This window comes from Dromaius novaehollandiae, chromosome 4 (genome assembly GCF_036370855.1).
Source record: "Dromaius novaehollandiae isolate bDroNov1 chromosome 4, bDroNov1.hap1, whole genome shotgun sequence".
Lineage (NCBI taxonomy): Eukaryota > Metazoa > Chordata > Aves > Casuariiformes > Dromaiidae > Dromaius > Dromaius novaehollandiae.
In genome coordinates this window covers 18,962,616-19,236,136 of record NC_088101.1, presented here as the reverse complement: position 1 = coordinate 19,236,136, position 273,521 = coordinate 18,962,616, and the positions used below count along the sequence as shown (strand labels likewise).

Genomic DNA, 273,521 nt, shown 5'->3' with positions numbered 1-273,521 from the left:
ACCTAACCAGGTGGCTGTTAATGTTTTCTTGTTTGTTGACCCCTAAAAAGTTTCTAAGGGAAGAGGGAATACATGTAAAGTGAACTTAAGCCTACTAACATGATGCCTTTTTGTTACTTTCCTTTCATGGACCCTTTGTAAATGGAGGTTTACTCATTGCCCACCACCAAACATCTGAAAACAGTGCTGAGCAGGGACTGCAGGCTACGCACCGTCATTTTGCTATGGATTTTTTTAGCTCCTGGCAGAGCAGACTTCCAGGTTAGTTGAACTTCTGTTAACTAGCACCAGCCACCAACCATATACTGATTTTTTTTAGTACCAAAATCCAGTGTCTTAGTACTGTAAGCAAGTCTATCAGACAGATCTACTAAGGGTGTACCGCCATTCAGCTGAGCTATTATAACTGACCGGTACCATGTTTGGCTGAAATATCGGGTGAAATATTTGAGTTTATTGAATTTCTTCTGAGGCTTAAACCTCCAGTTTGCTAAGAGTGAGGAGCATCTCAGGTCAGCAGCCAGCATAGCTCACCTGATGTGCATTAGGCCAGGGATTCAGCCATGTGCCAGGGAAGCACCTGTGGATGACTTTTGTTGTGCCGAGACTCTGTAAAGTAGTGTATTCTCATCAAAGGATTATTTCTCTCAGAGATAAATGAGACTAGCAAAAATCATAACTGAAGAGAAGGGTAAAATAAATAACAATTAAATGATGAGACTCATTTCTCTTATACTGAAGCAAGGGACGCACATCCAAGGCAATCCAACCCCCCCCCCCCCCGACGTGGCAAAGGGAGACTATGCTGCTGAACACATCCAGTCTATCAACATGGTAGCTGATTTCATCCCTGGAGAGGGAATAGATTCAGATATTATACTTTGTGCCAAGCTCTGAGTTGGAACAGAGATGTATTCATTTAAAATTAGTGCTGAGACTGTGAAAGGCAGCTTGGAAACACGGAGGATTTTCACTGTCTCTTAATAAGAGAACTGAAATCTTATACAGGGTATATATTCATTTGTATGATGAGGCAGTCATTTCCTTTATTTGGATTGTCACATCACTCTGTGGTGCAGTTCTAGAAATGGATTCCCCCATTCTTTCCCCAACCCAATTTTTCATGACTCAGCATTTCTGAGTGAAATGTTTTTCCTTATTAAACAAGGTACTTCTTGCATTCTCAGGACCCAATATTAAGCTCTTCTGTGAAGAACTTCTTACTGGTGAAGAGCACTTCACTTAACACTGAAGTAAGTGAAGGGAGAACTGGGTCCCAAAGCCCTGCGGGAAGGAAGTTTAGATAGACTTTAAATGTGTGAAGTGTTTCAAAATGAGATTCATTTGAAAGAAAAGGTGCTATGTCACAGCTAGTCACAGGTATGCTCACAGGTAAGACCTGTATGAACAGGTACCGGAAAATCAGACAAGGTGGAAAAGTTCCAAAAATGAAAGAGACTTAACTGGTGGATTTATTTTAAAAGGACACATTGTCGACTACTTCAGGGCTCAGCTTTCCCAGCAAAAGCCTAAGTGGCTTCCACAACAATCTAGCTTTTTTTTTTCTTTTGATTCCCTTCTCAGTTAAATTTAAAATATAACTCTTTCTTTTTGATAACTCAGCACTGTAACAGAAGTGTTACTTCCACTGAAACCCCCAACAGCATCAAGCTGTAAGTCCACAGCGGTAGAATTATCTTCACAGGACACCCTGGATACATGAATTGCTTTAAAACACAGGAACACTTATCTGAAAGGTCAAAAGAGAAATTTTTTCTCTAGCCCTGTTTCCAGCTACTTGGTAAACTAGGCAGATAACATGGACTCAGGTGCCAGCAGTTTGCAGTGATTCCTGGAGAACAGAGGGCTGCGCTATTAATATCGAGATACTTTAGTACCTGAACAAGATCAGCTCACAGATGAAGAGCAGGTAGTTAAAGCTCAATCTGAGCAAGCAGACACTTGTGTTGCTGAGCTGAGGGAGACATTATGAATTTTTCTAGCCACATTGTGGTTTCTCTCACTGGGGAGGTGTATCAGAGATAAGGCTTCCTAGCTGTATACTCAGCCAAGCTGTTAGATAGGAGCCTCGCCATAGTGAGGTTACATATATTTAAGCTTCCTGAAACGTCATAGAGTCTAGGAGCCGTGTCTGGTTTTGCATTGCTAGGTTTGTCCTGGGGATTATAGATCGCTTTCTAAGGTCAGAGATGGTAGGGCCCCCAATTTTTTTTTAGCATGTAATTAATATTGCTTGTCCTCGGCAAAACGTTTTTTTTCTGAGAATTAAACTTTATTCCTCCAGCAATATATGAAAACAGACAGACATGTAAGATTTGCAGAGATTTCTAAAATAATCTCTTTTCACTTCAAGTAGCATGCACAAATGTAGAAAAATAATACTGAAACACTTGTTAAAGTTTCCTGCTTTATTTTCTCACAGTTTCTGAGATAAATACTGGAATTAGGTCAGGATCTTTTTATTCCCTTCGGCATCATAGATTTGATACTGAAACAGAAAGAAAGAAGGGAAAATCTAAAATAGCACCTGAGAGATGCTTCCTTTTAAGCCTTTCAGCTGCCTGTCAGATGACTACTTTATTGTCCTATTAGGCCATGCCATCCAAATCTCTTCCTGGTTAATCCATTATTTCTTTATAACCTAAAAGTTCTAATTTAAAAGCTGATTTGCTTTCAACAGTAGCCAGTGATTGTCCTACACACGCTCCAATTGTTGTAGCGAGTCATCAAGGTTTAGCCAGCTTCCGCTGTTGGCTTTATCCAACATATGGCTATGTTTGTCATTATCTCCTGTAATTTTAATCCACCAGAAACATGAAAAGATGATATACTTAAAAAGACAGAAAATAAATATCGTGTGTTTAACATGGAGTCATCATTCTGAAACAATATATATTGAGCTATAATGAAGCAGAGAATATAAATTGTTTAAGAACTCCTAAGTAGCCAAAATACATATGCAAAGCTAATCAGTTTGAGCTAATGCAGCCTCTAGAGTTCAATGATGATGCTGAATTCCCACATTGCAGCTTCCATGAGTAGTACTTTCTGTCACCTCTGCTAAACTGTTTTGTTCTGGTGGATAATGACCTGGTCTCAACACATCATGTATTTCTTCAGCTCTCAGTTAGACACAGCAATGCCCTGCAAAATTCAAAACAGTATGGTGTCTCCTGTAGTCACATAGGCCACATCCCAAACGTACTTTTCACTTGCTTCCTACAGAATTGCAAATCAAATATGACGTCTCATATTTGATTTGCTCCGAAGTGCTTCAGACCTGGGACTACGCTAAAAGACTAAAGTTCCAGTGTGGATTGGGCAAAGGTGCCAGAACTGTAGCAGGAGAAGATTTCAGTAGTGGAGAACTAATAATTACTATGAATAATAGGTTTAGGAGATTTTCATAAGAAAACTATGAAGCTGCAGACATGGCTGATGAGGAGCATAATTAATGGGAGAGAGGGAGCTTTAGAAAGAGGTAGAGGCAAGTAAGAGAAGGAAGAAAAAAGACATAACAAGAAGTGGTCATGAAGTCTTAAACAGGGTATTACTGAAGATCAGCACCAGTCTGAACAATCTGAATAGCAGTGTGAATGACCTTGTATTTCTATGTGACAGATGACTTTTGTGCGTGAGATACAGATAGTGGAAATAACTTGACAGGTTAGGTCAGTCACTCCAAAGCGGGAAAAAGATCAGGATATGCTATCCTGAATGGATGGAAGGGAGTTTCCCAGTTCCAGATTGTCTTTTCTATAATTTCTCTTCTAGGATCCTATAGTTTTTCTTGCGTTAATAGATGATAAATACTGTTATGAGTGTACTTTAGCTCTTTTTCCATGACGTAGGCTTGCCAGTTAATTTAGAAAATAAATCTAAACACTCACATTAGGCATTCCAATGACAGCCTTACCTCCAACATCTTTCGCTTTGTTTTCATACATGACTCCTCAATTTTTAATCTAATCTCTATGACATAGTATAGGATATCACTCGTACAAAGATACTGAAAGAAATAAGCAGAAAAGGTAATTTTGTGTATATCATCTTTGGAACCATTAGCCTAGCCTCCCCTCTGTTTGGCTATGCAATGCCAGGTCTCTCCCCATCCTTTTCTTTTAGGTTGACAGATAGCAAGAAGCATTTCACAGCAAGCCTTTCAGTTACACTGAAAATGGTGGGGGGTAAATTCTGTATAAACTTGCTACAAGGTAGCTGTTCTCAAGGGAGAGGTACCCAGAGCACCGTGAGAAGTTGCCAGCCTACTAAATTGCATGGGTCGTGGCAGCTGCTTCATGCAGAAAAATACAGACTGCTCAAAGTGTTGCCCAGGCTGGTCCTATCTATGTATCTAGAGGCTGAGCTGCGTAACGGTGGTGTACAGCAGGACTGATGTATGTGCATTCTCACAATATATATGGTTATATTTATGGAAATTATTTAAAGGACCACGAGTGGTATGTAGTAGTGTAACAATGCAAAGCAAATGGCTACAGCAAGTGGAGTCACAATTACAAAATGTGGTTCCTGGTAATAAACTAATACCAATGTGCCAGTCTGTTCTTCAGAATCTGGACTTAGTACAGGTTGTGGTTCATCCCATCTTTTATCACTCAGCTGCCTAATACCTTGGCCAGCCACCGAAGACAAAGGGATTCTTTTTTGCCATTTGACTTCAGTGACAGCTGTCCAGTGACTTAGCAGTCCACTGCATTCACTCCCTTGTTCCTCCCAACTACCCTGCCTGTGTTATGATTAATAACACACTATATTCAGTACTTCCTATGTAAGTGGGTCAGCTTTCTCTTCATAGTCTTTTGCATATCTGAATGATATGTACTTCTAACCTTTATCTGATTACGCCCATCAGAACGCTGTTCAGGGGCGTTACTGTTTTCCCAAGAGACATATGCTCTTCCCATTACATGACTGCAGCTTTAGTGCCTCAGCAATGTCTCAAGCAGTAAATTAATACAGAACAGCTATTTGTTTCTTGTTAATTGTTTTTGTCACTTTTTCTTGTTAATAGTCACTTTCATTAAATGTGTGTTCAGTTCAATTTAGAGAGTCATTCTGGGTCAGATGTACTGAGTATATCCAAGGTTAATTCTCTAGAGAAGAGCAGAATTTAGCTAACTTGACTTCTTATTACTATTTTATACTGTAGCAGCTCTTAAAGGCATGAAGAAGGAAAGATGTACCAAACAGCTACAGCTACATATATATATATAGGGAAGAGATTTCCTCTGCCACAGAAATCTCACTCTCTACATACATAATGGAAAACAAAAAAAGGATTGTGGGAAACACTGTCATTGCTATTTGAGCTCATGAAGCCATTCACATAAGTCTTCTGCTTGACTGTAGGTAGAAAGATTTCCTGAACTGATGCTATTTTAAATTTTGAGCTTTTACCATGATTTATGATATTTTTCTTAAAATTCCCTGTAATATCTGGATATGTGGCGAGTTTAGAGCTTCTACTTAAAAAGAAAGTTTCTTCTCTCTGCAGTTTTGATGAAAAATTAAAATCTATGTTAACTTAAAAAAAACAGTATTAACATTCAAAAGGTATCTTTTGAATTCATGTTTTTTTAGGCAAGTCCTGTGGTTTTAGGAGAGTTTATATTTAATTTTGTAATGTTAGGGGTTAACAACAGTGAGTGATGAGCTAAGACAAATTGCTAGTATAATAAATCAGGCCTTCTAAAAAAGGTTATAAAAGAGTATTTGGGGGGCCATGGGAAAGGGAAGTTGTTTGTGTCATGGATTTGGTTTCATAAAGGCTCGTGTTCTCAACCTTTCCTCCAGAGCTATAATGACTAGAAACTTTTTTTAGGAAGATACTTTGCAATTTGTAACTACGTCATCAGAAACAGTACCAGTGCTATCTAAGATGGTGATAAGATGTAATAGACTGATGAAAAGCAGGAGAATATGCTGTAACAAGAAAAGGAACACTATGACAGAGCAGGGTCTTCAGGAAAAGAGGGAGACAGTCTATTTTTTACTCTACACAAGAAAAGCAATGAGTGATGGTTGTAGAGGAAGCAGAGTGTTCTCTTTATTCTAGTTTCTTTCTCAGTTCCTCTCTCGATTTACTGATTGGAAGCTGAAGGAGCCTTGGTGATCATGGGGCACAGTCTTTTATACTTCGTTTCTCTTTTAAGTTTTACACTGTGTAAAAGAACATGGTGCAGAGACTTCTAAGCTATAAATCATCACCCCAGCAACAAACCCAGAATCGGCATGATTGTGTCATTCTGTTGCTGGTCCCAAACACACTGCCTTGAACACTGTCATGCTTACATGGTGTGCCGTGCTTTCAAGGCTGAGCCAGGAACTCCGTACAGTGCTGCAACATAATAGATGCTTGTACTTGTACAAGTTCAAGGTCTCTGCAGTGCTGACACCTGACCTGTAAGTGCACGTGACTTTTCTGACCCGAGGGTAGGGAAATGGAGCTGCAAACTCTTCAAGTGTTTCTATTTACCTATGTGTCCAAATGAGAACATGAGACTACCTTTTAAGCCCTTGGGTGTATTTACAACAACTCTTCACAGCTTTTAGCATTGTGCTGCTGACAATTAGCTGCACCCAAAGACACTCCCTTAGACAGCAGAGCAAGAGCTCAGTGCTGCTTTTATTCACATGAACAGCAAACTTGTTGACCTACATGAGTGTAGGGCTGGCGGCTGAGGGAGGATCTCTGCCTTCTCTGCAGACTTGGAACATGTCCTCACAGTGGGCTTATGTGGTCCTAGTATAGTAAGGCTTAGCAGCATTTGCTAAACTGTTGGAATTTTTTCTTGAAGCAAGACTCAGTTTGACAAGCTGTGTATCAGTCTGCAAGAAGGTAAAATGGGGGTCATGGTAAGGCCCCCGATGGTTTCTTTATGGATGCTTCTGGGTGACTCTGTCTGAGCCTGCAGGAGTTCTAATTGCGATCTAACCAGGTCAGAATGATGTTCTTGTAACAAAGATACTAGTCTTATTCTAAGGACACAGAACCAAAGCCCAGAGAAATTAAGATCAAGAATGACTGTTGGAATGAATCTGAGACACAGATGATCTCTTTTTTTTCCCACAGATATTAGCACTAGATAGTTGGATGTGCCCATACTATGATTTATGATCTGTATGTGCCACACTTGGACAATTTGTCTGGCCAGCTTGTGGCCATCTTTCTTCCATGACCTCAGAAATGAGCTGCAGGCCAAACAAGCTGTTTTGGAAGCCACAGAGAGCTCTCAGTCACAATCTTTTCTGCAGACCACTGTGTCTTGCACCATCCCATGACGAGAACTGGAGGAGGTGGTTGTACATGTTCCTCATGTACCATTAGAAGAGACTACAGGACCTGCCTGACTAGAAAAGTTGGACACAGTGGTATAGTACTTGCTATTTTCAGAACATAGCCCCCGTTGACCTCAGTTGCAGATGTGAATGCTTTCAGCACTTCTGCAATCAGACCTCAGTGTCTAAGTCAAGCACCAAGAAAATGAGGAACACTGACTAACTGTGAAATGCTTGGTTTATGTGACGTGACTAGCGTCACACAGTTCTGTGTCACTTCCGGCACAAAAGAGGAGACAAGACAATTCACCTGGTCAGGATTAAGAAAGTAATCCTGTCTCTTCCAGCAATTAGCTGCTTTGTTTGCTATAATCCTCTCAGGTTTTGCTACAAGAGTCACAGAGGCTCTATGGAAAGAAGTCTCTTTAACATGCCACTCTTCCCTAGAGAAGCCCCTTCCCAGCAATTCAGCGTGCTACAGATGTCCTGGAGGGGCAACTTCCAGACAAAACAAAGGAAATTTGGGTTTCAGTAATGAGCTGAAAATAATTACCTTTTAATAAGAAGTGCTCATCAATAGATTGTTACTACTACTAATACAACCAGCCCCATTCATAATAGAAAGGCAGTCTCAGAGTCTGTGTTCTCTGTGTAGATTTCCTGTGTAACTTTGGAGAAGTCACTTTTACAAGTACTTCAATGCCTTGTCTCATGAGTGGAGGCAGTACATTGCCATCACCAATACCCATGCCATGACACTTAATTAACACTGCTATGCAATTCTGGAATAGTATTTTCATCTGCCATTCACAACAATAAGTCAAGTTTAGTTCTCAGACTAAGGATCTGACTATTTTCAAAATATTTCACTCTACAGAGTAGAGCAATCCTCAGTATGCAGCACTAATGCTAAGAGATGCTTACCAGCTCTTGTGTTGGTCACAGCTCTATGTTTCCTGCCTTCTACCAATCTTATTTTGATCTTGATTCTTATAACTACTTACAGGCTAAAAAGAAGCATAATAAGGTTTAAAATTACTGCTCCATGATAAGAAGCAACCTCAGAATGAGTAAATGACATTCTAAAATATAGAACAAAAGCTATAATGCAGAATAAGGCAAGAACAGGAAGAAAAGGCAAGAAAGATGATCATTTATGTCAATGACTGGAGAAAGAAGAAGGGGGAAAAGCTCAAATAAAGGCAATAGCCAAGGACCGATTCTTGTTTAATATTACATGTAACTCTTAGGTTATCTTTCATCTTGCAAACAAACAAGCAGTATGTCAAATTAGCAAGTTTTCAAGTCCTAGTTTTGCTGATTTAGATAGCAGAGCATTTATTCTTATTTTGGTCCTCTACTGACATGCAGTAGTTTTGGTTGCATGAAACACCTGTGCAATGAAGCATTAAACCTGGATAGCTACCACATGTCATGCAGTCTCCCAGTCTACCAGCAGTTACGTTAAGCTGTGCCTGTTAGAAGAGGGGCTTTAAAACCTTGAAAGAGTCTGGAATGAACTTGAAACTGGAAGGGACAGAGCCAGATTTAATCACAATATGTATGATTCTTTTCCCACTTTTTAATCAAAATTTTGCGTGACGAAGTAGCAGTGTCCCTGTCTGAAAAATACGGGCTCCTTGCAAATGAAGCCAGTGATTCCCTCTCTATAAAGATGCTTATGAACAGCACAGATTGAAACAGAAATGCTGAGTAGGAAGGTAAACCCAGAAACTGGACTGCTGAGCTATAAAACTGATGCCTTTTATCACCATGACCTACATAAAAAAAAAAAAAAATTCACCCCCACTAACTTTCATCCAATATTACCTGAAACTGTCAAGGCACCATTGCATCTCAGGCATTTATTAGTTCTTTTGATGTTACTGAAATTGAAGAATTTTTGTCATCCAGTCTCTAAATTTAGGAGAAAAATATTTCTAAAGTCATTGATGATCTTTGCCCCCCATGTAAGTATATACATAACTCCTTACTTGTGAGAAAGTCCTGTAAAGTCATGAACTGATCAAACAGTACCACAGATAAGGACATAATCATCTCAAACTGTCAGGAGCCTCATGGCTTTCTGAGGATTGCACCAGTGCTTCTCAGACTATGATTCATGTCTTTAACAGAACAGGTCAGAGATTTCGATAGAGAAGCCCAATCACATGAAGCACGTGCTCAAACCTGTTGCAGTTCTTTACCGAGGGGCCAAAAACAACTGTAGGTCTTTCTTGTCTGTCACCTTATCCCTTGACAGAAAAAGCAGATAGTTAGATTTATGATGTTTGTTATTAGTTGTCTAAATTGCTATGCAAAGTGTCTCTTTTTCCATGGTTATATCAAAGCCATATCATTGTGGAAAAAAAAAAAAAAAGAGAGTTCTGACTCCTTTTAATTTTTAACTCTTGCGCATGCTTCCGTATCAAGACTGCTATAAGGACCTGAGCTGGACTCTGTTTAGAACACATGCAATCAACAGAATACTTTGCCAAATTCCCACTGGCTATTTCTAGAATGGAAAGCTCCCACTGGTTTTAAGGGCTCAATCTTTTCCATTTTGGCATGCATGGCAACACTTGAAAGAGGCATTACAGAACAGACACAATAGAAATAATATGCAAGATGAGGATGTATCCAAAAGAGTCGCATCTAATTGATAGAGACTACCCAAAATTTAATCCTGCTCCAGAATCCATAGGAGAAATAGATGTGTTCTGTTTTCTAACACCTAGCTTAAAAGGCATTTGACAATTTGAAGAAGCATCCAAAATTTCCAGATTTGGTAATACTCACATGTCAGACATTTGTTAGTCAAGTACTTCTCTTGAGCTGTGAACAGCAGCTCTGGAATCTCCAGACTTGCTAAAGTATAGCTAAAAAAACTGGGCAGCATGTCAGACTTCCTACATCAATCTAAACTTGTTTAACAAAGACTGGAGGAAAAAAATACAAAGGAAATTCTGAGTAAAAGGAGTCAAGATTTATCAGTGTCTTTCTTGGCCGCACAAGAAAGGAGACGAATTCAACACAGAACAAACACAAAAAGCCCCAGTGGATTTCCATCTAATCCATCACATTAAACAATAACCCATATAGACAACTGGATACAGTACTCTGCTTACCACAGCATGAAGGGTTTCCACAACAGAACCAAATGCCGAAGCACTGTAGCACAGACCCAAAACCAGAGAGTCATAGAGCTCAGGAAAACACTATTTTAAAATAACAGCTTTCTAAACATTAAGTAGATTACCACAGAGAAGCAGCAGTGTTTTTAGGGATACCAGTAAAGGCACACTAGTACTGCAGTCACCTGAAGAGAATCTCATCACCTGATGGAAAGCTAATTAAGGAGTCATCTGACAGAGAGACTGAAGAGTCCTAGCAATAGCTGAAAGATCAGTTCTCTTTAGCTGCTATAGCATATGGTTTGTCAGGAAGGCAGCAGAAACAAAATACATCCTGCTTTTTTTCATTATGTGTGGAACCTCTGAGGCATTTAAAAACAAAGTGAGTTAGAGTAAAGGTGTTTGTATTTAAGGATTTTGCTCTTCATTTTCCCCCCCTCAACACCTGTAAATGCTTTTGTTCAGAGTAAGTGTGCTATGATGAGCTATCTTTTGTAAGTTTTTCTGTTTCTGAAGGACTCGTGTTTTTAGCTACTGTGGGAAAGAATGTATTTAAGCTCCTGAGGGAGTTGTGGCTAGGGTGTTAAGCTGTGTGTCTGGGTTCTTAGGGAGGTGGATCTGTATTTCGTGAGTGTTTTTAGGCTATGTCTTAACAGGAATCATCAGAGATGAGCAACTACAAGCTTGTGTCCAAGGAGAGCCACAGCCTGGAAACTGAGTAGAATCATTGAACCAAGTGAGCCTACAGCATATTTGGTGATAGTAGGAGTTCAGCTGCAGTTAAGAGGAAATTAGCAGACTCTGCTTCCTTGTAAAGTGCTCTTCCATAAGTAAGAGGCAAGCTAGTCCATAGAACAGAGAAGCAGATTAAAGCAGCTATCTCTCTCCGTAAGTAATATGGAATTGCTGGTTAAAGATGCACCAGGAAAGTGGAGGCAGCTTATTGTGTGATTACTTGTCCTATGGCTGCATACATGCATATAGCAGAGGCAGATTATGAACCTCAAAGGCAATTGTTACATGAGACTGTGGTGTCTGAAATGGGAGAATTTGGGAGGCAGGAATTCATCAGTGATACTCTGTGACCCTGCTGAGTGGCTCTGCCTCCAGCATAGTTCCCCCTGCCTCCCCATGCAAATAGAGGAGAAAAGTATCAAGAAAGCTGGAGAAAGGGGTTCTGTATAGGTGTTTGTTTGTTTGCTTTTCTTCTGGGCAACGATGCTGTGCCTGCTAAAGAGCTGTCTTTACAGGAGGAGACCCTGGTTGTTAGGGAGAAACAGACTGATATGATAGATGGTCTGTTTACCAGGGCAAATAGATGGCTGGCTTTGAGATTCTGGAGAAGACCATGTAATGAGCTGTCTGTGGGGTACAAAGGCAAAGGGTCTTATTACCAGTTATATGGACAGGCTTTCGAGAAGTGCTAGAGAGGAACTGACTCCTGTGGTGATATGGGTACACTGACATAGGGAGGTTCTGCAGTCAAATTTAGGCTGTGATGTAGGAAACCGAAAAAGCAGAACCTCTGTGCATCATTTTCTGAGATCCTTTTAATACTACATGCAATGCCAGTTAGCTGGAGAGTTAGCTTCAATGTCTGACTGAGAAAATAACATCAAGAAGGGCTGAAAGTTGTCAGGAAGTGGGCACGTAACATATGATAGGCTATAGCAGGTGCACATCACACCACAACATGCCTATGAATGCTAATCTCCAATTGCTTGCGCTGGGGACCTGCTCAAAATGCATGTTCTTCCTAACCATAGAAACCAATATGACAAAGGCTTATAGATTTTGATTTTTCCTTTGCTGTGGGGTCAGGATATTGTAGGGTGTAACCCACCACCTACAAATTGGTCTGTAGCCAGAACTGTTACAATTGTGCTTCCTTCACAAGGTGAAGGAAAGAACCCAGACACGCTCAAACTCTCATCTTAAGAAGATGAAGGGCACAGAGTTCTTCCTGTATAACTCTCAAAGGTAGGTTCATCTCTCTTCATTGATCTGAAATGGATATTTATTATCAAACTAACAAAATATTGGTGATAGACCCAAGACTACTCTGTAATGTGTTATCCATTTACAGCTTATAGAATGTGATAGGTTGTATGAGGTCTGCAACCCACTGGTTACCGATAAATCCATTGTATAATTTGTAAGTAGGTAATAATCCATGTAGATAAAACTGGTACTCAGAGTAAATATGGCTAGAGGTTCCTCTCTCTACTGCCTAGTTTGTAGTCTGGTTTATAGACACTAGAGTTAGTTTGGGGGCTGCTGGGTGCAGCAGTGGGCTCGTTACAGATTGATGCAAAACATTTTGCTTTTGCTAGCACAGATACAGATCAAATCCAGGATTGGAATGGCTTATTTGTGGTAAAGTCAGATTATTGTAATTACTGTGTTACTTTTCCTTGAGTATTAATTCAAAATTAATTTTAACAGCAAAACTGTTGCTAAACTCTGGCTCTTAAGATTAGTTCCAATTCTGAACAGAACAAATCAATGAAGTCTTCATAGAGAACATCAGTAGTGAGTCTATGTGATACTTAAAAAGCAACAACAAATGTTTAGACAAGACTATAGTGTGTGTGGGCAGAGGGAGTGTTGCATGGACAAGAGGGAGGGAAGCAGTTGTTGCTTGAGCATTAGCACTGCGTATAGCTAGGAGAGTGCAACTTTCAACCTCACTGTTCTTTAACAGTATCCTACATTTAGCAGGGGAGGATTATGTCAAAAGGCGATTGTGAGGTTACATCTATTAATGTTAGAAGTGTTTTCATATTGTAGGAATGAAACATTAAAAAAAAAAAGCCATGGCAAATCAACAACACTGCCTTTAGCCTGAATTCTAATAGGTTTCATGCAACAGTATACAGGAACACATTCAGAACAATGAAAATAGAACAAGATATTGCTGCTCACATGGTGAACAGTGACTTGGAGGGGGAATAAAAATAGTCGCATGTAGATAAAGGCAATCATAATGCATTTGGATAAGATATAGGTGTTTGTACATGAAGTAAGGATATACAGGCTGCTAACCCTTTTGTTGGTGTTTCTGATATTGCAACCATAATGTTCCTAGCATAACTACATGCACAAAAATACATAAGTTCTTACTCATCTGTGATATTTGGGTTGCACCTTAACTATGTTAAATCCATCAAGTAACTCAGAAAGAATTCCCTTTGAGTTCAGTTTGATCTCACTAGCTCCAACCCTGTGGCAGCCAGGCCAAAGCTGGGTGTCTCAGTAGTGAATCAGCCTGGCTATTTCTAGTGCTCACCAGTACACACTGTCTAGGTCTTACCTCTGATCTGGGTATCTCTCCATCCTCACTCCGAATATCGAAGCACTGTCCATAAAACTGAATTTTATGGTTGTGAGTGATTCTTTTTTTTAATGCCTATTTGAGCTCTAGCCACTTATCCAATATTAAAGAAAATACAAGAGTGGTGTACTTCTAAAACAAAGGAAAACTGTACAGCATTGCATCTAGACATCAAAACAAGACCACTTAACTATTAAAAATACAACCATAGATGATGTTTTGTAACAACTTGCAACTAATGCCCCCTAAGCAGCATGCCTGAAAAAGCATTAACTTTACTCTTAGAGCCAGAACACAATCTCATTTCTGAAATAAAAAATATGTATATTTGAAAATGAGAACATCTTGCTTCTTAATATTTTGACAACCACAGGGCCAATGCTTCTTTTTTCTCTTGGTTATGACTGTCCTCCCAACACCTATCTCAAAAGAGAGGGGGGGAAAAGTAGTTTTCTTGCCTTTTCTGTTTTGATTTTGTTTTGTTTGTTTGTTTTAATAGCTAAATGTATTTGTAAAAGGGAAATGGAAAAAATAGATAACTGTAAAGCTGCTGCCACCTGCAGTCTTGTAAAATGTCAGCTTCAGAATAAAATACGGAGGTTTTGGTAGTGTTGGGTCTTAATCGTCCACCCAGTCAGCGTGACAATAAAAATCAAATGATTTAAAGTATATTTAGGAGTCACCTAAGGATCCTGAAATACCTTTTCCAAGTAGATCTTAATCACTGCCTATTTGCTAGCCTGCATTATGTGGTAATTGATTTCTCTTGCAAATGCAAGACACCTGAAAAATTTCTCACTTTCTTTTCCCCACATTATGCAGTGGACCATGTTAATAGCCAACCGACACTGGACATAAAGAGGAATGAGTTACTGCTGATGCCCAGCGATGAGCACTGTTGCACTGGCTGAGCAGAGGTGAGGTGTGTCAGGGGAAGCTGGAGGGTTCCAAAAGACATAGTTGTGAAGGGATTGCATGCTGCGGTACAGTAAGTACCTTTGGTCTTCCTGACACTAGGGAAGCAAAAAACTGAAGGCAGAGTAAGAGATGAACAAGAAGTGGAGTCCCAGTAGATCAGGTAAATAAAAACTACAGACAGTGGGAAGTTAAAGCTGTACTCTTTGAGTGCCATGTTGCTGGCAGTAAGGAACTGGGGTTTGTTGTTGTTGTTTTTTCCTTTTCCCTCTGTCTCAGTCAGTTCTAATGGATGTCAGCCAGTGTTCAAAGGACACTCAGAAAGTGAGTAAACAGCATGTTTTTTGGGAAACCATCATCCAACTTTAGGGAAAACATGAAAACCATTTGAAACGGTTGCATGATATATTTTGTCACTTCTTTTTAACCAGCCCATGCAGTAAAGATATATTCAGTGGTGGTATTTGTATCATTATGCACAGACATAGTCTGTTCCAAAAGTAACACGGGCACCTGGACCTATGTTTCAATTGGAATCTGATACCAAGAATAACTTTTTGTAATGTCTCTTTCTTAAACTGTTCTCAGGTTTTAGGCTACAGTAATATATGTTTAACTCCACTTGATGGCGATATAGCTATAGAAAGTATGGACTAGTTCTGAAAGTTTGTCAGACTATAGCCCTCTTTTTAGGAATTTAAAAAATAGTAATCAAATCCAACTCATGTGGTCCTAAACTAATCATATAGGCCTGAAATTTTCACTGGGCTTGGACAACAATTGCTTGCATACTTGTGTCCTCTGCAAAATATAGAAGGCCTTTGCATTATCTGAGACTATGTATGAATTGGAAATCAAAGGTAAATTGATATGAGAATGCATGCACTCTCCTGGCAGCAGCTGATGTTGCCACCAACTGGGAACAGATGCTGCAGGTTTGTGACTGACTGTAGATGGAAGAAATCCAAGCTGTGAGCAATTCTGACGTTGATGAGTGAGGTACCCATGGCACTGAAGTGTCTTACTGTGGCTCTGGATTAGATAGTAAGTTACATGCTCATAGAAGATAATATAAATTGGGAATTTAGAATGCTTAAGAAATGGATACTCAACCCACATCCTATCTCCTTCTCCTCTGGCAATCAAATAACTGTTGAGATTATATATACAAACACAAAGATGATTCTGTGTGGTTACTGCACTACAGAAAGACTTGGACAGCGTGGGTTCACTTCCTAACTTTGTGATGGTCTGTGTGACATGGAGTATGCAGGCCAAGGCCAATAAAAGGGCTTAGGCAGGGAACTCATGTTGGAGTTTAACGAATGCTATACGCTTAAATTTTGTTGTGGATTTACTTCTTGATCTGTTTGTGCCAATTTAATTTGTATGAAACAAGGATGGTTTTTCTCTCTCGTGCTCCAGTTTTGCCTAATTTATTTGTGTAAGCTCTAGAGAAAGGACTGTTCCTCACTGATACGTGGAGTGAGCAGTGGTATCCTGGTCTCGGTGGACAGTAAGATAATTCACAACAATCTGTAGGAGCAGTGATGATAACCACTCCCAGCCACAGGAAGAGAGTTGGGATAAGAGATTTCATTCTATGCTTGAAACTTATTTATTTCACTGACAGGGAGCGGAGGGGAAGCAAGGCTGACTTGTTTTGCCCGGAAAGCAAAAGTTTCCTATTACAAACCTGTATAGCTTCTGATAGTCTCTAAAGAGACTAAGTTCTCTCATGACTCTGTCAAACAGTAAATGATTTGTGGAAAATGAGGAAACTTGGAATTTTTTTTGAATTCTTATGACTCAAAATTAAAGGAAAATAATTTCAGGAGTTTTGATTTCGGTATTTCATACTGTAAATAAGTCGCTCAGGACATTTTAGTGCATCACTTCTATTAAAAAAGAAAAAAAAAAAGATATCTTGCCCTCATTGTAACACTTCAGGTTTTTTTGCTGAGTAAAATGTTGAAGGAAATAGATCCTGCAGAAAGCTTAGATCGCAGCTAAATATCACTGTGATGGTTAAACAGATGTTTCCACTGCTTATTTTTAATGGTATCTTCAGTGATGGAACTTTTCTGAGATCAGTGGAAAGGCAGAGAGAGTGACCAGCTCCCATGGCAATCTTATAGATGCTGCCCCACTCAGACCCCATAGCTGGCAATGCCACATTGCTTACATTCCTCCTCAGACCCTTAGGGTGTTCTTCAAGTGGCGGTAGTTCCCTCCAGAATCCACAAATAAAATCTATTTTAATTTTAACAGACTTTTCATATATAATATCCAATTAACTAGTCAGTAAGTGAAGAAAATTACCGTACTTAACTTACCTCCACTTGCTGAGACTTCCCAAATATTTTGGTAACCACATAATGCATGCTTAGTGAAATGCGTGATTAAGTTAACGTGGAAGTGCTTACATCAACTGTATTATTCTTAAACATCTCATTTTTGGTACTTAGTTACCTAAACCACAGTTTGACCACTATTAAATTATTATTAAGGTTTCTCCCTGCCCCACCCCTTTCTTTTTCTTCTGGTTGGAGAAATCTACCATAAGAGGTATCTTCATCTGGCAACTCATGCAATATAATATTCTGTAGAAACTTAGTGGTTTCTTCACTTCTCTTTGGACCGTATTTTATTTTTAAAATCAAAGGCTTTGGAGACTTAACTGGGAATGGAATCTTTATTCCGTGACCACCAGTTTGCGTGCGTGAGACAGTGGCAGGCTGCAGTACTGGCTTTTGGAGGTTATATCTCCTCAGATGTGTAAGAGAAAAGCATGTCCTGAGTCTTCCAGTTTGCAGCTACTGAGCAGGAACCTTTGAATGATTCCACTGTTTTTCTGGTCTGTCTAGATTGCCTCTTAAGAAGGCAGGAATGGGTATGCATTTCATGTAGTACTACAAAACATCTGGAAACAGTACCTACCACAGCTACGCACAGATTCCCTGTTACTGTCACTGCAAACATCTCATGCTCAGAGCCTGTGCTGTCTAACTTTAATGTTGTGTAATAGACTAGACTACAAACTTTTTATGGAACAGAACACTAATCATTCATGCTTTCCCCAGATCTACATCATAAAGAAGACTCAGTTTTACTCCCTCAGCCCAGGTGAATTAGTTGGTGAAGAAAGTATGAAAGCTCTTTCTCTTCAAGTATGCCTCACAAATGAAATTTAATCTCCAGTAGTGTAACTTGCTGTAGCTCCGTCAGGATTAGTCTCATTGACTTAGGCCATCTGGGAAGATGGTCAAGAAATCTTCCCTCTATGGCAAAGAAGACTTTATGTTGACAAGTGGGCTAGTAGCAACTCCTGGATGAACAATTAATGCCAAAATAGCTAAAATACTTAGAAGGGTGTGGGGCTGCAAGCTCAGGTTAAGAGGTTCCTGAATTTGCTTCATGTTCAGTTTTTAGGAGGTAAATGGTAGAATACTGCTATTGTAAGTTTGGTAGAAGAGGAGCTTTTCACAGTTGGATAAGATATTTGCTTATTAAGAAACTCCTGAAGTGTGGGACCAAATGCCATGGGATGTAGGGATCTTCCGTAGTAGTCTGTAGGCTTTTTTGTTTGTGAGAAACTTACTTGTATATTTAGAAAACACTTGATAGAGAAACTTAGTCTCTTCATCTGGGGACAGTGATTTTAAAGAAAAGTCAAACATACTCCCAAAGTAGAAAATCCCACAAGAATATCAGCTTGTATCTTAGTTATTGCATTTCCTGGGTAAGGACAGAGTCAAACACTTGAGGTGTTCACTCACTGCCTGCAAGTTTCCACAGTAGTAAGTATGTGTTGTCTGAAAACACTTCATTAACATTACAGTTACAAAGCTGAACACTGGAGAGTTAAGAAGTAGTGGTATTAAGGTGCTGCTGGTGTTATCCCTTGGCAAAAGACTGTTAGCACCGTGCGTGGGGACGGGCTCTCTCTGAACGTAGTCCTCTGGATGTATCCTAACTGAATGGCTGTGTGTACTTATAATTCTTAGGTTGTATCTCTGACATACAAAGATTGTAGAATTTCCTGCGGCATGTGAACTGCTGCAGGACTTCCTGGAAATTAGAGTTTGACGCAGTATGGAAAACTGAAATTGATATTGGCTTATTTTCACAGGCTAACTGTAAACTGCAGTGGCTCAGTTCCTACTTCATGAGCAGCTCAGCTCTCTACATAGTGGTAGGCTGTATGAGGGCAAGAACAACAACTGGGGCAGGGTACTGCTACAGTTACCTCACCATGCCTTCGTATCAGTCGGAGCCCTCCATGCCTTTTCAATGCTGCTGACAGCCTTCTAAGTACTTTGAAGATACTAGAATCCGGAATCTGTATGGGATGACTTAGGCATGTGCTGATGCGAGTGGTTCTCTGTGTGCTTGTCCCATATTTATATTTCAAGTGCAGCTACCATCCATGACTAAAATGAGATTTTGGGGATAGGGACTGTCCTTGCTCTGTCCAGCCTTTAGTGCAATGGGATCCTATGGTGGGGTTTTTACAATTCTATCAGAGGACTTTCTGATACAGCAATACCCTGAGGTGAGACAAATCTAGTGACAAAGTAAAAAAATATATATAATTTTGTTATATGACAAAATAAGAATATTACAAAATGTACCAATAGTGATGGGGCATTTCAGGGGTTGAATTGACTAGGTGGACAGTCGTGGTGCTCTCACGTGCTGTTCGGTGCTCCTTATCTTCATATATACTGCCCATTTAGTATCACTGCCTCTACAGTTAGACTATGACTTTGGTTATCCTTCCATTTCAAGCCTGGTATAGCCAGGATTGTGTTAAAGATGTAACTCTGAGAATAAAGGTGTTAAGAGCAACAGACTCATAAAAAACACTGCCTAACTCTCTTTAGCTAAACTGATTATTTTCAGCAAACCTCTTCCATGCTGACATTGAAGTATGACATTTATAGGAAGCTTGGGTCAGGTAAATGCATGCTATTGTTTCAATGCAAATCTGATTCCTCTGTGGGACTTCTCACATGCTTAGCAAGTCCTGGCCTGAGGCTGCTTGCCTCAGCTCTTTAGTGATTCTAACTTTTGAGGCCAATGCTGAGAAATTGTCACTGCTGCTTAGAGGCCTTCATGATGCAAAACTGCAAATCCAGCACTCTTCTTGAGCTCTGATTTGAATGAAAAGCAATGACAACAAGTAATGGAAATGTAGGCACCGTAGAGAATGCAAAGGTGGTTTAAATCTCTGGAACAGTCAAATGAAGTTAGAGATGATGCCAGCTGCAGAGGTGAATTAGGGAAGGCAAAGGAAGCACTTCTACATCCCCCTAGCTTTACAGAAAATATATACTGAAGCAGCATGCATGCCTAAATCCTGTTTCATGTGCTGCAAACTATTTGTGCCAATGTGTTACATGGTTACTTGGCTACATGCAGCACTGCAGGATGTATATGAATCATTGTATTGGTTGTTGCATATGCAAAGTTGATTAGAAAGAGCAAGCACTATTGACAGTGCAACTACAGAAGACTTTATGTTGACAACTACAGTTGCACAATACCTTTCAGAATTATTTAGTTTCTCACAGTTAACAAGAGAAAAAAATGGGAAGCGTTTACCACTGCTTTGAGGTGGTAGGAAGGTGAAGGGCTTTAGGTCAGTGAAGCAGTGTTAAAACAAAGATAACCTGAGAGCTCTCTAAGCTGTCAAAACTCCTGGAAAGGATAATTATCTAAAGTATTTCCTATTTCCAAAGTATTTTCCCTACTTCCAGTGGAAAAAGCATGATGAATAAGCAATAACAAAAATACCACTGCCGATTCCATATATTTGGAAAGTAGATTGCATAGACTTGGGTTTGCTCCAAATTCTATTTGTAAACATCTATGAAACTTCACAAATTGCTAAATAGAAGTTTGCCTGTACCTTTTACACAGAAGAGAACTCTTCTGTATTATAAAATGTTTCTTGGTATGCTGAAGTGACAAGGACATCAAAATTATCTCATGAAATAACTGATTACATTTTTGTATTACTCATGTTGTGCATCCACTTACGATCTTAACTTTATTTTAAGTTCAAGATAGTCATACAACTCGGGAAACATCAGAGACTTCTTGCCAAGAGGTTTCTCCTCAGTTCACAGATCAAAAAACCTTTGATCGTATTGTCCTGTTGAAGGCCACTATTGTACAAAGCAACTACTTTAAGCAGCAAGCAGACTGATGTTTGAACAGGTCTAAGAGTTCCAGTGGAGGAAGTTCTTTTACTAACATCTTCCTTGCCAAATCGTAAATCTCACTAGCATGCATAAATTACTGCTACTTGTCCTTTTGGGGGGCTTGGGGAAGAGAAGGAAGTGGGGACACATTCAAATGTAAATGAAATATAAATTAAACGTTTAAATTATATTTAATTGTATATTAATTTATAAATATTTAAATCTCTCCAGTTGAGAATACTATGAGACAGTAACACAAAGCACTCCCCCCCCCCCCCCCCATGACTTGATGTGTTCTTGTGCCTCCTAGTGGTTTGGCTTGTGCTTTTGAAGGTCATGTCAGAAACAAGTTTGTTTGGATGTTTGTTTGCCAAACAACAAACAATACATACTTATGGATTCTCAATCTTGACTCACTTGTTTGATTACTAGATGACTGTATCTCCTGCCTGGGGACATACAAAGGGTTAGCTGGTTACCTTTCTCAAGGTAGAAGTGATAGCATGTTTGTTTGTTTGTTAAATCCATTGTCAACAGAAGAGAAAACATTTTGCTGTCCATTATTCAAGCTATTAGAGGAGCCAGCTGTATGCCCCACAGGAAATTAGGTGACTTCAGCAGTGAATGTTTTGTTCATTTCCAGAACTGGTAGATGTGTCTCTTCTGAGATGTGACGAAGGAGGTTTGAGGGAGGGTAGTGGTGGTAGCAGAGCAAGAGAGAAATGGGTCAAGATCTCTGTCCCTTCTACTGCTTCAGTGACTGCTGCTTTCTAGGTTTGTAAGCACATGCATCTCCTTCCTTCCCTGGGGTAAGGGCTGTATACACCTGGAAAGCCATCTGGTCATTTATAGCATCCAATATTATAAATCTAAGGCAGTGGCTTTAACAGGATGATCTAATGCTTGATCCTTGGACTTAGTGAGGTATGGCAGGAACAGAAAGCTGGACTTGAAGCTGTCTGGCAATGAAGACCATCTTAACCATGGCACTCAGATTGTTTCGAAAGCCTCTGACCGGTAATTGCAACTGTTCTATTGATTGCGCAAATGAACTGGTCTGCTCTATGTATCCTCTTAAGTCTTTACTGGTATCTAGCAGTTGATCTGATTGTTTTTAAGTAGCCATCCTATGCTTCAGGACAGGACAATACTGTCTGCAATGTCTCTGTAGGGAAGGAGGTAAACAATAAACTTGTATTGTGTTTGCAAAAAAGTCTATTGTGACCTTGCAGTATAAAAATAAAATCTCTCCTTTTTTGAAGAGAGGGAGCACAAACTGATTCTTCAGTGTATGGAAGACAGTGCTGAGATATGAAGTGTCTGGCTATCCTCTTTCTCTCAGTGGGGAGAAAAAGAAAGATCTGAAGCCCAACTTGCTTGTTCAGTCCATGCTACTCACTTTCCTAAGTGCTTTGTAGTTAGTTGCCTACTTTGCCAGCAACACAGTATGTAGAAGAGTACTATTTCCTGGAGGTAGTGTGTATAATGTGCAAATCTAGCACTATCATCATCGCTTACAAAAAATCAGAAATGGCACCACCACAAAATGGTACCTCTCTCAAGCTAAACTTTCACCAACGTTTAGCGTGGGTGCAATTGTAGTCACAGTATCACTATTGAGAGTTTAAGAAAGAACTGCTGAATTCTTTATTAAGCTAGCAAAGCTGTACACCACAGTAAGTATCTCTACTTGAAAGCCCAGAAGCAAAGCTGTCAAGTTCATTTACCTTAAACTTGCAGGAATGCTCTCTGACCTTAGGCATCCATAAAATGCATCTGGAAGTTGTTAATGTTTATACAAACTGTAAAGTGTTTCCCAATGAACGAGGCATAACCACGTTACAGGTGAGGCAGTCATGGCTTGGAGCCCATATACAAAAGTCCTGTCATACCTTTACTGGCTCCAGAACTAGGAGTGCAGCTTAAGGACACCTGAGAAGCTATAGACTGAGTCAGCTTGGGTTGTCAGTTTGGTCACAGTGCCCATGCTGCTGGAGCTGGAGGACTGAAACAGGAGCAGGGAAGAGGATTTGGTGATGGTGTGAAGCAGAGGAGGTAGTAGAAGCACTAGAGAGGTTGGAAAAAGATGAAGATGAATTGGAGAGAAAGGGAAAGGAGCTGGGCTGAGGGAAGGGTGCTGGGAAATGAACCTGTGGAAGCAAAGAATGCTGCCAAATTTCTCAAGTAAATCTTCACGAGACAGCCACGCCTGCTTTATAGGGTGTGTTAAATTCACATTCTGCTCCTTCAGAGTTGCTCTGTTTGTGCAGGGAGAAGGCCATAACAGGGACAGCCAAGTTCTCAGTTGTCTAAACAAATCAAGGAGTTTCAAATTGTCCTCTTAACAGCATGTTTCTTATAAAATACCCAGCATAGTCAGATTACATCACTAAAAACAAATATACAGTCAAGAATAAGGCCAGAGACTTTGTTACGGTTTTAATTTATCAAGAACAACAAAACTTTTATCGGACCAGAGAGAACTGAAGTGCTCTAGCATTTCAATACATGGTAATTAATGGTTCCTTAGTAAGTACATGGTGAAAGGCTGACGTACTGGGTGTTCCCAGTAAGTAACTGCAAGACATGTTACTGGTGTGACAGCAACTCAGATCTGGATTCATAGCTGATTTCTTTCATTAGAGTCCTTGGTTCCTTAGCAAAAGTAATTGCGCCTGTACCTGTCAGTTCATGCACATTGTTGATTGTGTCTAATGTGGGGATAGAATAGTAATGCAAAGGCCTTCTCTGGCCCTGTCTACTGCTCCCCAAGGGGGTTTAGAAGTACAGGCTTTTTCACTAAAACACCGGTGTGTGCTGCACGTGTGCTTATAGAGTCTAATTTGAGATTAACTTCTTAAAATCGGCCCTGAACTCTTTAACGGACTATACTTGATGAATAAAAATTAAAAAAATTGATGCTCTGCTCAGATTTGGAGGCATTCAAGTTCTGGATTCTAATCTACACCTTACAGCTTGGCTGCTCTCTAATTAAGGGTAGCTTTCCATGGATTAGAAACTGTGCTGTGTCTAGCTGCAGTGTAAATGACCTACATTAACTCTTGCCTGGCAAGTGTCAAATAACCTGTTTTTCAGCGTAAAAGATGGGTGAACTAGCATCCAGTATCTATACTACAAAAAATAACAACCTTGCCAGGAGGTGCTTTCTCTTTTTATTATAATGACTTTTTTTTTTTAACTTCTGTAAGAAATAGTTAATTTTATGAATGAGGCCATCACTGTTTGACCAATCACTGACTTGGAGCTACATCAGATGTTACCTCCATAGATAAAGGGCCCACATGATTGTTATGAATTGCAACTTGATTTTGCATAGCTGAGGACAAATATTACAAATGTTAATAATCTGTATATACTTGCCCGATTTCTTTTACAGTTCTGCGTCATATATGGTTTTAGGCCTCTGAAGTAACTTGAGACTACCGTATGGAGTCTCGTGTTGTCTCACTAATCAGCAAGTCCTGTATTTATACTGCCCTAAATCTTGTTTAGTGTTTACATTTGTGCAAATTGCGTGCACAATTCTTGAATAAAAGTATTCATGTTTGTTTTTCATAGAAGGACAAAATCTTTAAGCTTTGATGAAGCTGCTTGGTATTAAGTAGCTGCAATAATCCAGTGTGGCCCTGACCTAAGAAGCATGCAGTGCTTTTTCTGACAGCAATGTGCTGGCTTCTTACAATGCCTATCTTTTTGGCAAAACCCTGCCCAAACAGACAAAATTGCAACTCAAGGTAGGATGGCAGCATCAGGATTTTTCTATAGATTTTTATGATCACTTTTGAGAATTGATCTGTGGTTTGACAGGCCACATGCATAGGTCTCGTGGTAATATAATTCTTGTTTAGTATAAGGTAAATAAGTAGGAATAGCATCAGTCCGGGGGGTAATGTCTTAAAAGTAGATGAAGTTTGCTCAAAAGGCATGAAGTAACTGTCTCCCTGGTTATGGTAAACATGTTTTGAGCATTGCTGCCTGTACGTAATCAAGAACATTAGCTTAGTAAGCTGAAGTACAAAGGGATTTTGAATGGATAAATACCCTTTCTTGCTTAAGTTTGGGCCAAACCCACTAATTGAGGCCTGCACTTATGTTGCTGTTTTGAAAATGTGTAAACAGGGAGAGGGAGGGGAAAGAATAATGACTTGCCATGCTGCCCTGTGTGCTGCTTATACATGGCATCCTCAGCATTTAAACCTGATGAACTGAAAAAGAAGTTCAGTTTTGCAAGTGCAATGTCTTGTCTTGCAAGCAGCTTCAAGGGAGTCCTACTTATCAGTGGAGTACTGACAGTTGGAGGGTCACAGCTCTTGCAATTCCAGAAGAAAGTGAAGGGTTGGTATCTAATACTGAAGAATGGGGAGTTCAGACTTCATTTAGGGGAAAGACTGCAGTTTTAGTTGCAGGTGTATTGCTTCAAGCCAGGCTTGGAGATCCAGCCAGCAGAAATGGGGAGCTCAAATAATTTAGTCTGATACAAGCTGGAACATGATGCTAAGAGGCATCCTTTAGGATTTCTGGTACATATTTGGAATTTAAAATGAATTTTCTGTTGTGGCTATTCTAGCTTCTGTGGAAGTGCTTGCAACTACTGGCAGCCAGCATAATTTAAAGCATCCTTTGATTTATGCAGGACTGTGAAAACACAAAACACTTCTACATCCTCTAGATCCCTGCACACTTTCTGTGAGCTGGTTTTCTGACTTGAGCTGAGTCTTCATATCTCTGCAACTGTCTGCTTGCTTGGAATGCTGCCACGTGGCAGCACCTGTCAGAGCAGGACAAGTTGCATGGGTATAATCTGCGTTATTGATCATCAGGAAAGTAGGATTCAAGGTGAGGAGGATGGAGGGAGGCCAAGAGGACAGCTGTAAATCCCTTGGCAGGAGCTCAGCCATGTAGTCTCTGGTGACACCTTGGTTTGCTGTAACAGGACAAAAATGCAATGCCCTAACAAAGCGAATGTGTGACCTGTAGAATTAAAGAAAAATGCAAGATAACTGTGAGCTGTTGCTGCATGATAGGTGTTTAGTTTCATATGACTTGCTAGGTAGCAAGAGACAACAGTGTTTAAGGTAACACCATAGTGACTTTCTCACGGTGATTCCAGTTCCCTGCTCAGCAGCTCCCTTGTTTATCAGACCCTTTCTTGATGCATGTCTCTGACTTCCCTCTCTGTCTCTTCTTCTTCTAAGTCAGCCATGACTGCTCTCCTGTCTATGCATCTCTGAAAAATGATGAAATAAACTTCTGGACTTACACTGCGAATCTGCTACATTCTTTCCTAAACAATTTTATTTCTCCTTACTAGTAAGAGAGGAGAGAGAGCTTCCCCTCCTTGTCTCGTCCTTTCCCTACGAGACAAACTATGAAATCCTTGCTCCTCTGAAGATTGGAGAAGTTTTTCTTGGTTTTAGTAAGGCAAAGTCTGTTCAGTGCCAATACTGATTAATGCAAGCAGAACACAGGCATACAGCTTATCAAAGGCATGTTGATAGGGCTGAGGGCAGCCAGTTATAACTGTAGTTACTCTCAAGCCTACAGTCATGTACTAGCATAGATTGTGATGAGGCTGTTATCTTTTATCTCCAACCACCTTGTTGCTGTGCATATGTTCTAGTGATTTCAAAATATAAAAATCCTTCCCCATTCTGTTTTCCAGAACAATTGGTATCTCTGAGAGCTGTGCCTTTTTATATTACTGATTTGTTTTCTTTTCTTATCAGTATAAAACCAGTAATTTAGGTCTTACTAGAGTGTTAAATTTCTCTGCATCTTTAAAACTTGGCACTTCATAGCCCTAGGATTTCTCTTCAGCCAAGGCAGCTACATGAGCCATTGATTATAATGCAGTCAATATATGTTTAAAAACAACTAAAACCAATGAATGGTAGCTTTTTACTTCCGTTCAGAAGGAAGTATCATCCAGGTTAGATCCTGCTTAAACTGCTTTAAAAAGCTTTTAGAATCCAAAAGAACGCTAACGGACTTCACTGCTTTACAGTGCAGATCATGAGTGATGAACTCTTTTTTGCCAAGCTGTTCCCCTCCCTTCCTTTCACCACAAATTGTCTTTCAAAAAATCTTTCTTGATAACCTGCTTCCATATGTTGGGTTTCCATAAAGAGAGAATAATACAGTCGTCTTTGGCATGAGTTTGGAAAGAATTAAAGCAAATGTAGATAGTGATTTCAAGTTAAAATTATGTCAGATTTGAAGTTTCAGTTCAGGAACATGAAGTGGCTTTAAAACAATAAGCAATTACTCATTTTTAAGAGCTCAGATATGTAAATGTTAATGGCAATTTTCTGATGGAAACTTACATTGGATAAATTATTTGGAGGAATTTCAGATGTTTAACACAGTCTTTCTTGAGTGTTGGCAGTTGTTTTCACATATTGGAATAAGGAAGTAACTTCACAGTTAATAGTAAGTTATCCTGTTCCTTGAATCTTGTAGTAAGAAGTGAAGGTTTTCTCATTCTTCAATTTAGCATTATGATTAACACCTGCCTGCTTCCAGTTTGCATACGGGACCCAGATATTTCATAATCAAGGAACTGAATTCTATCACTTCATTAAAAAGGCCAAAAGGGAAATTGTGCATGTGAGCAGTTGCATTTAGCAAAGAACCTTTGTCAACTGGGCAACATTAAAGTGACCACTCCATGCGCATTAGGATATGTATTAGTCACTGCATTTTTCCATCATTAGGCTAACACCTCTTTCCTATATTTGGAATAGCCATCAAAATATCTCAGAGAAGACTTGATCTTATTTTTTTTTAAATACAAGCAATGAAATAACTTTCAGCTTTCAGTCCAGCCATGAGAAAACTACATAACAAAGTATAGAGAGGGAGCAGGAGACAAGTGACACTGGGATGACTGCTCTTGGATGGCCTCCTCAGTGTCCTATCCTTTGGCTTTTGTCAAAGGGGATGGCTTAAGGCCCTAGGAACAACTTATCGCTCTGGTTGCATCTTCCTCCACCCCTTGTACTCTCAGGACAAGGAGGTTTTGTTCTATTTTCAAACATTCTCATGTTACTTACTACAGAGTCAAGTGAAGGACAGGGAGGGGAAAGTTTTGCATTATAAACAGTTAGGAAAATAGCCTGTCCGAGATGAAAGAAGTATGGAGATACAAATGCTTAAGTATATAGCCACAATGCTTATGTAGCTGGCATGGTGACTAAATCTCTTCTCTATAAACAAAGGTATGTATACTCATCACTAAATTATATATATTTTATTTGTTATCTTCAATTACCTAGCTAGGTGTAAGCAAATCCATTTTGAATTTGTGTTGTATATCTAATAACTGAAATTTAATTATAGCATTATTTTTCATCACAAGAAGACTGTTAAACGCCTTCTTTCAAAAGGAAAAAAAAAACCCAGAACCTTAGGGATGCTACAATGTCAACAAGACCCTCTTAGGGGGTAAAACATGCTTGACATGCTGCAGGACAATTTAAGGATTTAGGCCTTGGAAACTCTGAAAACATCACAGAATTGGTAATTTCACAATGCAAAATGTGTGAGTTTTGTTGGGTCTTTAACGATATAATGTGTAATACTTTATCAATATTGATCAACTCTAGAATTTTAGAGCATAACAGTGCTAGAAGATATACCAATAAAAAAATTAATGTGTTTATTAATGATCTTCTATAAACATTTTAGCAAAATAAGGTAATATATGAGGCTGAGCTTACTAAGCCCAGAGACGATTTCTATAATGGGCTCTCTTAGAATAACTCTGCTTTGTTGCTGCTGTCTTCAACACTTATATCTCTGAGAGCTTCTGATATTACCAGTCTGTGTGAGATGATTTTGGACTTCTCAAACACCATCTCAGTGGTTAAGTCAGGACTTGGTATCATTATGATTCTTATTGCAATAAGGATGTTGAAGATGATAAAAGCATGAAAAATAAAATTTAGGGCCACGTTTGAGGTCCTTTATTTAATTTTAGATTCCTCCTGCAATGGAGTTACAGATTCCTACCCCCCAAGCAACAGAAATAGTTATTTGATGCTTTCCAAGTCCTTACCTTCCTACTCCTTCCATGAGATCCAAAGATTGTGTTCTAATGCTATTTTATCTGGTCTTCAGAAGAAAACTGGTCTGACCTCTTGGCAGTTGCCACTTGACCTGATAACAGATATCTCGGTGATATAGCAGCTCTACCAGACATCAAATCCTTTGCCACTTATCTCATAGGTGTTACTGATGAATGCTTTCCCTACATAAGAGATCAATTAAAAGTCTGGAACTGCTAAGGAGGGTCACCCCTTGCCAAGGTTAAGTGATGCACTGCGGGAAATAGGAGTTACTAGTGTTTCTCCCATATATGCTATCTGTCAGTGCTTAATCTTGCTTCCTCACCCCCAGACAAACAAAACTATAGCATGTCCTTAAACAGCAATGTTTTCTGTGTCCTGAGGTGGGGGGGAATCCTGGTCAAGTTCTTAATGTAACTCTTAAACTTTGGGTTCATCCCTTCTGGTTTTCTTACTAGGAACGTAATCTTATACACAGCCTTGCCATCATTGAACGGTGTTTGTACAAAAGCTGCTCTAGAGAGCGGGAGGGGATAGTGTGTGGTAAGTGTTAAAGAAGTGTGTTCCATGTACTTGTTTGCATTGAAACTTCACTATTTCTAAGTTCCCTTTTCCCAGTCTCTGGAAACTAATATAGTATTTCCTTCAAAACCACAGAGGTCTTGGAAAGATGAGCTCATTACACTCAATTTTTTTGAAATTCTGAGATGAAGGGCACACTTGAGGTAGATATTGCTATTAACCTGTTGCTTTGGTTATCCTTTAGTGAGGCTTGAAGCTGTGTTGACTTGGATTAGACAGTGAATCTTTGCTTCCTAAAGAATCATAAGTAACTGCTAGCAATTATGTTAGGAATCTCAACAACTATGCGGTGTTGACCAGTAGACTGGTAATTATTTACTTATCATGAAGATTTCTCACTTCTTGTGCTCTGCTTTTCTATCATGAGGTAGTCTTTCCCCCACCCCCAATTTTCTAAAGCAGTTGTCTAAGGCCATTTCTTTGTTTTATTAGTTCTCTTTCACTTACTGGCATTTTCTTGCAGTGTTTTTCCCTTCCCATATTTGCATGCTAATTTTTTTTGCTTCCCTTTGAATCTTATAACCCATTCAGGCTGGTGTAGTTTGACAGCTATACAAGTGGATATGGAAAGGCCACTTCTTCCTCTGTACCAATTTATTGTCTGCTTCAACAGGCTAGAGCTTGGAAATATGCTGTGTCCACAGGTTTGCCTCACAAGCATGGGGAACGAGCTGATCTGGACTCTTATGTTTCCCCCCTCCCTGCTGGACTTGCTTGAGAGGGTACATTTTGTAGGCCAAGCAGACAGAGGTTGTGAGACGCTTAACTTTCCGCTTCTAAATTGTGATCCTAATTCTTCCTCTGTTCTGTTTTGCTCTGACTCTACTCTGGTTTATACCAGAAAAGCATAAATTGACCCAAAGGACATAACACAATGTATTTAGTCTTCAAAAAACTTTAGAAGTGCTAATTGACTATAAACCCTCTACAGGATTTTAGAATGAAGATAAGGAACAGATGTGTGAGTAGAATTGAAAATTATCAAGTACTTCTGCAGTCAGCTTCCCTGAGTTAATGGTACTGAATTGGTTCTCTGGTTTCCTTTCTGGATTTCTTTCATCCAACCTGCAGTGGTAAATCCTTGAGCCTTTTTTATCTTATTTATTTATTTGTATCTGTAGCTTCTTCAGGAAATATTCTCTGCCAAATGTTTGTATTTTGTTATCTTTTAGCCATTTTAACACTTTCTCTTCCAGAGCTGATAGTAAATTTACTTCTGTTTGTTGGTTTTTTTGAGTCAGTTATTTCCATGTCTGAGTTGTGGTAAACGAAACCAATGGTTCTTTGGAGGTTTTGCTGGTCTTTTGAAAACTGTATGTTAGCTTTTTTAGTTTTAGGTTTTTTAGTTAGTTTTTTTTTCCCTGCATAATTTTTAGTCAGAGATAGAAGCTTTCTGATTAAACTGAAAATCTCAAGTTAGTTCATTCCTACTTTAACACTGATAATGCCTGCATAAATCCATGACTTCCACCTTGACCTTCTATACACATCATGTATAAAGATTACTCAGCAGAGCTGGCTGTACTGCCTCAGCGGGGCTTAATGGTCTTAGGCCTAAAAGAGTACAAACTTCAAAAGGAAGAATAGCTGAATATGGACAAAATCTGTGGTCATTCACACATGGTTTTCATCAGAACAAAGTATGGACACACTCTGTAACTTCCAACTACAGCACTAAATAAAATTCTTAAAATAAGTGTGCCATGATGAACTTATAAATGGCAATAGAAGTCTTACACAAACAGTAAGCATTCAAAACTGAAAATAGCAACCACCATTTAGATGGAGTATGTATTATGCTTGCCTGTAACTGTCATAAATAATTGTTCCATGAATATAGGCAATTTTGGCACTTTTATGAATACCAATGAAAGTTGGTTGAAGCTTGCACTTTATACTGCCAAGAGCTGTTGCAGACAAGTTAGTCAAATAACACTGAAATTGCACTCTGTACATGCACAATTTTCCTCTACTGATCAGTGACAATGCTAAGGGAATACATGAATTTTATATTTCTGCTCATACTTTGCTCAACTGAGTGAAATGTACTGCAAAGTGGAGTACTGTGAGGAGGGTGGGTGCTGAAATATTTCCCTCGATGGGAGAACTTATGCTGGTAAGCGAAAGAAGAAAACAGTGAATGAATGCTGAGGAGCAGCTACTTGTTACTGGAAGCATTGCATTCGGCACCTGAGGAGCCCTGATAGAGATCCTCCTGCCCCTCCATACATTCTGGTGAGCTCTAGAACAAGCTCTTATGTAAGTTGAATGCATTTGTCGGTTTATATCTGTGACTTAAACAGATGCTTCTTCTATGATCCTGCTCTAATCACTGCAGAAAGACCTAATATCAGAGTTATGCTTTTGCAGGGCTTATTTCTCTTCACTGATTTTTAGCAAACAAACATCAGCCCAGTTCAGTGCCTGAAGTCAGATGCATCCATACCCTTAGTGAAAGTGCGCAAAACATGGAAAACAGTAAGAACTGTGTGTATTTTCCTTTAAGGGACAAGCATTCTAAAATACTTGAAGAACATAAGTTACTAACAGCTTGCAGATTCCCAAGAGAACTTTAAACAAAAAAAAATTCACAAACTTTATTTCCAATACTACTGAATATAATACTCTTTTCATCTTTCTTTATTAGATTCTTTAGACACTAGATTTCAAGTTCTGTGCATAGCTGTACCTCTGGTTGCATCTGTTAAAAACTTTTCCTATAAATTACTTACATGTAGAATATCCTAAATATCTCTTGTTTACATGCAAACACTGATATTTAGTGAAATAAGCATAGAGATGGATTCCACTATTATGTGAACTAAGTCCATAGTAAATCATACCCATAATGCTTTAGATGTAAATAACCTAAAGGAGAAGTAGGATTTGCATATGGTTGCTCTAGTGTGCTCCTTCTAGTGTGCTTGGTATTATATACTTCACCTTGACACATAAGAAAAACAAACGAGTAATTAGGAAGTAATCTGCCTGGAGGCAACCCTATACCTATTTTATCTCTATGTAATGGTTCATATCCCTTTCATTTTATAAAATCTTGTCTGATGTACCTGAGTGTTTTGACTATCAATGTGAATATTCAATCCTGTTTGAGTCCTATTTAGTTCTTACCTAGCCTCAAAGGCATCCTGGAGCTGTGAATTCTACAGCATAATTATGAGTTGAGAGAGCTTTTTTTTGTTTTGTTTTATTTTTTAGGGTGGAAAAAAAAAGCTATTTGCTAATACTTTCCTCAGAAACAAAACTTATTTTCACGTCAGAGTTCAGGCTTTGAATCTTAATCAAGAGTACAAATATTCATAACAAGTTTATGAAAGTACAAAGAATTCAAAAGCTAATGAAGGCACTGGCTGCAGCTGCAGTTTTCTTCTGAAATAAGATGTCTTCTACCTGCTTTCCCTTCTCTCCCCTCTTGCTTATTATCAGGTGTTTAAAAATTAAGCTGGGCTCAGTGCATGTTTGGCAATCCCAAAGGCTTGCAAAGCACCTCTTTTGGAGTTTTGACATCATTTGCAAACTCAGAGCTGAGCGTTCAGGTTTTCACTTACTCAAGCATCTTTATCAGCTGTATTTAAAAGAAATGAAGGAAGAAACAAGTGTATTGAAGGCCACTGAGCTAGAGAAGTGTCCAGAAAAATTGTTTCCCTCTCGGGTCCTGTAGTGGGAGCTGGTAACGCTGTTCTGATCCCTCCAGAAACTCTACTCCTTCATCCTACTGGATAAAGGGCGGGGGGAAACTAATTGACTCTTACAGCTGGTTTAGCATTGCTCTCTTGCAGGGTTCATCTTGATTCCTGCAAGAATCAGCCTGTAAAATACAGCACCAGCATGTTGTGTCTCAGACATCCTGCTGACACTACTATGCTTATCTAATCATACTAATATTGACATATGACTGCTTCTCTTTTATTCTGTAGTAACCCTTGTTCTTTAGCTACGTACAATTCAGTGCAGATATGTTAATATAATTTGAGGTTGTAGCTTTCAGTCATGTACTGCCCCTCCCCTGGGACCCTCTTGTACATTTAAAGTTTATCATCAGATAAAAGAAGTCACTACTATACATGTTCCTATAAAATGTATTCTGTTTCATTGGTGATTTTTGAGACTTCAGAGTTGGTTTTGCTCAAATTTTAGAGCAATACATAATTTAAATTCTAAAATCTTTTTTAAAGACTTACAGAGAATAGCTGAAATACTTCTTCAGTTTGGATTTTGTAAATGTAAAAGTACTTTTTGATAATGCTATAGTTCAAAATAAGGCTACCTTGAAAGTGGACTCCAAACATTATTTTATTCATTTATTTTATTTATTCATTTATTTTATTTATTCATTTATTTTATTTATTCATTTATTTTATTTATTCATTTATTTTATTTATTCATTTATTTTATTTATTCATTTATTTTATTTATTCATTTATTTTATTTATTCATTTATTTTATTTATTCATTTATTTTATTTATTCATTTATTTTATTTATTTTTTTTATTTATTTATTTTTTTTATTTTTTTATTTTTTTATTTTTTATTTTTTTATTTTTTTATTTATTTTATTTATTTTATTTATTTTATTTATTTTATTTATTTTATTTATTTTATTTATTTATTTTTTATTATTTTTATTTTTTAATTATTTTTATTTTTTATTTATTTTTTATTTATTTTTTATTTATTTTATTTTATTTACAAAATGATGTTTCACTGGTATGAATGTGTGGTGGTTTTCTGGTTTAAAAAATATTCTTTTAAATATTGCAAAAGACCTGTATTTTTTCCAGAAGGTGACTGTTCTGGCAAAGATCATTTGAGCAGTGTGAGGCATCTTTCCTAACAGTGAATACTGTTCTCTTTTAAGAAAGATTATTATTTCTTATCTCTGTATTCTGCACACTTATCTTGCATACTCTGAGTCACAGCTGCTATAGGCTGGCTCAGCTCTCCGGGGACTATCTTGCTTCGTACCATCCAAAGCTGTAGCCTAACAGCTACTAGATTTGTAAGTAAGAAGCCTGTATTTACCAACTGAAAACTAGAGATGGGCCTAGGCTAAAACTTCAGATTAAAAACAGCTTTAAGCTTTGACTCTAGAAATATTATCTAAATAGCCTTGGCCCTACACAAACAAGGTGAGAGCAGATAGTATTTCTAGACTGTCAGTGGATTTTTTGTGAAATTTTGTTTTCTAATGAGCAGCTATGAACGGAAGATCCATTCTTCTGCATATCTGCATTAAAAATAACTCGTTATGATGAAAGACCCTTCAATATCTCTATATACTGGTTCTTGGGGAAAAAAATAGTGAGGATTTTCATGTGCATACTTTATTATAGAGAGTTTGTTAAAGATATGTGCTTAAACACTATCTAGTTCTAAGCAGGAAATGGATAGTGTATCTCTTGTCATAAACAGGGTATTTTACAGTTTCACGAAGGGATCTAACGAACTGGCTAGTGGAGAGTTGTGGAACAGGTAATGCCTCGTTGGGTGAAACCTATTGCACAATATTAATCTTTTACATGAGCTAAGCTTCTCAGGATAGTAAACAATATGCAAACATTACCGACAATGCAACCTCAGAAAAGAGGCAAGTTATGACTGTTTTACCATAGCGATACCATTTCACAAACTGTGGTTATAAATAGTGAAGAAATAGGGTTTTTTTCTCCTGAAAAGATATTGTTCTTCTAAAATATCCCAAACTGTGTTGAATTTGTAAAATAGGAAATATAAAAAGAAGGCAAAACCATAAAGGTGCCACAGATGGAAGCAAAGTCTAGTAGCACATCCTATACTGAGTTTTTTGTGATGTATATGTTTTCTAAAAAAACTACTTAAAAGAGAAATATTTTAAGAATTGAAAGGTGAAAAGTTTTTGCAGAATACACATAACGTACAGAGCTTAGTATATTTTGTATTATTAGTAATATGCCATCATGCTAAAACTATTTTTGCTGTTCAGGGAGAGTTTCTCATAACTCTTTTTAGATCCTTTTATACTTATAAACAGGGAAGAGGAGACCATGATTTTTCTCTATCATATGTTTTATTCCTGAACTGCAAGCCAATAGACTCAAATCAGAGGACATTAACCTAGACTAAATTGGAAGTTACTCCCTTTGAACTGACTATAAATTATACCTCTTACGCACTTTAAGGTCCATACTGGGCCCCAACTACTTTTAATTCACTCTTGAACTGTTAAAACTACAGGATCAAAACTTCCTGCCAATCCTGAGATCCCACTTTTCCCTTTGAATGTTTTAGTGTACCAGTATAAAGTATCTTGGCCAATGTGCCTTAAAGGAAAAATCCCTTTTAATTCTGTAACTTGCTTCAGAAACTTTTCTAATCTGATGCACATGGATATATTTCTAGTGCCATACTACAAGCCCAAGCTCTCAAAAATGAGTCAAGAGCTGCAAATTCATGAGATTCAGACTGATTTAGCTTAAGAGTTTTAAATGAACCAATATGTGTTGTGTTTTGGCCTCTGTGGCTTTGAGTTTTCACAGTATGCTTTGATTGTGTTCCCAGAGCTCTAATCCTGAAATTTCAGGGTTTGCAAGAGCTCAAAATTCAGGGGAGCCACAAGATTCCTGAGGTGGCAATATTGAAAATGATCTGAGTATCTGCCTCAGCATATTATTGATCTATTATTTATTCGACTGTGAGGCATTGGAGGTTAGTGTATAGAAGCTGTGAATGCTGGAAAAGGAAAATACATTAAGGAGGAATGTGTTAGAGGTGTCACTCCAAGATTTTTACATATCTATCTAGATTCTTCCACTAGAAAAATCGATTGCTAGGGATCATTACAATCACAGGTGCTTAATTAAAGGATATTGTCTTTTATTATCCCACTTAAATATGCTAATCTAACCAAGAGTTGAAAGAAATAAGGGCAAGAATGTTAATACAAGGAACGGATGTCTGTATCTCACCTGCAAAACTAAACTGTTTTTCAAGTAGGTCATTTCAGTTGGCTTGAATGAAAACAAACACAGGGGGTTCCTCTGGCTTTAACACATCTAAATAACAAATAAGATTAGAAACCATGCTGGCTTTGATGTAAGTGGCTACAGCTTGACTGAATTTCCTAAGACAAACCCACCTCGGATAGCATTTGGCCCTTTAGAAGATTGGAAGAACTGATTACATCTCTTGTTCACAACCGGTCACCATCTGGCATGCTGGCACTTGCTGGTGATTTATAGGTGACAGTCATGTTACACAGGTGTAAATAACAAAGCAGGGAACAAAACAATAGTGAATCAGGACCATGAAGTACTGTTGGGAAATATTTGGCTTACAGTGTGCGAACAGGTTATTCTTTCAGTTTAAGAAAGAGAAATTGGCTAGGCTTGATCAGAGCTGACATGAACAAAAAATCTGTCTTTCTGTTTGGGTCCTTTCATCGCAAGAGTATGAAGTAGTCCTTCAAGTGCTATATGCCGTTGGAAAGGTACATGACCTCTTGGGTCTTACGGTAGTATGCCCTTCTAACTCTTGTGGTCCTGCTCAGTAATGTCCAGTTTAGAAATGTCTTTTTTTTTTTTTTTTTTAACTAAAGGAGTATGAATGCATCACTGCTTGAAGAAGAATTTTGGCCGTCTCTTAAAAACAGAGCATGATTTTCGTTCTGTATAGGACTGGCAAAAGAAAACAATTCCTAATGGAGTTACCCAGGAATTCCTTGAACTTTTCAGCATTATGCAAATGCTGAAAACTCAAGAACTACTGCAAATATAAGTTTGTTTAATTATACTAATTTAAATAATCCTCTGTATTTCCATCGCTGATAAAAGGAAGCCTATGAAATAATCAATTTTTCAATTAACCCTTTGGCCCTGCATTACAGAGCACTGACAAATCTTTCTGATGCATCAGCAGCCTGTTTTGGTTTGCCTGTTTTAGACAGTTTGCAGTTGTTCCCAGTTTATCTACTAGTCAAAACACTTTTTAAATATATAGACTTTTCAAATTTCAAAATGCTTTCAATAATCAGCTGTTACTAGAGCTGTTTCTAAAAACAGACACGGAAGAAGAAAGTATAGGAGGCCCCGGTTCAGCTACTGAAGTGGCCTAAAAAGGTGTACCTTGTGATTCCCTTGGCGGCAAAGGAAACCTTGTGTTGATTCTCTAGAGGAGACCAAAAATGTACATGTGGAGAGGTGGGTAGAGTGGAGCGTCTTCAGCCGCTGCTGGTGGTACAACCAGGGCAGATGGGGACTTATTTGGGCTTGGAACAGATTTGCAGATTTGGAACAACCTGCAACTGAATTACGCCAGAGGTTGTTTTAGCCTCCACCTACCAGGCATCAGGGAAGCATGAAAGTACCTTTGTTTCCCACATTCAGTTTCTAATTGGGAAGAGCAATGTCTGTGTTTTCCAGTAGTAAGATTTCTGACTGTCGGACTCTCTGGATTTTTCTGAGAGTTGGTTACATTGCTGGCATTTTTTTTTCTTCTTGATGCTTCATGCATCATGGTGTGGAGATTGTTTATGAAGAATTTATCCAAAGAAGTTTCATTTCTTGCGAAGTATCTTTAACCACACCTCCATCATGTTGCTGTTACCCAGACTACTTGGCACAAGTGGTGTAAAATTCTGGTTTCAGGCTTTAGGAAAATTTGGAGTTGGGGCTGGTGTCTCATCTTGTCTCCACTGAGACTTAAATAAGAATCTGTTTCAAAAGTATGTCTCTGTAAAAACATCCCTGTAGTGTGCTGTCTCTGAATTGTTTGATATTGCCCGAGAAATTTCTTAAGAAGCAGTTACAGAATAACTTGGTAGTGGTAGACATTTCTCTTGAGCTGGAGCCGTAGGTGTTTGGCTGTTGTCCTGAAGCATGAAGGTTTTTAATCTAAACCCCTTCGGTCACAGGCACATTCCTAGGGCCTGTCACCCATCGCAAATTTCCTGTTTTTGTCTGTTTGCTAAAAAGACTACATGCAATCACACTTTTTTTTTTTTTTTTTTAACGTGGATTAAACCTTCCTAAAAGGGCAGAGTGGCGGCGAAGCTGTGTCTCAGCCTTTGGGACGGGGCCCGAGGAAGGCGAGTTGCCGTGCCCCGCGCCCCCCGCGCGGCTGGCTCCAGGGTCCGGGCGCCTCGGCTGCGGGCGGCGCGGGCCGCTGTCCGGCAGCTCGCGCCGGGGCGGAGGGGCCGCGCGCGGCAGGTGCGCGCCGGGGCAGCTCGCGAGCACCGGCCGCTTTCGGAGCGGTTCGGGAGCGGCCGTGCGCCCCGCTGCCCGCGGGCCTGGCGGTTGGGCCTCCTTCGCCCCTGCGGGGGGCAGGCGGGGCGCCGCCCTCCCCGGCTCTCGGCTGCGCTCGGGGCCGAGGCCCGACAGGTAGGTGGGCGGCGGCCGCCCGGGCTGTCGCTGTGGGCCAGGCGGGGGGACGGGACTGACCGTCGGCAGCGGCGCCGACTCCCCCGCGCTCGGGGGCGAAGGGCTGCCCGCGCCGCGGGGCGGGAAGGCGCCCTCCGGGCCCGGCGCGGGGTGGGGGTTGCTGCCGCCGCGGGGCTTTATTTAGGGCCCGCCCGCGCCGTTTCCCCACTAGGCCCCCCGGGGAGGCGAGGGGAGGGGCCGGCCCAGGCGCCTCTCCCGCCCCGCGCAGCCCCGGGCGCGTGGGCAGAGGCGGCAGCGGCGCGAGGGCTGTGCGGAGGGGCTGCGCGGTGCGGTGCGGTGCGGCGCGCCCAGCGACCCTCGCCGCCTCCCGCCGGGCCGGAGATGCTCCCGCCCGCGGCGGCCGCTTTCGCCGACGATGTGCTGCGCGTCTTCGGGGCCAACCGCAGCCTGTCGGCCGGGCAGCTCTCGGCGCTGCTGCGCCAGCTGGGCGCCGCGCCGCCGCTGCCCCACCCGCACCACAACCAGGTACGGCGGCGGCGGCGGCCCGGGCGGGGGGCGGCGGGCGCCGGGTTTGCCCGCTCGGCTCCGCGGCGGCCGTGAGGGCCGGGCTGGAAGCGCGCGCCCGAGCCGGGCGGGCAGCTCCCGTGTTGTTTAAATCCCGCTGCCGTCGTCGAAGCGGGGAGGGAAGGAGGGAGCAAAGGTCCGCGCCGGGGCTGGGTCCGGGCTTCGGGCAAAGGTGCGAGCCCGGTGGGACCAGGCTGCGGCAGGGAAGGCAAGAATCGCCATCCGTCGGTGAGCGGCTGTGCTTGGAGCACGGCGCTGCCTGTGGGCTCAGCTCCTGGTGAATAGCATCTGGCCGACGCCAAAAAGTGTATGGGAATCTGCTAGCTTTTCTCCACGAGAGTTACAAGCAAAAATTCGGGACTTCTAACAAACTAAAATTGTCGTGTGATAGCCAGCACTTGATTATAGAAAGCTCTACTTGCGTGAAGAAACTTTTCTAGAAACTTTCACATCTTTTCTCCAAGTTGAGCATGAACCGTATGCTCATAAATGCTTATGCTACAAGCTGTATGAAATGTTGTTTAATTTACTGGCTAAATGTTTTTGGAATAGCTATCACTTTTCAGGAAAATACTCTGTTTAGTGACTCAAAAAATACAGGCCTCATTACTACTTCTAAAGCCTACAATAATTTAATATTTTCTGGTATCTTAGAATAGCGTGAAGTCATAAAGGGGAATCTTGAGGCTGGTGGAGTCAGTCGTGAAGATGAAAGGAAAACAAGGATGACTTTGCTCTAATTTGATTTAACTCCTTAACGTACAGCAGAGGTATGCCTCTAGAGACCTTGAGAGAATTTTCTTACATTTGGAACAGTGGTGTTTTGTTTTGTTTTTTTTTTTCTTCTTCTGAAACTTGTATGCAAACTTGCAATGTAGAAAAACCCTGGAAAGTCTGCAGCCTCCGTTTGTCTTAGAGTGCAATTCTGATGTCTTTATCCTGAGCAGAGGTTTAACTTGGAGTTAATGCCACTAAGGTTAACATAGTATTCAGTGTAAGCATGTCAATATTTGCCAAAGTAACTGCTTCTATTTCACATTTCACAAATTGAACACTGTTATACTGTTAAAACACACATAGTGTGGTGGTGTTTTTTTTTTTTTTTTTTTTAAGATTATAAACATTCCTAGCCACACGCACTAAATACAGGTTTACAGTGTTGAATATGGTTATGAAAAGAGGCTTTCTTTAAATGGGTGTGGAAATGACTAGAATCCTCAGTCCTTTGGGTTTTAGCTCTGCAAAAACACGTAGCCCTCGTACACAGGCTTTGGCATGGGCTACAGGGAAAAAAATTCGTGATGCCTCTTCTTATTGCTGTAGATGCATATTCCTGGTAAGTCATTTGATGTTTAACTGAAATGATTAAATGTTTTTACAGGCCTGTTTTAGTTGTGTCCTTTTTGAAAAATATCTAAGGTACCATAGTGAAATGTGTATTCTTTTATGCTGAGAAGTTGAATTCCTTCTTAAAATTGCACTTATGGCTGCTCAGCTAGTACTGTTTAGGCACTCGGTAGCTGCTCCTGGATCTTGATCCCTCATGTATGGTATACCAATGATTTTGGGCAAATGTTGCCCACAAATGCGTACTCGTATCAAATACCTCAGGCGTTTGCCTACAGTATGTGTCATTACTTGAAGACACTGTGACTCTTTGTCCGTGTAAGCTGATAGTTTAGAGCATCTACTGATTATGATAGAAGACATGGAACCTGAAGAAGCTAAAGTGGCCTAATCTAAGCGAGTGTTGTAAGGCACTGGAGGCCTAAGCTCTACGAGTACTCTAGGAAGGAAAATAAATATCTCTGGAGAGTGACTGAGGCCCTGCTCAGGTAGGCTGAATCATCTACTAAGGCTGCATAAATATCTGACTGTAGGAGGAGACAAGGGTTATCTTAGACTTTCAGTTCCTAACTCCACTGTCCAGAGCAAATGGGATGACTCCAGACCTTTTTCCAACCAAGATAATACACTCCTGCTCTATCAAAAGAGTCTGTCGTATAAGCTCAGAGTCATTTTTAGCAGAGAGCTGATCTGTCAGGGACAGGTGCTATAGCACTTAAAAATGGACAGAAAGGAACAATCTCTCTTAGTATTATCCTGCTATTGGTGTTTAGTTTTAGTGTTTTGCTCACATAATGATTTCAGTAACACTGTTAATCTCACAAGAGAGGACCCACTGGAAGCTGATCCATTTTCTTAAAAAAATTGGAAGAGTTTGGATGTGTAAGCCAGAAGAAGAGGGGTGCTTGATTTCTGTTTTGCTTTGATACCAGATTGACTTGAAAAGATAAGACAGAAGAAAAAGTGCTTTAATTTGTGGATGATGGTGTTTGAACATATACTTGTGTGAAATTTTGTAAGCAATTATGATAACTTAAGTCACGTGATGTCCATGAAGACCCTCGTTTGTTTCCTGAGATGTGCAAAATGAATTATGAAATATTTTGTGCAGTTTGGGAAATTTTGATTTAACTGTCTCTGTTTTCTGCTGCTTTTGCTCTCTTTTCCTTTTATCATGTATCTTTATCATGTATTTTATCATATTTTCTTTTATTTTGCATTTGAATTTCTATTGCTCTTTTTTAATTATCATCTTAATATATAAGCTGAGACTTATCACAGTAATAAGTAATAACTGAGTGGACTCAAATACTGTTCAGTGCTGGTTTTTCACATTTTGCCGTGAAATTTCTACGTATTTTATTCCTGCTAAGAGGAATAAAAATAACAATTTCCATCAAATAGATGGTGGCATGTTTACTCACTGTATGTTTTACATTATTAACAACATGTAAAACCACAAAACTGCGCGTGATTTTATTTCATCTCATTGGGTTCATTGTAGTATGATAGCTATACACATGTATGCTGGAGGATAAAATTATATGCTCAAAAGTTTTTGTCAAAGAATACTTGGAAGGTAAGTGGGCATTAGAAATAAAGCTTGTTAATGCCACCTTTATGCTTTGGAGTAATCAATAGATGCTAATATCATACTGTGATTTCTTTCTCTGACTTTTCTAAGAAAACTATCTGCACAGTCCTTTTGTGTTATGATGGAATACTGTCTCTTAATTAAAATCTATCTCTAAAATTAAAATCTTTAACAATATTGCTGGTCAGATATCATTAGAGACTACTTTTTGCCTAGAGATGAGTCAAAACTGTAACTCTGTTCTTTTGGACAGAATAGAACTAGAATAGTATCTGCTTTGATTCTGTTTTTTGTAGCCTTTCACCAGTTCCAACTTCTGCTTCTTAAAAGAAGGGTGAAGGTCTTGACAGAGTGCCAGAGTTACCATCTTGATCCAAAACCGTGCTCAGACATTGCCTGGCCAGTGAGAAGATAAATAAGCTCTTGTGTTCTTTTGTATTCTCATTTCTAGAATATCGCAGTGAATGTCAGTGTTTGTGGGCCGCTTTCAGCTCCCAGCATGAACAGCTGCTTGGACTACATCAGCATGTGTGCGAAATCACTAATGTACACAAATGCACTCAGGCAGCTTCATCTGGTTTGGCTCTTTCTCCTGGAATGCTGCTTATTGAAGGTTTCTATGTGGTCATCTCCCAGTTGTCACCTGTGCTAAGTCACCTCATCAGCATTAGATGCTTTAATTTGTTACTGATAAGTTTTGGAAGATGTACTACTCATTTGTGTCTATTCTGCTGAGTCCAGTCTCAGTCTAAGTTAAAAATACGAGTCAGACAGGTGTGCACTGCTTTGCTACTGTGTGACCTACAGCTCTGTTCAGCTCTTGTGTGGACTAGGCTAGTATTTAATCTGGTAACATCTAGAAACAGCAGTGCCACTAGTGGCAGATTGCTGTAGGATAATATCTTGCTTGGCACTTCACATCTGGAGCACTACAGAGAAGTCAAAGGTGGAACAAAGATAAGAATATGAAAGAAGATCAGAAAGAGAAATGAAACATTAACAAGCCATGAAATGTAGTTGTTTGGTATTTTAGCATATTTTGTTATTTTTCCTGTCAGAAGTATCTTTGCATTACTGTTGTCTGAACAATTATTTCATCATTTCCTTAAAAGAATGTGGTGAGATGAAATGTGCTTTTAATTTATAAAGATATAATATACGAGTGTAAAGAGATCCTAGATAGTTGAGTATCACTTTATTTCATTTACCGTCTTAAAAATTCCATACTAATCAATCATTTTTGGCAGTAGCTCACCAGAAGGAAAGTGAACCATGTTACTCATAATCAGATGTTTGTTTGTTGTGTGTGTGTGTGTGTGTGTGCTTATTTATTTTTTAATTTGAACACTGTGTCATTGTGTAAATTATAATGATTGAAGTCCCCCCCCAGTCATTTTTTTTATGACTTTTTCACAGTTCAGGGACATGATCAGTTATGTCATATCTTCTTTGCACATGTGCGTTAGCTGCTGGGGGGACAGTCACGTTACAGCCAGTCCCCTCACCTGAGCACTGTGACAAGGCTAACCGAATAGCAGGAGACAGACATGATGACAGACTTGTTGACCCAGGAGGTCCTTCTCGGTCCCCTGTTCCATGAGGCTAAATTGCCTTTCTGCTGAGATCAGTTGTCCATCTTGCAAAATAAACAGCTTATGTTTTTACAGCAGTGTGGTTGTCATAACGTATTTATCCTTCAAAGATAAATGTGGAGTTTTGCAGGGTGCAACATGGGTTGCTGCGATCCAAGGTTTCCTGTAGATTTAATCTTTTAATTAATCATTTAATTGTGCAAATGAACTCATGCAAGCTTGTTTTAGCTCATGGACGCATGTAGGAGTTGCTGAGAGGATGAAATGACTGTCCCTGATCAAAATAATAATAGTAATTAAATAAAATGCTGTTTCTTATCCTCATGTAAAAAAGCTCTTGTTCAATGGTATTTCTTGCTTATTTGTATGTAGCCAAAGTTACAACCCTCAAGTTTACTTAATACATACTGTGGCTGATTAATGTTTTCTATGCGTAATCTGGTCTCCTATTTACTACGTGGTTGCCTTGCATTTTGAAAAATTTGGCAAAATTTACTAAAATCTGTTTTCCCATTACAAACCCACTAGATTATATAGGGTGTCATAATCGCATCTTTCTGAAATAATATTAATCCTATTTTATTAGTATTTAAAATACTAGTCATCCATTCTATATTTTTCAGAACTAGTGGGTTACAGAACTAGCTTGTTTTTCTCAAGGTTGTTCAATGCAGGCTTCCAGGTTTGTGAGCCAGTGATACAAGAAGCACACTATAGCAGCTATTGCTTTAGACTACAACCGTCATCTCTTTGTTTCATGCTGGAAATATTTGTCACATAATTTGCATTATTTCATACTGCAAAGTTTACAGTAGACTGATTAGATGCAGAACCAATTTAGAAAACTCTGCAGAGTTCATGTATTGGGCTGTCAAAGACTATTTCTCTCTACAGTACTTCCATTGAGATTAAATGGAGCAACATGCTTTAAAATGAAAAACACTTTCTGTTAACAAGCTATGTTTATTTTAAATGTGAGACTGGGACATTAACACTGATATTGAAAGATGAAAGTATACGTACATGGCTTGTAGACTTCAGTTCAGGAATTAAGTGTATATTTGAATCTTCAAGCTCTGTTGGCTTCAACAGAATTTAGGCTTACGTTTAAATTCAAGCATGTTAGAGAAAGGACAAAAAAAATCCTGGGTGTAATTTGGTTGAAGTCACTTGAATTGATCTGAAGGTTCTCTTCCCTCAAATTAAATGAGAATTAGTCACATTCAAATGATGTAAGGTGTTTCGCCTTTTGGACAACATGAGAAAAAGTTAATGGAAATGGAAGCAGTATTGAAGTAAATGGCTTGCGGTTGCTTTGGCTTATCTCTAGAAGGAATTTGATTTATAAATAATCTTCTTGATTTATTAGAGAAGAACTGTGGAATCTGAAGCTAGCAAAACTGAAAAGAGCAGAGAGTGACTGTTTATATTTTGTTAAGGCTTCCAGTGCTCTACTTCTCGAATCATGCTGAGGTTTGCTATCGGGAGTGTTATGTGCTAGCTTAACATCTCATATAGAGAGAAGACACCTGACTTAAATTTTGTATGTGTATATACTTGAGAATTGGTATGTGGTTGTTTTACAGTCAGCAAGACAAAACATTTTTGTTTTTCCCCCAAAAAAGAGAACAGTTTTCTTATTGATCATTATAGGAAATCATGGATGTGAATAAGCAGGAAGCGTTAGACAAAAGACTTAAGATAGTAGTAGTGTGGAATATTTCATATAAAAATGAGATATATATGTACACGTACACAAGCGTATGCACAGTTTGTCTTTTATCTTTTGGGGTGAAAATAACTAAGAACAGCCACCCCTGCCCCAGCCTGATTTAGACTGCTGAGTACCTTTATTCTTGATCCTAGGTACTATTGTGTCCTGTGCTAAGGGCAAAATGAAGATCCAGAGTAAGAGTTTGTCTCGTTGGAGTATGGCATGGTTTTGCAAAGTAATGTTTGCTGTTCACAATTATTGCTATGAAGTTAATGAAAAGCACTGGATATAGCTAACATTTGGACCATTTTGAAACAGCTAATTTGAGGAGATAAATATGAAGCAGAGGTGTGAAGTAAAGTGATCACTTACATGAATAAACAGTTGCTGAATTACTGATCATTTTCTCACATACTCTGTCACCGAGATTTTAAGCGTCTCTACCCTGTTCTTAAAACTAATTATTTTGTAACAACATGTGATTTTTATTTATTGTGAAGCTATTTTTCCAAATATATAATGAGATTCAACTGGCCTAGTTTGTATATAAGACTTTCAGATGTCAGCTTAAAACACATTTGATTGGTTTGTGGACTTATCTTAATTGAGATGCTTTGAATTCCTTTCACTTCACATTAAGCGAACACGGTACTGTCAGGCCCAGTATACAAACTGTGTGTATGCATCCTTGAAGTTACTGAGTTATTTAAAATATGAGTTAACTTACTTTAAAATATGATTTTTTTTTTCTTTTTTTGCATTAGTGCATTAAGCTGACAAAATACATTTTTTTTCCAGTGCTTGACTGGTGAGGAAATCTTTTCTCTGCATGGGCTACCGAACAACAGTCAAGTATCAATTTCAAGTTTCTCCACAATATGTCCTGCTATTTTGCAGCAGCTCATTTTTCACCCATGTGATCATCAGGAAGACTTTGTGGACACATCTAAACCACAGTCTTTACAAGGTTAGTTAATATCATTTCATTAATAATGGGACTAGAATGGGGTTTCCTCGGGTGAATTGTGAGCATTTATCTATAGATAATAGGAATGTCTTTTGTTGAGGAGAGTATAATTGTAAAGTGGGAGCATAAAATTATTGTGACTTTTCAGATGAATGGACTATCTAATCATATATCCTGTCTCTTGACAATGATCTATTCAAAATACTTTAGAGAAATGCAAAAGAACCCTCCAGTGGTGTGTTATGGAATAACTTGTCCATAGAAGGGAGAGTCTTTCTGACCTGTTTTACTGGATAATGGTTTGTGCCCTGAGGCATAAAGTCTCACTAATAGCTGGTTAATAGAACAAAGGATGGAAGTAGGTAAGGGAAGTCTGTGCAAGTGGTTTGCAGAGGAAAATCAGCCTTAGCAGGATGTGCTTGCATCTGAGCATCTCAAGCTAAAATTACCAGAAGACTACATTAGAGTGGAATTATTTGCAGATGGGATTCAGGGAAACAAGGGAGCCAGTGGACTGTTTTACTGAGGAAAATACTCAAATTTCTTCCAAACTCCCACTCTTGCCTTCATGTCATCTTCATGCTCTCCCATCTGCATGGAACACTTTCCTAGGGCTAAGCAGCCTCTTTAATTTCATTTAAACTTCTTTCCTGCTATTTTTCTCATTATTATTTCTGTGTTTGCTGTGCACAGAAATGTACATTTCACTAAAAATATAGGGTGGGGAAGAAACAGCTGGTTAATGAAATCACTTACTGCAAATGTGCAGTAGCCTACTTAACTCGACTTTCTATTTCAAATTAATTCATGGTTCCCAGGGACTCAACTGAAATAAATATAAAAGTTGGGGTGTCAGATGAGCTGAGGTCTGCAATTTTACATTTCTCAATAGAAATTACATTACCTAAATAGATCTGAAACAATGGCCTATAGTATTGGAAGGATCAAGGGCCTAGATGTTTAACTGCTTTAGCAAGTAATTACTGGATCTTATTCTTACCTTTCATCTTCTCTTTCTTGTCCTTTTGTGACTGCAGATGATTTTCACTGATGAATCAGACCATTTAAGCATACAAGTTAGAGAAAAATTCCACGTTCTTATTGATGGCTATGAGAAGCTAATGGGTAGTAAAAGTTACCATAATAGTAATGAAGCAGAATGTGTAGTGTTAAGCAGGAAGTAGTAGTAATTCATGCCGTTCATGTACACTTTTGAACCAAGTTCCTGTACACCGCTGATGGAAGTCTTCAGTGCCTGTATTGCCATTGACTGTGTAGGTTTTAGAAAGAGAAAATGGTTTTCCCAGTCACTGTCATTCATCTGCTCAGACCAAAGGCAGCTGTGTAATGAAATGAGTTTCAGTTTTGCATTAGATCAGATAATTAGTGCGCTGGACCTAATAGGCAGACATGGAAGTGTTAATATATTGGAATTCAGTTAGTTTTATATCACTCTAGTATTATATAACCTATGTAATCTAGCATATAATAACACACCTAATATTACTAATTACACACGATTCTCATTGCGCATGACATCTCTTAATCTCACGCTTTTTTTAAGGTGCTTAATTAGAGTTAAAGTACTCGCATCAGAAAATTTTGACTGTCGTCTGTAGATATTGTCTGTGTTTTGTTCAGAAAAGATCTGCCCAGATCTTTATCTGCTCTATTTCTTTTAACTCCAAGCTGGACTTAATACAGGAAACTGAGCAGCAGCCCAACATGCATCTTGGTCTTGGATGCAGATGGAATATTCCGTGCTGTTGTCCTGCAGGTTGAGTCTAAGCCAAAGCCAACTATGAGCTGTATTAAACAATAAAGAAGACTTTATTTGGCTTGTTGTCCAGGTGCAGACTAACATAGCCATATTAGCTTCTGTGTCACTGACTGTGGGTCCTATTCTTGTCACTTTGTTAGCTTGAATAAAAGAATTGGAAGGACCATAGATTGCTTCTTCCTTTTGTATATCTTATTATATAACTGTTACTGTCTGAAAAAGCTATTGCCATTAGATGTAACAACCATAATGCTCTAGAGAAATGTGATATTAATTTTATGAGGCATTTGCCCACCTAATTGGCCTTGTTTGGATCCTGCCTTCCCTTTGTGTGTAAACACATGTGGATTGAGCATATAAATTCAGTTCTGGCCCTTCAGACACTATGGCTTACCCTCATTTAAAAAAGTAATAATTATGAACACAGAATACTGGGCATTTGAAAATTTTATTGGCAGAAGGATTAGAAAGTTGTCTCCGGACCTTTTAGTAAGATTCAGGTAGATCTTAGTTGTCTCTTTCTGCTGTAGGGATTTATTTCTTTTTAATCATAACAGTTGTGGCCCGGATCTCTAAAATCACTATGTACCACTGTTGCTTTCTGTAACTTCAGTGACTTTTACTGTACCAAACTATAAACAATAGCGCATACTCTGTATACCTTACTCTTATCTGCCTTAGTACCCACAAATTCCCAAACCTCTTTTAGAAAAAAGCTCACTTCGCTGAGTTGCTCTAGGACATTATTTGATTTAAAAGTTGGAATGGAAGAAGCACACGATATGCAGAATTAGTTTAGAAATCTGTTTTTAAACCCTTCCTCTGATCCTTTGCACTCTTAATGCCCAAAATTTCTACTGATATCAAAAGAAGTTCTGTATGAATGGGATCCTGTATCAGGCTGGTGGTAGTATTTATTAGCAGAGGTACAACAGGTCTTTTTGTAACTTGTGAAATATTAGTCTTAATAACATTATGATTAATCATAATGTGGTAGTATTTATTAAGATCTATAGATGCTTCATAAAACCTTAGATATGCCTGTAAATAATTACAATTACATTTAGACCATACCTCTGCACAGAAGTGTAGTAGGATCTCTCTCTCTCTCTCTCTCTCTCTCTCTCTCTCTCTCTCTCTCTCTTTTTTTTTTTCTTTTTTTTTTTTTTTTTTTTTTTGTGGTGACTAAGTAGGTTTTTCATGGAAAGTTTGACCCATTGTTGACCTCTTAAGCTATTTAGAACATCCCTCCTATTTTTCTTTTATCCTGCCAGCTCAGAAGCAATGTCCAGTAGCCAGATAAGCAAGGCAGCCTTCTCTCTGCCCCTCCCTTGGTGCACTGCAGGAAATCTGTGAGGCCCTGGTTAGGGTATTTTAAACCATAAGCTTGTGAGACTGTGATATGTCGTAGTACCTAGTTTGAAGGGAGACCCACAGAAAGGTCCACTGATGCAGAGACATCCCTCTACTGATCCTTCCTCACCCCTTCACAAAACAAATCTGTACTTTGGCAGCATTGAGACCAGCTGATTTCAGTTACTGGCCCTGTGATGCAAAATCCTCTCTGCATGTTTCCAGCTGTGCTTATGTGAATTTTGTGCCCAGGGTTTCCTACACACTGAAGGATATCTTCACCTCCAAAATATGAATAGACAAGACATACAGAACAAATCAGTACGATAAGCAGCTACTTGCAATAGAAAAAAATGTGTTGCAGAAACAGAATAAAAGTTAAAAGGCAGCACACAACATGTCTGTTTTCCTTGGTGTTTGTATATGTAATATCTAACCTAGCTGACCTTAGGGACATGCTCACGCCCTTCCTTTTCTTGGTCCTCTGAAAGGTATGGGGTATAGAGCTGCATCAAATAGCCAATAAGGCTTAGTGGTTTCCTTCTGTCCAAGGCAAACAGAAATGTTTTCACACCCTAAATCCCTCTTCGTCTCAGGATTAAGGCCATGAGGAGCCTGCCTCAGGAAGGCCCAGAGCAGTGGTTCCCCTTTTTATGGAACAATGCTGAACAATGATGTTCAGAAGAGAACATTATAATTGCTTTTCTGCTGTCTTATGTTTTGGATTTCTCATGGCTGTGGGCATCTTGGAAGTCTCTTTGGGACCCCTTTTCTAGGGATAGAAAGAATAATGGTCATTGGCCAAAGCTGTCTGTGCCACCAGTCATTGGGGAAGAGACTTGTGTGTCCTAAGCAGAATGCTCTGCTCTGGTACGTGAAGTTAGACTAGCCAACTGGCTGGGCTGAGTGGACTCAGGAAGAGTTTGGTCTGGATGAAGTCTGAGTAAATAAAACCACTTTTAAGAGAGTGGTGCATACATGACATTGTGAAATACAGTGCCTGCTACAGTAACTTTGGTACCATTGATTATCTCATAGTTTTCTAACTTATTTTGCAGCTTACGGTGTTTTTCTTGAAGTACCAGTTCCTGTAACTGTATAATTACGGAATAATGTTTTTTTTCTTTCCAATTATACTTCAGGTCCCTATGAACTCAAAGAAAAGCCCAAGGCCCAAGAGTAGCTTCCTGGAGAATATATAAGAAAAATCTGAGATCTTTTTTTTCTTTAAAAATTTCATTAGCTTTAAATTGGGCTTATTGCAGGATTTGTGGAATGCCTCAGATAGATAATATTTAATTTATTCTTTCTTTCATTGTCTGCTGTTATTTGATCACTTATTTTAATTGTTCATCATTCTTTACCCATTTTGGGTGAGTAAATGGAAATAAAATATCAATACATGAAAATCCCAAGGGGTTTGGGCCATCCAGGTCTGAGCTAGAATTTTAAAAATAAAACCCCATCTGTCTTTCCCCGCAATGTCTGGTAAAACAGGAAGGAGAAAGGCTTTTGCTTTTAAATTTTTTGTGATGAAAGAGGGTGCTACATACAGTGGCTTAGGTTATGTCCCAAGTTGCAAACACACGTCCTTTAGTACATTAAGATATCTACCATAGCATTAAGCATATACAGTGATAATAGTTGTATGCTTTATAATACGTATTTCAAGTTAAGTGTCCCAGTAAGTTTTTTTTTATTGTGAACAAAGAGTACCAGCCTGAATGTCGGATGATTCATTAGTAAAGCATCTCCTGGGGTAATAACTACTCTCAGAATTTGGCAATAACCTCTTCTTTTTATATTTGCTTTTAAGTTCTATTCTCCTTACCATTTTAATCTAAAATAGTACACATACACTTGTGAATTTATCCTATTTGTCTTTTGTTGTAAAAAGTAGTTAGTACTAGCTTTTTTTATCACAATTTTTGAAATTTGTTCTTATTTCCTGTGTCTGCTGAAATATTTAGTGTACTTTCCCAAATTACTTCACATGTGGTAAGTGGGTTTTATATTTTGTTAACTTGGTTTAAAATGTGCATTGTGCACAAAATAATGGGTAGGAGTTGACTGCATGCTAAGTAGAAAGAGATTCTTGCTTTTGTAGTAATCCCTAATTGTGCAAACCACCATTTGTGGCTCATGGTGGCACTGGAATTCCGTTTGATTGTCATAGACCTGATTTCACAAAAATATTTACAACCTTAATTGACATTTATTTTAATAAGTGGGAAATAAATGTACAGGAAATGAAGCTCCTGTATAGTTTAGTGAATCTAGCCATATGTAGTCATATGTGATATATTCTCTCTCTCTCTCTCTCTCTCTCTCTCTCTCTCTCTCTCTCAAAAGGCAAGTGAACATTTTAATTGGCATTGACTAATCTTTGGCAAATGTTTTAAATGCTTTCTGTTTTTGGCATCCTGTAAAATCCTTTACCTATGCAATCTGTGACACTGTGCAAACAAAGTGTATTCATCCTGGCTGAAGGTCAGGAATTTGGTCTGGTGTGTTTGCTGCATTATGATGCAGGAAAATTGGGCTATAGACCATGATATGATCTGTTTGTATCTATTTCTGTTATGCAGAGAGGAATTTCTAGTATCTTCTCTATATGCATATTGTAAAGCTTATAATGAGGCCATTTTATTGATGCAGCTTTCTGGATTACACCAAACTCTTCTCATGTCCCCAACATCATGTTGGCTTTGATTACTTGTGGATGATTTTATAGACAGACCCACTGTTTATGTAGGTAATTCTGTGGTCCTGTGGCATCGCTTTAGGTACTGTTGTAGATCTCTTCAGTGCAACCTTTCAGGCTTTTCTGTGTACTCACAAGGGCTTGAGATGTTACTGGGGGGAAAAGAGTTGGCATGCACAGAGGCAAAACTTTCTGATGGTTATGAATAAAAAAAAAAAAACCCTCATATACTATAATTCTTACTCCAGAATACTCATGGCATGGTTTTGTACAAGTCGTGGTGTGTGAACTCTGAATATCTGAGGCTATCCTTATAATGCAAGGAGCTAAGGTGTGGGCAACCCTGATGCATTTGCCAATTCTTAGAAAAGATTTTCCTTGTTTTGTTCCTAAATTATGCATCTTTTTGAACCTAGCACCTCTTTCTTATGTGCTTTCATCTCTCTATCATATGCGCCTGTAATATCAGCTCTCTGCCATCTCACCACCTGTTAGATAAGCAGTGATAGGCAGTGTTTGCAGCAAGCAGAAGTACTTCAACAATTGGAGGAGGAAGGGAGTTAGGAACGGAAATCACCTCATGATGATTTGTAGGAGTCGTCGTTATCAGGAAGAATTGTTGGGTGTAGTACAGCCAAGACAGCAGGCTTTCTGTATTGGAGTTCCATAGTGGTAAATGATAGATCTAAACCTGGAACTAGTAAGAATTTGCATCTTGAATCTATGCTATAGGTACATTGACTGTTGGTCTAAGCCTTGGTTTAAACTCTTCACTGACTTTAGAAAGAGCTGATTTATACTAGCAGCTTTTAGGGTTTCCCAGTTATATACTAGCACAGTTTCAGTTTTCAGCATGGTAGTCCCAGACAACATTTCTAGCATTTCATTTTCCTTCTGTCAGTGGATATTTATCTTAAATATCTGTGTATTTTAAGATTTTTCTGTTTGTAAAGTCTAATTTCAGGTGGGGAATCATTCTTTTTTTCCCACAGTTCCATGAACTGTTAGAAAAATCACAAGCAGCCCGAAGTGGAGATTTTACTAAAATGTTTGTTTCTGCTTGTTCATCCACAGTTTGGGGATTTGGGTTCCTGGCCGTGACTCTGATTAACTTGGCATCGCTTCTGGGATTGATTTTAACTCCCCTCTTAAAGAAGTCATATTTCCCCAAGATTTTAACCTACTTTGTGGGCTTGGCCATTGGTACTCTCTTTTCTAATGCCATTTTCCAGCTTATTCCAGAGGTAAGCAAGGGGAATCATTTATTTTCCATACTAGTTTCTAAAGTGTGTTAATTTTAGAGGCATGCTGCGGTGGGGTTCTCAGTGTGGTTGTAATCACCAAAGAGTTGTGGTTAGCCTTCAGTGCAGCTAGCCACCCTCGCTTTCCTTCTAATTGATGAGCAGAGCTGTCAAGAACCATATGTAGTTGTAACATAGGAAAGAATGAGGGTTATTCTGCCTCTAGACAAGGAGAGAAATGCATTCATATGGTAAGATTGTAGTGGACTTTAGTGGGCTATAGGTTAGACCTCCTTGTTTTGCAATTAATTGGTAGGTTCTGCATGTAAAATTCTACTGTATTAAAACATGGTTGACATTGAATCCAAATTAAAAAAATCTAAGAGGGTCAGAATCTTTGATAATTTCAGGCTCATTGAAATTCATGGGTGGTAGAGAGACAGTCTGTATTTTGGAGGAGTGGGGGGTTGTTTGCTTGTTTTTTGGAAAGGTACTAAGATTACTGACTAACCTCCATTGCTTTTATCTTCACTGGTAGGCGTTTGGGTTTGACCCCAAAGTAGATAACTACATTGAGAAAGCGGTTGCAGTGTTTGGTGGATTCTATATTCTCTTCTTTGTGGAAAGAATTCTTAAAGTGATATTGAAGATCTATAATCAGGTAACAAAGGGTGTTACGAACTATATGAGTCTCACCTTAAAGTAGCTATTATATTTTCTGAAATATTGCTAGCTTAATAAAATGTAGAGATTTTTCTTTTTCATTTTGTCTGAGGATTTCAGCCTTTCAGAAGTGTTCCAAAGTATCAGAATGATGAGGTGAAGCAATTTCACATTTTTCAGGCAGTCAAAAGCAGAGCTGGGAATAGAATCCGGATGATGTGAGTGCAGTCTCCTGTTGCTGGCCTATGATCTAGCTGCTCTCAAGGGCCAAGTCTTCATCCTACTAGCTAAACACGTCAGGAAAAAGCGGAAATGCGTAAGAGCTGGAGAGAATGGAGTTCTGCCTGTGGAGCTCCCCCTTAGGCAGGAGAAATCAGTATGACATCTATATCTTCTTATTCAATCTGTAAAGTGTAATTGGGCTGTGCTGGCAATGCTTAAATCTCACATTTACCTCTGTTTCCCCCACGCTCTGGTACTCAGACCTGCTTTAGTGACACTGCAGTTGTCCATATTGCATCAGGCTTGGCTTTCTAACTGTGTGTCACAGTACTTGTTTTAAGTGCGCTCCCATGAGTGAGACTGATTTGTCTCAGAGAAAGACTTCAGACTTTGTTTCTGGTCCTCTCTACTCATGTCTTGCCAAGAAAACTGTCCTCTGTTCCTCCCCTTCCTCACTTAGGATCCCCTATCCCAAGCATTTGCTGATATTGAAGATTATGAAGATCAGTTTTCCCTTGTTTGTAATAACTATACCAAAAAGAAAAGAAAAAAAAGAATTTGTTTCCATTTATTTTTTTGGGACAGATGAGAGAGAGGCAAATAAGCTCCATTTGACAATCATATTACATTATGAATAACTAGCAAATGCTGTTTGGATCACTCATGGTCGGACATTCAGGTGTAAGAATGAAGAATCCGCCCATATATTCTGATTAACTAAGAGATAAGTTATGAAAAGTTAGGGGTAAGTTAGGGAGTTAGATAAGTTTGGATTTCAGTCTCTGTAGACTGCTTATTTAAACATTTACAAAGTGTGGAAAGCATGGCAGTATGACTACTATGCTAACTGCTTTTTTGGTCTGTATTTTCTTATGCTTGTTATTGCTTTTGTTTAGTTAGCTGCCTATTTATCTATTTTTCACTTAGACTGGCCACAGTGACTTTGAAAATGGTGAACAGAATCATCCGCAGGATAAGACTAGTCCACCCAAACCACCGGCATCCAGCAATGGGGTGATGTGTTACGCAAATTCAGCTGTCATAGAGAGCAATGGAAATCTTGGTTTTGACAGCATTAGTGTGGTCTCAGCGCAGGTATGAAAATTGTGTCTGTTTCTTCTTATTTATTTCATTCTGGCTAATTACATAAGTATGTCCAAGGGGAGACTTAATGTCAACTTCTATTACTTTGGTCAGGTTTTTGTAAACTTTTAGCTTGTAATTTACTTGAGCCTTAGGAAAAAAAGGGGGTTTGTGGCAAGAGCTGAACGATGCATTCAGTTGGTAGCCACCAAAAAGAGCTACTGTATATCAATGTCAGGATGGGTAGGACATAGGTAGATATCTAATCAGTTAATTAGTTAATTGTGATTTGATATTTTTGTTTTGCTTGAAGAGTGATAGCACATTCTAGATGTTGCATGATTAATACTGTGTTCCTGTCAACATGAAACCGTAAGTCTGAGAACCTGGTTCTTCTGAAACAAGAATTAATGATGGAAACCGATACAGTATCTGTTGTACATTGTGAGTACTGCTTGTGCTAGTCCGGTATAATTGGATACTTTGGGAATCATGGAGGTGATACGCTGAGACAGCAACTGTTCCTCTTGGTTTTAAGTGTTCTTCTCTTCTGAATTTATTCTCTGTATTTGTTTGTTTTCATACTACATATATAACATCCTTCTGTCTGAAAAGAAAATGGAAGCAGGAGGAGACAGCTGACATGCTTCTCAACTCTCTTCTCCCTGTACAGAGAAGAACAGTACTGTCTCTTATTTAAAAAAAGAGAATCACATAGAAGACTATCTGATGGCAAAGGCAGACTTTTCAAAGTAGAGCTTTCTGTTCTACCACCCATGCTTTTTACTCGGTAGATTGTTTGGGGGGGTTCAGTGAGAAGCAGGGGAGGAAGCAGGAGGAAGGCCCCAAGAACAACTGGGAGAGAATCTGTCAGTTCTGCATTGACCATTGTGGGCTCACAAAGCATTTGATACACACAGTTTAAAGTACCAGAATTTTATTTTCTGAAGTGTCGTGGAGCATGGCAGATACTGTGGGATACTGGGCGTTTTAAAGACATGTTTAGTAATTAAAATTGTATGAGCAGTAAAAGGGAAATAATATTTTGAGAGTTCCTAAAATGTTGAGGTCAGTTCTGATCAACAGTAGTAATGCTGGTATCACAGTGGCAGCTTGTGACTAGGATGAGCTATGGTGTGAGCTTAATAAAAACTTAGGAAACTTTCTGGTTCCCAGCTGTATGAAACAGAGTTTCATGGCAGAACTTTTGTTGGTACTCCTACCTTGCTGTTCTCTATAAGCGTGCTGGTGGAGTTGCATGTGACCCTATTGATTCTTAATGTTTTCTTAACTATAGGGAGCTGTGAGCATCCTGTTACATGCATACTTTTTCTTAGGATGGGCTTCTTAGGATTAGCTTCTTTAGCTTTAACAACACAATTGATGTTAGAAATGGCAGCTATTTTTTTTGTTTGAATTTGCTAGCAAATAGTGCGGCTTAAAAGTGGCTATCTTAAAAATACAAAATAGCTTTTCTACCTGCTCCCTGAACTAGAATGTTCCCTTTTACGATCCCAGCTTTGCAATATAAGGAAATCTCTGCACAGAATGCTGACCTTAGTTAGGTTCTTCAAAACAAATGGAAAGCAAGTCTCCTCGCCTGAAGGAAGTTACTTCTGTATCTGAGGTATAGGTTGGTCTAATTTTGGGCAAAATTGCCTTGTCACATTGAAAACATCTTAAGTGTTAAAAATGCATATTTTATGAACCTTAAAAAAGTATGATGTACTGAAAATATAGGAAAATATTTTTTTAAAGACTAATTTTGTGGTGGGTAAAATATATTAGTATTGTCCTTATAGAGTTACAGCAGAGCTCAGCATAAAGCCTCAAATGCACCATCAAGTGGCCATGGTTTAATGAAAGTCAGCCAAGGCATGGTAACTGCTGATGGGAGTGTTTTCTGAAATCAGTTTAATATATTTGGTATAGGCTACAAGCAAGTCTTTTAAAATAAATGTAACTTTTTGCTTTTGCAGTGGGCCATTACCATGGCTGAGCTAGCATGTAACAGTAAGACTGTCTTTAAGCCTTGGGTTCCTCAAAACTAGCCTACTGTAATGAAAGATCACAAGAAAACTGTGTTCCATATTGTTCTTCTGCCTATAGTACCACCAAAATTCAAAAATGTCCTGGAGAGTAAGTGTATTTTGTAGATTTAAAACAAAACAAAAAACCCACACTCCACTGTGTGCGGAGACAGTCATCTCCAGTGACTTAGGTATTGTTTTTCTGAAAAGAAGTAGTTTTACTTGGACCTGTTGCATTACCTTTCTGTAGCCATCTGCTATGAAGCTAAGCCTTACAAGTAACATGCATAACAAAATCATACCATAAGCATTATAATCATTAAATGTAGCTATATAGTATTTATTTCTAGCGACTGCTTGCAGTGTTCGTGATCAGAAATTATTGCAGATCACCGCAAGTTCATTTGCAGAGTACTTTTCCATTTCCTTTCACACACAGTCTTGTCTTTTTGTCAATGTCTTGGCTTTAAGAGCTTAAAATTTCATGGAAGGTTCTCCTCTGCTGCTTATTGTTCTTTTGAAGATTCTTGCCTTCCGTTCTGTATTTCTTTCCATTTCTCCAAAGCCAGGAAGAGAATGCGTTCATCTTCAAATCTCCTGAAAGTAACAGGGTCAAGTTCACTCCAGAGCCAAGGCTGACTGCAGGGAAGATGGCTGAAGAATAAACCACAGTGGCAGATGGTCTGCTGTTGGTATGGGAGGTAGCAGTGAAAAGTCCTCGTTACTTTTCCTCTTCCCGGCGGGTTGAAAAGGGGCCAGTGTAGCTTTCAGAGTCATCAGGGAGCTGGGAAGGGCCAGGATGGCTAGGGGGTGTTGGGGCAGTTAGGAGCTGCTGCAGCACCAGTATGTAGGCAAGTCTGCACAGTTCTCCCTGAGGCTGCCTTGTGGGAAGTGGAAACCTGTGGTGTGCTGGCTGCCGTTGGCTTGGCAGGGGAGAATGTAGAGGACAGGGAAAAGGGGAAAACCAAGGCCCCTTAGCTCCCTGCCTCACAGAAAATCTCTAGATCCAGCTGATGGGTTTAGCGTACCCTGTCAAAGAGCTCCTACAGGACCCCATTTACCAATTACAGCTACTGCATCTCTCCCAGTGCAGAAGCCCTAGAGAACATGTGGGCAGCCTTTCTAGAAGAGGCCAGTAATCGCCCTGCCCATATCCCATTGGAGTGAGCACGATGGTGGATATCTTGTACAAAGCTGGGATGTCTGTTTGAGGTAACCATGGAATTGTGCCCAGAGGGCAGACTGTTGTGCTTCTCATCTCAGTGCCTGGACTTGTATGAACTGTTATGTTCCTGGCCTCAACAGTCTCTTGAAACAGTGACCACTATATCCATTGGGTTGTGCAGAACTGCATTTTCTCCTGTCAGTTTTGAAATTTTATCTTCTTGGTGCCATTCATTCTCTCTTGTATTTTTGCCGCCTCTCTAAATGAACTGGATTTCAGTGTTGTTTTTTTAATTTTTTTTAGTTTTTATTAAAATGTCATGCCTGCAGTCATTTTCAGCATTGTCACCTGGACCTCTCTTACTCTGTCGTTTTAGGGGGGGGAAAAAAAAGCTTTACCAGAATTTAACACAGCATCTCAGACAAGGGAAGACACAACTTTATTTAATAGCCTTATAGTGATAGTATTTATTTATTTATTTTATTCCCAAATGGAGACACCAGGACTAGGCTTCCTCTGAAACAGCTCCCCTATGGAACGAAGGTAACTGGATTGCTGTAGGGAGATGTAGTTTAAGTTTCTCTGCGTTGGCCATGGTGAATCTGTTTGCTGGAGTTTCACCTTCATGTATGCATACAGACCACAGCTGCTAAGTTCAGTGTTTCAAAGGTAGCTTATGCATTAAGCTTTACAGGCATTTGATATTTATGAGGCATCCATTTGGCATAGGCTGACATTACAAATAATAGATTTTTAATGTATCTTTACCATCTAAAGCTTATTAGAGAGGGTTAACGGAGTGCAGCCAGGAGGACTATTCATGTAGACTTTAAAGAGGAAGCTAGGAGTCTGATTGTGCCAAAGTATGGTATTTGTTTTCACCTGTGGGGATCCATCTTTTCTCTTTTAATGCCTGAACGGACTGGTTGTCAGAGTAAATGTAGATGTTTAATTAGTTGCATACTTTTGAATTTCACTTGAAGCAGGAATTGCAACCTTAGCAACCTCTTTTGTGTTGACCTAAAATTCATATCTACCATACATTAAGATTATATGGTTTGAAAACAGTAACCTCAGAGAAAAGTTGTTTCAGAGACAAATGGTTGAAAGCGTCTGTATCCCTAAGCACACCAGGTTAGAGTTGCTTAGTAAAATTTTACAGTGCTCTTTGGCACTGCCTACAGGGCATAAATACAGTTCCTGCTAGGTCCTGTGGGCATATCCAAAGGACACTATTTTTTAAACAAAACTTATATTTCAATGCTTGATCTTTTACCTGTATGAAGGAAGGTGTTATGGGCAGGAAGGAGGTGATCTGTTCTAACTGCTACTGCGTCTTTCACTGAGCTGCAGAATATGGTCCATGGTCGAGAGACTCGCAGATGTATTGGATGTAGCAATAGTAACCTGATGAGATATCGTGGGATAAAATAGGATAGTCGCTGTATCTTTCCTTCATAAGTTTGGGGGAAAAGGAGGTGCCATTGCTTTTAAAGGAAAAAAATTGTGTTCACAAGAGCAAAAATACCAAGGATATCTTTGGTTTACAATAAAATGTAGAGATACAAGTAATACAGAACTGCACTTATTAATCAATAAAAGTTGGACCTAATAGACAAGCTGTGTGTTCCAGAGCTTCATAGCTGGCATCTCTGCTATGACCTCTGCTAAAGTACCGTGACAAAGTGGGAACAGTTCAGCAGAGATAAACATTGTTCATTTTTTGCTTTGGAATCTTATATATTTGTAAGGTAAATTTATCAGTATTCTGCCTTATCTCAACATTAAGAATATGTATGAGTCATTCATTTACTTCTGTGGAATCCATAATCTAGTAAAGTTCATAATGTAAACCTGGATGAGCAATGTCCTTGGACTTTATATAATTTACAAAAAGTTGAAACATTATCTAAAATAGATTACAAGCAAGAATTATTATACTTCAAAGCTACACAGTAAATTGCAGATAGCAAGTAGCTTATAGAAGCCTCTCAGAATCGTATTCCTAATTTTAAAGCTACAATTGTCTCTGCATTTTGAGAAATTGGATTAAAGAGGTAATTTTTAGAAGGAAATCAATACTGTTTTCCTAGATTAATTGCAATGGTCATTACTTATAAAAGAATTCCCCAGACAAAACAACCAAAAAACCCCTGGACCTAAGATAATTTCTGGAGGCGGTCCGATTCATGATCCATTCAACAGCTAATTCTTAATAGCATCTTCTTACTCAACATTTGTTTCCTTCATACAGGCATAGAAGGTTGAGCATGCTTATTATTTATAAATCATTTATTTCACCAAAAATAACACTTGAGGTCAAATTCTTCTTTGCCATACATATCCAATGCTTTGGACTTTCATTGGACTTCCCCCTTGTGTAACTGGTACAAGAAAAACGGGTTCTTCGTTTACTTCTGTGGATAAGTTGACTTATGCCCCTACAGACCTCACAGAACTGTAAATAAGCACAGGGTTCTCAAACAAAAAATGTGTGTTGATGGGCACAAACATAAATGTATATGTGCAAGTGATATTTCTGCACATTTGTATTACTTGTTCACTGTTTTCATTGCTGTTTTAGGAATTTTCAGCCTAGTAAAGTCTTCTCATAAAACTATTTCTTTCACAGAGATGCTTGGCATTTGGTGGGAGTTTGTTTGTTTGTTTGTTTGTTTGTTTGTTTTGGCAACAAAGTTTTTACAGCACAAGAACACCACCACCCATCATCTTTTATCTTGCTAGTATGCCTTTTCAAAATACAGTCCCTTGAGTTTAATCCTGTTGCTTTATCAAAAAATAGTTGCCAAGGTGGGTTTTTTTTTCTATTGTATCTAAAAAGAACAAGGTTCTTCCTTAGTAGAAAATCATATGAATTATTCAAAATGAAAATCTTTATTGCCTCAAACTCACTTTCCTTAGTAAAGCTTGAAACATGCCCATGGGAGAAGATGCGCTTTTGGCTGAAATCAGGACTACCTAGGAAATGGTACTTTCAGTTTTTAGGCAGCTTGAAGGAAGGTTACCAGGGAACAGAACTTCAGCTCCAGGAGCCAGAGAAATAGATGGAAGAGCTTGGCTAATTGTATTTGAGTTTTATCATAATCATGTTTCTTTTTTCATCTGGTTACCTAATAAATACATTTTCCATGCCTTGCTTTATGATATTTCTTTCTTGAAGTAAAACTCAAGTTGCCTCTGTAGAGTAAGGGAGAGATTGATTATTCAGAAGTTATCCCATCTCAAACAGAATTAGTACAGGTACAAATTACTCGTCTCCCCGCAAAAGCCTAGTGTTGCCTGTATGTTAGATTGGTTGTGAGAGCGAACCCTCCAAAAACTGAAGGTGAACATGTAGTACAAATATAAAACCTGTGTATTTGAATCAGCAGGGAAGCTCCCAATTTTTGCATGCCATTTTGCTTTATAAAAGTATGATTTTTGCGTTTCCTATTTTCAGTAGGAGCTACAACTGTGCTCTGTGGTGGTGGAACTGATCCACCAAGGCTTCATTAGTTACTAGTTCCAGGTATTATGATAGATGTTTGAGACTCAGAAATCCCTGACCTGAACTTTTGTCCTGTCCCAAGGCAGCTCCAACATACATGAATATAGTATGTCAGATAAAAGCCTGGTGAGCAAAGCATGAGACAGACCTTATTGCTGTATTATTGAAGATTTTGTAGTCATTTATTATATATTTCCATTTGCAAGTTCATAAACTTTAATTACCTGGTAGGGTTTACGTTTGATGTGGCAAAACTAAAACAATGGGAAATGTTCATTTTTTAATAATCAAGGAGAATTTATTGGAATAATATCTTTCTGTGATCCTTTCATAGTCAAAGAAATTTGTGTATCCATTGGCATGTAGGGCTTCACTACAGGAGATGGAGAGGTGCTTAAATGTGCATATGTGCAATCACACAGATATATTTTACTGCTTGTGTTTTCCGGTTTTAAGCACTAGTTAATGACATATACGCAAAGCCATTTTTTGCAAATGCTGTAATGCTTACAAATGTGTGTAACTGCAATATATGTGTGTATACAGAAATTAAAGAAGTGATCAGAATGGATCATGAGGAATTTTTTAAAGGAGTTTAGTTTGTGCTCCCAACTAAAATGACAGTTCCTTTTATCTGCTTGAAGTTTTTCATTCCTTCATGGCACCAGATGTATAAATTATTTCCAGCTCTGGGAGGAATTATTGAGAGGCCTGGTGTGCATGTGCATTAAAGTTTTATAATAGCCTGTTGCTTTTATGTTCTTGAGCCTTCAACTAACACAGTCAGGATTACCTACTGCGGTTTCTCTTAAACATACATTTTGTAGAGTAAGATTTGAATAGCTGGACTTGACCAGCATTGTGCAGAATTAAAAATAAAATTTATGGTGTACCTAGGTGTGTGTCTAGAATCGTATGTGGGTGACTGTCACTGTGGTGTCTAAGTGTGCATCTGAGAGCATGAAGTACTGGCAGTAGTTAATTGGTTGAGATCTGCTTTAGGTAGGAAATATAGGTGCTGTCAGTCACTGTGATCCAGACCCTTCCACTGTACAGGCTTAATAGAAGTGGCTGAGGAGGCTGTAGGGAGTCATATCAATCCTTGGCAAGCTCTGTAATCTGAGAGACATGTCCAGAGAGACATTCAGACCACCTGTGATCAGAATTGCTTTTTGTGTCAGCTGAAGGGGAATTGGGCACTGCCTGTTAACTTGATGAAACAAAATACATTTGCTGCTGTTTCCTGTACCTTTTGCTTCTTGGATCAAGGACTTTGTTCTCTGTAATAGTGCTTTATTTTACATGTTGCATTCATTTAAAGCCAGGGGTGTGATTCACTGGCTTCTTTCTGGTAGTTTAATGTTTTAGGTAATTGTCTGTTTTGTTACTTCTTCAGGAAGAAGAAACCCAAGGCAGCTTGTGTAAATGTCTCAGTGAGCGTCCCCTGTCAAAGATTGGAACCATTGCTTGGATGATAACACTGAGTGATGCCGTACATAATTTCATAGATGGTTTGGCTATTGGTGCTTCTTTCACTTTGTCTCTGTTTCAAGGACTTAGTACCTCCATAGCCATCTTATGTGAAGAGTTTCCTCATGAACTGGGTAAGGAACTTCATTCAGCATGCTAACTGTGGAAATAGCTGTTGCAGGAGTTTGTGGTTGCCAAAAGTTGGCATAGATTTGAAAGAATGTTTATACAAACTAATGGAAAAAATACTCATCAAAAACTTACTAAATACCAAAATACACATCTAGCACAGGAAGTTTCTAAGTAGAGGTGAATGGAAGCTGAAAGTAGTTGTTAGAGAGGTATTAATTACCCTGTTCGTACGTGCCTTCCTAGGCATGCACTGTTGTCTTCATTTGATTTTTTGGCTTTACCCATTATGGATAGTTTTGTGTTCCTACGCTCTTAGCATCGTTGTGTATCCTCTGCCCATTTAGAATATTTCAGTTACCTTAGCATTGAAGGGAAATGCTCTTCACTTATTTGAATGAAGAAAAGTAGTCATGGGTTATAACTTGTATACAAATCATGTTTTCCTTCAGACATTCTTTGAAATCAAAAAATAATCACAGTATCACTTGCTTTTTTTTCTTTTTTTAGGGGATTTTGTCATCTTGCTTAATGCAGGAATGAGTACTCGGCAGGCTCTGTTTTTCAACTTTCTGTCTGCCTGCTCCTGTTACATTGGGATGGCTTTTGGTATATTAGTAGGCAACAACTTTGCTCCTAACATCATCTTTGCCGTAGCTGGTGGAATGTTCCTGTACATCTCTCTGGCAGATATGGTGAGAAATTATTTCATTTTCAGTTATTTATTTTTCTGCAAGAAAACAAAGGCTGCATTAGCACTCTCACCAGTGGAATTTAGTATTTTGTTCCTTTCCTGCCAGAGTCCTCTACTTATTATTATTGGAAGCTAAATTGTCAGTTATAACCTTAATGAAAACCTTTGATTTCATGACTTGGGCTAGTCTTATTAGCGCGTTTTGAAGGGAGACAAGCTCTTCATGAATTTGGTCTGGCTATATCAAAAAGCCCTTCTGTGAATGTGTTCAAATACTTTGTTTCAGCATTTTGAAGTGAAATGCCAAAGCGTTTCATGTTATTATTTTTAAATGAAACATCTGATTCTTTATTTAAACCACCTTTTAAAAGAAAAGCAACAAGAATGTAGTAAACAAAATAAAACTAAGTTTTTATTTCTGTGTTGAATGAAATGTACTGGGTAGCTGATGTTGATAACTTGGGGGTTGTTTAGATGAAAAATCTGATTTAAATTCTGTTTTGGATTAAACTGAACAGTGCCAGCCCCAGCTTCTTGGTTCAGACTGAAAAAGTTGTGCTGACCTTTGTTCAAAACAGTCCATCTAAAATTCATTTTTTAAGTGTTACAAGAAGAGGTAAGTCAAGGAGAGTCTAAGATCCAGATCAGATTTAGATGTTAAGATATAAAAATCTGGATTCCCAGGAAGGCACCAGTGTTATATAAGTCCCTCTTATGATGATGCTTTATTTCCAAATGGAAGAGACATTTATTATCTTGAATTTAAGTATTGCAAGAACAGATGTTTCTTTAAAAGTATTCATATTCGCCACATGAGAATCTACTTGAATGTAACACCAAAAGAGTGAGACCTGAATTTGAAAAGATTTGAGGTCCCAGTTTGATTCTACATACAGTTAAGAACTGCATCTTGTTATATAATAACAACTATTACATTAATTCCTATTATAGTTTAGGTGATAATATAGAAGTAATCATCAGTAATTCATAAGTAATCTTGTTAGAATTAAATGAACGCACACGTGGTTTCCCTTACAAGTTTGCAGTACCTCATTGCTAATGCTTTTCATTTAGTTGCATTCTAGTTCACTCAGCAATGATGTGTAAAACTCATGGCATAAATTTAGACTGGCTCAACTTAAAATTGTTATTATTAAATCCATTAAAATAGATAACATTCTTTTCTTCATATCTGTTGTTCTGTACTCTCTTTCTGTATCTCTGTCTCTGCCTCTCTTTTTTTAGGTTTTGGATTGTATCACTTACCTATCTGAAAATTTCTCCCCCCTGAAAATCTGAAATAGGGTATGCGAGTGCTCTGTACAGAGATCTGATTTTCCACTTTCTCTTATGATTTTCACACACTTCTGGACTGCCTGTCCAGAAGCAGGTAGGATTAACAAGAATGTCATTTCTGCTTTTCTTCTCTCCTCCAATTTGAGCACAGGCACAGTCCAGCCTCTGTCAGAAAGAATGCTGCATGGTAAGGCTGTGGGCGTGTGAGAATGTGTATATTGAGGTGTGTGAGCATAAATGAGCCTTGTCGAAAGGCATGAAGTTGATCTGGTTTGTCGTGCAAGAGAATTAAGGAGTTCTGGAATGACTTCTGAGAAGGTTTGGCCACTTCCCCACTAAACTTAGTCTGTTCTTTGAGAATCGCATTGCCTTCGATAGTTGTTTTTTGCCTTGTGAGATCGAAATAAGATACAGCTTCTGAGTCATGCAGCCTAAAGGTCTCTAAACTAACACTGAAATTTACAGTCTCTGTTGTGTTCTGGTGATATTACTCTCAGCACACCGGCAAGATAGTTTAAAGGCTATTTGAGTATGTTTGTCAGTGTCAACTGCAGTTTTATACCTTTATCTGCAGCAAACATACCCTGGATCGCCCCATGTTAATGGGGACTTTATCACCAAGTGTTCATCTGTCACCATCTCCATTGTCTCTCTGAAGAAATATCTTTGCTTCAGCAGCTAGAAGTAGATCAGTCATTCATTGCTACTGTGTTGCCCTTTAAAATGTGGATTGCTGAATGACAGTGGGATATGTGTTACCACTAGTTTAACGGCAGCCTAGTTCTTTTCTTCTCTGCTTTACTGCTAACTAATCAGTCCACCAGACCTTCCATTTGTAAAAGGTTTCCTGTTTCTGAGGAGTTGTCCTTGTTTTCAGCTTCACTTCATTTGTTTATTGATAAAGCAGAAGAATCCTAATCTTCCATTTCCTGAAAGAGGATTTCTCTGTCCACATCAGTGAAGGAAACAATGCAATATTTAGCAATACAAGGGCAACTGCTATTAGCAACATATGGTCCAAGAGTTGGACCCTAGGAGATACCTGAAGTAAAAAAGGGGAAATTTGCATGAGAGCCAACCAGGCAAGATCACAACAGAGGAGAACAGAACACCGTTTCAGTTTTCTATTCTTGGTGAAGTGGTTTTTCAGGGAAGCTAGAGTGACCTAGTCCTGTGACTGCCTTTACCCTCCATTAATTCTACGCTTCAGTCCAAAGCAGCAATATGCTTCAGTTCCTAATGCCTTAAGTTATACATGCTACCACGAGATGGCAATACTTACCTAAAAATATTGCTTTTTTCTAGTTCCCGGAGATGAATGATATGCTGAGAGAGAAAGTGACAGGAAGAAAGATGGATCTCACATTCTTCCTTATTCAGAATGCTGGTTTACTAACGGGGTTTGCTGCTATACTGATGATTACATTGTATGCAGGAAATATTCAGCTGTAATAATGCAAGTGAAAATGGAATCAATACTGAAGACATCAAGCAAATTACAAATGGAAGACACTTGAAATCCGTAAAGGGACATTCATTTAATCTACTCAGTTCTGAAACAATGACAAGTTTTTCCCCCACCCCTACAAATCACAGGAAGTTAATTTTTCTTTGGAACTTGCAGTCAATGCCAATAGCATGAGCTGTCAGCTTCTGTACTTTACCAAAGAACTGATTCACATATTTATATTTCTACTTAAAATCATCAGACATACCTGAACCGTGACAGAGAAAAGATGCCACTTGGCCAGTAGGATAATGCAATACATGCAACCCCTGCATATGCATGTCATGCAACTCTGACCAAATGAAAGCTGAGGTCTTCCAGGAAGATACTTGCTCAAAAGGAAGTAATGAAGTTCCATATCTTTTTTTTTTCTTTCTTTCTTTTTTTTCTTTCTTTCTTTCTTTTTTTTTTTTCTCTTAGCTGTCATGAAAGCAAGCAGTTTTAAAGCTGATTAATTTTCATGAATTCTGTTGCAGGGTTTGTCTGTGTAACATCCACTTCCCCCATGAAAAAATATCAAACTATTTCAGAATGGGTACTAATGAAGCTAAGATTTTTAATTACTAATTAACACTGGAAGGAAAGATACCAGTTACTGCTTTTCATCTTTTTTTCTTTATATGTGCACTAGGGGATTGTTGATTTATTTTCAGAACCACTTTTTTTTAATTAGGAGGAACTTGCGTTAAATTTATGACAACTTATCAACTGCATAATATTTTAGAAACATTGAGTATTTTAAATTTTTTTGAACATTTTGTATTTTTATGAAAATAGTCTTATTTTTAACTTCCACAGATACTCCTTTTAAAAATCAGTATTCTGGGTTAAAATTTTGAGAGGGTTTATTGTTAATTTTACAAAGTGGATCTTAGAAAAAACTTGTTAAAATCAACATTCTAGTAAGCTGTTTTGTAATTTGAATAATTTTCTTCTATGCAGTTGGGTGAAAGTAAGTGTTACAAAAATATAGAAACTTTTATCAGAATCTATTGCATTTGAACTTTCTAAAATCATGTTTATATGTATGAGTTCTTGTGAAATAAATAATTCAGCTACTCTGGTGTTTTGAGATGTATGCAAGGAAATTCATACAAATATATTGCATTTCAGTCGCCACTAAGCTTTGAAAGAGGTGTTACTATTTTCTTAGCAAGTTACTATGTTTTCATTGATTCCAGACAGGTTTTACTATTTCAAAGGGAATACTGTCTCTTGACTTATTTCTGACCAGTAGGAGTGGACATATAAAGATATTTTTCATTCACTATTAAAATATTTTCTATGAGATAAATGACTTAAAATGACTTAATATTTTATTTGAATCTAATCTATAATGGCATTAGAAAAATAACTTTTTTAGGTGCCTGGTTATAAAAACAAATTTTCAAGGCAAACTGCACAGAAATTACAAATGATACTTATTTTAAAATGTGTTATGTGTGTTAAAATCTATTTATGATAGTCTGTGATATTTGCTGTATGGAAAAAAGCATTTATTAATCACCTAATGCCCTCTGAGTTTGTGGAGAAGACACACCCAGTATTTCCTTTAACCCTTTCTTTTGTTGATTGCTCGGATATAAGCAGTTTGTACATCGGACTATTATGCATGACAAGAATGTATGTATTATGTATGACATGAATGTTTATTGACATTTTTAATCATGTGACCATACCTAGTTCATCAGATTACTGTAATATATGCTTATGTGGTACTTTTCACCCTTAAATCCAAATATGTTGCAAGGGAGGCTTGATTATTGTTATCTACCTAAGGAAGAAAAACTGAGACAAGGAGGTCATTGAAATAACCTACTTTAGATCACAGAGCAGACCAGAGATGGAATAAAGCCTGATTTTCAGACTACTGCTTTAGTTACAGAACCAAGTTGCCTCCTCTGGTAGTGGAATATTTAGTAGGTGAGAAAGCTGTTTGCTTTCTGTATAATCTTTGACTCTATCTCAATTTCAGAACGGCCAGCCATTTCCTAGATTTTGCCAGAGCATCCAGGGAGGAAGACGCATGAGCAAAAACTCAAAAAATTGCTGGTTTGTGAGAAATAAGAATGCAGTAAGTTGCTCCCTGAAAGTTCAAAAATCAGTTGAGGAAAAATTTTTTTTGTTAATTTCATCTCTAACTGTTAATCTTATACGCTGGCATCTCTTAAGCCTTCTTTCTAACAGATGTGGAAAAATCAATGTATAACCTAATTTCAGTGGGCTCTTGTATGCTTTTATATTTGTTATTTCCATAGGTCAATTTATCTGATTTGGGAAGGTATTCTGTTTTAGCACTACTTAGATCACTGTCATAAACTTTTCTCTCTTTCATGATGTGGTTCATGACCCAAGACACACTTCAGTAAATTTCAATGGAGTCAGTGGCTGAAAAAAAAGAATTACCTGTAAAAGGCTCTAAAAATGGAAGAGCAATTGATTTTGGAGCAAACCACATATACAGAGAAGCAATATGGACAAAGGATAAATCCTAGAGTGCGTCTGATTGCTTGAAGAAGGTATATACAGAAAAATGATCTAGTCTGTGGGAAAACCTGTCAAAAATGTGGTATGTGATACTGTCTATGGTTGAGGAGAAATGAATTGAAAAATTAAACTGGTGCTTAGTGTAGGCTTATTGCTTTTGACAATGAGATTTCAATGAGATTTTTACTGAATAAGGATTTGAAGTGTTCCTTAAGCTGAAAATTTGGTTTCAACTCTGACCAGCTAAATTAAGCATCGGCTCCATTCTAGCAGCAGTCTGGAATTCGTTGTGCTCCAAATGTCTGAGCATTTACTCTGCTTCTCCATCGAGTTTTGCAGCCTGTCTTAAGCTTTGTGTTGCCTCAGTTAAACTGCAACCAAAACCAGATCCATGTAGTGTAAAGGTGACTTGAACATGCATAAATTACATTCAGTTATGCTAATGATAGCAGTGTTAACATCCCTTGTTTGCTACATGCAGAGAATCAACTGTGTGTGCTCATCTCTGTATCACATTCCATATATATATTTTATCTGAAGGTTTTGGGGCTTTTTTTGTTTTTTGAAGAAACTACTTGTTTTACCAATAGATATGTGAAAAGATTTACATATTTGTATGTTGTTTTGTCTTGTCCTCTAGCATGTAACCTATGTAAATTTGAAGAAGGCTAAGATCCAGGGAGAGAACAGTCTTAGATGATTGTTTTTCTTCTCCATGCAATTCTGATGAACCTGCTTAGAGAGTCAAGTTGTGTTGAGCCAATTTTAACTTTTCTGAATATGTAACTTGCAGCTAAGTTTGGGATATGGATTGAGCATATGTTTTTCCTGTAACTCTAGACAATAATGTCAAACAATAGAACTCAAGAAACCTTACAGAGCCCTCGAAATTGCAACTTAAACTGGTTATGTGGGGGGTTTTGTTTGTTTGTTTTTAGTTAAGTACAAATTATTTGGATAGAAATCTAATTGTAGAACAGCAGTTCATAACAAGAGATAGTCCCACTCTGCCCCCTACAGCTGTGGGAATTAGTCAGCTGTAGTTGATCTCTTAAGTGTGCCACACCAGTTTCAGGTGTTTGAGCTTTCAGCATAGTAATAGGAGCAATCAGGCACAGATGCTGTGAGGCCATTCCCAAAAGGATCAAATTTGCTCAGTATTCCTCAATGGGATTTGACTAAGTGAAAAGAAGATAGAGAAAAATTGGCTCTAGTTATGCATGTTTTACTTCCAAAATCAGAAATACGTGTGAAATTCTGATTATCCTTATGCAAACAATTGGCCTGTAGGGAATGGTAGGTCCCAGCAAACAGTTTCATATATGCACATGCACCCAGTGAGTATTTTAGCTCTTGACTTTTATTTTGCTCTGTAGTATCCCAAAGTTTCCAGGAATGCTGCAGCTGCCTTATCAACTCTTACAACACTTGACAAAAAAGTTATCTCTGTAAGATTTTAGAAGAAACTCCCCTTGCCATATCTTCAAGTTCAACTTAAAATGTACTGGTGTAACAAGCTGACAAGCACTGCTAAAATGAAAACTAGAGAGAAAGCCACGTGTCTGTTAGTAGTAGATACATCTGCCAAAGATAAGGTCCCATTGTATATTTAGGTTTTAATCCCAAATACTTTTTCATTCTATATATTGTTTTTCCTTTTTTCTTTAATTACTACAATACTTTGGAAGGAGATCATAATGTTTTCTTCTAATTTTAAAATCTTTGCCCAATTCCTACACCTTTTTCCATTTTAAAATTAAGTGCTAAAGCATTTAAGGTTTATGGAAAAGAATGAGAGATACTGAGTGGCATAGGAAAGGAACTGCAAGGGAGATGTAGTTTGAATTTATGGATAACGTGAATGTGGAAGATAATGTAATTCTCCATAGTGTGGCTCCATAATGTAACTGCTGCTCTAGGTGAAAGCATTTTAAGATTCATAGAACCCAATTTTGATTTCTTCTAGAGAGATTTCAGTTGCTGATTCTAAGAACAAACAGCTTCTTTAATAAGGATTATTATATTCTTCAAGATAGAAGATGGAATCAAAAAGAACAAGCACAGAGCATAGGCAACTACAGCACTCACAGAGATACCTAGATGTCTGTACCACACTCAGAAAGCTGTTCTGCCTTGTGACCCTGTCATGAACAGTCTTTTTTTTGTGTGTAACAAAAGAATTTGAGAGAATCATTGATGCAGATGAATAATAACACCTGTAATAGTGGCACACCAGGCTCTGTGGTGCTAAATATTTCACCTGCTCTCTCTCCTTCCTCTAGAAATTGTGGAGGCTGGTAGCTCAATACATTTCTGAAGGGGGCTTTTTCAGCTCTCTGCTCTGCGCAAGAATATAAGGAGAATGTGCCTAAAAACACAGCAGGAGTATGGTGCTGGTAAAGACGCCCCCAGGAAATACTTTCTTATATAGAACTTCTGCAAAGAAAGAATATAAAGTAGAATTATTTTGTAATAAAAATTCTTGGTTTCATACCAAAGCTACCTAATAATACTCCTCTTCAAGAGCTGTTCCTTTAGACCACACTCCAGAATTTGGAAAATATATTCTCTAAACTTTCCATTCTTGCTTTGTTTTTTGGAACCACAGACAAGGCTTTTGTAGTTGAAAGTCAAACACTCCATTTATTTCACCCTGTTTAATCCCAGTCTAATCTTGTTTTTCCTTATCTTGTACACTTCCATAAATAGTGGTTAATATGCAACTGATTACTGGCAATCTTGCATAGTCTTTTAACCTTCAATATTAGAGGAAAAAATTGTCAGTATTTTACTTAATATTGAATAAACAACCCACCCTCACTGTGATGTACTGCCCTAATTTCTGTGGTTTCATCTACAAGTAATGTTTAATTGGATTCTTCTATGAGCTTTGAATGTAAAGTATTTCTATTGTGGTTGTGACTATGAGATCCAATGCCAGTTAAGTTAGGCATTGACTTCACATTGAAATATTGAGCTCTCACGTACTCATTTCTGATCTAGATCACAAACTGTTTCATAAAAGGTGATCTCTGTAAATAGCATAATTTACAGATAGGGAAGTAAGTCAATAACATATCCTGAAGTAGGCAAGAAGTGGAGTTAGGAGTAGAATATGCGTCTTTTGTCTTTACATTTGTTAGCTACTTTTTAAACCATTTGAAAAGATTAATGGCATCCCAAAAGCTAATGTTATCTGAAACGCTCCTTGCTTCCTTATCTTGTCAAAATTCTCGGTTACAGTCCATCCATTGTCTTCTGTAACCTTTGTGCATACGCGGCTGTTATTGATGGCATTGGGACCTACACATGCATAAATGAAGTTTAGCTTAAAGGAGGAAAAAATGCTTTTCTCCAGCGATAAAATCCAGACCTTACATAAGTGGAAAAATGTAATGTTTGTGAATGGCTCTTTCCTGAGATCAAAAACATACTGCCTCTCAAACTCTGAAATCTGATTGCCTCAATTCTGCTGTCCGTGTATTATCATGGCTCTTTACCTCATCATTCATAGCCAGTATTCATTGATGGCAGCTACGTGCATCCCATTCTTATTTACTGCTTTTGTCATCTTAGCCAGTGCTGAGGAGGAGCCCATCATGATTTTGTTTGCTAAGAAAATATAGTTGGACCTACGAAATTACAGAAATCAGCCATATTATGTTTTGTAGAGTCAGTGTCAGCAATGCCTGAATTATTAAAAAAAAAACAAAACAAAAAAAACCCTACTAATCCCTTTCAATAAAAGCTTCTATTGATTATACCAGATATTTTACTATACAGAACAGTAGTGGTATAGACACTCCAAGATGAGAGGAAAATTTAATTGTATACAGCTAGCTTTATTCAGTTGGAAAGAAAGCAGCCATCGTCTCTGGATAGATTGGTTCTTTAGAAGAAAACATGCACAGTGGCATTCTCCTGCTACTAGAGAGTGAGAAAAACAATCTAATTAGAAGAAACATGAAACCAATTGATGTGAGTCAAGTATATTTAGCTAGTTAGAAAATACAAAATAGCTTTGTTGTCACTGGCCTAAAAGATAAAGAAACTGCAATGAAATCCACTTTTCTAATTCACTGGTGTAAGCTAATGGAAAGCTATGTCTCACAGTAAATACAACAAAAGTACCGCCTAGAGAAAGTTAAATTATTTCCAGGTTCTTTCTGTAAGTAAGACATTAAAAAATTAATGCTACCTCACTGATACGTATTTTTAGTCTTGCAGTGAATTGCACTGGGCTGACATTGCTATATTGTGCTGAAAACTTCTTTTAGACTGCCTCTTATATTTGAGATGAGCATGCTTGTGTGTGATGCTGAGATTATGAAATTATGAGGTTTTCATATACAGAAATTAATTGCTTGTAGTAAAGATTGTCACAGAGCTTTTGGTGTCTCTTCCTCTCTCATTTTCTATATACTTCTTGCACTCTACAGGAAGCTCTTGACCATTTTAGTAAGATATTAGTAAGATAACACAGATTCCCTTTTGGTTGTAAAAAATGTTGGTAGTAATTTGCAATAGGTAATTGTTCATTGCAAGTAACTTATGGTGCAATTTGTTTGAAACTTCCTATTACAAGTAGTAGATCCAGGTGCAAAAAATGATTCTATTATGATTAATGTTCTCATATTAAAGTAAATGGTACTCTGTGCCAACAGCAAAATTGTCCTCTGTTCACTAGAGTTTTAGTAATTTTTCACCTCATTGGTATATTAGTGAAATCAAAGCTACAGATTCTGTTGGGTTGGTAAGTAATTATATGAGGTATATAATGTTCTCTGACTGTTTTTTGTTTTTAAAAAGTCAGTCCATAAAAATTACTTCTCCCTTTTTGCATTTTTATTGCTCTTCCAGTCATAGCTAAATCTGTGGTTGCTTGTCTTACCATAATGGAAAGTCACTTAGCAGCTCAAAGGAATGATTTACATTGATAACGAAAGGGCCTTGTTCACTGAAGTATTTTTAACAAAGTTCTTTTTCGATTCAGTGGGAGCTTTGGGTATGCAAGGGGCATAGAACCAATTTCTAAATACCGTACCATACTAATTGATTTGTGATTTCTGAATACTGTACCAATACACTGTATTTCAGATTGAAAAATACGTGTCTTGGAAGATGTCTTCTGTAAAATTGTTTTGTGAACTTAGAAGCCAATCTGGCACCATCTGCCTTGCGCTGTGTGTAACTTCTTGCTTTACTTACTGGAAGGGTGTGTCTGTGCTGCACAATGAAGAGTAGTGCTGAGATTTGCACTAGCTCAGGTAAATGGAGAAGTATGTACACATAAATAGTTCACCTTTCTTATTAGAGTTGGCTGCCTTACTAGTATGCCTGTCCTTTTACCTGCATACACTGTTGTGAAGTGATAGCATCTCTTACGTATTTGCATAGTAGGCATCAGGCATAGCATTGGCCATCTTGAATGTATATATCCCTGAAGCTTTACTACACTAAAAATTTGTTCTGTCGTAATTGTATTCTGACATATTTGGAATAGTAGCAGCCTATAGATCAACGTCCTCACTCTTCAGTTCAATTTAGTATACTCACTTTTCTGTTCTCTTTCAGATTAGAATGTGTATGCAGCTACATGCTAATATGAAACTGTTCTACCAAACAGTGAAAATAAGGATGACATGAGGAACTTCTGCTTGTGCAGAGAGTAAAATTCCTATCTTTTGAAAGGCTAAAGATGGTCATAGCAAAGCAGAATGTGCATTTTGTATCTTATCTGAAAAATCATAACCTTTGATACTTTCAGCATCATAATGTAATACTGATTCAGCACATGCTCTGCAACAACTTACGAGTCATCAGCTCTTGAAGACTTTTTAATCACTTACTGGATTGCTCACTACTTAGTTTGTCATACATCAGATGTGAGACAGCAGAGAAGCATAAAAGCTAATGCCTTATTTCCTACCCTACTTAGCCGCACTGAGGAAAAAGCTCATAGGGAGCATAGCAAAAAGGTGTCAATCTGTTAATAAGACAATTCTCACCAGTGGGACTTAAGAGCACTTCTTAGCTGATAACCAGATGTGCATCCAGATGCATCTTGACTGCTTATTGGGATGAGGCCCAGGTAAGTAACATCCTTTCTCCACTCCTCTTATCTTTTGTGTCCACTCTAGTTTCCACTGGATGGAAAGTGGCTTGCCGGCAGGGATGGAGCTGTAATTTTTTGATTTAGGCAACTGGGGAACCCAGGACTATGGTTTGTTCTTCAGAGCATACATGTACTGCAGTTTAGATGAAAACATAGGTACCAAAGATAGCTATAGATCAACAATGGGAGCTGTAACAACATTTGAGTAGGAATTACTTGTACATCTGAAATACCTTTCTTAATAGGTTTTCTGGGCTGTGGCTTTGGGGAGGACCTGCCAAGTTCCCAGCCTGCAAGGTTCATGGAGCATACTCTGTTTCAGAAACAATATCCTTTTGGATCTTCAAAGTGAAACTGTAACCTAATTTGCAGTTCAAGAGAAGTTTGAAAATGCTACTATTGGTAGCAAATTTAACCCATAACTAAATAATAAACTCCATGAACCACAAATCCTGCTTTTCCTCCTAGCCGCATCTACTCTATGCATCTCCTGAACAATGAACTTAAGTTTTACGTCTATATTAGCAGATCAGAACAGGACAGTTTTTTCCTGTTGCTGGTAGGTAATGAAATGCTAGGTGTGAGGAGTGTTATTTCAGACTACACTGATTGAAATTTTTCATTCCCTGTGATGGGGAAAAAAGAGAAAGTATACAAAGACAGAGCCAATGTCAGAAATGCAAGTTGGGACGATTCATGATCTGAAAGGGCACAATTAATAATATAACTGCACTGCAGTAACAATAATTATTGTAATTACTTTTATATACATAGATTTAAATCTGCACTAAATGCTGTAATTAACATTATGGACACATTGCGATTTGTGGCTTGTGAAGTGAAAGATGATTCAAGCAGAACTTTTCCTTTGCACTCTGCCCAGTGACTTCCTTTTTGATACTAGGAAATGCTGTATTTTTATACTTTAAATAACAATAATCAGTTTCTTCAAGAAACTCAGCCACAGGAGCATATGGAAGGCACTCACTCCTCGGGGCATTGTTCGGTATTTACTGAGAGTGAAAGAGTTAGAGAGCTGCTCAGATAATCATCTGAGGGTCTAACTAATCATTGCATATACAGAAGCCTCCACATAATGTAGCATCCAGGAACAGCAGGCTTAAGCTGGAGCCTCTGAAAGGTCCTCAACGTTGAGTACAAAAAGAGGGAGAAGATGAGATGTGAATATGGAAAGGGGCTGGCGCCGCATCTACTGCTGCTGTTGTGGGGGGAATTGAGATGCAATTTGTTGATCAAAAGCTGGGGATTCCCAGAGGATAGATCCTAAAGAAACTGGTGGGAAGCTAAATAATGAGGAGAAACCAGGGCTTGGGGCTAGCAGTGTTGCTGGGAGGATGGAAGTACTTCTTAAGTAAGAGTCAGCTGGATGGTTTGGGGTCAGGTATCCCAAGAAAGCTGTGGGGGTCATGTGGGGGATGGATAATATCTTTGGAGAAGAAAACTGGAAAAACTGCTAATGTTTTATCCAGACTGGAAAAGGACGCATAGAAAAGGTGGGTGACTATGGATCAGCATGCTGACGCTCATTTCTGGTAACGCCACACAAGTTTGGAGTTTGCACTGTAAAGAATTGAAAGAAAGTAGCATAAAATGTCCTCCTTATTGTGGGAAAGATGGGCTGGGGCACACCACAGGCTTACGAAGTCTATTCAGTGAGGTGAGGTAATTAAATACATATATTCTGTGGCATGTGTTGTAGATGTGTAAGCTGTAGAAAATATGAACTAAACCTTGACAAAAGAGGCTCTTATTGGGGTGGGCTGCAAGCATATGCCTAGGCAGTGCCCCCAGCCCAGGTGGTGTGCATAAAGTCGTTAACTTCACAGCTTCTCCCAGCTGCATTCAGGTCGACAGGGCGGAGTGAGGCTTTTGCAGGGCCAGGCTACCACCTGCTTTAAAGGCTTTCAGTATCTAAAATTGATGAAGGTATGCACTAAACTAATTAAAGAAACACTCTTAAGGGTGTGTGTAGCAGAACAGTTGGTTTCTCCTGGGCTTTACTGGTGTTTTTAGTTACACCTGCCTCCCCTACTTCCTGCTGGGGTTGGACATAAGTAGAAGAGAGACTTCACTAGCCGGAGACTTGTAGGGGAGTAAAATGCCTGTAACTGAAAAGGGAGCACCTGCAGCCTGTATCCTACTAGGAGACTCTGGAGAGGAGGCTGAGCTGCTTTGGACTTCTGTGCAGACTTGAGCTGAAGAGGAGGTAAGAGGGGTAATGTTGCTGGGAAGGGTGACCTATGGAAGCTGAGGAGTCTCTTACACTGTGGATGGTATGAAGTTGGGTTTTGTTTTTTCTGCTTTTTTGAACCTCCATGGATGATACTGTTGTTTCTGAAATGAAGAGCTGAGGCTGCTAGCTAGAGAGCTGTGCTCCATTCCAGCATGGTAGAAACCTGAGGGAAGCATGAGGAAAAGGGACTGCAGTACCAGGTTTCTTCAGGAGGAAGTACACTGTAGTCATAGCCCCAGTACAGGAATTTCGTGAAGGAATCCGTTAACAAACTCTTCATGTTGTTCTGGAGTATCGCAAGAGATTGAAAGTTATATAGTTGCTGTGGGCTATGATCCGTGGACACCATAAAAATGGTGGAGAGGGAATTAATTGTAGGTTACTTGTATTTGTCTAGGTCATGTGTTCAGCTGTATATCAATGTACAGCTAAATAAAACAGGATATTGGGAACATAAGACCAGGTACATGAGGGATAACCAGGGACCATAGCAAGTAGAGTGCGAGGGGCAGAATAATTGAAACAGGTACCTATATGTTGACTCTGTAAATGGACTTGGAGCAGATCCAAAAGAACATTGGAACAAAGCATTATCTGGAAGTAGGCACTATTATTCTTGCTATCGTATATAGTATTAGTGAGACATAGATATCTATCTAACTAAATATAATAGCCTGAACAGTATATGGCAGTTGATTAAAGCAGGGAGGGGAACCAAATCATAAGCCCCAGAATCTATATGTAAATTGAACAAGGACATTAAATAAAAACCAGCCTGTTCTTAAAACTGAAACTTTAAATTGCAAGTGCAAATTGATGTTCGATAGGGCATATGTATCTTAAACTCAGTAACAGTTGCATTCTCAGGTTAACTAGCCCTGCCCTGTTAGTCCTGCTTGCTACATCTGTGCCAGTGAAAGTTACTCAGCAGAATGCAGCCTGTGTTCATGCAGCACAATGTGCTTGCCACTTGAGCTGTCTCAGGAACTCGAAGTGGGATAGTGGGGTTGATGTGCTGTACTGACTGGGCTAATTAAAAGTAATTTGTGTATAGCTTATACATTCCTATCTTTGGCTGTTGGGGCTTGTTATTTTTAAGGGGGTAAGAAATGTGATTTCTGAGAAGTGTTAATGAATTCGCTTGGTTGTTTTCATCTGAGCATACGAAGTGTTTCCTAATATATCATTCTTTCTCTTTTAAATGGGTCTGTTTCATTAGGTGCCTAGACTATTGGGTATTTATTTAAAAGAAAAAATGCTATCGTAATGGGGAGCGAGATCCAAGAGCTGCTGGGTGTCTTCTGTGGGGAATGAAGCCATAGGAGGCTGGGCCATTCAAGGGTGCCTAGTACCTTAAACAATTGGGTCCTTTTTAATATTTCCTTAATTTTAAAGGATGTGAATGAGTCTTACTGGAGGGAGAGGTGTGGGAACCAACTTTTATCATTTTCTCTCTGCTCACTGTTAAGGGGGGTGGGGGAAGAGAAGCAGCATATCTCTGGAAGTTATTTACCGAAGGGAAAGAATAGCAAGGAAGATGCTATGTTTAAGATGAGAGAAGCAAGGAATGTGGAGAGCTCTCTGCTTTGTGTTTCCAATCTGTATGATGGAAATTTCTTAACTGTCAGAAGTGGTATAAGAAAAATTCATAAATATGCAGGTATTATGGTGACTGCTGTGGAGAAGTTCATAAGTAACATTTAAATAGTTTCAAATGCTTTCTATGTTCTCCTCTGGAAAATAAGAGGTCAAGGAGAAGTAAGACTCTGTGACATGCTGACACTGCAGAAGAAGAAATATTCAGGCTGACAGCTCAGCTTGTAGTAATTCCTAAACGGAGGCATGAAGAACACAGTCCAGGGAGATGCTCATGTTTCCTGGGTGCGTGACAGCATGTGACCAGAATAGGGATGACTATTCTTGTGGTAACACAGCTAATGAGAGAGGCCAGTGTCTGGTTAAATGGGATGTGAGTTTATATGACTGTGGCTTTGCCACTCCTCCGATCACGCCAATTGGTCCATGTCTTGTGGATTTGTTGTCTAGCAGACAAAGGCAGATGATGTTTCCAGCTCAGGTCTGACTTCAGCTGCTGCTTTAATTTTGTGTGGATTGCTTAAATTTACCTTTTCCCTTCACTTTTCTCTTCATTTTCCCTGCCCCTCTCAAATGAGAATAATGGTCTGTCTTGTCTATCAGTTCAGGGCATTGCTAATTACACGCTGTTAATGTTTGTAAAACAATTTGAAAATGAATAGTCATCTTGGGTGAGGGCAAATTGCCACTCTGCTCTCACCACTGAGAAAGAAGTGCATCAGTGTCAGCTTGCTTCAGATCCACTTATAACCCCAGGCCTGATAATACTGAGGCCTGTATTCAGGGAGGCAATTTGTGAGTCAGATAGTGGCAGCTGAGCTATTTGCTGTCTCTTCTTCAAAAGACGCACAAATCCAGGAAAAGTGTTTTAAACCTTGGAGGTAAAACACTGCTTCTCTATTACTTCTTGGCAGACAACTTGCAGGGAAGTTTGTCAGGATAAAATCCATGATGTTGAGCTCTTCTTGAATAGACTTGGGAATGAGATAGCAATATGCAATAAGCTGCAAGCCAACTGGGAAAAGTGTGTGGGTGGCAGTAAGAAAATAAAATCTTATAAAGGATACTGAGTACTCCCATAATTCTGCCCTTCTGTATGTTCTATTAGTATCAAAAACTGGCTGTGTTTGTTGAAATTCATAAATCTGACTCCATTTCTACAACTCTCCTCAGCTATCTCAGGTCAGCAGAACTTCCCCTTTCACAGATATGGCACAATTTTGCAGGAAGAACCCAGTGTTCATTACTTCAGTGAATGGTCCCAGCTAAATCTTGGATCTTCTCACAGGAGTAGGATTTAGCATGGCTGGCAGCTTCTGTTAACATTAATTTGTCTGACAAACTGACTGGAAGTGTCTTTTCTCATTCAAAATGCTAAAATCCAAGATGATAAGGTGGCAACTATCTAGTCATATCTAGTCAAGTGCTTAGCTAAGGCTGAGTTTTTAAGCTCTCGATTCTTTCAGAGAAGGAAGAAAACACAGGAGCTACCTGACTTTGGACAGACAAATGCAGGAGACTTTACAGGCTTAGTAAAGTTGGAAGGATGATCAGTCTGTGTAGTCCATGTCCAGACTGGTGCTATGGCCCATATCATGCTCAAAGTAAATGAGCTGATGTTGCTTTTAGGTATCAAATACGTGGCCCTGCTGAATACAGTGACGTTAAAAATCTCTCTTTACCACAAATACACAGGCTTAAGTTGAAGGCTGGGATAAAGGTAACTGCTGTAGTATTTGTGCTTCTATATGTGGGTACATAGATGGTATATCTTCTATAGCAATTTCTGTTGGCTTGCTTGAGCACTTCCTGTTCAGACAGTAGAAGAGATGTTGATGATGTCCTTTCTAGATAAAAGTAAGTAGTTGGAGGCTCTGTCTTCATGAGTGGCTGTTGACCTTTGTAGTCTGGCTGGTGTAATGGCACTGGCCAAGACCTTGGCAACAGAATCTAGCTGAGTTCACGTGCATGGGCTGCGGGTCAGAGCAGCTTCTAAGTACTCAGCAAAGATGCTGGATGGTAGAGGAAATGCAGGTGTAGGGGAAATGCTTCCCGAGTCACACAGCAGTGGGTGTAGGGGAAAGGAAGAAATGAACATGACTCTTAGGCTGTGTCATAGATGAGAAAGTAGTATTAGTTTACTCAGACTCTGGCAAAGATCTGCAGATCAGAGCACGTTAGACTATAGTGCTCCAATCTGAGAGCTTAAACTTGCTTAAAAAACTTCTTCCAAGTGATTTTGGAGACAGCAAGTTGGAGAAAGTATATGGAGTCAGGCAGACACTGGAGGCTCAAAGCAGAGATGGATTTAGCAGCTGGATTGCTGATAGTCTGCTGCTGGTTGCTTAAGCTGGTTTTTGTGTAAGAAATACCAAATCGTCCTGTCTTGCCATAGCAACGGGATGCAACTGTCCTTTGCCACAGAATGAATTGAAGGTATGATCAAGATCAGCTATATATGACATCAACTTTGTATTTAAGCCTAAAAAAAAATATGACAGCCCTCCTCCCCGCCTTGTTTTTTTTCTTTTTTCTCTATTAGAAAAGCTACCAAGGCCATACTGAACCTTTGAAAACAAATGGGAGGAGAGAAAAGTGGGATAGGGCAATGTCTCTTTGAAGACTTAGCTGGTGTAACTTTGCATTCTGAACTGCTAATGTCACTTGCCCTATTGGTAAATTTAACCGATTTTTCTTTGCTATTTATTGGTTCATTCACTTCGTGGGACCTGCTTGATCTCAATGTTGGTGCAAAGAGCTCTGATGAAATCAGCAGAGCTATACCTGCTCTGTTTACTGTTAAATTTGAAAAGTGCTGGTTGCTCAAAATGAAGATAATCAGCCTTGTCCACAATGGGTCCCCATGTGAGGTAACGGTGCCATGTGCTGTAACCTCTGTTCCAGCTGAAGCTCTTGAAAATTCTTGTCTGTGGTATGGGCATTCAAAAAATGGAGGCTACAGAAGCCCATGGCCTGAGCTTAGTTGAGAGGAAAAACTGAAGTGTCCTAGGAATTTCTTCCATTCAAGATGTCAGTTCTAAAAACCTTCCTAGATAAGAGCATCCAAACTTGCTTCTTGGAAAGGTGATTTTTCAAGTGGCAGGTGTGGTAGTGTTCCCTTTAACCCAGTAACTAGATGTAAAAAAAAGGTAAAATACATTTTGCTTATGATGACAGACTAAGAAATATGACTCTTGGTATTCTTCTCTTGGTAAACTGTAATTGTTCATTCTATTAATGTGAAAATCTCTCTAGCTCAATAATATACGAAATATAGTGCAATATTGTGGATTTTTTTCCTCTGGCAGTTAGTCATTTAGTTATGATTTCTAAGAAAGGTCAAGAGGAAAGTAACTAATATCAACTGTGTTTGAAACCTTTTTGATCTTGCTGACTGATATAACAGCTGGAGAAATAATTTCCTACCCTTGGACTTCTCTCTTTGCAATTTTCTCTTCTTTGCTATGAACAAAGAGTAACGCTTGTCTGTGCTACAGATAAGCTGCTGCTTTTGTGATTTCTGTAGCATTTTCATTGCCTTTAGAGTTGCTGGCAACTCAGCTGATGATTTCATGAGAGGATTGCCACTGAAATCCTGGTTAATGTCTGCTTGTTTTAGTTTTCCATATAAGATATTTTACAGAAAAGTAGCACTGATTATGCAACTGTGCATAATATATGAGCTGGGGAGAGGCAAGCTCCTCAGCTGGCTTAAATTGTCCTCACTCTTTATGCTGCTGTGAGGTTTTGTGCAGCGCTCCTATAAATATTGCCTGTATCGAAGAAGGCTAACACCACCTTCTCGACTACATCACCCTGACTCTTAGTCACAAGTGTGTGTTTCATTAGCTGAGGGATTTTGCAAGCTTAGATCAGTGTTCTTTCTCAGTCTTGTTGGATTGCCACTTCTGCGGGGCTATAACATAAAGGCCAGTTTCATTCTTCCCTTGTCATATTCAATCTATTGTGACTCTCTCCCTCCTTTCCAAGGGAAATTATATGCAGAAAAGGAAATTCATTATCTTCACCTTCTTATCTTGAGTTCCCACTAAAATCTTGTTGAAAATATCCTTTGGAAATACCTGAAAATGGATTTGCTATCATAATTTGCGCCACCTTACAAAACTTTGAGCAGGGAATTTGCCACCAATTAAAACAGATATGACAAGGAAAATAGGTTTTGATTTGATAGATTGCAGATATTTGGTACATACATACATATATTGAATGTTCATATATGGAAACAACCTTCCTCTCCATTGTGGGAGAATTAACAGTGAGTGGCAGGTGCTAACCACAGAACTGAAAGGTGCTTTAGGTTATTCTAAGGCAAAAACAACTCAGAGTTGTCATATGCTTATCACTGTCAATCGTGTCCCTTCCTGTCTCAGCATAGCTTCACTGCTGCAGTAGGGTTCTTGCTCCACAAAATCTGTGTGTGTTTATGACGTGTAATCACATGTTTAAATATCTCTGAACTGCCAAGTAGCAAACCAATCCCTAACTACCGGACATTTTCTTAAGTGGAAAAATTACCCCACTGTCCAGGGAAGACCTTTGAGACACTGAAATAAGCTAACTGCACTGTGGAGAAATTCTGGGACAGTTTTAGGGTGCAAACAGTCCACCTTGCCTCCACCTCTGGCTTATGGAGGCACTTGATACCTCTACTAATTCTTCCCCAAAATAATGAGTGCTGTCTGTGCCCTGTTTGGATATAAAATTTTTTTTTAATTCCTTAGTGTTTAAATTATACTCAGCAAAGTTGTACATCCTCTTCCCAGATGCATGGGCATGTAACTATTCAAGCTGCCCATCAAACTTAACTGCACAGTACCTGATGGGGAGATGGGTAGGCTGGTCTTTGCGGACAGCTTCAGCTACGGCTGTGTTGCAGGGTGGCCACCATCCAACAGAGCTTGCAAGCCGGACTCTGCACAGCCTTGCTGCTTATGCCACTTACCCTTATAACGTACAGCGCTAGCCTGTCAGAATTCCCTTCTGGCACATACCTGCTTTTTATACAGGGTTCGTAACAGAGAGCGAGTTTCTATGTTGTGTGTACGTGTGTTCACTAGAAATGACTCAGTGTGGTTCCCTTGGAGCATGATTTTAGAGTTGGATTGGGTGAAGGGAAATACATAGGAAAAATGTCAATGTTACAAGGGCTTTGCTGAAGAGCTCCTTTCAAATGATGATGTGAGTTGCTGTCTATCTAGCTTGGTCATTTCTGTACTTTTCACTTGACATAGGTATTTCAAAAAGATCTTTATAGTAGGGAGAAGAAGCTTGAATTCTATTGTAAAGCTGAAGCAGTTTTATTCCAATTATATGAGAGGAGATCAGAGTTTGAGGCTGGAATGAAGTGTAATCCCTTTGAAGTGCTGAACAAATAGCACCAGCCTTCAGAAGGACTAAAACTGACAATGCCTGAATCTTACTGACATGTAAAAGACACATTGTTAGCTATTGGAGGAAAGGGAGCATGGTGTTTTTGTATCTCTGCACTCATCCTTTTCTTCAAATTCTGTCCTGCCATGGCCTGGGAGTTTTTCATATGGTAACAAGTGTTTTGACATTTTTCTTTAATTGGACACTGTGAAGCCAAATCATTCTGTGCACCCCTTAAAAACTTAGCAAATGTACTTGGATGGACTTTGATTTCAAGTCTACCAGTAAGTGACAGAAGACAGCTCAAACAAGTAGAGGTACCACTACCAATGACTATTACTATTGTGATAATTTGAAACTTTTATCAGCTGTTTTCCCTGCTTTCCTTTTCTAATCCCAAAAGTCTATGGTAAAGTAGAAATAGAGATTTTTTAAATATCAGGACTATATAATAAAGTATGGTGAAATACAGCAACTAGAAAAGCTTCTGTGTGTGTGTGTGCATGTGTGCACATGAAATTTATTTTTGTCTGTCAAATGTGACTTGCTACTTTTTAATTTGTGGTGCAGATATAGTAAATCTGCAATTAAGCCTTCCAGCGGGTCTGCAGGATTGGTAATTGTTTTGTAATCCTTCCTTGGAACACAGTAAATGCAAACAGTAATCACAGGTTTAATGAGTATAATCTATCATAAAATACCTAACAAAACACTATGTGCAATACTATCTTCTGGTTCATGCTTCAAGTATTCTAACTATATTAAAGGAGTGCAGCAGTTGCTGAGTACCTACCTAGACAGGAAGGAGAAAGCAGACTTCTGAATAAGCGAACAATATGTATCTGAATGATAAACAAGAAAGCCTATTCAAAATTCATTTTGCTCTCATGGAGGGTAATGGAAACTTTTTATTGATTGCAGGCACATGCACTTCAGCTACACTAAGGCCTAGTTTATCCAAAATCATTTTGGACAGATCACACTTAAGATGTAACATGACATGTAGGAAAGGTGGTTGAGTCATGAACTGTAAGACTCGGTATTCCTCCTAACTGCACCTCTGCTGAAATTCTTAGCCATGTCTTCCTCACCTCTTGTCTTAATCACTTCAGATTCCTCACCTATGCATTTACCTTTCAAAAATTATGTAGAATACTCAGTTTCTGATTTCATGTAAAACAACAGAAAAGTTACCATACAGCTAACTATACAGGCTCAACTTCTAAACTAGTCTTACAACCCTTTCTAAAATAGGTCTTGGAGCACTGAGAAACTCTGCCTTCCCAACTCCCGGTAGCCTTTCCATGAGCATGTGTTACTTGACGTCACATGAATGTTCCCAGTGAACTTTTGCTTTTGACTTCAGTGAAAGCAGCAATGAATGCTAATTCACAGGCTCTGACTCCGCCAGAGTCTGAAATTAAAAACTCTAGTTGTATGCATCTTCTGTAGGAAAATGGAAAAGCTATTGATAACAGATAATGCTGTAATTGCTTCCAACTGAAGTTTCTGGCCAGAGTCACTGAAGGGCTTGAAACTTGTACACTTAGAATGGGGAAATCTTTTTGTGAGATTAAACGAAATTTACCTGTCTCTACCTGTGATGTCAGGCAGATCTTGCTGCCCTTTAGGTTAACATAACTCTGTTGCTCACCTTCTTAGCACCCTGAAATATTATAAGAATTTGTTGCTTGAAAGCAGATAGTTGAAATGCTAGCACAAAACTGAATCTGAAGGGATTAACAGTTTCTGCTGAGACAAATGCATAAATTAATATGTCTTTCCAGCTTCCTCCTGAGCATACTGAAGAATATGCTATGGGGGAAGTACCTTGCCTTGGCAGAAAGTTGACTTTTGGGTATATACATGTTCTGAAAATCCAGTTGCTGTGGTGAGTGGTAAGTGTTCTGTAGCTGTCTTGTACTGCCACCAGAGAAAAATACCACTTACTCCAAACTCATGTGTGAGAACCATTGCAGATAATCTCCTAGTCCTTCCTTTAGTTTACATCAGTTAAATCCACTATAGAGTCAACTAAAGGGAGTTGTTATTCTAGTAGCTTAAGTGGATTTCCCTTCAGCTGGCTCACAATGCAGTGTTGTTTTCCGAGAGATCTGTCTGACGTCAATATTAAATAGAATATCGTATGTCTTGGGCCAACCATTCAATTCCTTGTGACAATTATTTCTCTCTAATGTCTAAAGTTGTAATTAGGGAAGAAATGTGGGGGGGAGACGATAAAAATCAAGAGATTGAAGTAATAAATGAGATTGCAAAGGCAAAGAAAGAATCTTGTAATCTATTACTCTGAGAAATATGGGAGCAATACTAATTGTACTTATATGTCCTGGTTTAAAAAAAAAGATAACTGCTTTGATTTGCTTTACTTAAATCTGGGGTCTTCGTGCAATGGTCTCACATAGAAATGAAGATCCTGGGGAAGAGGACTTGTTTGGGAACTGCCTTCTACAACTTTTCTCATGGCATTCCCTTCCCATTATTATGCCCTTGTTCCAGCCTTTTCCTACCTTTTTCAGTGGCTTCTATTAGCACTAGTGCAAGCAGTCTTGGAAAGTGGTCAGGGGAGCAGGGAGAATTTGTTTGCTCCAGAACTCAGCGTTGTTCTTGGGCACCTGGGAGGCAAGGCCACCAGCAACAGTGGAGGATTTAATGTGACTTTGTCATTCCTTCCAACTTGTCCTTTCACCTAGATGTGTCTAGCATGTAGGGAGAAAAGTAAGGAGTGGGCCCGTCCTTCGAGGCCTGCACTTGTACCATGATGTGGCCTGCTCCTCCAGATCCAGGCTAGTCCAGATCTCTGAAGCACAGCCAGCAAATCTCCTGCCTTTGAGAAGGTGGCTGTGTAACAATTTTAGATTTACAGCAGACTGGCTGTTGCTGGGTAATTATTCTGTGTGCCTTTTACTGCCTGGCAAATGAAAGAGCTCTTGCTTCTCAGCTACTGCTGCTAAGAGCTGGCACACAGCAGCATCTACCATGGCTGTGGCTGAAGGGCTGGGAGTCTAGATTGAGGCGGCTGTACCCTGGGCTCCGTAGCACCAAGGAGCGCTCTGCCTACGTCTGTGCCAAGGTTTGCAGTGGGTTGATGCCTTAGGGTCACTAGAACTCATTACAAGGAGAGTTATCTCAGAGACAGAGATGTGTTTGTGCGTAGTGTGTGTATACGTAAATATATATGCACACACATACACATATATGTGTATGTATTTTTCATTCTAAATACCCTTCCTTCCCCTCCAAACAAGCTGCTTTCATTTCACTCTAGAATCTCAGACAAGTGAGGCGTGCTCATATAATATAGGCATTCTCCTGATTGTCAGGCATTGATTTTATATTGAATGAAACTTTCCTTCAATTATGCTTCTTATGCAGAGAGGTTGATGGTTCTCCTAAAGGGATATTAGGTCTGCTTGCTTTTTAAACTTACTATAATCATATTTTCTTTCACAATGTATTGTTTCTCACAGAAAGAAAGAAGACAACTAGTTGCAATATTAAATATGTATTGAAAATGGAGCTAAGCCTCTAACCAATGAATCATATAACAGATTAATTGTGGGAGCTCATATTTACATTTGCAGTAGCCTGTGTTTTGATTGCAGTTATGCTGTGTATAATATATATATGCATATTATGTAAATAAATGGTGTGTCCTCTGTCTCATGTTGCTCACATTTCTCATGAAGGTAGCTTATATGAATATAGAGATAGCACTTCCTTTCTCCCATGTAAACTCTTTTAAGTAGGGACACTCATGCTCTGGAACTACAGTTCTTTGTCCAGGGGGGTCTGATCACAACAGGAACACTTCTGTAGTAGAAATTACTCTCTTCGGTATCAAATACTTATATCATTTACAGAATGATGCTGTGACTTCAGTCTCTTGCTTAGGTCATAAAACATCCCCTGATAGGGGTGTGAAAGAAAATTGTCTCTTTGACAAGTTGCTCCAGGAGAACCCATTGAGTCTTTTACTAAAGCAGCTAGTGCTGACAAGTATTAGAATGATTTCTGAATTAAAAACCTATATTTCAGGTCTGGACCATTCCAGCAATGCTGGTTTTGCCCTTGTTGGAAGTTCCTTTTTTTTTTTTTTTTTTTTAAGAGAAGCTTTAGATACATCTGTGATCTCAGATTTTTTTTTTTGTCTTCTGAAGCTAATCACAGGATCTCTTGGCAAAAGTCTGTTCCATGATTTGCACAAAACCATTGGAACATGACAAAAAATAAAATTTTTCATTATTAAATCTTCGGAGTGAATGCAGGCATAAGATGGCTTTTTGGTGTATGCAAACCTGTAGAAGCTCATCTTCATGGAGAAACATCCAAGCTGGTTGTAAAATACAGACTGTAGCTCTCCTTGTGACTGGCATAGCTGCCTTTTCATAAATTTTGGAAATTACATCTCTTGAAAAGAAAAGGCAAGTTGCTGAACTGACTTTTGGGGTATGGGAGAAGGGAGAGAAGAGGCAAGTGAGGAAACATAAGATAGAAATGGCAGGAATGCCAATGGACAACCAACCAACCCACTCTGCCACCAGTGTAATGTGTATAACCAAACTCAATTCCTTTTTCCTACCTTCACATGGCTATAAATTATGTAAATATTTTCTTTATTCCATCCTCTTCCAAATGTTATTCCCTCTTCTCAGAGTAAGTTGAACCACTGTTCTCTGTAAGTAATACTTTATGCTAGCAACAGAACAATTGCATTCAGTGACTAGTTATCTTTTTCCAAAGTAACCTTGAGGCAAAGTAACAGAATCTGCCTGTGTTTTCTGAGTGGAGAGCTCTTATCCAAATAATCTCTAGTGCTAATAGCATTAAATAGTGGTTTGTTTCCCCACTTCTCCATCAAAAGGCCTATGACATTCACGGTGTCTTGAATTGGAAAGGTGAATGCATGGGAAAGAGTGATTCCAGTACTTCAGTGCTGGAGAGGAGAGCTGGGAATTGGGGAGAGAGGAAATAGGGAGAGGATGAAGTGTCTCTCTGTACTTGGTGACACCTGATTCCAAACTGGTTCAGAAGCAGCAGTTAGAAATCATGAATCTGCTCAGGAGAAGCACACCTGGTGTGAGTTGTATTTTCAGCGTACTGCTATGGGTATGATTAAAACTTCTGGGAAGTCCTTGAAGCTGTTTTAACTATGTTGTCAAAGCCAAATGCTGCAAGTCTGTGTCCCTGCAAAGTTTGTCCCTAGGCCAAAATCCATAATTAAGCAAACTCCCCCAACTGCTGCCCTTTGTAAAATGAAGGGCCTAGATTACCCACTGACTCATTGTTCATAATACAGCTAACAATGCACAAAAACAGACCAGTATCTTGTGCCAGACTGCACAAGTATGAACGAATATCCAAAGTGCAAGATGAGGGAGGATTAGCTGTAGGGCTCCACTTAGACACTTTCATGTTTGTGCTAGCTAATGATTGACAGACCCCTTTACAATGAACATGTGGTTGGAATGTGTCTTCTAGGAGTGACATTATTTTGTCATAAGATGCAAACAATAAAAGTTACCTTGATGTAAATCAAAGAGCAGGGACTGCAGATGTGCTAGGACTAATTTGTTCACAAAAGCTCGATAGAAAGAACAAGAAGAAAATAAAAAGCTTGAGGATAGGTTAGTTAAATATTTTGCATTCCCTTAAATCATATAAACAGAACTGCATTATATAAAAAACAGATGGATGATGCATTTTTTATGTATATGGCACCATTATAAAATTCCTTTTGTCAAAGAACACCAAAATGGGCATGAGTTATGTTGCCTTTTACTGAAAGCACTTTTACACAAGGAGTGTAGCATTTTTGTATGCAAAGAACCCGATTCTGTATTTTGAAGGCAGTAAGATTTACTAAGTTGTCCTAACACCCTACTGAGGATTGTGTTGGCCTCTTGACATGTCAGGCACGATTTGGGGATGTAATGTGAAATAGTGAATTTCTTCAATGCTTCCCTACTACATTAAATTGCCCTAATCCAGTGGCTATCCTATGTATAATGGATTATTTAAAGGAACAGTCAAATGTCTGTGTTTGTGTAATATCTTCATAAATGATTGTTTAAAAAGCCAAAAACTTAATAAAACCCTCATAGCAGTTGAGAGGGAAGGAAATGGCAGTTTTGTCATAAAGAACAGCTATTTGGAGCTGTCTACCATTCTTGAAGTGCAAACACTAAAACGTTTCCTTTTCTTTTAGAAGAGGAAGAGAGATCTAGAAGCATGTCAAAGCAAACAGAGTATCTGTCAACCACAATTACATTTTTACTCACAGTAAATATTCCTTTTCCAAATTGGTTGAACTCTGAGGGAGATATGGTGTGAGTACAGCTTGCTGAGGTCATACACAACTGGAGAACAGATGGGGGGGAGGGATGAGCTGAGTGACAGCATCTCACTTAGAGAATGTAAAAAGTCAACTCAGGAGAAAAAAAAGAACCCTTAACAGTTAAAAGGCACGCCTGTAACTCTTAATAAAATTTCCTAACTGCAATAATTTGTTGTTCATTTGCTCCTGGGATGTAACTCAAAAAATGAGATAGCAAAAACATCCTAATTTTGGTATCTTTAACCAATAATGCAGCCAATGCAATGAGCATGTAGCCTTACAAGTCTGCGTTTGCTTGGGATGGGATCTACTTGTGTTGCCCTGCTAAGCCTTTTCTTGGCTTCCTGTAAGTTGCTTTGATCTTGTTGAGAGGTTTTATTCCAGTGTTTTATTCCAAAGTGCAGAGGTGAATTAAAGAGGGTGTCCTCGAACCCTCCTGGGTGCAATGCCACCAAAGGGCTTGCTTTCTCTTGCCGGCTGAGCAGAGGCAGCTTGTGTGCTGCCTGTCTGTGGTGGGGCTGCACAGCGAGCGAGAAGGTGACCTACGGCCTTTAACTCCTGCTGGTTTCAAAACATTACTCCTATCGCTGAGACCTGATAACAAAGCTGTGTTGTACTTCTTACTTTCAGGCGGATTTTTAAAGGACACATGCTTGTGTTCATTATCATGGCTTGTAGTGTTGTTTCTCATGTTTTTTTACTTAAAGCTACAAACCGGATCAAATGCTGTTTCCTTACCTTTAAGAAATTGGTGGGAAATACTATGCGCATCATAATCCTGTGGTTGAACTTAAACAAGAGTTGGGGTTCTTTACATCTAAGTGTTTTCTTGGATACATAAGTTTTCACAATAAAAAGAGAGCAGGGTGCAGCAGTGGTAGAGATAAGCAGCTTTTTTCTACTGTTAGCTGGGGGTTTAGCATGCTACAAGGTGGGAAGATAAACATAGGCTGATCTTTTGTTTGCTGTAAAGAATAGGCAGGAACATAGAGAACTTTGATGCCAATAAGTATAAAGTATCCATTATAAATGATTTTTTCCCCAAATCCAGTGGCTGGCTCCTGTCCTCAGGTACCATTTTAGGAATATGTAAGCCTTATTACTTATGTATGTCAATATTCTTTTAAATTGATGAATTTTTTTGGCCTTACCTATAGCTTTAGCAACGCCTTCAGTGACTATTTTATACATTTTTTTTTTTTTTTAAGTTGCCTTTTGTGATCACTGGAGACCTTTTGGTTTTGTATTCTGAAGGCACAGTTAATAGACATGTCAAATTTACTCCTTCTATAGCTTTACATATTCTGCTGTTATCCTTTTAAAATTGACTTCTTTTAACAGTGGTGAGCTTTCTAGTCTTGCACAGTTTTCCTGTAGTGCTAATCACTTGCATATTAAAGATACGTAAAAGAACAATAGATTTGAGGGCTGGGTACGTAAAGGTGGTTAAAACATGTTATCTAAAGAGGAAACAACTGATTTTTATAAATGACAATGTGTTTTCATCTTTATTCTCCATCAGTTTCTTACTACAATCTAAAATTTTCATTGGTGCTTTGGCAACAGTTGCAGTTTCAGCAGAATCTGTTACTGAATTAATCAAAGTGATAGCCAAGCGTTTCTTCCAAGTTAGTTATATAATATATACCTATATCTCTCTATATAATAATTACTTTATTCAAGTTCCCAGAGGATGTATGGATTATTCAAACTAGAATGAACAGTGTGCCTGATTTCAGAACATAACCTGGCTTCTCATTGCCTTGCAACTTCAGTCCATCTGAAGCTGGTCATGATTCTTTTTCTAGGCTTACTAAGTAAGAGACTTGGTTTATCAATACATCACACCTCAGTGATGCTCAGAAGTTATCTGATGCTGGTTGGGGCTCTGGAATCAGCATTTGTATGCTGCTCCAAGCAGTCTAATTAGCCTGAGACATGTTTATTATATGTGGAATACCACATTTAATGCATGTGGCTAGTGAGACTTAGCTGCAGTTGCACTTACCTGGACATGGGAGTCTGTGTAGCACTACATTTTACATTCTAGGCATGTGTCGCGAAGATTTTGAAAAATAGAGGTGTAACAGAAGGAGTTGCCTATCTCAACACAGCTATGAAAAGAAGCTGAAGGTATGTTACGCTGCCAATTCAAAAGTTTGCTATTAGCAATTGCTTTTGATCAAAAAGAGTTTGCCAAAATTTAAAAACAATTTTGAGCAAACGTATTAAAGCAGAAGTCAGATTCTGGATGAATGCTAAGATTAATGAAGAATGTATCAGCTAAAACGTCAGTTACAATTTATTCTTTCCTGTCCAGTGCTGGGACTGGCATAGTGCAGTCTTACCTGCTGAGTTGAGCCTTCTCCAATTTTTTTATAATTAAGTATTTTCTAGGCTTCAGTTTAGAGACTTTAAGACTGAGAGAACTCCTTAGGTCATCGATCCTGCCCTTTGCTCCCACAGAGGGAGCACCGAACTCTTTAGAACTTAAAAACAAACAAACAAACCCCCCCTGAATCTTGCATAAGCCTGAATTCTCCTGATACAGTGATCAAAATGGCCTTCAGCTGCACAGTGCTCTCTGATGAGGCAAGTCTCCGCCAGTTTTACTACAATGCAGGTGCCTGAATGTGGGGGAGAGAAAGCAAAGGGTGTTTCTGACAGTGTGATTAATTATAAAATAATTTGCTAGCGCAGCTACTTATTTTGCTCTGTTAATTCACATTTTGCAATGAGCACAATGAGAAGCCGTTTCATTTGATGCAAGGTACTAATTTAAAGCCTGCCCTTCTTAGGCTGTGGGTGTCTCTGAGAATGGTTCCATTTACACTGGAGCTCCAGAGACTACCGTGTCCTAGAGTAGCTTATGAAATCTCAGTTTAAAAATTACGAACAAACAGTGCAGGTTGATGTAATGTTTCTTTGTCTGCTCAAAGAGATTAACGTGAGGATGTGTTGTTAGAACATGTTAATCATCGGCAGCAGTGATTTCAAAAGAAATGGCTTTTAAGCCTCATTTATTTAACTATCTTTAAGCATCTGAAGAGTGCTCCCCCCATTATTTACTTCCCCTGCTGCTGCTAAGAAATATCTTACGTTTGCTAGATGCCTTTCACAGTGAAGAGCTAGACTCCAGGAGGCTTGCAGTGGTTATGGATAATGTGAATTCTCCCATCTCTGCAATGCAGCCAGCTGTAGAGTTGAAAGTGTCCTGCATCTCAGCAACAAGTAAACAGTTTAGGACAGAATAGCTGCAAAGGGAGCGCTTATCCCCTTGCTCAAGCTCTCTTGTATTCTTTGTCCTGGACAAGATATTTGGCACATGCTGTAACATTGCCCTAAGTCTTAGCCTTGCAAATATACTTTTTATTTTAGCAGCACCCAAAGCCCACTGTGAGGGCTTTTATGCTTCTTAGAAGTAAGATGAAAACTGCTAATAGCCTGAGTAGGCCTGACCAGGCTTGTTCAGCGTCTCAGTGCTGAACTTCTACGTGTTGCATCCCTAATTCCTTACAAGTAGGTATTTGGTCCTTTGTACAGTGCAGCAAGAGTTGGATGTCTCGGAATGGGAGTGTATTGCCACTGTGTGGCCAAAGTGCTCAGGTCAGGCAGTGGACAGTAATGTCCTTTGGGCTCCAGATCCGTTGCTTAGATTTTAGGGTCAATCTTTGAGCTTGACCTCCTTGTACTCTGTGAGGGCACTGGTCACTAGGCCAAACCTTCCAGAGTGTTACATGCATACACCCATGGTGTGGTTCAAGCTGCTTCAAAGGGATCCACAAAAATCCCAGGCAGCCAGCCGATGTCCAGGCAGCAGCGGGCGTGAGAGGGAGGCAGAGCAGGGAGCCGCTGGCAGCTGCACTGGCTGCAGCCCACCTGGAGAAGTGCAGTTGGCTTCTCACAGCAGCGATCCCTGCTGCCTAAGTCTCAGCTGACACTTCAACAGCAAGAGCATGTCTCTCTTTCCTCCCCATTTCTTTTGAGATGAGAGTAAATTTTGCAATATAGCCCTAGCAGGTAGTCACTGCACTTTACACAGGCCACTAAATAAGTACGCCAGTTTCATTTAGGAGCTTGGTTTCATGCATTCTGGGTTGAAAGCCTTCCATTGCTAATTATTTTTTCATGCTTTGCATATCATGTCGCTGTACAGTGTTTTGTGTTCACTGCTGGTTATCTAGCTGAATCATAATTCAGCCCCTCTGCTACACTGAGACATGGTGATTCATAAGAAGCCTATACCTACTCAGTAAACCAAATAGATTAAAATGACAGTTTCAATCTGTAACAGCAATGGGGGTTGTTACAGTCTGGTTGCTGGAGAATTTACTGTAGTCTGTGTCACTGCAATCAGCTGAGCGCATCGGCTGATAAGAGATTGTGGGTTTTGTCCTGAAGAGATGGTGAACTGTCAAATAATGAAGATGAAGTAAGGAAATTATGTCATTCCTGCTATTATGTTCCATGTCTGTGTCACATTATGTCTTCCCTTTGCCTATCGTATATATTAAGTCATGCTGGTAACACCCAGGTTCATGAAGTGGTTTTTTGAGTGCCTGAAATATTGCTTGCAGGGCTGATGTTGCATCGCTTGCTGCTGGATCAGACGGGATTCTTTCCTTTTTTTAGGCAAAAGTGTATAGTTTTGCAGCTCGTCTTGTACTCAGAGAGAGAAGAAGTGCTACTAGAAAAATGTAAGAAAAAAGAGAGTGCAAGGATATGCCCCACTGTCATAGTTCTAATGGCGTCTGTAGAAGAAAACTCTGACGTCTTCTAAAACCTAGCATTGGATTTCTTCAGTAATGATCCCTGGTTTGGGATATGGGTTATTAGGGGTGAAGTGGAATACCTAAGGGAATGGCCAGACCTTCCTCCAAATAAGATGGAGTATTTTTCTGAGCAGAGGAAGAGCCAGATAAGTCTGTTCTGAGTGAAAGAAGGGCTGGATGATGCGGCACGAGAGGTAGTTGATTTACCTTCAGCTCTCATCCGCACCTGATCCAAGTGCCGTAGGTGTCAGTTCTCTTGCCCTGTGGATGCAGAAGCAACTAAGAGCATCTCCAAGTTTGGTCTGTCACACTGGTAAAAGTCCTTTTCAGTCAGGTAGTGGGATTGGGTGTGTTGTGGAGAAAACGCGGTCAAAAGGGAAAGGGGTGACTGTTTCCCTGTCCAGTTAATGTGTTTGGGCTCTCACCAGCCTGCTGAATAAGGAAACCCGTGGAGCTGGGGTGGAAGCACTGTCAGTACTAGTTTGCCCTGGGGAGGGCCTACTGCTCAGCGGCGGGAGGCTCGTGCTCGGTGCAATGCTGGCGAGGCTGCAGGCAGTGTTGGCGTGCGGCGGAGCTCGTGGGGCCTGACAGCTGCCTTTGCCCTTGGAAAGGATGGTGTGATCTGCCTGGGTATTGCTGTGCGATGGATCTGCCGGGGGGTGGAAGAATCTCCAAGCAAGAGACTGTAGTGGGGAGCTGCCTTTTTCATGGTTACTAAGGCTGAGCTCTTCAAATGGGCCTAAAAGAAGCAGGCATCTAATTCTCTCTGAATTCAGCTGTCTTCAGCTTCTTTGAAACCCCCATTTTCCGTGTTTGATGGCTACTGATGCTGCCTCCAGATCTAAAATTAGCAAGTACTTGCTCTTGCAAATAGCCCTTGGGGGCTGTTTCAGCGGCTTTGCATCAATAAGCTTGAACACTGGCACATTACATGCGAGTGTGATGTAAACCTGCAACGGTCCGTCTTGTACAGCCTTTCAGAGCTGCTCTCTCTGCTGCTGCTTATTCTCTCAATTCCAAAATCACAAAAGCAGTTACTGTGATTCTGAATGCATATGTGCAGCTGGGCTGTCAGCAAGGAACATATGTGGGCGAGTGGCTGAGGGAGCATGAATGAATGATTGAACAGAGGTAAATGCAACAAAGGCTGTGGGTGGAAAGAGAAGGCTTGAAATTGGCTCACCCACCAGTTTAATACATTCTTTACAATGATGTATACAAGTGAGAAGAGGATGGAAGGGTCTTAACTCCCCCAGTCCTTTGAATTCAATTTGTTTTTGTCTTGGGGATATTTTCATTTCTGTGCTCTCTTTAGGAATGGGAAAAATACCCTGGATGTAAATGTTCTTAAAAGCATACTTCAATTTCCTGAATATATAAGCTGCAGCTCCTGTGAGTGTAGGGAATCTTGCTTAAGTTACTGCTCCACGGAAAACTGCCAGACAGTGAGAGCTTGGCTGTGGGAGACTGATCAAACAATTGACTGCAGAATTTTCTATTATCCTAAAAATTGCACTGTTTAGCAAACAGATCAGGTCAGTGGAGCAAAACAGGATTCATTTCATTAGTCTCATCAATCTGATGATATTTTTCATCCTGTCTGTGGAAAAAAAAGGGAATGCTTTCCACCATCAGTCTGGTTTCTCTCTGAGCTATGTTGTGGTTTGGCTGTAGGTGGTTACACAGAAAAGTAGCCCCCTCAATCCCTGTGTGCCTGCGAAAGGCATGCCTTGGGGAAAAGCATGTCCTTTATGGGCTGCTGGATGAGCAACCGAGCAGAAGGGAGAAGCCTGTGGGTGGGATATCAGCTTTTCTTCCTCAAGGCACATACTGGACTGAGATGGGTGGGAATCAAGGGATGAGGGGGGTGATAGACTGCGCTGTGCATACAGATGCAGTAAGCGTTGGGCTAAGGAACAGACGAGAAACAGTCATTGCTGTGGGGTTTCTTTTGGGCTGGGGGACTTGTATGCTTTCCCATATGCGAGACAGCATGTAGCTCACTCTAGACCTATCTAGTCTCATTTACCCTTGATTTTCATTTATATTTACTTGGTATCCTGTGGCAAAACAGTGCAGTATCTTAAATGCCTTCTGTCAACTGCTTTAAAAAAAAATATTTTGTACTCTTGATTGTGGTTTGCTTTGTAGCCTTTGAGATATCACCCTGGATAGTGACCTAAGATGGTTTCCTCCTAGTTTCTCTTCACCGTGGTGTTGGCACCACAGGGATATGCACGTGTTCTTCTCTGCATAATTCAATTCCCATGCCTTGTTGGGAATGCCGTTCGGTTTTATACCTTGGCTGAAAGATAAGGGGGCTGCTTAAATTAGCTTGGAGAGGTGGAGCCTGCCATAACCATATAAAATTTGGTTAGGCTTTGCTTTGATTTCAGTTGGAGAGTGACCACATACAGGTCAAATTCCTGCTTTTCCTCAGTAGTACCATAGGTACTTTAGATTATGGCTTTTTTACAATTTTAACCCTTACAATGGGTTGTTGGATGTGAGGTAGACTCTTGGCATTCAGAAGTGATTTATAGATTAGTCACCCTGTGAAATTTGTTATCACAGGGTGATGATTATTATCAGGCCCGTTATTATGAGGCCTGGATAACTTACAGTCAGTGACTGCGGTGCTGGACATAACATCTGGGATAGTCAGATGTCATGTGTGAAGTATTAGCTGACCTGTGCAGGAGGTGGGGAGCTACATCTTCCTCCCACTTAAACAGCAGAAATGTGTCGCTGTATTTTAGCCTTCATCCTATTAACCCTGTTCTTGAATGGGGAGTAAGGACAGCTCAGTCAGTGCTCTGGGGGGGCTGGGAAGGGAAGGCTCGGAGGAAGTATCCCTGCGTAAGTGTAAGCATGGAGTCCCCTGCAGAGATGTTAAGCCGTCTGGCTCCTTTGGGGTGAGAGGCAGGGAGAAGGAAGGCTACTTTGGATCAACAGAGTTGGTTATTTACCTTGTTTTATAAAAGAGTACTATACCTGAAATCCTTCCAAGAGCAAAATTAGTCAGTGTTTAACAGCGCTGGGTTGTGGAAAGTGTTGCTTATTGTTTCCAAATAGCTGTTGCTAAGTGTGGGGGTATAAGGGGTACTAAGTATAGCTTTTTCTAAGACTATACTGGGACTCCAACCTGTGATCTAGAGAGCTCATTTCGTTACACTCCTGATCTCTGCTTAATTTTGCAAACAAGAGGTGCTTTTATTCTGAAATGTCTCTGGTGTGCAGTTCTGTCTATCTTATGTATTTTTGCAAGGTGTATGATTAAAAGAAATAGGAACCATATTCAGATCAACAGCCAGAAAAAGAATATAAGATGTTGTTACCTCAGATTTGTTTATATATTTTTTCACCAATGTCGTTAACATGTACTGCATGGTGGTACATGAATTCTGCATTCACCCTCACTTAGCAGCACATCCTGTTAAAAATCGTCCAAAGAAGAAGTAGTCCTGCCTGAGAAGTTTTGTAATGTATCTTTCCTCTAAGCTTCTTTTACAAAGTATTCACATCTTGTTAACTTCTACTTTAGACAGGCAGCAGCCAATAATAAATGATCTGACAATGCTCAAATGGCAATGAATTTATCAAAACAAAGGAATGCCGCCTCTTCTCACTTTCCTTTCATTCTACCCTTCCCCTGGCTGTTTAATGCTGAAAAAGAAAAATATTTATCCCAAGTCATTCTTCCTGTAGCAGTTGGATTATGTTAGTGAGGTTTAGCCTCCGTTTCATTTAATAAATTAAGGCAAGGAGGTGTGGAGTGAAGGTAACTTAAAATTTTTAGATGGATCAAGGAGAGAAGGATCCTCTGTAGAGCTGACATGGAAGTTTCTCGTCTGTTTTGGCTCATCATTTTTCTGCTAGTCTTGCTTAACAGAGCACTCGAACCACCATTGAGTCCCATGCATTAAGTGAGATTGAAACCATTTAAGAAGGCTGTGAAGCTGTGCAAAATAAAACCCATACAGCTATTAGTGAATTTCCCTGTAGTACCTATATGCCATCTGTGTATTAATATCACTCCAAAAGTATTTAGTGGGTTGGGACTTGAAAGAGTTTGTTTTTAATAGTGTTGATATTAATAAAGAAGCTTGCCTGGCTCCAAAGGGGTTTAAGTGATCAGTAGAACATCAGCAACTTCATTTATTGCATCCTGCGGTTGTAGGCTGACTGAACCACTGCAAGATATAAGACTAATGTAAGTTGTCTGTGTTGGCTGGTGGTAGGGCTTCTGAGGGCATACTTACCCAAAGGCTCCACTCTTGCACTACTGGTGCCACTTGCCCCTTGCCTAACCCTTTCCCATTTTTCCATCTCTTTGTGCTGCCCTCCTTCCGCCAGAGCAGTATGTGTCTCCCCATACTGCCTTCGCACACGATGAGCCCAAAGCTACGATCTGGGAGACCGATAGCCGGTGGGGAGCCCTGTGTCGCAGCCAGGCAGCTCCTGGTATTTGCTGGTCTGGTTAATGGTAGGTTGGGAATTGTAACGCTGCAGCTCCTGCTCGAGGCATCACCGCTGGTACTTATGTGGCTCTTAACTTTTATTACGCTTGAGTGCCCTGCCATCTGTATTGCCACAGAACTGTTGTGAATAAAATTGCGTTCGGGAGCACGAGGGAAGCGCTGAAGCATCCCCGTAAGTGTAAAAGGGCTTTGACACAGCAATACTGCGTGCCGCATGCTGAACTTTCAGGTACCTGGTTCCACCAGTGGCATTCCCACACTTATTTTGAGTGCTGGTATTCTTTGGGTGTCTAGAATTGGAGTCAAACAGCCAGAGCATTTGGGTGAAAAAGGGTATTGAAACGTACCAACAGGAGACAGAGGTCTGCTTACTTGCAATAACGCTGTTTGTTAGGCTACTTATTGCTACCTCGTGGTGCCTGATTTCTGCCTTTTGCTGTACAGCTGAAGTCTAAGCTATGGACAGAGCCCCCCTCTGTGCTATGTACATGGATCCCTAACTCCTGGGTTTTTCTGCACTGTAAGTAAACAGCACTGATGTGTGCCAACCCATGCCCGTGTATCTTGTAAGTAGAACTGTATGTTGTAACTTCACTTCATGCACCTTGTATCTTTTGTGTTTTGTTATCTCAATTTAATAAAGGTAAAGTAAAATGCAGTATTTTTTTTTTTTTTATCTAGAAATATCTTCCTATGCAGAGAAGACTTCTGAGGACAGCACTTCCTCTTAACCTAGCGAGCAAGGTATTACAAGAATCAGAGAAGGGAGGTTGAATTAGACAAAATTCTTCTAGGAACAGGTCATTTGGACAGTTATTACACCTGCGCGACTTGCCTTGCGTGCACAGGATTCAAGGTTGCTTTTCAGAGAGATGCAGTAGCCCAACCAGGCTTCATGAAATGTTCTTGCTTGTCTTCTGCCAGAGATCAGACTAGAGGCTCATAACCAGCCATCTTAGAATTATAGTTTATGAACTTGAATATTGGCTGATAAAAAGTACTTACTGCTTTTTATAATTATGTGATTTTTTTCCCCCCCCCTTCACCAGTTAGGTGTTCTTTTTGTATAGATGGCAACAGTATATTGCTGTAGGTAAAAATTCTCCACGTGTGGTTTTATGTTTTTGGACGACAAATGTGGCATAGCTATCCCATGTGAGCAAATGCCTTAAGTCAGTAATGTCTGCAAACAATTGCAGCTACTATATATATGTTTTTCTCTTTATAATTCTGCTTTGCACTGCCTACCGTAGCAACAAGATATACCTAACTGCATTGGGTACTCTCTTTCAACAGTTACTTTGCCTATATTGAACCCTTACTGTCTTCATATGCCAGCAGTTTGCAGAGATTTGATAAGCTGAGACCTGCAACTTTTATTCCTGGGCTTTCCTATCTGCGAGAAGTGGCTCATCCAAGTTTTTTCTTTTTTTCTTTTTTTTTTTTTTTAAATAATAATAACGTTGAGAGCTGGCAGTGATACTGGAATAGATCTGATTTCTTGTACGAAGAGTCCAGCACAGGCTGACTGTCCCCTCCCTGGGCCCATTTTCTGTCTCCATTAAACTCTTCCTGCTCTGCTGATGCAGTTCTTCATTTCAGTATTGGCAGTGTGGAGGTTAGAGGCAACTTGCTGCCTGAGGCATCTGAAGGGGAAAGGGATGGAGTGCAGAGTACTGTTCTTTCCAGCCTCGTTTGTTGATGACACATCTCGGGGCCTGTTTCTCAAGTGATTCGCTTCAGAGCTGCATTTCAGTAAAGCTGAAGTTTGTCAGGATGAATGTTGGTCACAGCAAATGAAGGGGCCTTGCAGTCCGTCTGCATGGTGCTGCCTCTCCCCTTCTGTATTAACACCCCCTCAAGGACTGTCAGGATAACTCCTGTCACTTTGCTCCTGCTCTTGTCACACTAGGGGTTTCCTACCAAGGCTGAAACATATCTTCAGCATCATTTATGTTCCTACAAGGATTATAGCTTCTTTAATAAAATCAAGGCAGGACCTTTAGATTTATTCCCACTCTGCTACATATTACACTGTTGCTGAGACACTACAAGTACTTTTTCATAGGGTGAACTTGCGACAGGGGCGTGCTGCCCCCTCACACGTGGTGAGCTGTGCCTGAACCGTGAGTTACCTCAGCACAGAGCGGACAGTATTTGAGCACCCACAATTCAGCAAAACCGCTGCTGCAGGGAGGCTCGTCCTGGCAGCTCAGCCAGGCTGCCTAAGCCCCCTTTGAGGTCAGCACCCTGGCGTGGCGAGCTGCACCTTGCTGACAACTAGTCATACCGATTCTTGTGGTATTGTCTTCTTTCTTTTGGATGTTTAAAATACTTCCGTATTTTTGCGTGGATTATCGGTTGACATTTAATGGAATATGCTCTGATAGCTGGAAGGGTAGAGTGGCTTTACTTTGCTCATCAGTCAGTTGGTAAATCTCTTAGCTTATTGTGAAGACAGAATTGTAGAGCACCTACAACAGAGATCTCCACTGGGCTTTTAGGCTCTTGTGATTTACTTAATTGTACATGCACTGCTAACCAGCGACTTGCTGATGTTTCTTGTTAGTAATGCACTTTTGGTTAGCAAAACTTCAGGACTTCCTTTGTGTCAACATGTCTGCTTATAAACATGTCTGAAGTTCAGTGATGCACCTTGGGGAAGTATATGGAAAACTGGTAGCAGAAAATAGAGTATGGATGCTGAACATGAGAGAGGTGGGGAATAGAAGCTCTTATATTTGCAGGATGTATAATGATTTTACTTGTAACTTGCATGTAATTAACTACACTGAGATTCAGAGGTTCCCTTTTTGCAGGGGGAGGAAGCCTCGTTCCCTTCCCTTCCTTTCCCCACGAAGGCTGCGCTGTCTGCTGTAGATTATGGGGGGGGGGGGGGATTCTCTCTCGCGCATGCTCTCGTGCTCTCTTGCTCTGTGTGTGTGTGCGTGTGCCTGCATGTGCGCACACATGCGTGTGTGTATAAGGAAACAGAAGTCTTGCTCTCGACTTGTTGCCAGCCATCGCAGAATTTTATACCATAGAAATGACTTTATCGTGGATTATATACATTTTGTCAGATTTTGCACACTGACAAGAATTGATCTGAGATATAGGACATGTAAGACACTAAAAAGACTTTTTCTTCTATGTTAAAACACCAGGAGTCAGAGGAGACATTAGACTATTTCTGTCAGATCCTCCCTCAGTTGAAGATCATAGTAAGAAAGGCAAAGCTGTGGTAATGCAAAACTCTTTCTTTACTGAAGTGACACTACATGTCTTCCTCACTGATTTCTTGGATCTTTTTGAGACTTGTCTGTGCTCTGTAGGAGAGCTGTACTTTTGTGACAGTGGCAAAAATAGCTGTCCCAGCTGCAAGAATTGAAAATATTGTTGCTTTTTTTTCTTGTATCTACACCAGGGCTCAAGAGTAAAGCTGTTTTAGTGACAGCTTTAGCTGCTTTAAATATTTACTGTTATTATGCTTCTATTGTATAACAGTGAAACAGTCTGTCAAACACCACGTGCACTTATTGCCTGAAAGAATGACAAAGCCTTAGGAATTTGTGGAGAGATGAAGAAAGAAATTATGCTGGCCGGGAGGGCTAGGCTGAAATTTGCCTGCATCTTTAGTGGCTAAAGCTGGCTTGTGAAAATTGCCTACTAAGCAAATGCTCACTGATGAAAAATGAGAGGTATCCTCTTCTACCTTTCCCATTCACAGATTACAGAAGACTTTTGCCTTCAAATTTCACTAACGTTGCTAAGGCTTATGCATGTTACTTGAGGGCTGAACTTGGCCTTTAAAATTCTCAAAAGCTCTTTTTGCTGTTTTTTTTTTTTTCTTGTTATGCTGTAACAAGGCAATAGTTTCTTCTGTACTTACATTTGTAGCAAATGGGAATTCCCTGGTTGTGTTCACAACTGAAACCCAAGCTAGATTTGGAAACTGCAGAAACCTGAAATACTGACCCCACTGTACACAGGTACCCTTAGACTTGGGTGTTAATGAAGTGATAAAAGCACCGAACATAAGTTACTTTGTTTTGGGTAATCCTAAACGACTCTGGGTTGCAAGTTGTGAAGTATAACACCATACATGGTATAGATGTGTAATACATGAACATACAGAGCACTCCTTTCTTTCCTGAGAATTACAACTCCGGGTTTTCGATAGCTTCCACAATGAGGGTTTGACACTGTTATTATATTGGTATACAAGTTTCTTCCAGGAAAAGGCTAACATTTCCTTGAGGTGACTTTCTGCACTTCCTTCCTTAGTTTCATACCACTGACCTCAGCTCTCCACCTTTTCCAGGTCCCTTCTTGCTGGGGCAAAAGAGCCACCAGAGCACCTGCTTTTCAGTTGGCAGCACAGAGAGTGCCCGGATCCTGCTCGGAGGTCTGTGAGGACTGGCCCCAGAAAGGTTCCTTCACATGCACCGCTATGAAAACAAAGAGGAACATCAGAAAAGACACCAGGTACCAACACAAAGAAACTTTTTACCTGCTTTGTATTCTCTCTTCAATTTATATTTTGGTTCTTTGGGAATGATTGCCAGGGGATACATTGACTAGCAGGCTTTATAGGAATATGTATTTTTGGAGGAGGGAACCTCTTAAGAGAAAGCATCTGTTAAAATGACAGCTTATATACATGCTTAAATGTCCAGGTAATTCCCTCCATCCTGTTTCCATATGGCCAGGTAAATCTAAAATATCACAGCTCCTGTCTTATTAAGTCTAATAGTCTCGTGTCCCTCAGTCTGCAGATACTGCATTTCCAGATCTGGGAGATGTTATACATTTCAAGGCTTTTGCTGTGGTTCAAATAGCCTAAGAAAAGCATTTGTCTGGAATACAAAGTTACGTTACCACCCTACAACAGTAGTCACTAAATATTTATAACTTTATAGCAATACATCTGGCATTGCAGTATTTCTGTGAGATTTTCTAACAGAAAGGGGAGGTTTCCCCAAAGAACAGATAATTTCCTGAAGATTTTTCATCAGTCCATTTAAAATAGAACTTTAATTAGCCTAAAGCTATGTGTAGATACCAAGTCACACGACTGTCATTATAATAAAAATCCTGATACTGTCCTTTTGGCTTATTTTTATTTGCAACAGTTCTTGGCACAATAATTTGCTAAAATTGAGGAAATAACATGATCCTCAAGGCTCATAAGAATGAGCATCGAATTCTCTCTTCTCCTTCCTCCTCCAAATTTGTGTCACATTAAAATGCAGTTTAGGGAGCAACATTTATTCATATGTAAGGGTTTCTGATTAAAAGCAGCTTTCACTGTTTCCTAACTAAAGTTGAAGTGCAAGCATCTCCTAAGTACCTGCAAAGCACAGATTCAGACTACTGAAAGCATGAGGGGAGGCTTGCTCCGAACAATCCATGAGCCTGAAGATAGCAGCGAATAACATGTAACTAAAGAAAATCATGATCTCTGTGTGTGATCGCCATTTCTGGGCCAACAGTAATTTACTAGCTTTTTAAGACTGCTTCCACAAAGTTCAGACAACGAGGGTGGGATAAATCTATTTAAGCTACTACTTAATCTGAATGTTAAAATGTTCTCTTATACCCTCTGCTGGTTGCATATGCAATCTTTTTTTCCTCTATGTGTATGAGATGGGGCAAACTTTTTAACATCCTCCTGCAGGGTCATGTGCTCATTTAAATTTTGGAGTATGCCACTGTGTGAATGCAGACTTTTATATCCACTAACCATATTTTTTTCCTTTACTGAGGCTGCATAAATGCAATAGAGACTTTTGTGTTTGTGGGTATCATTTACCTTTGGCAACTTATTAAACAAAGCACAATTTCCTTGTGAACATAATTCTTGTAATCACTTTAATGCAGTAGCAGATAATTAGTGCTGATTTACATTTTTTTGATATATACAGTTTGACTTATAGAAATTAACTTTACTTTGAATATAATCATTTAGTAATGGAGTAACATTATTCCTAGGAAAGACAAATTTACATACATAAATTTATACAAAAATGTCTTAAAATGAAAACTAAAACCTAAGTTCTATGTATCATAACTTCATAATTCCCTTGTGATTTTTCCATAATCTCCTTCTTACATGCATTAATATCTACTTTTAACCAACTATCTCATTTCAATATCTCAGCCAGTGGTGCTTTTCTAAAGCATTATGGAGAAACTGAAATGAGTTTAAAAACAATTCACTAAAGCACACGGTGTATATATGTCCTCAGCTGTCATCTGGACAAAATAATTGGCAAGGAAAGAATGTAAAAATTCAGTGCTGACTTTACAAGAAATTTTATTAATTTGCTTTAGTGATACTGGACTTCTTCCAGAGTTGGCCCAGGTAAGCGATCCCAAGATAGGGGAAGTGCAGCGATGATAGCATGGCCACATCATAGCAGTACGCCGTGGAGCCTGAGCCTAAGTCAAGGTGCAGTCTGGAGATGTATGGGAGGCCTAAAAGGAAACCAATGCGCAGCAGGCCGAAGAAATGCACTGGAAAAAAAAAAAAAAGAAAGAAAAATGCCAATTACTGAAAAGGCTGTTGGTGTTTGTTTAGGATAAGATCAAACACAGTATTTCTTAAAAACGAGTAATAGAGAATCAAGAGCACCGCCTATTCCTTCAGCTCCATCTGTTGGATACTAACTCCAGTCCTCCTCTTCCCTTGTGTGAAGACAGTATGATGTACATATAGGCAAGAGCAACATAGCTAGGAAGAACTTAGTACTGGAGTTGGAGGCTCAGGCACCTGGAGACTCTGGATGTTAGCAACAGATGCTTATTTTTTGAATGTTTTATTTGCAATTTTTACAAGTAATCAAATGCTCAAAAATGTCCCTGCAACTAGCGAGCAAAAATGCACCAGTATGAAATGATACTGGGAAGTCTTCAGACATTTTTTTCCTCAAAAAACCAAAACAAAACACACAGGAAAGGTTCAGGTCTCCTCTGTGTACACCACTTTATAGTTGTGTATGCTGCTGAGTGTACTTTATTACTTTGAGAAAGACCATTAGAGCCTTTTTTTTAGAAAGACTTCTGTTGGGTTTGTACTGAAAGCATAAACTTCAGAGATGAAGTATATAGATTTTAGAATTTCACCTTAAATTAATGTTTTCCAGTGGACGCATGTAAATCAATAGTCCTCTTCCAACTCTGTTATTTTTCTGTTAATATGATCTCTCTGTAAATGGGGTAAAGGGGAGGAGAAGAAAAAACAAAAAACAAACCCCAAACAAAGGCTCTTCCACTACTTTATAGCTGTGGCATATGGCCCTCTCCATGAACTCTGCTTTTCAAATACTAGTATCTCTAGTACAACAGCAGTCAGGCCTCCAAATCAACTTTGAGACAGAGAATGGCACAAAAAAGCTATGCAGAGATCATATTTTGGGGAAGAGGCGATTGTCCGAGTTTGACATAGATAATTCTCAAGCAGAATTGGTTGAATTTGCTGGATAAATTGTATTTTGCAAGTTCTCCCACATCTGCTTCACTCTCTCTCACCCACACAATGATTTTCTAAAAGTGACAGAGATCATCTATTCTAATCCCAGGGGTAATCCCCCCCACCTCCCCAGTTAAATGACTCATCCTGCTTTAGCAATCTGCAGTTTATAACCATCACTGCTATTACTAACTTTTTCATTATAATAGCTTTCTCCAGCTACAGAGCTTTTGACATTCAAAGCTTTTTTATCCATTTGGTGTAGGTGATTTGAGCTCTGCTGAAGGAAAGAGTTCTGCTAGCAACCCTGTGGAGGAGCTGAGGTATGTCCTGAAGGAGGAGGCAAAATTTTTCATTTTCAAGTCATGCCATAAGAATTTTTTTTCCCCCCCTCTCGCCTCTGAGGAGTTTGAAGGAGGGGGACCTGAACAAGTGCTTTAGAGGGTAAGGACCAGGAAAAGAGGTACCTGTTTTATGGAAACCTAATGCCATTGAGGGATGCTGTGACGAACACTGAGCCTCCACCTCATCACCTTTTGGTCCTCACTGGCTTGCTGTGCATCTCCAAGGTGTAAATTTGGTCTATTTCAAAGCAGGAAGCAGATCTCAAGAAACAAGATCTACTTTCAGTAAGGCCTCTACTATAATTTCTGTTTTAAGACTGCAGATTTAGTCTAGATGTAAATCTATATATAATTAAACTAACTTAGTATTTTCATTTCTTTTTTCCAGAGATGCCTTCACTTTCCTGTCAATCATCTGTGGGGTCATTTTTGCAGCTACAGAATGAATTAATCTTGATGCTGAAGGCAAAAGGCCCTTTCCTTGCTGTGTTTTAATGACTTCCATCAATTTCACGCGAGCTGGAAGGGAGGTGGAGGAGAAAAGGAAAGCACAACATAAGAGCTAACACTTAGGTCTTCAGCCTCACCCAGCAGGCAGCTGAAGGTCTGTGGAAGTCTTCCTCTGCACTGTAGGTAAGCACTGACGCCTCAAATTTAGTTGAGTATTTGCTTGTATGTAACAGACTGAGTAACGCACAGCTGATGAGACTGCAACACTGAGGCCTCATTTAATCCCAGAAGACAGGCAGACACACACACTGATTAGACAAGCAACTACAACAATGTAACTGAAAAACAGCTAAAAGCTGTAATCACATGGGGAGGGAGTCATACTTTAAACTACATCTTTAGTAAGGTGTAGAGCTGGACCTTAAAAATGTAGGCTGACAAAAAGAAAAGAAGTGTTCGTTGTTTTTTTTATAGGTTTCTGCATATGTTCCTTTTCTGGGCAAGATGGTAGGGAGGAGGAAAAAACACCATTCTCCCTTCGGTGTTCATTTCTTATCCAAAACCTGGGAAAAAGTAGACCAGAAGGAAAAACCTTTTAGGTGGTACACCACTGACTGTGACCGGGGAAAGAGGGCCTGCAGAGCAAACAGCAGGAGTTGAAACATTTTTGTAGCAGATACTAACTTTCTACAGCCTTGTTCTGGTAAGACACTTGCAAGCAAGTTCTCCAAACTCACCCTAGGCCTCTGGCAGTGGAAATGAGATCCTGACAGGATAATGGTTATAGAGCTGTCCTAGTATCTCACAAAACCTAAACACAATTTATGATCTGTATAAACCGTCCCCCACTGTACCTGTGGAACCCTAATAGAAACACTGGTGTTTGTGTGGGAAGAGAGTCATACTCAGGTATTCTCCCTGTCCTGGTTGTGTTGCCGTTCCCTAAAACATAATCTCAGCTGAAAGAGATTTCTTGTGACTTTCTTTCTTGTTTCTCTGCCACTTATTTCCTGTGGGCAGGCACTTTCTTTATCCTTCCCTTTTCCTTTTGCCATACCACAATTCTCTGCTATACTTGTCCTGGTAGAAATGGTGGCAAAATATTAAGGAAACTGAGCAACAGCTCAGTCCTGCGGCACACTTGGGCACTGTGCTCCAGCGAGCAGCAGGGAAATGGCTCCAGTGGATGCAATTCTCACAGGGAGCAACTACCTTCCTCTTCGTATAGAAGGGTGGCATAGAGGACCTCATTGAAGATCATCTGTTTTCAGTTTCTTGACAGTATAACGCATCATTCCCAGACTTGGAGAAGCTGGAGAAGCAAACTGAGTCACCTTGCAAAATAACCGTTGACTAACAGGTCCTTTCTTACATTTGTCTTTAGAGATATGTTGTATCATTTTGTCATTGTAAACTAATGTTATTTAAGTCCCTTTCATAACTCTAATAATGCAAATGCTATTCATATTTTAAAATATAAACTTTAATTTTGAAAGTTTCAGTATCCCTATCAGGTCCTAAACTCATCTGAAGGAAAGAAAACTGAAGAAGAAACTCTAAGTCCGGCTTTTGGAGCTGCTCAGCGCGGACTGTTCTTGCAGACACCGGTAAACGGAGAAATTCAGCACCTGTGAAACCCAAGGTATGTGAAATTTATTAATGATTTCAAGAAAATGATGTGCACATGTACTAACAGGATGCAGACTTCTGTGTTGTGGGCCTTAAACTTTTAGTGGCAATCATTCTGCTGTGATTAGGGAAGGTTGCATGACTGATCATTTTCAGAGGTATTCAAAATAAGAAATTTTCTAGGTGATTATTTACTGCACCCTATGTTCACAATGTCTGTAAGTTAACTGATGAAGTCTACAACCTCCGCTCATGATCTAAGTGCTGTTCCTGGTAACCTTGTTCTCAGCACAGAGATTGAAAATGATAAAAAAGACAATGGATGCTGTAAAACAGATTTATTTACTTCTATCTCCTAGCAGCAAGTTTAATGATTACATTTCATTGAAAGGTAGACTTAAATAGTTTTAAAAATGCTATGAGAAATAAAAGAGAGCACACAGGTAGTAAACAGTAATAAAACAAACTACTAAAGATCTTGTTAAATGTCCAAAAGTAAAAAGGTCACAATCGCTAACAGAATCATCATAAAATTCTGCTTTTCTTGGAGACAGTACTGTCACCTGTAATATTTCTAGCACTTAAAGGACCATTGGTCTCAGTTAATGCTTGCACCTATACCATTCAATTTGATTTCAATATACAGTATATTTGATGTGTGTGTTCCGTATGTAGGACTACACTCTAAAAGTGCCTTCAGGTGCATAAGCTTAATTAGTTGTAATGACTAATGGGAGCCTTCTTCGACTGCACCCACAAGTCAGTTGAGTTTCAAACAGCATGCAAATCTGCCCCTACAGGAACAAGAATAGACTGAAACCTGACAAAAAATAATTTTTAATATAAACTGCAATGTATGACAGTTATGTTTATCTTGTGAAATCGGACCTCTGATACACCTAAGATACACTTCTCTTCTACTGTTAAGAGAATGCACTCTGATAGAAAGCACTTTCGCAAGCATTAGTTTCCATGACAAATAACGTTTCTGTGCGCATTTGTATACATGCTCTTACCTCTGTTAATTAGGCATCTGTTCCTTGTCTGTTGGGTTTCTAATTGGAGACTAGAAAGAAATAGGTACAATTAATACATAGTTATGTATATATCAATGATAAATTAGGCCAGTAAGGAATGCCTTTCAAAGTTGAGTAATTCACAAAATACATACCCAGTGTGAGCTGCTTTTTAATGTGTTTTCCTTCAAATGTGAATACAGCACATGTCCCTGAGAGCTGGGTGCAACAACAGAGTATCCGCGACAGCGTTGAGTTAGAGAATGGCGCGAGGTGGATTTTGTATAAATGGAGTTTACTTTTAACAGCATGTCAGTCCTCTCTTGCTGGTGTGAGGGTGTGCATTTGTGAGGATGAAACAAATTAGAAGGGGCTAGGAAATACATGGAATATTTAGTTGTCTTTGAGTTCCTCAGTCAACAGTTTGGCTGTGGGCTGGCCTCATGAAGGCCTGATATTGTAACAAATAGGAAAGAAACTATTTTTTTGGAGGTTTTTTCTTTTCCCTTGATTTTAAATGTCGGCCTGATGTGAAGCTACAGAATACTTAAGAAACTGGAAATAAGGTTAAACAGGCTAAAAGATGTAGCATTAAAAGTCCAATGGCCTCTGTCTTCAACAAAAATACATTTTCAAGACTGACAGTCCTGATCGAAATGCCTACTGTTCAGGTCATGAAGAAAAAGCCCCTGTTCTATGACTTCAGTGGTATTTAACTTCATCACTTTCCAGTGGCGTATACAAAAGTCTATATATGCTTGACACTCCTGCATTTCTTCACCCTGGCTAACAGGGTTGAGTAAAGAAGTTTGAGTTCCTATGGATACAAATACGAAAATTGGGGTCTGTGTTTGTTCATCTTCCTACTGGCTTAACAGAGACAATGGAAATTGGTAGACAAATAGTCTCAAAATTAAGAGCTATTTTTCAGTGTTCAGGGAAATCTCTACTTAGATGCTACCTGCAAGCTGCAGTGGCATCAACTGATGAATAAGCAATCTGCCAGCAACTTGGAATAAAAACAACGTGCTGATGACGGTTGAGGACTGAAGCCAGCTATTTGGGACAGCGATCCTAATAAATAAACTGGCAGTTTGTGCAAGTTACTTAATGCTCTTCTGAGAATTTTTTGGATGGAGCTGAGGAAGAGATTTGGTCTTTGGCAGCTGGTTGAGCAAACTTAATTAAACTAAATCTGCTTTGTTGTCATAGGCTTCTCCAGATTTGGAGATTAAAATTTGGAAGAAGAAATTCTGTTGAGGCTGCCTTTATTGCAGTGGATGACCTGGCTGTATACAGTGCCTTACAGGAGTGAGTCAGTATTAAACAGTTCACCACAATAGATGGTAAAGTTACAATCTTTCTTGCGTATTAAGGCTGCTTTTAGAGGCAGAAAGAAACCAGTAATGACTAAACTTGTAAGTACGGATTGGTTATCAGCTGACAGCTATGAAATAAATGGTTTCAGTTCAGTTCCCTGTGAAAACTCACTGGAAAAAGCTCTTTTCCTTGCCAGTCTCACCAAAGTTCCCAAGAATGGAACAGATGCAAAGACTGATTTGCCAATTTGCTCCAAAGGTGTATTTGTCACTGGAGGACGACTAAGATGCTAGAAAGTATGGATGCATGTGAAAGCCCCACTGTCCCTAAGACTTTATAGGAAATTTGCCTAGTAATGCTTAAATAAATTTTGTCTAAGCTGCAGCCAGTAGTTCCGCTGGTGGCCATGCACAAACCTATGCAAATCTTGAGCCTTACCTTGTGCTTAAGAGTACTGGCAAGAAATCAGCTACCGCAGATAAGCTGAAGTGTAACCATTTGTGTGTGCATCCTGCCCTGGTGAGACACCACAACAGCAGTGGCACGCATCTGCCTTGCTGCGAGAGCACAGGCTGCCTTCGGGCTGTCCCAGTTTGGAAATTTGTGTCCCAGAGGAGACCTCCAGCGGAGGACTTCAGACGCTAGAGATGCAGCCAGTCAGTCAAACAGTTTCAATCCTTTTCTTCTCTCCAGTATTCCTCTAGTTCAGCACTACAGCAGTTTCAGAAAAGATGCCAACAAAACCTTAAATACCACCTTAAAAAGTCTGGGCCAGTCATATTTGAAAATGAAGCTTTGGTCCCTAAATCATTTATGTATTTCTGTGAAATTTTACTAAAGTTATTTTCTTCTGTTCTGTTGGCTGACTTCCCTTAATATCTTACCTTTTTTCTGAGAAGAAAAGTATTGGTGTCTATGGATAAGACCATACGTATATTCTGTAGTAATGATAGTCAAAGTATTGTCTGTACTTTCTGCAACATTCTACATGCTTAGTCCTTTTTCATTTGTTCTTAAAGTAGGTTTTTGTAGATACTTTACTCCAGGAGTGACAGAACTTTCTTTTTGCCTTGCAAGTGCAGCTTTTTCTTTCTTTTTTCTTTTTTGGTTATTCAGTCCTATATTAAACTGTCGCAAAATGAGATGTGAACTTCAAGATATTATCAAAAGTTATTAATGAGAGTAGCACTCAGTTCAGTCTTCTATTATAACTTTCATTACAGTGGAAGCAAGATCTAACTTATCAGGAAACTAAAAATCATGTTCCTTACTCATTATAGCATATATTTTCTTTCCTCATTAAAATAAAAATGAAATTACTTTTCTAACACGCTTCTGATGTGATCTCTTCGAATCCTAAATGAAGACTTCAAAGAGGATCTCTGAAAAAGGATATCCAAAACCTAACTTCAACTGTGAAACCTGGAGAGAGAGGCCCATCTTTTTAAAAGTATGGCTGGTGAGTCTGTTTACAGATGTAAAAGAACTCAAATCCATTACAAAACCCATTAAACAAATCTGAGAATTGCCAACATTCATACGTACCACTTTATTAAATGGCGTGTAGTATAACAGGTCTCTAAAATGAATGCTCTCTGGTCTGCTTTCCTTATGAACTAAAGAAGAAAAAAGGCAGTTTGTCATTTTTGCTTCAGGAAGTTTGTTTATGTCTGGATTTAGGTATTGCTCTTCTGAGGTCCTGTTTACTCTTGCCATTAGTGTGCCTCCATCCCCAGGGGAAGTTTTATCTTTTAGAAGTTCTTATTTTCAGTAATTTAAATCTTTGGTAATGAGTGCGCTGTTAGGTAGGACAGGGGCCTCTGTAATGATTCTTCTCATTGCATTTCTACAGTGCAAAGATTTAAATGCATGATGAGATATAAGGTAATATAACAAAGGGCAGAGAGGTTAGGATCAGAAGGGAACATAGTGATCACTATCTGAGTTACTGGAGAATATAAAAGCCTGACTGTTTCACAAAATTTAAAATTCTCTTGTTGATACTACATTTCTGTTGACCTGGCTGGTATGAGTCATTAACTGAACTCTGGAGATAGAGGAGAGCTACAGAACTAGGACTGATGTGGTCTTAGGAAAAAAACCCTACAGACAAACCCTACAGCCAGATTCTTGCTTTCCAAGAATCACCCTCGCGAGCTCTGCCTGGCTTATAGCAAACTGCCTCTTAGGAACACATGCCGGGCAGGGCAGGGCAGGATCTCAGCCTGTTCGCATGCTCAGGATGCTGCACCTCTACCAGCTATGGAGGACTGTAAGGCTCAAATATAAATAATCTAGAATTCCTCTTAAAGAAAGGAGTCGGGGATGACAAATGCCATTTCTGCACAGGACTTTGTCATACAGGTTATGTAGGGAGGGGGTGGGGGAGGCAAGGCTAAAGCACTTAAACTCACCAACCAACCACCGGCTATTAACACTTACCTTTCGGATAATGTTCAGTGGTGATTTTGCCCATTGAAAGGGGCTGAGGAATCCACTGTTGCAATTATTATTTCCGTCACTTTCTTACCTTACACAGAGGCACATACTTGCTTTTTAAATGTGTTTCAAAAAGAACATGAATTTCATATTCATATTCCCTTCATATTCAGTTTTGTTCCAAAACTACTGCAGTCTAAATTGCGTGCATTTGTATGTTAAGTAGAATCTTAAAGCAAAACCTTAGAACAACTGTCCTTACGTCTATCAAAAGTAGTTCAGAGGGTATTGCTATTTAATTGTAATGGATAGTATTAGTGTTTAGGTATGGCTTTTATCTGGTAATCCAGTCACTGATACAGCTAAAAGATATTTTAAAAAAATTTCTGTAAAGAGCTACTGATTGAATGCTGCATAAATGCAGGTCTACATAAATGCAACACTGTGTAATGGAATAACAGAAGCAGTACTATGGATTTTTTTCTCTCTTATGGTACGGTAATAACTTATACTTAGGTGATAACTACAAATAGAAATTTATATTGATGGTACAAAGTCCAATGTGAAAAAGAAATACTCTATTTCACTTCCAAGAACTTGTATGTACTGATGTTTACAGAAATCTTGGGTCTGAAGTCAAGACTGTCTAACACAATGTTTTCATAATAACAAGAGAAAATAATTTATAGGAAATACAGGTGATTTATACAGATGAAGGCATTCAATCCCAAAGGGGAAGAAGCATCTTAAATGACGAATCGTACAGCTTTTATTAATGAATCACAACACTAAAGTGCTATAGCAGTGGAAAGTTTATCAAGAATTTACAAGTGCAAATTGACAGCTTTTATTTTACAAATAAAATACTGAATTAATCAATTAAATTGTTCTAAATAAATGATTTATTCTAATTATAACAAAGCAGTAGGAAACAGCAGCTACAGAAAAGCTGAGCCATGGAGAATTGGTAAATTTTCTGCCCCATTAACTCTCCCTGATCTCATCTTTTGGGATGAAATCTTGACCCTACTGAAGGCCTGATTGATTTACACCCTCCCCCCCCCCCCACACACACTTAGATGTGGTAAGATACAGAAAATGCTCATTACATATCCAGTTCCTGATCCAAAAGTCTGCTTATACTCTGCAACAGGCTGTTGCAGTATCTGTATTTACAGTTCAAGTCTCTTCAATGTTTTGAAAGGCAAACAAAGTGTAACTTACCATTCAGATTTTCCTTTTCTAGTCTGTTTCCAACGTTGTTTTCTCTAAGGTGGCGTACTTTTTCCTTTAAGTTAAAAAGCAAGCATAAAAGCAGCAGAGGTCAGTAATGAAGGTTTACTGTAGAAATAATAAATGAATAAATACAAAATGCTGGATTCTTTAACATTCTGAATACCAAGCTTCTCTATCCAGGAATAATTGTAAAAGACTAATTTTTTATTTAAAAGATTTTTTAGATATCTTAAAAATACCTTTTATGATATTATACTGCTTTACAAATAAATTCTATTTTCAGCATTTATACCCAAGAAGCTTGGTGGAGTTTCTCCAGCAGTAAGTTATGTTGATTCTGGAATTAGACTACAGAGACACTTACACTGAGACTGATTTTAGGGCTTTTCTCTTTGTGGATAGGAAACCGCTGAGCTTTGGGGGGGTCTTCATTTTTCACTTTGGACAAGTGATCTTTACTCAAAATCCCAGTGAAGACTAAACTTCTGCCATGATAGTGTGAAGTAAATTAATTAAGTTCATAGTGGGGATAACAGCAAAAGAGTTTTCTACGGTACAAAACCAAAGAAAAGTCACAAATACAGTTTGGGATATAAATAACCACTAGAAAGTGGCTTTTTTCCTTAAGCAGTGAAAACAGGCCCTGTAAATCCTCCTTCAAACATAGAGCTCTTCTAGTTAACCAAGAAAAATGACCTATCACTTAGTGCTGCTATCTTTGCACACAGTAGGCATCACTGTGCTCCACAAGTAAGTCCACTGCTCAACAGAGCAGTGCCAGCACAACTCAGCTGTGCGCCTGGGCACAGACAGATTCAGGAAGGGGCAAGCCACCGCACTGGCGTACTGCTGCCAAACAACTACCGCCGTGCTGCTCGTGCACGGCCTGGAAACTGTACGCCTCAGTCGCTCTGAGCTCTTGCGCTTCTGCTCTTAGTGCTTCACTGTGATGACAAAGCTAATGCATTTACTAAAGATAAATTGTAAATAAAGAGGGCATTTAACCTTTCCTTGTTATCAGCATCTGATAGCTCTCCTATTCTGTAGAGCAGAGCCAGAGCCTAACCATGGTTTTCCTCTTTCTATTAGATGTACTTACAAGACAATAAAAATATTTTTTATTTATTGCATGATCTAATATAAAATAAGGGCATGACCTCTGCCTTCCAGTGGTCGTGTTGGAAGTAATTAACAAGCCACCTCACCTTGTCTTTCTCCTTAGCCTCAGCTAGCTTTGATGCAAGTTTTTCAGTGACTCAGTGTGTGGGCTTTTGTAAATCCTGTTTTTGTGGACCTTAATTTACTCCATGCTTTGAATAAAAGAGCTGAAATGCATTTCTGAGAATTGTGAATTTTGCTAGGTAGATTGAACACTTTCAGATAGGCCTAAATCATGATGTAGTCAATATATATTAACAATGTAAGTTTGAAGTAGTTAGTTATGTTTCCATTAGCTGGTAACGTTCAGTTTGCTCAGCTACAGAAGGTTTGTGGCTTCATAGAAGATGCACAGACCTAAGCAGTTGAGAACAAAAGTCCTAGCAGACCAACATGTTTACCCCAGGTTTTAATCAAATGCACCAGCACCTGACGTTGGGCAAAATAAATTCAGGAAGACTCTCAGATATTCAAATAACAACACAAACCTAACTCCAGTGGAAAGAGGTACCTAAAAGGTTCAGTACCTTAAGCAGCAAGTTTGACAGGAGCTGATGGGCACATAAATCATGATGCTATAAATCACGGCACTTATTTGAGACCTCACATATAGGAGTCAAAATGCAAGAGTGCGTTTTTGGAACTTCTGATAAAGATTTGCCTCAAGAAACATTAAACATTCAGTCTCATACCTGCTGAGCGGATTGCGGTCTGCTTTTTTCCTTCTGCCATTGTTTAAATTTTTCAAGTGCTTCATCCACAGAAATTGCCCCCTTTTTCACCTGTTCCTGCAAATGGATCAGAGCTTCTTGTTCAGCTGGGATGGTGTGTTTCAAAGTGCTGTAAGTCGCCGTATCAGTGTGGCCTCTGTGTGCTGCTATGAAACGTAAACAGATACAGGCAGAAAACATTAACTCTTTTCATTTCTTTTTCTTTACGATGCAAGTACTTTTTTCAAAAGAGGTGAGCAGTGATTCTTATGAACCATTTTCAATTAAAGTAGACCATCTTTAAGATGCACTTTTTTTTTTTTCCAATGGGAGAAATGCAATGAACCCATGAGCTATCCACCATCACTCCTTGGCAGCAGAGTAGCCTCTTTTTTTAACATTTCATTAATTGCCATTCCCTGATCCAAACATTTTCCGATTAGTGTCGGTTCATATAAAAATTTCCTTCTAGTGCTAAAGCTACAGTACTGACATTTTAAAGAAAATCCTTGACATGTTAACACACAAATTTCCACAGTGCCTTTTTTCCCCTCCAGCTTTACACATCACATTTCTCAACAGCTAGAGTTGAAATTTGGTTGGAAGCCATTATGTAGTTTCCTGTGATTTTTTTCAACTATAACCATTGGATACATCACAGTGACAAGAACACATTAGAACCCAGTTCTCTAACAGATTACAATGCAAGTGTATTGTAACTGAAGGGAAATGACAGGGAGATCTGTGTTGTCAGATTTGGCATAGCTTGGTCCCAAGAGGTGTAGCGCCATATAGCTCCTGATACTGAAATGGCTGATGTGGAAGACGCGAGCAGCCATGAAACAGGACTTTCCCGGCCCTTGCATGATGGGCGTGCAACGGTACATAAAGCACCGGGTCCAGGCTGTATGGAGAATTGTATGGAGGTTGAACCTAAGACTTTGAGCCATAGTTATTGATTGGGTTAGTTTCCCTGCCAGGTTATGCACAGGGAAGCTGTATTTATTTTAAGTGAGGAAAGATTGTGCAAAGGGAAATACATTAAGAAAGTGAAAAAACCAGCCACTTCTTCTTCCTCTTTTGGAGCATATGAAATGCTAGCCTACACTAGGCATGAATCTCTCCTCTTTTGCATCTCAGCTAATCATATATCTTGACAGCAATGAACTAATGCTTTACATCTGACAATTATTTGGAGATCAGATCAGTTCATGGAAAATTGCTTTTTTTCATATCAGCAAAAGGATGGTGGGTTTTCCTCAGACCCATATAAACTATTGTGTTTTAACTAGATATATATATATATATGTATATATATATGTGTGTGTGTGTGTGTGTGTGTGTGTGTGTGTGTATTTAAACTTTGTAGAGGTATACTAGCAACACTCCATTATTAAAAGCTATAAAAACACAGTAAGATCTAAAAGGTCCTAAATTCTTTTCCTAAATGATGAAGCATTAATGAAAAGTGATGTCAGTAAAACTGGAGTTTGCAGTTCCCCGGTATAGAGCTAAACAGAAAATTGCATGCTGCTTTGTACACTTTAATCCTGATCAGCTACTTGTTAACGGAATACTGTTAGTATCGTAATTTATTTCAGGGAACCATTAATGGCATTTACAGTAGCAACTTTCTGACATTTTACATCTCAAATGACAACTGGACTGCCACTGGTAGTTCATTTTAAACAGATTTCAGGGCATCCAGGACAGAACTTTTGCTCTGCTCACTACTGTTCTTCCATTGCTGGAATTAGCTCAGCCACCCAGTAGTTCCTTTTCTTGGTTTTAATCATAGTGGAGAAAGCAAACCAAAAAAGCATATAGTAACTCTGAGTCTACAAATCTTCTGCAAAAGACTTTTTTTTTTCTTATATCTGATCTCTTAATGCTGCAATAGCATTATAGATATAAATCATATACAGAAAAACAGCTATTAAATCAGTCAAAATCAATTTGCAACAAAGCTCTACTAGTTCTACTGAAGAGCATCAAGGTAGTTAAAAGAGCCAAATTAAATTCTGTACCTTGCTTCCTGACATCACAGCACATCTTGTCATGGACACTGGGCATTCTAGTGGCCTTTTGCTGAAACACTACAATAAAATTAAGAATATAAGGAAATTGGTGAAAATGGTAAAAAAAAAAAAAAAAAAAAGTCACACATTCTGAAAGAAGGAAGGAGTCTCTTGAAAGCAGGTTAGAAGAAATTTCTTATTCTAGCTTAGGAGCACTTTTCAACCCACTTGTCGGTCTAATGTTAATTACTTGAAAAATTGTTCTGTTGCGCAGAATGGCAGGATTACTGATGTTACAGATACCATGACAAGAAGCTTTGAAGAAAATAGAATAGACTTACCATATTAACACATTGCTTGTTTAGGAAAAACAGCTAAACCTCTGAATTCTTCACATGGTACAGACACCTACTGTACCCTGTATCTTATTTTATGGGGGAAGCTAAAGCAGAAAAAGGAATTAACTGTGCAATAACACCAGGGGAGAATAATGACAATTACATGAATTACACGAACAATGCCTGAGTAAGAGTTTGTGCATGTTTTTTACCTAGCTAATTTGGGTACCAAGAACAGCAAACCCCGAATACTTACTCCGTCAGCCAGCTGATGCCCTTGCCACCACTCCCTCTGTTGCTGGGAGCTGCCGAGAGCGCAGCTAGCATGGCTGCACCCTGAAGTGCTGCAATCAAACTTTTGCAGGCAGCATACGTAAAAGCCAGAACACAGAAATTGCTTGGTTTCTAATTTAACTACTGACATACGATTTTCCCTCCCAAGATTCATTTCTGACTTTAGCTAAAAACTGATAATCTAGAATAATTCCTCGCAGTGAAGTAATCTTACTGACATCACTGCAGTGCAGCAAATGTGCCAGTTTAATGGAGCAAATACTTGTTTTGAGACCAAGGCCCGGTACAGCATAGCTGTGTTTAAGCTGCAGGGCAGGTACGTGCTGCACTGTCCGCTGGAGCGCTGGGTTCTTGCTCACGCAGAGCAGAGAGACCTGGCGGACTTTGGTTTCTTCCTGGTCTACCTGCTAAGGCTGCCTTAGATGATGCATCGATTTCTATCAGGGAAACTTGTGAAACAGAGGATCAAGACGGCTCTGACATTTAAACTTGCTGCACCTGTGGGCAAGGAAGGAACAACTCCTAAGGCTGTATTTTCTACGCTGCAGAATAAAGTCTTCATGCTTAGTCCTGAGCAGGCTAGTATGAAAGGTGATGATGAATGAAAATGGCCAGGGACTTCATGTTCCTGAAAATGTTCTCAGATAGGTTAAATGGACAGAGTAAAAGAACTATACAGACAGCACAATCTGTTGAAGTTTTGTCCCTATCTTCAGTCTAACACTGATAGATTTTAACTTTTGTAATACTCCCCTCTGTAATTCCCACAGAATCCTGCTAAATACACTTGCAGTGTTTTCACCTGTAGTGGAAATAGTATCCTCTTTTTTAAAGTAACCAGAACACAGAGGTAATGCAGGCAGCCTGAATTTTACTGCATGAGGAGGAGGAGGAGGAGGGATACAACTCAACAATGTCCCTGTTTGGAAAGTACTTTAATTGATTGGCTTTGAAATTTCTGCTGAGTGAGTTTTGCAATGTTGAAGTAATCAGAAATGGAATTACTCTTCCAGTTGTTCAAAGTAAAATTGTTGAAACCACTTTAAACGCTGCATCTTGCTGAAATGATTTCAGTTGGCAGCAAGTATTCACTGTGGGTGAAGCAAATGAAAACAAATTATTCCTGTTTCTGGAATGCCTGGAACGATGTATGCACACAGGTTTAGAGAAGACCTGAGTAATTTACTCTTTCATTTCCACATTCTAATTATGTATATACTGCTGGAATGACAGACTCGGGTCATTTTGTACAGAGATATATTCTGTTCCTTCCTAGGTATGGAAGATAAAGTGAAAATTGCTTCAGTAAAGCAATGTTCATATAGCTTTTCTTTTTTTAAATTTTAAAGTACCATGGTCCTTCCACTGAGGAAGGTTGTGTATTTCCACAGCCTCTCTGCTGTAGATAATCTGATTAAAAAGTTGCAGTACTTCTGTTACACTTTTTTATTTAACAGGTATCTTCGATAATATCTATATGACCAGAATGAGAGTCCTTTAAAATTTGCGGTCACATTGTGACTGATTAAAATACCTGTACATGCTTATAGGTCAAAATCTACAATTTAAAAGCATATGATTTTTATCCATGATGTATCTACATCTTTCTCAATTTCTCAGAATTAAGTGAGGTTGAGAGAACTCGTAAGTAATTCTACTTCATCCCCCCCTGCTACAGGGCAGAGATGAAGTTCTCTGCATGCCCTAGATACATTTTTATGTCTTAGATAGTTAGATTGCTTTTTAGGCATGTAATGTAACCTCAGTATTTCTCCAGTAAAGCAAACTGAGAGAGTAAAGAACTACTGCACTATATTCCAGTAGGTATGAAAACAGAAAACAACATTTTAAAAGTCTGGCAAAACACAAATTTTGTGGCAAATAGGCAGAACTCTGCGAAAATCCCTAATGGGAGGGCTGAAAAGTAAAAGGGGGATCCAAGAAACTCTGAAATGCCTTTTTTATCTCAGTCAGACTTGTTACAGATATGGTTTCAGGCTGCCTGCACATGCAGGTAAATAAGCTATGAGGCTTGAAATGTGGTTAATATTTTCATGGTTATCACTACATACATAAGGACTAGAAACACGATATCTCAGTTGCTGGTACATAATTCAGTACTAAGAGGATCATTCTATACACTTCATGCAACTACAAGAAACAGCAAAGAGTACACAGGGTCTAGAAAGGGAATTTGTAGATTTTAACAATAGCTGCAGGCTGACAAAAACCAGGAGTTTGATTTTCAGAATTAACTGAGGTTCTAACAGAAAGCCGTAATGGTAAGGAATTATAGATGCACTATGATGTATCAAAAATTGCTTAGCGATAGGTCAGTAAGAAGCGATATAATTAAAAATACAGGCAATCAAAAGGTGGAAAAATTTACATTATGAGGGATGACAACTCGTATCAGTTAAGAGGTATTTGTCAATTAAGATATGGTTTCTAATTTAGTTTTTACTTTAACTGTCTAAACTATGAAAGATGTTTCCTAATTTGTTGTATTAGCAATATTACTTCTAAAAATCAAATAAATGTTTGGCACTATACACTACAGATTCAAATAAATCTAGATTGATGGACCTATCCTCTGGAAGGAATATGTGAGCTAATCACATCATCAGCATAATGCTACCTATCCAACACTTCCAGCAAAAAAAAAACCAAAGGGGAAGAGACACAATAAAATCGTTAGTAAATATCACTACTTTGAATTCACTTTGCTTGGGGAAATTCCAGATGCATTTGTCAGCTTCATTGAGTTGATGTCCCAGACAAAATTATCAACTACCGTAACAGTTTTATTTAGGAAACACTGAAAATTAAAATCTGGTGATCAAAATCTTTTTGAGAAACATAGGGCTAACTGATAACTCTAATTAATTAATGAACTAGGGTTTCGCTTACTAACACATCTCCACTCAGCTGCAAATTACAGCAAGTTTGTAAGCTTCCGCCTTGTTCTTAGTAGATTTTTGCTCCATTCATTTTACAGTTGTCACACAATTAACTGTCATTATTAAGGGAAGAATGAAAAAGGAAGGCTGAACTGCAAGTTGGGACAGGTTGCAGTGAGAGACGCCTATCTTTGCCCACTCCATTTTTTTTTCAATATTTAAACACTTCAACACTTAAACTGTGTGCGTGTAGTACCTAGGCAAACAAAACTCGCGGGTCCTTTTTCTGGTAGAGATCAGATTGCAAATTAGATGTAGCACAGCAAGGGATGACAAATACCCAGAGAATACTAAGGAAGAAATATGGAAGAGTGATGCTTATTATTCAGGAGACAAGAACTCTGCAGATATTTGTGTTCACATCTTTGTAGATCTCGTTTTTCTTTTGTCTGTTTTGTTTACTAACACATGGGGCACCGCCAGCAAGGTGACTAGGCAGAGGCCATCAATGCAATACTAACGAACAAGTTTTGCATCAGATAATCACAGACCATTCTTAAAACTGATGCAGAATATTTCACGTATTTAAGATTAAAATAAAAACAAATCTAGTGTTTCATAACACGGAATCAACTAAGGAAATGGGACCCTGTAAACAGTATGGGAATGATTTTTCTGAGGCAACCCAGCTGGGCACAGAACAAAAGTGTATTGGCATGTCATGGCTCTGTGGGGAAGGGAGGCCTGTGCTGCACTGCGCAAGGCAACGCAGGTAGCTCAGCAGCCAGAAGCTGTCCCGTCACGGTAACGTGGATGTCCAAAGGCACTCTCACTCTCAGAGAGGAAGGGGGAAGGACTCACCAGTTTCAACTGTGCTGGTGTAAGAAACCAGTTAGAACATCTAAATTGGTACAAAGGTCTGATTTCTTTTAAACATGACCGATGACACTGTTAAGACACTTATGAGACCATGCAGTGGTCATTTCATCAGAATAAATTAAATCAATAGTAAGTATTGGACTACACGATATCAACCACGTTTGTGGAAATATCAAACTGCCATGCGGCTCCATTATTTGCAGCAGCCCAACACATGCTGTCTGAATTTTTCAGTTATAGCATCATATCCAGTCATCACAACTTATACAGCTTGTTGTCAGCCTCTACCTTCTATAGGCACATAATTAGTTGAGATTGAGAAACCCAGTTTTCTCAGATCAAAAGTAAAATGACTTTAAAAAGACTCACAAAGCAATGACAAGGTGAAAACATTAATCCAAAAATAAATATAGACTCACCAGCAATTCTCTTCCCAACTGGCAGTCAGATTCAAACATGAGCTCAAACCTGTTAGAATCACAGCAGCCTTAGTGTGAGAGGGCCCCCAGGAGACCTCACGGCGACGGCTAGCCCCTACCCTGAGACAAGACCGCCGCAGCAATCCTGCAACGCCGTACCGCTGAAGGAATCGAGAGAGGCTGCTGAGTTAGACGCACGCGTACCGGTCAGGGCAACGTGCCCTTCAGACCGTGGTGGCAAGGTACTCGCTATACAATATATGGTGAAGACAATTCTCCCACTGTTGCTCTTGTCAGAGATTTAACGTAGCGGATCTGGAAGCTGAAAGGATTCTAGCAATATACTGAAGAGTATTTGTTCCAGTACGTAATCTGAACATACTTCTGCAGTCCCATTTTTTTTTCAGTAGAGAAAAACAAAAAGGGAAAGACTGTATCCGGTTTTACCAGAAATATACTATTCAGAACAGTCTGATTTTCAACCAGGCTGCATCCTAAAAATATTTTCTTTTTCTGCACCTTATTCAGCATGTATTTTAATCTACTCAAAGTAGCAAAAAATCTGATTGAATCAGTATGGCAAATGAGGCCTGTATACCACTTCCCAAGCAGGTCTGTACTGTTCTGAGACAGCTGAACAGTGGTTCCTTCCATTTCGTTCATGAAAAAACACCCTTAGGTTGGGGATACATCATGGAATTCATCTGCAGTGCAGTACTTCACACTCACTGTAGGAAGGTACTGAAAAATCCCTTTGGGGGACATAAATACTTTGCAGTCTGCAAGGGCTCCAGGGCTTCACTTTGGGAACTCCTGTTTTAGAGCATTTAAACAATCTGCATAATAGGAATTTCTAACTCAGGACGCAATCGCTATTGTTCCCAGTAATCAGCCTGTTAAGTTTCCAAGACACTAGCAATTCTGTGTTCGATTATGTTTTGTTTTTTTTTAAATTGCATTTGGGTTTATGTTGTCTCTGCTGCACATAAAATATTCTGCCTCCCTAAAAACACCCTGGCTGCTACTTTTGCTGCATACCCTGTGATTTTTATGAGCAATGGGTATGCAATTTATTCTCTTCTGGAATAGTAACTGTTTTTTTTCCACTTCTAACTTTTAACCCTGGTGTGAGTCTCACAGACAGCTATCTTTATATAATATAATATTTCCAGTGCACAGAGGAGAAATGCATTGTGTTAGGGATTTATGAGAGGTCAGTAAAGGGACAAAGGCTACAGCATACAAAGCAAAGTAGTAAATGGTTCTTCCAGACTTTCCCTAGTGACATAAAAAGCAAATGGAGTTTTATTTATGCTATTGTAGGACAGGTGTCCATGCTGCAGAGAACCCCGTGGTACTGGTGGTCTCTGATAAGAGGTAAATGATGGAGCAAGAGTAATAATGTAATCCTTTAGCCCCAAGGTAATCCGGGTAAGGTCAGACTTCAGAAATGCTTAAAAGGTTTTATAGGAGCTCTTGCACCTGTTGGGAGAATATACTAGGGACTTTGGTTTCTAGCTCAATCAATCTGGTATCAATAGGGAGCATTAAAATTTCACAGTAAAATGAAAACAAAACACCTCATACATTTATTTAACAGTTGTTTTGGCAGAACACAATCAAAAAAACCCACTGAAATAACCTACAAAAGAATACTAAGCACTTAAGGAACGGAAAGGGAGCACACTAAGAGTGCACACCATCTGGACAATAAGCTATTAGGCACCAGTTTGCAACTCAGCTGCTTGATGAGCCTTTCACATATAAGGCAGAATTCTTGCAATGGTCTAAATAAAACAGCAAATGTGCTCACTGTTTGTTAAAGATGCAGTACATTTAGCAGGGTGTCCAATACAGTAGTTTGCACTTTCACTATACCTTGAAAACAAAATAAAACCAACTAAAACTGATTAGAACACTTCCATTTTGTTGTTCATTCGCTTTTAAAAAATTTCACGTATTTCTTAGATTTTATTTGTCAGAAAAGTCAAGTCAGCTGCTCAAACTTTGTAAATTGTGGTAGTTCAGTTCAGCTGCCACAACTCACATCACCGAATGTCTACGGCCTAGGTTTCAAAGTGCAGGTCCTGCTCTGACACAGACTCTGAAAATGGGTCTGTGAAGTCCTGTGCTCATTTTCTACAACGCAGCAGTTCCAGCGTTCTGTTCTGCAGAGCACCAAGTGCTAATCTGCACAAAGCAGGCTTTTTGCATGGTGTGAACTTGTGTCTCCATGTATTTGAAAGCTATTTCTTATTACAAAGAGGGCTATTTTCTAGCTTGCTTTGCTGTTATCCTCCTGGAACTTCCACCACTTCTGCCTAAACCAGAAGATATTCTTTTGCAACCCTCATTGACTTCAGTGTGTGGTGAAAGCGGTCATAGGCGTCTGACCACTTCCTTTGAACGGATTGATAGGAAAACTAACTTCAAAAGGAGGCCCCAATAGGCAGTCCAGGGGGTACACAGGCATTTCTGCTACACAACGCTTCTACCGTATTTTTAGCCGATAAATGAGCCCAGATTTTTCCCTCACTTCTGTGGGTGCAAAGAGGGCAAAAAGAAATCCTCTTCCTGCATCTCTGCACAGCAGCCTGCATCTCCATCAGAACAGCCCCTACAGTCGGAGGACAAAGCGCGTTCTTTCCCTGAACTCCCAAAGCACACGGGGATCTAATTATGGGCGACTGTGTTGCCTTAATACAGCCTTCCTATGTATGTGCCCTCTGATTCATTCTCTAATCACATTTTTTTCCATAGGACCTATGTCTTACTCAACACCAGCAGAAAACGGTTCTGAAGATCAACCAGAGCTGTGCAGTGAAGATTATTTGTTTCTCATAGGAATATTATTTAATTTGTTTTAGAAATTAAAATGTATTTAGCGAGTAGAGAGAGAATACAGAACAGTGAAGGATGTCTCAGGTTAAGTAACTAAAAGCTGCTCTGGGGAACCAGACTTTTCCCTCCAGCAAAGCTGCTGAGTAGCTCCAGCCAAGGCACTTTAACAAGCAATCACACTTGTGCGTCCCTTATCTGAGGGTGCTGACTAGACACATGAACGTTTTAATTTGAAGTTCTGAGCATTCACGTTGGCAGCTGAAATCAGTGGTGGGATCTCTGCTTTGAATGAATGAAATATTATATAATGCTGTTAATCTCAAACATGGGATCATAATTATTTCAGATCGAGTATCCAAAACCTCAGTGAATACAGTGAAAATTGACAGTTTTATCTGCACAGGAGGGTCTGAAACAACACAGTGTAACTAGGGCGGGAATTATATTTTAACCAACAATAAGAATGAAAAATACACTGACCAGTTTTGCATCTCACGCTCACTCATTTTAAATACTAAATGGAACAAAATATCTGTGCAATAAACAGCAGCATATGGTTATAAATTTAAAGACTATCACAATGTGTGTGGCAGGGAGAAAGAAGTAAAATGCAAAACTATCTCAATTCTAACTTTCCAATTATTTGATGTTCCAACTTCAATAATGCTCTTTTTAACATAATACATAAAACAAAACCTGAAACTGTCATAAGTTTGTATGAGGGATTAAAAATGTGTCTATACGCTAGTCAGAGTAATTTTATATTACACCAATTAGAATACATTATAAAGCCATCGCTGCAAACATATCCAGATTTTAATGATGGACTGAAATGTAATTTTCCAGTTCTTATAGTTTAAACAACTTTTTTTTGATTGTAAGTAGTTTTAACATAATAAACTGGAAATTGGTATATTAGTAGACTGGATGAAGAGTTTTTTAAACCATCACGGAGAAGGGCAAAGATTGCCAATACAAGCTGCAATTGAAATCTTCTGGCTGGATATATCACTTCAGTCTAAAATGTCACTGGCTATCTCGGGAATTGAAAACAAGAGGACGAGAAGCCACAAATCTGGGATTAACATGACAGCCAGGAGAAGTAAGGGCCCAAGTGGGTCAGTATCTCATTTTTCTTTTCTTTCTCAAGCACTTCCATTTTGCTTGTTTATTGTATAAGTGAATGAACTTGGGACAGAGGCTGATTTCACAGCACAGTAGGAAAGGAATTCGCTTACCACTGCTTGCTTATAAAAGCAAAGTTTAAAACCTTGGGCTCATATACATGGAGTAAAAAAAACCAGTCCCATCAAAACAGTTATTCTGGTAGTCTCTTTCTCAGTGAATAGTTAGGATGGAGAAAGTAGAAATTTTTCTGTGCAGTAAAAGACAGTAAAAGCAGTCTTCCAAACAACGCACCTTCACAGTAAGGCTCACCTCTGATAATGGAGGACCAAGATGTGAGGTGCCGCTCTACCCATCTCAGTAAAAGCAGCTATTTCAAGACCTTTGTACTTGTAACAGGTCCCCCATATGAACTGGTCCTTTTGGTTTACTCTTAAACTGCTGTACTGATTCATACTTACACTTCCTGAATGGGCTGAATAAAGAGCAACTAAACGCTGAACATGTCAGCCTAGGCCTTCTCGCCTTCACTGGGAGTGCTATGCAGGCTGGAGGAGGGCAGCTGGGTAGGAAGAATAAAAGAAATTGCTGGCTGAAATAGGGGTGAAAAAGGAGGTACTCCTCCGTATTTGTTAAAATGATTTTGGTAGTGTCGTCCCTGTTTTAGCGCAAAAGGATGGAGAAAGTAACCTAGTGGTGTCCTTTTCAGCCTGGAGGCTGGAAATGCAGAGAGTAAGTATTTTGGGGGCTTACACGAAGATACTCCTGCTGTATGTTCACAGGAATTTTCTGTTATTTTGAAATTTGGCTTCAATCTCAATTGGACTAATTGATACCTGGCATCTCCTCCAGCCTTGCATTTCCATGAATAAGCTCAAGAAAGTCCACCAGTTTTCACAGGAATGGTAAAAGGACACAACCCTTCCGCCAGATGGCAATTTCTAGCATCTCCTTGCATTAAATAAAGGATATTTGAAAGAGGAATTCTCACACAGGCATTTTTCCCTACTCTTCTTACGAGAAAAACAGAATCTGTCTGAAATACAACTTTTAGAATTAAAAAAAAGTTTGATAAAAAGACACAGAAAGGCGCAGGCTATTCAAACAGCATATTCTGTATCACAATGTTAACGCACACACAGCTAGCTCAGTGATTCTTAGCCTTCCACCATACTGTCATAATTCTTACAAAATTAAGCCAAAAAGGTGATGCTATCTTAGATGCAAAATGAAAATTAACATTAGTCAGAGATGTTTTCCATGCATTTAAAGGTGAGAATAGGTTGACTGAATCAACCGATTTGTTGGTTTGAAAGTTACTGAACAAGGATCTCTATCTTTTAGAAAAATATTATTTGCAAAGAAGCAATACTAACCTTGTACTATATAGGGAGTGTTCTCCTCTCTGACTGGCGAACATATGGGACGAGGGGCAGGAGCTGGAGGCCTGTTCACAATAAAAGACCTGCGTTCTTTCCTTTTCTCCTCCTCCTTATCAGCCAGTATCAGATCGTACAGAGATTCATCCAACTTAGCAAAAGTGTATGGGTCCTCCTCCTCCTCATCTCCCTCACATGCATCTTGGTCTTCTCTGTAGCATGCTGTTAAGTCTCCATCACCATGTTCTCTTTCACTTCTGTCTTCCATCAAATTCCCCTCTGAAAGAGAGAGGAATGGTGTTCAGTATACAGGTTAAAGAAAGGAGACTAAGACTAAATTACTGTTTTAGATTTTTCTCATATAAGTTGGAGTCCTAACTTCACATATAAACTAAAGTGCTCTGATTTTCAGAAGTTCTGATCATCTAAGTCAACAGAGAGGATTTTCCAAAGGAATACTTCCAACTTCAGGGCCTCCTCATGATTTCACCTCAGATTATCAAAAATGCATGGTTATGCATTGGCCCCCAAATAAATGACCTTATTTAAAAGAATTACTGGGTGTCCCAGTTGCTGCCACTGGAGTCGCACAAACATGTTCTTTAACATTCAAGCAAATTAAGTGCCACTTGTGCCCTTGGCATTTTGGAAAGGCTATTTGTTAGCTGTTTCGACAATGGCTTAGGCATCGAAATGTTGGGGTTTATCTTTCCGACATCTTCAATGTCCCATTTGTTTTTGAGGGTTTGACTAAGATGTACTGTAGGACAAAATGGAGAAAAAAAAAATCAAAAAATCTCCTTACAACATATTTGAAATTTATGACCTCTTGTAACCTATGCTAAGAACATCCAAACCCACACACCCAAATAACTTCCCCGAGTCACTGTTTCTTCTGTACTCCCTCTTTTTCATATATTGCATAATCTGACTAATGAGAACTTGCTTTCCATTAGCTTTTACAGCTTTTAAAAGGAATTAATAAGGTTCCTGTACCTGCACTTGTTAAAATTTATTTCTATTTAAAAAATCCACAAACTCCTAAGAATTAGAAGCTGGTATTGAGGCTCCTGATCCCATAAACGTTTATAACTTCCTTGTGCTGATCACCCAAGGTACCTTCCCTGCTCAAACGGAAGACCCACTTGGAATTTTTGTGCCAGGCCGTATTTTCCCTTGTGTTGTAGTTTTCTGCCTGTACGTGTGTTATCTGATGAACTAGGCTGCAGTCACAACTGGTGTTTTAAATCCTTTGGTTGCTATTTAGAGTAAAGAACTGTTTTCATCTGTGTAGGGGTTCAGAAGAGCTAAATGATCTTTGTAAGGGTGGTACAAATGTAATTTATAAATGACACACGTTATTAGTATGTATTCTGGCTAAGATATAAAAATGTTTTAAAAAAACAAATGTGATGAACACATCTGCCTTATTTAATATGAAAAATATTTTGTTTCCATGACATTGTAGAAGTCCAGCTTCTTTCTTTGCAGGACTTTTTTTTTTTTTTTTTTTTTTAAACTCCCACAGGGGGCACTCTCATGCCATTGCCAAAAGAAAGATACTTCAAGAAGAGGGCTGAACTCCGACTTGCCTTTTAGGTATTCCACAGCAACATCTTCAGTAAGTGGTGACTAAAAATATGTAGCAGTGACTCATTACAGCTTGTCTTTGAAAAGCAGCTATCATCCCAATTTAGAGAATTCCTGATATTCTCTCCCCACCATTAAAGCTGAAATGATGAAACTAAGGCTAACACATCAGGAAAAGCACAGCATGTCTTAAATGAATGATTCAAACAGGAGCCTTTTTAGATGAACTCTGCATTACCCTTGGACTCAGCACAAAATCCAGCAGAGCAGAGAAACTTTGTCTGCTGGTATCCGTATACAGGCATTTATATCAAACCTATACTAATAAACCCTGCATGCAAAACCTGCACCCCTCATTTATGCACTTATACATCTACCTTTGAGTATCTGCTGGGAAGGAAAGGATATTTTCAACAGTAATTTCATTCTGCCTGTCTTTCTTTAAGAAACTACCTGTGACTTCCTGTATGTAACCAGCTTTTTCTTTTTCAGTAGGAAACAGGAGGCAGAAAACCTGAAGCAGGCTATAAGGCTAGAAAGCTATTTCTGTGTACTTAGGTGAATGCCAGAAGTGCTTGGAGATAGTAATTTATGTCTCTGATAGGTTATGCCACATTTAAAAATAGAGTTAACAGTAATAAGCTTTGGAGCAAACTCACAAGCGATTTGTGTGCACACTTATCAGTAGTGTCCATGACCACCAATCTTTTTTTTTTTTTTTTCTGACTATTTAAGACTGGTATTTAGCTTGAGGTCTTTCCTATATATCTTTTTTCCTAATGAGAAAAAATCATAATCATCCCTTCAGAAATAGATGCCACCAGTATTTTAGGCTTCTCATGCTTAAATCAAACTACAATGCTTAATTTTAGATTTTTACTGTGGGGTCAAATTATATAAAATAAGAAAAAAAAAAGAAAAAAGCATAGCATTTCATTAAAGATCATGATTTCTCCCTCTCTTCAATGTACAACACAATATAGTGTTATAACCACAATATTGACTAAAACATAATAAAATGCTATGTTATTTCTCCCACACAGTCACCTTCTATTAATTCTACCTGTGCAATTCCAAAGTGTATTCAAAATAATATTTCATATTTTTAAATGGTAGCTATTTAAGTCAACTTGACAAATATAAGCTCAATGTTTTAAAACTCCTGTTGTAAATCCAATCCACCATGTGCTATTTGGCAGTTCTCTGGGATGGGCAGAAGGAAGAAGATCTGAAACTGGAGCCCGGCAGTCCACACCATGGTATTAGCTGTCATTCTGGGTCATGATAATCTTGATGCAGCAAAGTTGATAGGCATAGACTTGTTTTACAGAATTAGGGCCAGACTGTCTAGCTGCTACTATTAGAAGTGATTGTACACAATCTCTATAGCAGCACCTGATCTGAGTTTGTGCATATGCTTGTATTTGGGGTTTTTTTTCCTCCCAAGATCATACCTTGTGATAAATTGTGCAGATCATGCTGTCTTAGGGTGCCAGGCAGATTTCGAGGGGGAGGAAGGGGTGGCCTCTTACAGAAAAAACAGTCTCTTCTGTTCTCTTCAGGATCGACATCACATATGTTGGCATACAAACTGTCAGGATTGTCCTCGAAGCTATATGAATCTTCCCCTACTTTATCTTCTTCATGTTCTGCCTCTGTTTCTTCCCCACTATCTTCTACATCATCTTTGTTTTCTTCATCCACCTCATCTTTGTTTTCTTCATCCACCTCAGCTTCTCTTTGGCATCTTGATCCAATTTCATGCTGATCCCCTGGGTTCTGCTTGGCTTTTAATGCTAAAGAATGCATTATTTCATTTAAAATTTGCCATCTGGAAAAATTTCCTGTTTCAAGGTTTTCCACAGAAGTAACACAATGGCTAATAAAATTTTTATGAACTAATACAGTAGGAAAGCTGTCAAATACATACTGTCAGTGAACAGCTTTTAAAATATTTACCAAATCAACCGTGGAAGTTTTTATTATATATTGCTACTCTGGCACGCAACATCTTTGTGCATGCAGTATGTTAAACTTTTCTAGAGTTATTGTCAAATGGAATCACACACACACTTACCTTGCTCCATAATTTGTATTATCTGATTTTCAGTGCAGCACAGCATACCACTTAGTAAAATAAAGCCATAGCTCACACAGCGGTGCAACTAGTTTTTAATACCCTGTGGAGGTTGGTTGGTTGCTTAAATCTCTAAAATGAAATAAACATTGCCCTTGGGAGATGAACTCCACTTTCCCGTGGAAACTGAGCCTTTATGTCTTTAGTGGCCCATGCACCACAGAACAAGAATACAACAGAGGGATGTACAAGTGTAAATTTTCCCCACTATGTACAGCATCAAGCTTTGGGTAGTCGACCTAAGCAACAAAACAGAGCAAATGATACCGCTCCTTCAGCAGCCTTATAGCCAATGTGTAACAGGTAATACAGAGCCCCTGAGGGAGGTTTTCCATTCAGAGTTAACCTTTGGAAAGGCCTTCCTCTCACCACTGATTAAAATGGGAGGTTAGGGCATTTAGCTGGTTAACACAGTCAGCAATTATGCTCTGTGTTCTCCCTCCATGCGTCCATCCCAAGATGTTCCTATATAGTGTGGAAGTGTGACAAAGACAGTGGAAATGTGAGAGGGCTAACCAGACTTCTAACTCACAATTTCACAGTGTCTACTGCCTACCCAGATGTGCTAAAGCAATAGGCTTAAACTTAGCAAAGCAGCATCAGTTTCATACTGAATACGAGACAGTCAGAAAGATAAACTTGTCAATAAACAGATAAGATATAAACAGGATAAAGTTTAGCCTTGCTTTATAGATATGTGATACTGTAAGATATGCGTAACTGTAAGAAACTGCCATCAGTAAGTGCAAAGAAGACAAGTTTGCCGCTTTCAAGGGGAATGTGTACAACTACATGCATTAGCAACAAGCTTGTGATCAATCTATGCTTAGGTGTATGAAGAGCAGGCTGCAAAAAGCCTACTCTCCATGCCTCCACGCGGGAGTCGGCCACACCTGTAGGCAGTGCCTCTCCCCATACAAAGGCTGCTCTCTGAGAAATTGCAGAATTCAGCCATCTGCCAGATCAAGAGCAGATGCCTACTTCCAGAACTTACCAGGAGGTGCGCTTACACTGAGGTCTGTTTTATGGAGTCATGACTGTATTAGCACAACTGGGCAGTAAATAAATCCCTCACCTCCCTTCCCCTTCTCTCAGGACATCTGCTCGCCCCAGAAGTTGTGGTAAAATGTGGAGAGTGAAAGCGTTCAAATAATTTGGCCCCACCGTTTGTATTTAATCCCACAGAGTCTCCAGATTGCATTATTTCTTACTTAACACAGCACATGATGCGTTACCTATAAAGCTGTCTCACAACATGACTTACTAATGGCTGGTTGAGTTTCCGAGCCTAACATAAGGACGTAAGTGTCATCCTCTTCCACTTCCTCCTCATAACTGGTGAAGTTATCTGCCGCATTAATCTGGAAAGAAAAATAAAGCAGAATATATGTTTTAGTGATGTAATTCCCATGCAAAGTCATACAAGGTCAATGAGGAAACCATTATCCTGAGGAGAAACAGCCACAATTCCTTCACTTGATTCTGTCCAAAACCTCTGCATTTTTTGCAGAGACTTCTATCTGCACTCTCAGCTACTGCTAAAATCTTTAACATCCTTTTAGGGAGAAAATGGAGACAGAAGCGTAGTACACTGGTAACTATATACATAGCTACTACAGACAGAAAGAGTGAGCGTGTCTGGGTACATATAAAGGACACGCGGTACTGCTATGAAGTGACAGCCAAGTTTGCATAGCAATACAGCTGCGCTGCTCTCAGGATTCAGGCTAATTGGTCTTTGCTCAGCGCCGTGCTGGGCTGTCCAGACACCCTCTGTTCCCAGCCTTGAAGCACACGTAGGTAATGGGTGAGATCAGTAACAGAAAAACAGAAGGTCTGTAGGGCATCGCTGAATAGCTCAGGGGTACGCAGTATGCAAGCAATCTCTGGAGAGCTCATTACAAACAGCTCTGTATCCCGGCGCTTGCTACCAAAAGCCACACGTGCACTGAAGAACCACGAACGGGGCTGTGAAACGTGTTAGCAGGTCTACCTCAGTGCCCCAGTGGCAAAGCTATTTCTCATTCCTCTCGAAAGCTGTTATGTTCCCACAGCACCATTCAAAATTAACCTCAGGAGGGTCTGAACGTTCTTCTCTAAAACTTTGTCACTGAATAGGCACAACCAAGTCCTCAATAATTATTCAGGAATTTGGAGTCACAAATCGTTAACTCTGTGGGTTAACATTTGAGTACAGGTGGGGTAGCAGCCTGTTCCATGTATCATGCAAGGTTAATAATAAGCAGATGAGTGGACAGTAAAGTCAAGAGGGACAACTGATGAGCCGTTAAACCCTTCTGCGTAGCACAGAAACTGATTCCTAGGAGCTTGTGCCAGACTCTCTAAAAGATATTGTTCCCAGTATCCTTCTGCCTCCTGGCATTCGCAGTCACTCTGCCTCAGGGACTGAGAATTCTCAGGCCTTAAATTAATCACCACAGTGTGAAAAGGGAAAAAATTGGGGGAAATGGTGTATTTTTCTGGGGAACTGAGAATGTTTTCTTCCTTGCTGCTCTTTGTATGTGGTCATCTCACAGGTGCCAGTCTTATGGCAGTGCTACCATCAGATTCTGCATCAGGGCCTCCCTTGCATGCTTTGCTTTGCTGTTTGAAGAATATACCTAGATCTCAACAAAGCTATACCTTCCCCCAACAATAAAGCGTTAACCTCTATCTTCTATGCCCATTTAACCTATATATAGTTTATAGACTCTTCTGTTCTGCCTGAACTTCCCCATTGTTTATCTGGTTCCCCATTACTTCACAGAAACCTCTTTATCTTTATCTTTAGATACCTCTAACCTCCCCCCCCCCTTATATTTGCAGAATATAAGATTTAGGCCCATATGGGCAGCTCGTATGTAACCGTGCAGCTGGGAAAAAAAATCTCCGACAAGTTCTGTATTTCTCCTGTGGTGCACAAGATCCGTGCAGAACAGAACAAGCACACGGTGAGTGCTCTAGATGTATTGCCCTCTCTTGCTATGACAGAGGAAGGCCACAACAGAGAAACACTTTCAAGGTGTTTACTTTTCTCTTTGCAAACAGAAAGCATCCATGGATATATAGTTTGTAGAATGAGGTCAAAAGGGAGGCAGGGAATGGAGCCATTTATACAATGCATTAGCTCTGGTAACCATCTCTGGTAAGTGGAGGGAACAAACCTCACTGTCTGATTTTCTTATTCACTGTAGATATTTTTCAGCTGAAGGAAACCTGGAGACTCACAGAAAACCTATAGAACAGATATGATTAACAGGGATCTTTAAAACCTGAATGTTTCAGAAGATTGAAGCTGCCCTGCCCTGCCAGCTTAAAGGCTGCTTTGATAATGCTGAATTTTAGAAAATTCAGAAGGCGATTGAGAAGTTTAGCCCCTGACTACACTACTTTAAAGTTTCCTGGAGCTGACACAAACAGAAAGGCTAGCTAGATGGAAACTGTCTTCAACTAAATCTGTTTATACTACGAAAAATTCTGTATAATTCATAAATTAATGACAAACCTCTTGTGACACTGGGCATGACAAGAGTGGTGCAGCTGAAAACAGTGCAGAGTCTCCAAAGGCAGGAGTTTGTCCTCAGCTGAGGACGGGAAGCAACACGGCTGAATCAGAACGACGCCATGGCAGAGCTTGCGAGCCTTGCTACGGCGCCCTGAATGACTACGTTACTTTGGGGACTGTAGTGTCTTTTTTATGGGCTGTGTCACCTAACGAGAAGGTCAGAGCGTGGCTAGCCTGGCCTCTCCACAGTGGGATTTAGGATGTGGCCTAAAATAGTCACACAGAGCTGAACGTTAAAGTCTTTTGAGTCTGTTCAACTGAAAATGGCTTTTGGATTTACATAGAGATTTCTTAACAGTGTAAAGTCACATGTCAAGGGAAGAACTAGTTTTGCTAGAAACCAATGTTACAAAAAAAGATGGGAAAAAAGCTGTTGTTGTCAGAAGAATACTAAAAAGAACTCTGAAGGTTTGAAACTCTAGTTTGCAGGTTAGCAAGTAAAATCTGGTTACTTCAGGATGTTAGGGGAATGCTGGAATTGAAAGGCCTGAGAGACTGATGTTGTTTTAAGTCTAAGATTAAATGCCACCTCTTAATGTTGAAAGGTAGATATTTCTCTTTCTTTCAGTTATATATTTTAACTGTCTTGATTAAGCCTCATGCTGAGCTAGAGACTTTCAAAATAGCAAAGTTTTTGAACAGCTTCAAAGCTGTCCCTCTTTTGCAAAGGTTGCATTGATTTACCTCAGTTGTTATTTCTTTAGGAATGTCATTAGTGAAATGATTATAACCATCCTGTCAGGATTTTCAGCAATGCTCTTGCTGAAACATCATCCTTTTTAAGGCATGTTTTCTAAAGATTTCCTTTTTCTTCTCATACAAAGGATTTTCTTATCCCTCAAAAATATTTTTCTCCAGTGAATACGCACTGACAGAGAATCCTCCTCTTGGCAAGACCCCACAACTGAAATTTGTTGCATCGTATCTTCTTGCAGAGTGAGGAGCTAAATTAAAGTACATAGAGGAGTCTAATCCAACAGTGATACTGGATACACGGATGGTAGGAGTGAGAAGCACCTGGACATCAGCACTTCACTTATAAACAGCGACTCGCAGTAAGTCTATCAATCACAGTTCACATCGGCCTTTACATATATGGTATAAATACACTCATACTTTGTATTCCTAGAAACAAAGTAACAAAGAAAACCTCATGGTACCCTGCTCAACAGCTTGCAGAATCAAGAACTTCATACTTAAATTGGGCCTGAGACAATGCTTAGGGTCATAATTCATCAATTCGATTGATTCTTAAGCACTGGCCTCCACTGTCTCCCAATTGCCTCCTCCTTAATTGTCCTTTTCCTCCAGATAATTGGCTCCTAATAAGTAAGGTTGTATTTCAAGTGTGTGTGTGCGCGCGTGTGTGTGTATTACATATTTTACACAGAATAATTACATCACCTATGAGTCTAAATTCAGAATCACATGTCTCTATGTCATCTGCTTTACTGGCACTGCTTAAAAAATTTTTTTTTGTAATAAGAGGTTTCCATGTCTCTGCTATAATTTGGGAATTCTTCATCTGTAACCCCATCTGTTGATTATCCTCCCATTTTTTCCAGACTTTTTCTCCTCAAGTCACTGCTCTCTCTTCCAGTACTCAGTGTCACTAAACTTGATAGCCCACATGCTGCCTTGATAATCTCTTTAAATCTGAACAAGGCATGTTATTGAGGAGTAGGAAATCCTTTACCGGAACCACTTACAATGCTAAATGAAAGATGTACTTTCTGTGTGGCTCAGCAGTGAATCGTTCCATTAAACACCACAACTTAGACTATTTTATTCCCTCCATGTAATTCAGTCAGTGTCAAACCTACCAGCATATACTTAGCTGCAGTCTCCCCAGATACCCTCTGCTTCAGGGTGAAATAACATTTCTGCATCCTGTGTAAAGATGTCTGAAGGACATGATGCATTCCTTCTCCTTGAGGCAAACTTCTCTTTCCTGAAAGTCAGTGCAGTACTGGCTGAGCTACAAGACCCTCCTCACCCACCCAGTAAAAATTATTTTTCCTATAACCAGCGTATGCAGTAGGAAACCACGAGAAATGCAGCTCCCTACGGCCAGTCTCCCAAAGCCTGCAATTTATAGGATTACCCCAGGCCACATCAAAATTCTAATATTAATCTTAGTACTAAACTAATTCAATTTGCACACCTCGGTCAGTCCATCTGCCTACTAGTTTTCTTCATTAAGCCTTATTCTTGGAGAAGCAAGACTTCAAACGCTAGATTAAATTGAAGGTGCTGCCTTTAATTTGCTTAGGACAAAGGCTATCTAATCCTCTTCTAGACTCTAGATCATTTCTAGCTGCTTCTTGGGTAGCTTTCAGGCTTGCTATCAGACATCTCTGAAACATCATCCAGTCACACTAAGGTCATTCATTTAGAGCCGAGATAGCTTCAGCTGTTGATTTGTTTATAACATGTAGCCACAACATTCTTCTAATACCACTCCCAGTATTCAAAGTCTGCAGCTCTGCCAGATGGAGCTTTGCTCATTGACCTATCTCCTACCACTCCTGCCCCCTCCCTCTGCTAATTTGGAGCCCTAATTCTCCTGGGACCTTGAGAAACAAGTTGCCAAATGCTGGTTAAAGCTATCACAGTCTTTATGGTCGTGCTATAGAGGCTGTGCAGGCGTGTGGAGCACAGGCGCAAGCACAGTTGTGCTTTTAGAAAAGCTCTGACACTGTGCATTGGTGCCTAGGCCTTTGGGGTCAGTGTAGCCCAAAGAAGCAGTCACTGTCTTCTCGAAAGATCATGGCAAACAAAAACCAAGGGGACATGGATCCACTTGCACTTGCACTTTCAGGGTCCATTGAAACTGAACGCAGGCCTGAGTACTGCACACCGTTCTCTCATAGATGCACATAAAACGAACAGGCTTGAAAGCCTGGAAGTAGATGTGAACTTGGGACATTTCTGTAACTGAGTAAGACTATGCCCAACTATAAATCACCTTGCTGAATGACGGAGCTGAAAGGAATTTGAAAAATCTTTCTATTATCTAAATTGCTAATGGAATACGGACTAGTACAGGGACCAGGACATTATGCAACCCTAATCAATAAGCCTTTCCATTTTGACAATGAATTGTTGAAAATTAGCCTTATAAAAACATTTCTTGCTACCTATTTCCCTTGTTAGCTGCATTTCATTTTGTGCCTTCGTAAATGTCCTTAAGTGCCTGTGCTACACTTCTCAGTTTGTCCTTAGTAACCTGAAACAGTTCCCACTTCCTGTGGACTTCCTTCTGGAATCTGGGGTTAGGAGAGAGCATGCTGGTCTCCTATTACGCTTTCAATCTTTCCTCCACAATAAGGTAAGTTTGCACTTCTGTTTTAATAGTATTTCTTTTAAAATGTCACTTCTCTTTACCTCCTGTGAGACAGCGCACAAGTAAGCTTCATACCAAATCTCTAAGCTCACTGAAATATGTTTTTTTCTGAAATCTACTGCTATTATTTTGTTATTTCTCCATCCCATCATATGAACTGTGCATTACAATGTATGTTAGATGCCTCTCACTAATGTTACCTTCTGCCTGCACATTCTCAGTAAGTTTCTCCTGACTGGTTACAATCAAAGAAGAGCGTCCTGTAGCTATTTCCTTCACCTTCAGCATCAGAACCTTACTGATGCTTTTAAAACTTGCTGGATAATCTGTGTCCTGCTGTGTTCCTTCCCAAGCAGACACTGGTGCTGTCGGAATCCTTATTACAGGTAGATCCTATGCTCTGTATGATCCTGCCAGATAGTTACTCACAAAGCTCTCCTCCCACGTGGTTTGACAGCACCCACAGCACGCAGCCTCCGACACCATCCATCTGCTTTTCAGCTTTGCTTGCCCCCAGGATGCCCAGCACGTCTGTCGCAACCTCTGTCTGCTCTTGACCTTGGCGCAAGCCCATGCATCGCTGGTATACAAACGTGACACTTTTTCCTGTTTCCCCAGGTCTGTGCTTCCTGAACAAGCTATACTATTTCATGTAAGTCATGTAAATTATCCCACCAGCTACCTGTTATGCAGATTAATTGTAAACTTGGTCATCTAAAAGAATCCTGCATCCTTATCCTAATTTCTACACTTTTTGTAGTTTTATACAACTACCTAAGTTTTTCTGAGGACTGGCCTATTATTCTCCTCCTTGTCCTTCCTTTAAGCTAAATAAACCTCTACATGAAATTGTAAATAACCTTGTGCCTTTCCAGTTTGTAGATCATTGTACAGATCACTACCAACCAGTATTTCAGATTCTATAAAAGGTACTTAGCATAAGCAGCCAAACTCTGAGTATATTTTTGACAACAACAAGCTCAAATATGATCGTGATAAGTTCTCTAATCCAACAGAGGAAGGGATGGTTTTCCATCCATTGAATTCGAGGCAATGGCATGAACACCAAAATCAGATATGCTAACTTCCTTCTGAAAAGGGAGTATGCTGGATCTTCTAAAAAACATCAACTTCTTAAAAAATGAAAACAGTAAAACAGCTTCTGCACTCTCTCAAGTGCAAACTAGAAGGTCCTTTCCAGACAACTTAAAAAAGAGAACAAGAAACCTGATTTTCTGAAGTGACATAACTTTTTGATAATTTCATTTCATGCGACTTTCTGAGCTAACAGAAACCTTATCGATCTCTTCACAAACTGCATAGCTGAAAACCAAGATTGCCTCTGATAATTTAGCAAAGGTAATCCATAGAAAAAACTCAGCTGGTCTTACCACAAAATCTACTTTCACGGATGGTAACTAAGACTGTAAAGATGGAGAAACAGATTAAACATCATTCAGAACAGTGGTACACCTCACATTCTAGGCCCTACATCAGTGTTTCTGATCTCAGGAGTAGAAAAATATTTTCTTGAGTGTTTCCATCAGTTAGTGCTTCACTACTGAATCATTTGCTGTTTGTGACCTTAACAGGCTCATTTGGAAATTCAACTCTCCTCCGTATCTAAACTTAAAGCATCATCATAATATATTTCTTACTCCTGCACCGCTTCCAAATGCCTTCCACAGAGCCAGCTCTGTCTGCATTTTAATGTTAGTTGGTTCTGGATGGATGACGCATCCACATTTCATTTAGAAAGGACTTAAATTCTGCAACAGTAGGACTAGGTCCTTATCAGAAGAATGATTTCCAGGCTAAATCTATGCAGTACGTAGGGGTAGTTTCCGACGGACAATCATTCCCTCATTGTGACAACACAGTCGGCCTTCCAGCGCTGGGAGCCCTTCCCAAAATAGTGGTTGTCTCTCTGGCCTGCCCTTAAGAATTAATACTCTGCCAGTTGCTCCTAGAAGACGGCGGCAACAACAAAACACTGCTTTCCTCTGTTACTAGAGGCATACTTGGCAAGTTTTTTATTTCCATGGGAGGTGAACTGTTTCAGCAAAATCTACAGTCCTCTAGCCTGAGCAGGTGCTGGGTGGAGGAGGAGCTCTCCCCAGTGCTTTGAAGGCTTTCTTAACCAAGGGGCTTCAGTGCATTCGTGCTGGATGTGGATACAGGCCTCACTGGGCAGGGATTATGGAGGTGGGAAACCTGCATCTTTCACAGAACACAACCCTACTCGGCATTCAGGGAGGGCTTTAGGAAGACTCACCCTAGTTCCTGCCCCCTCCCTACAGCAGCACAATCTGCATCTCTGAGAACATGCCCTTGAGCTCCCTGACACCAGCAGCACCCCACGGGGTAGCCCCTCTCCTTCGGTGTTGCTGGAAGCACTCAGCATTGAAAGATGCAGAAGCCTTCACCCGCGTGCTGTCACACTCCCTTTCACTGCTACTGCATCCTCTCGCTGGGAGTGAATGTAAGCAGAGAGCAAAAAAAGGATGGAAATAGGGTGAGTCATCCCAGAACCTCGAGACAGAAGAAATTACTTTCCTTAGATAGAGGTTTCCTCCATTCCTCTATCATGCATGTAGCAGACTCACTTTCTAAAGCAGTTGTTCTTGCTCTTAGTATGGAGAAATTGGAATGAAACATAGTAGTTGGGCTTTTTTTTTTTCCAGGTGATTTGCTCAGACTGCTCCTCAGAGCTGCCAGCACTGTCTGTTTAGCCCCCAGATGCAACAACAGAAGCAGAGGGGCCCAGGAACATGCTGCCATTTGATACCCGTCTCCCCAGTTGTCGCTCCTTTTGTTCCACCCTTCCTACAGCCTGGCCTGCACTATACCCTTTGGCACTGGGCCTGCCACAGCCTTCCTGAATGCAAAGGTGAGAAGTAGATACATTCTGTCGGATGTTCTCCTTTTGCACTCCCCCTACTTCATGAAATGCAAGCAGGCAGTTCGGCTTCATTCAGTTCCACTTCATTCAGTTCCACCTGTATCCCTGAGCTGTAGCCTAGTGACTGGCCATTTCAGTTATAAAAATTTTTCTAACTCTCAAGTTTGCATTAATGTTACTAATATTCACATATTCTACAATGTAAAATATTCATCAAAGTAGTGGGAGTGTTTAAGTATTTATTACTCATTTTTCCCAGGGCCCTGTATAAGCACCTGGAGAAATGACTGAAGAAGCCAGCTTCATAAAATTGATTGCATGCATAAGGACAGAACCAACACTGCTGTTCGTTAGCTTTATTAATGTTAAGCACTTTGACTACCCTATTACCTTGCTTGATAACTCATGCTTGCAAAAACAGATGATGAGACAATACAGATTTCTCCAAAGCATGAGCTCAGCGAAACTTGTTCAATCCAGTGTAATAATCAAACGTAAAAATACACTCGGGAATCTAATCTGGTTTTAAAGCCCCAGTTCTGCTGGGCAGGTGGGAAGAGAGGAGGTGGAGCGTTTTGCTGCACATGTTCTGCCACGAAATGCTGAGACAGAAAGCAGTTTTACAGCAGTGTGGGCTGAGCAGCCCGGGGGCTGGATCCAGCCTTTGAAATAGTTGAACTTGGCCTCCTGACCTCAGCAAGTCTTAGAGAAAGCTGAAAACAGCATATATTATCGTGCCAGCCAAAACTGCTGCCTTCTCCTGCTTGCTCCCTATGTGGTGGAGCAGGCAGCTCCTCCAAGCGCAGAGCCGCGCCAGCCCCAGGTGCTTTGTGCTGCTGCACGAGGTGGGCCCTCAGCTCCCTTTTTCTCACGGCGAGCGAGCATGAGCACCTTGGTGCCTCGGCTCCACGCTGCGCCTTTGACTTGCTCGCACCCCAGGCTACCGCGGGGAGCTGCAAGCGCGGCGTTGCTGAGCCAAGAGGTCAGCACAATCAACACCCAGAAAGGATTTAGAAGACCCTTCTCTCCTCTACTCATTTACAGGAGAAAATCAAGGATACGAAAAGTTCCTAGGATTGTTTTGTCACTGATGCTGTTCACTGCTGTATTTCCATTATTACCTCTTAGTTTTCCATGTGTTATTGAGGGCTTGTGATACCCATAGAAGATGACAGCATCCACAGTGCCAGTAACATCCATCAGCCAGCCAAGCTAGAAGTAACTGGCCTGAACTTGTGCCATACAAGTCAGAGAGCAAAAACAACTAGTATTTAAGATCAGTAACTGTACTTTTGAATAAAGCTGCCCATTCTATGAGCAAAAGGTAATGATTATTCCATTACTCAAAATGACTTCTCTGAGTAGCAAGCAATCATAATTTATTGCAACCCCCTCATGCCTTTCTAGTTTCTCATGCAGCTGCTTACACCGTGTGGCTTTTTATCAGGTGACTGGGCATAATAAACGCAGCCGTGTTGTCACTTTTCAAATATATGAGCCCTACCTCAGTGCTATACACAATTTTCTTTCAAAAACTTGTTCCCTTTGCATAAAAAATGCATCATCATCTTTCCCAGTGCCCACATTTCTCTTTTTGGGTCTTATGTGTGTATAATTTATTTGTCTATATGAGTTTCAATTTAAGTGGCCAGTTTCTCCTTTGCTCCTATTACTTCAAATTAGGAGTATCTCACTGTGACCTGGACTGGCATATTTATTTGCTGACTCAACTAATCCTAACAAATTAGAAGTGAAATGCATACTAAATTACGCAGAAGAGGAAATAAGATAATAGAATGACAGTAAAAATAATACAGCAGTGGAGGAAACGCCCATATTTCTGGTGACATTCACAGTAATTTGCAAGAGCTTCCGCACACAGTTTGCTGAAAGCCCTAACAGCTACCAATTTTCTGCAATACTGAAAGACGGTGAAATGTTAAGAGTTCTCAAGTCAATGCATTGAAAGTATATTAATGCACACTTAAACACTAAAGATACATGATTACCCAGAATAAAAGAAATGAGACACGAAACATTCCCCTGCCAAAATCCAATGATTTTGGGAGCAGCTTGAAGGAAATACATGATTGAAATACATGATTCGCAGCACATTAAGAAACCAAACAAAACTAAAACAACAATGGGCACCCAACTTAGGTCTCAAATATTTTAATGTGAGCGAAAAGAATTGCTTCATCTGAAGTAATCTATTCTAATCTTATGTAATTTCCTTCTGAGCTCTCTTACTAAACCAATTCATCTGCATGTCTGCCTTTAACTTCACTACAAGCAGATTTACTGCACTGCATATCAGCCAGCTGACATCCCTGAACTGACCCATTTGCATCACTGTTCTGCACAACTTCACACTTGCTTTGTATGCCCGTCTACAAACCATGGTAAACTTTCTCCAACTTTTTGTAATTCCTCCTTTTAACTGAATTTCTGGAACAAGAAGAAGCCCTGCCTCTGTTCAACTTCACCGCCCCTGACAAATAACTAATAACAAAAAAACAAACCACGTGGAAGCTTGGTGTGTATACCTATAAATAATATCTTGGTGTGTATACCTATATTTGCAAATACAAATATCTATATTTTTATATATTCTAAATGTTCATTTATTATTAGACGGCCTTCATAACTACAAATTTTACAGAAAAATATTACTGCAGGAGAGAGAAAAAGAAACTTCTAATCAGAAAACTTAATTTACTGCTATATACAGAAATACTTTTCCATCAAATCACAGCAGTCTCCATTTGAAGAACTTTTGCTCACTTTCTTCTAAGTATCTCTGCCGTTCTCTAATCCAACTACTGAGTATCAAGGGATTTTTCTTCTGAGCATTCAAAAATAAAATGCCTCCTCAGACTCATTTTAGCTCGTTTCTCCTTTAACGACAGTTCTTGTTACCTCACTTTTCACACACCCACGCGACTCTTTGAAAGACTTGGGAATCTCGCGGAGTACTGGTTCTGCTGAGCAAGATCTCCACTGCTGCTTGGCAGGCTGTGCAACCCCTGCAGGCTCCACACAGGCACTCCCACCTTGCCAACAGGTTGATTTTTCAATCTAGCAGGATACAAGTTTTTCTTATTTTCCTTCATTCTGTCTGGGCAAAACAATAACAACCATTCTCTACAGAACTTCTCTTTGACTAGATGACAATGACACTGTTTGAACTTTTAGTGTAGTTACTAAATTACTGCTCCCTTAGCAGACTGACTGGTAGCAGAGAGAGAAGGTGGCAGGTAGATTCACTAAGTAGTATCTAAGGTTTGTGCACACAGCAAGATGAACCACCATTTCCATAAAGACGCCCTATGGGAATCTGAATGGGACTTAAGCAATAAATATATATAAGTATACCCCTGTAAAAATGGACATGTGTACGGCATAACCATCATTTCTAAAGCCTTTCAAGCAGTGCTGCCAGCATCAGCCATGATGCAGCTGAATGCTCCCTCCCATCAATTCATGACAGTTGTCAAGAAACAGTTGTCCAGCGGAAAACTGCCCTGGCATAGCTTCATCCAGCCCCTTCGCCCCTCCAAAACTTTCCCCTTTATGGAACAAGAAAGTTATAGATACTCTAGAGGTTCCTCCGTTGAAAAGAAAAAGCGCATTTGCACTGTCTGACTGCTAGGCAGGGAATAACAAGACACAGTTTTTCATCTCATCTCTCCTATTTATTTCTGTGTTTGTTTCCCCTAGATTGCACACATATCTAAAACATTTTTTCTCCAGAGCAAGAAACAGCCCACTAGCACTGAAGAGTTTTGTTTTATTCTCCTGTGCAACAATAGTAAGAAAAAAAAAGCATAATTGTAAAGCATAATTATGTTTAGATGATCTTAATATGAACCAGTAGCACGAAATGTCTCAAATACTGCAGGGGCACAGCAGCTAAATGGGGAGATGGAAACACATCTGAACGGGTCATAGGCTAGTGGAAGAGCAACACCTGCAGATTTAGATTAGCACAACTGAAGGGCTCCTGCTTAAGAAGGAAGAGTGAAAAACTGGCTTTTAATGAGGTATTGGGCCAGTGAAATAATCAACGGAAGGAAAGGAAGAGGATGGGTGGGGGCTGAGTAAACACAGCACCCCTATGTACAGCCCGAGAGTCTTTCTGCCCCTTTGCACTTTAATGAGGACAGGCACGGTCTGACCGAGCAGAAGAACCTACAGCCTTCCCGGATGGTGCATTTCGAAGCCCCATGCTCCTGATTACTTAAAAGCATGTCGTGCACTGGAGTCAAAGGCAGCTGCATGTATGCTCCTGGCATAACATTTATGATTTATCCCTGGGGTGTAGCTCTACAGCATAAATAAATTATTTCTCATTTCCTGTCCTATTTTCTATATATACACTGCATATAGTGTTACTCTGCCAAACAGATGCTATATTTTGTATCAGAAGAACTACATTTTAGAAGCTGATGAAGTCACAACATTGTTTATGTTCTGCTCTCAAATAACAGAAATTTCTAAGCTCTCTGGTGATTTAGCTCTTTCCCCTGATTCTGCTGCATGCCTAGAAGTTCTTCTTCTTTCACAGAAACCAGTGGGAGTTTTGCTCTGCCTAGCCTAGATTTTTCTATATCAAATTTAAGGGGAACGGAATAAAGGACCTAAAGCTGTGGTATTTCTACATGCTCTGCACACACCTGCTATCACTAGCCAGGGTTTTCAGATACAGGTGCTTATATTCAGGTTTTTAAAACCATCCTTACATTCCCGAAACAATAGCTAAGATAAAGAATGAGAACAGTAGTTGAAATAGCAGCTATTATCTGTACTTCCCTCAACTGTGTCTATTAAAAAGCTACTGTTCTCAGGCTGCACATACATATACTGGGAACAACTATCTCGTGAAACATTTCTTCTGTGGGGAAAACATTGGTACAGCATGTGGTAAAATTAGGCTCTTTTTCAGAAACAAAAGATGGAAATAGAGTAAAACATAATTCTCCCTTTGAAACATATACCCTGTAAATCACACCTCTAGTCAAGCAGATAAATTATTGGCCTTTGAATGCATCCAAACTTGGTGCATGTATTGCTTTTCAGATTCAAATATTATAAAATTGTTGCTAATACCCTGACCATTCTACTCTATTGCTTTGGTTCAGGTACATCTTCACGTGTGAACTGGGGGACAATGATACTGTAGTCAAAACAACAGCAAGCAAATCAGAAGATAGGCTCTGCTAGAGACTTCATCTCTTTCTGTAAAATGGTGATGATAATTTACCCGCCTGATTCAAGTGAAACCCTTTCTCCCTCTCCCAAAAAACAATCTATGCATTTGATCAGTGACCTTTACACTGTTCTCTTCAGACAAATAATTTCCCTTTAAGATATTTCATTATTTTCATATATTTGTGCAATAGTTGGCTTTTCTTGATGAGTTGGCTTTATAGTTGCTACTTTAAAACTGTAATCCATAATCGCAGAAACACATCCTGCATTTACAGGAAATAACCAAAAGAGACAAAAAAAATCCAGTCCGGTCTGGGTCAATTCTGCATACAATGTGCAAACAGTATGAGGTTCACTTTCATGGGCTCTACAGGCCCTGTGCCAACCTGGAGCCCCAGACAGAGGCAAAAGAGGCCATGAGAAAAAAAGAATACCAAGCTTCTTGTTTTTTTTTTTTTTTTTTTTTTTTTTTTTAAGTCAATCCAGGGTACTTGCAAAAAAAAATTATTTGCAATGATCTGTTATGCAACAAAGCAAGAGTAATTTAACAGAAATTTTAACACTTATTTTAACATTTTAAATGTACTTTTAATAACCATTAATAATTATGTTAATAATTTATTGGTATAATTATTAAATAACAGCATTTCACTTGCACATTTCTATGACAAGAAACTTGTGATGTCTGAACAAAAATCATGCAACATGGAATATGAGGTCACAGAAAATACTACTGAAAGAAATAAAGGTTGATCTGTCCTAATTTTATGAGGCATTTCTCTCTGCCATGCTCTCTTATCTTAAGGAAAAGACCTGGTTATCTCACTTTGTTTTTTCTATAAACAGCAACAAACCAACAGCGTGGTTCATCTTTGCTATGATGCTGTTGAGAGAGTACTCCCATGTTAGTTGTACTTCAATTCTCAGTGACTTATTGTGAAATCTGGTGCCATGTGCAATCCTTACATCTAGGCGAGGGCATCTTTCCTGATTTATGGGGTTGCATTTGTTCCAGCTTTCTTCCTGCCTCAACCTGCCATAAACTATGCTGCTGCTTTCCATATAAACCCAGTAAGCATATATCTGTTAATACAGCACTGAATCCCTTCTGAATTTTGTATGAACAAATAAGGATTGAACAGCATAATGCATTGAATTGTTTGCTATATACCACAAAATCTGTCATAGTTGAGGAAAGGTTAAACAAATATGATTGTTTTGCATCAATGTGAAATAAATATAACCCCTAACTGATGACTGAATTACAATTAGTTGCTGCTTGAAGGAGGCAACAAGCTACCTGCTAAAAGTCATACAAATTACTTTTAATCACGATATTTGTTGAGACCTATTTCTACCTCAAGAGGCCAAGAGAGAAGAAAAGACAAATTTTAATTTTAAGTCACTGTTCTATGTAAATTCTTCTAAAAAAAGTCTCTAGATTTTTCTTCTTAATTTAAGCGGGGGAACGACCAATCAAACTTGTCTAATCGGCCTTTTATGCTAATGACAACGGTATTAGAAAATGCTTAGCAAGCACAGTTCACCAAAAATGTATTTGACAGCCATTTTAAAGGCAGCTGTTACTAGCTTACAACTTGACATGAATATGGATCTCAAATATTACCTTTTCAGTAAGCAGTTTCAGTTCTCAAGACCAGATGCCAAAACTCAGAAAGAAGGAGAAAAGAACAAAATAAAAGTAGAGGAGGAAAGAGACTATTAAGCAAGACAAGAAGAGAAGAAAACAACTTAGATCCGACACTCAGCATGTGGCTTCCTACAGCATCACGTTTTTATTTAATACCAGTATATTAGTCTACTGCAATTAGCTTTGCTGTCGCTTACATTTTTTTAATTCAGAGTCAGGATCCAGAAGCCTAGCTACTCAGCTTTATAATTTAGAGCAGTGGGCCAAGTTTTGCATTTGGCAGACATACCTGCTGCATTAGAATAAAACAAGATGCTAATAAACCTGGGACATAATACATTAGTGGATTGTTTTTTCCTGCTTCCATCTCTCTCTCAGACACCTTGTAGCCACTAGCATCGATAACATAATGCTGTAGAACAGAGCAATCTAAGCAAACAGAGATACCGGAGTTACAAAGCAGCTGGATTCTACCTTTCCACTTTTTTTTTTTTTAAGAGAGTTTTTATTTTTCCTAACAGGATATATAGCCATTTCTCACCAACTCTTTTGCCTCCTTCTGCTTTCCTCCAGCACCACACTGTGCAGTAGCTATTTAATGTGAAGGTCGGGCAAATTTACAAGAACTCACTGGCTGGAAGGACCCCAGCAGCAGACTAGAAGGGAAAAAACAGTAGCAGTCAGTTAGAAAAGGAGACCCATTTTATTCTTTGCCCTGCGGCCCCTGCCAACCATGTTATACACGCTCTACTACAACATGTGCACGCAGGATAACACTCCTGGGGCAGATCTTCATGTGTAATAAATTGTCTGCCAACCTCAAAGAGCCTATAATAATTTACATGGAACTGTAAAGCCTATATCTTTTATTTTTTGTCGATAGGTGTAGCAGGCTAGGAAGAATGTCTGAATCTAAAAGTCTATAAAATGGACCTATAAAAACTGGTCTGCGGGGAAAAAAAGAGTTCCAGACAAATGTACTATACTGCTGCTACCAACTAGCACTTCAAGTTCACTTGTCACAGCTGACCTCCTATTAAATGCACTTATCCTGGCAGGCAGGAATCACAAAGCAAGATAAAGACTGCACTGTATTAACTGTTCCCTATAGCACTCTGGTATTGTTTTTCAATGGACTGCTGAGTGTCTTGCCTGTCATCTTGTTCCTCCAACTGTTACTGTGTGAATTCCCCTTTGTGGAAATCTAATAATGCGTATAAACTCTGACACACAATTCCTGTGATGGGCAAGTCTTTGATATTCACATTTCACTGAACAAACTCACAGTATGTGTAACTTCATACAGCAGGATATGATGCTGAGAAAGTTTAGAAATGGGATTTATTGTGGAGGGTGGAAACTATTTTTAAATAATCTCTAATACTGAAGAGAGGTTATTTATTGTCACAGCAGGCAATTTTGGAGCATTGAGAGATATAACTGCTTATTCAACAAGAATAGGTGAATAGGAAACCTTAACATTCAATATATTTTTAAATTCAAAAGCTTTAGCAGACACTATAAAGAAGATACAATTCTGTTGCAGAGGAATTAGGGTGTAAAGAATATGAAAACCACATAATCCCAGCGTATGTCATATTGATATTTCCATTCCTGCCAATAATGCTTGAAAGATTTGTTCCCTTGCGACTGCCAAATGAACTGCTGTGCTGCAGGAACCCAAGAATATCCAAAAAATTAGCACAATATCTACGGCAAAAGACCAAATATCTAGCTTTACCAAACTGGTTAAAATACCCAAGCATTCCATAAAAATAGGCAGTCGCACAATAGATGTGTGATAAGAGACTTGTATTTTGCTCAGTTACCAACCTCTACTCAAGCAGCTAGGAAGGTAGGTGTAGAGTAACAGAAGACAGAGATAGAGACTGATAGGTGATCAAGAAAACCAGGGCCTGAATCAGGAACTCATTGACTTAATACACTGTGGAGTGCCAGGCTTTAGCTAACTCATGCATAAATAGCAAGTATAAAAGAAGAACTGATATCACAAGAACTGATATCATTGGGCCTGATTCAATACAGATGATAGACAGCTTTAGCGCTTGGTTATGGCCACATTCAGCATCACATGGGTTATTTGTTCTTAATGCCTCATTATGTCAGGGTGGTTGCAGGCTATTGCACTCATGTTTACTATACCTTAGATGAGCTAAGGTGTAACATACAGAAATGAGACCATGAGTACTAAGCGGACCCCAACTGATTTGTCATTTGTTTACCCCTGATTCAAAAAGGATGCTTTCCCTTCAGTGCCATGGATTCTGCAGTCACCCAAGTGCTTTGTGTGACTGATGCGATGGCAACACCAAAGGAACATGAACACAGCCTACCTTTTTTAGCAAAAAAATAAGATGAGTAAGTGTCAACACTTTGCTAAAAAGTGTCTCACTAACGATGATGGTGGTTTGGCACATCTGGAAGGAAGGCAGAAAGGACTGAAATAGAAGCAGATTTTCTTGCTTTGGGTCTTCTTCCCAAGATTTGTCCAAGATCGATGGCAACCCCTTTGTGCTGCCGGAAGGGGAGTTATTCCTGGCACTGGGCTCCATAACACAAAGGGATGCTCACCTTGCATCATATTCCCTCACATAAAAGAAAACAAAGTAAGAAGAAAGAAAAAATCAGGCCACTCTCCTGTGCAATTCAGCTGCACAGTTTTGGAAACCATGGGGTCTTCTGTGTCCTAGATTCGTCTTTGATGTGAGCAAGCAGAGACGAGGCAATAATAAGTTTGAGAGAAGAATGAGAAAACAGATGAATGCTCACTACCAAACTCATCATCTAATAATAAATGATTAAACCCAAGAGATTGAATTGAGGTTTTATATTCCTGCAGTCTTCCAGTGCAGACACTCAGGACGGTTATTTATTAAGTCAATTAAAATCTTAACAGACAAACAACCTTACTTCTATGACAAGGCATTGATGTTTCTAGGGAGAGGAAATTTTAGTACTTAAAGTAATACTACTTTTACCTTGTACTGGACCAAAGTATTAGGGTCTGCTAGAGGAATTGCCAGACACAAAGGACTCATATTCTAGGAAAAGCTTATGATATAAATATCAAAGTCGTGAACTTTTCAAAGAAATATTAGTGTTTTTCATCACAGCCCATCTCCATACACTTTAATAGCGACTATGATGTTTCATCCTAAATTAGTGAAATGGGCAATTTACAAGGTGTACAAGGAACAGCTTCTTTTTACATTTTCCAATGTATGTGGTATATTTAGTTTATTTTTCACTTTTTTCTTTTTACTGTACATGTTTGGCAGTTTGGCCAGTTAAAAATGTTTAATTTCCTTTTTCCCCAATCAGTTTCATTTTGATTGCCATATATAATAAAACACTGTCAACGTTTAAGTCCAAACTGATTTTGTTAATATAAGAAAAACAAATAGAAATCTGTGAAAAATAGAGCTCTGTAAAATCCAAAAGTAACAGCACAGCAAGGGCTTACGGAGAGGATCCTGGGCCTCCGGATAGCTTGGGAAGCATAAACAAAGAATTTGTCTCACAGTTCTCAGTGCAGAGATGCTTTCAGATGTACTCTCAGTATCTGCCAAACTACCTGCCATCTCTCAAATTTCTTCAGAACAGATGTCTTTTCCTCAAATTCTGAAGTTATAGGCCTGATTCTTATCTCACAGTTGTTAGTTGTGGGCCACAGTAATTCCACAGCCTCAGCTGAATTATTCTAGAATTCCCTGAGTATACAAGAATGGAGAACCAAAAATTGAAAGCTTTTCTGTTCCTCAATTCCTGCAGGCCATCAACTGTCATCCCAAAACTTGAGAACTGATTAGCACTTGACTCCTGTCTCAGTCTGCAGTTTTGTGGAAGTCACTAGCATTTATAAAACGTGTTACAATGCTTCTAAAAATCTACCATATGCCTCTAAGCGGCCCCTTCCAGCAATGAATTTCACAAACGCAATTCAAATGAGTCCTGTCTCGCTTTGGTTTTGGATTCACTAACTTTTTTCTAACTGAGGGTGCTAAGGACAAGGCTGGTCTCTAACTTCCTGCCAGTTTACCTTTCAGACGTGCCACCCTACAAACACTCCTCACACAGTTCCTACTCTGTGGCCTTCTCTTCTCCAGCTATGCACATACAAGAACTTATGACACAAAGACAGAGGCTTCTTGCAGAAGACGTACTGATAAAGACCTACAGCAAAATGTTGCTTCTTCCCCCACCTACCAAATGAGTTAAGGTGAAGATTTCCATTGAATTCAGCAGGAGTAAGATAGCACTCCAACAATGTTGGGGGCTGAATTTTGGAGACCACTTATGAGGAAATAACAATATCAGGACCTCAGATAAAAATGTGAATTGAAACAATAGGAAAAAGTGTGTTAAAGCAATCTAGCTGATAAAGATTCACAAAGGTAAATCAAAATGGAGAAGAAGTAGGAAGGACATAGCATAAGCATACGCAGGGAAATGTTTCAAGATTGCTGCCTGAAACTTCACTTTTGTTCTGGAAAACTGTTCTTCTTGCCTGTGTCTAGACTGCAGGCAGCGACCACAGAGACTACGGGACCTACTGTAACGCACCATCGTTCCCTCCCTACGTGCCCACATTTCCTTCCAAAGGGCCTTCCAGAGACCACACCTGGGACCCCAGACTGAGGGACACCCTGCAGCATATTTGCCCTGTACTGTAAACACAGCCTTTAAGATTTTTCAGATGCTTTCTTGCCTCCCCATCTGTCTCATTAACTAATCTTATTCTGGAGGCCACATATTTGCCAGTAATGTCTTTACAGTGATGGAAGAGCATTAGGGCCAAAGGTTGACTGGGAAGCCATTTATTGTCAGTAAGTGGCGGGCCACGAGCCCCTGTATTCTGTGCACCCAGACACGCCGTCACTGAAACTAGCAGGACTGCACACAAAGTGGGAATTCAGGACAAGCCCAGGATGCGTTTCCCTCGCTAGTAGTGTCAAGATCCTCAGAGATTATCAAGGTGATTAAAAAGAGTGGTGGGATGAAACATAGTGTATTCAGCTTATGCTGAGTACAAAGTTTGCTCTCCATCCAAAACTAATCAAATAAATTCCTTTTTATGTTTATTTTGTGGCATTTGACATATCTGCATAATGTCTTTTTTGCCCCTGTGTTTCTGCCCCTCAAAATTCAACCTCATTTGGTATTCTGAAACAAATAATGAAATTGCAATAAAGTTTAAAAAAAGAAGAAAAATAAAGATTTTAATTGAAAAAAAATTCCACAAGTGACCATACTATCATTATCAATTTTTATGTCAAAAGCAGGAAGATAATACAGGGAGGAGCAATAATATATAAACCTAAAATAGAAAGCTCTAAGTAACAATTATAGGTTAAAAACATTGAATATTTGTAACTGAACACATAACACTTGACTGTATTACATTCTGTGGGGCAGATCCTCAGACAGTCCTCTGGAGTCATGAAATCAATTTGTTAACTGAAGAGCTGCCTTACAAGACTCTGAAGCTTATATTAAACTGAGAATACCAATGCACGCACGCACTTTGTACCTCTTGACGAGAGGTCTCCTTATTATTCAAGGGATTTATTGGACTGCATTCACAAGTACTGACACTGTTCAGTGTGCTATTTTAACTATTTTTATACTACAATGCATAATGTCCTTCCACTAGCAGCTACGTAACCCACTGTCCCGGAAATATTGAATTTATTATTATTTTCTCAGCTGATTACATCAATCCCCCAAATAGACACACACACATGCCGATTGTTAATTCTGAAATACCAGAGTAACGTTCACATTGCCATCATGATTTTCTGTTATCTGTGAAAAATGGACTTTTATCCTGAAATACGTTTTGTATTAGAGAAAACAAGGAGAAACCATCTGTCCATGAGAGATTGGTATGTGTGTCTGCTGGGGCAGAAGGTTTCAGAAATGCAGTCAAGCACAAGTTGTATGTTAGTCTCTACAAGCCGCTTGTACAGGTTCCTACAACAAAAGCCACTTCACAGGTCTGTACACATGCTTTTCAGTTCTCGGGTTTTCTTTGCATTCAGCCTGTGTATCAAGCTATATCACACACTCAGAGTCCTATTTCCTCTTACCAAACATCAGCTCAATGTATTTGGAGGAAAAGGAGCATCCTAGTTAATGCAAGAGAGTAGCAATAATATCTTTTCCTCTCGACTTTTAAAGAAACTGCAAATATTGTCTCCCATGTGGCACAAAAAAAGCATTACTTTGTTTTTGCTTTACCAGTCAATAAGGTTGCTTAGAACTTCAAAATCAATGCAAAGTAACCACAGACATCCATGGGAGTATCGCTCCTGTACAGAAACATCTAAAGCACCTCAGCAGAAGTTCATATACAGCATAGTCTTTAAAAACACACCACCGATGTGCTTTCCCTGCCCTGCTGGCAATCAGAAGTGGAAGGCTAATACAGCCCTTTGGAAGCTGTGCAAATGTAGGATGAGGTTGGCACAAGAAGAGAACTGCCTCACTTCCCTAAAAAAGATTACAGCCTAAAGAAGAGTAAAATCGAGATAAGAGTAGACAAACATCAAAGGCGGAAGCTTACAGGGAAGAGCTTGGGGACTGTTAAAGAAGAAACAGGAATTAAAAGCCATTCTCCCATTTGAGGTAGTGAGAAATGAAATGGCAACTTGCTCTAGACTATTCCAGTCAGCTCCATGCCCACACGGATGTGCACGAATGAAAGCTGGTGTTTTCCATCTCTCTCATGGAGTGCAGTGTTTTATATTCAACACACCACAGTTTACCTACCTTTGCTGAAGCAAACTCTCGAAGAAACCACTAAAGCGTAAGAGTGGCACGTGTGTGTCACGCACATACCCAACCCACATACCCCTGTTTTGCAGCGGCAGAAAGCGTACGCCTGCCCCGTGCCACATTACCACCAGCTCTTCAAAATAAAGCACACCACGCTCTGAACAACGTCCCTTTGCTAAGTAACAACCCAACAGTTACAGGACCTGTTTCATGCTTTCCCCCTTTAAATGCAAATCTCTGCCTCGACACCAAGAGACCCAAAATGGAACTCTGTACAAGTAATGGAAAATAGCAGAGCTTGTATCATCTGCTGATAAGGAGGCCTTTTACAGTTATTGTAATTGTTTTCATATTCCTAATTTATATGCATATATGTCCTTAAGGAGGGAGTAATTTTTAATATAAACTTAACAAGAAAGCCCTATATTGAAAGATATGAGCTTAAACTAAGTCTTCTGATGTCAAACAGTAAATTCTACGAGAAATTAACAGAAACAATAGAAGTTGAAGCAGAAGAAAATTAAGATAAGGAGGATTCTAGCTGAAATAGGCTTTTCTAATCTGAGGGTCTAACAGTTTCATAAAAAGAAGTAGACAAAAAGAAATAATGGCAAAGTTACTATCACAGTAATGGTAATACATAATAAATAATCAGTCTTTCAAAGAAAGATAATGCTGTGAGTCAAACTTTGTGCCAAATTTCTTGAGCAAAAAATTGACTGCCTATTAAGTTAGTTTTTGCTTTTTGTTCTGGTACATATGCAAATGAGAAGCAGCCACTGATCTTAAAATAGACAGCAAATTGGTCCAGCTAGAGAATTTGCATAGCCACCTGAATAAAACAGGAAGGAAAAACTAAGCACGTAAGACTACAAACATAGTAGCTAACGGAAATCCACAACGAGCACTCATCTCTGGATGACTGTCAAAGAACACTGCTGTAATGCTGAAACGATGTCATATGCAAGAAGACATAAATCTGCTCTTCTCTTTGAGATTTAAATGTTGTTAAGTTGCTTTTCTTCTTTTTAATTTGGGAATTGGGCAACCACCTTTATGAAGGTAAAACTATACAGGCAAATTCTGCCATTAGACCAGCTGGCATTTACCCAGGGTAACTCCTTTAATTGCAGTGAAGTTACACTGCATTGATGCCAGCATTAAGGGAAGCTGAATGTGACTCAGTTTGTAGCACTGATGAAAAAGGCCTAATAACCTTGATTTCAGATTTCAGTTACTGTTTTGTTTTGTTTTAGCTCTAGTGAGTGAAAGGCTGAGGGGATGGAATCAGAGAACTGCATCGTCTTCATAGCTGCTGTGTAAGTGCCAACGAAGCCAACCCTGGGCTGCCTTCCTCGTGCTTTCCTGCATGGCCGTAAAGGGCTGGCCCAGGACAACAACCCCACCTCAGTTTATAGCATGTCTACATTATTGTGATTTGAAAGAAACCTCTTGCAATAAAAAGGTTCAGATGAGGTAATCTGGACATTTGTTTTCAGTAATTGGATAAACAGCAGTGCAAAGAGTGGAGGAAAACAGGAGGATATTTAACAATACTACTAAAACAGCTGGTCAGATTGGTCAGTTCTGTACAATACTATGCTGCTTTTAAGCACTGAGTACAGGTTCTCTAGGACAGTGATTGTCTTTATTTGTGTAACAGTTAACACAGTAAGACCTTAGATTTTATTGTTATTATTTATTTTAGTTTTTTTTTTTTTTTTTTTTTTTTTAACAAATAATAAATGAATTCATTGCCAAATTTCTCCATGAGGAAAAGGTGCGACACATGCAATACTAGTGAGTTTGACCTCACTTTCCTTCTTCACCCAGTAAATCAGTCAGGGCACAATGTTAGAAACGGTTTGATATAAACTACAGTTGCAACTCCTTTCTGTAAGAGCCTGGTATGGTCCCCATGCACTGCTCCCTAAGAATGAATGACCGAATTAGCCACTATCACTTATCTTCTCATCTGGAATCCCAGGGCAAACAAACTGACTTGCAACATTTCTTTCCATTAGAAAATAAAAATGAACACACTGGGTCAAAACAATGTTCCCTCTGACCCAGTTTCAACAGTAGCCATAAGGGTTACGACAGAACAGTGTGAAACACATCTGATGCTCTTCCCATGTAATGTCAGCTTCCAACTATTTTCAGCTCAAGAGATGTCCTCACCTAGTGAGGTGAGCCGAATATGGTTTCTCTCTAGTCATTAACCTTCCATGATTTTCTCTCCCAAGTACTAACCCAATCTCTCTTTGACTTTAAGGATCCACTCCGAGCATTCACAGCACCGAGGGCAATGATTGCCAGGAGTGTACAGCCTGCTATGTGGAAAGCCACTTCCTTTCATCGGTCTTGAATTCGGCTCTCCCCAGTTTCACCCCGAGGTCTCTAGCTCTTTTGCTGGGAGGGATGCTGCCAGAGAGATGCCTACCTCCCCACTCCCTGCCCCCTGAGATGCCTCTGTCCCTCCCCCTCATATTCCCCACTGATGCATTGCTGAAGAACACTACTTGTGTAAAGAAAGTTCTCCGATAAGCATATGGTCCAAAAGATTCACACCAGTCTTGGCCTAAGACTGATAAAGGATTCTTGATTTTACTTATACTCACTGCTATTACTGTGATCAAAAACTATTTAAAAGATCTGGCTCAGTGCTCACGTAATAGTATCTTCTTTTCCAGAATAAGGTATCAACTGCATCCTACACAGATATCCTGTCCTGAAACAGAGCTGCTGCTTTCCTAAGTAAGTTGCACCAAGATACTGTAAGAACAATACCACTGCTACAATACTTTCTTCACAGAACTGTCAAGAAGTTCTTGACAGAACTGTATTTTATTCTTCTGAACTTCAAAAAAGTGTCAAAAAAAATCCTTCTGGCTGTTTCTGAGTTAAAAAAATGCAAACACATTTTTCAGTTATATTCGCATTAAAAATTCTTGATATTTATTAAAATACGTTCCTGAGATTGGCAGTTGGAAAGCAATTGTTTCTAACAGTCAGATAATCACGGAGCAACTTTTGTCAACATGATTATCTTTGGTCACTAAAAATCATCCAACTATACTTTTCCCATTATATGCAACACAAAATCTATCGCTTTATGCCACATGCTCTTTGGAAAACTCGATTTCTTACTTTTATATGATGGCAGGGGGGTAACGCACACCAAACAGAGGGAATTCGTTTGATTGTTTTACCTTCCCAGCCCATACTGGGAATCCATATCTAAGTACTTCCTCAGCACTAGTGAGGTGAGGCTTTCAAACGAGAAAAGCCTTTGTAATGCTCCTGGCATTGCTTGCAGGTCTCAGATCATCACCTCCGCGTTCCTCTGCAAATACTGTATTTCAGACTTCAGTTGCTTATATTATCAAAACAAGTGGCTTTATCTTCTCTGTGTTCTTTCAGCCAGATTACACACAGGTATAAACTAGGAGCAATTCCACTGCAGACCAAGGAGTTGTAAAAATATCAACACGAGGCCCTAACTATTCAGATCATTGAGCTGTCATGTTGTATTGGCTTTTGCCTTTTCACCAGAAAATGTCAAAATCTCTCTAAGGCCTGGTTTTCCGCATAAACTAGGATTGAAAAATCAGGAATATCACTGCCATAATCACCATCGTGTTTAAGAAACAATGGACTTCTTCCTCTAAACTCCACTCTTAAAATTCCTGAGTTACTTTCAGGGCAAAACACCTGATTAATTCTGATTTGACTCTTACCAGCAGTATATCAGTTTAAACAAAAAGTAAGAAAAAGGTTACTGATGAGTTATAGTGATGAAATAGGTGAAAGCTTTTCCCAAATACTGTCATCTAAAGAACTTAGATATACAAGTCCCATCAAAGTAGCTACCATTTTCAGAGTCACAGATGTTTTTGCAAATCCACTGCATTCAGCTAGACATGAGTTTATGCAGTTTGCATAATTTGTGTTAAACTTCATCAGTGCTGCATTAACCTGAGGACAGACTCTTTGCTGCATCAGGGTGCTATAGGTTATCATTTTGCAGGAACAAATACTGTAAAAGCTGCCAGTAAGCAAGGTACCATAACTTCATTTAAAAAAAACAGTTTACGCCATGTTTCAAATACCACAGAAAGGTATGAAACATTAAGTTGACAAACTGCTTCCTGTGCCAAATCGAAGTTTTGAGAGGGCAAGAAATTAAAAACGTTTCTGAGAGTCAAAAGGTTGTGAATGAGTCCAGTGAAAGCTGGCAATCATATTTTCATTTTCTCATAGCACTGTGTGTCTTTCTGGTATCTGCCCAGTCAAATACCTGCAACAGCGAGGTCTGCTGTGGCCCTTAGGCAGTGCAAGTGAGCTCCATTAATAATAAATACTGTGGGCAATACAGTTGTGTTTTGAGGCTAGCATGCTCCTAATTCATTTTGCTTGTGAACTGCACAAGAGTATTAAGTACCATTCTGCTAGAACAGAGTACTGCATTAATTTGACATTTCCTTGTGAAATTACACCCAGTGGGAACAAATTCCCTATATTTTGGCCCAGGAGAGCAGAACAATCAGCAATTGGATTTCATGGCTAGGAGTTTCCTGAATCCAGAGAATCCGAAGCCTGAGCTTTTGCCATCCTTCATCGAAGTCCAGCACTGTGAGCTCAGAAATCAGCATGAAGAGGGAAGAAAGGACACATATTGTGAGGAGGGGGAAAATCAAATGGTCTTTCAGAGGCAGTCCCTGTTTAAAAATGTTGGGTTTTTTTTAATCTTTGACAGTTTCCCAGGTTATCAAATCCATAAAGCAACAATGGATAAGGTTGGGAGTAGACTATTTGAAGCTTTCCAGTTGCTTTAAAATTTTCTGATTGACCTAATAGTCTAAGGGTGGAAAGATCATTTCAGACTGACAACTTACACAGCCACTGTGATCACAGTGCCTGACAGATCCAGCTGTATGAATTAATCTTTGGCCTGGAAATGCCAATATTTGACTCTTAGCACTTTTTTATTTTAGTCATCGGGGTCACATATGAGATCACTTCAGGAGTATTTTGCAAACTTGTTCTGACATCAGCTCAGCTTTTAATCACGGCAATTTCATTAACTAGATCTGAAGCTGTACCTTATTTGAGACACTTTGCAAAAAAGGAGTCCAGTGAATGAAACTTTCCTGAAAATAACTGAGTTAAATTCAGTGGCAATATAAACGATGACATAAACTGAGTGGAAGATAGGCGTGAGATGAAGAGTCTTGGGCTGATTTAACATTCAGAGTACGAGGAGATAGAAGAGATGAGCCTCAACTGCACGTTTTTGTGCCCTGAGTTTGTGACCAAGTTCATCAACCGTTCACTGTGAATACTACTCATTTAGGTAAGAGCTCAGGTTTGATTCCTGACCTAGGACACTTATTTTGCGCACACATATGAAATGCAAGATCAGTTCTAGCCACAACAGCCTTCTGTTGCATTTGTTTTTGACCAACTCAGATGGAATTAACAGCTCAAGCCACTATTTAAATCACCACTGAACTGACCCAAGAATTGTTTTCTCTTACTTTCAAACCTAAATTTTGCACCAGTGAAAACTTTTTAGGTACATATTGCTGGAATTATCTTATGAAGACAATGTATAGACTTATTTCACATTTTATTAAAAAACTCTGCTTGAAATGGACCTAGATAATGGATCATGTGCAAATAAAAGTATCTTATTATTACTAAGGAAACGACTACAGCAAGATGACATTTTGTAATAAAAGAAGAATATAAACTAGGATGTACTTCCCCCCACAGGTCACAAAAGAGAGAAAAAAAAGTTTTCTTTTTAGCAAAATATCATAATTAGGACAGATCCTTTTTAACATACTTTATGTCCTGTTTCCTCCGTAATATCTTACAGCAAACACATTTGCTTGTAGCTAATCTTAACTAGAAATTATATCTACTAGAGAGTGGGGCCAAGCAAGAAGTACTGCTCAGCATATATATTTTTTTGGTCTTACTCTCAATTAACGCATGTAATCAAGTTTATTGTATATGACATCCTGTATCAACCTAATGGAAATGGATTTAGCTGTGGTCTCTACTTCTAAAGTTATTATTCACCACTTCAGTATAAAATCTGCAACACGAGCTTCCCCTGAAATGGCCACACATTACAGGAAAGGGAGAAAGCTGGAAAGAGGACACTTTCTTGTATCTGGTACAGTCAGCTCTGAGCAAAGCTTTTCCCATCATTAGGGTGTCAGTAACAACTTGTGAGAGTGCTCCCTAACAGGCCACAGGCTCACACAGGCTGTTCTCCTCCCAAGCCCCTTTCTCGGGTCTCTCCTCCACACTTAGCTTTTCCTATGAAATCTGCAAAAAGCAAGTGTCTTTACAAGGTAACAACACAATAAATTGTAAAAGGACCTGTCAACCTGAGTCAAGGTTTGATCTTACAGACAGTTATGGCAAAACTCATATGGGAAAGACTGTGCATTTAGTGCGGACTGCCAAAACTTCTATGGAAACTGTAGCAAACAAGCAGAAAAAAGACTTCGTACTGAACATCCTGAAGGCCCTGAAGAAATATACGTAATAAAACAATGAAAATGGCTTCAATCCATTCTGTATTTCCAGCTGAATGCAGTAAGATTCCTGAATTATACATTCGGTTATATGTATCATGATTTTGTGGCTAAATACAACATCTTGCATTGGCTAAGTTCTCACTATGCTACCTTCACAAATACATAAGCCTCTGTATAGCTCGGCTGCTTGAATTACTTTTTTGAAGTTGTCTTAAGTATGGTGTTATTAGGTAATAACAAAGCAAGACTGAAGTCTTTTCTGCATGCAGAAGTGGTTTTAGTTACAGGTCATTTTCCACATTTCTTCAGGTTTGCATTTTATACAAGGAGAAAACAGTTTTCACACTGTCAAGGCAAACACTGCAAGGCACATAAGCTTTCCTCTGTCACAACTGGTTATGTACACTACAGCACTCTTCCAAGCAACTGAACACAAAGAAATGAGCCAAAACAGCAACTCCTTCTTCAAGTGTGGCTTTCAGGAATTACTCTGACACAGAAAACTACCACTCTGTACTCTGTGGCAGAAATTAATTCACAATGCTGACTTTGGGTATATTAAAAAGGAAGATGCAATTCAAATGTTATTACCTTCTGAGAGGTCAGCATTGTTTCTCTAATTTACAGATTCATTACACTACTCCTAAAGATGGTCTTTCATTTTTAATTTGTTCTTGTGGTGTCAGTCCAAGATGGACTTTTCTCCTAAATTTTGTACAATGAAATAGCTTGCCAAATAAACGTAAAACACCACTTTATTAAGAAGTCTATTTTTTTATATGATACAACACCAGAGAAGCAGAGAACAAACTTCTTTTTAACATGTTTAACCTTAAGAATTTGTCATCCTGCATAATAACCACAACAAACAGTTCTGGCAAAATCCATTTACAGATATTGTTTTCCTTCTGATCCACAAACTTGCTTTTTTTATACAATATATACTCTTTGGAACATGTTATTAAAAGCACACGTTTGAGCTTCCCACTACTTTATTCTCCTGTCTTTCAGTTTTCAAGTAAGCCATTGCTACCTCTGTAGGCAACTGACCTAGGAAACTAGCTCTGCTGCAGACTAAGCAGGTACTTGCGCTGACGGGGAAGAAAGAAGTTGAATGCCTAAATCCTTTTTATACCTTTCAAATAAGTCTCACCTAAAATGTTTTGGTAGGTCAAGGGCTTACGACAATGCAATTAAACTAATACTAGCACAGGTACTACTAGTTTACACTAAGCAGAGCAAAAGGAGGATCATGCCAATGGCATCGGTGGGTTTCACGTCAGGTTGTTTTCCTCCAATTAACAGCCTTGAATTAAATTCTGCAGACTTTAAATCTTACAAGATCTATCACTCCTCAATAACATGCAACTTAGGCAATTTTTCAGTGGACAAAACAACTCAGTTTACCAATGGACAACTATCTCAAAGTTATCATTTCCTGCCTTACTACGGAGTGTAGAAGAGTCAGAATACGCTTGTCAGATATACTCACCTGGCACAGCAACACTCAGCAAACACAGCTTTCAAAGCACTCACAGATCCTTTACTGCTATCTACTGTATATGGGTCAAAGGAACTATATATAAATAGCGGGAAGTTGAGCTAAATGAATCTGTGGTCTCTACGATGTAGTTGAATTAGCTTTTGACACAGATTATGAGAATATAATGTGTTCTGCGAATAGTTAAATTTATGGTTAGTTGATGTATGATTCGAAGTGTTTCATTTTAAATGTGAAAACATAGCTCATGGAAGAAATCTGAAGAAAACTGAACAAATAAGCAGACAGATGACTACTAATAGTGAACTCAAATTACGCATGTTCATGCAGTTTTCCTTCTTTTACAATATATAACTTGTTCTGGCCTAGCATACGGCAATTAATATCCTAGGCAAAGAAACAAGATGCAAGGGAGCAAAGGTCCAAGTTCATAAGTCAATTCTATACTCTTCTATATACTAAAAAATTCCACTGTTACGAATGTACCATTGTTATTAACCAATAATTAGAATTTTTTATTCCTCCATTTTCAGTCTTTCTCAGTCATTCCTCTTTTCACACTGTTCCCATGTTACCTTTGAGATACCAGTGAACAGCCGACATTGTAATATGCTGGGATAGCCAGAGTTTTGTTTCCACAGATAGTCAACTTCAGAGTTTTGCTATTAGCAATTTGCCAGGCCAGCTGATGTAAACAATACAGACTAAAAACAGAATAGAAAACTGAAAAATTTAAATCAACATAATCAAAACCTAACCCTGCATGTGGAACTATGACATACTGCGATTTTGTTGGTCAGCAAATAAGAACAATAGGAATAGCCAGTTTCTAGCAGGCGACTTATTTTTCAGTGCTTGTAGATAAAAACCAGTGCCCAAAAGCCTTCCAAATATGTGGGAGAGAAAATTAAAGACAAGCCTGACATTTAAATCCCAATGGTATCTAAGTGAAATGTGTCATCCTGAAATCTGACTCATGCCCTTCTCATTTAAAGAACATTGGTTTCAATATGTTAAAGCACGCTAGTATAACCAACATGAAGTTTGCCAGACACAATAAAATGCTGGAATCATCATATCATTGTCATTTTGTCAAGCAGCAGTAGTTTTGGGGGCTTCTGGGAGAAAAAAGATACTCAGCTAGTGTAAACTCTGTATAAAATTTGGGCTGTATCCAGTGTATGCTGAACAGAGTTGCAAGAATGAACGTTAAAAGAGCAAGCTTGCATTTCCATGTGCAGAAATACAGCTCTGGCAAGCTGCATTCGCCCCCATGGCCAAAAGCAGTTCCTTTCCCCCGCCCCCCCCAAATTTTGTTTTCAAATTTGCTCCTCCGCACATTTTGTTCCCTTATCCCATTTGCCAATTGACATTTTAAATTCTTCTGTCCAAGTGTGCCATTCTTTGACAGCCTGAAGTTTGGTGTTCTTTTTTAACCTAGTAGATGGAGACACTGCGAGTCTTCATCATCAAGAAAACTCTGGACAAGTCTTACTATATCAATGTCACCTAGAACCAGTTAATCTAATTGCTTCCACCGAGAAATGAATGGTAAAAAACATGCGCACAAGTGCCCTTGAGGTGCAGTTGCTTCAGTCAGCACCCAGGGGGTTCTTCAGGCAGGGTCCCTTCTAGCGAAGCTCTATATTGAGTCCTCATCGCACTAATTCATAGGGACCATCTGCCCAAACAATATCATACTCTGTACTGGAGTCATCTAATTATGTTCTTTAAGGAGTAGCACGCTCTTCTGAGCATGGCAGTCAGCCCAAATTTTGATACCATTGATATCTCATTTTACATTAGCTGCTGATTAACAATAATGGTCTCTCCCTGGATGCATCACTGTCTCCCTCTCCTGGCACACGTTTAAAAGAAAGGTAGGTACAGAAACCGCTGCGCTGTTGTCTCTCCGCTCCAGCTAACAGCTTGAAACTTTTGCTTCCTGTTTCTGTTTTGCAAACATAAAGCCCTTTCGAAGCTAATACCCACTTTTATGCATTATTACTTCTTTAATATACCTCAAAATCATTTATAAGCAGAAGTGAGTGTGCAAATTTGGACCAGCTTTGTGAAGATAAAAAAGGCCCTAAACCAGTACAGAAATTTTGAGTCAAGAAAAATTAGTGTGGGAGGAATTGACCTTCTTAGAGATTTATCAGGGACTGAATAGTAAGCATCCAAATAAAATTCGTAAAAAAAATTACATGAAACTGTTAATAGGTATTACTGCAAAGCCCTCACCATGGACAAGAACTCCACTGTTGTGCATGCTCTCACTTAAATCCATGTGTCCATATAGGGTTATTTCTTAGCTTAATGCTGCCTCTTGTCTTTCCCTTACAATTCTGTACTATGACTGATTTGTCTTTTAGTCAAGTTACTAGTCAATTAATAATCTAAAAACTGCTATAAATACTCTGAGAAAAAAGAATCATTTACAGCATCCCAGTGTAGTTTTTCTTGTAATCTACTCAAGTATTCTGATGGGCTCCAGATTAAGGAGTTGTAGGCTTTTTTTCTTTTCACATTTTAGAAAAATCCAGAATATTTCTCATAAAGATGCTAAGCTGTCAGCTGAAGGCTAATTTATTTGTTTGCATAGCTAGGAGAAAGAAACTGTACAGATTTCCCACACTGCTTTGCCATTTAACTCTGGCTTGGAAGCCCATCGTCCAAGAGAATGTGCTTTGGCTTTTCCACTGAGGTGTTCAGCAAAGGTGTCAAATAACTGCAGCGGTGATAGCACTCTGCAAAAGTAAGGCAAAAGACAACAGCTAAATTCAATTTGTAGCTGCAACCTTTCAGGCTCTGCTGCCGTGGGCTAGATCTGAATGACTGACCTAAAGAGATGGCACTGCAGATGCGAAACATGTAGTTTCCAAACAACAAAGAAGAATTTCTACATAAATCTACTTACATGAAGTCAATCACTGAAGAATTTACTGTTTGTACAAGAGCACTCATTTTCCCACTAGTTTAATTAGACAAGAAAATGAAATGCCTTGCAAGGCAGATATCATTATTCATTCTCCTACATTAGGATAGCAGGATTGCTTAAACACAGAACAGCTTAACCCCTTGGGCAATACACAGCCAAAATCCATTAAAAGTAAGGGAGGTAGGGAGCATCGCAGAAAGCAGGAATAGTTCCCACATTTGATGGTCTACATCCTCCTAGTGATATACAGGCTATTCTAGTAATCATTTGTCCACCCCCATCTCTGCTGCTGTCAGCAGTGACGATGAGTGCCCCAGCACTGTGCTGTACGGCTTAGCTAGTATGGAGATTTGAGCTGCTGCTGTCCATCATCTAATCCTTCTCCTCCTACAAACTCCAAAGTGAAGGGGAGAAAGAAACTTCCTGCCAGCATCCATTTTCAGACTTCAGGGGAAAGCAAGCTGCCAATGTCCAAAGCAGCTACAATGCTTCTTTCTGCCCCACCCCAAACCTACACTTCCGTACCTCCTAATTTTAGAGCTTTCCTTTCTGCCACAGCTGGGACTTTTTCAGTCCTCTACGGAACTCAGGAGAAAAGGGAAATAAATACATAGTTTCATAAATCCTTGATCTTCCCTTCTACCCACAGGCTCTATGGGAAGCGCAAATATTTTTGTAAGACACAATCGAATTCAGAGAAAGTATATTGCCTTAAACCCTGGGGGCCATATCAGTTCTAGAACCAAAAGGTCAGCACAGCAGCACTACTGCCCGATGTATAAACAACGCCGGCTACTTACATAATCATCTCTCTCTTCTGACCTTCAAATGTGAATGCAAGCTGTACAGTCATACCAATAAAATTCTACAACTTAAGCTAAGAAGTTACTGCCTTATGAACTGGTGTCTGTATTGGAGTCATATCCACTGCGGCGGACCCGGGGGGGGGGAGGGGGGAAGTTGCCTACCTTCCTACAGTACATCGCAAGGAGTTCCCTGATGGCTGAATCATTAACACCTTCCAGAAAAGGGTGGCACCTCTAAAACAGAAAATCATCTGCACACTCATGAAGAAAAAACTTCAATGTATGAACTAGGCTGAATAGCCAACATGACCATGTTCATAGGGTACCTGTACACCTCTGCCTTGGTGTTTCCAAGGAGACTCGAGAACTGTGCTCTAGTTTGATGGATACAAGGTTCTGAACCTAAATAGTATCTGATTCCAAATACTGGATGATATCCAACTTCTCTTCCTCTAAAGAGCTCCAACTCCTGGGTCTAACACCACCAAGCACACTTTTTTTTCCTGGAAACAGACCCTCTCTAGCCTTCTCTTTTGCTGTTCTTGCAGCAGAAAGGGGATGTAAAGTGGTGGAGGACATGGCTCTCTCCAACTGTATGCATTGCTATATACAGAAGCACTGTAGCAAATACAAAGCAAACATCATGCAAGTCTACCTCTACCTCCTGAGCCTTGTGTACAGAATACATATGATAAATCCATAGATACATGTACTAGAACAGAATCCAGTTTCATGAGACAAAACATGAATAAAAAGATCAAGATTCTATCTTCTTTTCAGTACTATATTATATATGCACCAGAATTATGAAAAAAAATTTTTTCTTCCTCCATACTGCAACTTGTGCAGAGGTTAGGGGAAACTATCTTATTACTCAGATAACTTCTGACACAGGTTAGGAACTTCCTCATCTCCAAATGAAAAATATCTTCAGCTAATGTCAAAAGTTTCTATACAATTCTTTTATTTCTAAAAATAGGAGAAATGTAATAGGGGCACTGCTTTACTACAAAAATAAAATTGGAGTGCAGAAAATGGTAATCCTTTAGCTTGTCTGATGGAATGAGAACAATTGCACTAGCAGCATTATTCCCATAAATCAGGATCAAGTTAATCAACACTTGATCTGCAAATAGAAAGCAATTATTTTCAATAAAATTATGAAAGCAAAATAAAAATGCCAAAAATAAAACAGGCCTTAAAATTAAAGTTCTGTGAAATTAGCATTAAGTATGCAAGGTAAAAATGACAATATTTTCTTCTCAGAAAAGCTTTACCATATATTTTCCCCCTATTTTTCTATTATTTTAAAAATATACAAGTAGGGGGAAGTGATAAAAACAACAGATGACATATGTCTTCTGCCACGTGTCAAGTCAAATTAAATCTGTGCTCTAAAGTACACTTCAGCCATGAATACCGATGGCTAAATAGTGACCTGCTGTCATACGCATCTCTAGAACAATCATGCTTGAGACATTCTGACAAAACTGCTTCCCACATACATATGTCAGCTCAACATATTTGCCCCAGTTCAGACTGCATTGCTAGATCTAAAGATCAATGGTATTCTAAAAACTGGAAACATCCGCTTAGAAAACATTACCGAGGCCTGTGAAATCAGACTCTGTCCTTCAGCACTATTTTGATAGTTAGCATCAAATATTGTTAGCTGAAGCCTTGTTCAAACACAACTAATACAGCATTTTTAGGCATGTACAAACACACACAGAACTGGAAATAAGAAACCGTGCCCTAATCATTAAGAGTATTTCAGAAGTGCCAAACAGCTTTAAAATTTAAACATGCTGAAGTTCTCTGGTATCTTCTCTATCGCTTACAAGTTTATCTTCGTGTTTGCTTGTGTTTTATTGAAGCCCTACACTGTTTTGCTCAAAGCTTAAGACAAATAAATTAACATTCAAAGCTTAAAAGAAAGAGATATGCAAGGCCAGAGAGTGGTGTTTCCCAGCTGGCAATGGCAATTATTAGAGTGTCCAGAGGAACGCTATTTGGTTAAATTGAAGATTTATATATAGTAGAGAGTAAGACCAGGGTTTTACTGAAAAGATACTCCTGGTAGCCATACTTTCCTTGGTTAGAATCTCTCATGTGGGTATAAATGACAGTCACTACTAAACCTCTCATAAAGGTGCCATAGCAAATAATGCTGATGATTCCATAAACAGGATATTCCACTTCATTAAAATCTTACTGTGCTTGAATCAAGTACTTATTATTTCTGATGTTTATGCATTTTCTAGAATATTCACATAAAAAAATGAATAAAAGGAGAAAGCACAAAACACCTCCTAAAGAACAATGGCAAAAGTCAAAAATGCTTTGTGAATACTAATTTCAACTTTGAATGTTTTTAAAATATATCTGTCTCAGGTCGGCATGCTTAACATGTCAGCTACCTTAAACAGCATCTTGCAAAGATGTTCTCTACTAACTGCATAGGTCTTACTAGAAAAGCAAAAATACTCATTATTGAGAAATCTGCAAAAAACCCTGAAAGACATACATATCTCCTACATGCAATGGGCTAAAAGAGAGACTAACTCCAGGAGTAAGGCAAATGAAATTAAAAGAAATATCCTAGGATTAATTTGGTGAACAATAAATCAGAAAGATAATACATTAACACCATCACTAATGTTAGAGCATATTACCAATGACTGCACATAATATGGGGCTGTATTAGTTTAAATTATTGTGGGTGAAGAACTAGTAATTCAATAATGCTCACCATTAGGCTAAAACCAATAATTTGCATTTAGAAATCACACTTGTCAAGGCTTCTTTTTATTTCAGTCTCTTCAATCCTGAACCAGTGAGTGAAGCAGTTTTCTCCCCAAGCAATTGAATTAGAGAAAACTAGCATGCACACTTAGCATTATACAGTTCTACAGAATCTCCTGTGTGATTTATTTCTACTTCCAGTTCCAAGTAAGTCATAATGGACCCACAAGCAGAATATGTTTCCTAATGAAACTCAGCCTTGTTTGTGGATTGGGTGACCCAGAAATGACTGGGTGATCTTAAATCTCAGGCTTGGATTAGCACACATCAAATTAGCAAATTCAGATTAGCACTGGTCTCAATTTTTGATTAGAAATGCATATAATAGCATGCAAAAAATGGAGCCTTCAGCATTAAACCCAGGAATTCTGAGACTAATCACTGTTATTAACCTAGCATGCTCAGTAAAAATGGTACGTGTATCCATCTGTGAGTTTTTCCAAACTGTTGTAGTGTAAAATCACAACTTGAGCTGCACAGTTTACCAGTGTCAAAAGAAGGTGACAAAAATCCCACCGGCCTGCAGGCACCCTTTAAACTTCTCTCAGTGGTTATGCAGACCTTGTGCTGTGATCTCACGGCAGCAAGGAGGTCCTGAGCATGTACCACAACATAAGTGGAGCTGGGTACGGTGACTCTGCACAGATCAACAGCAAACTATTCCTCTCCTCACACCTGAGCATGAAAAGGACAGGGAGACTTCCCTGCACTGGTCCATTCACAGGAGACATGGCAGATGCACGGTATCGGAAATTACTTAAAGCCTAAAGGACCTTTCTGATGGTTTTACCAAAAAGACAAGATTCCTGCATTAGTTACAAATCTTGAGTTCCTGCCTTGAGAGTCACTTCCAAACTTGTCTGTTTTGTAAGAAATGTATAAATGATACAGTAATACTGAAACAGCTATGGATGAAACATCAGCTACAGTAAACACCATTCAGAAAGTCCAGATCAAAACAGCTTGTTAACACTGCAAGCTTTGGGAGCTGCAAACACAAGACTAGACTATCCTTCTCCCCAGCAAGAAAGGCAGCAGGTTCAGCAAATAAACCACCTGTGCAATGATCTGGAGCAATTCCTGTCCCTGTACACAAGGACTGCACGATCTGCTGCTCTTCTGGATGGTTCAAAACTATCCAGAAAAGCAAGGATGGAGTGGCAAGATCTCTCCTTCTAGATCAAATAAAGTGACAGGGAAAGCAGCTCCTTTTCTTTGCCCTCACTTTTCCCTCTCTACAACTCTTGTGTACCATGGAGATGGGAGAGTAATGGTAGATTGTATCTTTCCTTGAGCTCCCCATACACGGTCTGGCTATCTCAGTGCATAGATGGCACAGCCCTATCCACTTTCCACAGTTTTTTGAAGAAGAGCGTGCAGTTCCTCATGAAAAAGAGAAGCGAGATAATGTGCACAAATCAACTTGGGATGTGACTCAAAGGCCAAAAATGCACAAGCCTTTCACTACCTACTTTACATTTCATCAGTCATGGCAGTACAAAAAACAAGCAGGATCCTTGCCATGTTGATTCCACTGGGCATCAAAAACAACTTCCAGAACTAATTTTGCTCTTAACACCTTCTTCTCAATATATTGTCCTGCTGTTTTTTATAGATTGCTGTTTATCATCATCTAAATGTAGGTATTCTTTGCTATTAGAGAAAGACTTAGCAATTATAGACTATATGATGAATTATCTATATATAAAAAACTGGATAAACATTTCTCAGTTGTCACTGGATTTACTCTGTTCCCTTAATATGGTTGTGAATTTTGTTACTGTACACTTTACAACAGAATCTATCTATAAAGTGGTTTTAAACTATCATAATACACAGTAACATCTCATTCTATAGATCCTTCACCCACTTAAATTCCACAGACTTTGTATTAGAGAAAAGCACAGAAACTACAGCGGGCAAAACACACTAAGCAAACACAGAAATCTGTCTAGACTTTTCCTAATTTTCAAAATAAATTGCACTTTAGATTTTACTTCTTCAATACTTCCCACTTAGAAGTTTGCAATTCTCCTTCTCTCTGAGCCCATCCCGCATGTATTTTTTAGAATATATTTGATCTGCAAACAGAGGTTTACATAAGCATTTTAGCTGTGTTCATCTCTAGTCTCCTACCAGTCTTATAGCAGGACTATGATTTGGAAGCACTTAAAAATACTGGTTGTCAAATATTCTCTTCCTGCCTGCCTGCTTTTAACACCACAGATTTGATCTAAAGTACTTAGAACTCAATTTTCTATTTTGTCACAAAAGTGTTCAAGTTTTTTAAAGGAAAGGCTACACACACAGGAATATCTTGCACTCCAAGCTATAATATGGCTGTGATCATTTTACTGAGGAGACTGTTTATTCAACTAAGTCAGGATTTGAAGACACAAGAGTTCAAAGGGAAGTCTGTATGTGGAACAGTTACTGAGTACCTAGGAAATCTATTTCACTCAGAACTAAGTCTGCTCATCAGGGATAAGACCAGTATAATCAAAAGAAGTGCGAGTCTGTATACTACAAAGAACAAAACTTTCTGAATAAAGAAGGCTTCTGATTTGCACAAATACACAGGAAGAAGCTATACATCAATTGAAATTCTAAATTTAATAGTCATGTCTCCCTTTTTTTTTTTTTAAATGAAGTCAGCTAATCGTTCTAGCCATTTTTGTGTAGGACTTACTCATGGACACAACTGCTTGGAGAATGCATACAGTTAGAAGATTTTTAATAAATCCCACACTGCTATAAAAAAATTGCCATGAAAATGCAGTTATCATCCTATGATCACCACTGTTAACCTCAGGATCTTACTCTTCTTTCCTTTCTTTTCTGGACTAACTGCATTATTTTCCCACAGCATTATCTGCTTTTCTTTCCACAGAAAAAAGGCCATAGCATGCATCATACAGACAAATTCTTTCTCCCCTTTAGAAATAATGCTCTAACCTCTTTTACCCTCCAATTGTGTAACAGCCTGGGTCAAGTTTCCTGTGTTCAAAAAACTATCAAGTCCCTGTTTCTGATCTAAAGATCAAAAAAAAAATCTCATATTCCTCCAAGAGTGGAAAACAAATCAGAAAAGCAGCTATTCCTGTGTAGCAGATCACTGTGGCTTGCTGTCACCAAAAATGGCAGACAAAGCTATGCTTGAACCTTTGCTCCAGTCATTTTCTCTTCTTTTCGTATGATGATAAGCAGAGTAAGTAATATTAGATAGAGTAACCTGTAATTTCAGAAGGGCAGACTTGTTGACTTTTTTCTAAACCTAAAAGCTATTTTGGGGTAGAGCCCCTAGGCATCATCATTTACATGTACTCCGAATTCCACTCATGGCAATAAATGGAGCTACAAGTGGTGAAGAGAGAGATAAGTCAGAGACTCATACCTTAAAATAAACACAAAAAATAAAGCTTCTGATTTAAACACATGAAAGATTTCTCTATGTGGAATAGGAACATAAGGCTATACAGCAAGACCACTGGCCAGAGCCCTAGCTCAGAGAAAATTAATGCTAGACTAGCATATCATTACACCTTAACTTATTTACATGTCATACATAATATCCAAGCATATTGTATGAGCACCATAATTTTACTAGCATATATATTTTAGATAGAGCTAAACAAAAAGCCTATGTGTATAGGTATGTATGCATGTGTATACATATATGTATGTGCATATAAATGTATATATATAAAGCACAGACATATATATATAAATTTCCTGACTTCTACTCCCCTAATCTGCCTTTAAACCTAGAGCTGCCTCCCCATGATTTCTGCATAGAAAATAAAACCCAACAGCCCCAATGGCATTCAATCTTAATTAGCGTTGCACTTGCCCTATCAACAGAAAAAAGAACATCATTTTGACTGAGGTAACAGGTGACAGAGAAGAAAAATGTGAAAGCACCTCTAGCAAAAATGTTCATTCTAATGGATCACTCATGTACTGCTATTTCATGGAATAACTTCCAATAATAGTTGTAATTTACACGTTAACAATTGCAAGAAGATTGTATAAACAGCACTTGTTAATTGGTGTGAAAACACATTACTTTACACAAGTCATTCTAAACTTACATTATGGGTGAAGGAGGTAGGAGAATCACCAACCTTAGAGCATTGAGGGCTTTACACCTAAGGGAAGACAGAGGTTCTAAAAGTCATGTATTTTCACCTGCTTTAGTTGAAGTTGTGCATACTTCAAGGACAATATCCAGATCCTTCAAAACAGACTGCTAGATTAGAATAAAAACAACTGATTATTCTGGATGCTTGCAAGTTCTTTGACTTGCAAAATCTCAGTCTTAGAACTGACTCCTTTTGCAACATCAACTCAGAGATTTTGGCTTCATACTATCATACCAGGGCCTTTCCTGCAAAGGTGAAAAACCACAACAGACTGTGAAAGTCAAATTTAACAGCTGTTAAAACTACATGTGCTGAAAGGCATTACTTGCATTCAGCAACAACATTGTTTCGAGGTTTAAGGCAGCTGTAATGTAAAGCATTTAGAGTAAATCATGTAAGTTAAAGACAGCTAGTTCTCAAAGCATTGCTCCCTGCTGAAAATTTATTGCAAGTCAAAGCTGATCAATCAAGCTGCAAGATCTGAAGAAATATTAGACAGACACCTTTTGGGGCTTTAAATATATCAGAAATAAAGGAATGACAAAGCATACAAAATCCAATTTTAACGAAGAATTATGCCAATACCTCAAAAGATTAGATCTGGTAAACTGTGCTGTAATTAGTGATGCAACTTTGATTCTATGTTTTTACCAAGTGCATGATTTTCTAATCTTAGCATGCTTTTCATGACTGTAACTTCTTTGGAGCACCAATACATTTAAAAGCTCCATTAATTATATATGAACATTAGAATTAAATTCTGCAAGGTAATTTTTTGGATTTTGTTTTAGACTACAAAGTCCTCTTCAGAAAAAACAAACTTCAGAGTTAACTTTCATAAATTTGTAATCAGCTGGGCTGTTGATTCTTTACCTACGGAGTTTCCCGGGACAGAATCACCTACTCACTCAGCCAAAAGGATACAAGCTCATGTCAAGAGCTTCTTGTAGCACTGTCACATCAAAGAAAGAAGCAAAAACATGCCCACAAATTTACCTCAATTACTTCAGTGACTTCAGGAGAGAGCACAAGTATCAAATGCTGGTATGGCAGAAAAGCAAAACAAAACAAATCAGACTACCAGTCTCAATTTTACACACACATCATGAAACTTCTGTGAAGCAGAACTTGTTGATATCTTACAAGATACTGATTAAAAAAAAAAAAAATCAGATTTCTGCACTGATTTCTCCTCCTCCTGTTGATCTATGTTTAGATCAGAGTCCACAGATTAGAGTCCTCTTTATGTTCTGCCCTGTGGTTAACACTGTCATATGCTTTGCAAATAATCTGTTAGGACTCATCTAAATATCGTTTTGCTTCCATTCCATTCTTTTATTCACTTCTAGTCCTTTTTGTATAAAAAGGTAAGGAGAAGGTGGTTTCCCCGAACAAGGACTGAAGGATCTGTCTGAATTTTTTTTCTCCTTTCCAAAAGCCTAGTGACATCCACTGCATCTGTCATGCTTTGCAGGCCCAATATTCTATTTGCTGAGTATTATAAAAGCCTGATTAGGTCTACAAGAGCCAGAGTGCAAAGCACAGTGCAGGACTGAGCCCACTGTGAAGCTAGCTTAAAGATATTCAACACATTTATATATAGTTTAATCACCTTTTTGCGCATGGAGATAAAATAATAATAAAAAGACAGATGAACAGAACAAAGATAGTCCAGAGCCAGTTCGGTTTAGTTTAGTTAGTCCAGAGCAAGTTTTAGGGAAAACTTTAGCTTTTCTACATGAATATAACTGGGATCTCAACAAAACTATTGTGTTCCCCAGAATTAAATTTTATTTCCCTGTTTGTACTCTTCATAGATGTTTTTCAGTTTGACCTTCTGTGTTGTGAAGGAGGAGAGAGGGGGAAACAAATGCGTCTTCCTAATATTTACACATTCATAATTACTTTTTAGGAACACTGGATTTGCTTGAAGCTTTGGTTTAGGTAACTACTGCCTGCCTACATATTTGTGTTGCCTCAATCACTGTAGCATCTAAGCATTTCACAAGAAATCAATTAATCTATGCTTTCAACATTTTTGTGAGGTCAGGCAATGTCTTTTTCTTATTACAGAACAAATGATGTGACACTGAAAATTGGGCTTGGAATCTTCTTGTACTGCATAGTAGAGACAGCCTATGCTATTCAGAGTAAATTTGGGCACAAGAGGCTAAACTCTGCCAAAGGTGTCTCAGAGAATTGAAAGCTTCTCCAGGAATAAAATATAGGCCTCTCCTGTCTCAATCTAACCAACCTTTTTTAGCAATAATGCCTAACCATCATGTACAGCCTGCACAAGGAAAAGAGGATTCACTATCACAAAGACGACATGCTAACAAAACATCGTTAACAAAATTTTGACTTTTTTTTTGGTATGGTTGGGATTGTTTTCTGGGTAGAATGAGTGCCTTATTTATGACATTAAAATATCCAAAATCCTTGTGCTAATGGAAAAGACATAACGAAATCGCACCCCATCCTTAATCAGTACCACATCAAAAACCCGATCATACCTAGAAATGGACCAAAATCACAGACAGGATCTGACTTTTTGCTCGTTCAGGCATATTGCATGCACATGGCTCTGGCCTATTTCAGAGATTAGCTATGACTGCACTATTCACAACCCACATTTAGACTCAGAAGCTTCCAAATACCATAAGGGCTGAGATTCCATAGCTCCATTCCTTACAAATAAATAAATAATACTGCTTCAAAGCCACTACTCCAACATCATCTCATTACCTACACTTGACTAAAATGTGGAATAATGTGTAAAAACTGTGACTCAAAACATTTGTCTCTATCCCTCTTCTCTATCCAGATGTAGAATATGAGCTCAGCGGGTCAGAGGCAATGATTCTCTTAGGATTTCTGAACTGAGATCTCCAGCAACTTTTGCACATCAGCCAAAATAATGGAAACAGAGGGGGCCTGATTGGAATAACGCGTATATTTGCCAGATAAACGTAAGGCTTTCTCCCTGAAAAAAGTGAGTCTCTGAACAAAGAATTCTTAAAATATGTTGAAGCTGGGCCATAAATTGGTAAGACTGCAATAACACTGCAGTTTGGTAATTAACTGTTGATATATATGGCAACAAATACCGACAGGTTTTTGTAATTTAAGATAATTCCAGTCATTATTCATAACAACATATTTTATACATGGTGTTTTATGTATCTGACCTCTAGGAAAGATCACCATGTACTTTTACATACAAGCTACACCGATACATTAAATAGTTCTTTAAAAGTAATATTTAAAGTATATAATCAAGAACAGCTTTAAAATGACAAAATGTTTCACACACATAAAACTGCAAATATTATGAGCCAAAGGCTAGAATCAGTTTGTTAAATCACACAATTTGTACTAATTTAGAGCTAGGGATGTTCATATACACTTCCTCTCAATGCTGCGATCAGAAATCGAACAATTCAATAATCCAGAAAGCATTCGTTCCCACAGCCGTTCAGCAACTACCCTATATGCCAGCACGCTGAGCTTGATGTATTACCAGTGCAATCGACTGTACTTGCATCACCAGTTATGATCACACTCTAACACAAAACATCATTCAATCAGAAAATACTTGCAAATTCATTTAGAGCTATTATCTAAATAAACTAGCAGTATTTAATATTTCACTGCTAACTGAATTATAATGAACACAATAAAAATTCCCAGCTCTTAAGTATTAGAAATGGAAATATCTGTTAACTAGAGATATCCAAAAGAAAGGTCAGATTAAAATTCTGAATATCATAAATGACTCTCATAAAAACTTATAGAGGCCATGATGAATTCAAACCTCAAAAGGTATCAGGGAGAATGTTTGAAATGAACACCATGAAGCTAGGGTTTTTCGCAATTAAAATACTTACAGTTTATTAACTAAACAAACTAGGAAAATTCAGTTAATCAGGGAGATTCCCTGTAAACTTGGGCAGATTTCCAAGTTTTCTAAAATATATCAATATCACTGCTGTCAGGTAGCAGGAACCCACTATGACCCACTCTGGATGGGTTAGATCCTCCAGTTGAGATGGCTCATCCTTCTATGGTAATCTCCTGATGTCTGCAAAATAGTCCACTATCTTTTCTGAAAACATGGATGTGTGCAATCACTGAGACTACTCTAGAAACATAAAGACTTGTGGAGACTGTCTCTTGTGGAGAGAGCTGCTGGATCACAAATTCCTGGCAAGCTGTGACTGTTCTTTATTGCTCTTGCCCTGCACATATACAGCAACTGCCCTCTACTTCCAAAAGCCCAATCATTCTGCTAGGTTACAGGATTCAACATGGATCCAAGTATGATTCTACAGCCTTGTTAGCACATAGCTGCTTCTTTAATACCGTTTTTCACAAGCCTGTTAAGAATAAAAATAATGAGCAGCAGCATTCAAATTTTAAAATCTGTATCTAATTACAGAGCATTTAACTCTTCCCACTTAACAGTGGTCCTGATTTCCAGGTCAAGCATAGTGTATCCAGCAAAAACAGATCTGATGGAACTGATCATCAGTTTATCTAGATTTTCTTTAAGGGATATTGGAAGAGCTTTCAAACCTTTCTTAGGGAAATGAAAACAACAGTTTAGAATATATAATTCTCCCTGCCCAGCAATGTAAATGAATCTATGCCTACTTTTCTCTAGGAGCCAATTCCTCACATGCTATCAAAAAAGAGTTCTCTCACTTGACCTGGTCTATATTTCTGTCATGAGTAAGTCTTAGCTATGTCTCCAATCATATAGTTTATTTAGTGCAAGTATAAATAATCACTTCCTCCCTCCCTCTGATTTTTCTGTGGTTAAAGGCTTTTGTATCCTTTTATATTTTGTATCCTTTATAATGTATTTGCTCAAAACAGTTTAGAAGTTCCCAGTCTCATTCCATTAAAAGTGAGAATAAGAGTAAACTCCAACTACCTAGCAGAAAAAAATATCATTATAGCAATAACTGGGAGTATTAAGAACATGCAACCTTCAGTGTTTTGTATGACTGTTGTCACTACTTTCCCCAAATTCCCTGTAGCCTTCTTTGCAGTAGTTTGCAAAGTTCACTTTCATCAAACCCAAAGTTTTAAGATTTGTCCTTTAGAACCAGATTGCGGTGTACTGTACTGAGATTGGGATGCTGTAGCAAGCCTTCCCCTGAGTCCTCACTCCAACCCCCTGCACTCTCAGATTTGCCAGATGTCTTTAGGCAACACTAATAAGGTGGCTTATGCTCTATTTAACACTGGATTTTTTAGGAAGATATTAATCTTTTTAAATTCTTGGAATCCTGCTAAGTTGTTCTCACTTGTTTGGTATAATAGCATTTATTTTTGTTACTGCCAATGTTGCATAAAGCCACAAGTGTCAAATTTTGAACACGGCTATGAGAGCACGGTGTCACACTGAATGATGCTCACACAGTACCTCAGAACATCAGCCACTTTAATGATTATCTTTAGCTTTTCTATCTCTGTTTAGAGCAGCATACCTTGCCCAGTGTATATTTTCACTTGCTGCTGTTCTCCAGCTGCTGGTAGAAACAGCCAGATTAGAAATAATTCCATAAAAACAAATTCTCAATTCCAAATAAGTACAAATCCCTGTATCTTCTTTTATTCCAAATTCCTTTAATTTCTCCTCTTCTACTGCAGTAGGTAGGTAAGTAAAAACTTCAGCTCTAATGAAGGTATGGCTTTGTTCGTTTATCTCCTGGGTATGTTATTTTGGCTCTGTGGAATGGATCTTTTTGTTTAACAATAGCCCAGCAGCTCTGCATTTTCCCAAGGTTGCTTAAAGCCTCTGGTCATATACTTCCGCCATCTATTCCTCTTTTTGCTGGCATCCATTGCTTGCAGATATAGAGTAAATCACTGTTTAAATCCTCTCCAATTGTTTGCCACATTTCTGGAGAATTTCAACTCTAATAGGTCTTTTAACCACTTCTAGTTAAGTGCTGCTGGAACAACGTGCTGCATTTTGCTGCTGGCACTGCGCACTACTTGTTTTTCCGTAATGATTCACAGCCAAGGGTCCAATAGAAGCCTGTTTCTTTGAGTGCTCAAGTTCTAACATAATACATCATATTTCATTAGCCACAACATAACGCAATGCAGTCCAATATGCTGCATATGCACACTTGCTTGTCATTTTATTAACTAAAAAACTACTAATAAATACCATCCTTCTCTTTGCATTACATAGGTACATTTAATATGCACAGAAGCAAATTAAAATAACAAACCATTCTTTAATTAATAATCTTGGAAAAAGTAGGGAAACGGTTCTTCCTAACAAGTTCAATCATACTTGCTTTCAAAATTCTGAAATGATCTCTGTATTTTCCAGAGGCCCTTTCTGTCTTGCTCTGTATGTATATGGCTAGCTCATGCCTGTTCCTAGGTACGTCTTGAACTTTTCCAAAGAAAGAGGAAAAAAAATCTGTAAAAATCACTAGTTTTTACAGTTATAACTTTGCAGATTATGCTGACAGTGACAACAGGTGTCCCTAGGACAAGCTGGCTGGAATTTACTGCAGATCTGTACACCAGTACTAGATTTTGCCACCTTTAACCTCTTCTCTTTACAATGCAAGACTTTAATTTGAAAAGCACCCTGGACTCATACACAGTCTCCATGGAAACTTTTGTTCAATATTTTGACCCATTTATGTATGACAGTACATGCCATCAACTCACACAATTGTTTTTTAAATATAACTCATTAAAAAAAGATCCCTGAAGTTTTGACCAAGTGTTCCAGTTCAGAATTACACTCATAACTATATTACTTCCAGGTCTGTACAATACTGACTTCTGAGTTTTCCCAGGCATCCTAAAAGGAACCTGCTAGTGTCTTCCATATGGCAGGAGACTTTTCTGCCTATGTTTATTCTCTTAACTCTCAGAAAGAGCTATTTATTAACAGCGGGTGCATTCAGTTGGAATTCAGGCCACAGGTGGCCAACTGCAGATCACAAGCAGTTCTCCAATAATTCAAGGATAGCTCCCAGATCACCTCTATGACTGTACAGGAGCAGCTAAATAACCTGAAATCTCAGGAGCAAGTAAAATCAGCTGGCTCATAAGATTGGCATCATCAGACAGTGCTAAGATCCAGTTATACGCCCCATAAGCCATCCCACATTTACAGTAAGAGTTATACAGAACCATTAACTTCTGCTACCTGAGAACAACTCTCAAACCTCTGACGTATGTACATTGCTGCTGCCAGCCACATAAAGATTTTGGCACATAGCTCATGGGGTTGAGGAAGGCTGCCCATGTCTGTAACAGACAGCATACAATTTGGATCGCAATGATTGCAAAGGATATTAAACATGCATTATAAAGCAATCTATTAACACATTGGCTGTCTTTGTGAAAATGAACATATATGTCAATTGCTTCATGCTCTTTTGAGTTTGGTAGAATATAGAAATCCCCAAATCATTTTTAAGTCTGCACCAGACATAAGAAAAGCAAATGATTATTGCTAGGTACCCTAGAGTCTAGGCAATGAAATATTGAATCATATATTGTAGAACAATATATGGGTGCAGAAGGAAGAGAAGGCAAAATAAAGAATGAGTGTGCCTTCTGTGCAGGGTCCTCAGACAGAATTATAAATGGAGACTCTGCTTGGCTGTGTTAAACAGAACTAACACTATGCAGGGCAGAAATGGATTTTTTTAAGCAGTTTCATATAATGGGCTCGGTAGCTTTGAGAAATGTCTTTCCCTAATGGTCATTGTATTGATGTAGAGCCTAAAGACAATTTTCCTAATTAAGCCATAAATTACAGCTGTAGGAAAGTCTGGTAATTCACTATTGGAGCTATGCAGAGCTCTGAACCTTCAGACTGCTAAGGATATGGCAAACCTTTTACCTAACTTTACTCATTAATTCCTGCTTCTTCTCCTAGTTTTTCTTAGAGTTTTGGGATCAAAGAATTCCCTTCATATCTCATAATGTCACTCAAAAAGTAGGTGGGTTTGGCTCTCAGATTATATTTACCACCATAACCTTAACAACCCCTTTCCTTTCCTGATTTCCTTTCACTTTCCTCCATCAAGCTGAAATTCCCCTTATTATAATTTTGCTCTTTGCTTTGTTTTGGGTTTTCTTTCCCTCCTCTGAGAGGTTGGAGAAAGGCAACAGTGACACGCTATCTTTTTTTTTTTTGTACTCGACAACTTGTAAGGTGTGATAGATGTTTGATTTCTTCCCAAATCATCGGGAGACAGCCAAATGGCATACTCCAGATAGCCTCACTGAGAGTGTATCCTGACAAGGTAAACCTGTGTTTCGACAGTCACTTATATACCTTCAAACCTTAATGTGACAGACCTAAGACTCCAAACCTGCTTCTGGATGATCCACTGGAATGCCCCACCACTACATGCTCTGGGGCTTGTGTAGTAAACTTGGAGCTAGCAGATAATTTTAGATCATTTCACCTTTTCTTTTGCATTGTAAGGGCTTCTGAGATGTCTGTATTTGAGGAAGAAGAAATAAGATTTGATTTCATTGCCAAAGGTTTGTGACTATCCACTCAGTACAAAATATCAGAAAATATGACAACCTATGCATTGTCAGTTAAGTAACTTTCAGTTTAATGTAACCAGCAATGTTTCTGAGCATTAAAATATTGTGGAAAGAATAAAATCTCAGCAGGCTTCACTGAGGAATCAGTAGTGAACTGGCACAGATTTTAGAAATCAGACTCTTCCCTTTCTCTCTTGCACACTCTTCCAGCTATTTGAAACTAACGAGCAGTGGGCCAACATAATACTAGAGTAGCATTTAAGTAATTAAGTAAATACTGATAGCGATCAGATTCATTGCATTTAGGATTCTTTAATATATACCCATTCCATCTTCCTACACATGGTCCTTCCCCAACAGAAAATTAATAGCTGAGGAAGAGACTGCAACCAGATTTACAGATATAGAAGTTTCATACTGGGGAGCTCTGCCATACTACACAGTCTTGTATAGAAACACAAGGTTAAACATAGATGTAGGAATACTTCTATGTTATAAAAAGCTGATTCCTGATGAGCTTGTAGGAATCACTATTCCAAATCATAAGAATATTTCTCGAAGAGATTCCAGCCACCTAAAGCTCTACAGTCATTTGGAGGTGGTAGCTACACAGCTAAAGAAGTTTCTTTTTGCATTCCTTTGCAGAAGAAAGGTGCAGATGCAGAAAATGCTTATGCAGATGCATAAAATAATTCTGAGGAGAAAAGTACCCTCAAATTCCACAATACGCAGGTTTTTTTTCTTTGCTATTTCATCAAGATATTAGAAGAAATTCTGGATTCTGTTTCAAGAGATTGCATTTTACTTTCCATTCATTTCAAAATAAGAGAGATGAAAGGGAGAGGTGTATGACGGCAAATTGTTTGCCAACCTATATAGCTGCCCATCTTTTAAGTTGACTAAGATTTACAAAAATACAGCTTGTTGTTTAAGAATATTTTTTCCCCAATATTTTAACTAAAACACGTGTCCGCCATAAAACAGACTCTGAGTGAAGATTATGAGCACCAGTAGGTTTATGCATCTCTTTGCTCCTGAGGGAATTGCTAACAAGGGCAAACTCAGTAACTAGGAATAGGAGTTGCTGGATTTAGACTTTGCAGGGCGCACCTCAAAAGATGCAGAAAGTATTAAATGTGACTCTCTTTTGAAAGAAACAGACTCCTTTTGTACAAAGTCTACCCAGGGCACTGTCCCAGCCTATTGAAATCTAAAAGAATGTCACCAATATATACAGAATAAAATGCCTATTATTTTTTCAATAGCTGCATAAGAGGTGCCTGAAGCAGGAAGATGTAGAAAATTATATTAAACAAGAAATCCAGGGAGGCTTTTACTGGTGGCAGAGGAAGAAGGTTTTTTTTCCTATCAGTCCATTGTTCTGAAACAGATTGTCACCGGTCTGGTCAAAGGTCTTGGACAAGTTGAAAAAGCTCAGTTACCTGTATTTTGTGCTGCAGATTTTAGGCAACCAATTCTGAAATGTTACAAGGTATTTTAAAAATCAAAACGAATTTGTGCCATCTCGACTGTGTGGCGGCAACATGAAGTGACTGTTTCAATTATTATATTTAAATAACATCTATGTCACCCCTAGGAATCTGCTTTAAAGGCCAAAGCCAACAATCAGAAGTTATTTGCATTAAACAACCAATAAAGTGTTCTCTGAATTGTATTTTTCTTAGAAACAGCAACATATACTACAAGAAGTACACAGTAATCTTCCTGACTACAGTCCATTCAGCAGCATAGTTCTTAGTTTAAAAAAAAAAAAAAGAAAAAAAAAGGGAGAAATTAGCACCCCAAAGTGCTGGAACAAGGAATTACGCACATACCAAAGCATAAATGCCTAAATTGGCTCTCAGTGTGACCTCCAGTTTTAAATGGTGAGGTCACAGATTGAATGTAGTCCCCTCATTAGTCACTTAATGCCTGGAAATTCTCTCTCATCTATTTTTTAAAGTCTTTTTGTGCTGGATGAGAACTTCATTTAAGTGACTCCATTATTTTCTGGAGGTGGAACTTCTGTGCAGGCTTAAAAGACCACCGCTGGCAACAACAACAAGCTAGTGCCAAAACAGCTTTCAGATACAGAGCATGCTCAAAGACGAATGTCTGAAATAAGGCCCAGACATTTGAGTAAACTACGGCGGCTCACCAAGGTACTACCTGTTGTAGATACGGTCACAACTGACTGCACACATGCTTGGAGCCTGCAGCTAATGAAAAGCAAAGTACTTGGGTCTCTCTTACTGGAATTTGAGCCATCAGGTGGATCAACTCAACTTGAGAGTTTCATCATTTCACCTGTTCAGATTATCGGAGTCAAGGATTCCTGCTACTATTCCCACTGAATTTCACTTACTAGTTTTAAATTCACACCCCTGATTCAACCAATTCAAACTAAAAGCACTTATGGAAAAATTTCAAGTACTTGATTCTATACAGGAACAATATCACAAGAGCAAGTGACGAGCCAGGATGGTATCACAGAACGTTAAGTGATATCCCTCTTTTATGCTATCAAAGAGGGAATTACTTCATCTAGATTATAATGAAACATATAAGAATTGGAAATAAATGTCCATTTAGGTGGCTTTGTGCTAAAATGCAAGAAAAATACAATTTGCTTAACAAACTACTGGTACATTTAAAACTGAGCTTTATCATCATGCCCATTAAACAGACTTTTTTTAGGCATGACTCCATCAATTTAAAATCTTTAATACAAATAGATTGAGTCTTGCAGTGTTCCTTCAGGACAAGACAGACATTTTCAAGGAGCTTTTAAAATGCAGTTTTCTGAGAGAGGCAGACTCTACTGCTTGTGTGGGCATACATTTATACAGGTTACTAAAGGGTGTGATGTTTTTGCATCTAAGGGCCCTGCATATAACACAGATACAAAATGGGGAAAATCTCTTCTCCCCCTCCCACTCCGTTCATACAGCTGTATCAACAGAAGCATGATAAATATTATGTGATCTTCCTTTGTGCCTTTTTTTTTTTTTTAAATACACAAATCAGGAGATCAGCTCCTAGCACGTCAGCAGAGCACTCCAGCTCTGCCTTCTATGTCTGTAACACTCTCCACAAAAACACCAGCAGTATACAACTCCAGAAAAGAGATTTTCATTTTAAACAGGGACAGGGAACTCACCGCATACACATGATCCAGTGTGCGAGTTACACAGCTCCTACAGCTCACTTTTGCCAGAAGAGCCCTGAGCAGCCTTACCAGTAAGCCTGCTGCACACGGGAGCAATCGGGCTGCACCTGAAAAGGTGCATCACCAGCAAGCCCCAAGGGCAGCTGTGCTGACCACACACCAACCACAGCTGCACAGCAAAGCCCCAGGTTGGAGCACAGAAGTAGTAGCTGTGCTGTTGCCACTTTCCCTATCACTTCTCCATCTCTGACCTTCCCCAGGGGATTCTCACTCGCCTAAGGATTTCCCAGCACAAAGGCAAATGAAAGACACTTTCCAGGGTTTTGGACAAATTCAACAGACATTTCAATACACTCGTTTTTCTGGAGCCCTACTGCTCTTTTAAGATAAAGTGATGAACTACTGTGAATATTTTGAAGTTATTCCTTATAGGAATGCCAAACACAGATAACAATTTTAAAAACAGTTAGAGCGCCAAGCACAAAACTACTACTCTTGTAATAGTGAGCAATTTTGAGACTTCAACTGTAATGGGAAGTTCCTGGAACAGGGTTAAACTGAGTTCTGCTTGGCTCTGAGCCACCCAAATATTTCTTTTCCACATTCCCATCAATTACAGAAGTACAGTAAGTGTTTTTTTGTTCTTAAGTGCATTATTACTGGGGACACAAATAAGCCATTTTTCTTCTAGGGTTTCGGAGCTAATATTTCTAAAATACTGTATTACACATTTGGCAGGCTTGAAGCATGATCCAATTTTTACTTGTGTGAGATTAGTAAGCCAAGCCATTTGAATCAGCTAAAAATGGGTAGTGCTAGCGAGATTACATACCCTTATGATGGTAGCTCTAATGCTAGTAAAGTTGTTTTTACTTCACTGCTGGTATAGGTATTCACATTTGGGAGAGCAGTTCTAGGAAGCTGAAAACAATTTTTAACTGTTTACATGCAAACATTTGCAGATATATATCATAAAGGAACGGCTTTTGTGAAAAATCAGACTGTATAAAGTCAGATTTACCATTTTCCATGATTTAGACTGAAAATTTTACACTGAGACTTCATTAAGACAAGTTTATAATCCAGCTAAAAAGGAATAGCTAATCACAGGCATGCGTGTACTTTGTTAGGAAGAATTTATAATCCTAGAGTGAAATACACCACCCTCAGAAATACTGCCTCCGATCACTGAGCAAAGTCTATCCAAATGTAAAGAGACTAAAAGAAGTGCAACGTACTCTCTCTCAATGCATGTCACTTGTAGGCTGCCTTTACTGCGTGTGCTTATGTCAGCTCCTACACAGATATCCCAAATTGCAGTGTTAGGTTGAATGTTCTAGGGATAAAAATAAAATCACTCCTTTTCTGAAGCCTCTAGTCCTGTGGGGGATGTACAACACAGACACATGACTGAAGCACAGAGGGATGAGTTTCTACAGCGCTAGCGTAAAGGCAAACGTCCTATGGAATTAACCATTATCATTAATCATGATAAATTAACCATGAAAACTATGGTTAATTTATCAGTGCTGAAATCTTCAAGTCACATGACTGTTTTCGAGGAAAAACCTGGGGCTGACTGAGGGCTAGGTGTGAATTTATCTACATTCTGCCCAGCCTTACTAATCCCTTATACATGGCACATGCTAGGGGAACATGGCCTTATGAAAAGGTCACTTAGATCCACACCTATGGATGTCAGGGAATACAGTTCCACTCTCCTAAGCAAACTGGTACAACTCCACGAGCCGAGGGGCCTGGCCTTGTACGTCAGACTGCTATCAGCAAGGGCTCTCTGACCAGTTCAAAGATGGCTGTCAGACTGTTATGGCAATTAGAAATTCTTAAATATAAAATTATTAACATGTTGATCTAGGAAGACAGCCTCCAACTGGTTTTGTGGACAGCTTTATGCTGGATGATAAGGAGCATCACATTTTCTTTGGTTAAATTTGATATTAACTACAGTATCAGACATCACCCCTGTACAAGGAAATATTCCCTGTCACTTCAGAAAAGGCACCAGATCAAATCCTGAATTAGGTATCAGCTTTCTTCAGCAATATTTTTGGAAAAGGAGAAATATCTGATTTATAGATATTCTCTCTCCCTCAGCTTTTCCACAGCCCGTATCAATAACTATTCAACGAGAAAAAAGTAAAATAGCACCTTCTCATTCAGCATCTTGACCACTAGAAAAATTCTTTACTTTCAGGCCCTCAGGACTGCAATTTTTTTCCCCTTGAACTCATTTAAAAAAAAAAAAAAAACTAATAAAACATTACTGAAGTCATCTTCATGGTTCAATACTGTGACCACAGTATTTTTTTTTCCCCAGCTTTTCGTGTGCCTCGTTCACCTTTACACTAGATGCAAGCTGTATCAAGGAAAAAGCTTAGCCAATCCCTACGACCTCGATCTAGAATTTTAGTAACTAACCTTAGTCAGCCAGTGTTTCCATTCGTTATTACATCTCTTTCTCCCTTAAATCACCTTTAGCTTTCTCACTCTCTTTCCCTTACTCATGCAAAAAACTCTCACTTATATAGTCCACACATCTATTACCTTGTATTTCTTCAGATCCTGTCTTTGGTCTCATGCCTATCCATGGTTAAATCAAGCCGACTGGTTAACAGAGAAGTGAAACTTCAGGCTTTCCCACTCCTTGCATTTTCTCCTTTCAGATGCTTGATGTTGTCTTTCCTTTTTTTTTTTTTTTTTTTTTTAAATAAACACAGAGTCCAACACCAGAAAAACCCACATTATCAGCAAAGCTGTGTCAGTTCTTCACGATAAACTCACTTCTGTCAGTCTTCACATCCCTGACTCTCTTCTGATATATCACTTACTTGATTTGTTCTTTAGGCTTTGAAACCTCTGGGGCAAGGATTATCATCTGTCCTCATATTACAGTTAAATAATAAAAACTTAAAATAGATTAAAATTTAAAATGGATTAAAACTCTCAAATGTTACTGCAGTATACTGCTTATTATACCGTTAATTCTATTAGATTTTATTGGCAATAGCTGGCTTACTAGACATATTTACAGACCATATTCTATCATTATCATTCATGTGAAAACGCAACAATTAGCCAAAACCCCCATTGCATATCCAACAGAAGAAAGATTTACTCCATCTAACAAAGGGTGGTAGAGTTTAGTCTTCTTTCACAAAGAAGTGGACAGCCGAGACAGAGGCAGTACTCTCTCTATCGAATGCCAGAGCGAGAAAACACTCAGAAGTCACTTTCAAAGTGACTTTTAACAAAGTCTATTTCCTACTCTAGAAGGCTGGGCTAGATTACTTACAATATAACCATTGTTTGGGTGGTGAAAGCACAAATTTAGTTAAGGCCACATGAAGTACTTCTGATAAGCTAGTCTCCCTTCCATTGCATGCCTAAAATTCAGGCAGCACGGAAACTCTAATTTCCATTATAACATTGCACAAAGAAAAGTGGCTGTTTCCCCTTTTGAGCCCTCTTTCTGAAACAGCAAGAGTAGGATAATATCGTCAAACAGATGAATTGCTGTATATTAAGCTTTACAAGAGCAGATACTATGGGATCTCAGTAGCACAATGTCATAAGCCCCGGTTACAGACAGGATATGAAAAAGTGTATGGACTTACCAAAAAATCTCTGATGAGTTTTTGTAGTTCCCTGTGACCATGCTTTCCAGCAATACCTGCTGGATTGTCTCCATCTTTGTTGGTTATGTTGCAAGCCTGTGTGGCCATGGGACACCTCAGTAGAAGAGCAGCAAGGTTCTTTAATCCAAATTTGGCTGCACAGTGAAGGAGAGTGGGAAGTTCTTCCAAATGGCTGTCTGTATTCAGAAAAAAAATTTTTTTTTTATAAAGAACAACTTTGCTTTTATAAAACACCTGTCACCTTCTTCTACAAAATTCCTTTGCATATTAGTGTTACTGAGTTGTAATTCAACTGGCACCTGAAGAACAATTCTTATAAGAGTTTTACATTTCACATCTTAATAAAGGAGCCTTCGACATAACTGAGAAGTCTCACTTTTTTTTCCCCTGACAAAGGGATTTCAAAGCATTTTAGTTCTATTGAGAAATAAAATGTTTCTTCCAAAGTAAAGAAAATTCAGCAGCCTTGGCATGCTTTTGCATAGGTGTATACTATTTAATGCTTTAGATAAATTTTTAACCTGGGACATGTGAATAGGATATTTTGGAGGTTTATGGTCCTATGTTTTTGTATTACACAACATTTCTGAGAATTTGCAACTACCAGGAACCTGCAAAAATTTGCTTAGCACCTTAATGAAAAATCAGACTATTTAAAGATGGATGTTTCAGCTAAAGATTTTTAGGATTTCTATGAAAAAGCATGATATTTGTTTGCATTACAGACTATTTTTCACCTTGGAGAACTGGGACAAAGCTAAATTGAGGTCAGCTTATCATTTCAGCAGTTAGACCTGTATCCTGACTCCAACAGGGTCCCCAAGATGCCTACAGAAGCATAAGAGATTAAGCACAAGCAATACTTCCGTCTGCCCTCATACTCCAGCCCCTTTCTTATCACTTGTGGTTTGTTGTGTTGTTATTTGTCTATATATCAGCATGCAGTGCAGCTGTCTTCCAAGTATGTGTCCAGTCTGCCCCAGGGCACCGTTAACTTCTCGCATCTTCTGGGTCTTTTGGCAGTGTCTTTACTTCCCACTGTCTGAAGAACTGCTTCCTCTAGTTTATTTTGAACCTGGCTCCTACTAGGTTCAATTGAGAGTCCCTAGTTCATACTACACTCCATCCCCATCTGCCTTCTCTGCATTGCTAGCGACTTCTGTTATGATCCCCACGCCTCACTCCCAGAATTTTTTCTGAAGAGCATCAGCCTACTTAATTGTGCCTTGTAGAGAACCTACTCCATCACCCTCACTGCTCTTTTCTGAGCCTTTCCCAGTTCTAATACATCTTTTTTGAGATGATGGGAGCAGAACTGCATATGATAGTCAACTTGTGGGTGAAACATGTAATTTATGCGTCGTCATAATTAGGTCCTCTGTTTTGTTCTCTATTCCTTTCTAATAATCCCTAGTATTTCATTTGCTTTTTGATTTGCTGCCTAGCAACAAGTTGACATTATCATGGAACTGTGTGGTCATACTCCTGAGTATTAACACCTGCCCAAAGTGTCTCATTTTGTATGCCAGCATAGCATTGCTTTTCCCACTTGCATCACTTTGTTTTTACCTACACTGAATATTATGTCATTTTACTGCACAGTCACTAAATCTCATAAGACCCTTCCCCAGTTCTTCCCAATCAGCCCTTACTACCCTGAATACTTTGTATCATTATAAAAGTTTTCTTGAACTGTCTGCCTCCTGTTTTTTAGACAATTACTCATGCATGCCCAATTAGTTACCAGCTTGATCAGGTTTCCAGAGTCTCACAAGGAACTCCAAGAAATCTATAAAGCTAGACCTTCATTTACAGAAATTTTCCTTTATTGTAGTTTCTACTAATTTGTCTGGTAGAGATGACACATTAACCTTCTGTAGTTTTCAAGGTCCCAAGAGAAACTGGGTTTTGGCATCACATTCACACCTTCTAGTACTATGGAACTGAAGACACTGCTGTTAGGAATCCAACTATTTTATTCTTAAATTCCCTCAGAACTCTTTAATGAATCCCATTTAGTCTTGGTGATTTCTTAGTATTCATTCTGTCCATTTCTGCTGTAACTTCATGATTCTTTCAACTCCAGTTTCTTGCCACATGTCTCCCAACCAGGACTATAGCATGGGAACCTACAGTTGCTTCTAGAGCAACCACTAACACAAAGACATTGTTCAGTTTTCCCTGAGCAAACACTGATGCAAAAAATTCCTTTAGTTTCTCCGCATTTAAACTTTTAGCTTTCTTGAATTCTCCTTTTTATCCCAGTCATGCTCCTGTAGAATGTTAATATGGAAGAAGAGTAAAACCTCACCCCAATCATTAGATACAAGGATTCAAGGAACAAGAACAATTCTTGCAATAGGCACGACTAATTAAGTACTGATTGAATAAGTTATTAGGACAATGTGTTTTAGTTCATATTACTTTGTATTTGCAGCATGTTGTACAATCCTTTGAGTTCTCCTACTAAGTTACAGAATTACAATGAGCGATCTTAAAACAGTAAGAGCTGCTAAGGTTCTTGAGAGAAGTAGATGCCGCATAACTTATTTACTCCATATTCCTCAACCTTTTAATTAAATTTCCACAGACTGGACTTCATTCCAAAATTAGAAGAACTACAAATGTTACTCCAGAGTATAGCCAACAGAATTCCCAACTTTTCTCTGTTTTGCTAAACTCAGGAAAAAAAAATAAAAAATAAAAACAAACCTCCCACAACCCTAGGGAAATACACACCAGGTTAAGGAGCTCTCACATTAGCAGTAAAAGCATATGCAAGTAACTGGAAGGCTGGGACAACAAAATAAAGGTAAGTCTCTTTTTGCACATTACACAGGATTCTCTTTAAAAAAGTTCAAAACCCAGCAATATTTCAAAAAGCTTCCATTAATCATCATCAAATTGCTTATCTTAATTCTTCTACCTTTTGCAATTTATCTTTTATTGACATGTCCAGCAATGAAATAGGTGTTGAGAAGTAGTTTTAAAGAAGAGCAAGTATTATGCAGTCTAGCCAATAGCCTGTATTCTGTTAGCAGATTCTAGAAGGTCAATATTGTCCGTGAAAATAGCCTTAACAAAGTACTAATGATATGCTCCAAGGAGTACTTCCACTCCTTGCTAATGAAACCTGAAGTAATTGGCTATGAATGCAAAAAAGGAATCAATTCTACATTATCAATGGATTCAGACACACCGTATACTGACTTCTTCATTAATGTAAGGAGAAAAAAGATCCACTGGCATTCATAAACCTGTTCTAGGCTTATATCTGAGTTTTCAAAATGACACAAAACATGGGTATCCCCCAATCAAGTCTATTAAGCAAGATCCCTATAACATATATCTCTGTTCAACACCAACCATAGGAATCAAAATATCCCCTCAGATCCTTCCCACTTCAGCTGTTTTTGTCTGGTAATCACCCAACTCCTCCATAGCTAGATTTGGTATTCAAACAGGATGGCTACTCTTACATCCTCAGAACAGTACAGGAGACTATCCCATTAACAGATGAAGTAGCTAAGACAGTCATGAAGGATGGTTAAATCAGTCAATCAATAGATTTCCTAAAGCAAACATAATTAATTTTGCATATTATTCCCTACATTAAGCAAAACAAAAAGCTATATTTGGATGTGGGAACTGCAACAGCAGCACTGATCATGAGATCTTTTACATAATACTCAAAAAAAAGTCTCAAGTGAAACATTTTTAATACCACGTGAACAAAATTAAAGCACTCTCATCAAGGACAGGATGTACTAGTTGTTTCATTTATTTTTTTACTTTAATTTCAGAATAGGCATTCACATAAATCTTACTTGTGCACCTTGCAACCATTTGGGCTGCATGAGCTCTGTTAAAAAAAAAACAAAAAAACATACAGATTCCAAATATTGGTTCTAGTTAGGACTATAGCTGAAGGAGCCATTGAGAATGGTACTATTGCTGCATACCAACCAGTCAGTAACTCTGAGCAGCAACGCAACAGACTACCAGCCCTTCTTTTCAGAGTGCTTTCCCATCCCAAATTTTTGTTTTCCCTAAAACACTGATGTGAGGAAAAGAGGAAAAATATTTACTGATAGATTACCTGTCCTCTATCATCATTAGATTGGCTCCAACTTTTGATGGTGTTGGACTTCTCTGATACAGAGTGAGAAACTAAATAGAAGCCAACCAAAAATTTCCATGAGCTAGTACAGCAGAGACAATAAACTGGTATCTCTTACCAATGACCCTGAAAGCTAAGTACTACTGAAGACCAAAGTTGAGATTATTTTTGCTTATTCTGTTTCACCTTGAAAACTAAGTTACTACTGAAGGCCAAAGTTGAAATTATTTCCACTTGTTCTTAAAGAAGTAAGATCATTTAAACAGGATATACAAGATACAAATATTACTATGTGGTACCACATTCTTTCTAGAAATCTCAAAAGCAAGATCACAAGAAAAATTAGGGTAAAAGGAGGCCACATGACTGGGCCAATCTTGCCAAAGATGCTAATGGCAAGCCCACACTGCAGACATTGCATAGCACACTGATATCAATATGTATTTTAGGCTGAAGAAATGAACCAATATGGTATGCAATGTTAATCACTTTAAAATCACTGGAAGTTTTGCCACAGACTTCAATAGCTGAATTCACCTTAATACAAAGTAAGTATATCCCCCAACAGGAATAACCAAAAGATAAAAATTATTATGCATTTCATTAATCTTCAGTCATGAACTTAGAGGGTGTTAGGAAACCCCCCCCCCCAACCAATCGGCATTAATTTCCCATAAGAAACACATCTTGCTGAAATGCAGTACTTCAGACAAGACGTATGCAGTGTCAAAACCTTCAAATCACTTGTAAGGAGGCAGGCACAGATAAAGACATTATATTTGATGTGCAAAACATTTTTTACATTTCACAAGATTTAAGATATTACTATTAAAATGAAAGTGAGGAGAGAGCATCTACATGTGAAATGGACCCAGATTTAAAGTTTCAGCTGCACCAGATAGCAATACAGATCAGCATGTCAGCAATAATATTTGGAAAGGCTTATGCTTAAAAAAAAGGAGGGGGGGAATCTGAGTGATAAGAGCGTTTAGTCTGAGAACGTATGTACCTAAAGGGTGAGAAAATGGCAACTAAAGGAATAAAAATTGCATCTTCTGACTATGGCTCTGCATTTAAGCAAGACTCTCTTCAATATTTTAAAACCTTCCTCCCTTAAGCCTTAGATCCCAAACTACGTGTTAAATAAAACTTTCCTATACATCCTACATATTTCATATATGTATATATACATACACACACGTGTATATGTCACTAAGCATATTGCTTATCAGTTACATTCAGATAAGATGTATTACATACACTGTCAGAAAATTCAAGTATAAACATTAACAAGTTCCTTAGAGGTATAAACATCCAAGTGGTTTGTCACAGAGCTCATCTGTACCAGTATGTCTGCATAGCATGTTGAGGGCTTGATTTTCAAAACCTGCAGTTAGGGATAATATCAAGAAATGTATTCCCCAACTATGAACTGCACGAATCATTAGTCAATTAACATACCTCATGTACCGCCCAAAAAAGATATCTGTTTCAAAGGTTTCAGAAAATAGGCCTTTTAAGTCTTCTTTATGAATAGCATGGCAACTGAGATGGATATACTTCTATTGTCTTGCACTTTGAATTACAAGCCATTCCAGCACACCTGTGATTTTACAAATGCATGTACATGTATGCAGATACAAACAGGTATTTTTTTTTGATTGACAGCAGTGGGTTATTTTCTTTGTATAATATCCAGAAAGACCTTAGATTGAAGGACAATTTCAAAAAAGGTTAATTTCAAACAAACATAAATGCTGGCATGGCTATTACATCTCTGAACAAAAACGTTGCAGAGATTGTAATATTTTCCTGGAAGAGAGAGTGTTAAATCTAAAGACTGAATTTAATTACTGAAGTGTCAGTTCTGAGATACTAATCTTGCTTGAGACATAAATCCACTGACACTCTTAATTAATAATTCCATCTTTTCTATCTTTTTATGGCATCCACTTCAAAAAAAAACAGCATAAAAGGGAAAGTTCTGTTTAAAGAATGATTCAAACTACTTTCTTTCACAGCATGAATATCCACCCCACCCTCAAAACAGGTGCAACACAGAAGAGTGCTATCAGAATACTTCAGTCCAGAGAAGTAAGACAAATCACATAAGTTATATCAGGATTACAAAATTCTTGTAATCTATCTCCTCATTTCATTTAAGAACTGCTTATCCAACATCTATTGGTACGTGAAACAGTATGGTGAAAAATCATGTCTATAATACATGCATTTTTACTATCTTTAAATAAACAAATAACTGCCCCTTGAACTGGAATTCTTTTTGCAGTGCAAAAAAATAATGACGACACAGCAGCAAGTTTTACAGGAGTTGAATGGTCTGGAAGGAAACCCATATATACTATTAATGGTATACCATTATTCTAAATGATATAGAGTAAAATCTGCTGCCTGAAATGTTCTGCATTGCAAAATATGTAGTTTATACTTTCTATGATGAGACTTTTTCCGTCATAAACCACATAAACTGTTAAATTAAACCAAGTTCATCTTCACTAACATGACTATTTGAACTCATTCCTCTTCCCAGCAAAGATTTAGCAAAACGTAGCGTTGACAAAACACTGGATTTTTGCCAGGTGGTACAACATAATATTAAGTATCACTATCAGCTAGTGGACATCACAAAAAAGAATACATTGCCACATTTGAAAGTTTCAAGTCCTTCCCTTTGGACATTACTGAACTACTCAGTGCTTCTACTCTGCTCAAAACAGGCAGAGCCCAAAGACCTATTTTCTTGCACAAAGAAATCTGAACTACACAGACTTTGTCTGTTGGGATGGTTGCATGGATGCTTCCTAGAAAAAAACATGCATCAGATGAACACAAACATGCCTACTGGGGCTCCCTATTGTAGAGACGCATTAAGGGTGAAGAGCTGTCTGAACCTAGCGCATTGCTGTCACACAAAATCAACCACATTGACCAGACAATCTCAGCTAATAATATTCATCATCTTGCTCTCCTCAGTCAGCATCCTTACTCCCAAGTGAACACCTGAACACTTCTTCTTTGACTAAAAATTGGGGTTTCTAACTGAAGAGCATACCTGGGGAGACTCGTCCCTTGGGGAACCCAGACATTATTGCACTATACTACTTCTGGTACTTTCCTTTGGGCTCCAACTGCTCCCTTTTTAGTGTGATGATATTCTATCTCCGAGCTAGGCTGGGTACTAACAAAGATGCGATTAGAAGCACAGAGAGCTCTACTCAGTTAAAAGGCCTTCCTCTCAAAGAATTAACGTCAGGCATGGGATTGACCCAACTGCTTTTTACGAGGAAGAAGCGAATAATGTAGGAGGCTAACCATTTACAGCCACAGAGACTGCTGCTTCTGCCTTCCAGTTAGCCTTGAATGGTCTCAGACATCAAACTGTATCAGACATTCCCACAGCTGGTTCATACGTACTGTGTGGTGGGGAGGGAGGCAACCACACAGAACAAACACCAGAAACTGTCGTGGAAAGCAGGTATGTGGCTTTAGCTATTGGTCCTGGGCTTTAAGGTTCCATTCATTCAACTCTACATCACTTTCAGGACCACAATAATACCTTCATGTTTGAGAGCAACAGACATGCACTTAACTGTTTCAATTATATGGTGGATGACCATCTGGGATTAGGAAGCCGCTGATCTGTCACCTTGACCCTCCACCCACCAACTGACTCATAACTACATCTATTCCAGATGTCAATACATGGTGACACGTAAGCAGGCTCTCAGCCCACAGGCACTAACCTCCAGCCTTGTCTGATCCTTTAAACACAGCCAGCCTTACTCTCAGAAAGGGAGGACCTCCCCATACTGTTTCAGTGCCATCCAAAATCGGTTGCCCATTAGAGCAGACCCCCACAGAGGCTTTATTGAGTGGTTCTGATAGATCCACCCCAGCTTCACAAATTTAATTTCTTCTCAAGAGAGCACTTCACATTGTTCTGCCCATGAAGCAGAAGCCCGTTGCCATCAAGCTGTGACATAAGATGAAACATTATTGTGAGGACCAGGTGGACCTCACTGAGGTACACCAGTTTAAGACAGCTTTTAACACTGCTTTGCAAAGCCTTCTCAGGCAACACAACTGGTAGCCCCCTCTGCTTATATAAAGTAGGATGCAGTCTTCATGAGCCAAACCTTCCAAGTCTTGGTGATAGAAACCTTGGAAATACTCTCTGATGCTTCAGACGACCCTGGCACGATTCTTTTCTTGGCTGCTGTTCCCTTCAGCTATTTCAGTAACACTTCATTGCTCATTTCCATCTTCAACTGTGCTAACAGTAGTCCTTTTCTGCCCTGTATAAGCTTTGTCACCCATCTAGAGAGGAGTAAAAACATTGTTGGACTTTGTCTCCCATAAATTCCTTCTCTAAAGACATGTTTAACTAATTCAGCAATATAGTAAGATTAATGACCTTGTGTAAGATGACTGAAGCCCGCTGGCCTTTTTGCCCTCATTCTGAAAAACAGCACAAGTCTTTCTTTAAATCCCTGTCAAGTCATCAAGCAGAGGTGAAGAACTTATCTCCTTCCTGCAGATTCTGCAGCAAGTCAATGACAACTAAGGGTACCATTGTCAAAATAACCAAGTAAGAATAACGCACTTCAAGATCTATTTGGGTTACTGTTTTTTTTCCCCCTTTTTAATTATAATTGTTCACCTAATTGCCAATTTGCAAAATTCAGTGAGTTCTTAACACAAATTAGATGTTTTACTGTAAAGAATTTTTTTACTATGCTGTGTTTAACTACTTTAACTGAAGCTTTGTATTATATACACTAGCAAGATGCTGTAATTATTCGAAAGCACACATGCTTTCGGCAGAAAATAACCATTCTTGAACTTGCAAGTATGCCACACTGAATTGAGGAAAATTACTGGAACCTGTATCAGCTGTAAAGCAGCAACCACCAATAGAGTTAAATATACACAACTGAACAAAAGTAGTAGTACTGGAGGTAACTAAGAGTGAAAAAACTTTTAATCAGTAGCAGTTCTTCAATACAGAAGGTTAAAAGCAGCAGGTCAACAACCAGAGAAAAGCTGCTGCAGTTAGGCAACTACACAGCTGGGGATCATAAACAGGAAGGAAAGGGCAAAAAGTGACCAAATGGCATATTATAAGTGTATAAGGTGGCATCTTCAGCTTCCAAGCTGACTTTGAACCCAGTGCTTGCTCTTAATTACAAGTTTTAGTTGACAGATGGGAAGTTAAGAGGGAGCTGCTGTTTTATGTGTTGGCCTGTCATAATCCCTTCTCTACTCTCTTCTGTAGAGCATTCTGGAACAACCCAGCTATAAAAGGAAGCAAAAAAATCTAATATTACTGTATTGTAGTGCTGCCTTAGCCCGCAGGAATTTTCATAAAAATTTTAGTAAGCAAATAGAACAGCCTACAGTCTGATATTTCTGCAGACTTTGTAAGATATACTTTTATTTCCAAAATTATTGATAGAGGGCATTACTTTCTTAGTAATTTAAATAGGCATTTAAAATTACTTCTACAGTGTCAATACCAATTAAACCACAGAAAAACGCTTAAAACCCTGTCTGTCTTCTCTCCTATTGTTATGCTAGCAGCTGAAAACCCAGACCATCTCTTTTGAGTTTGATGTTTCAGCTTGAAAGAATGAATCAGGGAAACCAGGATAGGATTTGTATTGCTGTTAACAATGGCAGGTCATACAAAAAGCAGTATGGAATTTTTTTGAAAATTGCAGGGGAGGATTAAGCCTCAATATCTGAGTTTAATTGCAGCAGTGTTAATAGTGGTTTTTCCTTTTTTGAAAGTTGTGTAATAGCAGAAAAATGAACAGGCTTTCCTCAAGCAGATACCTTCTCTCGTATATAAATCAACATAAGGCCAAGAATTCCCAGACCTGAGGATTCAAGACGTGAATCAGGGCTTTCAAACTGGTCACAAAACTCAGCTAAGGAGAGTTTTGAAATACCGGTTTGGATTTGTTACAATGTTTTGACTGAATTCTACCAGTATACAGAGAAATAATACACATACAAGGAACCTTGAAAGCAGCCAGACACAGAATGTGCAAATTTCAGGTCAGAGTTTCTTCTACAGGGATGGAGAACAAAGTATCTTATTGTTCTCACTGCCACCACTAAAAATCCCAGACATGCCTTGGCTCTGTCTTCCAGGTAGTGCTGTATAATTAAACACAATGTTTTTTCAGTCGCTTCTGTTCAGCCTGCTTTTAGCTTTCTCAACTGATGGGGCTTCCAGTATTCCTCTTCAGAGACTGCAGAATAATCTCTTTAAATATCACTCATTATTAAAACATTTTTCCCCTTGATAAGCAGAATAAAAATCTATCTTAATGCCTCTATGCTGCTACTCAGTAATATTCATATATAACTGTAAATATACTTTGACAATGTTTAAATACTTAGATCTTCTTCAGATGTTCTTCAACTACAGAAAACATCATACAACAAAAATGAGTAATTTAAACAAAAGCACAGTTCAAGTCTGACGTGTGCACTTTATTTCTGACAAGATTTATAAATACAGTAGTTCTGGCAATACTTTACTGATAAAGACTCATGATTTGCTTTTCAGTTACTGCAATAGCTATCACTATAGCCTGCTTCATCAAAAGCAAAACACAAGCTGATCTTATGCATAGTAAAATACATTCACGTGTGGCTGTCATTAAAAACCACGGTTTGTAAAATCAGTATGAATTTGTATTTTTAGCATGTCCAATGCTCTGTTTTAAAAATTAATTTCATTTTACTAGTACTGACAAAGTTGACAGGAGATCAAACAAGAACTACAGATAAATAGTGTCACCATTGCCTCCATTTAGGCACAGATGTTCCTTCCTTCCTGCAAGGAGACCAACAGGTGAGGTCACATGCAGACTGGAAAAGCCTGAAGATTAAGTACGGTTCACTGAATGCTAGATGCATGAAAAGCTCCAGCTTTTGGAGGAAAAATACATATTCAAAGCTTTATGAATTAATTGTTCGATACAAAGTCTTATCAGAGGCTCTCTGTATAGAGTTCAATGGGCTTTTAAGTCTTTAGAAGCAAAGTTTGGAAATGGGCAAGAATCTCATAGAATCACATATGGGTAGTCACTGAAAAGTCAAAGTACTGATATCGGTATTAATTTATACATTGATATATCAATGTGCCTCTATTGCAACCAAGCACCTTTCAGTGCAAAGTGCCAGTATCCCCCTTGGAAACAGATAATGGGAATTCTGGCATGTCAGCCTATTTTGACCACTAAGGAAAAAGCAGCAAATATAGGAATTATGAAATTAGGGCTGGCTCATCTGCCATTTGAAAGATATGAAAATAGTTCATCTCATTGCTAAATAACTTTTTGTCTGATAGTTTTATTCCCTCTAGAATTATTTTATTATTTTTCATTCTTCAGTATTTTCCCTTCGAAAAAAAAAAAAACAGTGCTTGGAATAAAACAATACAAAATGGCTGAAAAAAAGGAGACACGAGTCCTCTAATAAACCTGATACATCTAGTGCCTGTTTGGGATGCTTTTATAGGGTGTCAAGGACACAGGTTTACATACCCTTTAGGCAGAAGGTGGGTAAGAACCTGGGCATCCCACATTCTGAGTATTCTGCAACCACATGCTCCTTCTAGGAAGGACTTGAACATTTAACTTCATACTTTCTTGTTGCAAGGTTATACTGAAGCAGATCATTTTGGGAAGGTCAAAACCACTTGACTGTAGCTCACAAACAGCCAACTCGCTCTTGAACTCCATGGCCCTTTTTGGGAGGGGCTGTGGGTTGGTAAAAATTATTCTTACTAGTTGAATAACGGGCCTGGATCCAAGTAGTTACTAGAAAAGCAAAAAATCTTTTGCTCATGAGAACAAACTTTTTACATTAGGAATGATGCTCTAACACCCTATACATCCCCATCCTGCAATCTTGCCCACTAACCTGGCAGGGACAAGTGCCTCACTTAACATCCTACTGTGTTTTTCCACCAATGAAGAGTCACATTTAACTTCATTTACAGAACTGAAGAGAACTGGAATCATATTTCTCTAGTACAAAGTGATGTATTTCATCAGACAAACCTTACTCAAAAGGAAAGGAAGCATGATTGTGACTAAAGAAGAGATGACTAAGAGAAAGTAATGTTTGAGTTCTCTCTCTCCCATTTTGTGTACATGCACTATGATTTTAAGAGAAAACAAACTCTCTATATTCAAGTGTAACATAACACATTTCTCATTACCTTGAAAACTTGCTATATTTAGTTATTTCAAAAGGGAAACATCCATTTTCTTGGCTTTTGTTTTCTTTTTACAAGTCTCATGGAAAAGTTGAGGTATAACGCATCCAAAGTAACATCACAATAATGTTTTTAAAGTATAAACTAAATCAGATCTTCAGTGTATTGCAATAAAAATTTGCATCCTTAATAAATGGTTAACTGAATTCAACCAGGACTCTGCATTTGGCATTAGGCAATAGCTTCCATTTATAACCTAGTGAATTGCACATATGGTGTGTCTATATCTATTTTATAGCCAAATCCTGTTTTAACTTGCTGGGACTTTAAATATAATTAGCTTTTGGTCAGAATAAAGTAAACTATTAAGTTCATAGTTACTAAAATGAATAGAGATGCTTAATGCTATTCCAAATTCAAAAGCCATCCATTCCCTTCAGATGTGGAAGTCTTTCGCTTTTTGTATTGCTTCATCAAACATTTCAGGAAAATGCAGTGTAAACTGTATTGCTGAAGAGCAATTAGTAGAAAACACAGTGCATATGATTAATACAGAGAAGCTTCTCTTATTGCCTATTTTCTCCATAAACATAAATTTGGACAGGTGCAAAGCTGTCAATTTGCAATTAATCCAAAACTGATCCAACATCCAAACATGTATAAATACTTAGTACTGACTCATGAAGTAGCGGTTAAGTTTTTTTTTTTTTCCTCCTTCCATTTTTCCTCATTATGGTGTCTTTACTGTGGATTCCCACATTTCACTAATGGGCTTAATTTAAATATTTTAAACTTGTCTAATTAATCAATGCATATGAGAAAGTACTCACTAGCTTGTTGATGGTGCTGTTCCTCACTTTGAAATGTGCTGAATTCATAAGCAGACATCTTGCTTTTCAGTAACAAGGTCAAAACATTGTCCAGCTTCTCTACAGAAGAGAACTCAAAAGTCTGTTTAGAGAGAGAGAGGGAGGGGGAAAAAAGTGCATTTGGTACATATTTATTTTGTAAGTTTGCACTAGTGAATCAATTATTCAAATGAAATGAATAAAAACTCACTCTTAGCAGGATCAGCATATTTTTTGAAAGCCACAGAAAAGTAGTAATATGCTACAAGTAGACTTATATAGAAGGATCATGACAATAAGACCGAATTGAAGAGAAACAGGTATTATAGCTATGTTCAGCCATGACTGAGAACTTCTGAAGGAAAGGTAAGGACAGGAAAATTTGTACTTCTCTACTCTTGATTTAGCTGTGACAATGTAGTTTAATAGCCAGGAGCTGTTCTGACAGATACCAGGTACCAATGAAACCAAGGTGTCATTACAGCAGTAATCTGGGATGATCTTAAACAACTTGGCAGCTCTCTGTTACCTGAAACCTTTACATTAAGGTTGCATACTGTACTAGATAGGGAACAGCTTCAGTTCCATCAGTCATAGTCTAACATCAACTGGCAGATTAAGAAATGGATAGTGTGCAACCAGTTAGATGAGCTTCCCTACTAAATACATATTCTTTAGACAAGGAAAATCCCCACTGACTGCAGTGAGATAGTTTTTTGATTGCCTAATTCTGTCTGGACAGAAGGCCAAGATCTATTCCTAATGACTCTCATGGTAGCTATAATTAAGTGCTTCTTTTCTCCATGTGACAAGAGAAGTATGACTACAGGGATTCGAACATTGAAGATATTTTACATTGAGTGCTACAGAGCTGGCCCAGTCTTTGCTGCACTGCCTGTAGGTAAAATGGCTTGGGCACCAAAAGCAGCTCAGCCATAGCAGAGGAGCTCTTATTGAAATTTCCCTTCCCATAGCTCAAATGCTGCTTGTTGGAACAGTTCTTACATAGCTAGCAGGGATATATGCAGAACTATATAAACGTATATGTTTTATACATAAACTTGGGGGGAAAAAAAAAAAAAAAAAAAACACCCCGTGACAGAGAAAAGAACAGAGGTTACCAGCAAGGAAACATGTAGTTTCGTTTCTGCAGCTATTACAAGTGAACAAGAAAATAATAGTGAGTATGATGTGGTCAGAAATAAAGCTGGATACACAGACAGCATAGAGTTTTGCTGAGTTCTGCATGAATGACATGGAAATTTGAAGACAAGTTCATGCAGTAGGGGAGCTAGCAGTAATAAAATGATTATTTTTCCCATAATTCCCACTTGCCCTTCCAGTTTTGATTACGATACATAAGTGTTGTATTTAGTAAGTTGTGACCTATTTTTTCCCCCACAATTCACCCTTTCTGCACTGCCACATTAAAAATTCTCTGTATGTTATTCAATAAATATGAATATATTTTTTAGTCCTCAACAACCAAAGCATTAAAAAAAAAAAAAAAAAAAAAAAAAAAAAAAAAAAAAGACTCCTCCTAGAAAAAGACCTTAAAGGCATGTTCTAAATAGAGATGTGATCTATATACCAGATTTACAGCGTAAATGAAGAAAGGATATGCAACCTGCTCCCTTCCCCCTACCCTGAACTTCACAGTAAGAATTCTTTTGGTAGATATTAAGTAGACTAGCCACATGAAATAATAATATTATTAAGACAAAAAAAAAATTAGAATCCAATTAGGAAAACATAGTATTCTTCCTTATCCCAAGAAGGTCATCTTAAGCATGGTATTGTCATTGGTACTATCTTAGCAGGGCTCAGACTAAAACAGGACATAAAATAAGTTATAACACTAGCTCAGATGAATGCATATGCAGAAGTTACACCATGCAGAAAGTGGCTCAAAACCACCGATATTCACTGAGGGACACAGCAGCAACAGTATAGTAGAAATTTCACTTTACAGACAGTAAATATAAATATACATATATATGTATGTGGGCTTCTAGGTAAACCAGATCTGAAGTAACATTTTAATTCCCCCATTTATATGCTGTTTTTTTCTATGGCATGTGCTTGGAGCATAGAAGAAAACTATGGTCCTCTCTTAACAAAACGTAAGAAAACAGCAGGGACACAACTTACATATTTTGCAACGTATCTAGCTCTCTGTTCAGCTAAAGAAAACCTCTCTCATCATCTGTCCTGAAAAACCTGAGAAGCAATTTCAGACAGAGTCCATTTCAGGCTGCCTTGTGCAACAAAAGCCAAATAAAGACCCTGCAGCTCCCCTTAAAAAAGCACTCAACGTAACCTTGCAGGCAAGGCTCCTCCACTTTAAATATAAGCAGAGGTATGATCCTTCCTTTCTTCTCACCCCTCCCCACACCAAGGCAGGAAGCTGGGGGAGAAGTAGCTTAAGAGTATATAGCTGTTAGATTACAGTCAGACAACCAAGTTTACAGGGGATAAAACAATGTTTTTCAGTTTCAAACAGAGCAAGTTCCCACGTTGAAGAGGGTGCACAACTTAAGGACGAACTTTGCAACGAAATCTTAGGGCCTGAAACTTTGCCTGGCTTAGTCACTCTCGCATCACATTGGCTCAGTTTTTACAAGTTGCCAAGGCAGGTGTTAGACTGTTCAGCCTTCCAAAGGTAGCAGATGAAATTGGAGCTAAACTTCCCACGCTTTTAACAGGTCTGTCTTCCACTGACCTGCCTCTCCATTCTTTTAATATCAGAGTCAGGCATAACACACCTCTTGTACACAGCTGTGGCTGCTGCAATTTTCTTTAAGTTTTTCCCTCAAATTTTGTCTCTTTCTCCAGATATCTAAAGTCTGAGGGCTCAAGCCATGGTTTAACACATCATCTTGTTAACCAGCCACAACAACTAGCTTTGCTCTGCTACCCTACAACAAAGGCATTACAAAAAAAATTAAGTACATATAGATACAAAACTATGTTAATACCTTTCATGTCACATACAGGAGGGCCTAAAAACAATACTGATTTCTGTTCCATTAGTTATGTGAAGATAATAGCAGAAATAGCAGTGAAGCAGAACTAGCAAGAGGACCATTCTGTGCTATCCAGCTAGTAGGAGAGAGCTCCACACCAACTTAAAAGTCATCCCCTCCACTTAGGAATTCAGGTTACAGACTTATACTCTACTTGCCATTCCTGCTCCAGAGCACTCATGGACTCCAGATATGTTACATTTGCATATTTTGATATATCCCACAGAGGCTTCTGCAGCACTTGCTGAGGAATGCCACCAACACTATGCACCTAAAGTTCCTGCTGAAGCCTCTCCAAAGCCAACAGAATTAGGACTGTACTTAAAGCTAAGCACATTATAATGAAAGCCTAAGCTTCAAGAAAGCCCATATTTTACCTGAATAAAGAACTAAAAAGTTAAAACATGACAGAAAAGAAGTAAAAGCATTACTTTCTCCTTGTAGGCAAGTTCTTCTTTCCAGGAGCCATTCACAATTAACTCGGCAAGTTTCCAAGCAGCTCTTCCCAAGCCCTCTGAAGCATAGCTGGCTGCTGGCTGCTTCCTGCTCCTCTCTACAGCCTTAGCTCTTCTGCAAGGAGCTACTACATGCCTCAAGCTCAGCCTCCAGAAACTTGTCCTTGTTCAGTGCCCCCACAGGTGAGAGCACTCTCTCCATCTCCCACCTGCCGCCATTCCAGAGCAATAGAAAGCAGCTGTGAACAACAGAGATGGCCTGAGTGATGTCCATCACACCTGGGCTTCTGAAAACTTTCTTAAAAAAGGAAAAGACTAAGCACATGCTTTGGTACTTCTGTGAATCATGACCTACATTCTTTAATAACTGTTAACAAAACCCTGAAAATGTGTGCCAGTGAAACACAGCATACACAGCCAGTAAATTAACATATTTCTCACTGGCTTTAGAAGTACTAAAAATGTCATATTTACAAAAAGATTAACTACTCCAGTAGTTCTTCTATATCAGACACTACTCTATATGCACCTAAATACCTAGATTACCTCTGGCAAAGGGAAGGGGGCTAGGCTTAAAAATCACATAGGCTTTTCTGACAATTTTATCCACTGATGAAATATGGAAAGATTTCATGTTCAGAGGGAAAGAAAGAAACATTTTAAAATTGCTGACATTTAAAAGTAGCTGACATGACTTAGAAGACTGAAAACTATTAAAAGTAGTTTCAAAGAAAATATCTTAGCAGATCAAGTTAAGGCACATGCATACTATCACTACATAGGCCATATAGCTATTTCTTACAAGTTTTCATAGAGAAGACTGCAGTTTATTTTCATTCTTCTTTTTTTAATATATACTGTAACTGGAATCCTGTTTGATGATTATGATAAAAGTATCCTCCGATGGATCAAGTCTCTCAGAATCATAGGAATATTATTCAACCAAACTCAAGTCATAAAGATTTCTGAAGTTCTCCAGACACTCTAAGTCACTCAAATTAACATAAATCTCTCAATTTCAATAATAAGGCTTTGACCTCGGTTTCCATCACTTTTTAAAAAACCTAAAAAATCTGTACCCAGAAAACCTCAGCACTAAATATTTGAATCAATACTTGGGTTTGGTAGAAAGTCAGAGAAAAAAAATCAATACAGCATATAAATCCACCAGAATGCTGAAATAAGAAGTTGATGAAAAGTAAAGAATGAAATGTGAAAAAGTTTAATTATGAATTACAAGAACCTTATGATCAGATTTGTTTGCAGGGTTACAAAAAACCCCTAAGACAGTTTCTTTAATGCAAAATTATATAGAAGTGAGAGAACAAAAAATTCATGGCCTTTAACCTATGCCCTGTCTCATATGTTCTGACAGCAAGTTCATTTAGCATAAGATTTAGTTACTGTGATTTCAACACTACTTCAATATAAAAAGCCTTCTTTAACATAAAATTTCAGATGATTTTCTTTCAAAAATTTTACAAATTTTACAATGAACCTTGTTTCATTTTTTATTTTACTTATTTTCTTACATTTTAAATATTTATTGGGTTGTTAGAAATGTCTTGCTAATGTTGGTCAATGTTTTCATAAATTCAGACAAATATGCAAAATATAAAATAATATAGCAGATGTGGCAAATAATTTCATCCAAAGACATGATTTGTAATAAACTTCGAGTTAAAATATGTTTAATCTAACAATTGAGTGAGCGTTAGTCTTCAATTCCTGTCTAAAAAGATGAATCCAATAGGTAGAACAGCAGCATACTTTGTTAGTCCCCTTTGACCTGGCTATTAGTAAAAGGAACAGATGGCTGTAAGCCTAGTCATTGGGGTTTTTTGTTTGTTTGGGTTTACTTGCTGAAAGGGACAATAATCTCAATGTTGATACCAACTCAAAGTAATTGGAAAGGTCAGCAGTGTAACACACAATGCTATAAAAGTGTTTTACCCAAGCATTGTATCTGTGGTATGCATTAGTGTAGTAATTTGCTTTCATCACAAAATTTTAATAACAAGATACTCCTCAGACTGCAAACATTTGTGAAAATCTTGAACTTTTCTTTGAATCACAGAATGTTACTGCTTTGATCAATAATTGCTGTAAGCTTTCCTATTTTATTTTAATTTTGTTTTCCATTGTGTTTGATTGTTACTATGCATAGATAAACCACTGTTGCCCCAGGATACTTTTGCAAATAAGCTGATAGTCTCAAAGGTCTTAATTATCCTGGTTAAATAAAAGTTACTACTACTCCCGCTACTTGATGGAATTCTAATTAGATGAAAGCTGTTTTGTTTTTCCTTGCATTACTACATTTTTTAAGATTAAGTTAAATCATGTTTTGTAAATTGCATCTTTATGATGTATCTTATTGCCATTAAATCATATTTACATGAGCGTTCAAAAGATTTAAAAAGTTTGAAGGAATAGTTCAGCTACCTAGCTAGTGAATCTACCTCACTCCATGGCCAAGTAGGTACAATTAAATACAATGACAAATCTTCCAGCACATACACAAACATACCAATGAACTACCATTAATATACTTTCCCACAGAACAACCCTGATACTGTCTGGATTGTACCACTTAGTTGATTATAAAAATTTTCTCGGCATTAGTTTTTAAGTTGCCAACACAAATAAAATTAAGAGTCAGGCATACAATGTCTCCTCATTTAAACCCATGCTTATAATAGAGAGGCGAAAAGGTGACTAAATTATTAAACATACCTGACAGCCATAACACTGAAGCCATATTTCCTGGTGTGCACTACTGCTCTGCATAGAATTATTTCCACATTTGAATATAATTTGAATTGCATGCATCTCACTTACTAAATATTAGTCATGCTCGTTAAATGAAGGGTCAAACTCCTCAATAACACAAATAAATCCCCAGTGGAAATACCAGGTGTTTTGTAGGTATCTAGGTTACCATGTTAATTATAATTTTTAAATCATTATGACACACTTCTTAAGCATAAAATTTTAAATCACATCTGTAGAAAGCTCAATTTCAATGTCTTTTAATCTACAATTTAAAGAATGATAGATACTATTTTAAGATATTTTAAAGATTCTAAGAATGCACTTCTACTTAGAGTTACACCATTTTTATTGTGCAACAAGCCTGTTTTCTTAGAACAGAAGTGAATTATATTTGGAAGGAATCTACCCCCATCCTTAACAGAATACTAATAATGCAATACATCATTTTTTATTAATCCTTTCGTTATGAGTGTAATGCCTTAGGTGGTAGATAAGGTAGATTTGTCACAAGAAAATGAGACTGTCTGCACTGGAAACACAGACTATTATTTTTGTTCTGGCTTTGCAATCACAATATAGACATCACGACAAGTCTGCTCAGGCTACCCACCATTGAACAAATGATACTTGAGATTTCATTCTTTCTTAATATATGCTTTCTTTTCGTATTATTTTGTATGTGCCATTAGCAAAGGAGATACTGCAGAGCACTGCAGTCTGCTGTGCTGATTTGAAGCCCAGCTTCACAACCTGAATTCTTCTAAATATATGCAAAGAATCTGCATGGCAACCAGCAAACCACATGAATGATAATTCAGCAGCTGTATACAGACTCTATAGGAATAGCAACCTAATGTCTTCCATACAAATTATGCCAGAAAAATCCTGTTTATTGGTGAATTAATAATAATCTTCCAAATACAATGTGATTTAAAATTACTTGTTTCTATTGGTTTTATAACACACTCAAAAGAACACTTTTGATGGAGAGAAGGGCAGTTTTAAGTACTACTGTTTGTTATTATTTTCATCCCCTGTAATGCAGGATGTTGTCCTTTGGGCATACACAGCAGCAAGAATATTTATGTCACTGTCTAAACAACAGCAAAAACAAAAAAGAGAGAAAATTTGTTTTCACTTGTCTGATTTGCTTACAGCCAGACATCTCAAAGACAGGCCTCTAATCCTGAGCCTAGTATTGAGCCATTACTCATTACTATGCAATCAAAATATAGTCTTTACAGCACAGTGCATGTTTCCTTAGCTCATACTGGCACTTACATTCTTCTTTTCTTATTAACTTAACACAGAGGTCAACTTACCTGACAAGCAAAAGCTATTGGATCAGCCACTTTTTTGAGAATGTTCTCGATCTCCCCTAGTGCAGTATAGTATTCGATCTGCGCTGTGGCCTTAATGACTCCCCCGCAGCAGACATTTACATATACAGGGCCAGCAGGAAAATCTTACAAAAAACAAATCAGAACAGTAGCTGAAAATATTTTACAATCCCAGACCAGAAGTCTTGGGGAATGAGTAAAAGAGCAGAGGAAAATATTACAGAAAATGAAGAGAGGCAATGAACAGCATGTGCATTTCATGAATGATTCAGTGTAGGCAGTTTTTTATTCAGGTCTTTCAGTCTAACATTCAAAAACTGGCAAAAGAGAATATATCTCTGTAAATCCTTATAAAACAAAGCCACTGTATTCCTTCAAGTTAGAAAAGCGATGAAAACGGTATGCTTCACATTTCAAACGTCCCTTTGATGGACTGATGACCTATAATCAGCTCCCTTATGCCTACAAATTACGGAAAGGTTCATTTATTACAAACTACAGAATTGCTATTTTTCTTTTGAAACATTTTCTTAATTGTAGGCAAGGCTCTTAAGATTGGATTTGAACTAGATTGCAGTATAATTACTTCCATTCCAGTTGTTTACCTAGTAAAAGCTCAGGAAAGCAGCATTTGTACAGTCTGTTACTTTAAGTATGGCTTTCTCTGAGTATGCAACGTGAGCCCTCTTTATGAACATATTTTATAATTCATTAGTATTCACTGTGCCAGGAATCCTGCTGTAGCATACCAGCACTAGCACAGTTTTTTAAAAATTCTAACTCTCTCCACATAAGAACAATCCAAGGGGGCAACCCTGAAAATGTAAAAGGGCCAAACTACACAATACTAAACAGTTCTCACAATACTAAACAGCTCTCAGGACGCATGGACAGTGTTCAGGATGAAAATCAGGTCACATACTTAGTCACCCAGAGGGAGCTCCAAGAAGCCCTAGTTCAAAACTGTAGCGTGTTCCCCTCCCCCCCCCCATCTAATGTTGTATTGCAATAGTTTTAAAATAAAATATTATGTAAGTACTTTTCGGAATTTGCATCATGCAATGGAGTGGCAAGCTAGACTCTGAATGCTTAGGTGGAAAATGTTTTAACTCAAAACTCTCATCAAGTGAATGAGGGTTAATGTGGCCCTTGAAACTGTGTTCTAGTCTCATAAAAGCAGTGGTTTTTTTTGTTTTATCATGTCCTAGGGAAAACAGGAAAATAAGGCAACTAAAATTATGGATAGAGGAGCCGGAAAAAATCCTAAGAAACCAGCAGAGCTGAGTGATGTAGAGAAATAGCACGGGCATGAAGAAATAACCAAGAAAAGAAATGATTTCCTGTGTCAGTAAGAATTATAGAGAGGAGTATAAATTTACTGCATTAGATATAAAATGAAACATCTTAGTAAGACAGTAATAAGAAAAGAATATTAGCTTTGCATTTTATGGCAGTAATTTTGAAGAATGCTAATCTGTGACTAATCAATGACATTTTAAGACTGCCACTTGCCATTTAACCACACAAAAACAATCTAATAGAACTTAGTTTCCCATAAATCATTCTCTGCATTATTAATAAAAGAAATGTTCTGTATGCAAAACTCATGTACAGGAAACACCTATAAAGTAATATTAGAGTCTACTGGGAAGTGAAACTACTTATCAGAAAAAGTGAAGGCAGACCAAAATTTCCTGTTTACTTAAAGGTAAAGAAATTCTCTCTTACCTAAGGCTTTCATGTACTTGACCTTCTGATTCCAAGAGGCTGGTTGTGTCCTAATTCGTTGATTGTTCGCTATGAATTCAATTTCTAAAGTTTCATCATCTATTTCATCTTTCAACAAAATGAATATCTCACCAGGGTTCTATAAAATCAAAATATGTTCCCATTAGTCCTTCACCCAATAATACTGAAAGTGTAGTATGTAAATTAAAACATAAGTTGAACAGAAAGTTCTTTTAAAAATAGCTTCATATAAAACATACCATAATATGTAGCATTTTGAATTCACCTTACCTAATAATCTTTCAAAACAGTATTTAAAAGACATTTGTAGATGTATTATTACTTTTTCTAAGACCATTTTACTTTATAGTTTAGAAAAAAGACACTTGGCCTAATAAGGGCCTAAGATACTTTAGACTCCCTTAAATTTTTAGAGTGAACTAACAGTAAATTGACACAGAAACAGTGAATAAAGCGAGGAATAGCCCTCTACTGTCTTCTGAACCAGAGGGAATTATACTCCCTTAGAACTTTACCAATCTCAACAATGAAATAATGGGTATAAGTCATCTCTGAAAGATGATTTTATAAAGTCATCTTTTATTATAAAGTCATATTTTGAAGGTATAAATCAATTTTAATTGTGCAAATTACACAGTCTTAGGTAGTCTGAAGCAGGAAAAGAACTAGCAAGAAGTTATAGGATGAAGCAGTTTCCTTGTGTCTGTTATTTGTTCTCCCTTTCTAGGTTCACACTTCAACATCTCCAAGTACAAGTGACAGTGGTTTAAATTGTAGTGACTTACATTGACATACTGACCTATAATTTTGTTCTGTTTATTCCCCCTTTGAATTTAGACTGTTGCTTTGTGGCACTTCTATTGATTTTCGGTGGAAAAAATATACACTTATGCCACCAGAGAAACTCTAATCTTTGATGAACAGAAAAAAGAGATTTAATCCATGAGTAACAATTCTCTAGTAAGACACTATCATTTATAATACTATTTCAATCTCCATAATGCAGATTTCTACCAGAAGTAATAGCATTTTTCAGGATTACATTTGTTTTAAAGACGGCCAGTTGCAATTCTCTTTGAAAGACTTCAGGCTTTTGAGTAATTTATAGAGAAGCCAACTTGTATTGTAAGAGAGCAAAACAAGTCCAAATATATCATGTCTTTCATTATTCAGCTGGTAAGCTATTACCAAGGCCTGACATATGGAATAGCCTACTGACAAATATGTGACATTCCATGTACACTGCAACCTTCGTATCTGACTATGGCTATTCACTGTATGCATAAAGGAATGTAGTGCTGGATATTGTGCTTTTCCTGTTTACATTCTCACATATTTTCTCACAGCAACCCTGATTAAAAACAAATGCATATGAACATCTGTGTTCATTGGAAATGCATGCAGATATGCATATATAAATATTTCTGATTTCAACTTAAAATTAGGCAAGGTGCATACACACACAAGCACTCTTTAACTCACACAAACACGCAGGCACCAATACACCCATCATTGGTTCTTCCCAAGAGACTCTTCACATCTCTTGAGAAGTCCCTGCCTTCATGCTCCCTCTAAATGACAAGTTCCTGATGACAGTAATATCTCTACTGAAACTGCCAAAAAATTTTAATAGAGATAAAATCCTTTAGAGGCTGTTTCAAATCTATTTTATCTGCAAATCTCTCAGCTGCAGTGTGGATATGACACAAAGGCCAAATAAATCCCACTGCAGGCTAGACGCATGCTCACGTTGGCTCCTCATTTGTGATTTGTTCTCAAAACTGACAGAGTACGAATGAGACTACAGCAGGGAGAGTAGAACAACATTGTTATCGCAAAGATTTTAGCATCCTCAAACCTTACTTCACATGATATCCTAGCTGGAAGCACCAATGCTGATCGCCGGTTAGTTTCTAATGTTTCAGAAACTACCTCTGTGTCCAAAAAAAGATCTGCTTCTTCTGATGCTCCTCTGATATTTGACAAGTTAACATCAGTGTTATTCTGGTAATCTGAAATAAATAATATGGAATGAAGATATTGTTAATCATCCCAGATCAATAAAACATGGCAGTGGGGTGGTTTATAACCTATTAGATTCACATGGCATTTGGAGTCACATTAAGGGCATTACATGAAATTCTGGCAAAATTCCCTTTAATTTAAATGAAGCAAGGTTTTCCCCCCTAACGAAGAGCTTCCCTCTACAGTTCTGATCCTGCAGTCTTTAGCTGTATGAATAAGCTGTGCTCAAATGCTTAATCTTGTTGAGGTTAAAATAGATACGGGCCTTTTGACCAAAGTTTCTGTGACCAATGAGGTCACAGAGGTCAGCCAGATTTGTAGTTTCGATAGAACAAACCTCTTTTCTGACAGCATACACTGAGATAAACTGGGATTTTCACCATTCTTCCTTTCCCCGTATTTAAACAAGCATATGCTGCACTTCTGCAATTTGCAGCCCACCTGTCTACAGGAAGGATTTGTATGAGTGCAGTGATACCAGTGAACATATAACTACGATAATAGCCAGGGCATTTCCCTAGCACAAAGACTCCACAGTATTTGCCTGCCTTCATGTACAAAAGATGGACTGAAGGTACACATTTTTTTGTAGGATATGCTGTGTTTGGAAGTGCTATGCCAATCATGCAGGCAGCTTGCAACTAGCTTCTTTTCTATTCTGCAGTACCAAGATAGGCCCAAGAGCCATAGTGATTCCTTCACCAAATCACAGAATTTTAATGAGGAGATATAAAAGAATTGACAACGGCATCTGCAGAGCTCTGACTAAGCCTGTGTTTTAGAAAAGCTGTTCTTTACACCTGCTACTTCTCAGCTGTATTATTACTGCTCCTTCCCAGACATTCTACTGACTATTATCCTGTACAAAACATTCTTCCCACCCATCTCAGAGGATTCCTGCAGCTCTTCATCAAGCAGGATTATCCAGTATATTGCAGTCACCTAGTTAGATTAATGATATCATCCCAAGCAGCTCACAGAGCTGAAAAATCCAGACTGGCTGATGAGAGAATATCCTGAGAGACATCAACAGTATCTTGTATTACTGTAAATTATGGAACACTCACAGTCAATTACATTCAAGAACACAACTTTCAGGCACATCTTTTCCTTCAAATGGATGTAGAATATTAATATAAATTAGTGATGGGAGGAATACTGAGCAGGAGCAATTTGGCTGTGCTCAGACAAGTACCAAAACCATTTTGAGTTTTTTCCAAAAGCAACCAAGTGAGTGAGGTACACAAACTACACAGTGCTGCTAAATGACACAGAACTCTTTCCATTCAGCATTGGTACTGGTAATTTACTACCAGCTTTCTCACTTCTTGCTTGTCTTTATTACCCCAGGTATATCAGTTAGTCTAAAATTAATGTCCCCTCTCCTTACCCACCTTACCTTGCTTAAGAAGGCATAGATTTTAATAATTAATGCACCTGCTAAGTAAAGCTATGCCAGGGAATGTAGCAGAGAAATTTGGGTATGCTGTGTCTGGTATATGCACTTCTTTTCAGAGATGTGTTTTGATTGTTACAGATATCTCAGAAGAACAAAACATATCATTTGTCTATGTTTTGTAGAGGAAGCTAAAGGTTCGCTGAACATCTATGATGGGTTGTTCAGTGTTCATCACCAGCTAGTAAAATTTCCCCAGCCCACTCCTGCTTACATCCTCCTGACTTTGAGGCAAACTAAATCTGAATTTAAGCTGTGAATTCAGTGTAGATTAGTAAAATTGCACTGGAGCTACACGTAGCTTCTTTGCAGAGCTATACTTTGCAGAATAGAAGTAGTTTGAATTCGATTTGCTTTAATTTATTTTGAAAGTAAACTAAACTAAACTGAATGAACGCTACTTTGATTCTGAATGAGAATCTACCAACAGTTTAATGCAGTTTCACTAATCCAGGTCAAAAAACTAAGTGCATTAATTTCTCTGATTATCACTGTGTAGACTAGACCTTATTCAGCACTGCCCTTCAGAAAGAGTCCAGAAGACCTGAACCCTTGCAGAAGAAAACAACTACAGCCTTGTGTAGGACAATGTATGCCCACAGGATATACTTTAGGAATAGTCTGTGTTCATATTTTAAGTCTTCATAAATCTTATACTAAAGCAGATGGAACTTATTTCAGAAGACAGCTCATATAAGGTGAATGCTTTCTCTTCTGAAAAGTTTTCTGCCACTTTAGGCAAAGGATTCTTGTAAAGACAAGAAACATTTCATTACCAGACAAAATGAAAAGGACTGAATAGTAAATCTGGCAGTCTCTGGATTCTTGATTGTCAGCTTTCTAGTTATCATTCTTTGAGCACTAGGTGGACACATTCCAATCTATGTGAAATTCATGATAACTTCATTTCTACAGTCTTCAATCTACATATCAAAAATGAAAGTAGCTGGTTCCACCTTTTAATGTCTGCAATAATTCACCTACTGTGAAGGTCAATGCTAGAGCTAACAGTTTGATTTAAACTAGGATAAAGTCTTTTACCACATTAATTACATTTTAATATTTTTATTATGCATAGTGATGTATAACTACAATGTCAGGACTTGAGTCCAGTCAGTACTGGGATTATATTACTTCAGGATTTAGACAAATTGTTAAGAAATGTGGTGATTACGTCAAAGACTTTGGTATTTAAGAGAATGAGGGATTCCCCTGCTGACTGTGAAAGTGCTTAGCAATTTATTAGCTAAAAACCATCAAGGAAGACCTCTTTCAGTATATGTCAGGTCAACATTATGTAAGTATAAATGAAAGAGAAGTACAGCAGTCTAAGAATAACAGGCATCTATATCATTATCACTACTTATTTAGTTGCTAAGCTCTAGAACCACCATTTCCAGCATTCAAATTCCTACCAACAGTGTCAACAGTAATGATCCTAAAATGTTGTGGAACACGAAACAATGAAATGAAGTGTTATTTGTAGATGCTGAACAAGCAATACACCAGGGATTAAGCAAACCTTGGACTGGTGGCATTCACTAAAACCATGTAGCTTCTAAGGGATTAATACCACACTAATGAGATTCTAGTAACACTGGTGGAGTAAGTGTATAGATATGGTCTGATACATCCCTGAGCTCTCTACTGCATTTGTGTTTAATGGAGTTAGAAGGTGTTTGATGTACAGGTCTTCTGAAAACTTGAATTTTGGACATCTTCAGTATGAATCCTCTTTGCAGCCTTTGCAAGTGATGGTTAGGGAATGCCATTAATTCTTAAGGCTTTCAGAAAAATAATCTTTTAACAAGAATTTACAACAATATGTATAGATTAGCTTAAATGAAACATAAAAGGAGCATCATTATAATGTTGAAGTATCTAAGAGAGGGGATTTATTAAAGAGTATTTGTTGCTTGGTGAATGTGTTCTGTTAAGTTTGTTTATACAGTGACCTATCTGTGAGGTTCTTACAATGTGGCACTAACAATTAAAATAATGGATGACTAAAAATGTATGCTTTCTTGTAAGATCGAAGTATAAGAACATATTAACAATATCTAATGTTGCTTAGACAGCACTATGAGCTAGAAGCTAAAAAGGAAAAAAATCTATGATATACTTCCCTCGAGTATTCAGGGTACTCCTGCTGGGAATTATAGTCTATTATAGAGGGTAATAGTTCATCACGCAGGCTGCTTTTTTTGGCTTGTTTTTTACAAATATCTATCACTGATCATCACATTGAAAGGACAGATCGTAAATTTAAGTTCATATTTAAATAATCAAATATTACATACATTTACTGTAACAGTTATTCATTTAATTGGGCACACTGCCGATGTTTTCAATTTTACTTCAGTCTGCTCTCTTAATTCCTATAACTTAATACATCAATTTATTATATTTTACACAAAACCTTTTGGAATACACTACTGCTTTCAATTCCACATTTTTAACTGAATTCAGGAAATGACTTTGAAATTGCATTGCTCTGCAAAAACTGACAAATTTTAATGAAGCCTTTCCCATCTCTTGTGGATTCAACAATTAATGGCTTCTGAACAGCTTTCATGTCACATCCAACCTCCTCCCAAAAAAGGAATTCTAACTTTTCAAACATACTTTTTGGTTATCCCTACTGCAGTCTACATGAGGATTATAAACTGTCTCAGTGTTTTGACTACTTGGTACTTGCTACATATTTTGAGTCAACAACGTATGTGACAGATCTGGGTTATTAAAAATAGCAGAAAACTTATGAAAGATAAATAAACATATACTTTTATAAACTTATGAAAGATTTATATGTTTTCTAAGGTTACCCATGGAATAAGTCTCACAGCTGGTTTTATAAAGGCAAAATGCCTGCAGACATTACTGAATTTCAGTTATGTCTTAAGCCTTGCTAAAGCAATGCCAGCTGAGGAACTGAAACATACACTAGCAAACAAGGTCCTCATATGTCCTCTAGAGCACACAGTGAAGAAGAGGATGACAAATAAGGACAAATCAGGTTAGGAACATGACAGGGAATGGAAAGGTGATTAAGCATATGTGGCCAACTTGCCACGTGAAAAAAGAGCCATGGTGGTGCAGTGTCAAAGATTATAACAAAGAGGACCACAGGGAACGGCACTGTGATACAGCAGACCATTTAGAGCGCGTGACTGAGCCCATGTAATACAGGAGGACGATTCCCAAGCACAACGTGAGGTATGGGCAGAGGCAGTTCTACCAGGTTTTATAAGATGCAACAGAAAATATGCTCGTGTGTAAATGATCTGCTAATTGAGTTATTTGCTATTCAAAAGCTTAAAGTCAAACACATTTGTGAACGGTGAGCAGAAGATGGGGGCTTAACCTAGGAAAGTACGGCTGCATGGAAAAACAAGGTAACCCTCTGTAACGTGGAGAAATCAGGAAAAAGGATTTATGCATATCATATTCTCCCTGCAATCCACCATAAGTTTATGATAGACAATTATGAAAGCTAATGCTCTTAAAGTACAGCTATTTCTAAACACTGTATGACCAGAGCAGAAAGTGCAGCAGAGTGGGAATCAAAGTCAGGCTTTAACCGCATAAATTGCTCTATAAATGACCTGACAAAGGCTGTGAGAAACATGGAGGAAGAAAACATCCACCACACTGGGCCTGATTCAGTAAGCCTGTTTTGCTCAGCATGAACTTGGGGTTTATTCATTTTTACCATAATCCCTTGCTAAGATACAATTTCAAAGCCAATCCCCTTTTCTGCTCTGCTGAGAAAAGTTTTCTTTTACTGATGGTGAGAAGGGGTCTTGGGAATTTAAAGGTTTCTAAAATCACAGAAATGACTAAATATATACTCAAATATATAAACATCTGACTGAGATCTAAATTTTTTTCATTTGTTTTCTATCACATGTAAGTTTCAGAGTAAGGTAAATGTATTCATTATGGAACTAGTGTTTAATTATGTTTCTCTCTATGCTGAATCATCTATCTTTTGCATTGACAGTAAATGTTTTCCTCTAAATCATGTTCAGTCCGAGTTTCTGTTTACATGTTGAGCTCGTCTGTCAAAAACAGCAGCTTTCTGTGAGTTCGCTATTTTGTCCATGTCTCCAAAGTGGGTCTGTTACTTTATTTACGGTGAACAATTTTTCTTGCAAATAAGCATCAGACTGACAGTTCCTTTAAAAGCTATGAAGACGAGTGCTTCCTTTTCTGAGTATTTGGAGATGCTGTTTATGTCATCTTAGCATCTGATGGTGCTGCAATTTTCATTCACGTCTGTTTCTCTCCTGTAACAGAGTAATCCCTGGAATTCCCCCAAACCTATTGTTTTATGCATTACTATATACATACAGGCACACAATAAACTGTTTGTACCTACATTTGATTGCAAAGATGCATACCTACCTATTCGTACACTGATTGTATATAAGTTTATCACTAGTTGTAGCCTAATGGAGCCATCATAAAACCATCTAAAGGCAATGTAAAAGTCTTATTATGTGTATCCAAATTGGATCTGATAGTACAGACAAAAAATCCTACCTTCAAAAAAGCAATTTACTATGCGCTTATCAATAATCTTTATTTAAGAAATACTTTGTATGAAGTTCTAGGTTTTTCTTTATACATATACTTTCATATGATTTTAACTGTATATTCAGAGACAATCTAGGGCTATGACAATTAATCAGTACCTAATTGGACTATTGCTTGAAAGAAAGATTTACCTTAAACACAACAATCAGTTTTTCAGTTTGGATGCATATATTTAGATTAGAAGTTTTTTGGGATAGTCTCTCTCTCTTACTACGCATTAATTCTTGTTACTTATTTTTATTGCATCATATCTAGGATTTCCATGCACAGCAGTAGAACTAATAATATGACCAGTCTGCTGAGCACTAGACACACAGTTAGACTGTCCCAAAGAGCTTCTAAACTATCAGGCACACCAACTGGTTTGGAAAGAATAACTACCTGCCTGAGGTTATTTAAATGCTGAGCATAACCGTTAATGGAGCTGAAGACTCCTAGCTCCCAGTTTCTAATTTCGGCATACTTTCATCCTGCCTGCTTTCTAGGGGGAAGCAAACTGAAGGCTGGTCCTCTGTGTGAACTGGCAGTTCTCAGCTGTTTAAGTCTAACGTTTTATTGAAGAACTCATATATCTACTTCAGGTTAATGGAGTTCTACCAAAGTGAGAACGCTTTTGGATTTTTGTTCCAGCTGTATGGTACCAATGAGAGTTGTGGATACAGACAACAATATCATTGAAAGAAAACCTACCAATACAAACATTTGTCTTGGGACACTTAGTTGTTGTGGAAGTTCAGGCAAAAAATTGAAGAAGGTGGAAGGCTTCTAAAAAAGGCCTTCTAGCAGGGTACGTGGAGGAACACATACACATCTCACCTCTGTTTCACTGAAGAATTGTACAGCACCAAACGTTGCCCCAAAACAAAGAGAAGGGATGTTGCAATAACAAGAACAGACACAAGCTGTCCTCCAGCTGCTGACTCAGATTACCACTAAAGACAAAAAGTTAGTAGAAGCCTCCAGTGTTGGGGTGAAAATCTCCAAAACTCGTTTGTCTCGTAAGAGGGTCCCACGCCTCACTTACTCTTTCCAAAGGGGCTAGCTTTACCTGCCTAGTAGCCATATCATCACTAAACTACAAGCCAAGCCTTGTATAAACAACCTGGCCCAAACTGCACACAGTGCTTAGACGCAGAAGTGGCACATGACTCCATTTTGAATTACACACGTATAAAAGAACACAGCTAGATGAGGGTTGTTTTAGAATCAACTCATACTTCAGGGAAGCACATCTTCCAAGTGCCCAAAAGCTCAAATTTGAGGCCAAGTGTAAGTTTAAGTTTTTACAGATCACCCTCAAGGAACTACTAGTAAGCAGCCAAACTCTTTCCATATGACCATGTCTGAAGCTATTCTATTGATGAAGAATATTCTTCTCTACAATCTTTAAAGTTCAAGAAATGACATGGCTGGAAAGACATGAAGTTTAACATAACTGGAGAGCCCTTTAACAACTGCATTGGGAAGGGTGGGGAGAGAGACAGTGGTAGCTGGTATCCTCAGCTTCACCTGACTCAAAATACAGGATACATACCATTAATAGTATCCAAACCTTTACTGACACAAGACAATGTGCTCAACGTTATAGCATCCCTTAAATCAATCTGGTAACAGAGGCTGGCTTGGCTGTGGCGGCTCATTTATCAAATAGCGTATCTTGCTCTGAGTATGACAGCAGAGCTTGGATACCTGCACAGGGGTCTTATCAATCCCTGGATGAAATTTATGATGCTGTTCTTGACCTGGGAGCTCTAAATTATATGGGTCTTGCCTATCTAAGACATCACGTGTCTCTTCATCCCATGCTGCCACAGCTGCTGTCAGCAGAAAGACTCAAGCCAGACACACTTGGTATTAAAAAAGAAATTAAAAAAAGTGAGTTGTCAGCAAGGCTGACTCACTAGGGGACAGGCTGCTTTGCAATTTACTCCCACCTTTGGTTTGAAATAGCTAAAATCTATTGACCTTTAGGGCAGGCTAAAAGGCACACTACTTTCTCAGGAACACAATAAAGACGGCTATTTTTAGATAGAAACCAAACACAGTTTTCAGATATAACACTTGATTATTTTCCCTTTTTTAAGGTTATGAACATGAAGGTAATCTGAGGTCTTTATCTTTTAAGATACTGTCCTTCAATCCAACATCTAGACCCCATAATAGGCATGTTTTATTAAAATAGGATTATAGATAGCATTATAAGAACGAACAGCAGAGCAGAGGTTCTCCATTAGCTATTCTTTATTTCCAGAAGCGATGCCATCTATTTCATTACAATGTGCTGGCCTTTCCCCAGTTCAGAATGGGGCAGGAAACAGGTAACACAGTATGTACATATAAGATAAGAGGTGACGAGACCTCTGAGCAGGGCCAAAAGATATCTGCTGTTAAATTAATAGGCAGACAGCTACTATATGTTAACATCATCTTGTGCCCAGCTTGCCTGCCCCTAATTGATTCAAGTTAATTAGATCTAGGATACGAGCCTTAATGGCTAATGTTAAAAAAGACAAAGCTGTACTACAGAATGGAAACAGCTTGTCTGATGACACCTAATGGGTATTTTAATTTGAGGTTAGATGTAGTTTGCAGGTAAAAATGAAAGCCAATTCAACAATAAGGCATTCACAATTTTAACTATGCAGTTATAAGGCTGAAAAGCTGTATACCCAGATGCTAGTCAGATTGCTTCACTCTTCCAACCTTAGTACAAATTATAAATAATGATTCTTGGGGGAGCAGAAAATTTCCTGAGGAACCACAAGAGAATTTCTCAAAATACAGCTTTCTTGTAATAAAAAAAATAAGTCTACTTTTCTTATATAGAAATAAACTTGGAATAAGTAAACACACAAGAACATTTGTGAGTAGCTACAGGAACTGATGTGTACAGTTATCAGCTATGGGAATGAGTCCTCATAAATTCATATTATGGTGATTAGCATTCCACAACTGGATCTTTTCCATCACTCACAGGTACTAGCAAATCAATTGTTTTCACATCTGCTTGTAGCTCGTATTTCCCCAAAGGGTCTCAGGGATCACATTTTTTTTTTCCATTTTCCAATGTACTCTCTGACCTCTTCCCTCAAGACCTTGCACAATTCACTTTAGTCAGTCACTTCTTATTGATTGTTAGTGCTTGCGCATTCCCCATCTATCTTTGCGTTATTGGATATATTGTTTGAGGGCTTTTTCCATTTGTCTTGTCAGCCACTTGCTGCTCTTTCCACCCTTGTTGCTCTAGATTTCTTATTTAGGCTTTATACTTTTGATCTGTTCAACTTTCATTCCAGTTGAAGTCTAAATTCCATCTTCTCTCAGCTTGTCCTTCCTTTTGTGCAATAACTGTATACCCAAAACAGACTTCCACGAGGAATGCAAGAATTGTGTGATGCTGATTTTACTGGTGTGGTACATGAGTCTCCCAAGTGGTGAGAACGAAGGCAAGACTACAATGGAAATAAGTTTTCAGACCTCTCCTTCTCAAGTACTTCTACACAACCAGTGCTATCACGATGGCTCCCAAAACCTGACTTAGAGCTATGGTTCAAAAGGCAACTCCAGCAAAGTTTAAGTGAAATTTTGTCTTTCAGTGCAATACTTTGATTAGAAAATCATAAACATGTTATGTGGCTCTTTGCTAAAAGCAAATGGAGATTTCACCCTTTCCTCTTCCCCAGTGTGACTCTTCACGGGCTTTCACAAATGTAAATAAACCAGAATGACAAATGCCAACAGAAGCTGAAGTCTAGATGTAGAGCTTCTCCCAACCCAACTCTGGCTTTTTCTGAGTGATGCTGCAAATGTAATACAAGTAGGATTTTTCTACCTGAAATCTCAGATCAGCCCCCTTTCCACTACAAGTATGATGGGAACAGAAAAGGAAAGCTTTCCCTGTCTTCTTTTTTCTGTACTCTGAAATTCAAGGAAAAGGGAAATGTCCCTGTCAGATCTCTTCCCTTTTTCACATTACTCACAAGAACATGTGGGTTGTGGATGTGTGGGTGGATGTTTGAGAGCAAGGCATGTTCCTCTGCACAGCTAAGGTAAGGCTAGTTTATTGCCTTTCGTGTCTGACAAGATGTAAGAAAACAAATTTAATTTTCTGAAGAGTACTGGCTTTATTCTAGTAAACGCAGGGGGAATTCAAACTCACCATCTGCTTCATATACATAAGACAGAGAGTCTTCAAGGTTTTTGTCCTGTGGTTTGCCTGGAAAAAAAAGAATAATCCTTTAATGGGTATCTCCTTGGAAATAACTTTAAACGGTCAGCCACCTTGATGATAATGACCATCACTATCCTACTTAAATGTTTCTCAGGATCTTTAGTTTGCTCTTTGGAAAACTTCAACATCAGAAATCAAACTGAAAAAAATCTAAAATCTAAAATTTGGCAAAATAAAGCAGAGTTAAGAAAACAAGCGAACAAACAACCTACTACCTCAGAAATAAGGAAATATCAGGACACCTTTCTTTTTTTTTTTTTTGAAATGAAATTCTGGATATTATTTTAGATGCAAGACAAAGCTATTTTAAAGATACAGTTTCACAGATTAAAGAGGGGAGGTGAATTAGGGGGCAAGGAGAGGAAAAAAGCCTATTCCTTTTCATTAAAGTTCCCTGTAACTAATCTTGCCGATTTACTATAGCAGATAAGAAATGTAGGCTTGAGCCTGTGAGAAGTTTCCCCTCAAGGTCAACATAGCAGATATAGTGAGAAAAGCTGGGCAAAAGTAAAGAACAGGACCATGTGCAGGAAGATGAGAAACTGAAAATGGATGGGGAGACTGGGGTTTGGAAGACGAGACAGCTGTGCAGGGCTCTTTGACAATACAATAAATCTGTCTGCAGAGTTTCTATTACTGGATCAAAAATGCCATGACCACATTATGCAAAGTACTGATCAAATATTGAGAAAACCTTCTGTCAAATCAGATTTCTTTAGAAGATTTTGATGGATTAATAAGTACCAGGAGACTTTCTATCAGATCACACAATATCCGTCTATGCCACTCTTTCCTTAAGCTGGATCAAGTTACTACCCATTCTTCCACATCGGGTAAAAATGGCATGAGAGAGAGGCCTGCTTGAGCTCCATACTGTGACATCCAGCAAACTCAACAGAAATTCTGTTGTACAGCACTTGTAGAATCCTGATCAGGATCATATGTATAATTTTGAGTGCTCCAGAGGTGAACAGCACAGGATCAGGACACAACAGTAAGAGTAACTGGATAAAGAGACCGAGGGTGGGGTGAGAAGCCCGAGGAGAGGAGCCTGAGAAAATGACTGCTTTACAATGACCTTAGTAAGGTTACATAAAACCAAACACTCAAAAGTTACCTTCCTCCTTTTGAGGAAATTGTTGACTTTTTTTTTTTAAATTGGATCTGTACTGTGGCCAGCAGCTTCTTTTAGTACAAAACCACAAGTCCATACCAGAGTAGATGTGTCCACCGTATTCTTACGCATTTATTCTTTTAATAACGCGTCCAGTGAATGAGGAGGAGATTGCAGAGACAGAAAGGGCAGCGATATTCGCTGACTGCTGCTCTGGAGGATTTAAGTCATTCCCTCTGTTCTCATCCTCAAGTTTTTAGGCAAAACGCTGGCAAGCCTTTTAAAATATGCTTTTCAGAAGTGCTCATTAGTTGCGTATTGCACTTTCTGTGAATGACTGGCTTAAGACTTTATAGCTGATCTGCAGATGTCTGACCAGTCAGAACTGCAATGGAAATTAAGGGGAATTTGGATATGGACATAAAAAGTACTATATACTGGTAAATGTTCTGAAAAGTCATGCTTGAAAGCAGTATTAGAAGTAGTAGAAATATCTCACCTTATTCTTGCTAAATACTAATACGTAAAATGGTGATTAAATCAACTAAAGTTTGGATAGCACTTGGATACTACAGAAATGAGTTATACAGAAAAGCACATTAGGAAGTTGATAATTCTGTTTTCTCAACAGGATTTGAATGGCATTTGAATAATGTGACCACAAACTCAAACACAAGAAGTATCATATAAGTGCTAATTAACTGAGTATTATTTATCCTGTGTACTAATGAGGCCAGGTTCTTAAGGAGGAGGAGGAAAAAAAAAAGATGCACTCACATAATTAAAGGCAATCAATGCATATGAACAAGGGGCCTAATTAAATTCTAATAGGCTACTTTATATCTGTTACTTTCTTACTTTTGAACACCTAATTTTGTAATTTTAATAACATTTTCTGGACCAAGCTCTGTCATCAGAGTCATTTAAGCAAGTACAGAGAAATCCCACCAAGAGCAAAATTTGATTCTATACAAAGAAGTTTTTTTTTTTTTTTAATATCCTAATATTGATTTTCTTCAGTATGAATTTAAATAGGTATTCCACTTCTTTTATTCAGAGATAGGCATTACAATTCTTTTATTCAGGAAAAGATACTGACCCTTGCTTTATCTCTTTTCTAAGAAGCCGACACTGGGTGAGCAGAAATATATCATGGTCAAATTACAAATATCACTGTTGTTGTAATGATGCTTGCATGTCAAAATAATGTATTAGGAATGCACTTCTAGAGGATCTTATAGATGCCTTCCAATAATAATTTTCCAATAATTATCATGGTTAACCATACTATTACTTACAAACTCTTGTCTGGTTTTGTATCTTATATAAAGGACATGTATGACTACAGATTCACATAGCCATTTTATACCTCTAGCCCCAAAATACCTGCTGGAAATCTTAAACTTCAGTTATTTGTGAGCCTTACAACTGCAAATAAATACTAATGACTGTAAACAAGACAAACTTTGATGATGTCCACTTGCAACCTTGAAAAAACAGTGTAATGGCAATAAAACCAGTCATTCATTTTAAAAATAAACAATGCATAAGCTATAAAAACAACACTAAAATCACCATACATTAATTAAAATTAGTACATGCTGTAGGAGTAATGTTTATGTTCTATTCCTTTGACTTACAGCATTAATAAAACTTGTTAGAAACTTGTCCTAAATGCCATTAAAAGACATCACTAAGATGTCAGTGCATTCACTTTTCCAGATGTAAGCAGTTTTCATCCAATTCGTGTCTAAAATAACAGAAAACACACACATGCATGATGCATACTTCAGTATGCAAGGGTACAAATCACCATGACTGGCTAGACAGATCAAAACTTGAACTGCTAAGAAATCTGATTATATGATGAAGAAAAGTCTTCTCTGGATTTTGCAGATTAAGAAAAGAAGGAAGAGAAGTCAAGCTGTTTAATTAGCAGGGCCTGGCATGCTCAAGAGCCTATTTATGGTTGTCATCTCCAGGCTGCCAGTTTGGTTTCACTTCTGGTTAGAAATAGCCAGGATCAGGTGCCATATGAAAGAAGCTAGTGACACTAATCACATTTTTTCACTGATACTTGTCCTCATTACAAAGAAAACTCTGCCACTGCATTGGTGCCCCTGCAATCAGTCCACATGGAGATAGAGAAACACAGTATGCCAGGAAGATGAATTAATCTGATAATCCTAGCAGCAATCTCCGCAAAGCAGTTCAGAGACTCATTAGCAGGGCAAAATGGGAAAGAGAACTATACTGTAGTATATTTCAGCTATCCAAAAGCCCCTTTTGCTCGTGATAAATTCATCCGGATTATTCTGGTTTTAATCAGGAAGTTTAATCGCTATTTGAGATGCTCCTCTGTGAGCAGATGACTTTACCATCTTAAAGCACCAACAGCAGTATCCACTGTCCAAACCTAAATAGGTTGGGCGAGGGGGAACAGGACATAGTTGTGCAACACCTACTGCACACACTACTAGCAGTGAGCAAGGCCAGAAGCACCTTCTTACTTCCCTCTATTTATTCTGTCATGTGTGTTCACATGAAAAATCTTTACAACCCAGGCCCTAGTTCAATAATCACAAAGGAGAGGGAAAAAAAAAGATCACACACACAAATCACATTGTACCCCATATCAATGAAAACTCACCCTCTCCCCCCAAAAAATAAAGACAGCATTTTTTGTTTCCTCTTGACCTTTGGTTCTTTGCAGCACTTTGCTTTCATTTCTTTGTAGCCTCCAAGCCATTGTCAAAACCTGGGTGAAATACTTGTCCACTGAAGCCAATAGTGAAGATCTCACTTAAATCAGACTTTTTGCTCATCAGCACAAGTCCTGCTGACAGCGTAAGAAAATTCACATTTTCATTACTTACATTTGAGTAGCAGTGTGAAAGAGGATTTTACAAGAGAATAAATGAAACAGTGGATCCAAAGTGTGAAGTATTACTTTAGTATTCGAACATTTTACCCAAATTCATCCCTGGTATAATTCCAATAACATTAACACCAGTGCGCCAGAAATTAATCAGGAAACTGATACCATAAAGGTTTATGGTAAGAATATATTGGTTTATTTCTTTTTTCTGTGACCTGCACAATGGCAGTCATATTTGAAGTGAGCTGAAGACTTTACATATGCTAAGTCTCATTCTAAGCTCCCAGCTTATTTATCCTATATGTACATAAGAGACAAATACAAAATGCTGGTATCTCATTACTGCAGAGCTATACCTTACTAGTAGCTGCAAAAGCAGTTTTTCTTAACATCACTCTTTTTGGTGATTAAAATTGTATGCTGGCATACTGAATACTTTTTAGTTAACAATCAGAAATTAATGGCATATTGCTATCTCAGGTAAAAGTTATGTAGTCCTTCTGAGAATCCTGCCCAGGTTGTCAAAGACTGTGGATGCAGTTTTCTGTTTGGGTTATCTTACTTAATATATCTACTTCCAGTTTTCAGTACAATAGCAGACATAAATGGCTACATGTGGGTTTCTTGAGCAGTTCTTAGCCACCCATTTTTATAGCAGCAGATTCTCTTGATATCATGGCAAAAAGAGCCTGCCATTTCTTAGGGAAAAGGCTGGAAATAGAAGTGACAAAAATTGTTACGTTTTTTGTGAGCTGTGTAAACACAATCAAACCTAATAAAACACTGAGCAAACTAATGGATACTAAGACTCATCTGAACTGGGAAGTCCCACAATAAAGTCTCATAAAAGTGTCAGCACACTTTAGAAACAGTGACACAGGGACATATCTGTACTAGATAAGAACTGCAAAACCTGTCTTCCTCTTGCATCATCAATACTGAGGCACAAATAGTTGCAAGAGGAATTTAGGGCTTTTAGAGATCTAAGTACTTAAAGCTGCAAATATTTTGTCTATCCACATCTGCAAATCACTTGCTTAAACATACAAATGGCCTGAATTTGAAGTACAAGTGATTTCAAGACTATACAAGTTTAGGCAAAAAAATCCCAAGATATTCAATTAATACATCAAAAGTATGTCAATTTGACAAGAAACAGGTGCACAGTTCAGCAAACTGAAGTGGTAGAAAGGAAAAGAAAAAAGAGGGACTGATGCAAACAAAACGCATCTTCTGATTCTACTTTCACAGAAAGCTGCTGCAAAGAAAAGTCAGAATGCTAATTAAATAGAGTCACACTGGGTCATCTTAGATGATAACACAGAAAAATAAATTTTCTGAATATTCCATTCTTTCTTAGAGTGGAATGTACCAATCTGAAAAACAACACTAAGTCTGAATGTAAGAGTTTCAGACAGAATTGCTGTAAAATGTTTTTGTGAACACATCTTGTTAAATGAATCTCTTGACAGCAATAAAAATATTTGCATTCTTCTTTATGTGTACAGTGAATAGAATAAAATCTGTCACCACTGAGGAAACATATGTTAGAAAGGTCAGTTTCCATGTCTCAATTTTCCATTTACTCCCCCCAGAACATGCACAAACAGGGAACGACAAATCCTTCAGATTTTGTGTTTGAATACTACAGGGTGAACAAGCTCTCTGTTGGATACAAGAACCCCTACACCTTGCATTTTGTTTAGTTTTATTGAGCATCTTAATTAGTATTATTTTTTGACTAGCATTTGTGGGATACATACTGCTTTAGAGGTAGAAGGAAGTGCCAAAGAGCACCACCTGGCCCAAAACGATGAATTTGGCACCACCTGGTAGGTGAGAGGCTGTTTGAAAATAATTGGGGGAGGGGTGAAGGAGGGAATAAAATTGGATTTATTCATGTACTCTATCTCAGACTGTTTGGACAGTGCAAAGAGAATGGAGTCAAGAGAAGAGACTGCTGAGAACTTACCTTGCCTGGGAACTGCAGTGTACAGAGAAAGCGATAGTGGCAGGGCGGTGATTACTAGCACCTAAGCTACACCATTAGTAACTCTCTTCAGGACCGTAGGATAATGACCTGAATTAGCATCCATCTTCCATTGTTCTTACTAATTCCAAGCTGTTCCTGAACCCTGGAATCAATCAGACCTAGCACCTTGAGGGCCTGCTGTCCTATGGGATTAACTGAATTTAGTTGTGGGGGAGAACAGCAGTGCAGTGCCAGGTAATCATTGTAATTAAAGCATATCCCTTCTCTACAAATTCTGACACTTGTAGAGTGACAGCTCTTTGTTAATACTGAGGAGACATGAAGGTACAAATGTACAGAGGAAAAAAATTAACAGTAATGAATAGTGTTTACAAAGAGAGGGAAAGGAAAAGAATGAAGAACATAAGTGTTTCGATCACGATCTCCAAAAGCAGAAATATCAGGAAAAACAGATAAGCACAGAAAACAATTAAAAGAGGTGGAAGAAGATGACCTATATGAAGAGAGATGGGAAATCCTGTGAGTGCATAGTCCTGAAGAAATGCATACAAAAATTGTGCCACAGGAGAAGCCAAGTATACTTAATAACGGCCTTAGCAAGCCATTTTAAACACAAAGGAAAAATATTTTTCCTAAATGCATAATCTGTCAAAATCCCTACCACAAATATCACAAAAGTGAAGAGCTTAATAGAACTCTACTAAAGAGTAACACAAATACAGACACTGCAAACAGTAACCATTACCCTTAAGCAGAGATAAATAATGATCAAGAGATGCACACCTTTATTCCTCAGAGCTTAAATTAACACCCAGGTAACAGCAAATTCGCAGTGGGAATATTTACATTGTGCAGAGTTCTGCTAGCAAGCACTGTATCTGAGCTGACCTACCTTATGGCCAGGGCACACCAGTGCAGAAAAACCAAGGTCAGCACATTTATCTCAGCTATCTGTATGGAGGAGGGCTTACACACTCAAGAGCCAGGCAGCATCACTACTCCCAGGCCCCAAACCATTTCAGTCACTAGAACTCGTCTGATCTCAGCTGCAGTCTGTGCATGCCTCGCAAAGATGTACACACCGAAACCAAAGTCTTTAACAACTATTCATTAACTCATCTTTGCACTCATCTCTGAAGCAGCTTTTATTGGCCACTGCCAAAGAAAAGATCATTTGAACACCTACTGGTTGCTTGACATTACATTGTACAGTAAAATCCTGAAGACAGATGCAGTAAGTATTTTGTGAACGTGCAGACCAAAGTGAAGAACCATCATCATTCTTCTAGGAAATATTTATCTTTTTAGAGAAGTTAGCAATTTCCTGTGCATGCATCAACTGACAGTCTCTGGGCCCAGTTCCTTCTATATATACATAAATACATGGTATAGATCATTGATTCTATTCCACTGAAAAGCTGCTCAGGAATTTTTCTCTGAAGCTAAATGTCAGACACTGTCGAAAAGTGCAACCATTACCTCCTGAAACCAAACTGCACAACTTTAATTAGCTCCAAAACCTAAGCCCTGAGAGACATTCAGAAAAAAAGGATATACTGGCAAAAAGGTTAATAAATACTGATCAGCAAGAAATGTAAAAAAAGAAGAGATTGCTGGGAAGGGGGAGTGTAAAACTTAGTTTTGCAAGCATGGATCTGAACTAGCCAGACTATAGTCAGGACGTGTGCAGAGACACTCAGGGCACATTTGAAAGCATTATAGCCTGCATAAGTTTATCTGCTCAAGCACAAGGCAGCAGGGACATTCAGCTAGCTTACTCTAACTCAGCTAGAGTCTCTGTACCCATGCGCTCAAAGGAATACCCTTGCTTGTTCATTTGAATCCAACATGCTCCCAGACATAAGTTCATCTCAGAATAAAACTCCTGAGCTGCAGGATATCCTTCTCAAGGCCAAGCTGCTGCGTCAGTGAAGTGGCACCTTGCAGATTAACAGAGACAGAACCACAGTGTTCTGCTCAGCACACAAAACAGCAGGAGCTGAGAGCAATAAGAGACCTAGAGACTACAAAGCAGCAACAGTAAATATGCTCTCAAAGGAAAATACGCAGCCTTCTGTCTGAAACCTGTCCATAACTTAGGTTGTCTCTCCAAAGTGGCCGAGACACCTGTCTTCCTAAAAAACTGCTTCTCAGTTATATTTGTGCAGTCTGCCAAAGTACTTGCAGATTAAGCTTAACCATGTGCACAGACTAGCACAAGACCCCTTTGCGCCATTTCAGTATCTCCCATCCTCCGGAGAAAAAAAAAGCTTTTCTTACATTTCAGGAAGTGCTAATTTTTATTTCAATGCTTCTTTGTTGCCTCCATGGATGTGCAAACATATACAAACATAGATCTTCTAGAACAGACTTCTTGAGTTTGTAAAAGGGAAAGGGAACTTCTGCTCTTACAGATTGTGTGACACACTGGAAATGATGCCATCAACAAAACTGGGGCTTACTCAGTAATTATTTTTCATGCAGTCAGGTTTAGCTAGAGAGATATACATTGTCACATTAAAGTATTTTGAAAGAAATGAAATATAAATCCAGATTTTTGTACAATTTCTGATATTTGTAAACTCAGGAAACAGAGAAACAAGCACATGTCAGCTCTTTAATCTTACCATGACAGGGTGATGGTAGGTTCACAGATGCCAGTGGCAGCTTTTAGACTTTCCAAAGCTGCTTCCTTCTGAAACAGAAGGTGAACTAAGAATACAACAGTTTCAGACTTCAGTGGCAAATGCATTATCATGAAAACTAGAACTGCTGGACCAAGCTGAAAAGTGATCATTTCTTCAGAAAATTTTAAATCATCACTTTTTTCCCTTTCAAAGGATATTACGACAGCTAGAAGACTACCTTAGTAAAAGTTTTGGGTTTTAGATTACCTGATTGAATAATTCCAGTAACGATGGAGAGGTATTCCTCAGGTTCTTGATCAGTGGAGATCTCTTTGCTGCCTCCATCTAAAGTCAGTAAGTCATAAAGAACATCTGAATTCTCTACCCCACAAAGTAGAATCACGACGTTATCTGGAGGTTTGAGAACTTGCTCAAGAAAATGGCCTCTCTTTTGATTCAGGCTTTTAAGAAGTCCACATGATAGTATCAGCAGTTTACATTTATAACGAGATAAAGAGAATAACTCCAGGTGCTTGACAGAAGATGTCTTAAGACTGTAGAGTAAGATTCCTTCTTCATTCAGTATATGTCTGAAAAGAGTTTTTAAATACAGAGCCCACTCTTCTGCTTCTTGTTCATAAATCACGAGAATATCCTTTGTATGCTCTAAAGAGAAGAAAACATTTAAAAGTCATTTCAAAACCATTTGGAACTCATTTGAATATCAGAAGCCAGAATGTTAGTTTTTTCCCCCTCTTAATACCTTGAGGTGCTCAAGAAACAGCACAGAAACAGGATCAGCCTGAAACAACAACCATCTCCTTATTTCTAAACAAAGGCAGAAAGATTGTCCACGAAAACACTCACAAAACAGCTCAGAACATAGTATGTTCACAACAGCTTCAACGAGTATGTAAGAATAAATACTGAAATTGCAGTGTTGAAAGCAGAGTGCATTCACACGTTTTGCTCACTCATAGATTATTGATGAATGAGTGATACTGTTAAAAATGCAAGTTAGCTTTTAATGACAGCAGTAAAGAACATATATTTGAATACTGGACATGATTTGACTTCGCTAGAAACAGAATCGATATGTTTAGGATATTTTGTCAGTATGGTATTAAGATGGTTGTTAGTCTTTTTCTACTGCCTTTATTCTAACAAAATTACTTATGAATATAATAAAAATACATCTAGAAAGGCTTTTTCTAGTTCTTTTTCTTTGAGATGCAAAGCAATGCTAGTAACACGACTAACGTTCACCCATGCTGTTAACAGGGGGATGGTATGAAACCATACTAACTGCTATTTGTTGATCAATACAAACACGCATTAAAATATCAAGGTAGTTTAATCACACTGGAGTAGTTCACAATCACAGGGAGCCTCACTACAGCCCTGTGGGGCAACAATAAGAGACTCAGGAACAGACACAGCGGCTGCACTTCATTTCTGCTGCGCTCCACTCTATCTCCCAGGTTCCTGATAAGCCAGGCAACCTGACCAGCACTTACTTGTCATGCACCAGGGCTTCTCCGAGAATACCAAAGGAAAGGAAATACAAGGGAAGTGGTGGACACACAGAGCTAAAATGTTTCTTGAGCACACATTAGATCTGGATACTGGGATGCACTTTTGGGTAGCTAAGGAGCATAAACAGCTTGTTAGGGATCCCATAGAAAGTCCACAGTGCAAAGTAAGAAACTGAACCTAGACCTCCAGGGTCCAGGATTAGTGCTTTAACTGTTTGACCTTCCTTCTTTTTAAAATAAGTTATTTCTCAACTTTGTTCATTCATTTTTTACTCAGGAGATATTTCAAAGTTTACCCAGGTGAAGGCAAACTGAAGACTGTAGAACAGAGATTCTATGGCTTAGCCCCTTGAGTTCATTACATGTCTATAAACACCCTTGCGGAAAGCCGCCTTCTTTCAAAGATTTGAGAATGTTCATCTTTTCAAAAAGAAAACAAAAAGTTTTGTGTCACAGGAAACCATACAGGGCTGCACTGAATATGGTAATGGATGATGACACTTCAAGATAACTGACTCTGAATAATACACTTAAATGGCATTTGTCAAAATACATTTGGAATAGTGAAGGCCACATCTGCCATGGTGAAAGCAAAAAAGTATTCTGAAAAATATCTGCTGTTGCCGAAATGCTAAAATTATAAAAATAAATAGTACCGTATTCCTTATTTAACTCAGAACAAAATTGTGTGTTTTATGGCACTAGGATAAGAAGGCTACTTGTGATTTTGCAGAACTTAGCTGCACTGTTATTTGTTTTCAGAATCTCATCTGATTTTCTGCAAGTCTCATGAAGAAAATAAAGAGAAAAAGCTATGAAGTCTCCTGTGTAGTTTCAAGAGAGGAAATTTTATTCATAGTAGTAAGGCCAGAAGGTCTTTCAGTCTGACCATACCACTTCATATCACAGGAGACAGAGTAACCTAGCAACTTCTATTTCTAAAAGCACTATAATGGTCCTTTAAAAGTACTGATTTAAAAAGGCTGCCTAATCTTTGAATTTACATTTCAATTTACATGGCTAATTTACATTTGAATTTGTTTAGTTTCAATTTCCAGCCACAGAATATCATTTTATCTTTTTCTGCAAATTTGAAGAACTATCTGCCCTCAGAAATCTCCCTCTAAAATCTTCAGACATTCATGAAGTGACTCTTAGCCTTGCCTTGGCTACAGTTCATAAATTGAGCCTATTACTAAACCTCTTTTGTAGTGAGAAATGTAGAACTCTTACCACTCTTTCTGACCTTTGGTGAACTCTTTCAGCTTCTTGAAATATCTTCTGAGGAACCAAAAGCTGTATACAGGATAGATGTTCCTTGATACAGTATACAAGGAGAATAAAATCTAATCTCACTTAAGATTGCCTTGGTTATGCACAGAAAGGTCACATTCAGTCTTTAAGCTAAAAGGAGTCATCATAAGTTTGTGTTCAGCTGCATTTACCCTTATTAGGACGGACTTGGGCAAGGACATAGCTAAGAGGAATTGCAAGGAGGGATAAAAGAGGTTGGGTTCTGAAGTCATGTTTGAATTGAAGGGTAAAAGCATTTTTTATTGCTTCACAGGATCTTGGTTTCCTGATTGTGCAAAGAGGGATCTGCTGGAGTCTGCCACAGCATCCTCTTGGCCAGGAGGCTGGGTTTCTTCTCCACATAAAGGACAGGACTGGGGAGGACTGCTGCACACCTGCACCACACCCCTGTGCAGACTGGAAGCACCCAAGAGGCACTCCTAGATCCTGGAGCAGGAAAGCACACCAAATCAGACCCTTCAGGCATAATTCAAGAGCTCCCTGTGTGCTAGGCATAGATGAGTAGGTTTTTAGGCAGAAGTACCTGTAAAGAGCCAACATGATACAATAATCATAATAAAACTATACACACAGGCATGAAGTCCACCCTTGTGCAAATGGACAGTACAAGACTTGAATACTTAAGAAATCCTATAGATAAGTGAGGAAGTGGTAAAAGAAGTGATAAAAGAAGACTTAGTAATTCTTTTTCTCTATGGTGTTTCTATACCTAAGACTGCAGCCTTGATCTTAGCTAAGAGTGAATGAGAAAGTTTTAAAGATGTTTATTGAAGGCTCAACTGCATTTCTTTTTAACAATATTGATTTTTAAATGAGAAATGGGAACGAATGATTTGTATATGAAAAGGGAGTGAAATACATCTAATACTAAACTTGATGGAAGAAAAGCTCTAAGACATGCACCTCACAAAACTTTAACTTAATACAGCTGCCATATTTCATTTGTCTTTTCTATCTGTATAAGAGAGAAGAGGCATATTGCTGAGGAAAGACTCATACTGAGCTACGTTTTTATGCTGCGGTTGGGTGCAATGCTTTTTGGTTTAAAGATGACAACTAGTGCTATTAAATTACCTATAGCTGACTTTGATTTAGAAGTGGGAAACCAAATGTGGCTTGTTTTGAATTATATGCTTGTATTTACTTTTTTTTCTGCCATTGATTCGTTGCTTTCCAAGATATCCCTCCAGATTGTGAGTTAACTTCAATGTTGTGAATAAATGCAGAATTATATGCTACTTCCCCAAAATTGTATTAATAGTGAAAATTTTGAAATGCATGCATGACTTTAAAGGTAGAGCCAAAGTTCACCCCAAGAATAGTTACTAAGTCCCCTATTTACTCCATATACCTTAAACTTTTTCCTTTGTTTCCCTTAGAAATATTACTAAGATGTCAATGCTTGATGGTGGCTTACTTGAAAATTACTGTCAACCCAAAACTCTGCCTTCAAAACAGTATCATTTTTACCTGAAACAACAAAAGCTGAACTCTAGCTTTAGTGCAACATTGCCCAATACTGAATACACAGTAACACTTCTTAACTTTTCAGCCAAAGTTTTTTCCTTCATTGTTTTCATCTCTCACTGAATATTTCTTTGAAGTCACTGCATTTGGTATATAATGTAAGTTAAGGTGAATTTTGTTCCCTTGAAAGTTAATGTAATAGAAACTATCATATCCTGACAAAATTAAGCCATGCTTCAACTGCTTCTACTTGGAAACTGACTCAAAGGTAGAAATAAAATGTATTATTCGTTCAGCAATGAGAGACAGTGAGAGAATTTATGCAGTCATCCATAGCACAAAAGGGCTCTTCTGACAAGCAAACTGTTCTCTAGTTACTGATGTGTGGCCACCCAAAAAAGTACAGTCTCATGAAACATGCCATCTGAAGCCTTGTTTGAAAAGGCCTGCTGACAAGAACCAAAAGAGATGAGAGTATCTTTGCAGACTAGTGTGAGCAGGTGGGAATCAAGACCTTGCACATGAACAAGGCAACAATTAAAAGATATATTATGAAAGAAAAAAAAACCAGAACAAGCGTATTAGAAAGTGAAAGCTCCATGCAAAAACTGTGATGCATGAACCACATTAGGAAAGCAAAGGAAAGAAGTTAAAGGTTTAGGGCTTGTAGCTACTTTTAAACATGTACCTCTGTTTCTGAATTTAAACAAATCTTGCAATCTCATAGAAATTAGATTCTGTAGGAGTCAGCAAGTATTCAGCTACACTAACCCATGACAATACCACTGATACATCACAAAAGCAAGTCACCTTCACAGATGTGAACTTATCCTCTGCCCTTAAATGGCTTAATGTTTGCAGATTCTGTGCCCTACTTTTCCAGGGATCTGCATTTTACTACAGTTGTTTCTAGCAAATCAGCATTAACATACTTTGCTTGACCTGAATAAACTTTATTTCAATCAGGCTAGGGTATAAAAATGGGTTGTACAGTCCCACTGCCTAAGGTCTCTTTGGTTTAAAATAAAAAATAAAATAAAGTGCGACTTCAACACCTATACTTCTGCAAGTTCTACTAGAATGATGGATCATCGTATTTCTCTGGGTGACCTACAGCCTTCACTTGTTAGAGCACAACAGTGCCATTCCCTATTGCTCTCCCTGCTTCCCAGGTGTTCATATAACCTCTCAACAAGCTTGTCACAGTCAATTGCAACAAGAAAGCAACTACAGTCAGTTCCTAACCCTTGCCCCAGTCGCATCAGATTTTGGTATTTGTGTGGAGAAAACTCAAATTGTTCTCAAACACTATGTTGAGAAAGGAAGGGGACCAATGAAATCTGTGTACAAAGAACCCAGCAAAGGATGGGAAAAGGCAGCAAATGCAGAAGCTCTTTGTTTTACTAAAGAGCTGACTACAGAGAGGCTTCCGTCAGCTGGTATGAGAAAGGAAAGCTTATGGTGAGGAAAAGAAACTGTACGAAGAAGGCAAATGGAATGGGCCTTTTACTCTGAGTTTCACCCTCCTTCCCCAACACACACACAATTACAGTGGTAGAAGTCAGAGAAAGCTCTGGGGAAGCCAACTGAATGACAATAGCATAAAATTGGAGAGAAGAGAATTATAAAAGAATAGCTTTTTTCCTAAGCTAGCCTTCAACGTAAGTTGTCTTTTCCCATCCCACCCCCAAAGTGGGCAAAGAGGATCAACTATTAGACAAAGAAGAAAATTCATCCTTTTTTATCTCCTCCTGCAACAGAGGTCCTCACTTGTATGTAGGGTAGGGTGGGGTTGCTTGTTTTTAAAATGTCAGACTTAAATAGAAAAACATTTGAGAAGTAAGTGCATAAGCTTTGTCAGCACATAATGAGCTACTATCCATCAACAAGAATTCATTAAAACAAGTACACCTGGTGGATATCTCAAAAGAAGTGGAAAAGCACATAGTGGAAATTGTTGCTCATCTTCTTCTAATACATTGATGAAATGTATTAGAGACAACATAATAGGGCAACATAAGCACGGATGACATCTGCTCATCCTTAACTCCCTTGTGAACAGTAGACTACACTCTCCAGAATTATCATGAGTCTCTTCCCAAGCTAAACTTACACCAAACGAAGCAGGCTTTTTGTTTTTTTTTTTTGGTTTTTCTTTTTTAAATGAGGAAAGGAGAGGCACAGCAGGGAAATTTAAGATTCTAGATGTCAACCATACTCATCTGATTAGATTTTTTTTTTTAGTGTCTTCAGCCTCTAGTTTCACTGACCAAGAAGAATGTCACCCAAGGCAAATGTATAGCATATTCTACCACAAGTTCCTGTTCCACAGAAACACCCTCTTTTTGTCTGCAGAGTCTTAAGTCCATAGCTTCGCAAACTGCTAGGGTTCAAAAAAATGCCTGTTTTCCCCCTGAGGCACCTTCTGTTTCCCCTTTTTCCCCATTCTCTCCAACCTGTAGAAAATAAGTTGCACAGTCAAGAGTCATAACAAGTGACAAAAAATGGAATATGGGAAAGGGAAGGAAGAGGTCCAGATTCCCACCCTTGCACAGTTTTGCAAAACATTTCTTCTAATCTCAGGAAAATTCATTTCCATTTGGGCCATATGTAGGACAAGAATGGAGAGTATACATATCAAGCACCTCTAGTTCAAATGCTTGGGCTGAGACTCCAGAAACAAAAGAACTTTAAGTCTCTTGGCCCCTATGCAGTCTTTTCACAAAGACATATCCACTCATCTGTTCATACTCCTTTCCTGATCACTTAAAATGATATAACAAGGAATTACAGAAAAAGTTTCTCTGGCACTCCAAACAACCCCTGCAATTTCACATTTGGAAACAGAATGGGACCACTGAATTTAGCATTAATCAGTGGCCCTAGCACAATGAACTGTCCCTCACCCATTCAGAATGGATTGATTTTCCCAGTCAGAGCACCTGACACACATCCAGTAAATGTATCTCAAAATGCATCTTTAGCTCTTGGTTGCTGGAATTCTGCAAGGCAAATCCCCTGAAGCAAGCCAAAATGGATTCATCGTGGGAAGGACAGCAGAAAGCACTTTAGAACTACTTGCAGATAATGGAAAATGTTTTTGAAGTCAGTCATGTTGCTTCTCAAAGATGTTCCACTAATGGAAATGAAAATTATAAAAGCCTGCCTGTAAACTTTAGAGTGAGATCATGAAGTAGCTAAATTGCTGCAGCATTGTGGCACACCTGTTTCAATTAAAGCAATTATCTTAAAGCATGGGACATTCCTACCATCACTGTATCAGATAGTAGAGCGGCTGCACTTCTACTCTCAAATGACTATTTAACTAGCATGTAGTAAGAACATTTTCATCATTTATGCACCTTCTGTTGCTAATTGCTAAGTTGTTTGTGAAAACAAGCACTTGCTCTATCTGTATACAGTCAGGCCTAATCTCTTCATCATTCTTCTCAGAGCTCAGTGAGGTTTGGAGCAGGCAAATTGAGATTCAACACAGAGGAACAATTTTCCTACAAATGGGATGAATTTAGGCTTGATCTTTCAGGCTTCCTCTGTACAGAAATCCCACTGGCCTCTACAATGACGATGGGAACACAGAGCCTAATACACTGGAATACCTTTCCACAGCATAGTATTGCCCCATGTAGACATAACCTTAAGAACTGGAAAGATGCCCAGCTATCAAACTTGATAGGTTAACAAGGTTAACACTATGCCCAAAAAGCTGTTTCTGGGCCCCTCTACAGACTTAACCATGCTGTGAAAGGAGTGATAAGGCCTTCTCTCCTTGTTTAAACTTTTCTCTGATCTGTCATGTGAATGCACGTGCTAGTATAACCATCACCACTGTATCTTCTCCTGTTAGGCCATGTCCATCCACAGATGAATACCGACCAGTAGACAGATACTTCTTTCATTTCTAATGAACAAGACTAAATACAGAGATGGGCTATAGAGGTCAGAACTGAGTTCTATGTTTCAAGGTAAGCTGCCTCCTCCTCTATCATCCTCCCACCAAAGCAAAAATCTTGCGTCATTACAGTCACTCCCCTGCGAGCAAATTGTACCACTGGTAGGTTTTAGCAGACTAATCAGATAACAGAGGGGTTTCTAATTCAGAAATGCTTTAGACACTAATAAATCCTGAAGAGAATATATAGCATAATGACAGTATAAAGAGCTAAAATAATACACTACTTTCTTCTGAGGACTGTGGAAGAAGTCCTTATAAGGCCACATGATAACCTGGACAAGCTACATCAAGTTTCTTTTAACTGATGTTATTGCTACTAGAAACAACCACTACCCAAAGCTTAGTCTTACACTACCACCAGAACTATTGGTACATAAACTGGAAGTATTTTAAAAATATCCCATCCATTACATTGCAATAAGAGTTTCAAAATTTCATTGTTTCATTTCAAAGTATACACATATAAACATAAATATACACATATAAAATCCCCTAAACTCTTCAGTGATTTTGGGAAGAAGAGAGGAATACACAGTGATTAAGAATGTGTATTTCTCACCACTTCTCCAGTTGTCCCACTTATCTTCAAGCTTCCTGTTGTATACCACAAGTTGGAAAAAGAATCTTTGTTCTTTTCCATATGTCTCCCTTTCCTGCCTGAACAAACCCTTAGTTTACTGACTTTTTGTGCTGTTCTGACTTCTTAATTATTTATTTATAGGAAGGACTATTACACACCAGCTACTTGTGATGAAGAACTAGTTCTTTCTTCTAAAATTTTATAATCTAAGGCAAATATCCAGACTCAGGTCACTGAGAATAGCCATAGACAAATCATAGATAAAGCATACTGATTAACTTCCAGAATAGCAGCAATTGGTCCTCTCAAGTTGGACTGAAATGTAGACAGTGTAGAGATTCTGAAAATGTGAAGGAAAAAATGACCCATTCAGCATTTTCTTGATGCCCGGTAATATGACAATTTTCCTTCTCCCAAAGAGCCTTCAAAATCAGACTCTTCAACTCTGGCCTCTAGTGACATCTCATTTCTACCTGTTCTCTGGTATTTTGGGGGGGGGGGGGGGAAGGGAAGGTTATCCTTTTCTTTTTCTTCCTTTTTTTTCCCTCTAATTCTTGCTTTTGCTACTGTTCGTCTCATCCTTCAAGATCTCTCCAGATTTGCCTATCCTGAAGTAATTGAACTCTGCCTGCTTACATTAAAGCTCCTTGCTTTTTCTTCTGCCTTCCCTTGTTTTTCTCTTTGATTCCATTGTTATTCCAGTTTCTCTAATTCCTTAAGAGTAAAGTATAGGCTTCCAAATAAGAACCTGAGAATGGAAAATATGCTCTGCTAATATTAGTTAGTGTTAGAGGAAACAGTCAGATGAAATCCAGTACATTCACCTCTGTCACAATAGAACATACACCAGAGAACAGTGCATACACAACATTCACAGCAAAATGGAAAGCACCAGCCTTGCAAGCAGAAACATTCTGGGCAAACTGCTGTGGTTCCAACCGCTGCAATCCAGGGGTCATACACCTTAGCACTACCATATAAAACACAAGGGAGATGTCTTACATCTTAAAGCAATGTGATTTGTCACCTGAGACTTGTCAGAAACTGACAGTCAGACAATCATCGTTATATGTCAGTGTTTTTCAATAAATATCACTACATCCGGCAATTTCTGCTCAGAGATTTCTGTGTCCCCTGCATTTGTGACATATGGTCAAATACACTGAACTAACTATAGATGAGATCGCAACAATTCTTAACAGTTATAGATTATCATTGACACAGGAAATATGTCTAGTAGAACTCTCAGAACTCTCATACTGCCATTAGATTTCTAAAATAATGTTTTCTTTGCCACAGGTCAGCAGAAAATCCAGGAAAGATTCTTGAGCTCCCATAAATCAAAAGGCTTCATCTTCTCCTGCTTTTACAGATCAGCTTTAAATCTGTTTTACACATCTCATTTAGGTAAACTTTCATCCAGAAATCAAAGGAACTGTGAGAAGCAGTTTCTATTCAGTGTATAAAGTATGTTTAAACCATTGTGCTGTAGTAGAGAAAGTCCTCTAGTTTCAGCTCACTTCTTTTTTTCCTTTCTTACAAATATGACAGTCAAAAAAAAAGGACAGAACAAATCTCTGATCAGCGTTGGACAAACACTTCATTTTTGTCACTGACCTTGTTAACAACATTAGTAGTAATGAAGCACACAGAAGGAAGTAAATGGAGTAGGAAATTACACAAGTATATATAACTCTATAAAAGGAATAGAGCTATCAGTCAATTAGAAACAAAGCTAAATAAGACAATTTCCAATACATTTACCAAGAGCTTCAGTAGAAAGCTGACTCCTCTATATTAAATCCACCTCAGCATCCTCTCTAATGCCTTAAGATAAAAATTCTAGACACTAACTGTATAACAAACTATTTTTATTTCTGTCCATCAGACAGAAAGAAATTGAGTTAGTGTGAGCCTGCCTTCACACAATTCATCCATAGTATTGCAAAATCAACCACAATGCCCAAATACTGTTAAAGCTTACATAAGATATAAAAAGTTTCTCCAGCAAGCATGTCTTCTCAGCATAAGTTTAATACATACAATTACCTTTTCCCCTCAAAATCCAAATTCTCAAACTGTTATCAGTCCTAAAATATGACCCAATCAGTATCCATTTTGGGTCTTTCTCTAGGGGGTAGCCCTCATAGGAAGGTTTAACATGTCTACTACTGTCTTTGAGAAAATACGTTGCTTCCTGAAAAAGAACCAGTGGAAGTTCTGTATGTTCAGGTTCTTGCAAATAGATTTTACATATCACAATTTACTGTTACTGACATACATTCTCACTATTGGATAGACACAGGGTAACTATGTCTATATAACTATGTAAATTGGAAGATTTATCTCCCAGGTAGTTTTAGTTTTCCAAGCACACTGTCTTCCATGCCTAGTTAGAAAATACAGAGAAGAAAATGGAAAAAAAATATCCTTCTTGAATCAGTTTGAGACCAAATTAAACCTTTTCTCACTACAGTCAGACAATCCGTGTAGCAGAAGTCAGAAGGACTAGGTGGGACTAAGGAATTAGCATGAAGCATTCTGTTTCTTACATGAAGAAGCCCCTCCCATACTGCTTTACCAAACCGGTATAGTGTTTTATTTTGTTTTTTCTTTTTTTTAAAGAAAAAAAGACAAAGGTAACAACCTGATGCTGTCATAGATCTACCACCTTCTTCTTCTTTTTGCATAATTTTATTAATTCCTAATCTAATATACCTCAAGACACCACAGCTTAACATGCTACAGCATGCCAGCTGCTCAACACCACCTGACTGGTACAGATATGAAACACAACGTGCAACCTTACATTTCTTCCCCTGAAGTTTATACTGACCATGCTCCTTCTTTCATTTACTGCAGATTACTGCTATAACTGCATGAATATCTTAAGGAAACAACACACTGTGCTGCTACCAGAAGCCCTGCACACCTTTATTCCACAGCTGCTTACACCCATCCCAGCAACCTATTTTATTTGCCAGTTGATCTACTCCCCAGTCTGCTTGCTTTGCCTTGCAGCTGACTAAACACTTCTATTGTCACAAGGGAAAATGAGGCATGGGATAAAACTAAGCCTCTTCAGTTACATGGAGGCAAGAATAGCTACTTGCAGCAACAGCTATGGCTTAAAGTAAGTCTGTATTAATATTCAGCTGTCAGGCGTATGCTTTTGAAACAAATCTGATTGTCCACACTTACCATGCTTTGGTTCACATCAACTGACCTTGAAGCACATGAACTGCACCCCTTTTGGGTGAAACTAAACCAGATGTGCTTCAGGAACACACCTAACGTGCTCCGCTTGCTAACGCCAAAGGACCAGCCTGGACTGAGTCCAAAATAACCACCTCACCCTCAATGTGCACTCTGCAGCCCTCAGACCCTTAGCACCAACTGCTGGGCTCTACAAATGCTCTTCTGTTGTGAATACTATTTGCCAGCGTAGAGATAGCCTTACGGTATCTGGGAAACTAAGCCCTGAGAGTACACGCCAACTTGGTCACTGCTGCTCAGCGCTAAACTGCAGTAACTTGTGTTTACAGCTGAGCTTCTACTCACTCTTGCACAGTTGTACAAAGTAGGTGCCTGAAATGATGTTTTTGAACACAACTGCCACTTCCACTGAATTCACATCTGTAGCACACTGGGATGCCACAGACAGTCCTGTGGTATTTAATTCATTTACAGTTACCTGAATTGATTACTTAGGGCTACAATAAAATGAAACACTCATGAAATACTTTTGACCTTAAAACACAGCAAATAAGACTTTTAACTCTAACGATCTCATGATCTACTTGCAAGCTAAAATATAGGAATATGGACTACCATTTTAATGAATTCTATAAACTTCTTTATTGTTGAAATACAGGCTGTGAGTTTGCCAATGAAACAAAGCTGCTCTAAGCTTTTGTAGAAAACTAAGAGACAATAGTTTGGCAAGAGCACCACAAGAAAATTAAAATGAAACTGTCCTGAATGCACTCTGTTAGCAAAAAAGCTTCTGTTTCCAAAGTGATAAATGTAAGATCTGCTTCTAAACTTTCACAGAAAATATTTTTCCTCCAATTTAATCATTACAGACTAGGTTTCATACATTCAAGTCAAAATTAGATTTGGCCTCCTCTAAAACAGTTAATCTTGAACAGGGAACAGAATTGATAAGGGAGAAAAAAAAAAAAAACAACTTTGGAAGTTTGATAAGATTATGGAGTTACAATAACAGAATGCAAGTATGAAATCCTTAAAAACGTTTTTGATTAAAAACACTGGCAAGATTTCCTCTGATATGCATATCAACAAGGCTTCATGGATTAAATGGGGCTACTGTGACATGTACTACCTGGAGAATTAGCCTTACATTTTTATATGGAAGAAATCTGAAGCAATTAGATTTAGTGAAATATCCTAGTAGCAGAAATCTTAGTGGGGGGTGAAGGAGGAAGAAGGTATATTGAGTTTTCTGCATTTTATTGGGGTTTTTAGGAAAAAAATTGAACATCCTTTCCAAGCACAATTTTTTCTTTGATTTGATTTACACTATTAAATTTTCTGGTAATGTAGCCCTATCTTTTTAAATTGCTACTTAAAACTTTCAGATAAGTTTAGAATGTAGATTACCTTCAGATATTAAGAAGTAAGATCATGCTGCTAGATATCACTTTCTGGACATAGCTAAAACCATTTAGGTACCCATAAAGATGTTGTGTGGTCTATGTGGTTTAATTATAGGCCTGATCAACTTTCCTTGAAGTAAACAAGAAGTTACACTCATAAATCACATGGGTTATATACTTCAGTTCCCTTGAACAAAAGGCATTTAAAAAACAATGATGATCAAATAGTCATTTTTCAGAGGCTTCTATTTTTTTTTTTACTTTCTTTTTTTCCTTCAAGACAGCTTCAGAGTTGTGAACATATTAAAAGCTTCAATTCAGCCAGCTTCTGTTTAAACGCTTGGGTAAATGGGCTGGTAATAAGTAGTAGTTTTTCTAGGTAGATATATTCCGCCTAAACACTAAGTTGCCTGGCCATGTTCTTAGGATTTTTCATATGTATACCCAAGTGCACACTCCCATCTGACGTTACATGCACATGAGTTATAGCTGAATTGTTTGAATGTTACTGCAAGCATTTTTTTTTTTTTTTTTTTGGGGAAAATTTTAGTGGTAAAGCCTCAGAGAAATCACTACACCACAAAGGACCTGACATGGAGTAGTGAACATCTATCACTTTTACTTACTATATTTCAGATTTTTAAAAGGGTGCTAATCAAACTAAGAAGATACCTGTGCTTTGCTGAGTGTATGGTTTGCTAATTAAATATGTAATTTCTGTCACTCAGGTGATATTATAGCTGAACAAAGAGCAAGCACCCATGACTACTTTTGAATTATATAAATCTTAATAAAATCTGAGGAACACTACACTTATGGCTTCTGATAAAAGTACTGCTTGTTTTCATTTACTGCCCACTATCACATTAGCATTAAAATGCTTTGAAGCCAGTACTGTATTTAGCCTTTCATTATTTAAAGCAGACAATAACATTACTTAAGATGGGGGCTTTTATTTTCAGTCCTCAAATGGCTCTAAATTGTTCTTTTTCAATTCATTCTAGGCATGCTATTATATTTTCTCCTTTAACTATTCAAGTGTAAATGTTTCATGAATAAATGAAAATAATGAATAATAAGAGGGTGCACTATAGGCAAATACATTTAACATATATATTGTTTAATTCCTTAAAACCTCAATTTGTAAACACTATTCAATACATATTTCTGTTTTTTAAAATGCTTTCAGAACTTTTCATATTTTCCATTAGAAAATAATGCTTACTATTTCAATTGTATCTATAATCTAATATTAAAAAAAATACTTTTCATTGATTACAGTCAACAAACAAGTTATTCATTCTTCATGAGTTAACATTCCCCCTGTGCTGTGGAGAATACCAACTAAAAAGTGTAATATTCAGTATACTTTTTCTTCTTCTTTAGAAGAAAGTATAATGATAAATAGCAAGTGAAAATAGTATTTCATTATATTTTGACAGGAAAAATGTTTGCTTTGTTCATGATGCAGAACATATGCATTTCCTAGCACTGAGGAACCTGGAGGGTAAACTACCTCAAGGCATCATGAACTGGTCTGTACATGTGTACTCACACACAGTGAACACATTAAAGCCTTTGTCAAGATCTCAGGCAGCTTTGGGGGGGGGGGGGGGGGAGGATGAGGGGAGGAGGAGTTATTTCTCTTTTACTGTAATACTATCTTTGTTTCTTGGGAGAGGATTCTTCCACTTGGTTAATACAGTATGGCTAAGTTAGGGGACCTCGGATCAAGTCTTAGCTCCCAGATCCAGATGCACGGTCTAGCTGCACCTTAACTTCGTATTAGGTAAGAACTCCGGTGTCCAAACTCTCCTCCAATCTTGGTCTCAATAGAAAGGAAACTCAGGCATGTAAGCTGAACAGAAGCTGCAGTACACTTCAGCAGAGAGACCAGACACAGTCATAACAGTCACTTGCTTGAGGAGATGGTGTTTTCCTTGTGGTTTTAGGGGGTTTTGTTAAATAGACAAAATAAGATTGAGAACCTTAGACATAAGAATGAAACCGCCTCATTTTCTTCCAAATTCTTTACCCCAAACTCATGTGCAAAATCAGGAAACCACCAGAGCAAGTTTCACAAGTGCAAAGAGAAGAACAAGAAATATGTCCAGGAGCTATGAAGTTCAGAGGCAGCAGAAGGGATAGAAGTTTTCTTATAAGCTGAAAGAATTCAGAAACATGGGCATCTATTAAGATATTCTCATGGTAAAGGGGGAAAATTTGCAATTCTTCTTTGTTTCAGTTACGGAAACCTTTAAGATTCAGCAACTCCCTGGCAGCGAGTTTATCAGTAGGTACAGAGGTCTAAAATAAGGAACTTCACAAGTGTATTGCATTTTGACTTGATAGTCTTACATGAATAATCTCTAGTGCTTAAACAGAAACAGCAGCAGTTACAAAACTCCCCATCTCCTTTTTCTAAAAAACAGGTTTACATATATGCACACATCTACACAAACACATGCATATTACACTTACTGTATGCAACAGAAATGTTTAAAATACCAACAGATCATCAAAAGACAAGTGTTTGCTTTCCTGATTTTAACACTGTATTTATCAATAGTAACATTGGAATATTGCTCCATGAATCTGTACTTGATACAAATACAGATCTCAGTTGTAAAAATAAAACTATGGGATAGCACACTAACACAGCTGGATATGCTGGAGACAGCACTCCAAGAAAAGCCCACTACTCTTGGGACCTGTTTTGAGGAACATAGCCACTGCATCAGCCACAGGGGAAGCAGAACATGTGTTTGCAGAACCATTCCCACTCTGGTCTCAGTGTCCTCTCAGATCTTCTCTGTACAGGAAAGCTAGGTCCTGCGTGTGAGATCACAGACCACTGCTGTGTCCATATTCTGCACAGGTGCTGAAAAAGGCTGCAGGAGGCTGAATAGGCTTCAGAATGATTTTGGAGTTAAGAGCAAACATAACACATGCGTACTCTATTTTTTCTTACCTAGAGATACAATGGTCTTGGATTTATAACATTAAGACAATTGTATTTTGGGTATTCTTCCTAGTTCTTGGACAAGTCACTTTATGGTATATAGTTTAAATAAAAGAAGAAAATGTCTTAAATAGTATTAAAGTAAGTCATTCAACACCAAGATACTGCAACAAGTTTGAATGAGCTATTGTAAATACTGAAAAGACTATAACACTTGTGTGCAGCATTCCATCCGAGTGAATTACTATTGCTAGGACTAACACATTCTTTCTCCAGATCCTAATTCAGGTCTATCTGCACAGGAAAGAATTGCTTAATAAAAACATACCCTTTGCTTTTCTTACAGCATTATGGCACCCTGCATATTTGAATTTTTTTTTTCCTGTCACCCCTATCAAACATTACATTTGCATAAGACAGTGCGTAATCTGGTATTAAGTGTACTTGTACCAACTTTTGCTCTCATCTGACAGAAGACACAGATTTTACATGCACCTGAATGTTAACAATAGTGTTCCAGCATTTTACAAACAATTAAGAAAACAATTCCCTGGAAAATATCTACCACTCAGAAAAATACTCAAGTCAAAATTATAAACAGACAGCAGAAGCAAATCACAATAAATAAAGAAATGAGTAAATGTATTTTTCTCTCTTTAATTTTTTCCCCTCACAAGCTCAAAGATACTGCCCTGAAAGTTCCCATGCTGTTGATCAGTTAACATTTAAGATTACTATGGACTTGCATATTTTTGATACCTGCCTTACCCAATCAGGACTTTATTTCAAAGAGACAGAGCACTCACAAATCCAGCTGAGGTAAAGGGTAACAGTGATTCCTAAACACTTTGAACTAACACTTTGAAGGGAAAGCCCAAGTGTTTCAAGGAAGGCAAACAAACAGGACCTTGAAAGACATCTGGACATTTCTGGAAGATCTGACTGTGAACTGTCTGTTTCAAATTTTCAAAAAAGCCCATCTCCTAAAAATAATAGAAACTATTTGGCGCTAAGTGCTTTTGAAAGATCTCGGCATCTTGTCTAATAGTCTTTATCTTTTTTCTTCCCAAGTACACTGATACTATCCTCATGACCAGGACGAAAAAGGAAATGTGCTTTCCTTTTTTAAATTAAAACCACTTTTGTATAATGGCAGCATACAGTACTGTGTACTTCAGGTTTCAAAGGCTATGAACCAACACTCAGATGACGCACTAGTACAACAGCACATTGTTACCTGATGAAAGCAGTAACCGAGTATCACTGAATGCTGATGTTCAAAGCAGACTGTATTCAGGCAGTAACTGTGAGTAGTTCCTACAAGTAGTTTCTACAGATATGTTGTGAGTTTTTATTTACCATAAAAGTCATTTCAAGATGGTGCTAAAATAACCTGTACTTACTGTTGTAAATTTGTTTGATAATACTATTCAATACTTGGCAATAGCAAAGTTGGTTATTGGTCATATGACAAAAATCATTACTCATCACACCTATACTTACAAGCAATGAACCAAAGCCACAAACTGTAACTATTTATAAATACCTGTATAAAGTTTCAAGTCACTTACAGTTGTTAAGCATGTGATCTGAAAACAAAAGGGTTCTTTCCAAATTCAGCTATACCTCTGCTTGAACTACATCAACATGTCAAAACATCCACGTAAGCCTTAACTTTTTAAGTTGTACATGAAGACTCACAGAAACATTGTGAAACAGCACAATGATGGGCCTGTTTAAGATCAGTTTGCTTTAACTGTCAACTCAGAGTAAGAATTACTTTGTGGATTAATACAAAGCCTTACTTCCTTACAATGCAGGGAGCCAATGGACACTAAGTAATAACCAATATTATTGCCTGAAATAGATGCCACTTTGAAATTTAGATCTTGGTATCTGCTACTTTCTTAACTTCATGAGAGTTTCAAAATGCCTAGATATTGAAGATATTTAAGACATATTAAGATTTGAAATCTGTTAATACTTTTACATTTAAGAAATAATATTTACTTACATTTAAGAAAATCCAGCTGTATCACAGACCACATTGTAATACTCAGATTTTAATTTATACAAAAGGTCAGGGTTTTGTTTGTTTGTTTGTTTTAAATAGTAGCCAGAACTGACTGGGTCTCCCAGAAGGATATAATTATTCCCTGAGCTACTACTGTTCATATTGTGGCAGTTATGCTTATTACCGTATAGATGAGTTCAAATATTCCTTATTACCTACAAGCAAATACAGGAGTATATAACCTAACCAAATGCTCAAAGACCACCTCCAAGTGATACACAGACAAAAGCAACACTGTGATTCTTAAGTCCCTGGACACAAGTGTTCTTCTTTCCAGAAACTGAGATTTTTGCTCTTTCATCTTTACTGGGGCATCAATGATACAATTTTTCAAAACTGAGTTGCCAGTTACTTACACATAAGCTCCAGTGACCACTCGATGCAGAGGTGAGACCAGAGAATATTAACATAAGGGAAACATCCTGTTAGGATCAACTTCCGATCCGAGTCAGCTATCCAACAATTCTGTAGGTAAACAATAGCTTTGTGTTGAAGTTCCTGAGTTTCAAAGTCTAATGGATCCCATTTTCCTTTTTTCCTCATACAACATCTTTTTAAAATATAAAATTCTAGTTTCTGTCAAAGAGACTCATCTGCAAATGCTGCACCTGCAAGAACACCTTCACTGTGGATAAAAATGGAAATCTCAGGATAGCTTCTTCAAGTTTTCAGGAGTTCAATTTCAGCTTTAAAATATCCAATTATTATATTTTTGTTTCTCACCTGAAACATGTCAAAATGTTTCATCAATAACAAAAAATGGGAAGTCCCCTTCTGAATAAGAGACTGTGAACAGATGACAGCAGCTCTTGCAATACTTGTTTCTCTGATACTCAAATTATGAAGACATTATTACTAGTAATAATAATTGTGATGTTTTTGCTGAATCTGCTTAAAAGTTAAACCACTAGACCTCTTATTTTGAAGCAAGCCATGGCCTAAATACTATTGCTTCCCTAAAAACTTTTTAAGGCTACTAAAATTCAAAGTGATCTATGATTCTTGAAACAAAACAAAACAAAAAACCAACTACTATTTGTGTCTATTCACTGGCTAGATTCCCTCACAGAATGCCTGTCATGTAAATACTTATTGTCCCAGAAGCAGTTGTAGGCACAGAAATGCACATTGTGTAAATAAAGAGTACATTATGGCAGATCTCCATGATGATATTTATCTTGATGAGTGTGGAGAAGTGTAACTCAAACGTGGCACAGCCATTAGCAAGTTAACCTGTCAGTGCCTCTTGTCTCAAGTGAAGACAGATGTTATGAAGGATCAGCCATTATGGATGTTTTATCTCCACTAGGTACAGTATGTTCAACACGATTTGCATGAAGAAGTTTGTCTAGATTAGGATTTCTTACAGAATACTGACAATCTGTCTCTCCCACTACACATGCCAAACAGTTTTCTGACTGTAGCTTGACTAGTTACTTTGGGTGTGATTGCCCAAGATCTTCAACCTTGTAACTGGTAGTCCCTCAGGGGAAAAGAGACTTCTTTTCACCATGAAAAGAAAGGTCTGATGCTTTGTTAACCTGCAAGTGAGAGGTCTGTGTTTGGAGGTCCTAGGTGAGGAATGAAGTTTGCACAGAGCAGTGTACACACACACACGCATGCATGCCAGAAATGATGGCAGAGCAGAAGATCAGCAAATCCACTGCTGGCTGGACCTACAGTCTCTGTTTCCCTGCCAGTGCCAATATGTTAAACTGGCTGCAAGCAGCCTGTAAATTGGACATCCCTCTGTGGTGCTCTCGGGTATTTGCTCAGCAATTTCATGTGCATACTCAGTATTTGACTGCCTTTATTCATCAAAAGCTGAGCTTTAGACTGAATGTCCCCAGATCATGCACAACTGTATATTGCCATTTATAAATAAAGACCACTAAGTAAACATGCATGACTATCAGAATATAACTAACCATTCACCTCTGGAAATAGCTGTTTGCTAATAACTGGGATAGTTCCTGTATATTTAGAAGTGCTATTAAACATGCAGTTTTGTTCATGCATGCCTATATGTATACAGAAGCTTGTAATTCTGCAAGTCAAGTCTAGGTAGAAAACTATCTATCAAAAGCCAGATACTAATAAAATAACTATATTCATTTTAAAACCACGTTGGGTAAAAAGCAAAGCAGTTCTGAGTTTTGGTATTTTATCTACAATTGGCTTATTATACATCTGGGAAAGTCACTTTCTTCCCTAGTCTTTTCATCTATGTAAGACGAGTATACAGTAGAGATAGCTTGCAATGCTAATATGCCACCAGCATGCTGTATTTGATAATTAATATCTAATATTGTTACTTTGATGTTATTAAATGCTACAAAATACTAAGTACACAGAAAAACACCTCTGTTTTGGCATGTCAAATGCTCATTTACAATAGTGACAACTGAAGTATTGAGTCACCTTTGCAGAGTAAGGCTTTCACATCTCTTTCTTGATTCCTCATTCATAAAGTGAGGCTTAAATATTATCCTGACTTGTAGAAGGGTTGCAAAAGATAAAGCTGAGCTCCCTACCACAACCAACTCAAGTGAGGCAAGCCCCTGGCACTGGTTTGACTGAAGCACTGCTGAGCCTTGTAAACGTACCTGAAGAAAATGGGAGCACTAAATACACAGCATTTCTTTGAATAAGGCAATATGACTGGAAAGCATGAACACAGGGAATGGGAGTCATGGGTTCCTCATTCAGATTCAGACCTGCCACTGATGTGGCCTTAATAAGTCAGTCTTTTCATCAGTAATAATGCATTCTTGTCTAGCAAGAGACTAATGAAACACACACTAACAATTTTGAGGCACACAGGTAATATGATAAGCACCACAGAAAACATAAATGAGGAAGTGAATATTTTGGTGCAACGTTTAAAGGGGTTTTCCACACAGTAAATAAGGCTAGATCACATCCTAAATGGTGGAGGACTGAAGAAGATAAATTACTAATGAATAACACAGCATACAATTAGCTAATTAAGACTCTATCCCAGAGTGGATATACACATAGGATAGAATTAGGATTGCTCATACCACATTTATTCTGTCATTTCCTAATTTTTTAGTGCTAGACTTTGCACTCTTTAGGAAAAAAAAATTAAGATAGGATACTGTAAGACAATGATAGGTACATTGAATAAGTCTTGAGATAGAGGAGTATTTTCAATGAAAAGTTATGTAAAACTGTCTTGAAGTGCTAAGAACAGCCTCCTATATAAAGCCTTCTCTGGAGTTTGTCATAAAAACATTCAAAGGGGTAAAATTAGTTAAAATAAGCAAGGAAAAAAAAGTCTTTTGGGGGCCAGCCATGTTAAGAGGGTATATACCAGGTAAGTAAGCACAGAGCATCAGGCTTTTTTGTAGCCCTATATTACCAAGAAACAGCTAGTAACACATTGCACAGGTTTCTCCACTCTCAAACACAACGTTTTGACAGTAACCTGGAGAAGTAAAGTGCTTCTAAGCCAGGGTATACGACATGGCATCACAGCAATCACACCTTACACCACCAACTTCACTCTCTGCCCACACATCCCCCGCTCCAGCACCCTCACAGCACTTGCTAAAAACCACGGCTTGCTCTGACACGACGCTTCTGCCTCCACAGCGCAGCTCTCCTTCACGCGGAGCCTCGAAAACACCTTTACCACGAGGCCTGCCCACGCGCGGCTTCGCTCGCCCAGCCCGGCAGCCCCACTCACCTCCATTTCTGCCCCGCCTAACCCGCTCGGTCGCCCCCCGCCCGCGAGATGGCGGCGGCGGCGTCCGCGAGCCCAGGGCGTCGCCTCAACCCCCCGCAACGGCCGCTCTCAACGGTCCGGCGCGCGCCCACGGGCTCGAGGCATCGCCGCAACACCCCCCTCCCCCCCCGTAACGGCCGATTTCAACGGTCCGGCGCGAGCCCGCCCTCACACCCGCCCCCACCCCGGGCTGCCCCTCGCCCACCTGCGGGGCGCATGGCGCCGCTGCTGCCGCTCGCTCTCCCTCCCCGGGGGCAGAGGGTGCTGCCCTGGTCGGCGCCGCTGCCGCCGCTGGGCCGGAAGCGTGGGGCCGCCCCCGGCTCCTCCTGGCCGCGGGGCGCCGCCGCCCGCCCCGGGCTCCCTCCGCGGCGGGGGCGTCTGGGGAGCCGGGGGTGGCGAGGCCGGGAGCCGCCGCTGAAGTCTCCCCTCCCCACCCACGCCCCGTCCGTTGGACACGGGAAGAGGTCTCGTCTGTCAAAAGTTGGTTAGTTTTGAAGAGAAAATGAGGAGAGAGTCGAGTGTTTCGAGCTCCGCCGAGTTCAGGGTTTCCTGCCAAGCCCGCTGTGGGTTTCCTTCGTCCCAGGGAGCCACCGCGTTGCGTTATTGAAGCACATGGAAAGCAGAGCACGGGTGAAGGGCGCTTGGCAGAGGTCCTTCTCCACACGCGTGCCGAGATCGTTATCATAGCGACGCAGTTTTAATGCCCAGCGTTGAGGCGTTCAGATTCAGGGTGATTTAACGCCCCTTTGGTATTACGCCATCTGTTAATTTTTTGGTGTTGCAGAGAGAAAAATTGGGAAAATTGTGAGAGAAAGCAGCCTGTGAGAGAGACTGTAAACGCTTCAGCCCACTGCTGTACTAGCCCTCGAATTTAGTCAGGAGCCATTGATCAAGGGAGCATTAGCTGTAAAGGCCGGACCCACAAGGAGAAGCAGGAGTTGCCCCTAAACTGGGATTACAGGAAAGCTGAAAGTACCTTCTGGAAGAAGAAAATGTTAAGTTGGTTTCTGAAGGAAGCAAAGCTTGTCTGGCTGCACTTTGCTTGTAGGTGCCTATTTCTCACTCGTCTGAATTTCTGTCTACGTTCCCCTTCCCTGCCAGAGCTTTGATGCCTGGTGGCTGATTTTAGTGAAATTTGCCAAAGGTTTTATTGGTCTCCGAGATGAAGTTCCTCAGTATTGGTTTCAGGAGTGTGGGTGGCCAAGGTAGATGAGACAAACACTCAGTTCTGCCTGGACTGAAGGAAAGGCTGCAGAGTGAATTCAAACAGTAATAGAGGAAAATCCATACAGAGTCGGTCTTTAAAGATGCCGCAGTCGCAACAAAACCTTCAGAGTTTGCAATCAGCCACAAACTGCAAATCTGCAGGAAGCTGGGCTTCAGGCTTAGAGCTACTTTTGTACTGCCCTTGGAGGCTGTGAGGAGCCCAAACCATCATGATCAGTTCCTGTTGTAATGCAGGTAGGTATTTGTTCTTTATTTGATCACATTTTTTGTTTTTTGTTTTTTTTTCCGCAGTGGTCTTTTTTGCTTCTGAGTGGGTGCTTTTGGTGAACTTTTGGCTTGGCCTGGCCTGCCATAGAGAAGAAACCTCTGGCTACATATCCACAGGCAAAATCCAGACTTCAGTCATATCAGTCTGGATGTGCATCAGGAGCAGCCTGGAATAACTGTCTTTGTACCTTTCTGCTCGTTTTTCACTTCAGGTTCCATTTACTGAAGTAAGAGGTGTCTAGGCAGTACTGCATTCCCATACCATATTTTTGGAAACAGGGGACACAGCACTGGAGTGTCGGTAGTCTTAAGTCATGAGCAGGATGAACAGGAAGGAGATACCTTAGAATGGAGGAGGGGATGTGTCAAAGATGAAACAACTGGGAATAATTAATCTGACTAGTTTGCCAAGGCAATAATGATTGCTGCTCTGTAGAAGGCAGAACAGGTAGTGGAGTCAGGATGCTTTAGCAGTCTGAATGATGACTATGAACTTCACTGCAGAAAGAAGATCTCAAAAGAGGAAAAAAAATTAAATAGAAAGATATTTAAATATAAAAATAACTAAACTGAACTCAGAATTCTGTTATTCCAGTAAAAAATCAAAATCAGGAATTGTCTCCTGGGTGTTAGAATGAGGGACAAACTTGAATTGTGATAGGCCGATTATTTGCATTTTGAGAGAACAGAAAAGTAAGCCTACATCATGGAAATTAGTCCTAAAAGGAAGAATAAGATTTGTTCTAGTCAGATAAGCAAGCAACGTATAAAGCAAAGCCTATTAAAATTTGTATAAGCACATAAAATTCATGTAAAGCAAACAAGCAGACTTCTACTAGTCGAAGAAGGATAGGGCTTCGGCAAAGTCCAAAAGCATGAAGGGCTGCTCCCAGTGGAGGCCTCGCTGAGGCCCTGGTCAGTGCACGCTGTACACATGGAGGCTTGCAATGGTACGGCCAAAATGGGCGTCCTTATCAGGAGGGGAGGAAGGAAAGATGGTGCTACGCACAGGGTGATCCAGAGAGGGCTGGAAGGAGAGCATCTGGGAGAGGTTGCTGAGAAAGTGCAGATAGAGATGAAATCTAACTCAGAAATTGTGGTTTAAGGGAATACTGAATTTGACAATGGTTGTGGCAGTTTTAAGAGACACGCTTTGCTGTGATGCAGGCCATTTGTCAGTAGTACGTGCACTTTAACCTGATGATAGTTAGGCTGAATGTGTAGGGGATGTGCTTGTACGTGATAAACCTGGTTGAGTTGAGCTGAGCTCGTGTTTAAGTCTGAACGCTGAGGTTTTCCAGGCTCCTTTGCTGCCATCACTGTTTCTGAGACCATGGTACTGGCCTGCCCATGACACCGATGAGAAGAACAGGGGTAAGGGTGAAAGCATGGTGCTGCTTGCTGACCTGTCACAGCTCAAGACAGTATTGCAGTAAGCTGTGGTAAGCAGCTGTATTTCTAAGAACAGAGAAGCTGAATTTCCCAGCTGCTGGGTCATTGTCATACTTCTCCTAAAAGCAGCCCAGTCATGAAGTTTATCTCTGGTGAGATGTAACTTGCTCATATGACTAGATAGATATTCCTGTCAATGGCATTCTCCAGCATGGAAGATAGTCAAATTAAGTTTGCTGTGAAATCTCTGGTGTTGGGTTTTTCTCTACAGGTCCAGCAGAAGAAGGATTATCTTTCCCAAATTCTTTAACTTTCTAATGACCAAATTTTGTATGTATCATAAACTCACGGCATTCATAGTTACAGCTGGCAATGTAAGAATGCTTACTATTTCTGGGTAAGAAAGACTTATTTCAGTTATTAAGCAACCTCAATGCTTGTCATGAAGCAGTGCTGTATTAGAGGAAAAACAAACAAAAAATCCATGTTAAAACATATTGAACATGCCTCTGGAATGATGTCAGTATGGTGTTCCAGGTATCTGGGTGTCCTCAATGTGAATTTCTAACCTTACTTCGATTTAGTTGAATTTACGTTAAGTATAAGCTGTCTCTGAACATCCCAGGCTTGTAACACTCATTTTAGGATAACTGTATACTTCTGTAATGCTTTTTACCTTAGCTACTCACTGACCTTCTCCAAACTACCTTCTTTCTAACACTGTTTTTGTTTTTCCCTTTGTGAATATACTGCTATTACAGCGGCTTTTAGTCTGGATATCATTAGGATCTAATACACTGCTGTTGTAAATGACCGCATGTATTATGTTTGTTTTCTACAGGTCTGCTAAGGTCTAAACAACTTTTAGTCAGTTGTAGAACTTGAAGTATTCTTGAAAATTTTACTCTCAGTTTATTAATGCTTCATGTTACTCACAGCTTTCATTGTAAAGTCCATTGATAATATGGTTAGGTTATATTATAGTACATGTAATATTTCCCTAATGGCTAATATAAGCAGTTGGGAGCATTGCATTTCAGGAGATGCAGTTCAATTTTGTGTCTTAGGATGGGGTTGTATATGTGGCGTTTTTTAGATTCATACTGTGATCATGTTAGTCTGAGCACACAGATCCTTCATTTTGATATCAGATACTACTGTAGGAATTAAAATGGATTTAGCTGAGTGTCCATTCTTCCTGTTTAGTGGAAAAAAGGAGAAACTATGTAAATGTAAGATTTATTTCCTAATACAGGTTACATCTTATGAAGAGATATTAAAGAATTAGGAAAGAGTTAATCAGTTTGTATGATAGCTTTTGAGGAAGCAAGAAAATAGTGCTTGGGACCATCATTTTGTTAGTTAAATTCATGCTTACTAAAATAACAAATCTTAAAGGGAACATGAGTCCAGAATGTTACTGTACACAGTAACAATGTCAGTTAAGGAAAAAATGGGTCATGTGAGACAAATTTAATAGCTTCTTCCTCTAGTACCATTATGATTAAATTGGTTAATGACAGAGATGAAATATAAAAGAATATAAAATAGCTGGTCTGTAACATAAAAGCACTGGCAGTATGTCACAAAATGATTCGTATTAGTCTTTAATATCATTCTTATATAAAAAAATTGTATTTCTTCCCTATCGTAGCATAGCATTCTTAGTAGTCACAACGGAGTTTTGTATATAGTATTGAGGATGTTTAGCAGGTATAAATGAGAGCAAGAATAAAAAATTTGGGGAGTTTTTTACGCACTTGTGGAATATAATTTAATGTAGAATTTCCTGTGATTGTGATTTTGGTTTTAATATACACATGCAGGTAACATTAAAGATTCAGATTTTGCTTAATCAAAATCTCCACATTGGATGACATTTAAGCCTTCAGTGGTTACAAACTGGATTAATTGTGCTGTCATTAGAAACCAGTGCAAATGCAGTTTTTGGCATAAGAAAGTCAACACCACAGTATGACGCTATATAGCAAACTACTCTCATATACTTTTAAAGGTAGTATCTTATGTGTCCTATCCCTGTCTTGTGGTAATTGTCGGTGAATATGAATTTTTAATGCCTACCGTCATGGTTGTTTTATGACTTTATTTGAAAATCTGTACTGGAGAACTACTCCACTAATAAATCATTTGATGCAGTGCCCAACAGGATGTTCTTAGAAAAAAAATTAGATTGAATTGACTTGGACTCAGATCCCATTAAATAGACAAAGGAGTGGCTGATGGAATAGAATTAAAGCATGGTCATAAATGAACTGTTGGTTTGTCTTCCCATATGTATCCCACAAATAAAGCAACAACCAGAAAGACAATAAATAATTGTTCAACCAGTGCAGATTCTCAGTAGCAGAATAATGCATTTGCTGCTGCTTTTCGCTGAATGCATCAATGAATGCACACACACTGGTATTGTTAGACCTAGACTACTCTGTCTGTGGGCTATATTCTTGGTTCTTGCAAGTCAGGTTTATCCCCTCTTCACTTTCCTGGAAATCCACAAACATACTCTCCTGTACATCACTCTTTCTTCCTTTGTATCTTGCAGTACATTCTTTTCAAATCAGTAAAATACCTAGCAGTATGTCTAAAGGAGTGGTCACTGCTGGAAGCACACAGGAGTAATGGTTGGATCCTCTTTAAAAGCAAGTATTAGAAATGATCTGGAAGATAAAGGAAGGGAATACTTTAATTACATTCATAAAAAATAACAACCTTATGTGTTGCAAACATGGGAGGACAAATTTAAAACCACTTAATGGGATTGTAGCAACATGTGGCGATCTAAAAACAGTGCGGTTATTTACCTCGGTGTTTGAGGTCGCAAAAAGATATCCAGAGTTATAATGAAATGAGAGTGAGGGTGATGTATAGTTACTGACCAATAGTCAGCACTCACTTCTCATTGATTGAATGTGCCTGAGAGACTGGGCTGTCATCATTTTCTTCTCAGTAGCCAAGAAACATGCAGTCCTGGCTTTTGATTTATTGAGGACTATTTGTAATTATTCAGAGCGTAATTATTTTACTGTAATGGTTTGTTATAAAATAATGTTTATTTACAGCCTCTTTCTGTTAATTTAGTAATGAGCATACCTTCAACTTTTGATCTTAGAATTAATTTAGTCCGTATTATAGTTGTTATTCTTCAAGTAAGAAAATGCTTTTGAGATACAGCTCAAGCAGTAAGAAGCAACCAGTTAAGTGTCTATTAAGGAATTTTTTCGAATGGCATGAAGTTTAACTACTTTGTGGTACAGCGTTCAAAGACAAGTTGTCAGGTGGCAAATGAATTATAAAGAGCCTTTCACTGAAATGATCTTATTCACTTTTTTAATTGGAGTTACTCAAAACCAGGTTATACAAAACACTTCAAGATGAACAGCTCAGTCCTGTCAGAACAGAAGAAATAGACCATGTGACCTGGGAGTTTTTTGCTAAAATTATAGTCTAATTTGCTAATATTTTACTTTTCAACTAATGAGAAAAATCCAACAGTTCCTGTTGCAGAAGCAATTTAGTAGTACATTACATTGCCATTTACCTGCAGTTAACTACTTGCAGAGATCTATTTCTGTTTCATATTTGCCTCAGCCTGATATATTTGCAGGGGTTTTTTTTCCATGACTGTTTTTTTCAGATTGGCCAGTAAACATGAAGAAATAGAGCATTTTTTCTGTCTTTTTTCCTCTTACTGATTTCATATCAGAGAAAGACAACTTTGCAACATAGACCATCTTGCAAAGAGCTGTCATTATAGAGTCCCATGAGGAAAAACATGTGAGATTATTTAAAATAGCTAGTCGTGCAAATTTACGGAACAGAAACACAAGATTAGTAGCAGAGATAAAAATAATTAGAAACTATTCACTCACCAGAGTGGACAGTTTGCAATATTACAAAATGTTATTTCAGAACCCACATAGGGGTGTATTTGGATTGGTGTATTTTAAATTTCCGTGGTAATTACCTGCTAATTCATATATTGTAATATTCTAAAATGTTATTAAGCCAAGAAGCAGATAATTATGAACAAATTCCTTGAAGTGTAATTACTGTAATCTTCAAAATAACTAGTAAGAGCCAGTTGGTAATACTACTCTTTGAACTACAAATTGTGAAGGAAAAATACGCTATGATTTAGAATAACCATGTTAAATGTTCTGTCTGATAACACCTCAGCGTAGTAAGAATAACCCTGAAAAGCCTTTCCGTCCTCAAATTCCAATGCTGTACAAACTGGCTTCATGTTAATACTAGGTGAGAGAGAAAGAGAAAGGGAGAAAGAAACCCAACCCCGAAATTTTTATGGCTGGTCTTTTCCCTTGTGATATCCCTGAAGGAGCAGCTTAGTGCTTCTTTCTGCTCACAAAAGAAAGGAAAGTCTGTAGGTCGCAGAGAATTATTCAAGAAGCAATGTTTCTCTCTTTTAAGTTATTTGCTTTTAGGTCATGTTGAACTGTTTTGTTCTTTTTTTTTTTTTTTTCCTCCAAAATATTATTGTACTGAGGAAATAAAATTAGGATGGCGACTTTAGATCCAGATAAAGCCTTGATAATTTTTATCCCATCTTTCTGTGTGCGTTGCTACTCCTTTTCCCTCTTTTCTGAAAGCTGGCTTGCAAATTCTGATCTCCTACCTCACTGTCTCACTACATACAAATCATCATAGTATCTAGATGCATCATAATTATTAATTAGTTTATCCTCTCCTTATCCTTCTGAGTCTGGAAGTTATTTCTTATCTCTGTTGAGATAAATTTCTGTTGCGGCTGGATTATCTCAGTATTTAAAAAAAAAAAAAAGACATGAACAGTTTTTTACAAGGAGCACAGCACATGGAAGAGGGGCAGGTCTAAAAATAACAGAGCTTGCATTTGGGCTGGTCCCACATCCGGTGCAGTAGAGCTGCAGAAAAGCAAACGTAGGTGTGACTCATTTCCCTCTGTTCTGGAGCAAACAGCCTGTCTGTCAGGTAGCTGGGACTCCCAGTGACAGAGGAATTACCTCCTCCCCAGCACCAGAGGCAGGCCTCATTTGATCCCGCTGGCATCTTGTCCATGCTGTTTTGTGGGAGATCAACAGAAAGGTGGCATAAGAAAGTCTGAGGGTTTTTTTGCCCTGTGTAGCTGAATATCACTTTCTTGGGCTTTGCAGCTTGAGAGAGGAAGAATAAAATACACCACTGAAATCAACTTTTAAGAGTTGAACATTCAGCATACACAGTATGCCTTATTTTTCTTTTTTTACAAAGTGCCCATATGTAGGTGGGCGCTTTGAAAATAGGACAGCATGATGAGAATGACTGTTAATATTAAGCATACTTTATATATAATAGTTTTGCCTAAAGTTTTATTTGAAAAATGACTTTTTTTATTCCTTTGTTTTGTAAAAGTCTTGTGGTATATTACCATGATCAGTTTTTATAAGTACAGTTTGGAAACCCTTTATTGTTAAATCATTTCCTTCTCATTTTATAAACTTTTTTCTCACATTAGCTGTTTCTCCACTGGTAAATTAACACATACCAAAGAAATGGTCTGATCATTTTTAAAAGCCCATCAGAGGGGAGGGAGAGAAATAGAGAGATGCTCAGCTGGTGACGTTTTTGCACATTCAGCCTCTTTTAGCAAAGAGAACCCGATGGAAGATGACGTCTTTGAGAGCTATGAAACGCTGGGTAGCACTGATCCATTTTGGAGGATACATAATAACATCTTAATGTACTTTATATTGGAGAATAAAATAAAAGCAAGAGAATTTTCTGTCTGAATATATAATGCATGAATGACTGCTTTTGAGACACTGATACATAAATTATAGATAGCCTTTCAGATTCTGCACTATGTATTATTAATTAAAAACTAAAGATCTTCATCTACACCCGAGTAACACCCTGATATCTAGGCCACTGGAGAACACGTTATAGTGTTGGAGACTACATAACCCAGGCAGAATGCAATAAAATGCTGTCTTTTTGTCATTTATGGATTGTGTTTCAGTACATGAAATGTCCAGAACCTTCTCCTATTACAGTGGACAGCAGGGTTTTTGCTTTTTAAAGAGAAAGCATGAACAAGACTGAAGTTGATCTTGTATTTTCTTTAGCAAAGAGAAAAAAAGAAGAAAAAATGTTTGTATCATGTTTTGCCTAGATTATATAATTTCCCAAATGGCACAGTGTGCTCTGGAAGATCACTCTTTCTTCTCTCCCTTTCTCTCTCTCTCCCTCTCCTCCCATCCCTCTCTTTACAATAGATTTTAATGTCATTTGATGGATGCTGTAGTTGCCTGTTAGATTGTTTCTCACTTAGAGGTTTCAAGGGCAAATGATGAAGACCATTAAAATTGTCAGATATTCTTAGTAGCTGAGATTCTGAAGTGAAATCAAAGAGATACATAGCAAAGCGCATAATCCCTGCAAGCCATAGTAAACTGCATTTTCTTTTATGTTAAGATGGAAACAGCCTATCATGGATGGCTACAATGTTGGTTAGTGATTACAGATTCATATCAAGGAATGTCCATTGCTTGTGATGTTTCTTGTAATCTGAGGAAGATGCGCAATAATCAACACACTGCCTTAAATTAATTGTGTAAGGCAAGATACAATTAAAGTTAATATCAGGCCCATGTCTATAATCACAAATTTAACAGTGATCAGGATATTTCTGCCCAATTCTGACTAACACTTAAAAACATTTTTTTCACTTGTTTTACATTGAAACCTACGGAGGGGTGCATGTTTGTTTACACTGTACGAATCAGCAATAAGGTCTGCAGTGAGGTATGTTTTTGTAGGTTTTCATTTTTGTCAGCAGAATTGTTAATGCTGGGACCATTGCTCAAAAGAGATATGAATCTCGTACGAAAGCAACACAATACAAATAAAGATAAATGCAAGCTCCAAAAAATATAGACTAGAACTAGAGCTTTATAGATCCTATAGCTATTGCACTAGGAACAGAGAAATTTTTTGTTGACAAATACACCTCCTTCCAAACCTGTACAAATCTGAAGTGTTCATTGTCTCAGAAATCAGATCTTGTTATAGCTTCTGTAGGCAAAGTTTCCACAGACTCCAGGGGAATTATCACAGCAAGGCTCAACTCTCCAGAATGCATACATGATATTTTAGAATAAAAATTGAAGAGGGAAAAAAATTCCATGTGAGGGCTGGCAGGTTCAATCATTATTTTTCATAAATGAAAAGTTTACGTTAATTAAAACGTTTTCTTTAAGGGATTTCATAGCACTGGAGAAATATTCAAATTCATTGTAATGATGGTTCAGGGTGTTTCAATCAACTTCCAGAACAGAGGGAGAATATCCTTCTACAAAGTTTCTCATGGCTGAAATTAGTAACAAAGCTTTTGAAAAGTCAATCTAAGGAAATGAAATTATTTATTAGCAAAAAAAGTATTTTTCTATGATTATAGTGCAGCTCATGACCAGAAGTGTATGTGCCCAGTGCACCTTGATGTCTTTAGGCATTTCACCTGGGAAACCTGGTCTCAGACAAGTGAGGGTAATAATCATATTTTCTTACCAGTGGTGGAAAGGTAAAATAGCTGCCATTTGCTTATGATGCAAATAAATATTTTTTCTCTCATCATCTAGCGCTCTCTTGCTTGGAAGTAGCTGCCTCACTGAGCTCCTCATTACATGCACACATGCTATATACGAATTGGAGCCAACCCACCAAACAGCCATCACCTGAATATTTGAATCAGTTATTTTCTGCTAGATAATCTCCCTGCATCTCCTTGCAAACTAAATGGAGATAGAAAGAGGGATGTGGGGGGAGGATTCTCTGTCAGACTGTTGTGGGATTTATAGGTTGCTTAGTTTTTGTTTTCCCTAGAGAAATAGCTGATTCAGTATTTGCTGTTGGGCTTTACACTGAGGGCTGAAGAGGTCTGCTCATGTGACCAGCACAGTCAGAGCACTCTAATCATCCCGTAACACTGCATCCATAAACTTTCAGCCTTGACTTGCAGTGAAGCTGCATATTCAGCTGCTCTGCAGCACTTGGTAACAAAAGACTCTAATAAGGAGAAAAGCAGGGTTTCCGAGGCCTGTCTCATTCCCCTGATGAAACACAATAGTCATCTCCATCCCTCGTGCCTTTCCTCAGCTCCACATCACCTCCTTTATTCTCCGTGTTGCTTCCTTCCCCTGCCTCTTGCACAAAGTGGTAGGTCCTGGCCCAGAAGCCCTTAGTGTTGCGGCACCCTGCAGAGTGCAGGGTCAGAGCAGGCTCAGATGAGCCAGGGCATGAGGGTAGGAACTGCCTGGGGAAGTGGGCATGGTATGGGGTGCACCACAATCAAGAAGGATGTGGCACTTCAGAGGAAAGGAAACCTCTGACCATTTTCTATTTCCAGGCTCTGGGAAGCCCATGTTGTCAGAAACTGCTCTCATCATACCCTGTGAATAACCCCCGGGGGCACAGTGATTCAGAGAAACACTACTGAGTCACAGCTCACTGAAAGTGACTTTCATGAAATATTTTTCATGCACTTTCAAGCTAAACAGAACGGCATCGAGGTCAAAAATTATGCAGATCTGAAGACAGATGGAAAAATGTCCAAAGTTACGTCAACTAGCAGTAAAAATTTGGGGAGTGAGATTGACTCCAGAATCTCGAATTTGGGACAAGACATCAGATACAGATGCTGGAAGTTTTCTTTCACCTTTATTTAAAAATCTGATGCTAAATACTATTAAGGACAATGTTCTGGACTAGGTGTACCAGAAGTCAGATACAGAGTTACATTGCCTTTCTCTCCTGCTTCTCTGTGCTTTCATGGGAGAAGTTAGCTTTTCTCGTTTACTGGTAACAAATCATATGTTCTCCCATCAGTTTATATATGCAGGAATACATATATATATTCTTGCAACTAAAAGGAATGGAGTTGTATTTCTGCCCATTCCTTGTTGAATTCTCACCCACCTACTTTAGTATACCCTTAAGCAAATAGATTATGCTATTTTCAGTCTCGCGTGCAGAGTTTTTTGGTGCATTTGCAGATATGAAGTCAAAGAATTCAGGCAGTGATGACTTGCCCCTCATGTTCCCAAGCTTCAGAATAAATCGTGTTGTGCTTTCCATTAGTATAGTGTGGTTCTCCAGGGTTTGCCTTTTAAATACGCTGTTTCAAAACAGGTTTTTGAAAATAGCTGTTGTGGCAGCAGGATGCTGAGTGGCGTGTGGGCTGTGTGAAAGTGGCTCAGAGATGTGGAACTCCAGCATCTTGGCTCACAGAGATTATTGGACACCATGCAAGTAATGCAGTGAAAGCTACAAAGTGAAGGCAGTTAATCACTGACTTCTTTACTATGAAAAATGATTGTTTCTCTGAACCCTTTAACTCATTATATTTGTCCAGAAGAGGGAAGATGAGACATGATACACAGCACCTGTATACAAAATAGTATATTTGAAATCCTCAAAGCTAAAACCAGGTTCTTCTCACCAAAATCAGAATTGCTGGTCACACTGAAGATCCATTTAGTCATATGTTTTTGTCTCTGGTTGTGGCTAGAGCTGCTTCAAAAGAGGAATAATAATTATTGTCAGGGCAAGCAGCCTATGTGGAAGCTACCTTGCAATGTCTGTTTCCTAGTGTTTGACTAATGCAACTAGACAGGAAAGATTTAGCTTCAAAAAGCCAAACAATAGTAAACCTAAAAACAATGGCATACTAATGTTTCAGGCAGCTATTCTTTCTGGAATTTTGCAGTATTGTATTGATTATCCATGTCTGTCTTTCTGAAACCAAGTCTGTTGAAACCAGTGGAAAAGTTCTCATGTGCTTCAATGGATTTTGGATCTGTCCTTTAGACCTATGGCTGGCTTTAGAGGCTGAAGGTTGCAAAATGAAATGTAAATTTTTAAAAATATTTTATGTGTATATATTAAAAAATGTTTATATATACATGCACACACATACATATATGTATATATAAAAATTTCTTAAAACATTTCTGAAGCAATCATGTAAAATGACTGTTATTTGCAAGATAATGGTTTTAGTGGCAGTCATTCATTATGCTTTAATTGCAATGCTGCTCATGAATACTTTGTTGAATTTCATGCCAACTGAACTCTTCATGTTATACCACACAAATTACCTACTGCATATACAGACCACACATATTCAGGCAATACCTTGAATGCATGGTAAAGCTGTGCAACAAATTGCTTTTCTCCAATATCTTTGATTAACTAACATCAGGGCACTTCAAAGTTGAATTGCATTACCTTTTTTTGCATTCATGCCTTCTAAGGGGGTTTATATGTTTATTTAGTTCCTTGTAAATATAGAATGTTGACATCATACATATGGATTTATGTATATGTATGGATACTGCATAGATGCATACATACACAGCATTTTTTGTTACGTACGCTGATTTTGTGTGTCTCGTTATATTCTCTAGAGTTTGAAGAGGAAAATAATTTTGGGTTAAGCAGTTAGAATTACGTATATGATAGACAATTATGTAGAGATCTAAAAATGAGAATGCAGGAATGTTATAAATATTGGCCATATTTTTAAAATGAATAGACATAGCACTCCTTCCCACAACCAAAGCTGCCACTTTATATTTGGAATGAGAAGTGATACCTTTCTGAAGCAGACGCAGGCATCTCTTTTGCTGAGTTACCTCCTTATTCAGTGAAGACTGTGTTCCCTCCACTTTCTGTTCCAATTAAACTGTAGGGAAAAACTCCTATATTTCCTAAATACAGCAAGCACGTTCCCTTTATCAGCATGTTCTGATGGTACCCAGCAGATGTTCCTATCAACAAAACATTCCATCTCAGTTGGCCACTCTTGTATAAATACTAAAAATATAAGCAAATACAATCTGAGATTAAAACATTGCAGCACATTGAACTATTTAGGCCACAAGTGATGCAAAGGATTTATCTTATGTAAAAAGTTAGAAACTCTAACCTGAATCCTGAGCTACCAGTACAGTTTGTAATGTGAAACTTCTACAGGCCTCAGGTGATAATCTGATTATTCAAATATTGCATGTGCCAACAAATATTAAATTGAAGCTCCAAGTTAATAAGTTTTTCAATTAACTTCTTGCTGTTTTTTTCCTGCTTGAAAAGTGTTGCTCTTTATTTAAGTGGGTTGCACGGCCACAGCAAAGCAGGTGGGTACAAAACCTCACTTATATTGTATGTTGGGTGGCATGCTGTAAGCCAGCAAGCATTTCACTCTCTTCTTTAGAGCAGGGCAGAGAACAAAAAGACCCTGTAGCACATAGGAAATGTGCAAGAACCGTGCGGGTGAAGAGAAATAAAGGCCTCGCTGCAAAGTAACTATGATGTCAGATCCCAAATGCATAGGCTTGTATGCAGGTGATTTCGGGCTCTTAAAATACTTCCTTTCACCATCAGTGCCTTCTGAATACTTTTATTGCTAGGGTTAGGAAAGTAGGATTTCAAAAGAACTGAAGATACCACTGACTTCTCTGAGTCAAGTCCTTTGTTTGATCTGAACAATGTAAGGTCTTCAGATGCAACAACTAAAGTGCTCAGTGCCAAGCCACTGCCTGTGTTCTCCCCCCCCCCCCCCCAATAGGGTTCTATGAGGGCTTTTCATCCATTTGTAACTTGGCCACTTGAGATGTCCATCAAAACAGTCAGGAGGAAAAAGTCCAAGAAAACCTCAATACAGTATTTCTCACCCCTCCAAGCCTCTGACCCCAGGACTGCTGTGGATGAAACATGATCCATGAAGCTGTCAGTGCTGAATCAGTCCTGCATCGCCACCTCCTATGATGAAAACTGAGAAACCTTGAACAATCAAGCAGTCGGATAGAAAACCACTGCATATGTCTGGCCCCAGGGAATCAGGTCTTAAAACGAGACTTTAAAAGTGCAAGAACTGTTGGATTTTTCCTAATTACTTTTTGATCTTGGACCCTCTTGGAGGTCAGGTCTCAGCTACACCATCCAGGAACTTCCATTTCTTTAAAAGTGAAAACTGAGATTCTCATGGAATCTACTTACAGCAGTACCTGGACCATTACAAAAAAGTACCAAATGCTAGGAGATTTTCCAATAACACAGCAAATTGGCAATGTTGCAGAAGCAATTAAACTGAGGCTGTTCTAGTCACTGCACAAGGGATGTCCTGTAGCTAGGATGAGCTAATATAGGACTTTTTTAATAGAAGCTTCTTAGCACTCTGTACTGCTCCTTCTGCCAATCTATGCCGTTGTAGGTGGTGAGAAATGGAAGAAATATGCTTGAAATTATAGATCCCAACAGACTGAAATTAATAACTGGCAAACTGTCCCAAAGTGGCTATTTTTTCAAAAGTGTTAAAATGAGAAACCAAACCCTTTACCTTTTTATGACCTGTGGCAATTTTTCCAATTACCTGAGAAATTTATGGTTCAGGATGACATTGGAAAAGATATGTAAAGGACATCAGGACTTGTCAAAATAATGTAAACAAGCACAGTTTTATAGTAGCCTAGCTGTCGCTCGAGTCAAAGGTGCG

The 273,521-nt window shown here is 38.7% G+C and overlaps 2 protein-coding genes and 2 long non-coding RNA genes across 9 annotated transcripts; 3 read left to right on the top strand and 1 right to left on the bottom strand.

Moving 5' to 3' along the window:
- Positions 1–39,217: 39,217 nt before the first annotated feature.
- SLC39A8 (solute carrier family 39 member 8) lies at positions 39,218–68,635 on the top strand. The gene is made up of 8 exons (XM_064510530.1): positions 39,218–39,478; positions 46,563–46,731; positions 53,643–53,812; positions 54,348–54,470; positions 55,622–55,789; positions 63,877–64,084; positions 64,590–64,774; positions 67,375–68,635. Exons 1-8 carry the CDS (start codon positions 39,335–39,337, stop codon positions 67,519–67,521), a joined length of 1,314 nt encoding a protein of 437 aa, XP_064366600.1. The 5' UTR covers positions 39,218–39,334; the 3' UTR covers positions 67,522–68,635.
- A 36,729-nt stretch (positions 68,636–105,364) lies between these two features.
- LOC135328160 (uncharacterized) lies at positions 105,365–109,735 on the top strand. Its single transcript, XR_010388896.1, has 3 exons — positions 105,365–105,512; positions 108,764–109,127; positions 109,231–109,735. It is a non-coding gene; the product is annotated as an uncharacterized LOC135328160 (long non-coding RNA).
- On the bottom strand, positions 106,885–258,403 carry BANK1 (B cell scaffold protein with ankyrin repeats 1). 6 transcript variants are annotated; one of them, XM_026109501.2, is made up of 17 exons: positions 258,294–258,403; positions 236,081–236,479; positions 227,130–227,186; positions 216,754–216,902; positions 214,870–215,008; positions 213,124–213,266; positions 205,528–205,648; positions 192,300–192,496; positions 135,985–136,081; positions 134,038–134,379; positions 130,991–131,272; positions 120,828–120,896; positions 118,783–118,967; positions 116,921–116,984; positions 114,803–114,873; positions 111,938–111,987; positions 106,885–107,543 (listed from the first exon to the last, which is right to left on the bottom strand). In XM_026109501.2, the coding sequence occupies exons 1-16, from the start codon at positions 258,304–258,306 to the stop codon at positions 111,943–111,945; spliced, it is 2,373 nt and encodes a 790-aa protein (XP_025965286.2). In that variant the 5' UTR covers positions 258,307–258,403; the 3' UTR covers positions 106,885–107,543; positions 111,938–111,942. The 6 variants fall into 6 exon arrangements, with proteins under 6 accessions (XP_025965286.2, XP_025965308.2, XP_025965330.2 ...); XM_026109523.2 differs by having other exon boundaries at positions 118,783–118,964; XM_026109509.2 differs by lacking the exon at positions 106,885–107,543 and adding an exon at positions 109,720–110,920.
- Positions 139,174–144,517, top strand: LOC135328159 (uncharacterized). The gene is made up of 3 exons (XR_010388895.1): positions 139,174–139,340; positions 141,500–142,283; positions 144,316–144,517. It is a non-coding gene; the product is annotated as an uncharacterized LOC135328159 (long non-coding RNA).
- Positions 258,404–273,521: the final 15,118 nt, after the last annotated feature.

Coding starts and splice junctions, on each gene's coding strand:
- SLC39A8 (XM_064510530.1), top strand. CDS start 39,335: ATGCTCCCGCCCGCGGCGGCCGCTTTCGCCGACGATGTGCTGCGCGTC. Junction 39,479..46,562: donor CCCACCCGCACCACAACCAG/GTACGGCGGCGG, acceptor TTTTTTTTCCAG/TGCTTGACTGGTGAGGAAAT. Junction 64,775..67,374: donor ACATCTCTCTGGCAGATATG/GTGAGAAATTAT, acceptor GCTTTTTTCTAG/TTCCCGGAGATGAATGATAT.
- BANK1 (XM_026109501.2), bottom strand. Junction 136,082..192,299: donor AACTCATCAGAGATTTTTTG/GTAAGTCCATAC, acceptor TTTTCTTTCCAG/ATTAATGCGGCAGATAACTT. Junction 120,897..130,990: donor CACTCCCTATATAGTACAAG/GTTAGTATTGCT, acceptor ATTTTATTGTAG/TGTTTCAGCAAAAGGCCACT.